General features: G+C 40.2%; 4 protein-coding genes, 1 long non-coding RNA gene and 1 pseudogene across 12 annotated transcripts; 4 read left to right on the top strand and 2 right to left on the bottom strand.

Annotated features, from left to right (window-relative positions):
• Positions 1-78,580: 78,580 nt before the first annotated feature.
• On the bottom strand, positions 78,581-83,248 carry LOC136144882 (uncharacterized). The gene is made up of 2 exons (XR_010658652.1): positions 83,119-83,248; positions 78,581-81,266 (listed from the first exon to the last, which is right to left on the bottom strand). It is a non-coding gene; the product is annotated as an uncharacterized lncRNA (long non-coding RNA).
• A 543-nt stretch (positions 83,249-83,791) lies between these two features.
• Positions 83,792-140,940, top strand: ESRP1 (epithelial splicing regulatory protein 1). Of its 4 annotated transcripts, none has more exons than XM_065903216.1 (16): positions 83,792-84,034; positions 84,570-84,698; positions 86,342-86,455; positions 89,274-89,388; positions 102,575-102,673; positions 102,835-102,889; positions 104,145-104,255; positions 104,383-104,515; positions 104,610-104,652; positions 106,694-106,995; positions 109,869-110,087; positions 112,514-112,712; positions 115,498-115,666; positions 127,410-127,560; positions 130,842-130,951; positions 139,427-140,940. In XM_065903216.1, the coding sequence occupies exons 1-15, from the start codon at positions 83,903-83,905 to the stop codon at positions 130,914-130,916; spliced, it is 2,046 nt and encodes a 681-aa protein (XP_065759288.1). In that variant the 5' UTR covers positions 83,792-83,902; the 3' UTR covers positions 130,917-130,951; positions 139,427-140,940. The 4 variants fall into 4 exon arrangements, with proteins under 4 accessions (XP_065759288.1, XP_065759285.1, XP_065759286.1 ...); XM_065903213.1 differs by having other exon boundaries at positions 83,812-84,034; positions 112,514-112,700; XM_065903214.1 differs by lacking the exon at positions 127,410-127,560 and having other exon boundaries at positions 83,812-84,034.
• Positions 140,941-154,513: 13,573 nt separating this feature from the next.
• DPY19L4 (dpy-19 like 4) lies at positions 154,514-217,005 on the top strand. Of its 2 annotated transcripts, XM_065902653.1 has the most exons (19): positions 154,514-154,660; positions 160,379-160,489; positions 169,295-169,419; positions 171,804-171,894; positions 172,164-172,285; positions 172,392-172,537; positions 180,742-180,865; positions 185,435-185,569; positions 188,089-188,220; positions 188,318-188,416; positions 188,965-189,038; positions 192,712-192,870; positions 193,591-193,710; positions 196,515-196,635; positions 202,242-202,298; positions 203,010-203,092; positions 205,912-206,044; positions 209,633-209,791; positions 211,775-217,005. In XM_065902653.1, exons 1-19 carry the CDS (start codon positions 154,645-154,647, stop codon positions 211,937-211,939), a joined length of 2,172 nt encoding a protein of 723 aa, XP_065758725.1. In that variant the 5' UTR covers positions 154,514-154,644; the 3' UTR covers positions 211,940-217,005. The 2 variants fall into 2 exon arrangements, with proteins under 2 accessions (XP_065758725.1, XP_065758726.1); XM_065902654.1 differs by lacking the exon at positions 185,435-185,569.
• On the top strand, positions 184,038-184,618 carry LOC136145183 (large ribosomal subunit protein eL22 pseudogene; annotated as a pseudogene).
• Positions 217,006-229,612: 12,607 nt separating the features above from the next.
• On the top strand, positions 229,613-271,540 carry INTS8 (integrator complex subunit 8). Of its 2 annotated transcripts, XM_065902471.1 has the most exons (27): positions 229,613-229,889; positions 232,182-232,356; positions 234,053-234,193; positions 234,494-234,565; positions 235,260-235,311; positions 236,229-236,411; positions 239,825-239,932; positions 242,003-242,158; positions 245,322-245,422; positions 245,872-246,013; positions 248,986-249,056; positions 249,443-249,618; positions 250,742-250,875; positions 252,389-252,499; positions 253,527-253,728; positions 254,499-254,620; positions 257,878-258,062; positions 258,523-258,556; positions 259,316-259,372; positions 259,460-259,521; positions 262,811-262,929; positions 264,203-264,306; positions 265,074-265,124; positions 267,393-267,466; positions 267,541-267,605; positions 267,775-267,818; positions 271,343-271,540. In XM_065902471.1, exons 1-27 carry the CDS (start codon positions 229,760-229,762, stop codon positions 271,457-271,459), a joined length of 2,988 nt encoding a protein of 995 aa, XP_065758543.1. In that variant the 5' UTR covers positions 229,613-229,759; the 3' UTR covers positions 271,460-271,540. The 2 variants fall into 2 exon arrangements, with proteins under 2 accessions (XP_065758543.1, XP_065758545.1); XM_065902473.1 differs by lacking the exon at positions 234,494-234,565.
• On the bottom strand, positions 271,468-284,151 carry CCNE2 (cyclin E2). 3 transcript variants are annotated; one of them, XM_065902474.1, is made up of 12 exons: positions 284,127-284,151; positions 283,082-283,121; positions 282,889-282,985; positions 282,755-282,808; positions 281,677-281,828; positions 280,655-280,790; positions 278,385-278,531; positions 277,211-277,306; positions 275,384-275,518; positions 274,231-274,342; positions 273,381-273,538; positions 271,468-272,977 (listed from the first exon to the last, which is right to left on the bottom strand). In XM_065902474.1, exons 2-12 carry the CDS (start codon positions 283,093-283,095, stop codon positions 272,864-272,866), a joined length of 1,215 nt encoding a protein of 404 aa, XP_065758546.1. In that variant the 5' UTR covers positions 283,096-283,121; positions 284,127-284,151; the 3' UTR covers positions 271,468-272,863. The 3 variants fall into 3 exon arrangements, with proteins under 3 accessions (XP_065758546.1, XP_065758547.1, XP_065758548.1); XM_065902475.1 differs by having other exon boundaries at positions 284,119-284,142; XM_065902476.1 differs by lacking the exon at positions 278,385-278,531.
• Between the last annotated feature and the right edge of the window lie 4,207 nt (positions 284,152-288,358).

Here is a 288,358-nt window from a genome sequence, read left to right on the forward strand (position 1 = left end):
CAATGCAAAATATAAAGCAGGTAGAAAGAATGCTGTATTTAATGCTAAATGCAGTTCTATATGTACTAACATGGATAATCTAAAAAATGGTTAAGCAAATACCCATTCACATGTTGAAAAGTGTACAGCATTTAAATAGTTTTAAACATATAAAATAAATTTTTAGGAGCATATATATGTTACAAAATTAAAAAGAAAAGCACTGGAGTGATAAACACTAAAATTTCAAGATAGCGGTGAACCATAGAGAGATGTAATTCATGAGCTTCATATGCTTTGATAAGGCTGGTGTTCTTTGGTGTGTCTGAAATATTTAACAAATTATTTTTTTAAAGTAAGTCTCCTATCCACTTCCTTCCTCAGCCATCCAGTTTCCTCCGTTAGCTAACAGTTTATCTATTTTATTATTTGTTTTTTTCAGAGAGCCAACTGTTGCATTTATATTTATTACTTCTATCATTTTTCTGTTTTCTGATTCTTTGGTTTCTGCTTTTGAATTTTCTGATTCCTTCTTTCTGCTCTCTAGACTTACTTGCTCTTCTTTCTCTAATTTCTATGGTGATGTTTAAATTACTTCTATTCTTATTACTTTATATGTCCACCAACTCCTCCCTGAGCTCTGCCTTAACTGTAATTAATATATGAATTACTTTGCCAACAAAGATCTGTCTAGTCAAAGCTATGGTTTTTCCATTAGTCACGCATGGATGTAAGAATTGGACCAAAGAAAGCTGAGCACGGAAAAATTGATGCCTTTGAACTGTGGTGTTGTTGAAGACTCTTAAGAGTCCCTTGGATTGCAAGGAGATCCAACCTAAAGGATCAGTCCTAAAGGAAGTCAGTCCTGAATATTCATTGGAAGGACTGATGCTGAAGCTGAAGCTCCAATACTTTGTCCACCTGATGTGAAGAACTGACTCACTGGAAAAGACCCTGATGCTGGGAAAGATTGAAGTCAGGAGGAGAAGGGGATGACAGAGGATGAGATGATTGGATGGCATCACCAACTCAATGGACATTAGTTTGAGCAAGCTCCAGGAGTTGGTGATGGACAGGGAAGCCTGGTGTGCTGCAGTCCGTGGGGTCACAAAGAGTCAGACAGGACGGAGTGATGGAACTGAACTGAATATATTAATACTATATAATGCTTTTATTATTGGTATTTTTTGCATAGTCTGATTTTCTTATCTTTACTTTTCTTTTTGACCTAAAAGTAATGTGAGGTAGATTTAAAAATATAGTAATATCTGGAGAATTGCCTGGCTGTCCAGTGGTTAGGACTCCACGCTTTCACTAATGAGGGTGTGGATTCAATCCCTGGTTGGGAAACTAAGATCCCACAAGCAGCGCGGCTTAATAATAAATAATTTTTTTTTTAGAACAGCCTTACTTTTATGGGAAATTGAGTAGGTGGTACAGAGTTCCTATCTATGAGCTTCACTGGTGGCTCAGATGGGTAAACAATCTGCCTGCAATGTGGGAGACCTGGGTTTGATCCCTGGATTGCAAAGATCCCCTGGAGAAGGGAATGGCTACCCACTCCAGTATTCTTGCCTGGAGAGTTCCTATCTCTATATAGCCCCTTTTCACTAATCAAATATTCCCCTATTATTAACCAGGGCACCACAGCAGTAAAAGTGCTGAGTCTTAAACACCAGATACACTGGAACACCAGGGAATTCCCAGGATGGTACATTGATTACAACTGATGAGCCAGTATTGATACATTGTTATTAATTAAAGTCCATAAATTACCTTATGTTTCAATCTTTGTGCTGCACGCATATACCATGTGTGTATTTGAATTTATAGATTATCTCTGAAATAATTATGCAAGAAACTGATCATTATTTTTGCCTCCAGGGAGGGGAACTTAATGGCTAAGAAATAGAACTTATTTCCTAATATAAAATAAAATGTATCAAGATGAATACTAATTGAGGACTGTAAAAAACTTGTATAAACAACTCTTTGGAGAACTTTTGCTGCATAGGACAAAGAAAGGGGGTAATTGTTGGAGGGGAACATGGAATCAAAGAGTATTTTTAGGATGGAGTATAATAGAACATGTAGACTGCTGGGAATGAAGCAGTGGAGAAACAGTAATGATGAAGAGAGAGGGGACAATGTATTGCATGGATGGCATCTACTAGCCAAGTAGAAGGTGACCTTTGCTATTAACAGGATACCTGCTCCCTGGGAACCAGGGGCAAAAAAGGAGTCCATGGGTTCACAACAGAAGGGAGTAATAGTTTAGTATGTGGAAACAAGGGAGTTCCTTTTTTATGATTTTTACTGTCTCAGTGTGATCGTCTGCTACAACTGAGAGCAGAAAGATGTATAGGAAGTCAAAACAGTGAGATGTATTAGCCAGACTTCTGGGAGAGCCCAGAATCCCTGATTGGCAATCCATCACTTCTCACAGTGTGAAGGATCCCAGATTTGGTTCTCCTTGCTCACTCTTTCACCTTGTCCCACTTTGATGATTCAACAATTCCCATCTAGATATGGCTCCCTTAATCCAGAGGCATTTTACATCTCTGTGCCCTTGCTTACATGTTTCCTCTGCTTTCAATATGACCCCCTCAATATGGCTTTCAAAAACCTATGTACAGTTACAATAGCATCTAAAAGAATGAAACACCTAACAAATGAATTTTACCAATGAGGTGACTAGCTTGTACAATGGAAGATACAGAATATTGCTGAAAAAATTAAAGAGGACTTAAATAACTGGAAAAACATTCCATGTTCATGGATTGGAAAACTTAATATTGTTAAGATGACATTACCCAAAGCAATCTAGAAATTCAGTGCCATCCCTATCAAAGTCTAACAGGCTTTTTTCTCCTGAAATGGAAAATCTGCTCCTCAAATTCATATGGAATTGCAAGGGGTACCAAATAGACAAAACAATCTTTGCAAAAAAGAGCCAGTTTGGAGGATACATACTTCCTTATTTTAAAACTTACTACAAAACTACAGTAATTATAAATGTGGTAACGGCATAAGGATAAACATATAGATCAATGGAATAGAACTGAGTCAGAAATGAAAAGATGCTCAACAGCACTAACTTTTAAAGGAGTAGAAATCAAAACTACAATGAGGTACCACTTTACAACAATCACAATGGCCCTGGTTAAAAAGTCTACAAGTAACAAATGCTGGAGAGGGTGTGGAGAAAAGAGAATCCTATTACATTGTGTGTGGGGGTGTAAATTAGTGTAGCCACTGTGGAAAACAGGATGGAGGCTCCTCAAAAAACTAAAGTTGCCGTATGATCTAGGAATCCCACTCCTGGGCATATACCCAGACAAAACTAATACAACGCAAAATGTTCATAGCAGTGCTATGTCCAACAAACAGATGGACTATTGTTTAGTTTCTAAGTCATGTCTGACTGTTTTTGCAACCCTATGGACTGTAGTCTGCCAGGCTCCTCTGTCCATGGGATTTCTCAGGCAAGAGTACTGAGAGGATCTTACCGATCCATGGATTGAACCTGTGTCTCCTACATTGGCAGGCAGGTTCTTTACCACTGAGCCACCATGGAAGCCCAGGATGGAATGTTACTCATCCATAAAAAAGAATGAAATAATGCCATTTGCAAAAACATGGCAGGACCCAAGAATTGTCACACCAAGCAAAGTAAGTCAGAAAGATAAAAATACCATATCACTTACATTTGGAATCTAAAATATGACACAAATCAAAATATCTACCAAAAAAAAACCAGACTCCCTGATACAGAGAAAAGAGTTGTGGTTGCCAAGGAGGAGCTAGAGGAGGAAAGGATTGGAACTGGGGGATTAGCAGAGCCAAACTTGTATTTTTTTTTAATAAAATAATGCACTTTTTTTTTTTTTGGCCATGCTGTGCAGCTTGTGGGATCTTAGTTCCCCAACCAGGGATAGCACCCTGACTCCCTCAGCAGTGAGATCACGGAATCCTAGCCACCGGACTCTCAGAGAACTCCCAAATGTTTATGTATAATATGAACAAACAACACGATCCTGTTGTATAGCACAGGAAACTATATTCAATACCCTGCGATAAGCCATAATGGAAACGAATATGAAAAAGAATATGTGTATGTATAACTGAGTCATTTTGCTGTATAACAGAAATTAACACAACATTGTAAATCACCTATACGTCAATAAAATGAAAGAAAAGAGTCAGAAATATACCTTTATATATGGTGAACTTATTTTCAACAAGGGGGTCAAGCCCTTTCAGTGGGGGAAGGAATAATCTCAATAAATGGTGCTGGGGTAACTGGATGTCTATATGAAAAAAATGGAAAAAAGTTAAAATATGAAAATAACTGGAGCCTTACGTCATACTGTATACAAAATGAACTCATAATGGACCAAGGACCTAAATATAAAAACTGAAACCATAAAAGTCTTAGAAGAAAACATAGAAAATCTATATTACCTGGGATTTGGCAGTAAGCTCTCAAGACACAAAAAACTTGAGCAAAAGAAAAAATGCATTGGACTTACTCAAAATCAAAAACCTTTGTACCAAAAATGACACTGTTGAGAGAGTAAAAGACAATTTGTAAAATGTGAGAAAATATTTGCAAATTATGTGTTTGATAAGGGCCTATTCTCCAGAATATATAACAAGTAATACAACTCAACAAAAAGTCAAACCACCCAATGAAAAACTGAGCAGAGAACTTTGAATAGACATTTCGCTAAAGAAGTTCAAATGACCAATACATACATGAAAAGAAGCTCAACATCTTCATTATTAGAGAAAGGCAACTCAAAACCACAGTAAAATGCTTCACACCATTACGATGGCTACAGTTCTTTAGAGATTATTTTATTTATTTATTTGGCCACACTGCACAGCATATGGGATCTTAGTTCCCTGACCAGGGATCGAATCCACATGTACCTACTGCATTGAAAGCTAGGAGTTTTAACCATTGAACCACCAAGGTCTTTTGTTTGTTTGTTTGTTTTAAATCAGAGTTGGTGAGGATGTAGAGAAATTGGAACCCTTGCACACTGGGAATGTAAACTGTACAGTCACTGTAGAAAGAAGTTTGGCAGTTCCTCAAAAAAAACAAAAAAAAAAAAAAATAGAATTACCATATGACCCAGCATTTCCCCTGCTAGGCATATACCCAAAGAACTGAAAACAGGTACTCAGATACTTGTATTATACATGTATGTTCATATGTTCATAGCATCACTATTCAGAATGGCCAAAAGGTGGAAAGAAGCCAGTGATAACGACTTGAATAAATGGATAGACAAAATGTGGTATATACATACTTCCTGTACCACACAGTTCCCCCACTCCGCAGACTTGATTTTTTAAAAATCTGTACTTTGGAGTATATTCAACAGACTTAAGTTCTAGAGCCCAACCAGCTTTAGCCTTTCTTTATTCATGGGTTCAGTTCAGTTCAGTTCAGTCTCTCAGTCGTGTCTGACTCTTTGGACCCCATGAATCACAGCACGCCAGGCCTCCCTGTCCATCACCAACTCCCGGAGTTTACTCAAACCCATGCCCATCGAGTCGGTGATGCCATCCAACCATCTCATCCTCTCTAGTCCCCTTCTCCTTCTGCCCCCAATCCCTCCCAGCGTCAGGGTCTTTTCCAATCAGTCAACTCTTCGCATGAGGTGGCCAAAGTATTAGAGTTTCAGCTTCAGCATCAGTCCTTCCAGGGAACACCCAGGACTGATCTCCTTTAGGATGGACTGGTTGGATCTCCTTGCAGTCCCAGGGACTCTCAAGAGTCTTCTCCAACACCACAGTTCAAAAGCATCAATTCTTCGGCACTCAGCTTTCCTCCAGTCCAGCTCTCACATCCATACATGACCACTTAGTGTCCTCCTTTTAGCCTATGAGCTTCTTCCAAGGTAGTGAAAATACTCTAAGTACCCAAACATGTTTATTGAATGAATTGATTTTTTTTCTCTGTTTCAAATCACACATAAAATTATGTATTATGCCTGTTTTATATATCAAATGCTCGGATTGTACTATTCTTTTTCTTTCACTTTTATCTCTTTTCGTTATCAGATTAGAAACTTGTCTGGTTTCTACCTGTAAAGAGCCCACAACAGCTATTGTTGTTTGACCCGCCACCGTGTCTTTCCTTCTTTGATTTTCACCACCCTGCTGTGGAAAGAGCCATCTGAAGGAAAACAGGAATTGCCTCTAATGTGAAAAGCAATTTATGCGGATCTGAATGCCTGCCAGGGACGACGTGACAAAAAGGCAGAGATGGTGGGAGAGAGCCAGGCAGCCCACAAGGGCATGTTTGGTAACAGAGGAGCTCTTTGCCAAGGTTTCAGACATGCATATCAATACACGGAGCAGGGGGAGAGTTGGAGTGAACTGTCAAAGCTTTTCAGCCTCTCCAGAGATCAAGGACGTGGAGAACAACCGGCTTGGCAGTCTGGCAAACTGCCAACTGCACAACACCCGTCCACCAGTGGAAACACAAAAGGCTTTCATTTTCCTGCTTCTCTGAGCACCCTGATGAAAAGGAACAGCTGCTGCCCTTTCCCCACGAGACTTTATCATGGTGATTCCCTCCTGCCGAGGGCTTGCTATGAAACTTCCACATCATTTCTCAAAATGTGCTCTGGCGATTACCTAAGATTTGAGAAGCACGGATTGCAAACTGCTACCTACAGGAACCATCTCCAAATAAGCACACCCACTAGTGCCTGTGGTTTAGAAAGATTCATGACCCCAGCTATTCTCCGATGCTTTTCCAACCCCATGAAGCCATAACATTCTGAGATCCTGTCTATTCTGAAAACAGGCAAATAGCCAAAACTCTGTGGTTTAGTTGCACAGAGCTGGCATTGTGTAGACCATTAGCCTTACATATGGCACTTTTTTTTTCCTTCTTTGTAATTGCTCTACTGTATTCAGCAAATCTAAAATCTCTCAAAGCATGTTTCCTCAAGAAGCCCCATAGAACTAGGTTCCTGTGATCAAAAAGAATTTGGGAAATCCTGTATGCCCTAGTAACCTCTCATAGCTGCACTATGCATGTTAGAAGCTGTGAGATATACGTAGAAAAGAAACTTCTCTAACTTTCTAGAACTTAACTACTTATCAGGGCTTCCCTGATAGCTCAGTTGGTAAAGAATCTGCCTGCAATGCAGGACACCCTGGTTGGATTCCTGGCTTGGGTCCCCTGGAGAAGGGAAAGACTACCCACTCCAGCACTCTGGCGTGGAGAATTCCATGGTCTGTATAGTCCATGAGGTTGCAAAGAGTCGGACACAACTGAGCAACTTGCACTTCACTCACCAGCCATTGCAGTTTAATCCAAACTTGCTCTTAACAACTTTAGGGTTATTTCAGAGGAATTTGTTCTATATGTAGCTGTAGATTTGATGTGTTTGTGGGAGGAGGTGAGTTCAGGACCCTATTACTATAAGTCGTCATCTTGAACTAGAACCTTAACATCTTTCATTATTTCTGTAAAAAAGTACAGAAATAATGGACATTATTATTAAATGTCCATTTATTAAAAGGACATCAGCCTTATGGGTTGCTCTTTCTTTTAGCAATTAAGCGAGGGCATAAGTACAATCTGAGGTGAATTTGAAGATGACTGGTTGAATGAATTGACTTAGCTAGAAACTCGCTTTTATATAAGAACTTTATGTTAATCGATGAGCAAGCGTTAATTAGATTCCTCTCTCCCTCCCCTCTTCCCTTCCTCCTTCTCTCTCTTTCTCTCCCTGGAGCCACTTATGTTTCCACATCAGAGATTCCACCCCTATCTAAATCTTCCTTGGATTGTGCAGTGGCTGCAACCTGGTCTTCCAGCTCCAGCTGACTTGGCCAAGGATAGTCACCAGGCATGAGGCGGGTTGTGGGGAGTCATCAGTTGGCAGCAACCTCTGACTTACGTGGCCTGCCTCCAAAGGTGAGAGACTTGAATGTAACTCCCAGCCAGTAGTAGACAGGAGGGCGCAAACTCGTGGATTAGCACTGAGTCAAGTTCATGACAAAGGACAAACTGGAGTGAGAGTTGATCAGCTCTGCTGAGGTCCTAGAGCTGCCTTCAGTCCAGAAGGAGGTTCCCTGAGGGAGGACCAGCATGTCTCTTATTTGAGATTAATTTTTCTTACTGTAATCCCCTTGAATTTAAATAGTTTAAGTGGGTCTCTTGTGATCAAACAATTCTAAATTTAAATAACTTCTCTAAAAGTGTTCTTCTGAATTTGGTAGGACATATGCAGCAAAATAAAACATGGTCATGATCGTCAATGAATTCCTAATAGAGTTGTAGAAATAAGCAACAAATATTAGGAAGATGACTTTATAAAGCTGTAGAGTATGGTATAAAGAGATTACATGAATTCTTGAGATCTGAGGCTCAGGGTTTTGACAGGAGAGAGTTGGAACATCCAAGAGATTAATTCCCGGATGTTTAGTAATAAACTGAAAATATAAAGAATGTTTGAAACCTTTGGGTAGTGAATATGATCATTATATGGACTGTGGTGATAGTTGCACGGTGTACATTGTCAAAAATTAGTAAATTGTACAGAAACATGGATGAACCTAGAGATGGTCATACTGAGTAAAGTCAGACAGTATGATACTGCTTATAAGCGGAATCTAAAAAGAAATGATACAAATGAATTTACTTACAAGACAGACTCACAGACTTAGAGAAGGCACTTGTGGTTACCGGGGGGAGAGGGAGGGAAGGGAGAAGGGATAGTTAGGGGTTGGGATGGACGTATGTACAGTGCTCTATTTAAAATGGATTACCAGCAGGGACCTGCTGTATAGCACGTGGAACTCTGCTCAATGTTATGTGGCAGCCTGGATGGGAGGGAAGTCTGCGGGAGAGTGGATACGTATATATGGACTGCTAAGTCCCTTCGCTGTTCACCGGAATCTATCACAACAGTGTTTGTTAATCGGCTGTACCCCAGTCAAAATAAAAAGTTTAAATAATAACAATAAAATAATGGGCTTCCCAGGTAGCTCAAATGGTAGAGAATCTGCCTGCAATGCCGGAGACCTGGGTTCAATCCCTGGATCAGGAAGATCCCCTGGAGAAGGGCGTGGCAACTCACTCCAGTATTCTTGCCTGGAGAATCCCATGGATAGAGGAGGCTGGTGGGCTACAATCCAATGGTTATCCATTTTGTTTTTAAACAAGGACCTAATGTATACCACAGGGAACTCTGTTCAATATTGTGTGACAACCTAAATGGGAGAAGAATCTTAAAAAGAATAGATACGTGTATATCTATCAGTGAATCACTTTGCTGTACACCTAAAGCTATCACAACATTGTTAATTAACTACACTCCAATACAGAATTAAAAGTTAAAATAAGTAAATACAATGGCCAAAAAATTCAATAAATTGTACACTTTAAACATATCCAGTTTACTGAATGTATTATGGCTCCATAAAGCAAAAAAAGAAAAAAGAATTTTAGTGAAAGAACTATTTACACAGGTATAAGCAGAGTCAAGGGTAACACACTCATGGGCAAGCAGCCCTGAGATATAATTACAACCCCAGGGCTAAGGAAGAAGGGAAAGAGCCTTTTCAGGGCTGTAGTCACAAACTTGAGGCCAGCAGTCTACAAACTATTACTATTGTTACCACCCAAGGAGGTGAGTATATTAATAGAAAATGAGAGTGAGCATTTAGAAGCTTCCCAGCTGACACTAGTGGTTAAAAAAAAAACCTGCCCACCAATGCAGGAGACGCTGGACCCCTGGAGGAGGGTATGCCAACCGCTCCAGTATTCCTGCCTGGAGATCCCCACAGACAAAGGAGCCTGGTTGGTGGGTTACGGCCCATAGAGTCTGAAAGACTCCAATCTGACTACAGCGACTTAGCACACACACACATGACAGTGTAACAGACCAATGTTACATTTGTCAAATCAAATAATATAAAACCCAGGGATTATATTTTGTATGTCTCTGGGCCTTTTAAATTTCGCTTTTCTAGTAATTCTTTTTTTTTTTTTTTTTTTCAGTTGTTGACCAATTGTGGATGGTGATTTTTTTAAAAGATCATTCACCACTGATAGTTTGAGAAATACTGATCTGGAGGAATCCAGCCTCTGAAAAAAAACTTCAGCTTTCCCTCGCTTCAGGAGAGAGCTAGGGAAAATGCATTCCGCAGTCTCTCGTTTCTCCCACACTCTGTTCTCTGTTTCTCCCTTGGACCAAACCCAATTAGAAGTCAGAGGGCAGAAAGGTCCAGGTAATAAAGCGGGCAGCCAGCCAGGTCACAGAGCAGGGCAGAGAAGGGCAGAAAATGGGTCTTCAGCAGCAGAGAATTAGCTGTGCTGTGGGCCGCGATTCGCCCTGTGATCTTGGGAGAGTTACTCCATCTCAGTGACCTTCAGGACCCCCGCCCCACCGTGTCATAAAATGGAGATTCTTAGACCACCAGCCACTTGTTCCACCACTCTTCACTCACTTGCTTAATCCAGAGACCTGGTAGCCCTTCAGATCCCCCCAGTCAGTCCTGAGCCTCTCACCCCCATGGTGACATTCACACGTGCCCTCCTCTCTTTACTGCCCGGCCTGAGCTGAGCTCCTCCGCCTTTGTCCGTTATACGGCTCAGCCTTCCTGCCTGAGCTCTCATCCAAGCCACCCGCCAGAATGACACCCGAGGGATCCTTCAAAATACAGATTTGGGGGACTTCCCCCGTGGTCCAGTGGCTAAGACTCCAAGCTCCTAATTCAGGGGGGCCCGGGTGCAATCCTTGATCAGGGAACTAGATTTCACATGCCGCAAGTAAGACACGGTGCAGCCAAAAAAAAAACAAAAAAACACAGATTTGGCCAACTAATTTCCTAGCTTCAGCAGAGAATTGGAGAGTGAGCATTTAAAACTACTTTAGTGTTTAGAATGCTTAAGTGGTTTTGTTCTGTTTTGATTTTGGCCTTCGGATTATAAAAGTTTTGTTGTGCTTCTCATCAGGCTCCTTTCCTCTCTTTGAAATGCCCTTGTCCCTTCTTAGCCAGCTCACTCCCTAATCATTTTTCAGAACTTGGGGAAATCTCTCTGACTCCCACACTCATCACAGGCAGGGGCTCTTAAATGCTTTTATCCTACACTTTATTACCTCACTTATTCCTGCGTTGTAATTCAACTTCTTTTAGAAACTGCTAACCCCTTGAAGGAAGGAACTTTTATGCATCTCCAATGCATAAAAGTCTTCATGGTTGTATTTCCTTGCCTAATAGTATCTGAACACAATTAGTACCTTCTCTATATATTTATTGAATGGCTGTTGAGTAAATGAAAATTGGGATGGTCAGTTAAGTCTTTATGAAAATGGAATTTGAACCAGTAGTTTCTAAAGAATAGACAAGATTAAGATGGCCACAGGGGAGGGGAGAGGGTTCTTGGTAGATTTAACAATTTGAATCAAGGCAGAAAGTGAGTAATTGAGTTTGAATTTAATTTAGTTTGAGTTTAGTTAGTGAGTAGTTGAGTTGGAATGTAGGAGCTAAAGATGGGAGGTCGGTTGAGGTCCAATGGAAGATTGCCATGAATTCCATATTGGAATTTGTTTTATAAACTGGGAGTGAACTGAGGAGTTGAGATTGAGTACTGACCTTTTTTGAAAAGATGATGAAATTATATAAAAGATGTGTCAGGAAGATAACTCTTCCTGGGGTGTTTACAATGATTTGAAATAAAAGATTAGAAGCAAAAAGGTCGTTAAGAAAATTTCTTAAAAGAATTCACATGAGGGGCTTAAAAGTCTGGATGTAGATTGCTGGCAGTGGATATGGAAAGGAAACAAATGAGAAGAGACATTATAAAGAAAGAAGTTATAAAAATTTGTTAAAATAATGGTGTTTAAGGACTTGCATGCTGCTGCTGCTGCTAAGTCACTTCAGTCGTGTCCGACTCTGTGCGACCCCATCCCTGGAATTCTCCAGGCAAGAACACTGGAGTGGGTTGCCATTTCCTTCTCCAATGCATAAAAGTGAAAAGTGAAAGCATAAATGCATGGAATTCAGTGTTTACTGATTATTTAACACTCTAAAATTCTGGTCAGTACTAATGCCAGAAATAAAGAGGGTGCAAACCTGTTTTAATACGGTTTATTATTGTTATTACTTACATTTAAAATGTCATGTTGAAAATATATGTATGGGGCAAAGGTTTTACACTCTGGACTCCAAGGCCCTGTTGCAATATCTACTGCCACCTTCTGGCAGAGGAGAAGTGATGATAATCTCTTAGTTGCAAACCTACAAACTTAAGTCACAGTTACCATTATGCAGTCATCTAAATGTCAAGCAGCTGGATGATAACAATTGTTTCTGTTCTGTATTGCACACTCTAATTGTTGTGTTGCTATCAGATCAAGGGCCCCAGGAACTTGCCACTGGCTGGTTAAGCTTGGTGTCTTATCCCATTCTAATTCCGCTATTGCTGAGTGGTTTTAGGATTTCCTTAGGTTTGTTTCTTTCTAATCAATTTTTATTGGAGTATGGTTGATTTACAATGTGGTATTTAGGATTTCCTTAGGTTTATCCTGGTGGCTCAGTAGGTAAAGAGTCTGCCTGCAGTGCAGGAGACCTGGGTTCGATCTCTGGGTCGGGAAGATCCCCTGGAGAAGGAAATAGCAACCCACTCCACTGTTCTTGCCTGGAAAACTCCATGGACAGAGGAGCCTGGCAGGCTACAGTCCATTGGGTCGCCAAGAGCAGGACAGGACTGAGCAACTAAACCACAGTTTCCTCACTTCTAAGATTTGAAACAGCAAAACTTTTCTGGTTGCTTTTATAAGGTTATTGTAAGAAAGAATTGAGAAAAACATGTTGAAAGGTAAAGATGCTCTTATTTGTACCAGGCATCAGACTTGTCCTATGAAATGATATTTAGGTTTTTATTTAAATTTTAAAAGATTTTTATTCAATACTATAACATTTTTATTTTTGCCATATTGTACCAATATGCTTTAAAACCTAATGGAAGGATTCTACATTTAAATGACTATTGATATGTTAGTATTGATAATACTGGATCCACAGACATGGTCTTAAAATATTCATGCCCTTTGATCCAAATCTTTTCAGTTTGGAAATTTAAGGAAGTAATCACAAAATAGTGAAACACCTTTATTTACAAAACATGTATTACATCATTTATAATCACAAGAAATTGGAAATAATGTAAATATTTAATAAAATAGTAATTGTAAACAATGTTATAATTGTAGAACAAAATATTTTACAGTCATCAAAATGATATTCATGAATAACTTATACTTACATGGGAAAATTTTATTACTTGTTTGGAAAAATGCAGACGTGTTATGATTGCAAACTATATAAAATGAAATAAAATTTAAATAATTCATGCATATAAAGACTAGAAAGCAACATATCAAGGGTCATAATTGACTAGGAATATCATTTTGTTTTCTTTTTTATTGTGTTAAAATACACATAAAATTTTGTAAAATTATTATTATATTCTAGTCAACTCTTCTCCATGAATTACTAAAATCCCAGATGGATGCTTAACAAATATTATGTATTCAGTAAGTATTTATTTCTTTCTTCTACCTACCCAGTCCTGGGGGTGGTGAGAGATTTTTGTGTATTGCTTTATATTTTTATTCTTACCAACTTATGGGATAATATTTCCATTATTTGATATTCCCAGATAAGACCATGTACTCTGAGTCTGTGCCAGAATGTTCGCCATGAACACATAAGAATGTAAACAGGTGTGGCTGTTTGAGGCCAGAGTCATGGTGAGGTGTAGTTATCTTAGCATGATCAAGGTCTGGATCCTTGATCTGCAGTCGAGACCTGAGCTTTGATCTCACAGGATTAGCAACTCTTACTAAATGTTTTCCTCAGGAGTGAGCAGCATAGAGCCGTCTAAATCACACTCACACATGGGTTCGATCCCTGGTCAGGGACCCCAGATCCCGCATCCTGAGACACAGCTGAGACCATGTGCCATAACTGCTGAACCTGCCACTCTAGACCCTGTGAGCGGCAGCCGTGAAGCCCAAGCGCCTACAGTCTAGGCTCCACAGGAAGAGAAGCCCCATGGCAGTGAGAAGCCCGTGAGCTGCAACCAAGACCCAGCACAGCCACAAGTAAGCAAATAAATAAAAATGCAAAACATCACACCCACAAATAAACTGATAAGTAAATCTTGAGTTTTTAGTTTTATTGCAAAACTGGAACATATATGTTGACTCACTGGACTCACAGTTGTGGGGGGTGATGAATGAACTTAGAAAACTCCAGTGCCCCACGTGATTGAGCTACCTCCAAATGCCCTTTTCTTCTGTCGGGATATATCTAGTGAGAGAGATGACGACTGTATTAGAAATAGATGATTGTTCCTTCTTTTTTTAACTGAGCTGCGTGACTTGTGGGATCTTAGTTCCCCCACCAGGAATCGAACTTGTGCCCCATGCAGTGGAAGCATGAATTTCCTAGCCACTGCACTGCCAAGGAATTCCCATGATTGCTTCTTCTTGTGCTGAGAATCCTGATTTGTTTAGGATATACACTCCTCATTCCCCTGAAACCATGCATTTTAGGAGAGCTGGCATCAGTGCTAGCCTGAGAGGATGAATCTTGTTTGGCCTAATTTCCTTTTGTGGCTGCTATGTTCTTCATGCTAGTGACTGACTGAGGGAGAAGCATGTGGTTCCTCTCAGGCCAATGAGATGTGCTGAGTTTAGTTCGGTCGTTCAGTCGTGTCTGAATGTTTGCAACCCCATGGACTACAGCACGCCAGGCTTCCCTGTCCATCACCAGATCCCGGAACTTGCTCAAGCTCACATCCATCAAGTCAGTGATGCCATCCAACCATCTCATCCTCTGTCATCCCCTTCTCCTCCTGCCCTCAATCTTTCCCAGCATCAGGGTCTTTTCTAATAACTCAGTTCTTCACATCAGGTGGCCAAAGTGGTGGAGTTTCAGCTTCAGCATCAGTCCTTCCAGTGAATATTCAGGGTTGATTTCCTTTAGGATTGACTGGTTTGATCTCCTTGCAGTCCAATGGACTCTCAAGAGTCTTCTCCAACACCACATTTCAAAAGTATCAACCCTGAGACATGCTCAGAAGTTGACTAAGTGGGATTCCAAAAGATTTCTTAGCTATATTTATAAAACTTTTAGAAAATATGGAGGAAAAGCTTTATGATTTTAGATTTGGCAATGATTCCTTGGATAAAACACCAGTGCAAAAGTAACAAAAGAACAAAAATAGATAACTATACTACATCAAAATTTAAAATTTCTGTGTATCATTACATCCAATAGGGTTAGTATCCAGAATATAAAAGGAGCTACATACAATTTAACAACCACCAAAACCACAATTTTAAAATGGGCAAAAGGCACTTGAAAATATGCTCATCATCATTAATCATCAGACAAATGCAAATCAAAACCGCAGTAAGGTACCACCTCACCTTTGTCAGAATAGCTATTATCAAAAAGGCCATAGGGGTGGCCCAGTGGTTACGACTCTGCACTTCCACTGCAGGGGGTACAGTTTCCAGCCCTGACTGAGGATCTAAGATCCCGCATGCTGCATGACAAGGGCAAACAAGAAACAGTATTACTTAGTAAAACTATCCTTTAAAATAAAATAACTTTAAAAAACAAAAAGACCACAAGTAACAAACATTGGTGAGAATGTGGGGAGAAAGGAACCTTGTACACTGTTGGTGGGAATGTAAATTGGTACAGTCACTATGGAAAACAGCATGAAGGTGCCTTAAGAAACTAAAAATAGAACTACCATATGATCCAGCCATTCCACTGCTGAATATAAATCTGAAAAAATGAAAATACTAATCTAAAAAGATGCGTGCACCCCAACATTCGTAGCAGCATTACTTACAATAGCCAAGATATGGAAGCAATTTACATGTCCATCAACAGATTGATAGATAATAAAGATATAAGATATATACATACACACACACGCACACATATACATACAATGGAATACTACTCAGCCATAAAAAAGAACGAAATTTGTCATTTGCAAAAGCACCAATGGCCTTGGAGGATATTATGCTTGGTGAAATAAAGACAGACAGATACTGTATGACATTACTTACATGTGGAATCTAAAACATAAAACAAACGAGTGAATATAAAAACAAACAAAAAAAAGATTCACATATATAAGAGAATAAACCCCTGGTTACCAGTGGGAAGAGGGGAAGGGCACTATTGGGATAGGGGATAAAGAAGTACAAAGTACTAAATATAAAATAAATAAGCTACAAGGACATATTGTACAGTCCAGGGAACATAGGCAATATTTTATAATAAATATAACATGGAGTATAACCTCTAGGAATTATGAATCACTATGTTGCATACCTGAACCTTTTTTTAACTTTGGGGGGCTATGCTGAGTCTTTGTTACAGTGAGTGGGCTCTTCATTGTGGTGAGCGGGCTTCTCTAGTTGTAACAGGTGGGCTCAGAAGCAACTGAGGGCTTAGTTGCCCTGCAGCATGTGGGATCCTAGTTTCCCGACCAGGGATCAAACCCACGTCTCCTGAATAGGAAGGCAGATTCTTAACCACTGGGCCACCAGGGAAGTCCTCCCTGAAACTTATAAAATACTGTACAGCAACTAAACCTCAATTTTTAAAATATTTTTATAAATGGCCATAGGACTTGAACAGACATTTCTCCAAAGACAATATGGCCAGCAAACATTTGAAAAGGGAAGGAGGAGTTACTATTTAAAGAGTACAGAGTTTCAGTTTGGAAAGATGAAAAGAGTTCTGGAGATGAATGGTAATGATGTTTGCACAAAATGCCAGTGTATGTAATGCAACTGAACTTAAAAGTGGTTAAGATGGTGAATTTTATGTTGTATATATTTTGCCACAATTTTTAAAAAGAAAGAGAAGACCCAGGGATGAAACAGTCTCTTTTCTAAGTCCAGTTCTGTGGAGAGATGCCCGGAGCTGCTGAAGTCCCAGGAAGCATCTTGCAGCCGTGAGGGGACCACCCAACACTCTGAAAGGAGCAGAGCAACAGAGCCTGAGCTCTTTGATGACATGGTTAAGTCCCTGAATTAAGGAGCCTCGATACTGCTGTTCTTCCAGACTTCTTGTTTTATAAGACACTACATTATCCTTTTTGTTTAAGTCCTTCTGAGTTGGGTTTTCTGTTATTTGCAACTGAAACATCTCAACAGATACAGTAACATTGTGGTCTGTTAGCTAGCACACCATATTCCCCAGGCAGGGATAGGGCAACAATGACCAGCTTTCCTTGTCTAAACCCTCATGAAATATTAGAAACTTGTATTACCACAATATCGCCTCCTGACCCACTACAGTTTTCAAGATTTCTAGCTGTAAGATGCTAGGATTCCAGATGAATAGTTTCCCGCAACCTCCCACCCACCTATGGCTATTCCCTGAGGATGTCTGCAAGAAAAAATAGATAACCTCCGTTTTTACTTCTGTCGTCATATATGTGCAATCCCTCTTGTGTGAATGTTGTGATTATTGTACTTTCTTATATTAAGGCAGTATTACACAATAGGGATGAAGCTACATTCTTTTGCAGGTCCCCCAGGAAGGGTGAGGTCATTTCTGATGTTAGATAATGAAGAAAGAAGTCTGTATTCAGTCAGAAGGTTCAAGCCAAGAGGGCAATCCAAGATAAATCCTTAATGTGGTTTTGATGAATGAAGGGTCAAATGCCTAGGAACCAAAGGACATCATCAAGAAAGTGAAAGGGCAATCTACAGAACAGGAGAAAATAATTTGCAAGTCATATATCCAATATGGGTCTACTATCCAGAATAAATAAAGAACTTTTAAAGCTCAACAACAACAACAAAACAGTTCAAATAAAATGTGAGCAAAGACATTTCTTTGAAGATATGCAGATGGTCAACAGGCACATGAAAAGATACTCAAAATTACTGACTTTTAAGAAATGCAAATAAAAAGACAATGAAATGCCACTTCACACTTAATAATATGGCTATAATCAAAAAAACAAGTGTACGATGAAGTGAGGATGTGGAGAAACTAGAACCTTTATAGGTTGCTGGTAGGAATCTAAAATGGTGCATCTACTGTGGAAGACAGTTCGGAGGTTCCTCAAAAAGTTAAGCACTGAATTACCATAGTTACCATATGAGCCAGAAATTCCACTCCTAGGTATATACCCAAATAAATAAAAATAGATATTCAAATACTCGTTTACACATGATCACAGCAGCACTATTAAATAGCTCAAAAGTAGAAACAATCCAAATGTCTATCAATTGATGTATTGATAAACAAATTATAAGGAGTTCCTTGGTGGTCTAGAAGTTAGGATTTAGAGCTTTCACTGCCATGGCCCGGGTTCAATCCCTGGTGGGGGAACTATAACCCATGAGCTGTACAGCATGACCAAAAAAAAAAATATATATATATATATATATATATATATATAGTATATATATGCAAGGGAATATAACTCAGCCTTAAAAAGCAATGAAGTGTACTATATGCCACAATATGAATGAATCTTGAAAACATGCTAAGTGAAAGAAGCCACACACAAAAGACCACATGTGATGCCACTAATATTAACTATCCAGAGCAGGTAAATCTACAGCGTTAGAAAGCAGACTGGTGGTTGTCAAGGACTGAAAGCAGGGGGATAGAGGGATGCTTGCCTAATGGGTACAGTGCTTTGGGGGTTTTTTGGCCATATTGCATGGCTTGGGGGATCTTAGTTCCCCAACCAGGGATCAAGCCTGTCCCTCCTTGCAGTGGACTCCTAACTACTGGACAGCCAGGGAATTCCCAGGTCCAAAGTGTTTTGAGAGGGGATGAAAATGTTTTGGAACTAGATAGGGGATGATGAAAAAGTTTGGGGGTGATGAAAAACTTATGGTTCTACAACACCGTAAATAAACTAGAAGTCACTGAATTGTTCACTTTAAAATGATTAGTTTTATGTGATTTCAATTTTACCTCAAAAAATAAAATAATGAAACAAATCAAACCAGGATGCCTAGGAAGCTCCTTCTGGGCATTAAATGAGGATGGCTTCTTCCATGGGGATAAAAGTGAGAAGCTAGAAGGGGAGGAGACAAGGCCGCTTTGGGCCAACTCTTGGAGCTAGAGAGAGAATGTCTTGAAAGAGCAGACAGAATGGGAAGAGGTTAGCTGTGCTAAATGTGGAAATATCTTTGTAAAACAGACTGCTTATAGTGCTACAAGTTTCTGTATTTATTTTCCACAGTTTCAAGTAAAGTTATTTGTACAATTTGGAAAACTTAGACTGTGAGTTTCTTGAAGAGCAAAAACTGTCATACCTTTGAACCCTTTTGGCCTGGTATGCAGAGGGCTCTAGAAAGGCTGATTTGATGAAATTAGAGCAGGAGGTTTTGGTTACAAAATGGTTGTCTGAGGAGGCCTTACAAATAGCTGTGAAAAGAAGAGAAGCGAAAAGTAAAGGAGAAAAGGAAAGATATTCCCATTTGAATGCAGATTCCAAAGAATAGCCAGGAGAGATAAGAAAGACTTCCTCAGCAATCAATGCAAAGAAATAGAAGAAAACAACAGAATGGGAAAGACTAGAGATCTCTTCAAGAAAATTAGAGATACCAAGGGAATATTTCACGCAAAGATGGGTTCGATAAAGGACCAAAATGGTATGAACCTAACAGAAGCAGAAGATATTAAGAAGAGGTGGCAAGAATACACAGAAGAACTGTACAAAAAAGATCTTCATGACCCAGATAATCACAATGGTGTGATCACTCACCTAGAGCCAGACTTCCTGGAATGTGAAGTCAAGTGGGCCTTAGAAAGCATCACTACGAACAAAGCTAGTGGATGTGATGGAATTCCAGTTGAGCTATTTCAAATCCTAAAAGATGATGCTGTGAAACTGCTGCACTCAATATGCCAGCAAATTTGGAAAACTCAGCAATGGCCACAGGACTGGAAAAGGTAAGTTTTCATTCCAATCCCTAAGAAAGGCAATCCCAAAGAATGCTCAAACCACCACACCAATTGCATTCATATCACACACTAGTAAAGTAATGCTCAAAATTCTCCAAGCCAGCCTTCAGCAATACGTGAACCATGAACTTCCAGATGTTCAAGCTGGTTTTAAAAAAGGCAGAGGAACCAGAGATCAAATTGCCAATATCCGCTGGATCATCGATAAAGCAAGAAAGTTCCAGAAAAACATCTATTTCTGCTTTATTGACTATGCCAAAGCCTTCAACTGTGTGGATCACAGTAAACTGTGGAAAATTCTGAAAGAGATGGGAATACCAGACCACCTGACCTGCCTCTTGAGAAACCTGTATGCAGGTCAGGAAGTAACAGTTAGAACTGGACATGGAACAACAGACTGGTTCCAAATAGGAAAAGGAGTACGTCAAGCTGTATATTGTCACCCTGCTTATTTAACTTATATGCAGAGTACATCATGAGAAACGCTGGACTGGAAGAAGCACAAACTGGAATCAAGATTGCTGGGAGAAATATCAATAACCTCAGATATGCAGATGACACCACCCTTATGGCAGAGAGTGAAGAGGAACTAAAAAGCCTCTTGATGAAAGTGAAAGAGGAGAGTGAAAAAGTTGGCTTAAAGCTTAACATTCAGAAAACTAAGATCATGGCATCTGGTCCCCATCACCTCATGGGAAATAGATGGGCAGACAGTGGAAACAGTGTCAGACTTTATTTTGGGGGGCTCCAAAATCACTGCAAATGGTGACTGCAGCCATGAAAGTAAAAGACGCTTACTCCTTGGAAGGAAAGTTATGACCCACCTAGATAGCATATTAAAAAGCAGAGACATTACTTTGCCAACAAAAGTCCATCTGGTCAAGGCTATGGTTTTTCCAGTGGTCATGTATGGATGTGAGAGTTGGACTGTGAAGAAAGCTGAGCACCAAAAAATTGATGCTTTTGAACTGTGGTGTTGGAGAAGACTCTTGAGAGTCCCTTGGACTGCAAGGAGATCCAACCAGTCCATCCTAAAGGAGATCAGTCCTGGGTGTTCATTGGAAGGACTGATGCTGAAGCTGAAACTCCAGTACTTTGGCCACCTGATGCGAAGGGTTGACTCATTGGAAAAGACCCTGATGCTGGGAGGGACTGGGGGCAGGAAGAGAAGGGGACAAGAGAGGATGAGATGGCTGGATGGCATCACCGACTCGATGGGCATGGGTTTGAGTAAACTCCGGGAGTTGGTGATGGACAGGGAGGCCTAGCGTGCTGCAGTTCATGGGGTCGCAGAGTCAGACACGACTGAGTGACTGAACTGAACTGTGTAGGAGCATAAAAATGGGAACAGCACACTTTTTTTTGGGAATATCTTTGTTGTGGCAGCAGTAAACAATTGCAGATCACAAGGGAAAGTGAGACCCTGAAATTCAACTGGAAGGAAAAGAGGAGTAAAATTTTCCATGATTAAATCAATATTTGCTTTCTTAAAAGAGGTGGTAATCCCTTATATTGATAGTATATAAGATAGTACATATCTTACTGCGGTAGGCAAACTCTATCAGGAAGCAGGAATCCCTTCACAAATGATAGAAAACCAAACTCAGTCAGTTTAATAATAAGGGGGATTTACATACACAATGCCCAGAGGTAGGGACAACTCAAAGCCCAACCCTAAGTACTGGTTTCCTTTGTACACTGCCTTCTTTGAAGAGCTGGCTCTCCTTGCATTTCCAGACTGGTAGCCTAAAGTTCCTGGGATAGCTTACCTTCTTACACCCAGCAGGAAGAAGCCAACACAGTTCTCCCATCAGCATTTTCAGGAAAAATGTTGTTTGGACTCGTTCTGATACCTGCCCACACCCAAACCAATCACTGTAGCCTATGGGAGGAAACATTTCCAGACTTTGCCTAGGTTGTATGTTTTGTCCCTGGATTCAGGGCGGGATCAGTCTCCCCAGAACCTTGGGACTCGAAAATGTAATTCTTGCCTTGAGAACTCCATGAACAGTATGAAAAGGCAAAAAAGATATGACACCAAAAGACAAACCCTGCCCCGCCCCAAGGTCGGTAGGTGTCCAATACACTACTGGAGAAGAGTGGAGACATAGCTCCAGGAGCATGAAGAGGCTGAGCCAAGCAGAAACAGCGCCCAGTTGTGGCTGTGTCTGGTGGTGAAGGTAAAATCTGATGCTGTAAAGAACAGTACTGCATAGGAACCTGGTCCATAAATCAAGGTAAATTGGAAATGGTCAAACAGGAGATGGCAAGAGCAAGTTTAATTCAGATGACCTTTATATCTACTACTGTGGGCAAGAATCTCTTAGAAGAAATGGAGTAGCCCTCACAGTCAACAAAAGGGTCTGAAATGCAGTGCTTGGGTGCAAACTCAAAAATGACAGAATGATCTCATTTTGTTTCCAAGGCAAACCATTTAACACACTAATCCAAGTCTATGCCCCAACCACAAATGCTGAAGGAGACAAAGTTGAACAGTCCTATGAAGACCAACAAGACTTCTAGAACTAAGACCAAAAGAAAAGATGTCCTTTTCATCATAGGGGACTGGAATGCAAAAGTAGGAAGTCAAGAGATACCTAGAGTAAACAGGCAAGTTTGGCCTTGGAGTACAAAATAAAGCAGGCAATGGTTAACAGAGTTTTGACAAGAGAATGCACTGGTCAGGGCAAGTACCTTTTCCAACAACACAAGAGACACCTCTACAGGTGGACATCACCAGATGGTGATGTCCAAAATACCAAAATCAGGTTGATTATATTCTTTGCAGCCAAAGATGGAGAAGCTCTACATAGTCAGCAAAAACAAGACCGGGAGCTGACTGTGGCTCAGATTGTGAGTTCCTTATTGCAAAATTCAGACTTAAATTGAAAGAAGTTGGGAAAACTGCTAGGCCACTCAGGTATAACCTATATCAAATCCCTTATGATTACACAGTGGAAGTAACAAATAGATCAAGGGATTAGACCTGATAGAGTGCCTGAAGAACTATGGACAGAGGTTCATAACGTACAAGAGGCAGTGATCAAAACCATCCCCAAGAGAAAGAAATGCAAAAGGGCAAAATGGTTGTCATGATGAAGCCTTACAAATAGCTGGAAAAAAAGAGAATCAAAAGGCAGAGGAGAAAAGGAAAGATATACCCATTTGAATGCAGAGTTCCAAAGAATAACAAGAAAAGATAACAAAGCCTTCTTAAGTGAACAATGCAAATAGAGGAAAACAATAGAATTGGAAAGACTAGAGATCTCTTCAAGAAAATTAGAGATACCAAGGGAACATTTTGTGCAAAGATGGCCACTATAAAGGACAGAAACGGTATGGACCTAAGGAGCAGAAGATATTAAGAAGAGATGGCAAGAATACACAGAAGAACTATACAAAAAATAATCTTCATGACCCAGATAATCACGATGGTGTGATCACTCATCTAGAGCCAGACATCCTGGCATGCGAAGTCAAGTGGGCCTTAGGAAGCATCACTACGAACAAAGCTAGTGAAGGTGATGGAATTCAAATTGAGCTATTTCAAATCCTAAAAGATGACGCTGTTAAAGTGCTGTACTCAATATGCCAGCAGATTTCGAAAACTCAGCAGTGTCCAACAGGACTGAAAAAGGTCAGTTTTCATTACAGTGTCAAAGAAGGGCAACGCCAAAGAATGTTCAAACTATCATCAGTTATGCTCATCTCACATACTAGCAAGGTCATGCTTAAAGTCCTTCAAGCTAGGCATCAACAGTATGTGAACTGTGAACTTCCAGATGTACAAGCTGGATTTAGAAAAGACACAGAAAGCAGAGATCAAATTCCCAACATCCATTGGATCATCAAAAAAAAGCAAGAGAATTCCAGAAAAGCATTTACTTCTTCTTCATTGACTAAGCTAAAGCCTTTGACTGTGTGGATCACTGCAAACTATGGAAAATTCTGAAAGAGATGGGAGTACCAGACCACCTTACCTGTTTCTTGAGGAACCTGTATGCAGTTTAAGAAGCAACAGTTAAAACCAGATGTGGAACAATGGACTGGTTTCAAATTGGGAAATGAGTAGGTCAAGGCTGTATATTGTCACCTTGCTTATTTAACTTATATGCAGAGTATGTCACACAAAATGCCAGGCTGGATGAAGCATAAGCTGGAATCAAGATCATCAGGAGAAATAGCAATAATCTCAGATATGCAGATGACACCACCCTAATGGTAGACACCAAAGAGGAACTAAAGAGCTTATTGATGAAGGTGAAAGAGGAGAGTGAAAAGCATGGCTTAAAACTCAACATACAAAAAACGAAGATCATGGCATCCAGTCCCATTACTTCATGGAAAATAGATGGGGAAACAATGGAAACAGTGACAGACTTCATTTGGGGAGGCTCCAAAATCACTTTAGAAGGTGACTGCAGTCATGAAATTAAAAGACCTTTGCTCCTTGGAAGAAAAGATATGACACACCTAGACAGTGTATTAAAAAGCAGAGACATCCCTTTGCTGACAAAGTTCTGTCTAATGAAAACTATAGTTTTTCCAGTAGTCATGTATGGATGTGAGAATTGGACTATAAAGAAAGCTGAGCACCGAAGAATTGATGCTTTTGAACTGTGGTGTTGGAGAAGACTCTTGAGAGTCCCTTGGACTGCAAGGAGATCAAACCAGTCAATCCATAAGGAAATCAACCCTGAATATTCAATGGAAGGACTGAGGCTGAAGCTGAAGCTCCAATACTTTGGCCACCTGATGTGAAGAACTGACTCATTGGAGAAGACCCTGATGCTGGGAAAGATTGAGAGCAGGAGGAGAAGGGGACAACAGAGGATGAGATGGTTGGTTGGCATCCCCGACTCAATGGACATGAGTTTGAGTAAACTCCAGGAGTTGGTGATGGACAGGGAGGCCTGGTGTGCTGCAGTACGTGGGACTGCAAAGAGTTGGACATGAATGAGTGACTGAACTGAACTGATAGGCAACATAGCTGCAGATTTACTTATTTCTGCACAAAGTATTGCTTAGTTGATAGGCCATTTGGCTTTTTTTTTAATTGCAATGATAATTTAAACAATCCTTCTAAATCTCTATTCTAATCCACAACCCTGTGGTTCAGGAAAAACAAATTTAAGTGTGATGTTGAGGAATGAATTAGGGTCATGTTAAGCAGATTTCCTTTAGCAGCATATATATTCTTGCTGTATTTTGCATGATGTATTTGTAGAATTGGGCTTCCCCGGTGGCTCAGTGGCAAAGAATCAGCCTGCCAACACAAGAAATGAGGGTTAGATCCCCTGGAGAAGGAAATGGCAACCCACTCCAGTATTCTTGCCTGGGAAATCTCATGAACAGAGGAGACTGGCAGGCTACAGTCCATGAAGTCACAAAGAATCGGACACAACTTAGCGACTGAACAACAATTTGTGGAGTCAGCTTTTAGAACTCCCGTTTGTAGTATGATAGTCACTAGAAATGTGGTTCTAAAGCCAAAAGATAGAGATTTCATGGGAATGCAGAAGAGAAATAAATATAGCTCTATTAGTAAATATTGTTTGAGTATACTCCATCTGGAGCTTCCCTTGTAGCTCAGATGGTAAAGAATCCTCCTGCAATGCAGGAGACCCCGGTTCAATTTCTGGGTTGGGAAGATCCTCTGGAGAAGGGATAAGCTACTCACTCCTGTATTCTTGGACTTCCTGGTGGCTCAGCTAGTAAAGAATCCGCCTACAGTGCAGGAGACCTGGGTTCGATCCCTGGGTTGGGAAGATACCCCTGGAGAAGGGACCGGCTACCCACTCCAGTATCCTGGCCTGGAGAATTCCAGGGACTGCATAGTTGGAGATCACAAAGAGTTGGACACGACTGAGCAACTTTCACACACGTTCCATGTACTGGGAATTATACCAGGCACTAGAGATTCATGGATGAATAAGGAAGGTATTTTGTCTCACCCAGTTCAGTCCCTGGTCATCTTTTCACCAGACCATCACGTTTGTACTTTGACTAGACCCCTCCCTGCAGTCTTGCCCCTCTTTAAGCCCTCAGCCACCCTGCAGCACAGAGTACTGCCTAATGCTCAAGTGTAACTCGAACCTGCGTGAAGTCCAAATTCTTGGGTCTCACAGCCAATAATGTCAAGACACTCCTCTCTTTGTCCTCTGTCACTCTTTACCTTGATGTTTATGTTCTAACTGGATCCCATCCCTTGCGCTTTCTGCACGTGTCACATTAATTTATACCTCTGAGCCGTTGCTCAGGGTTGCCTTTCTCAGCATCTTCTTCCAGTCGGTTTTGTTCTTTCCTCAAGGTTCAGCTCACTACTTCCACGAAGACTTTGCTGTGTGCTGGGTCGTCTCCGTCCTCCGCCACGTCTGGGCATTCTTCTAGCCCTGTACCTAGCGTATTATAGTAAAACTATGGGTATGTTTCTTCCCTCCCACCATTGGCTCCTTGATGGGAGAGACTGTGTGCTGTTCATCTTTGTGCTCCCGGCATTCAGCACCATCCCTGGCCTGTAGTTGACCCTCAATTATTGCTTATTGAATAAAATAGAGGTGGATTTGAGACAGGCTGGGACCTGGGACTCTTTGCTGCAGGGTTGCGCCTAGACACACCTCTCCATGAGCCACAAAATACAGAGAAAGTGGATGGGACTGAAACAATTGTGTGCATTCACAGTTGGGGCAAATTATGGACAAAAGATACAAAGAGACCAAAAATAAATAAGTAAGTAAACCCAGCTGCCACTTTTGGAGAGCATGGAGCAAAACCAGGACATTTTAAGGAAAATGGACCGTAAGGGGGACCTAAAGCAGGAAACTGAGCGTGCCCACTGCATTCAACACTGCCAGGGGCGGGCAAACCACCTAAGCCACCCCTCTGGCCTGACTCCTGGCCATACCCCTGTGCTGTGCTGGGCTTGGTCGCTCAAGCATGCCTGACTCTTCGCGAGCCCCTGACTGCAGCCCGCCAGGCTCCTCTGTCCATGGGGATTCTCCAGACAAGAATACTGGAGTGGGTGGCCATGCCCTCCTCCAGGGGATCTTCCAAACCCAGGGCTCAAACCTAGGCCTCCCACATCGCAGGTGGCTTCTGAGTCACCAGGCAAGCCCAGGAATACTGGAGTGGGTAGCCTATCCCTTCTCCAGGGGTCTTCCTGACCCAGGAATTGAACTGAGGTCTCCAGCATTGCAGGCAGATACTTTACCAGCTGAGCTACCTGGGAGGCCGAGACACACCCCTACCCTCACTCTATACAAGGTACAAGCGCACCAATCCCTGCTCAACCAGCGAGCAAGCAACGGAATCTCTTTTTTGTTCTCGTTCCGTTTGGCTGCAGCAGGGGGCCCCAGTAAAGCCTTGCCTGAATTTCTTGTCTGGCCTCTAGTCAATTTTTATTGGTTCGGGAAGGCCAAGAACATTGGTCGTTTATCAGACTGATCATCTTAAAACTATTACATTTTAAATTTTACATTTGCTAAATGAAATTAAACTTTGCAAGTAACATTTTATAGGAACTAATAAAACCTACCAGACTCTAGACAAGAATTTTTACATAGCTGAGCATTATATAAATTCACTATGATTTTCTTCTGTTGAAAAGTCAGATATACTGTTTCTACATAATAAGATAACAAGCATAATTAATGTTGGAGATACCTTTCCTACCAAACATAAATGTTATCCTGTAAGAAAATCTCTTCAGTTTCATTGCAAACCCTAAGATCTATAATAATACAAATACTACTTTATTCTTTCTATGATTCCACGAAAATAATAAGTAAGTTCAGCACTATTGTCATTTTCCAAATGAGGATAATTCAGACGTAGGCCCCACAAGGCTGTTCACAGATGACAAATCATTTTGAAAGGAAACTTGAGTGGACAAATGGAATTTATCTGCCCAATATGCCTACCTTTGGGAACCACCCATTCTCTCCTCCTTATGGTCCAGGTGGGAGTGCAATCACTGAACCTCACCCCCTAAGGGATGCCTTTGGATTAACTTATTCACGTGGCAACAGTGACCGATTCAGAGCTGAGTTCACAGCTCAACCAGGGAGAGCCACAGCCCTGCCAATGACTACCCATTCCTAGGAGGCAGAGAAGCTGGAAGCACGTGACACTGAGGGGGTCAGTGGCTAACAAACTGAATTGCTATCACGTGCAATGAAAAACTTTTGTCTAATACAACAACCTAGAGTATTCCCAAAGACGATATAGTCAGCAAAACAACCTTCTACATTTTATAACTGCACACAACTGACCTTCCACACTTAATAACCATAACAACATTAAAATACTTCATAACTGTAAGCAAGACAACTTTACATAACATCTTAACTATAAACACATCCAGGCTTCTGGACTTTATAACTGTAAACAAACTCTTGCAACATTTTATAACTGTAAGCAAAACACCTCTTATAATATTTTATAACTTTAATCACAAGTTTAACAGGAAAGATCTGCCACTTATTTGACATTTTGCACACATATAAAGGCTTGAAAAATCCTGGCCTATTTATCAGTTAGTGAACAGTTTCAGATGCTAAAATTTTAATTATTTGATTATTTAGGGTTTTTTAGCACACAATAGCTCAATATACATCTCAATCGCTATCATTTATGTCATAAGCACAATTTTACACAATAGCTGTAATTGATTCTGGAATTTAAATAATTCACCAATTATTTTAAAACACCCAGAAAATCCAAAGAAAGATTCAAACTATAAATTTTAAGGAATTTTTAGTGACTGATCAAATTACAAAACTGAATAAAAGTAACTACATCTTTTAAAACATATATTAACATGTCCTAATCTTTTTTTCCTTTTGATTTACTAATAAAACAAGAATGTGACTTTTTAAAAATTAAATTATTACTTTTACTTTTTTTTCTGATATGGCTGTGACTTCGCTAGGATAAGGAGGCTATTTTGACCAGAAAGTTCACAAAATATTTAGTCTGTACACAAATGGTCTTAAAATTGAGAAAGTTATTTATATATATACATATATATATATATATATGGTGGTGGTTTAGTCTGACTCTTGCGAGCTCCTCTGTCCATGGAATTCTCCAGGCAAGAATACTGGAGTGGGTTGCCATTTTCTTCTCCAGGGGATCTTCCCAACTCAGGGATCAAACCCAGGTCTCCTGCATTGCAGGCAGACTCTCCACCGACTGAGCTACAAGGGAAGATCCCTATATATATATACACACACACACACATACATATTATTTATTTTTGGTCACAGCACATGGCTTTGGGATCTTGTGGGAGGGCCAGGGTTTGAACAGGGAAAGCACTGAGCCCTAGCAGCAAGCATCTAGCCAGCTTGAGAAGCAGGAAATAACTTCCACCCCCCGCCCCTCAGCACGCAGCCCCCTAGTAGCGCCCTAGGCCTGACTCCGAGGGCTGTCCTGATCGCTCCATCGTGGCACTGTCTACCGCTGCAGCAACAACTCCAGGCGGTGGTCGCCACTGGCCTCCAACCCATACTCTGGGGCCTGGGGTTCAGATCCCCCAGCACTCACCGTCTGAAATAAACTTTCTTTACTTTGCATGACAGGAACAAGACAGTGACCTACTTATCTTTCCTCCTCCTCCTCATTTTTTAGAAAATATCTTTTGTCTCCTGCCCCTTCCCTTTCTCGTTTTGGTCACTTCTGATCCCCTTTTCCTCCTCTCTCTGGGATGGAGAAGGGAGTGAAACTGGGGAACTGAGGAAGGAGGTTTTCCATTCAATCATATTAAAGACCCTGGGGGAGAGTAAAGCTCAGAGCCTGTAAGGAAACCTTTTTGCTTTTATTTGGTTCTAGCTTCTCATATTTGAAAACACTGCAGTATTCCTGAGTTGGCCTTGTGGAGGATGTTTCTAAGCATGGGTGAGACGGGAAGGAAAGATCTCAGGCCCCAGGTGGGAGTTGCGTTGTTAGTAACTGAGCAGAGATGTAGTGAAGATGCAGTGTCTCCGTGCCTCTGGACGTCTTCCAAGGCCTGTTTCCCTTCACTCCGCCTCTTACATAGCTTTCCCCCATAGCGGGGAAGACCCTGGACCCCAGAGTCCTCCAGAGAATCTTCACTGGTAGCCTGTACCTCTGGCTCTGCTGGGATCTCGTTGGAGGAAGGACAAGTTTCTGGTGCTCACGCTGATCCACACACAAGCATTTTCCCCTTGACTTTCAGATGGCCTCAGCCCCAGTCACTTAGTCCCCCTACACCTCGTCCTTTAATTAATGATAGTTCCGTCGTGATAGTTGCTCTAGGAAGGTTTCGATCGATTTCCCTGCCCTCTTGCCTTTTAAATTATATGGAATCCAAAGTGTATACGAGGTTTGGGGAGGGGCCGAAGAAAACAGTACCAGTGGCAGGTACTCTAGTCCAGTCTCCACTGTCAGCTTCCTCCAAGTCTCCTCCTACTCCACCTGTATTCTGGTCAACCCAGCTTTTGGGCAGAGGTTTGCCGCACCGGGGGCTTCCCTGGTGGCTCAGACTGTAAAGAATCCACCTGCAATGCAGGAGACCTGGGTTCCAACCCTGGGTTGGGAAGATCCCCTGGAGAAGGGAATGGCAACCCACTCCAATGTTCTGGCCTGGAGAATTCCATGGACAGAGGAGCCTGGTGGGCTACAGTCCATGGGGTTGCAAAGAGTCGGATACAGTTGAGCAACTTTCACTTTGTCTTTCCTGGGGAAATAACTGAGCAAATGGAGAGCGATCTCAAGATAGTGTAGACCAAAGGAGGGAAGTGAAGAGGAGTCAAGCAATAGGGAGGGGTTTTGTCTCCTTTCCCAGGGTGAGCCTTTAGTGTGATGCACTGAGTACCATGCCTTTTCTACTTCCCTATGAGTAGGTATGTGCTTTATCCCCACTGACCAGTCCGTTTTATTCCCCACCTCCTGTCAGTCTTATTTCTTTTCTCCTTTGTTAGTCATTTTAGTTTGGTCCCTCCAGGCTTATCCCCAAACCCACCCATGACGCAACCAGTGGTTTCATCCTTGTACCACTGCCGGTAGCACCACAGAAAGTGAAGTGCGTCACTCAGCCCTGTCCAACTCTTTGCAACCCCGTGGACTGTAGCGCAGCAGGCTCCTCTGTCCATGGGATTCTCCAGGCCAGAATACTGGAGTAGGTTGTCATCTCCTTCTCCAGGGGGTCTTCCCGACCCAGAGATTGAACCTGGATCTCCTGCATTGCAGGCAGATGCTTTACCAACTAAGCACCAGGGAAGACCTGGCACCAGAGAAAGAAAGAAAGTGAAGTCGCTCAGTCGTGTCCAACTCTTTGCGACTCCATAGACTGCAGCCCACCAGGCTCCCCTGTCCATGGGATTCTCCAGGCCAGAATACTGGAGTGGGTTGTCATTTCCTTCTCCAGGGGACCTACCTGACCCAGGGGTTGAACCCAGCTCTCCTGCATTGCAGGCAGATTCTATACCATCTGAGTTCTGAGAAAATTGAAGGAAATCGATAGGAGAAGCCACATTGCCCTAGGATGGAGCTTTTCAGCCCTCCTGGACTACAGACTCGTGCAGAAGGAAATGGCAGCCCACTCCAGTGTTCTTGCCTGGAGAATTCCATGGACAGAGGAGTCTGGCGGGCTGCTGTCCGTGGGGTCAGCAAAGAGTTGGACGCAACTGAGTGACTAACACACTGGACTGCAGACTGCCTCCTGTCCCAGAGCAGCTGAGAGACCCATGAAGCTGAGTTTCTGAAGGACCCAGCTTAGGGTCTTCCACTGGGTGTCAGTTCCCTTCCACTCCAGGGGCAGCCTTACAGCCAGGGGCCCTGAGACACGTACATGTTCGGCTTCCTTCCCTTGCACCCCCTGGCTCCCAAAGCAGCCGGTATGCTTGCAAGTAGAAGAACTAGGATGGCTCTCTCAAATTTCCTAGAAATGAACATCTCTGTGACGCTTTCTATGTGGAGCAGGAGTAGAGAGATTTCATTGCCCTGGGGCCGGGATTCTCCACCCCTGTCTCCCCTCTCCCTCCTGCTAGGAACAGCACTGGCCTTAGTTCTGGGCCTGACTGCTGCCTGCCTTCTCCTCCCTGCTTTCCTCTGAGCGCTGCTGGGCTTGGCGAATCTTAGTGTTTATTTCCCAGCTCTTCATTTTTTTTTTCTCTCGGCTCAGTTTTTTTGGGGGGGAGGAGGGTGAGGGGTGGGTATTGTGTTCTTTTTTTTTTTCTACTAGGTCAGCATTTGCCTCCGCACCCCCTGACCCCCCTTCCTCTCTCAACATAACAATTATAATGGAATGTGATTGCTGATTTACTATAAGTAAAAAAGTTAAAAAAAAAGAAAGTAAATTAAATGAATGACAATAATAACCGGAAAAGAAATAATGAAAATTTTTTTCTATTGAACTTTCTATGTGTTTGTCAATTAAAATTTTTTTTAATTAAATAAAAAGTAAAGTGAAAGTGAAAGTCAGTCAGTGGGGTTTGACTCTTTATGACCCTGTGGACTGTAGCCCTCCAGGCTCCTCTGTCCATGGAATTCTCCAGGCAAGAGTACTGGAGTGGGTTGCCATTCCCTTCTCCAGGGGATCTTCCTGACCCAGGAAGCTATTAGAACTCTTGACATTAGCTGCAGCAAGACGAGAATTTAGAGCAGGAAAAGGGCTTTCACTGCCGGAGCCCAGGTTCAGTCCCTGGTTGGGAAGCTGAGATCCCAAGTGGCATAGCCAAAAACAGAAATAAGAGGAAGACACATTCTCTCTCTCTCTGCATTCACAAGCCGAGGAAGAACCGTGTGACGACATGTCAGACAGCCATCTACAAGCCAGCAAGAGCGCTCTCACCAAGACCACACTGGGGGTGTACCTCAGTGGGGCTTTCCGGCTAGCAGTGAATTGGAAGATTTCCCAGTTAAAAAGTTGTCTCCAGTCACACATGGACTCAGCTATATGCACTCACTTCAAGAGTAAGTTCTCTATGAGAAATGAATTTCTGTTGCACAAGACACCCAACTACGGTATTTGGTTATGACACTCAACAGACGAATACATTGGTCCTTGTGGTGAGCTGCACCTTGCTCCATCGGGAATAGCTGAAGATGTGTCTGTAATCAAGTGAAAGCCACTCAGTCGTGTCCGACTCTTTGCGACCCCATGGACTGTACAGTCCTTGGAATTCTCCAGGCCAGAATACTGCAGTGGGTAGCCTTTCTCTTCTCCAGGGGATCTTCCTGACCTAGGAATCAAACCGGGGTCTCCTGCCTTGCAGGCGGATTCTTTACCATCTGAGCTATCATGGAAGCCCTGTAATCAAGGAGGATATTTAATCCATGGCAAGCAGACGAAGAACTTTGGGGGCCCAGACTGGAGAGGCTGTGAGCTTGGTTAAGGGTCTCCAGGGAGAAGAGAGACTGTGAGGCCAACTCCTGTGCTTTGACACCACTTTTCCTTTCACCCCCAATCAATGACCAGTTCGGCTGTGTGTGTGAACATGTGCACGCTCATGGATATTTTTATTATGATTCCAAGTATCTTTAGAATTAAGACTTTGATAGATGAAAGTAAGAGAATAACAAAAGGGGAGGGATTAAAGACAACCATAAATAGTGATCAGAGAAAGAGGCATTGAGAAAGAAAAAGGAGGAACTCAGAAGATAGGACTAAATGGGGGAGGAAACGCTGATTAGTGGCAGGAGCCCCCTGCATTCACACCAACTGGCAACATGAGCAGTGACTAGAGTCAGCAGGGTCAAGAAACGTATAAAAAAATTAGTTACTCCAGGGCTTCCCTCGTGGCTCAGCGGTAAAGAACCCACCTGCCAATGCAGGAGACACGGGTTTGATCCCTGATCCCGCAAGATCCCACGTGCCGCAGAGCGGCTAAGCCCACGGGCTGCAACCCCTGAGCCTGTGCTCGAGAGTCCGGGAGTCACGACAACTGAAGCCTGCGTGGCCTAGAGACCGCGCTCCGCAATGAGAGAAAAGCCCGAACCACAGCAAAGACCCAGCACAGCCGAAAAGAAGTAAATAAAAAACCGGTTTTCAAAAAGTCATTACATTTATCATCGTTGGGAGAAGTTGTTTGAATGCATAGAGGAACTCATACGCATTCACCCAGTTGTTCGTTGCAAATTCTTTGAGTCAAAGTGTTTAAAAGTATGTGCATATTTAAAAATACACGTATATTTCAGCTTAGAGGAAAAGCTACATCCAATACTCCACTAAGCAGGTAATGTAACGTGTTGTCAGATAAGAGTATAGTTCATACCCATTAAGTGATCTGTTGAACAAATATTCTTTCTTTAGTAATATTAAAGTTTTATTCAAGGGATAGACACCTACAGAATCTTAAAACGAAAATGGCAGAGGTTTAGGTCTGACTCTAATTAATTTTAACTAACCACTAGGGAAAAAATTATGAAGGGTATACAAAGAACAAAATATGGACATTTTCCACAGTTATGAAATTGAATAAATACTCTTTAATAGAGACTTGGGCCAACCAAAGTGCTAGGTGGTATGAATATAGAAGTGAAAGCACAAGGTCACTGTCCACAAGGAACTGATGATTTAGTGGGGAAATAGACACACATAAATATAATACAACCACTATTTCAAAGGAAAGATGGACAAATTCTGTAATGGATATTTATTCATTTTGGTTCCCAGCTTCTAAATACCCTTCCTACTTGGAAGCAATCTTAAGACCAGTGAGAGGCAGGGCTTCACTGCCAAATATGGAACCTAAAGAGGGCCCTGCCGTTGTCTCCTGGCCATGAAATCACGGGCATATGATTACGTGCTGGGGCTCTGACTCTTGAGGGAATGACCCAAAGTCTCTGGGTCACATAGAGATAGATATTCAAGGTAGCCCCTGCAGAGGCAGGAGTCCAGTGGCTCAGGGAGGCTGTCCACGGAGGTGGACTCCACCAGTCTAGTGGCGAGTGTTCTGCAGCTATATGATCGCAGTGGTAACTCCAAAAGACCATTCCTATAGGAGGAACTGAGCTATGCTTCCTTGGCCTTGGTATTACCCTGAGCCTGGCTCTGCAGCAGCATTCCAGCATATTCTGTGAGCCACCTTGATAGAATAGCTACTTGACAATAAAAAGGTACAAACTACTCTTATATACAATATAGATGAATCTCAAAAACATATGCTAGATGAAAAAAACATCAGAACAAAAGAGTGCATACTGTGTTATTCCACTTATGCAAAGAACTAAACTAGGCAGAACTCACCTACAGAGACAGAAATCAGACAGAAGGTGGGGATGAGGGAGACTGACTACAAAGAAATGTGAGAAAACTTTCAAAGGTCATGAAAATGTTTTCTATCCTGATTGGGTGATATTTATATGAATGTTTACATTTGTCAAACTCATCAGACCAAACATGGGTCCATTTTATGTTATGTAAATTATATCTCAACAAAGCTGACCTTCTAAAAAGTTAGAAAAAAAAAAAAGAATATATAGAGGTTGAAACATGAGACATTTGGGGGGAGAATATCCAATAAATTGAAAACACTGGTATCCTCTGAGGAGGAAAACTGGGTGATGAGGGAAGGGGTGTGATAGGATGTTCACTGTATTGCCTCTTGGACCTTTTAAATCTTTGTATTTATCTGAGTGTGCTATCTATTTTAAGATGTTTCCAAATTAACAACAAACAAACATATCTTCCAAAGAATCAATGACATTGTCAATAACTGGTAAGAGGTGGGGAGACTTAGCTCATTCCCACTAAAACTTCAGGGTGGTAGGTGCAGAAAAGGGACTGATTTTGAAGAACACCTGTGAATTATCATAAGGTCAATAAGGTTTGCTGAGCAGCTTGTGGATCTTAGTTCCCCAGCCAGGGATTGAGCCGGAGGCCACTACAGGAAAATCACTGAGTCCTAACCCCTGGACCTCCAGGGAACTCCCAGTCAATAAGGTTTTGACCCCATTAGCAGCTGATGTTGAGATGTGATGTACTTACTGGAGCAAATCTATACAGATCTCAGCACCTGGTATATATTTCAGTTCAGTCGCTCGGTCGTGTTTGACTCTTTGCAACCCCCATGGACTGCAGCACGCCAGGCCTCCCTCTCCATCACCAACTCCCGGAGTTTACTCAAACTCATGTCCATTGAGTCACTGATGCCATCCAACCATCTTATCCTCTATTGTCCCCTTCTCCTCCCACCTTCAATCCCTCCCAGCATCAGGGTCTTTCCCAATGAGTTAGCTCTTCATATCAGGTGGCCAAACTATTGGAGTTTCAGCTTCAACATCAGTCCTTCCAATGAACACCCAGGACTGATCTCCTTTAGGATAGACTGGTTGGATCTCCTTGCAGTCCAAGAGACTCTCAAGAGTCTTCTCCAACACCACAGGTCAAAAGCATCAATTCTTTGGTGCTCAGCTTTCTTTATAGTCCAACTCTCACATCCATACGTGACCACTGGGAAAACCATAGCTTTGACTAGACGGACTTTTGTTGGCAAAGTAATGCTTCTGCTTTTTAATATGCTATCTAGGTATACATTTGCTGACCTGAAAAATACTATTTTTTCTCCATCTCAAGATTCAGAAGATACCAGAAATAATTTGTTTTCAGGCTGTTATTCAGCCTGCCATTAATGACCAACCCTTCAGTTCTTACTGAGTACAGACTTGGTGTCAGATTCCTAACACAAGCACTTCACAGCAAGAGGGTTGTGTCAGCAGAAGACAAAATCTATATTCCTTTCTTTGCATGAGTGTGTACTCAGTCATTTCAGTCATGTCCAATTCTCTGCAACCCCATGGACTGTAGCCCACTGTGTTCCTCTGTCTAGAAGATTTTCCAGGCAAGATTACTGGAATGGGTTGCCATGCCCTCCTCCAGGGGCTATTCCCAACCCAGGGATTTAACCCAAGTCTCCTGCATCTCCTACACTGCAGGCAGATTCATTACTGCTGAATCACCAAGGAAGCCCATTCCCCTCTTAGCCAATGTTACATTTATGCAATCATTCGAGGTATATTTATAAAATTTTTCCTATGAGCTATGTGTTGTGCTAAACAAATGTTGATGAAAATGGGTGCAGACCCTGTGCTGGTGGAGGTCAGAGTCTATGGAGGAAGAGAGATACTAGCTAAGTAAGGAAACCAATAAATGCAATTTTTAAAAAAATGAGAAGGATGCTAGGAAGGAAAGAAATAGGGTCCTGATAGAGAAGAGGTGTGATGGTAAGGGAAGCCGTGGGTAAGAAAATAACACTGAGAACTTCCCTTGTGATACAGTGGTTAAGAATTCGTTCGCTGGTGCAGTGGACATGGGTTCAATTCCTGGTTCAGGAACTAAGATCCCACGTGCTGCGGTCCAAGTAAGCCTGAGCACCGCAACTCGAGAGGAGCCCCGACTCGCCTAGAGAAAGCCTGCATGCAGACAAGAAGACCTAGCACAGCCAAAAATAAATAAATCAATTAATCAGTTTTTAAAAAAGAAGGCAACACGGAAGCTGAGACTTGAGGAATTGGGAACCAGTGCTGTGATGGGTGTGGGGAAAGATGTTACCAGCGAGGGGCCTCTGTGTGAGCAGGTTCTGAGGCTGGACTAGAGCCTACGTGGAGCCAGCATGGACTAGCGCTGCGAGAGAAGGCTGTGGCGACGCCAGACTGCTTCCTGGAGGTCCGTTTATTCTCCGAATAAAGCTCTCTTTCCCACACAGCACTTGCCACGGTGACTGTATTTACCCACGACCAACCCCTGTCCCAACTTGGCCACGACCCAAGCCACACCCTTCGAAGAGATCCATCTGGTGCAGGAGGCTGTTAGAAGGGAACCTTTGCTCTCAATCGTCACCCGTCCAGGTTGCCAGACTGCAACACTCAAGTTTGGTCAGTCTTTCAACAGTCTATTTTTCTACGTAGGAGGGAAAAATTGGACTTGCATGTTAGTTCAGGGGAATATAACATTCTAGACAAGTAGATATATTTTTTTAATTATTTTAAAAGAGCAACTAGGGACTTCCCTGGTGGTCCAGTGGTTAAGAATCCAGTTTGCAGTGCAGGGGATGCCAGTTCGATCCCTGGTCAGGGAACTAAGATCCTACGTGCCATGGAGCAACCAAGCCACCACGCCACAACTAGAGTCCACGTGACACAGTGAAGAGATCCCATGAGCCAACACAGCCAGATAAATAAATATTAGGAAAAAAGAGCAACTAATATGTTGTCTGCCTGTGAAATCAATTACACACATTGACACCTAAACGGATGCACTTTACCTAAATAAGAGAAGGCAGTTTCACCTATCTGCTGAATATTTGAAAATGTAGTAGTAGTTTTTTTTCTTTCAGAACTGCTGCTTCTGTTTTGTTCTATATTTCACATTTGATTAATACTGTCATTGTCCCTAAATGCCATAACTGTTAACTGTATTATATTCACTAGAACCTATAATTTGTCTATCGTTACTGTCCTTTCTGTTTTCAAATTAAGGTACTGACATTCCCATTTTAAAAATTTTAATTAAAATACAGTGGATGTACAATATCATATACATTACAGATGTACAATATAGCCATTCACATTTTTTTTAATTTTTATTTACCATTCACAATTTTTAAAGGTTGTGTGCCCTGTTTACAGTGATTACAAAATAGTCCCTGTGTTGTCCAATATATCCTTGTAGCTGACATTATTCCCACCTTCAGGACAGAATTCTTGAACTCAAAAACAAAAGCTTTCAGGAGCTCTATCGTCTCTGGTTGTAGAGAACTCTTCGGTAGGAATGTCTGTTTTAAGCAACTTGAACAAAGGACAGGGAGGGAAGGCAGTTGAATTCTGCAAATTGCTGTTCTGACTCCATATGGCCACCAGGGGGAGACAAAACTATGGAGACCCTATTTTATCTCCAGCGTTCAGGCGGTGTTTTTTTGTTTTTTTTGTTTTGTTTTGTTTTTTTTTTTAATATTATTTTATTAGTTGGAGGCCAATCACTTTACAACATTTCAGTGGGTTTTGTCATACATTGACATGAATCAGCCATATAGTTACACGTATTCCCCATCCCGATCCCCCCTCCCACCTCCCTCCGCACCCGACTCCTCAGGGTCCTCCCAGCGCACCAGGCCCGAGCACTTGACTCATGTATCCCACCTGGGCTGGTGGTCCGTTTCACCATAGATAATATACATGCTGTTCTTTCAAAACATCAGGCGGTGTTTTTCTTTAGCTGTGATCTGCCTCTGACTTGTTTCAAAGCAAACACGTACCCAGATTGCATAAGGCAGCCCAGTCCTGTTTTCCTCATATAATTTAAGGAGAGCCTTATCTATTTATATACTGCCTGAGAGCCTTATCAGTGTACATACTGCTCCACCAAAACGGTTAAGGGGCCCATGTGACAAAGTGAGTTTTCTAAACGCAAGCGAGGTCCTGGGGATCCAACTTCCAACCACTGCGGTGTGCACACGTGCCCCAGTAGATCCTGTGGCAGAGAATCAACGTGAACTCAGCGTTCCACACCGACGTGTGCATCTTTTATACTTCAGATAGAGCTCTCAAAAGCGGCTGAAAAAAAAAAAAAAATGCAGGGACCCTGGATACTGAGAAGATAATAGGGCGTCAGCCGTGCTAACATCAACACTAAATCATAAAGGGACAAGTCCAACGTCTTCTGAGGGCTCCCCGCCACTTCACAGGGGAGGCGCTGGGCACACAGTCTCAAGCACAGAAGTTCCAGACAGTGTTGCCCTCATCTGACCCCTGACAGGCAGCGGGACTCATTCCAGCAGGTAGAAGTGGGGCTGACAGGTCATTTTCTAATGATTGGCTAACTGATTTCATGGCAAAGTGCCTCTATTTATATCTCTGTTGATGCATTTATTAAAAGGGATGTGCTCAAATTTATCAAAAAACTGATAGAGTCAATTACATTTTAGTGAATTGAATTGTTTTAGCCATGTCTTCTGGATTCTCTCTTAATGCTCCAATCACTTGTGGAAATTTTTATTTATTTATTTATTTATCTTTATCTGTTTATTTGGCTGCAAGGGGTCTTAATTGCAGCACCCGGGATCTGTGATGTTCCTTGCAGTCTGTGGAAACTTTAGTTCCAGCATGTGGGATCTTATTCCCCGACCAGGAACTGAACCCAGGCTCCCTTCATTGAGAGCTCAGAGTCTTAACTGCTGGACCACCTCAGAAGTCCCACTTGTGAACTCTTAAAAACATGGTTTGGCACTGCCTTCTTAAATTTAGGTTCAATAGATGGGGGAACTGGGTTCAGAATATCTGCATTTTTTTAAAGGAACAGAGATGAGTTTGATTCATGATCAGACACGAGCAAAGGCGACATGGGGCTGAGACAATGACCTGCTCTACACAAAGACACAGTCTCTACAAACCTTCCAACTCCCCACGTCCATGGCCGGGTCCAAGCCTAGCCCAATTCTGAGCTCCCGAATGGACTCACTATAGCCCTCTGTTATCCTCTTGTACAATTACTGTAACCTGCCCTGAACAACTGTACCTGTATTACCTCTTCCCAGGTGGTGCTTGTGGTAAAGGACGTGCCTGCCAATGCAGGAGACACAGGAGACGGGAGAGACGTGGGTTCGATCCCTGGGTCAGAAAGATCCACTGGAGGAGGAAATGGCAACCCACTCCGGTATCCTTGCCTGAAAAATTCCACGGGCAGAGGATCCTGGTGGGCTACAGTCCATGGAGTCGAAAAGAGTCAGACGGGACCGAACCTGCACACACGTTACCTCTTAGTCGACAAGAAACTCTTGGGAGGCAAGCCTGCAGCTTACTTGCATCCTTTACAATGTTTTGAATGTGATAGATGGCACTTGTTCTAAAGGCAATGTGGTATCCCAGATCAGATTCTGGACTAGAAAGATTAACTGAGAAGCCAGTGAAATTCAAATGAAGTCTGAAGCTTAGTAATGTATCAAGGTGAATTCATTATTTCTGACCAATGTGTCAAGCTTCGGGAAGATGGAAGCTGGTGAAGGGTAAACAGGAGCTCTCTGTACTTCGCAGCTTCTCTGTAAATCTAAAATTACTCCAGGACTTCCCTGATGACACAGTGGATAGGAATCCACCTGCCGTTGCAGAGGACACAGGTTTGATCCCACGTGCCAAGGAGCAGCTAAGCCCTGTCAAGACCACAGCAGCTGAGCCTGAGCTCCCTAGAGCCTTCTCCACGGCAAGAGAAGCCACCACAAATGAGAGGTGGTTCTTCTCACCACTAATCAGAAGCTTGAGCACCCTAACGAAGACAAGGGCCCTGCTCGCCACAACTGGAGAGAGCCCACCCAAAGAAATGAAGACCCAGCACGGCCAAAAATAAATAAGTAAAAATTTAAAACTAAAATGAAATGAAGTAATTCCAGAATAAAAGCTTATTTTAAAGTAAAAAAGCAAAAAAAAAAGAAAAGAAATAAAGTGAAAAAGCTTAATAGAACAAGTTAAATTAAATAGCCATAAAACATTTGAAATATTTCCACCAAAAAAATTTTTTTTAATTGTCAAATTTTTTTAAAAAGGAGACTGAAAACAGTATAATTTATGTATAATATAAATGACATACAAGTAATCAAAAAGATACATGTATACTAAATGTTACAGTTATCTCTCTTTGGAAGACAGGATTATAAGTGGTTTTTATTCCCTGGTCACCTTTATTTTTTAAATTTTCTATAATAACTAGGTGTTATTTTAGTAATGAAAGAGTTTTTTGTTGTTTTTTTTTTTCCAAATGAATATTCTCCAGCATAACGCTAGAGAAGTCCCTTATCATGGCCAGTTGTAATGCACAGCTCTGGGCTTTTTCCAAAGTTCTAATTCTTATTAAATAATGCTTTCTAGGAAGTGTTCCACTTAATAACAGTAATTTCCCTACAAGCAAAAGTTAGGAAAGACAGATTAAATTTCCTCTAGGTCTTTCAAGTCAGAGCAGCTACTGAGCTGGGTCAGAAAACACAAATTTGGCTCTCATTGGGAAAAAGTACTAATTTTTTACATAGCATAATATTTACCATTATAAACTTTTTTAAGTATACAATTTAGTGGCATCAGGTAAGTCCACTGGCAATGTTGTGTAATCAAAACCACTCTCCATTTCCAGAACTTTTTCATCATCCCAAATAGAAATCATACACCCATTAAACACGAAATCGTCACATCTCCTTACACCTAGTCCCTGGCAACACAGTTTTTACTTTTTCCTTCTTCTTTGGTAAAAAATCATATGTATTTATTTGGCTGCTCCAGGTCTTAGTTGCAGCATGAAGGATCTTTAGTTGTGACATACAGACTCTTAGTTGTGGCATGTGAGATCTAGTTCCCTGATCAGGGATCAAACCCGGGCCCCCAGGATTGACAGTCTTAGCCTCTGGACCACCAGGGAAAACCCTGTTTTGTTTTATCATAGTCATCCCACTTAGTATAAAAGCCACCCCATTTTATATGTCCTATGTATTCTTAGTAAGCACATTACCAACAAACAATTACAGTTTGTTAAGATTTGTCAGTTGCCCTCATTTCACATGCTAGCATAGTAATGCTCAAAATCCTTCAAGCTAGGCTTCAGCAGGACATGAACGGAGAACTTTCAGATGCACAAGCTGGATTTAGAAAAGGCAGAGGAACCAGAGATCAAATTGACAACATCCACTAGATCATAGAAAAAGCAAGAGAATTCCAGGAAAACTTCTGCTTCATTGAATACATGAAAGCCTTTGACTGTGTAGATCAAAATAAACTTTGGAAAATTCTTAGAGATGAGAATAGCAGACCACCTTACCTGTCTTCTGAGAAACCTGTAAGCAGGTCAAAAAGCAGCAGTTAGAACCGGACATGGAACAATAGACTGGCTCAAAATTGAAAAAGGAGGATGACAAGGCTGTATATATTGTCTCCCTGCTTGTTTAACTTTTATGCAGAGTAAATTATGTGAAATGCTGGGCTGGATGACTCACAAGCTGGAATCAAGACTTCCAGGAGGAATATCAACCGCGGACATGCAGGTGACACCATCCTATGGCAGAAAGTGAAGAGGAACTAAAGAGCGTCTCAATGAGGATGAAAGAGGAGAATGAAAAGCATGGCTTAAAACTCAACATTCAAAAACCTAAGATCATGGCAACTGATCCCATCACTTCATGACAAATGGATGGGGAAAGAGTGGAAACAGTGGTGAATTTTCTTTTCTTGGGCTCCAAAATCACTGCAGATGGTGACTGCAGCCATGAAATTAAAAGACGCTTGCCCCTTGGAAGGAAAACTATGGAAAACCTACAGAGCATATTAAAAAGCAGAGACATCACTTTGCCGACAAAGGTCCGTATAGTCAAAGCTATGGTTTTTCCAGTAGTCATGTACAGATGTGAGAGTTGGACCATAAAGAAGAATTGATGTTTTCGAATTGTGGTGTTGGAGGACTCTTGAGAGTCCCTTGGACTGCAAGGAGATCAAACCAGTCCATCCTAAAGGAAATCAGTCTTGAATATTCACTGGAAGGACTGAGGCTGAAGTTCCAATACTTTGGCTACCTGATGCGAAGAGCCAACACATTGAAAAAGACCCTGATGCTGGGAAAGATTGAAGGTGGGAGGAGGAGGGGACGACAGAGTATGAGATGGTTGGATGGCATCAGCTACTCAATGGACAGGAGTTTGAGAAAACGCTGGGAGATAGAAAAGAACAGGGAAGCCTGGTGTGCTGCAGTCTATGGGGTTGCAAAGAGTCAGACACGACTGAGCCTCTGAACAACCACACAAGATTTGTCACACTAATTAATAATTGACCCAGGACAGTTGGAAAGCAAAATTTGTTGTTTACTGTTCCACCCCCAGACAGAGTGTCGGAAAACAGGCACAGGATGAGACTGCCCCCAGAAAGCAGGACTAGGGGGACAGGAGGGGGTCTGAGGGAAATACGGAGAGGCAACCAGAGCCCAGGGAACCAAGCAAAGCCAAAGGCGCACAACAAAGAGACAAAAGGAAAAGGAAAGATTAAAGAGCTAAAGAGAGGGAGTGAGAGATCAAAAATTCAAAGGAGATTTTACCGGAACAGAAATATCACCAACTGCCACTCATCTGGATCAAGCCTGCTTCCAGAAAAGCCAGTTTGGCAGCTTGGAGAAAAGAGAGGGTGAGAATCAAAGCTTCTGATTTGCGTGTTAAGAAACATATCTGGACATGACCCTTCTACATTTTTATCTTTTTGGGTTACTTTGTTAATCACCACCCTGACTTAAGTGTTCTGAAATTAACCTGGGCATGACATAATCATAAAATTATTCAAGTATCTGCAGTGAAACGCCTTTCACCAGCTTTCAAAAATAGATGTCTAGGTGTGTGCAGTCAGGTAAATTACCAAGCTTGCATGTCTCATACACCATCCTATCGCACAAAAGCATTTTGAAGATCCACAATATACTTTATATTTTAAAAGATTTCTAAAATTGTTTATATCTTTTTTTTTGCTAGAATTGTTAGATTTTAATAGAAGCCTTCTATTTTAACTCTAAAGAATTAGTCTGTAACCCTCAAACAAAACATTTTCATGTATAAGTATTTTTGGTTGCAATAAATGACTTGTATTCCTAATGACTCATTTTCTATATCTCTCACCTGAATTTGGTGGTCTAAAAAGAGATATTTTTTTAAAAAATCTTAAAATTAAAAACAATACTTGTGAGAAATATTCTTCCTGAAAAAATTTTAATTTTCTTAAAATATTTGCCATAGGGGAAAAAAGTGATAAATGAAAAATAGAAAAATTCTAAATGGAACCTTATCTATTATGCTACTCTTTCAAACTAATTTCATTTCTAGAAAGGACTAACTGGACATCACTGGAGACCTTCAGGGTAAACCTAATGTGTTCAGGAACACAATATAGGTGATTCAGTAAACAAAATTTCCTCCTGAGTCTGCACCGGGACAAAACTGTTTATATATAGAATAACATGTAAGGCGTAGACAGGAATTGTTTTTGTTTTGTTTTTAATTTTAATTTTAAAAACAAGTATTGTTTTTAAGATTTTTTAAAAAAATGACATGTAAGGCATAGACAGGAACCTCAGGCTGAAATTTTAAGGTACCAAGTAGGTATTTTCTCATTTATTAGTATATGTCATTTCAAGAACATATTTATTTACAATTCATCTTCTTTTTCCTAATCTCTGATGAGGTTCCTTTTTTATGCTATCATTCAATTTCTATATACCAGAGAAACAATCAAACACAGATTATTAGTTTCCTCCGTGTACACCACAGTAGTAGACATCATGAGAGACAGAAATGTGTAAACGTAATTCTTGGTCCTTAAAAGAAGTGACTTTTTTTTAAAAAGATTTCCCAAGAGCTGTGTGCCCTGTGTTTATGTATTATGTTTTGCCTTCTGGCATCATTAGCTATTTAAATATCTGTCTCTCCCAATGGAGTCTACATGTAACTTTCTGAAGATAGGAATAAAAACTATCCAGGAACCAGGCTTTATTCTTTCATGGATCCACCACAGTGCAATAAACATTTACTGAAATATATAGACAGGCCACTATTTACAATACCCTGTGTTTCCATAGCTTATTAGTTAGTTTCAGGACCTCAGCACAAGATTTCCTGTAGATACTTTTATTTCTTTTTAAATTTTCCTTTCTTTATTGTTGGCTGTCCTGGGTCTTCCTTGTCCTGCGGGCTTTCTCTAGTTGCAGCGAGTGGGAGACAGTCTAGCTTCAGCGTGCAGTCTCCTTGCAGTGGCTTCCCTTGTTGCCGAGCGCGTGCTCTGGCTCACGTGGGCTGCAGCAGCGGCAGCTCGCGCGCCCAGCAGTCGCGGCTTGCAGGCTCTAGGGCACAGGCTCCTAGTTGTGGGGCAGGGGTTTAACTGCTCCGTGGCATGCGGGATCGGCCCAGGACATGGATTGAACCGGTGTCCCCTGCATCACAAGGCAGACTCTTAACCACTGGACCACCAGGGAAGCTTGAAACTTTTCAAGTTGGTGGTTCGATGACCAAAGTGTTAAAAATGGGAGTTACGTGGCCAAACATACAACACTAGAAGCTGAATTTTGATAGGATATAGGTCTGCCTTCTAGAATGTAAGGGGTGGGAGAGCAGGAAATGTGTCTATCTCGGTGTATCAGTAAGGATACTTTTGCTACAAAGCAACATGAATCAACTCCAGGGAGGCTGGAGTGTAAAGAATCATAATGAGGGACCTTCCCAGCAGTCCAGAGGTTGAGATTTCGCCTTGAATGCAGGGACTGCGGGTTTGATCCCTGGTTGGGGCGCTAAGACCCTATGTGCCTCATGGCCAATATACTAAGACCAGAAGCAATATTGTAACAAATTCAATAAAGGTTTTGGAAAATGTTTTCATAAAAAAAAAAAAAGAATCGTAATCAATGAAGCGTATGACAGAGGAATACAGAGTGACTATAAGAGCACACGATGGAGAAGGGACGTGGAAAGATCCCAAGAGGTTGTTTCATCTAAGGTGAATCTGGGAGGACAGACACATTTCCAGACAGACAGGAAGAGAAAGGACCATCCCAATGGAGGTGGCAGTGACTGCGAAGGTGAAAAGGGGAAGTGAGAGTTTATCTGAGGCATCCAGTGAGTGGCTGCCGTTTAATATGGCAGGAAATAAAATTGTCAAGTATTCATTGATTCACATTAAAATATTTATTGAGTGCTTGCTATGTGCTAGTATAATGAATGGTGGTTGTCTATTTTAGCAAGGTATCCGTTTTCCCTTCCCCAAATCATCATATTTCCTTTCAAATTACCTCGTCCCCATTCCCCAGTTCCTTGGTACTTCATCGGGGACCCCCGCTTTCATGACTAGGGATGGGCATGGCTATGACAACTGGATATTCCTTTCTCGACTATTGCCCAACCAAAGAGACAGAGAATGGCTGATGTTCATCAAGGTTGCTCCAGCTACAAGACTGTTCTCTCCACTTCTGTTTCCTCTTTCTCAAGAACAGCCCTGGACCGTTCCTACTTCCAAATCTGGCTTTCCATCCTCCCCATTGACTTTGTGAATGATATCCCTTCTGTAAATTCCCTCTGATTAAATAGCAGAAGACTCAACTTTTACAGCCAGTCCCTATATTAGCAGTGACAATGTACAGCTAAAAATTGGTGGTTCTTATTCTGAAGAAGCATGTTGTTCAGAATGGGGTTGGGGTTGTAGTGAGGATTATATAAGCAAACATAATTGAGTTTCGGAAAAGATACAACGAGAACATAGGAAAACCACCCTACATCTGTCTGGGAAAAGCAAGGATGACCTCACAGAAAAGGAAGTTCTTCCTCTATCTCTTGAAGGAGAGGAAGGAATTTATGGATAGAGAAGTATGGAAGGACTTACCAAGAAAAGAGAACCTTATGCAGGAGGGAAGAATCAGGGCTTACTTGGGGGAACTACAGGGATTGCCCTAAAAGTATATTTTAGAATGTAAAGAAGACCTTGCATAGGATGCAAAAACTGTCTGCATTTTATCCTAGAAACAGTGACAAGGCATTCAAGAAATTGTAAACAGTAGAATTAAATGACCTGATTTATATTTACAGATAGAACTCTGAAGAGTACTGAGGTTAGGGTAAGAAATGAGAAGAAGGAAGAAGTGTACAGTGTGAGCAGAAGGGCTGGGATGGGGAGCAGGGAGGCATTAGCCTGGAAGGAAAAATAGCCTACAGAAACAAAAAAGGTTACTTAGACAAGAGATGACAAGGGCTCCAGTCTAAAAGTTAAAGTGGGAAGGAATGAGTCTAGAGACATTTCAAAAGGGACTTGACAGACTTGAAACCTATGGGCTATGGGAACTGAAGGAGAGCTGGGGGTGAGGTAGGATGGTCTAAGATAAAGGATAAATCACTGGGTAACTGGTAACAACAAGTTACCAGTAAGATAAAGCGCACAGCGGAGGAGCAGGGGCCGTGGTGATGAGGCACCTTCGGGAGGCTACGTTGGCATGTCAGGTCTAGAGTTCCGGATGCATGAATGTGGGAGTCATCACAAACCAGTAATTAAAGATATGGAAATAGACGAAATCACCTGGGAGAGCATGTGGAATGAGAAGGGCAGAGGAGGGCCCCCGTGGAAGTTAGATGTAGAGTAAGTCTCCAAAGATGGCCCCAGTGAGTCACGCCTCTCATTATTCCTGCCCGTGTTTAGTCCCTGCTCACAGCGAGTCTGTGAGCAATGTTCTGTGCCTTGACTGTTGTCATAGCTACACAACTACACACATCTGTCAAAACACATCAGACTGTACACCTAAAATGGATGACTCTTACTATTTGCTGTTGTTCAGTCACTCGGTTGTAAACAACTCTGTGCAACCCCATGGACTGCAGCAAGCTAGGCTTCCCTGTCCTTCACCATCTCCCAGAGCTTGCTCAAACTCAAGTCCATTGAGTCAGTGATGCCATCCAACCATCTCATCCTCTGCCGTCCCCTTCTCCTTTTGCATTCAATCTTTCCCAGCATGAGTCTTCTCAAGTAAGTTGGCTCTTCACATCAGGTGGCCAAAGTATTGGAGCTTCAGCTTCAGCATCAGTCCTTCCAATGAATATTAGGACTGATTTCCTTTAGGAATGACTGGTTTGATCCCCTTGCAGTCTAAGGGACTCTCGAGAGTCTTTTCCAATGCCATAGTTCAAAAGCATCAATTCCATACCTCAAGGTAGCCAAATTACTTTCTTCTGATGAAGGGAAGTTGCTCCTTACAGAAGCATTTCAAAGATACATGTGAAATGGATGCTCAAACCAGGATATCATTTTGCAACCCGTAATGAACTGAGCCGCAGTGGCTGCTAGCAACACAAAAAGAGCCACCTGAACACCAAGTGCTTCTTGAGGAAGAAGACAACACCGTCGGCAAAGCAGCCGCCCCACCATCCACCAGTCAGACCTGAACCTGATAAAGCCTCTAGATTCAACCATCAATTTGCAGGAAGTACAGAGGACAGGGCATAACGATAAATAAACTATGTTATAACGTTGCAGTCCACAGAATTGTGATTTTGGGAAACCTATATGACAAATGATCCAGTTTCTTCAACAAATAAGTTGAAGGGAGGAAAGATAAAAAGGGAATCTATCTAGCCCTAAAAGACATATATTTTACCAAAAAACCTACCACACACACTACAGTGTTTAGGCATGCAGAGTTGGACAATAAAACTGAAAAATAAGAGAAAGTAACAATGAACAGGAAAGTCAGGACACGGTGGTCTTTCCTTTGGAGTGGGGAGGACTTGTGTGCGGTTTGGGCATAGGAATGGTTTCTGGAGGGACTGGCCAGGTGTCCTTTCTCATGGAAGGTGGTTACAGGGCATTTGCCTTATCACAATTTATTAAAATACATATTTTTTTTGCTTTTTAAAATGTTTACTATAACTAGATTTTAGAGATTTTAGGTTTTAGATGGTGCAGTAAAGATGGTCCATTCGCTTCTCCTAAAACAGTAATAATAATAGCAGAAAGATGCCCATATACCTGAATTTTCCAAGCAGTAATTTGTAAGGAGCACTAAACACATTTATTCACTAAAGTAAATCTGAAATATTACCAGTTAACTTGGTTTTCCACTTGAATGCTTACAGAACTGATAACAGATAAATAGTACTTTTTAAGAGAAACAAAAAGCCAAGCCTTGTTAGAATTGATGAATCTTTTTTTTTTAAATTGACTTGACTAATCTTGGGTGGTTAATTTTGTGACCTGAATACATGATTTGTATGATGCAACTGAAAGAGGTGCCTCCAGCCCCAAGACGTTCCAGCGGACAGCTTCCTGGAGTCTAGCAGTCACAACTGACAAAATTCTTATACTGAGCAAAGCATACTCTAGGGGTAGTCACTGAGAACAACTTACTTTATTATCTAAAGTTTAAATGCTTTCATATGACTCCCAAAATATTAACATGACACAACTACTTTGGAAAACTGGCAGTTTCTAATAAACTTACATATATGCCCTATGACCCAGAAACTCTGCTTCCTAGTAACATCCCAGAAGAAATTAAAACAGACGTCCATGAAGAGCTGTATACAAATGTTTAGAGTAGCTTCCTTCATGATAGCCTGAAGAGATCTGGAAACAGTCTAAATGTCCATCAATAGGGAATGGAAGAATTCCCTGGTGGTCCAGTGGTTAGAATTCCGTGCTAGGAATTCTGTTAGGGAGCTGTTAGGGAGCTAAGATCCTGCTAGTCATGTCGCATGGCCAAAGAAAAGAGCGGGGGTAGATAAATGTGGTATATCCATACAATGAAATACCATTCAACAATAAAGAGAACTACTTCATGCTACAGCATGGATAAATCTCAAAAACATGCTGAGGGAAAGAAACCAGACCCTCCCCAAAATAAAGCACACATTGTCTGATTCCATTTATATGAAGTTCAGCAACAGGCAAATCTAATGTATGATAATAGAAGTCAGAAGAGTGGTGATCTCAGAAGGGCAAAGAAACTCTTCTTCCCAGGAAGTTTGGAAAATTACGTGTATTATAAATTCTTTAGTTTGAGTCCTTTGTATTAATAGGAAACTAGTTTCTCTCCACCCTCACTAAATAAAGGTTGAACATTTGCAAAATATCTATTATTTGAAAGGATACCAAATTCTCAGCCCAGCTCTGGGAGTAACTGCCCTCTGTATCTTAAATAAAGAACAGGGAGGAAAAAAAGGCCACGTGCACTCGAAGCAGTGAGGGGAGAGTGGAACTGAACAAAGAAACACCTTGGCTTCACCACCCCACAGAGAACGCCAGTTCCCCTGAACCCGGCCCCAGGGAGAGTCTCCAGGGCGTGGGTCTCTCTGGGAACAGAAGCCGAGGAAGGGAGTGCTGTCGCTGCCATCAGAGATGCGTGTTTGCAAGTTTCAGCTCCTAGGGGGCAGAGTTACAGCAGCAGCAATGGCAGAACGTTTCCAGAAATGGAGAGGCTGGAGGACGAACTAGGCATCTAGCCAGCGTAAAAGCAAGAGAAACGAGAGGCCAGAAAAGGCACAGGAAACACGGGCTCAGCAGAGCTGGTAGGTGGAAACGAGGGTGTGGACGGATCGGGAGCCTAACGCTGAGGTGGCAGCGGGCTGCTGAGCACTGCTGAGAGGCAGGTGAGAAGGGCCCAACCCGCCTCCAGAGCCTGGCAGTGCCTCTGATAAGGGGACCCCAGGGGTAGCCGCTGCAAACTAGAATCCCCAAGCCTGGACCCTGAAACATATATTAAGTGGGGTTGGGGGCAGGGGGGTCCCAACTAGAGAGGAACAGTCTTCAGAGGGAACCTCCCAGAACAGTTGGAAAGAATCCAGAAACAAGTACAGACAGAGAAAAGGGTGGCCTCTGAAAATCGAGGGAGGGTTTTTTTAGGACAGCGGTGAAGAAATTCTCCTCTGTCAGTAAACTGATGACTGAAATTTCACTAGCTTGCTTCTTCTTGGTCTTAAAGCTTCTATCTCAGTTAAAATTCAATGCCCTGTGCCACCCGCCCCCCAAAAATGGAATACTTTGAGTTACTGAGTAATTTATTAAGCAAATGTTAATTCAGCATCTGCTTTGTGGAACTAAGAGCTTGCATTCTAGTGGGGCTGTAGCAGTAATAAACAAGTAAATGTGTAAATAAAAATTTCACACCATAAAAGGGTGAAGGAGAAAATGAATCAGATATAGAGAAAGAGGACAACTAGGCAGTCTGGGAGAATCTTCAGCTAAGATGCTCAGAAGTTTCAAGGGTGGTGTCCGAGTCAAGACCTAGGTGCTCAGTTCAGTCATGTCCGACTCTTTGTGACCCCATGAACCTGGCAGCACACCAGGCCTCCCTATACATCACCAACTCCAGGAGTCCACCCAAACCCACGTCCATTGAGTCGGTGATGCCATCCAACCATCTCATCCTCTGTCGTCCGCCTTCTCCTCCTCAATCTTTCCCAGCAGCAGGCTCTTTTCCAGTGAGTCAGCTCTTTGCACCAGGTAGCCAAAGTATTGGAGTTTCAGCTTCAGCATCAGTCCTTCCAATGAACACCCAGGACTGATCTCCTTTAGGATGGAATGGCTGGATCTCCTTGCAGTCCAAGGGACTCTCAAGAATCTTCTCCAACACCACAGTTCAAAAGCATCAATTCTTCTGTGCTCAGCTTTCTTTATAGTCCAACTCTCACATCCATACATGAACACTGGAAAAATCATAGCCTTGACTAGACGGACTTTTGTTGGCAAAGTAATGTCTCTGCTTTTTTTTTTTCTTTCTTTTTTTTTTTTAATGTCTCTGCTTTTTAATATGCTGTCTAGGTTGGTCATAACTTTGCTTCCAAGGAGTAAGTGTCTTTTAATTTCATGGCTGCAATCACCATCTGGGGTTCACAATGCAAAGATCTGTGGGAAGAACCTTCTAGGCAAGAGGGGGCAGCAGTTTAAATGATCCAACTTTTGTTAGCTCCAAAATAAGGGGTTGGATTTTATTCTACTTGCAATGAAGTTATTGGAGAGTTACAAACATAAGAGTGGTTGGATCTCATTTACATTTTTTTTTAATAGTGCTTAGTGAGGCCTCAACTCTAAGGAGGCCAGAATGGAGGCAGAGAGATCAATCAGGGACCAAGTGCAGTAGCTTCAACGAAAGATGATGGTGGCTAGACTAGAGAGGAAGCGGAGGGCTGGAAAGGGCTGGAGGGGTTTTGACTTTTATAAATGGATGAGGGAGGCCAGCAGAAGCACAGAAGACAGCTAGATATTTAGCTTGAACAAGTACATGGGTGATGGTGTTGTTAAATGAAAGGAGGAAGGTGGCAGAACCAGTTGGTGGTGTCAGTTGCGGGGATCAAGGGTTCTATTCTGGACAGGTTGGGTTTGAGATGCTTAATAGATATCTAATGGAGGTGTCAAGTAGGCACCTCTGGAGGAAGGTCGGGGGTCAGAACAGTAAATGTCATCAGCATATGGATAGTAGAGGTGCTAGTATTTGGATAGCATTTAAAGCCATCTGCTTTAGTGGGATCACCTAGCAACAGAGTGCAGACTAGTCAGAAAAGGGAACCCAGCCAGAGCTCCAGGAAGGGACCCCGGAGTGAGGACAGGGAGGTGGAGCCTGAGAAGGAGCTGAGAAGGAAGAAGCTGAGAGTCGGACAGCCCACGTGTGGTAATCACGAGCTGGACATATTTCAAGTCGGAGGGTGTGCCAGGTAGCACCTGGTCCAATGCTGCCGAGCTGTTGGGCAGGATTAGAAAAAAGTGATGATGACCTTGGCAAGGGGAGTTACAGGGAGGGAAGAGGTTGAAAACCCACTGGAAACCAGGTTGTGGTAAAAAAAAAAAAAGAAAAGAAAAATTTTGAGGACAGAGGAATACTCAGAACTGTCAGGAAAAATATCTATTGAGGGAGCTGAACGCAAATCCCAAATAGAAGAGATTCCAATCCTGGCTGAATGTCAGAAACACCCAAGGAGCTTAAGAATATATACATTTCCTGGTCCCCTCCCAGATCTACTGAATTAGTAGGCATGGAAATTGGAATTTATTTATACATTATTATTTTTATCATCATTAGTTTTGAACTTGTCTTTTCCTGGTGCTGGTTCAGTCACTAAGTCTTGTCTGACTCTTTGCAACCCCATGGACTGTAGCCAGCAATGCTGCTCTGTCCATGGGATTTTCCAGGCAAGAGTACTGAAGTGGGCTGCCATTTCCTTCTCCAGGGATCTTCCTGATCTTCCCAGGGATGGAACCTGGGTCTCCTGCATGGCAGGCGGATTCTTTACCAACTGAGCTTCCAGGGAAGCCATTGGTTTTTGCTAATTGAATCTAGATTGGCTTTTTAAAAATCTATTTATTTCTTTTTGCTTGCATTGGGTCTTCGTTGCTGCATGGGGGCTTTTCTAGTTGCAGTGTCCTGACTTCTGGTGCAGTCGTCTCACTGTGCTGACATCTCTTGTTGCGGAGCATGGGCTCTAGGTGCATGGGCTTCAGTAGTTGGAGCATGCAGGCTCAGTAGTCGTGGTGCTCCTGCTCAGTGACTCCACAGCAGGTGGAATCATCCCGCACCAGGGATCGAACCCGTGTCCCCTGCATTGGCAGGGAGTCTCCATTTAGACTCAAATCTAAGTTGTTTTAAAAGCTCCTCGGGTAATTCTGGTTTAGCTGATTAGAGCAGAAGGTGAGCAAGGCAGGAATGTTTCCACCAAAACAGAATAAATACCTTCTCTTGGTTTGGAGGGAAAAAAAGTTTATTAACCTATAAACTTTTGGGTAGAACTTTCAAATTTTGTTTGTCTCCCCTAAATTTTTCTTCTACCTTTAGAGCTTGCTGTCATGTGTCTTTTGATGAACTTTGTCAGAACACAAAATGAATATTCACAGAAAAACTCAGAAACAGGTAACCAGGAGTGAGCATCCTGCTCTTTTTCATGGATATGTCTGCTCCTGACTCTATACTGCATACAATTAGATGTATTTTTTTGTCATTGAAATTGGTTTTTGTACTTAATACTGGCATTTTTTTTTTTTTAGCAATTTTGACAGTGTTATGCAAATTGCCATCAGAAGGGGTTTGAGAATTGTTAAAAAGAGCCCTGAAATCTTTATCCCTCTCTTGTTTCCTCTCTCCCCCATTCTCTCTCCTCTCTCCTCCACTTTTTTTTTTCCCTCTCTCTCTGCTCAGGTAAGCAATTTCCTCAAGGGAGGAAGGCCTGAAAGTTACATTCCTGTCCCCCTTGAATTCAGTTGACTGGAAGAAAATCCCCAAACAGGAGTAACTTGATATGTCTGGAAGAAGCAGGGAAAACAACGTTTAAACGAGGAGCTTCCCTCAAAGAAGCCTTTATTGACAACGTCTGCGGGCATCACTTCACAGTTCTCAGTGCGTCTTTGATGTGATGTCAGTCCTGGGAGAAACAACGCTCTTATCAACTTCCCCCCATTTAAAAAAAAAGACAGCAGATGAATAAACGGAGGCTTAAAAGGGTTAATGCAGTTCCCAGGGTCCTTCAGGTAGAAAAGTAGAAGCTTCCAAGTGACTTGTTCAGAATCGCAGAGTCCAAGAGTGAATGAACGTAGCAAAGACAGGGAGCAAGCTATTGATACATCCAACAGTTTGGATGACTCTCCAGGGAAAGAGGCTGCGTGAAAAAAGCCAACCCCAAAAGGTTGCATACCCTGTGATTCCATTTACAAAAAGTGTCTGAAATGATGGACGTTTAGAAACACACTAGTGGTTGCCGGGGCTTGGGTAAGGTCTAAGGAGGTCGGGCAGGAGAAGAAGGGTGTGGTCGTAACGAAGCAACACAAGGGATCTTTGTGGGGATGGAACTGTTCCGTATCTAAGCTGAGATGGTGGATACCTGAACCTACACGCGTGGTACAAGTGCATAGGTCCAAATTCACACACACACACACCTGAGTACAAGTAAAACCGGAGAAATCAGAATAATAGATTATCTCAATGTCAACCTCCTGGTTATGATACTGTACTTTGGTTTTGCAAAATATTACCATTGGAAGAAACTAGGTAAAGGGCACGCTAAATCCCTACTTAATTTCTTACAACCACATATGAATCTCTAATTATCTCAATAAAAACTTCAATTAAAAAAAAAACGAAATGAGTCAGGGTGTGTCCCTGGCTGCTGGCTGTCTAGCCTGGGTGTTCTTTACCTTCCCCAAGTGTAGTGAAGTGAGATATGGCCTTACTCTTGAAATCCCCAGCCCAGTTTGACTCAATGCCCTTTGAGTGGCTGAGTTAGAGATGGGGTATATCCAACTGGAAACTACTGTTAAATCAGGCAAGGGAATGCTTTCCCTATATAGTTAAACTCAGCAACAAGGATTTACTGTATAGCACAGGGAATTATATTCAGGAGCTTATAATAAACTATAATGGAAAAGGATTTTTTAAAGAATATAGCTATATACATACATACACATGTGTAGCAAAATCTGTTCTACACTTGAAACAAGCACAAACTTTTAAATCAACCGTACTTCAATTAAAAATAATAATTTAATAGAACAAAAATTAACTCCAAAGGTGTTTCCTACATGGAAAATCAGAAATTAGATTTTATACTCAGCATTATAACATTTAAATTTTCCTGAGTTAGCTATTCCAACACATGCACCCTAAGTTTTCCGTGACTTTGGGGGCCCAGCTACATACAGTTGACAGAGTTAAACGTAGAAAGAGGAGAACAGGATGGAGCCCTAGCTCTTGGGGGGGTGAGGACAACTGTGGGAACAGTGACGCTAAGTGATTATTTGTGTGATAAGCAGAAGCTGAGGGTTGGTCTCTGACCAAAAGGGCTGGAACAGGTTGGTCACCATTTCCATGTGTCAGATTTTATTTGCCCTTTTCCTTCTCTCCTCATTATGTAAATTTAACTTCTTTTCTCTCTCCTCTCCTCACCCCACCTTCTTGCCTGTCTCTTTCTCTTGATTTTTTTTTCTTTTTTTTTTTTTTGTTACATTTTCCTACTATGGTCACATTTTAATTAATACACAACTTAAAAATATTAAACCTCCCCACCAAAAAAAAAAAATCACAAGAGAGTTGCTGAAGCCGTTCTTGCTCTGAGGTCAGGACTGCAGCTCTAGGCCAGAGTGGTCCCCACGTGAAACAGCTTCCTGACAGAAGTGTGCTTGGTTGTGGGGAAGAAAACCTGAGTTAGTCGGGGCCACACCACGGAACTGGCCACTTGCCCTAGAGCAGTTTGTTTTCTTACCTACTAAACAAAAGGCATGCACTCAAAACTTCCTCTCTGAAGTCCCTTTCAGTTTTGTCTCCGTCTGAAGAAACAAGCCTTGCTGACTAGGAGTGGTGAAATGATGATAAAAGACTGGCAAATGTAGGTGGAGGATAGGAAGGTAGACGTTCACTTCATCTGGAGTCTTTCCCAGAGGCTGAGTGTTCCTATGGGCCGGGAAGTTATGACCAAACCACGTGCCATCAACCCAGGGCTGAGCAGGCCAACGCTGTAATTACACCTAGGCCTTAATGGCGGGGAAGACCAGTAGGCTTTGGACCACTAATGGGCCGCTGTAGGCGGGGAAGATCTGTAGTCATTGGACCATTAATCGAGAGAGGAGGAGGGATCTGACCTGTGCAGAATGACTCTCAAAAACTAGCAAAGAGAGGTGATTCATTTTGTGCATCTAGGCATAAGTTTGGGTGTGGCAGTTCAAACAATAGCAGGGCGAAGGAAGAACTGGCTCTCCTTAGGGACCGGGGGAAGAACAGAAAACAGAAAGAGTCAACTAGTGGAAAACGCTGAGTAAGGAGGAACAGCTCTTCCCTAGGCCGATTCCCACGGCAACAGCAATCTCCAACCCCGGCGCTCACAGCTTAGGAGTAAAGTGGAGGGGAAATCGGTCGTTGGGGCGGGATACACAAACATTCACGGTGCCGTTCATCTGTGCCAGGCGCTCTCATGGGTGTTACCTCATTTAATCTTCACAGCAGTTCCACAAAGTCATAGCACCTCCATTTTGCACCTGAAGAAACTGACACTCGGGGAGGTCAAGTCACCAAGCAGGACCTTGGGCAGAGCCAGCGCTGACACTGGGTCTGTCTGAATCCCAGGCTTGAGTTCTTCCCCAGGCAAGAGCCTACTTCTTTTCAGGTTCTTTTTAGCCGCTCCAGAGCCATCATCTGCTCTGAAGTTGCTCATCTCACCCTGCCGCTGGCCATACTTCAGTTAAGTCGCTCAGTCGTGTCCGACTCTGCGACCCTATGGACTGCAGCACGTCAGGCCTCCTTGTCCATCACCAACCCCCGGAGTTTACTCAAACTCATGTCCATTGACTCAGGAATGCCATGCAACCATCTCGTCCTCTGTTGTCCCCTTCTCCTCCCACCTTCAATCTTTCTCAGCATCAGGGTCTTTTCAAATGAGTCAGCTCTTTGCATCAGGTGGCCAAAGTATTGGAGTTTCAGCTTCAGCATCAGTCCTTCTAATGAATATTCAGAACTGATTTCCTTTAGGATGGACTGGTTGGATCTCCTTGCAGTCCAAGGGACTCTCAAGAGTCTTCTCCAACACCACAGCTCAAAAGCATCAATTCTCTGGTGCTCAGCTTTCTTTATAGTCCAACTCTCTCATCCATACATGACCACTGGAAAAACCATAGCCTTGACTAGGCGGACCTTTGTTGGCAAAGTAATGTCTTTGCTTTTTAATATGCTGTCTAGGTTGGTCATAACTTTCCTTCCAATGAGTAAGCATCTTTTAATTTCATGGCTGCAATCACTATCTGCAGTGATTTTAGAGCCCCCCAAAAAATAAAGTCAGCCACTTAATATCAGAAGATATGAAGAAGTGGCAAGAATACACAGAAGAACTGTACAAAAAAGATCTTCATGACTCAGTTAATCATGATGGTGTGATCACTCACCTAGAGCCAGACATCCTGGAATGTGAAGTCAAGTGGGCCTTAGGAAGCATCACTAGGAACAAAGCTAGTGGAAGTGATGGAATCCCAGTTGAGCTATTTCAAATCCTAAAAGATGATGCTGTGAAAGTGCTGTGCTCAATATGTCAGCAAATTTGGAAAACTCAGCAGTAGCCACAGGACTGGAAAAGGTCAGTTTTCATTACAATCCCAAAGAAAGAAAATGCCAAAGAATGCTCAAACTACTGCACAATTGCACTCATCTCACACGATAGTAAAGTAATGCTCAAAATTCTCCAAGCCAGGCTTCAGCAATACGTGAACTGTGAACTTCCAGATATTCAAGCTGGTTTTAGAGAAGGCACAGGAACCAGAGATCAAATTGCCAACATCCGCTGGATCGTCGACAAAGCAAGAGAGTGCCAGAAAAACATCTATTTCTGCTTTATTGACTATGCCACAGCCTTTGACTGACCATACTTGCTCATACACTAATGACAGCTCTAAGAACGCTGTGTTATCTGGCAGTGGGCAGGGAGCTGGGGCCCAGATTTTGAGTCAGAAAATTCAAAATTTGAATTTGAATCCTGACTCTGCTAACTTGGGGCCCTGTGGGCTAAACTTATTAAGCCTCAACTTTCATTTCTGTAAAGTGGGAATAATGATACTAAAATCCTAGAGTTGTTGTGAGAATTCTATGTAAATATAATGAGATGCTCAATGCTTGGCACATTGTCAATGCTTAATAAATGATGGTTATTAAATTACATTAGCATGAGCCTAAACTGTGATTCTCAGGCTTGGCTACACATCAGAATCACCTGGGGAGCTCTGGAAACACGGAGGCCTGGGATGGCTCCACCCCTAGAGATTCTGGTTTCATAGGTCCAAGATGCAGTCTGGTGTTGGGAGTTTTACAGACTCACCAGGTGATTTTCCTGTGGTTCTCAAGACTTCGAAGCATGCTTTAAGATCACCTGGAGGATATGTTGAACCACAGTTGGTTGGGCTTCATCCCCAGCTTCTATGTCTGAAATCTTAAATCTTTTAGACAACCTCCAAGCTTTCCAGCTTCCTTAATGAATATAACATTTTTATTGACTCGCTATTTTGTGCAGTTTTATCAATTGGGCATTTTGTGCAGACTTTATACTACAGGTAGTGTATCTTATTTAATCCTCACAACAATCCTATAAGTATTTTTCATTTTACAAATGAGGCATGTGAGGGACTTTCCCTGGTGGTCCAGTAGTTAAGACTCTGCGTTTACACTCTGGAGGCAGGGGTTTCATCCTGGTCAGGGAAATAAGATACCACATGGTGCCAAGCAGCCAAGAAAGGCCCACGAAACAGACAAAAGCAAATGAGGAACCTGAGTCTCTGAGTCTTCGAGAGGGTTGGGTGCTTTGTTCAAGACCCCAAGCTGCTAGGTGGACAAAGCCAGTTTGGACTCTTGAGAGCATCCTCTTTTTTTTTTTTTTTTTTTAATAATTCTATTTCTTTATTCGGCTGCATTATTTTAGTTGCAGCACATGGGACCCTTGTTTCACCGGGACCTTTCTCTATAGTTGTGGCTCAAGGGCTTAGTCATCCCGTGGCATGTGGGATCTTGGTTCCCTGACCAGGGATCAAACTGACACCCCCCGGCATTGCAGGGCAGGTTCTTTTTTTTTTTCCTTAATATTTTTAAATAATTTATTTATTTTGGCTGCTCTGGGTCTTTGTTGCTATGCGTGGACTTTCTCTAGTTGTGGAATCTTCTGAGACCTGGGATCGAACCTGCATCCCCTGAGGTGGCAGGTGGATTCCTAGCCACTGTGCCACCAGAGAAGACCCTCATCTGTGCTTTTCTGATGTTGTTGCTCAGTATTTGGGTTTATTTGTCACTACATTTTTACTTGTTTCCACATTATCCAACCCACTATAGCAGTCAGGCGGTAGGACAGGGACAAAAAGGATCCTAGAGCTGAGCCAAGGAAGGAAGGGTGGAGTCCTCTGGTGGTCTAGTGGCTAGGATTCGCTGCTTTCACTGCCATGGCCTGAGTTCAATCCCTGGTCAGGAAACTGTCCCACAAGCTGTATGGCCAAAATTTTTTTAAAAAAAAGAAGAAGAAGGGGCTTAGTTGTTATGTAATGCTCTGCCCTCTGTCTCTGCCCTTCAGAATTGATGGTATCACCAAGGAATGTGATCCGGGAGTGGATTCGTCTTGGATTCTCCAAAGGAGGAAAGGGGAATCAGGCCACACCTGCAAAGAAGGCCACACAGTGGCAGGGTGGATTCTTCACCCCTGGACCACCAGGAGGTCCCTGCATCCTCTTAATCAAGACCCCGTAGGCCCCCTTTTCCTCCTAATGCAACTCTCCTTCAGTCTTACTGAGAACCGCAAGCCTTGGCCTCCTGTCTCTCCCAGTCTCTCGGGCATCATCCTTCCTTCTCTTTATTCTCCAACCAAGGATGGAGCCTCAGGATCTGCATTTCTAACACGTTCCCAAGGTGACGGTGATGCTGCTGGTCTAGGGGACCACACGGTGAGAACCACTGGCCTAGAGGAAGTGGAGAGGAGACTGAAAGGTGCGAAGGCACTTGCTTTAAAATCCTGCACCCAGGAATCGTGGCCAGGTCTCCGGAGATTCACAGACCATTTGCTTCCAAGAGCAGCAACAGGGTCCGAGCCTGGGGTTCCTCACCTGCTGAATGAGACTGTTCAAAGTTGTTGGGAGATGTGCTTAAAAGTACCTGGGCATGCTTCCCGGGTGCAGAGGTGAAGAATCCAACTGCCAGTGCACGGGTTCCGGGTTCGGTCCCTGGTCCAGAAGATCCCACGTGCAGTGGGGCAGCTAAGCCCGCGCCCCACAGTGACTGAGCCCGTGAGCCCAGAACCTGTGCTCCACAATCAGAGACGTCACCGAAATGCACAGCTGCAACGAGGGAGGGGCCCCCACTCACCACAACCAGAGAAAGCCCGCGCGCAGCATCGAAGATCCAGGGCAGTCGAAAACTAATTCATTTTCATTCAAAAGTGCCCAGGATCTGTGCCACTGAGTGGGCAGCCAACATCTAATCTTACACTCAGCGGAATAGCTACCTCTGCCTTAAGACCTAGGAGAACAGGTAGTCCCATTAGGGAAGGAACATTCTCACAAATTCCTTACACCTGGCTAGACAAAACTGCCTGCCCTCTGCACAGCTGTTCCTCCATGGCCCCACTCAGGGAGTCGAGTGCCACGGCTTTCTTGCTTTCAGGTTCTGCACAACAAGGCATTATCCCTCTCTGGAATATCTGCAATTTAAAAGAAGCTGATCTGTAGGCTAGAACTAATAAAAACACCTTTCAGCTGGGAGAAAGACTGCTGAGTTAGAAGCTAGGGAGCTACCACCTTCCAGGTCCTTCTCCCTGTTCAATTTCCTTGTTAATTTAACAGCACTCTAGGGTCTAGGCACGGGCTGACCCGGTCTGAGTTGAGTTTTAGCACGGTCACTGGAGCGGGTGGAGGATAGATTTAAGAGGGGAACTCTGGAGCCAGTGAGACCTGCTCAGAGAGTTTGAACAAGGCAAGAAGAGGCAGCCAGGGAGTGGAGGTGCGGGGCGTGTGACTTTAAGGAACAAGAATCTGCTGGCCTTGTGATGCGTTGAGTATGGAGGCTGATGGGGAAGAAGAAGTCTAACACAATGCAGGATTCTGACTCCCGGATGGGAGTTTAGAAAGAGGAGTGGATCTACAGGTAGAGAAAAGAATACTTGGTTTGGGAGACGTGCGATTGTTTTCATGTGTTTGGAACAGCTGAGTAGAGGTATCAAGTAGTTAACAGTTATTGATCAAAACAGATACTGGGGGGACTTCCCCCTGCAGTCCAGTGGATAAGAATCTGCCTTGCAATGCAGGAGACATGGGTTCGATCCCTGGTCCAGGAACTAAGATCCCACGTGCCTCAGAGCAATTAAGCCCATGCACTGCAACTACAGAGACTGGGCACCACCATGAAAGATCCCGCATGAAGCAACTAAGACTGGATGCAACCAAATAAATATATAAGCATTTTAAAAATAGATACTGTGGGAAAAAAATGGATACTGTGATGAGTGCTTCACAAGCCTTATTTCTTGAGTCTTTTGGAGACATGCTTCACTTTCAGAGAGGCAAAGAATTCATTGATAAGCTAAAGAGTGTTAAGGTGGATGATAGAATTGAGGATGCTAGCACTGGGAGAAGAGGGCTGCTCTGAGGGCCTTGGACTTGGGAGTGGAGCTGGAGCCAAGGCCACACAGGAGAAGGAAGGTGGGAAATGGGCATTCAGAGACGAGAAATCTGCCAAGGTCACCACGATGCCCAGAGAGGTAGGAGGAAGACAAGGAGAGATGGCTCTCTGAAAAGCCACACAAAAGGAAGTGATGCAGGAAGTGAAGGGACAATGCCAGATAGGAGAAAGGGGAGAGGTGCGGTGGTGGGACTTACCAGCTTCCCGTGGTGATCTTCGCCAGGGTAAGTTTCATCAAACTGTGGGGACCTGAAGCCAGGGGATTATTGCGGGGTTGCAAGGACACAGAAGAAAGGAAGAGGAGAAAGATACTCATTTCTTTTTTGAGGCAGGAAGAAGAGGAAAAAGCAAAGGCTCTATCTAGATGAAAGTCCAAGAAAAACTTTTCTTAATGAGGGGGCAAACTGTATTATCAGTTTTAAAATATGTATATATCTTTGTAACCACCTAAACTTTTATATTACAAAGTCATTCAAACATACAGAAAAGTGTAATGATATAATGAACCTTCTCGTCCAGACAGATTTTATTTTCTTGGGCTCCAACATCACTGTGGATGGTGACTGCAGCCACGAAATTGAAAGATGCTTGCTCCTTGGAAAAGCTGGGATGAGAGCAGTATGGAGATTCCTTAAAAAACTGGGAATAGAACTGCCATACGACCCAGCAATCCCACTGCTGGGAGGACACCCTGAGGAAACCAGAATTGAAAAAGACACGTGTATCCCAATGTTCATCACAGCACTGTTTATAATAGCTAAGACATGGCAATGACCTGATGTTCATCGGCAGATGAATGGATAAGGAAGTTGTGATACATATATCCAGCAGATTATTACTTAGCTATAAAAAGGAATGCACTTGAGTCAGTTCTAATGAGGTGGATGAACCCAGAGCCTATTACACAGAGTGAAGTAAGTCAGAAAGAGAAAGACAAATACTGTATATTAACACATATATATGGAGTTTAGAGAGACGGTACCGACAATCCTATGTGTAGGGCAGTAAAGGAGACACAGATGTAAAGAACGGACTTTTGGACTCAGTGGGAGAAGGCAAGGGTGTGATGACTTGAGAGAATAGCATTGAAACATTTACATTACCACATATAAGATAGATGACCAGAGCAAATTTGATGCATGAAGCAGGGCACCCAAAGCCAGTGCTCTGGGACAACGCAGAGGGATGGGGTGGAGAGGGAGGCGGGAGGGAGGTCCAGGATGGGGGGACACATGTGTACCTGAGCCTGATTCACATTGATGTATGGCAAAAACCACCACAATATTATAAAGTAATTAGCCCCCAATTAATATAAATAAATTAACTTGAAGAAAGAAAAGCTAGACAGCATATTAAAAAGCAGAGACATTACTGTGCCAACCGCATTGCAGGTGGATTCTTTACCAGCTGAACCACCAGGGAAGCCCAAGAAAACTGAATTGGGTAGCCTATCCCTTCTCCAGGGGATGTTCCTGACTCAGGGATCGAACCTGGGTCTCCTGCATCACAGGTGGATTCTCAGCAACTGAGCTATGAGGGAAGCATCTGAGGTCTTCCCTGGTGACTCAAGATGGTAAAGCGTCTGCCTGCAAATTCAGGAGACCTGGGTTTAATCCCTGGATCAGGAAGATCCTCTGGAGAAAGAAATGGCAACCCACTTCAGTGCTCTTGCCTGGAAAAGTCCATGGACAGAGAAGCCTGGTGGGCTACAGTCCATGGGGTCTCAAAGAGTTGGAAAAGACTGAGCGACTTCACTTTCACTTTCAGTCACTGTAAGAAAAAAATCAATCAGAAATATTTTAAGTAAAAGAGAAATCTTCAAATCTTAGAAATTAGAGATAAACACTATTACCGGTTTCACATACTTCATCCTCCTAGTCTTTATTTTTTTTTCCTCCTAATCTTTAGAAAATTATAAAATTATATTATACATATATACATTTTGTAACCTGTGTTCTTTTTCTTTTATCAATAGATTTTGCCTTATGTCTATGCATAGAAAATTATACTGTTTCTATGCTGTATCAAATTTCTAAAATATTATTATTAAAAACAATCTATGATAATATTGTAAATCAACTATACTTCAAGTTTTAAAATCCTTTGAATTATCATTAAAAATATTTGTGATGAGCAATCTTTCTCTCCTTGCAACATTCATATTTAAACATTTAGTAAATAATTAAAGTACAATTACTGGTTCAAATATTCACCCTCTTCACCCCCCCCAAAAAAATTCGGTGTTTCAAAATATTACTCCAGAAAAGCTCTACTGCTTACACTCATGGCTTGTCTGTTTTTTACTAATTATTTCATAAGTACCTACTCCTTTCTCTGCTGTGCAGATCCGCATGGATTCTCCTTGGCCACCTTGAGTTTGGTAACCTTACACTGTTACAGGCAGTTGTCCTCTTCTACTTCTTTTGCAGTTGGAGTTGTTCATGTCTCTTTGCAACCCCAAGAACTGCTGCACGCCAGGCTTCCCTGTCCTCCACTATCTCCCAGAGTTTGCTCACATTCATGTCCCCTGAGTCAGCGACGCCATCCAACCATCTCATCCTCTGCTGACCCTTCTCCTCCTGCCCTCAATCTTTCCCAGCATCAGGGTCTTTTCCAATGAGTCAGCTCTTGGCATCAGGTGGCCAAAGTATTGGAACTTTAGCTTCTGCATCAGTCCTTCCAATGAATATTCAGGGTTGATTTTCTTTAGGATGGACTGGTTTGATCTCCTTGCAGTCCAAGGGGCTCTAAAGAGTCTTTTCCAGCACCACAACTAGAAAGCATCAATTCTTTAGCACACAACCCTATTTATAGTCCAACTCTCACATCCATACATGACTACTGGAAAAACTACTCGTTCTTTAGCACACTTTATAAACTTCTGGCTTAAAATAATATTTCTGCCATTGAAACATATGTTTGAGTTATATCACTTTTTCTTGTCCATGATTTTGTTAATTTGAATTTTCCTTTTATTAACTGAACTAGTAGTTTCAAGATTTTTTCCAAGCCATACTGTTCGGCATCAATTATATAAAGGCATTAAAAAAAAGAATAGAATTGATAGGCAAACCAATATAGTTCTTTAAAAATTAAAATTCATTTTTCAAATCCCTAATTTATCCCTAATTAATCCCTAATATAAAATATGGCAAAATGTTAAGGTACGGCTGAACTGGAGTGTAAGTGAAACAGATACTTTGTTTTTATCATCTTTAGCAGAGAATTCATCATTAATTTCTTAAAAATTTTTAATGAATGTCTTATTTATTTATTTCTGGCTGCCCTGGGTCTTGATTGCTGCGCTCGGGCTGTCTCTAGCTGCGGTGAGCAGGGCTACTCTTTTGGTGCATGGGTTTCTCACTGTGGCAGCTTCTCTTGCAGTGGAGCAGAGGCTGCAAGCGCTTGGCCTCAGTCATCGTGGTGCACAGGGCTAGTCGCCCCGAAGCATCTGGCGTGGGCCAGGGGTCAAACTCAAGTCCGCTGCACTGGCAGGTAGATTCTTTTAACCACTGGGCAACCAGGGAAGCCCCTATGAATATTTTAAAGAAATTATTTAAGGGCAAAGAGGTTTTCTTCTAAATACTTATTATCTGATAAATACCTTGTATTTTGTTGTGTTCTTGTTGAGAAAGCTGGTATTTTCATGGCTTTATGACTTGGGTTTTATTTAAGAGACTATATGTATACATACCCATGCACACACATTACACATACATGTATGAATATATTTATTTCAAAAGACACTGTACTAAAAACATATTTAAATTTTTGTTTTGTCACCGTCTAGAATATCAAATGGGGCTTCCCCGGTGACTCAGTGGTAATGAATCTGCCTGCAATGTAGGAGCCACTGGTTCGATCCCCGAGTCAGGAATATTCCCTGGAAGAGGACATGGCAACCCACTCCAGTATTCTTGCCTGGAGAATCCCATGGACAGAGGAGCCTGGCAGACTACAGTCCCTAGGGTCGCATAGTCAGACACAACTGAAGTGATTTAACACACAAGAATATCACATATAGAGATAAAATCTTGAGATATTAACTGTATCTTTGTCCTGTAATACAAGATCACATTCCATGAATCTCACAACTACACTTACTTCTACTGGTAAGATCTTTCCACATGAAAGTTTACAGTGAGTTTTCCAGTTCTGTAATTTCTTTAACTTTTCCAGTATGAGGAGAGTGCCATATTAACTTTTCACATATACTCTCCTATCATGATTCCTTTTTATCTTTCACTCTGCCAGATTTCAAGTGGGCTGGGTGGCTCTGTGATCGGGCCCATCCAGGCAGTGGAAACAACTTGTGCTAAGGAAAGGAGATGCCGGACCACACACTGGGATAACTAAGTGGTTTGGTGGGGCTAGAGGATAAAGCGTAAAGGAAGGCGGGGAGATGGCCAAGAGAATGAGGAGAAAAAGGAGGCCAAGGCCTCAGGAAGATCAAAGAACAGCTGCCTTAGGAGGAAAAGAGGCCTGGTAGAGTCTTGATTTAAGAGGATGTGCTTGGAAGCCTAAACTGGCTCTATTCACGCAGAAGCTGTGGGACCTTGAACAAGTCACCCACCCTCTCTGAGCCTCAGATTCCTCATCTGTGCATGCGTGCTAAGCCAGGCTCCTCTGTTCATGGGGATTCTCCAGGCTAGAATCCTGGAGTGTTATTGCCATGCCCTCCTCCAGGGGATCTTCCCAACTTAGGGATTGAACAGTGTCTCTTAGTCTCCTGCACTGGCAGGTGGGTTCTTTACCACTGTGCCACCTGGCAAATCCTCACCTGTAAGTGGAAAAATAATCATAGGGTGGTCATGAGGATTAAATGAAATGTACTCCCTATAAAGCAGTTAACATAATGTCCACAGTAGTTGATCAATGAAAATATTACTTTCATTAAGGAAGCTGGAAAGCTTGGAGGTTGTCTAAGGTTTAAGATTTCAGATGCAGAATTATTCTTTTTTTTCTCTTTGACCACACTGTGTGGCATGTAGGATCTTCGTTCTCTGACCAGGAATCAAACCCACGACCCGTGCAGTGACAGCAAAGAGTCTTAACCACTGGACTGCCAGGGAAGTCCCAGAATTATCCTTAAGTATAAGTAATTGTTTCCTACACACAAGTGTTTCCTAATTTTATTTCTTAAGGAAATTTCCATATTATTACATCACTTGCCCATTATACATGTATTCACACTGCATTTTAATTATTTGCTTCCCTAACATAAATCAGGAACTCTGAAAGCTGGGGTGGGCCTGATTTTGGTTATGTTCTCAGTGCACCAGGCATTTTGTCAGCCCACTGCATTTGTTGAATTGATTTTGGAAATCATTCCCACAGAGGCAGATGACTGAGGGAAAGGAGAAAGATCTCCAGGAGGGAACTTTGGGTCAGGAACTACACACTTTGCTAGAGACTAGCAGTCTACAGATTTGATTTCTCTTCTCATTAACTGTGCACTTACAAGTCTCACAGAAACATATTTTCACAATGTTGCCATCTGTTGTGTTCATTACTTGGCTTCTTGCTGCGTGTTTATAAAATTGATAATAAGCACAGTAGTGATTTATTAAAAATTTAAAAAGAGCAAACCTTTGCTGCCTTATTGTTTACGCAGGCAGAGATAGCTGCCTCCTGTGAAGTCAGATCTTCCCGCCTGGGGAAGAGCTAATAGAAAAATCAGCCACTTAGAAGTAACAGCTGGGTTCTCAAGCTACCTTTGCTGCTTACTACCTGTGTGAATTGAAGAAATCAGTGAGCCTACCCAAATCTCACTTGTCTCAACTGCAAGATGAAAATAATCCTTGTCCTACCCTTTTTCTTTTTTAACAGGTTTGAGCACTTGGAAAGATTGACAGCAGAAGGAGAAGGAGGCGACAGAGGATGAGAGGATTGGATGGCATCACCAACTCAATGGACATGAGTTTGAGCAAGCTCCGGGAGTTAGTGAAGGACAGGGAAGCCTGGCGTGCTGCAGTCCATGGGGTCACAGAGTCAGACACGACTGAGCAACTGAACAACAAAAAACATGGAATATTGCATGTGAAATCCTTGAATACTGCAAACGTGCACAGCTGCTCAGCTGTGTCTGACTTTGCAACCCCAAGGCCCACCAGTCTCCGCCGTCCACCCGATTTTCCAGGCAAGAATGCTGGAGTAGATTGCCATTTTCTCCTCCAGTTCTTCCCCACCCAGAGGTCGAAGCATCTCTCCCAAAGTCTCCTACCTTGCAGGCAGATTCTTCTACTGATGAGCTGCTGGGAAGCTCCTGAATACTGCATAGTTCTCTTTTATTTAAATGCAAGACAGTGCTATCACACAGTCACCAGAGCCTGGTTTTTAAGCTCTTTCTAAAATGGTGCTACTAATAATGCTGTGAAAATGCTTCAGCTCAACATTGGACGCTGCGACATACATTGAGAGCAGTTTACTAACTGGCTGCCATATCCAGCGCGGCACAATATTCGCAAAAAGTAAGTGTTTGATAAATACGTATTGAATGAAAGACACAAGGAGTAAGGCTGGGCAAGTAGGTACGAAGAGTAGGTTTCTGGCTTTAAACTGCATGAAAGCAGGCCGAGTAGCTGTGAAGGGAGCAGACCAATCCCCTTAGGTGGTTTTGTGGGTTTTTTTGCTGCATTGCTCTGCTTGGGTGATCTTTGCTCCCTGACCAGGGATTGAACCACGCCCTCAGCAAAGTAGGTGCAGAGTCCTAACCACTGGACCACCAGGGAATTCCTACCTTAGGCTTTTTAGGCAGGATTTCCAGAGTGAGCAGAGCTTTTTGTGGCAGACAACGATGAAACTATTTCCTTTCTCTGTTTTGTTCCCACTGAAGCCGTCTCCTCTGTGCCTTTGAGTAATCCAAGGAGGTAGGAACAGGCAAAAAGGAGAGGGGTTGAATTAGCTTTTTTTATTCCCTGAAAATATTGTTAGTGAAACACCATCAGTTAACAATATTTAACAACAATTAAGAATGGACCAGTACTGCCCTTACCACCCATATCTAGACTGCTACCTCTCCTGTGTCTCCCAGCCTAGGGAAATGCTGACTGCTTCCAACCTCACACTTTCCCTTCCTCATACCTCTGCTCTGACACCAATAATCTTTTCTTCCAACTGCCTGCTCAAGCCTTAAAACTTCTTTCAAAGATTTCAAAGAATTACTTACTGGATCAACAAGTATTTATTGTGTTCACTGACTATGTACAACGTGTAAGGATGAAGGGAGTCCATAGTCTAATCCTAGTAGAAGAAGAAATACATATGGACACATTGTTTTAATGCTGTATGATAAGAACTTGTTATACAACAGCTTTATTGACATACAATTCACACACCATAAAATTCTTACTTTCACAGGGTACAGTCCAATGGTTTTCAGTATAGAACAGAGTTGTGAAGTGCACATCACACTCTAAAGTTAGAACATTTCATCACCCCCAAAGAAACTCCATGTCTATTAGCAGGAATCCTCGATTCCCCTCTCCCTCCCAGCTCCTGGCAACCACTAAACCACCACTTTCTGTGTCTATGGATTTGTCTGTTCTGGCCATTTCATGCAAATGGAAATATACACTATACGGCCTTTTGTGACTAGCTTCTTTTACTTACTGTAATGTTTTCAAGTTTCACCCATGTTTACAAGCATGTATCAGTACTTCATTCTTCTTTATAACTGAATAATATTTCATAGCAGAAATATACCATATTTCTTACAGTTAGGCCTATGATCCATTTTGAGTTAGCTTTGGCTACAATATAATGCAAGAATTTAACTTCATTCTTTCGCATATGGCCATTCCATTGTCTTAGAACCACCTTTGAAAAGACTATCTTTTCCCTATTAAGTGCTCTTGACACGCTTGCAGAAGATCAATTAAGTGTAAGATTAAGAGCTTTTTAAAAAAATTTATTGAGGTATAGTTCATTTACAATGTGTTAAATTCTACCGTACAGTTTTTTTGAGCAAAGTGATTTAGTTATACATATTTATACATTCTTTTTCATATTCTTTTCCATTATGGTTTATCACAGGATACTGAATACAGTTGGATCTTATTGTTTATCCATTCTGCTGGTTGGATAATAGTTGTATCTGCTAATCCTAAACTCTCAGTCCTTTCCTCTCTACACCCCTCCCCCCTGTCAACCACAAATCTGTTCTCTATGTAAGTCTGTTTCTGTTTCAAAAATAAAAAGTTCACTTGTGTCATATTTTAGATTCCACCTATAAGTGTTATTATATATTTGTCTTTTTCTGTCTGGTTTATTTCACTTAGTACGATAGTCTCTAGGTCATTTGCTATTGCAAATGGCATTACATCATTCTTTTTTAAGGCTGAGTAGTATTCCATTGTATATATGTACCACATCTTTATCCATTCATCTGTAGACAGACATATAGGTTGCTTCCATGTCTTGGCTATTGTAAATAATGCTGCCATAAACATAGGGGTGCATGTATCTTTTCAAATTACCATTTTCTCCAGCTATCTGCCCAAGTAGTGGGGTTGCAGAATCAGATGGCAACGAAGAATTTCTTTTTTGATTCTCAACTGTATTCTATTGATCTATATGTCTATCCACATACTACATTGTCTTGGTTACTATAGCTGAGTAGTAAGTTTTAAAATTAGGAAGTGAGAGTGCTCAAACTATTTTCTTCTTTTTCAAAATTCTTTTAACTATTCTGGTTCCTTCAGCTTTTAATATGAATTATAGGATCAGCCTGTCATTTTCTGCAAAAAATATGGCCACTGGGATTTTGATTGGGATTTAATCCATATATCAATTTGAGAAGTTCTATCATCTTAACAACATTAAGTCTTCCAGTCTATAAACATGGGATGACTTACCGTTTAGGTCTTCTTTAGTTTCTTCCAACAATGCTTTGTAGTTTCCAGTGTACTCATGTTATGCTTTTGTTAAGCTCATTTCTAATTATTTTATTCCTTGTGATAAGACTGTGAATAAAATTGCTTTTTAATTTCATTTATGGGCCATTCATTGCTACTGTGTAAAAATACAATTGATTATTTTAGTATATGAGCTGCTGAAGTGGGCACTACAATTGATTTTTGTATATTAATCTTGTATCCTATAACCCTGACAGTTTTTTAATTTAATATTTTTATGTGTGGATTCCTTTTGATGTTCTATTATAATATCATGTCATCTGTGAATTGTTTTATTTCTTCTTTTTCTTTCTGGATGCCTTTTATTTTCTTTTCTAATTACTTGGGCTAGATCTTTCCAGTTTAATATTGAATAGAAATGGTAAGAGCAGACATTCCAGTCTTGTTCCTAAACTTAGGGAGAAAGTATCCTGTTTTTCACCATTAAATGTGAGGTTAGCTGTGGGTTTTTCATAGATGCTATTGATCAAGTTGAGGAAGTTTCCTTCTGTTCCTAGTTTCTTGAGAATTTTTATCGTAAAATGGGCTTCCCTGGTGGCTCAGATGGTAAAGAATCTGTCTGTGATGTGGGAGACCCAGGTTCCATCCCTGAGTCAGGAAGATCCCCTGAAGAAGGAAATGGCTACCCATTCCAGTATTCTTGCCTGGAGAATTCCATGGACAGAGGAGCCTGGTGGTCATAAAAGGGTGTTTGTGGTGGTATAGTCGCTAAGTCGTGTCCAACTCTTGTGACCCTATGGAGTAGCCTGGGGCTCCTCCATCCGTTGGATTTTCCAGGCAAGAATACTGAAGTGGGTTGCCATTTCCTTCTCCAGGGGAGCTTCCTGACCTAGGAATCAAACCCAAGTCTCCTGCATTGCAGGCAGAGCCTTTACCAACTGAACTATGAGGGAAACCCTAATGAAGGAAGAGTCGCTCAGTCATGTCCGATTCTTTGTGACTCCATTATACAGACTGTGCTGCATGGACTATACAGAATTCTCCAGGCCAACATACTGGAGTAGGTAGTCTTTCCTTTCTCCAAGAGGTTTCCCTGGCAGCTCAGCTGGTAAAGAATTGGCCTGCAATGCAGGAGACCTGGGTTTGATCCCTGGGTTGGGAAGACCCCGTGGAGAAGAGAAAAGGGTGTTGGATTCTTTCAAATGCTTTTCCTGTGTTAATTGTGATGATCATATGGTTCTCTGCCTTTATTCCATTCATATGGTGACTAACACTGACTTTTACATATTGAGGCAACCTTACATTCCCAGGATAAACTCCTCTTGATCATAGCGTAGAGCTGCTTTACCATGTTGCTGGATTCAGTTTGCTTTGTTTTCTATATTCATAAGAGATATTGGTCTGTAGCTTTGTTTTCTTGTGATATCTTTGTCTGACTTTGGTATTAGGGTAATACTGGTATTACCAGTCAGAAAGTATTCTCCTTTTTTAATTTTTGGGAGAGTTTGTGAAGGATTAGTGTCTTCTTTAAATGTTTGGTAGAATCACCTGTGAACCATCTGGGTGGATGAGTTCTTAAAATACTATATGATAGGAAGCTTGGAGAATTTCGGAAGGCTGGAGGAGCAAGTGACCAACTCTGACTAGAAGAATGGAAGCTGGAAAAAGAGGAAATAATAAGAGTTTTATTTCTATAGCTGGATGTTAGGGGTAAGGAGAATGAGAGGAAAGGGGCTGGAAAGACAAGCTGGAGACCAGGAAGCCGGACACGAACGTGCGATCCAGACCCCCACCAGACATAACCTGCTACTTCTCCTATCTGGTTGATGTTGTCATTGTTTTGAGGGCAGGGGATGTAGGGAGGTTAGCTGAGGGCTTTTTATGAAAGAATAGAGCCACTGAGCAAGTGATGGTGGAAATTGAGCAAGCAGACTCTGTCCGTGAAGATCACACTTCAAGGGGAAGAGAGAAGTTGAAGCCTGAGTGCTCAGTAAGGAAGATGGAGAGCTGAGAGAATAGGGAGCCCAAGTTGGAGGATGGAACAAGGTGAGGGTAGAAAGCGGGCTAGCCATGCTGGTGATCGAGGGGTTCAGAGGAGCACTCCTGCTCATGCCATCTGCTCCAGCGTCCTGGGGCTTTCTATGGGCCAGGGCCATTCTCTCACGGAGTCCACACCTCACCAAGCTCTTTGAACTTTGCCTCTTTTATCAGATTAATCTCCTTAACATCAGGGATCATGCCCTGTGTGTCCACCATCTACATAGAGATTCATTAAACTCAGAAGAATGCACCCAGCGACTTCCCTGGCAGTCCAGGGGTTAAGACTCCACACTTCCAACCAAGGAGTGCAGATTCCACCCTGTTCGGGGAACTAAGATTCCACGTGTTGTACAGTACAGTGAAAAAAAAATTCATCCATTAAAATTTCTTTGGATACATTTTTTTTAAAGGCTCACCAAAGGTCCACCTCCTATTCTTACTCTTGTTTCTCTTCAAAATGAACCTTTTCAAGTCCACCTCCCACCTTCTGCCCCACCACCAAAGGTGAAAGTGAAGTCACTCAGTCATGTCCGACTCTTTGCGACCCCATGGACTGTAGCCCACCAGGTTCCTCCGTCCATGGAATTTTTCCAGACAAGAATACTGGAGTGGGTTGCCATTTCCTTCTCCAGGAAATCTTCCCGACCCAGGGACTGAACCCAGGTCTTCCGCATTGTAACCAGACGCTTTACCATCTGAGCCACCAGGGAAGTCTCACCACCTGACCCTTCTAAATTCTCAGTGTATGAGGCCCTGGTTCCAGACTCAGACTCCAGGGAAGCAAGAAGCAGCGTGTCAGCCTCAGAGGTGGACTCCCGAGTGATAGCTCCATCCCCTAAGTGGCAGCAAAGAGCTCTCCACCAAAAATGTCTTTTCCCTACCAAAAGGGAAAACCTTAACCCAAACCAGCTACACAGACATCTCCAAGTCCCATCTAGAAACCCTATCACAGTCTCAGAGGGAGCACGCCGCCTGGGTAGTCATGGACACCACAGGGAAAGAGCACTGGGTTGGGAGCCAGGAGACCTGAGCTCCTAGCTCAGTCCCTGCTGCTAATTAGCTGTGTCGCCCTAGTTGGACGGGTCACTTAACTTCTTTGGCTGCTTGTGAAACAAGGAAGTTGGAATATAATTTACAAAAGTCTCTTTCAAGTATGAAAGCATTAAGCTTTGATGACACACTTGGTATTTTCACCACCAAGCTACTGATAACTGTTCTAGAACGTTACTTCTAGTAATTCTCAAGTATAATTTATAGTCCATGGTTCTCTTGTAAACAAGCGGAGGTATCCAATGCAGATTATTTTATACAATTTAAGGTGTGATATTGGGCTTCCCTGGTGGCTCAGCTGCTAAAGAATCTGCCTGCCTTGCAGGAGACTTGGGTTCGATCCCTGGGTTGGGAAGATCCCCTGGCGAAAGGAAAGGCAACCCACTCCAGTATTCTGGCCTGGAGAATTCCACGGACTCTACAGTCCATGGGGCTGCAGAGTTGGACACAATTGAACGACCCTCACAAGGTGTGACATTACTAAACCGTTAAGTCAGTTTACTGTCGCTTTGCTTTCAGGGCTGTTACTGGTCATGCATACACGGTGGAGCTCAGCTCTCGTAGGGAGATAGGTTTGCCTTTGTGATAGTTTGCCTTTTATTTTTGAGAAAAGATTTCTATAGTGCAAAAGTGGTTCATGTTCAGTATAGTACAGCAGCTAAACAGTTTCTGGAGTAAGAATCCTCAGGTATAATTCCCAACTCCATCAGTACCACCTGTCATTTTCACCAAGTTATTCTTTACCTCCGGTTTCCTCAGTTGTAAAGCCGGGGTAAAAAAAAGAAAAAAAAAAAAAAAAAAACAGTAGTTTTAACTACTTGTAAGAAAAAATGAGATTATGCTCCTAATGGTGATTGGTATGTAACATTGATTCAATAAATAAAAGCTATTTTATTGTTGTTATTTATATATATATAAGGAGAAAGATCTTTCTGCTCTCTCTCCATCAACTTACAGAGAGTAGATCCAATGATTTTTTTGTGTTGCCTTCCAGAATGAGCTGATTAATATGCTATTTGCAGAAATGAATTCTGATTAAAATCAGATATTTTCCCTACCAGCTAAAGCAGGGACACCAGTCTGGACAAGAAAGGGAGGTCCTCTTATTGGCAGCAGTTCTATTTCAGAAGTGTTTATTCTTCCCTCTCAGGCCAGCAAAACTGATAGGTACCCTCACCAGATTTCTTTCCCAAGTTTTAAGCATGAACAAGTTCTACTGGTTGTTATATGGATACAAAGAGAATTTAACAGTGGGAATGAAACCAGCCCTGAGGACGGTGATCAATAATTGAGTCTAGAATTTTAATAAAAGAAAGCTGCTGTCTACTTGAAGTAGATAATATAGGGCAGCATTTTAAGTGTACAGTCTACCATAGTAACCACTAAGAGCTGTATCTGGGAAGCATCATCGATGGATGTGAGATTTTATATAGAGTATATACTTTATTCCATAGCTCCAGTTCAATTTGAGAAGGGGAGCAACACAATCAAAGTTGACTTTTACACTTTAAAAAATGGTGTTTAGAATTACATATTTACAAATGAGATGGTAACTACAAAAACAGAAGGTTGAAAGTGGACAGCAGCTGCCTCTTGGAAGCAGGAATCAGAGTTCAGGGGTATTATGTTCCTTATTATAAGCCATGTGCAACTACTAGATTTACAAAGTGATATATTTATAGTGATTTAAATAAATATATATTAATGTTTTTAAAACAAGTGAGTTTTAGGAAAATCAATTTGTTGGTAATCTTCAGAAGGGGTCAAGCTACTGGCTCCAAAACCGTAGCTTATAATTTTTTTCCAATGTGAAGCTGAATGAGACAGAAAAGGACAATGTGACAAATTTTTCATAAAGCTGATTCATGCAACTAATATGAAGATGGTCCTTTATTCTGAGATTAGTCTTTCTTTTTGGTGTTAAAATAGCCTTTCTTTTTTTTATGAAATAAAGGAGACAGTAAATGATAATTGGTTTCATCTCAAAATACCCTTCTTGGGAATTCCCTGGTGCTCCATATATGCTTTCACGGCTGTGGGCCCAGGTTCAGTCCCTGGTTGGGGAACTAAGATCTCACAAATCCTTAGCAAAATTAAAAATTGAAATGCTTTCTGTGGCAGTCACCCTTCCCTCCGTTTTGACTTAATTGGTCTGCAAAATTCAGTATTTCTAGACACCACTGATGTGTGGGAAAGGTTAGAGCACACGGCGGACAAGGTGCAGCCGTTAGAAAGACTCCAGTTTGGGCCCAGGAAGGTCACCTGAGTAACGCAGGAGTGACCAAGGAACCTCAAGCGGCCGGGGCTGGGGGAGCAGCCGGGCGGTGATGCCCGAGGCCGTGCCTTCTGCTGCAGCGCCTTCAGGCTTCATCCCCGCGGCCAGCGCTGCCCATCACAGGCTCTGCACGCCATGCTGCTGAGACATCGCGTTCCCTCTTCCTTCCCTGCTCCTGCCTCTGCCTATTTCACTTCCTTCTGGATTTTATTTCAAATACTGCTGCTCACTGGCCTCTTCTTGGTCTCCCTGATAGTGTCTATGTCCTCTTGTGCAATCCGAGAGCACTGTGTACCTTTAGGGCTGCAAATCACTGTTACAATGGTGCATTTGCTTTTGTGGTTATTTGCATCCCACACTTAATAAGGGTAAGGACCTTATTTGCATTTATTTCCTATATATTGTGTGTGTTCCGTGCCTAATACCTGTCTTGCCTGGTACACAGTCTGCTGTCAGTCCATACTTTTTAAATAAATGACTGAGCACGTCCACCAGGACTGACACTTGTATAAACTGTTACACTCATTCAGGAATCCCTAAACAAGAATGCACTGACATGCAAATGAAGAGATACAGTCCTGCCATAAAACCATCACCACTGTCTCCAAATGACAGTGTCCAGCAAATAACCTATCTCAACAGCACTTTGAATACTTCAAAAGACACAAAACAGGGCAATGATGATTTTGGAGTCTTTGGGTTACATTTTATTAGAGTAACAAGACTGGCTGGCTATCAACCAAATAGATGAGTAGGCGAAGTACAGGGAAACCAGAGGAACTTAGGAAATAAGAGTAACAAAACTTTTTTTCCTTCCTAAAAATCTTTAAACACTCACTCCCATCAACTGACCATGACTTAAAACATAAGGTCTGCTGCTGTTCTTTCCTCTCTGACTGGCTTCTGGGAGATGCAGGGATGTACAGTCATCCCTTGGGGTCTGTGGGTAACTGGTTCCATCCCCACCTCCACACACCAAAATCTGAAGGTACTCAAGTCCCTTACGTAAAATGATGATAGTATTTGTATATAATCTACAGCACATCCTCCCATTTAAACCATCTTTATTGTTTTAGTCACTAAGTCGCCAATTATAGAATGTGTTAGGTAGGGCAGAAATCAGTCTCTGTTCCTTGTTCAGTCACAAAGTTGTGTCCAACTCTTTTCGACCGCAGGGATTCCAGCATGCTAGGCTCCCCTGTCCTTCACTACCTCCCGGAATTTGCTCCAATTCATGTCCACTGAGTCAGCGATGCTTTCTAACCATCTTATCCTCTGATGCCCCTTTCTCCTCCTGCCCTGTCTTTCCCAGCAAGCTGGCTCTTCACACCAGGTGGCTAAAGTATCGAAGCTTCAGCTTTAGCATCAGCAACAGTCCTTCTAATGAATATTCAGAGTTGATTTCCTTTAGAATTGACTGGTTTGATCTCCTTGACGTCCAAGGGACTCGAAAGAGTCTTCTCTAGCACCACAGTTCAAAACCATCTTTAGACCACTTATAATACTTAATATAATGTAAATGATATGTAAATTGTTGTACTTTTTGAATTTTTTTCCCTAATATTTTCAGTCCTCAGTTGATTGAATCTGCCTTCGGATGTAGAATCACAGATATGGAGGTCTGACTATACTCCTGAGCAAAGGCTCTTCTGTCCATGGAATTCTCCAGGCAAGAATACTGGAGTGGATTGCCATTCCTTTGGTCCCCAAGGAGAAGTCATATCTTGCCCAGATACATGACACATTTCCCCAGGTGAAGTTTTTCTGTATGTTTTCCTTCCACAGATAGTAAGATCTTATTTAATGTTTCACCCGACCTTGATGGTGTCTTTAATATAATCTAAGGTGAGAGCCTTTGTGGTTGTTGTCTAGAGAGAAAAGTAACAGTAACAGTCACTCAGTTGTGTCCAACTCTCTTGCAGCCCCATGAACTGCAGCCCGCCAGGCTCCTCTGTCCTTGGAATTCTTCAGACAAGAATACCACAGTGGGTAGCCATTCCCTTCTCCAGGGGATCTTCCCAATGCCGGGACTGAACCTGCATCTCCTGCATTGCAGGCAGATTCTTTGCAGTCTGAGCCACCAGGGAAGCCCCCTCCCCAAGAGAAGGTTCCAATTTTGTAGTAAACTTCTTGGTTCTCAAGTTTTTTTTTCTTTGAAGAAGACACTTCTTTACGTATGTCTTCTCCCCTGAAGACCTATGACATACACATTATCATCATGCCCAATTATGTGGATGAGAAGCTGAGTCCTGGTAAGTTTAAGGAGCACACCCACAGCCATGAAGGCAGCACAAGACAGGGCCAATTATTAAACCCCCACTTTTTACACACAGATCATCTCCAATAATTGCCATAATAAAGGTTCAGACCAGTAATTTGTTTAAATGTGTAATGCACAGAGTAATTCATAGAAAATTATAATGTATTTCATTATCCTGACCATCCTGACTATCCCCCTACCTTTTCACTTCAGAGAGACTGGATTTGTCTAGGGAGTATAAAATGTGATCTCTTTTACAACTTTATCTGGTACAGATAACTAAGAAATATCAATGGTTTGTGGTAGCCTCAGAACACAAGGTTTTTATAATACTTTGATTTGCTCTTTTAAAAATGGAAATATAATTCATATGCCATAATATAAACTTTTGAAACTGTACAATTTGGTAGTTTTTAGTCTATTTACATGTTCGTGCAATTATCACCACTATCTAATTCGAGAACACTTTGATTCACTCTTTTGAAGGCTCTTTTCTTACGGGCACAAGAGAACCACTGAATATGTGCAAGCAAAAACTCCAAGAAAGATCGGGAGACCTCAGAGCAGGACTGGAGCCTGCAAATGCAATGCCCCTATGTAGTCTTAAAAAGGGAGCTGCATTGTAAGTAATGAGAAGATGCATCTAGGGAGTTCCCTGGGTTAGGACTCTGGGCTTTCACTGTCAGGCCTGGGTTCAATTCCTGGTCAGGGAACTGAGATCCCACAGCCGAAGAGAAAGAAAAAAAAGAAAAGACTATGACGTCTAGATACTATTGTGTCAGTGGTCAGGTCATGAGGACACTTTTGTTTTCTGTCTAGTACAAGAGCTGCTCTCTAAAAGTGGTAAGAGGAGAAGGGTCCAAGGAGTGTGATGAAGATAAAGAGCAGGCAAGTACGATTCATGATGAAACCTTTAAAGAGCCTGCAGTAATTTAGTCTAGTAAAGTTATTTAAGAAAGCCCTAAAAGATATGAAAGGATGTTTACACAGAAAATGTGACCTTTCTTTGTTCTTCTTTCACTAGGGAAAAGACAAAATGGATTCATTCCATAGTATGAATGGAATGAATGAATTTCCATAGTATGAATTCATTCCATAGTATGAATCCTCCTAATCCATAGAGGATTAGGTTAACATAGAAAGTCAGGAGATAGACCCTTCTTAAACACCAAATGATGGTGGCAGCAAACAGTCCTCTGACACTAAAAAAAAATTTTTAATTTATTTTAAAAAAACCTTTTTTTTAGGTTGCAAAGAATAGTATAATTTGTTCACTCAGATTCTACATTAACATTTTATACTTTTTCTGTATCATTCTCTTTCTCTTCATATATGTGTATATACACGTGTGTATATATAGATTTTTTTGGTCGGAATCCTTTGAGAATAAGTTACAGACAATGATTTCCCTTTATCACTAATTACTGGGTAGTTCCTAAAGCAAAGGCCATTTTCCTGTTGAATCACAGTAAGATTACAAAAGTTCGTAAATTAACAGTGATACAACACTACTTTCTAATTTTCAGACCTTATTCAAATTTTTCCTTTTGTTCCAATAATGTCCTTTAGAGGGGAAAAAAAAGTTTTTTTCAGGTACAGGATCCATATTGCATTGAGTTGTCATATCTTCTTAATTCTGGAACAGTTCTTCAGAAAATAATTTTAAGGTCTTTAAAAATTTTAAGAATACAGGCCAGTTACTTTGCTGCCTGTCCCTCAATTTGGGTCTCTGCTGCTTTTAACGAAGGTTCCCTTCTGTTTGGGGAGTTTTAGGGGTGTCCTGAATTAAGACCAAAGGTAGAGGGTTCCTCTCTCACAAGGACTATTCCTATTATAATCGAACCATTTGTAAATGGTGGGATGGACAATAAAACGTCTTTGAATTCAGAACTCATCGTTTTTGTATTACATAGTTTGCTCAATATTCCTGCATTTCACGAGTTTTTTTTTTTTTTTCAATACCTTGATTTCAACAGATTTGTTTGTGAATAATTAGCAACTACTCTTTTAAAACCACTTGAGACTTGAATTACCTATAAACTCGCCTCTTCATAATCTCACCTCTGCAGTCGTGAACTGTGCCGTGGCTCAGGAGACAAACAGCTGCAAAAACGGGTGGGTGTTGTTACTCGCTAAAATCTTTCAACAAATATTTGTGGAATACCTCGTGGATGTCTAGCTCCGCTCCAAGTCCTCGGAATCAATTCGGGAACAAAGACAGACACACACACAAAAAAACTTCTGTCTGTGTAGTTGGACGAACTAAAATTCAGATTAAAAAGAATCGGACACTAGGAAACCGACTTCCTTAAAGAGGAAACAGGCAAGGCTCTGAGAAAAGGGGTTAGCTCTGAGGTTCGATCCTAACGCGCCCAACGCCGCCGATTCCCGGCAAACGCGCAGGTAATCAAGTTCTGCCCGGGAGAACTTTTACCCAAAACGCACTCCTCAGATCCCGACAGCAAGGGCCTCAAAGGACGGGCGGGGCAGGACTGCCTGGGCAGTTGTAACACTTTCTCAGCAACAGTCTCCCGCCCGGTGTGTGTGTGTGGAGGACCGGTTGTTCCGCACCCCCAGCCGCCGCCGCGCGGGGACCCCGCACCAGGCCCCGCGCCCCGCAGGGCCTTGCGCCTGGGAACCGCGCGCGGAGAACGCCCCGCGGGCAGGCGGCTCGGCGGAACCGGCTCCTCCAGCGGCCTCGCCCACTGCAATGCAATCTGGGTGGTTTTTCCAGGTCCCTCCCTGCCGCCTTCCGCGCCCAGTCCCTGCCCCCGCGGCGCCGCGGGCCTGGGAGAGCGCGCGGGGACGCGCGACCCGGCGGGGCGAGGCTGCCGCCGCGGAGCCCGCGGAGGGGCTGTGGGCGCCCTTCCGGATCCCGCACCTGAAAGCGCGGGACGCTGGGGCTCCGGCTGCCGACAAGGCTGGTACCCAGCCCCCTCGGGGGCCCCCGGAGGGCCCGGCATTCATTCTCCCGCTCTCCCGGGCGCGCTCTGCGGTTACCTGCGCGGCGACTCTCCACGCGGCCGCGGGCTCCTGAAACCCTCCCACCACCTGCCCTCTCGGTCCGCGCTTCCTCCCGGGCGGCAAAGCCCTATCTCCAGCGTCCCCGGAGCATCCTGAAAGGGGCTCAGATTTGTACCTGGAGCGGGTTACTGTAGTGATTGGGGTACGGTTACCGGTTCTCCCATTATCAATCAAGGGCTGGATACTTGGAGCCGAATGAGTAATACTTCAGACGGCGTTGTGTTCCCAATAAGAGATCGAGTTCAAACATAAAAACCCAAGGAAGCTTCATCTCCAGCGCTTTTCTCTGGAAAACGGCAACAGAACCCACCACACAGCCGTCCGACCAGGGGGCAGGGCGATGGGAGGGGCGCGAAGGTGGGCGCTCAAGCCCCTGGCAGGTTTAGCTGGAAGAGGGTAGGGAGATCGCTCGGGGAACTTGGCCAAATCGACACAGAAGTACAAAGGCGATGGTACGAGGTGGAGGGCGGGAGATCTGAGCCACGAACTGTGCAAAAAGCTTAGCTTTGGCTTGATTTAGGAAAACAGCAGGTACGGTATTCGATACATTTTATTTCGGGCCCAGGGCAAAGCAGAGCAAGTGGGCCCCTGGAGCGGAGGAGGCTGCAGTCTCCAGCGAGCAGCCAGCACCGAACAAGGAGGAGCAATTAAGGGAGCAGTTGAGAGCAAAGGGCGTGGGGGTCACCGGTGCCCGAAAGCGTGCATGGGGCGACCGCGTCATTTGGTGGCCGAGCGTCCAGCCCCCTCCGCCCCCGAGACCCGCGCAACCGCGCGCGGAAGTTTCACTCCACAAGGTGGGCAGCGAGTGACTCGGGGACCGAGGGGCGTGCGCCCGAGAGGGGGAGGGCCGGCAGGCTTTCGCCGGCTGTTTGCACTTAAAGGTGTGTTGGGCTCGGGAGCGGCTTTTCCGGGGCTTGGCCAGCGCGCCCGCCACCTCCCGGCCGCCGTTGGCCGGTCCCTCCCTCCGCGGTTCGCCCTCTCCGAGCACCGCGCCCCGGGCAGCTCCGCACCTGGGCCTCACCTCTGTCCTGCTTTCGCCTCCCCGCGCCAGGCCTTTGCGCTTGACCCTTTAGAACCTGCGGCTTCCTTCCCCACAGCCGGCCTTTCTCCAAGCACACCCCCCTCGCCCCCCACAATCTCTCGGGTCCTTCCACACGGGCGACCCGTCCCTCCGCGCCCTCGACGCCTCACCCTTTCCCGGTCCGGCCTCGGCTCCCCCTCTGGGTGGCCGCCGCCTCTTCCCCGCCCCTAGCGTCTCCCCCTCCCCTCCGCAAGCAGCCAGCCATTGTCTCCCGCCCCCTCCTCCCCTTCCCCCCCTGCCCCGGGCGGCCTCCTCCCCCCGCTCCTCTGCCACGTCGTGGTTTGAAGGAGCCAATGGGCCAGCGCCGCCAGGTGTCTCTTACCTGCACCACGTGGGGGAGGGGGAGGGGGCGGGCAGGTAGGGCCACATCCCAAAACAGAAAAGCTTTTCAGCCATTGCGCGCCTCCCGGGGGTGCAGCCTCGGCTCCGAGCTTTTTGCATAGACGCACGGGGCCATTGAATACAAAAAGGGCAGGCCTCCTTCGCCCTTCTTCCCACCCCCCTTCCTGCCCAGGGCGTGGAGCTCGGGCCAGGTGAGGGCTCGGGTGGTTGGTTACCGCCTTTAGCACCGGCGGCGGCGAGGTGGAGGAGGAGGGGGGGTGGGTGGGCGCTCTTTCTTTTTTTTTCCTTCGGAGAGGTTTTAGCACAGGCTTTCCCCTCGTTCTCACGGCCGCCCCACCTCGCCGCCTCCCGACCCCCCTTCTCCCCCTCCCCACCCATCGTCATGACGGCGTCTCCGGATTACCTGGTGGTGCTCTTCGGAATCACGGCTGGGGCCACCGGGGACAAGCTGGGCTCGGACGAGAAGGAGCTAATCCTGCTCTTATGGAAAGTCGTGGATCTGGCCAACAAGAAGGTACTTCTCCACGGTTTCCGTCCAAGGGATAGGCGTGGGGGCAGAAGCTGGCCCGAGTTGGGAGGAAGTGGGTAAACAACTGCTCTCGTTTGCCCACTTGTGAGGCTGGACCCGAGGTCTGGAGAATCCGAGGAGAAAACCAGACTTCTCTTCCAGCCGCTTTGGAACCAGCTCTTTCAGCCCTCCAAAATCTGGCCCAGGTGGGGAGGCCGGACGCCGCCAAGCTCTGTTCTCCTCCCGTCGGGGGCCACCCGGCGGAGGCGGGGTGGGGGTCCCTGGGGGGCCCGAGCGCGGACTTCCAAGGCTGTTTCGGACCTGATCCGGGTGGGGGTGGGGCTGGGGGGCAGGGCTGCACCGACCTCTCGGCTACCGGAGCCGCAGGCGACGCGCGAGCCTGGATTCTGGAAGCCGGACCCGCCGGGAGGAGTGGGCCTTCCCCACAGGGGAGCGAGGGAGGAGGGTGAGGATGGAGGTCCCCGCGTTCAGGGAGGGGAAACTGACCCCCTGCTTCTTGTTTCTTTCTTTTTTCCCGGAGGTGGGACAGTTGCACGAAGTACTAGTTAGACCGGATCACTTGGAGCTGACGGAGGACTGCAAAGAAGAAACGAAGCTCGACGCCGAGAGCCTGTCCTCGGCGCCGCAGCTGGACCAAGCGCTCCGACAGGTGACAGTGCGGGGCCGCGCCGCCCACCCCATCCGCGGCGTCCGGGCGGCGCGCGCTGGTCCCCGGGGCGGGGTGGCGAGACCCGGGCTGGGAGCCCTCGTTGCCTCTGGGCGGCGAAGTCGCTATTCCTTGAAGCCTCCCAGCCCCCCGGGGTGGTGGTGGTGATGGTCTAGTCGCTCAGTCTTGTCCGACTTTTGAGACCCCATCGATAGTAGCCTGGCAAAGCTCCTCAGTGCATGGGATTTTCCAAGCCAGAATACTGGAGTGGGTAGCCATTCCCTTCTCCAGGAGATCTTCCCGGCCCAGGGATCGAACCTGGATCTCCTGCAATGCAGGCGGTTTCTTTCCCATCTGAGATGGGGAAGCCCAGCCCCCGGAGTCTTTGGGCCAAAACTTGTTAGTTTTCGGACTGTTTCCTGACTCGCTCCTGGGGCCCGAGATCCACCGGGTTATTCACCAATCGTGTGTTGAGCGGCGTTGGAATCCGAGCACCCCCAACCCCAGGCCGAGACCCCGCTGTGGTCTGCGGCTCTGCCCCCGAGGCAGGGGGCGCTGCGATGCCGGCGGGCGGGCGGGCCTCGCGCGGAGAGCTAGAGGGGGCCCCCGCTGGGTGAGAACCGGGCGGGCGGGGGGTTGCTGCTTGGTTTCAGGCTCCTGAATTCCCCCAAGGGCCCGGTTTCGGTACCGTTTACCTCTTTAGTGACCTTGGGCCCAGCGCCGGGAGGGTTTGTGAGCCCGACCAGGCGGGGTTGCCCATTGGGTGGCCACGAAAGTAGTGGAATCCCCTTAGCTGGGGTTGAGGTGACCTGAAAACCAGGATGCTGACGGCTACTGGACCGCGGCTAGGGCGGGGCGCTGAACACCTGTGCGCTGGTGAGTGTCCAGCGTGCTCCCGGCTTCTGCCCTAGAACAAGAGCTGCTAATTACAGGGGAAAGTTACCGTTGCTGGGGTGTGTTACAGGAAACGCGGTACTACGTTTAAGAGTTAGATGTGCCCATTGTTGTTGTCTGGCCTCTAAGTCGTGTCCGACTCTCTGCGACCCCATGGACTGTAGCCCACCAGGCTCCTCTGTCCGTGGGGTTTCCCAGGCAAGAATACTGGAGAGGGTTGTCGTTTCCTTCTCCCGGGGATCTTCCCGACCCAGGAATCCAATCTGCGTCTCCTGCATTAGCAGGCGAATTCTTCACCATCGAGACACCAGGGAAGCCTTCTGTATACCCGTTGGCCACATTTACTTAAGAAACTGGCATCTTTCTTTAAGTCTAAAGCATCTTAACAGAAAAAAAAAAAAAGTAACATCAGAGAATGATGTAATCAGAAGGCAATTTGCTGATGAAAGGAGACCTCTGACTTAAAAGTCTTGAATGGATTTATTACCAAAATGCAAGGAGGAGGGATGTTGAAGGATGCATTTACTAAATTCTTCTGTGGGTTAACTGAGGATTGATTGGAAAACTCCCTTGACTAAAGGAAGCTGGACCGTTTGGAGGGACTGGGTCCTTGTAATGTTGCCCCCAGTAGTTAGTGGTGTTCTTTGCAGCTGTTAGCCGGGTTTTTTTCTGGTTTTAAACAAGAGGGCCACTTTTCAGAGTTTGTGAATCCTGCATCCTTTGCATCCCTGGGTGTGTTCTGTTCTTTTCAGTTTAACCAGTCAGTGAGCAATGAACTGAACATTGGGGTAGGAACCTCCTTCTGTCTCTGTACCGACGGGCAGCTTCATGTCAGGCAAATTCTGCATCCCGAGGCTTCTAAGAAGGTAAGCGTGCCGGTTTCGGAAAAAGATGATTAGACCTTAAGGGTGACTGGAGGTTTAAGCAACGGTTTATCCAGTTTTCTCTATTTTAAAAATATGCAAATGAGGAGGTAGTATTTTATGGGTACAGAATTTCAGTTTGAGAAGATGACAAGGGAATGGTGGTGACGGTTCCACAACAGTGTGGGTGTACTTAATGCCACTAAATTATACACTTAAAAATCATCAAATAGTAAGTAATGTATTATGTATATTTTACCACAATAAAAAATTTGCAGCACTTTTGTAGAAATATTTGAGGTAACAGTAATTTTGTTGATACCCTTTGGTGACTTAAAAGTTTGTTTTTGTGTATGTTAAATTTTAGAGAGGCTTGACATTCTCTCTTTCCCAAAGCATATGAGCTGAATTTTTGACATTTAAAGTGGGAAAAACTGTAATTTAATACGTCGTGATATTCCCATCTGTGTAGCAAATGCCTTATCCTAGAAAGGAGGGAACAAAGAAAAATCTTTCAAATTAGAGTGTAATTCTAATGATTTCATTAAAAAGCTTTGTACTCTTAAGTAACTAGTTAAATGTTAATTATAGCATGCTGTGTTTTGTCTGACTTTAAGTAAATGTGCAACTGATTGAATTTTGTATCAAAATATTGGGGTCAGCCTCATCTTTTACCTTTACTCATCTTTCTGGTATGGAAAAAAGTTTGAAATGAGAAAGATTCTATCTTATGTAGATGTGATTCCCCTTCTGGGGAGAATACTGAGGGATTAAGAAAAAATAGTACCCATAGACAGCAGACCCAGTGTGACCAATTATTGTTAATGTAGTTGATCTTATCAACTTAATTAGTTAGAGCTGTAACTTTTTATTGTGATAGGCAGATACTGAACTTGAAAAGATGGAAGTAAAATATTTTCCTAAGGAAAGGTATGTGAGGTAAATTTTGCAATAAAAAGTTTAGACTGGCGATTGATGTCACAAGTGAGCAGTCAGTGCAGACTTTTTCTTTTTACTCCAATAGGGAAAGGAGAGAAATGAATTAAATGTATAATGACAACTTTAAAAGTTTAAAGGAGAAACTCAAGTTCCTGTATCTTGAGAGTTGGATTAAAAACTCCTCTTTTTACAGCACCTTAGTAATTGATGAAAAGAGGAGGGTTTTTTGTTAATTAAATAAATGCTGAACATAATTGCTATAACCTCAATCCAGAAAAAATATACATATATGGGAATTTTTTTTTTCCATTCAAACTCATATAAGGGATAAAATTAAATTTTTCTCTATTGGGCTGGGGTAAAGCAGCAGTTTTTGTTATTTTAGATACACTGCTTTGGATGTGAGACAACCTCCAGAGAAAAATTTTCCTGAGTAACTTCTGTTAAGATTCTGATAAAACTAAAACAATTAATTTAGCATCATAATGAAAATAATTCTATTCATTATAGAAAAATAAGGATATGGTAAAACAAAATAATCCTTCTAGTCAGAAAACAAAGTGGTTTTTTGAATGTGAACGTAATTGAATGTGTTTTTTCAGATTTTTATAAAAAAGCCTTACTTTTACACAGAGCATTCATACTACATAAATCTTTTAACCTATTTTGAATTTAATATAACATCAATATTTTGTGTAAGCAGTAAAAAAAAAAATTCATTGTCTTAAATGGATATACCTATTTAAACCAAACTTTTATTGTTGGACTTTTGAGTTATTGTCATTATAAACAGCTTTTAAATAAGCATTTTTGTAGCTAATCTTAAAAGATTCACAATTCAAGATTACCTATTTTGAAAACGTCACCATGATATACTGATACTTGTTTCAAATATAGCAGGAACAAACCACATCTAATAGAATCCAATAAAGGAAATTTAGGGGTATTACTGCATAAATATTATGGGTCACAAACATTAAAAAGTCTTTATATCCTTGACTTTATAAGTACAAGTTCCCAATAAGTGAACATAGACTGTCTTGAAGTTTTAAGACAAATCTCAATTCACTGTAACAAAACTAAACTTTGATAATTATTCAATGAGGATTTTTTTTTCTTTTAGAAAAGTGACACAATAGTGTGATATTTGCTCTGACAGTTGAGCTTTGTTTGACTACAAGAGTGATGCTAGTCAATAGGAACCATGTCTTCTTTGCCACTGAGATTTGTGATATATTCTTTTAAGTCTAATTTGAGTTCTCAGGGTTTAGCTAGAATAATAATGGTCTGGAAAACTAATGTGGGACTGTAATTTGGCAGAAAAATAATCCTCTTCAGGCAATCAGGAATTTGCTATGTTATTCTAATTTTAGTGTGTGGAGTATGCTTTATCAGAACCCAGTATTTTAAGCTATGTTTTAATAGAAAACTAAATTTTGATAAAAACTTTGGATCCCAGGTCTAGACATATATTGTAAACATATGCATCTGTATGAAAACTGAGAGGACTAATATCGCTTCCTAAAAATATAGATGATCTAACATAATTGTGGCTAGACAAAGTACATTGTATTATCAGACAGGAAACATAAAGTATAGTAGCCTAAATGTTTTATAGCTTCAGAACTGTTTTAGAAGAATACATAGTGGAGCACACATGTATAATCCATTGCCTTAAAATAAAATGAATTATTTTTTCATGACACTTTTTTATAGGATGTAATACTTTAACAGAAAATGAAGACACTCTAATGTTTAAATTAAAAAAAATTTTTTTAATTGTGGTAAAATATAATTACATTCAGTTCTTAGGTTCCTAATTGTTAGGGAATTACTGAACTAAATATGTCTAGTTAACAGTATCTACCTTGTCCTTCCTCAGAATGTATTATTGCCTGAATGCTTCTATTCCTTCTTTGATCTTCGAAAAGAATTCAAGAAGTGTTGCCCTGGTTCACCTGATATTGATAAACTGGATGTTGCAGCAATGACAGAGTGTATCCTTTAAGTGATGACTCAGGAATCATTTGAGAAGACACCTCTAGGAAAACATGGCAATTCAAGAAACTTTAAAACATTATATGAAAATTCACTTGTCCAAAATTTGTCTATTGTGCTAGGGGAAAACGGTACAATCAAAATAGTTATAATTGAGTGAATTGGAATGGTGATCTACATGGCTTTAGACATTGATTTTTGTGAGGTGAACACATAAAATAGAATTCAATTTTGGATTTATAGGAGTGGCTTGCTTTTGTTTATTTTGTTTTTTCAGTTGATGAATTGATGAATGTGAAAAACAATTTTTTTGCCAATTCTAAGGCCACTTTTTCTTGATTATCTTGGTTTTGGTGTTTATTTCTACTGCTTTTGATGGATAAGGGTGTTTTTGTTTTTTTTTAATTGTGGATGTATACTCTTTACAAACGGCTGTTCATCATTGGCACCACTTTTAATCTCTGTTTTTCAAATACATGTAGATTGTGGTGGTTACTATAACCTATCTGTTGAGATGATAAAATGAGGTTGAGATTTTACCCCAAATTATTTCATTACCAAGCTAATATATCTGATGCATCATGTACTGTAAAAGTAAATTTTATAATCACAAATCTTGTCATGAATGACCCATCATCTTTCATACAGTAGGTCTTTAAAGTGCTAACTAATAAGCAATTATGTGCTAACTATCAGATGTAACACTGAGTAATAGAGTTGTTGGGGACCCACCCAAAGCCACTATGAGAATCATCATGAAGTCAGATTCAAGTTATTTTCAGGAACTTGTAAGTTACAGATGGTTATTCTTAAACTTTATCATTCTTTTTCAGGAGCTAAAGCCTGATTTTTATTTCAAAATTTCTTGATGAAAAAGATGGTTTGGATATTTTTCCTAACCATTTGTAAGCAGATCAAACTCGTCTATTTACTTTCTTGGAATTAGAGAGCTAGAATTTTGGTGTAACTGATTAGCTGCTCAGGCGATAAAGAATCTGCCTGCCATGCAAGAGACCTGGGTTCAATCCCTGGGTTGGGAAGATCCCCTGGAGAAGGGAATGGCTACCCACTCCAGTATTCTTGGTCTGGAGAATTCTATGGACAGAGGAGCCTGGCGGGCTACAGTCCATGGGGTCGCAAAGAGTAGGACACGACTGAGGGACCTTCACTAAGTTACTGGTTTACCTCCCAGCAGTTCTGGGAGAAGGGTAGAATAAGCTCATTTGAAGGAATTCTAAACAAAGAGTTTTCATTAGAAGGTTGGGACAGTAGGAAAACATTTGTTATGTGATTTGTTAGTTAGAATGCTGTATTAGTTAGCTCAGGATGCCATAACAAATACCCTAGACTGGTGGTTTATTACCAACAGAAATTTATTTTCTCACAGTTCTGGAGTGTGGGAAGTCCCAGACTAGGGTGCCATCATGGTTCATCTCTGGGGAGGACTCTTTCTGGCTTTCAGATAGCTGCCGCCTCCTTGCGTCTCACAATGGGGTGGGGTGGGGGGCCTGGCACAACCAGGAATGAGGTGGTTCTTTCCTCTCTTTATAAGGCTGGAGGCCTTTCCTTGTGGCCTCATTTAACCTTAATTATCTCCTAAATTTATCCCCAGATAGTCACATTTAGCAGCTGGGGCTTCAACACATGAAGTTTGGGGAGGGACACAATTCCATTGACAGCAAATGCTAAACCATTTAATGTGCTGGTACAAAATAAAGAATCAAAAACTTTTGTAAAGTATTAGTAGATAGTGGAGGGAAAGTCTAATAGAAAAAGATAATTTGAATAGGAAAGGCAGTGTTCAGGTTTATTCCTGATCACCCAGTTTTCTCTTTTAGCAAAGAAAATCTTTGTCTAGTAATAAGTCAGATATTAGTAAAAATTTGCATAACTACAAACAAGAGGTTATTACATTTAGGTATTCTGTTTTGTTTTGTTTTGTTTTTTTTTTCAATGTGTTTTCAGTTCAGAGATAACTTTTTAAAAGCTTACCCATTTTTTCACCTTGGTTTCTTAAGAACTTAACATATATAAGATTTGGGGTATTAGTAAACATCTTCAGTATGGTAATCTGGGCTTTTTACTTGCTCTGTGCTGTATTATCTGGGCTTCCCTGGTGGCTCAGATGGTAAAGAATCTGTCTGCAATGCAGAAAACCTGGGCTTGATTCTTGGATTGGGAAGATCCCCTGGAGAAGGGAATGGCTACCCACTCCAATATTCTTACCTGGAGAACTCCATGAACAGAGGAGCCTGCTGAGCTACAGTTCATGGGTTGCAAAGCATCAGACACCACTGAGCAACTAACACGTTAACTTTTCACTTCATACTGTATTACCTACACATTATGCTCTGGACGCGTTAAAATTACTATTACCTTTATATAATTTTTGTATTATCTGACCTTTAGGTAAATGGGTAATATGCTATGCTGACTATTTTTTTTTCTGTCATTCCTTTTCATTCTAGTTCCATAACTATTTGTTGGCAGTTTTGTGTTTTTTTCCCCCCCCAAATACCGTAGAACTGAAAATCGGAAATATTTGACTACAATAAACAGGTGAATTATGAATAAAGCTAAGTTAGGCTCCATTTCAGGCATGTGCATGTGCTCAGTTGTGTCAGACCCTTTTGCGACCCCATAGCCTGTAGCCTGCCAGGCTCCTCTGTCCCTGGAATTTTCTAGGCAAACATTCTGGAGAGGTGACCATTTCCTACTCCAGGGGAATCTTTCTGACCTATGGATCAAACCCCAGCCTCCTGCATTGGCAGGTGGTTTCTTTTCCACTGAGCTACCTGGGAAGTCCTTCTCTAGTTCCTCAACCACAGATCAAACCTAGGAGTGTGGGGTCTTAACCACTGGGCCACCAGGGAAAGTTCCTCAAGCCTCACTTTTGCTTATGGTATTTCCCAGTGAAAGCTTTGTGAACACTGGATGTAAATGAAGCAGTATGACCGCTTTTAAAAGAAAAGGTTTAGGCATTTCTTGTATGCAATCCTGGTTCTTATATTAGCACTTATTTTCCTCTTTTGTCTTTGTGTTGGTTCTAAAACCACTGCTGGGGTTAATGTTGAGCCTCTCTGAGTTATTCCAGCTGCAATTTCGTTACCTGCTTTTTTGAATTATGCAGTCCTAGTTAGCAAGTGAACTATGGCTGCATTTTGTAATCAGGTGAAGTGGTAAGGGTGTGATGATAGGAACTGGGGCCCATGTAATTTTTTTTTTTTTTTAAGGAATAAATTTAGCATAGATCCCTTGGGGGAAATTAATTCTGCTTGTCCCCTGCTGAAAGTCCATTTTGATTATGAGGCTGTTTGTATGACTTATCTGTTTTTTTAAGAACAAACCTGTTTCTCCCACAATGTTGCGTGGTATTACTTCCTCCTGGTTTCTTAACCTATTTGTTTGTTAGCTTTGTTATCCATGGGCTGATTTATTCTCCTTAATCAAGACCTTTACCACTGTTTATTTCATTTTACGAAGCCTTTACTAAGAACTCATTTTAAATGAAGTATGGCCTTATCCAGAGAGCTCGTGAAAGTAGAGAACTGTTCATTGGGAGTTTATTATTTATCCCAGTAATAGCCTCCCAAGCACCCAGTGGAGGAAGTATTGCCCCCTTTTTATAGCTAGGGAATCTGAGGCTTCGAGGTTTTTGTCTTGAGTTAGAAATGGCAGCATTTGAACCTGAGTCTGATTGCAAATATCCTGCTTGTTAACTAGGGGATAAAATTCTAGAATTTGTAAAGATTATATGAGCATGGGGTTGCCTATTTAAACAGATTATCTCCCTTATAAATTTATATTCTGTTTCCTGAGACTATAATATTTAGGGGGCAAGGGAAGTTAATTTTGTAAAATTTTGACCCAGTTGTAGGGTATTGCATCCATATATGCTGTTTGACGTTATTACCAAATGCCATTTCACTAGTGCAGCTTTACAATATCACAGTAAAAAAAAAAAAAAAAAGTCACTAAACCGCTCTTGTCTGTTCATCCGAGTGTTAGTAGGAGTGTGTCTGTGTTGGTTGCACCACTTCGTGACGGGGGTAAACAATACATGTTTGTGTGGGTATGCTACTAACACGGCAACAGTGGCCTGTTTCCCCATGTATTAAAGACGGACATAATAGCCTTACTGGCAGAGTGGTAAGAACATGAGCTCTGGGGTCAGATTTACTGGGGGTGACTTTACTGGACCTTTCAGCCTCAGTTTCCCCATCTTGAAATGGACGTAACTATTGTAAGGAATAATGATGTGGTTCATGCAGCCACCCAGCCACCGCTTTCCCTACTGTGCGCTCTCCAGTGTAGACTGGGTTGTTGAGTGTCATGGAGAAAGACAGCCAGCTGCCGATGACTGAAAGGACTTCCTTATTGATTTAAGACCTTATCTAAACTATTTTACACCTACATTTTTTCTAACCTTGTGTGAGACGGGGTGTAGACCTTTTAACATGTCAGCTACATGTTAGCACAGGTAATCTTAAGGTTAATGTAGCTTCTCCATTGTAAAATTGTGTGCTTGTGGTTCATTCTGCACTTTTGTGCTTGTTTTTATATTTATTTCTAATTGATTGGTTTGCAATACTGATTTCTGTCATACGTCAACGTGAATAGGTGTACACGTGTCCCCTCTCTCTTGAGTCTCCATTTCTCTCTCCCTCTCCTCCCCACCCTCTGTCCATAAGGCTGTTCTCTTGTCTGTATATCCACTGTTGCTCTTTGAACAGATTCGTCAGTACCATCCTTTTAGATTCCATATATATGCATTAATATATGATATTTGTTTTCTTGATTTAACTTCACTCTGTATAATAGGCTCTAGGTTCCTCCACCTCGTTAGAACTGACTCGAGTGCATTCCTTTTTTGGCTGAGTAATATTCTCTTGTGTATATGTACCACAGCTTCTTGATCCATTCATCTGGCGATGGACATCTAGGTTGCTTCCAGGTTCTAGCTATCGTAAATGGTGCTGCAGTGAACGTTGGAATATACGTGTCTTTTTCAGTTTTGGTTTCTTCGAGTATATGCCTAGAAGTGGTATCGCTGGGTAATATGGTGGCTCATTTGGTTTTTTATTTTTAAAAATGTTGTTTTGCTTTCGCTGGGTCTTTGTTGCTGCCAGAAGTCTTTCTCTAGTTGCGGTGTCCGGACTTCTTGTGGTCGCTTCTCTCTGGGACACAGGCTTGGTAGAGGCTTCGGGGCTTAGTTACTCCGAGGCATGTGGCATCTTCCCGGAGCAGAGCCTGCGTCCCCTGCGTTGGCAGGCAGATTCTTAACCACTGGACCGCCAGGGAAGTCCACTCGTTTGTTATGATTCGTTGAACTGGATCTTTGTGGTCGCACACATCTTCATTGCCCTTCTTAAAAAACAGAGGCAGATTCTGAATCCTCCCCGGTATCTTTTTGTACATGAAAGAGATTTAAAATATAACCAAGATAAGCCGGGCTACTAGTTGACCTTGTTAGCTGGGGTGGAGAAGAAATTATCTTTGGTACCACACGGCCATCGCGTGAGCCAAATCGGCCAGTAGCCTGGTTTGTGGTGTGTAGTGAGTTAACGTGACTAGAAATCCTTTTTTTGTGTGTGTGTGTGACTAGAAATTCTGTATTTTCTTGGCCAGCACTCAAGAGTTGTTATGTTAATTTTATGTGGTTTATTTTGATTACAGAATAGTTTACTTTTAAAATGTGAATTTGGGAATTCTAGGGTAGTTGTTTTGTTGTAGAAGGCTTTGGAAAACATTATCATGCAGTCTCTCTTTCCTAATTTGTTTATCCCATATAAATATCGTTTTCTAAGGTAGAAAGTTTTGCCCCCACTTCCAGCTTATTTCTTCGGAGGTATGATTGACTTGTCAGTTCTGTGCTTTTGTTAATAATACCTCCTGAAGTAGTAGCTGTTAGGATGAATCTCATTTTTCCCTCCCTCTTAGAAAGTGTAAGCTTCTGCGGAAAAGTTCAAACTACGGATATATGTTCCCCCGCATTTATTATTAAAAAAAAGTTTTTGCTGCTTTGAATCTTAGTTACATTCTTTTATAGTGGCATTCTTATTTGATTCTTTCAAAGCTTACTTTAAAATATAGCAGATTATGTATACAACCTGTTTCATTTTTTTATTTTATTTTTGGCCACTCAGCAGTGGCTTGAGGGGTCTTAGTTCCCTGACCAGGGATTGAACTGTGCCCCCTGCAGTGGAAACACGGAATCCTGTCCGCTGGACTGCCAGAGAATTCCCTAGAACCTGTTTTTGAATTATGCAACTCATATAAGGGTAATTTATCACTTTCCCTTTTTTCCTTCACATAATTGTAGGAAATTCTGTTCTTATTTGGAGCATCGTTTCAACTTTTTTGTGTGGTCTTTTATGCTTGCTATTCCTCTGTTCCTTTAGCATAGAAATTTTATTGAAAAATGTCTGTCTGGCAATATAGGCAGCCGTGTTAGACTATAAAAAAGGAAACAGTAGAAGGGAAGAAGCAAACTTGTCTTTGGCGAGAGGTGGGGGGCTGCTGTTTAATGACAATGAAAAATGGCTTTGAGTTGGAATTTCCAATTGTGATGCAATTTTAACACAGTTTAAATTTAGTTGCTCCACAATGCCTTTGTTTTATATGTGTGCTTTCTCCTCGAAGCTAAAAACTTGTTTTAAACTAGTTTTAAAAAGATGCTGTTTACCAGGGAAAATTGAGTGTTCTGAAACGAAACGTGTCGCTTTTCAGGCCGTGAGAAAAGGGAACTTCTTTTGAATGGATCAGTTGATACTGATGTGTTCTGAAAACTTTCTCTCTAAATTCTGCCTTCAGAGAGTATAAGCATGGGTTAAGTCCTGAAATCTGCTTCACCGGCGTGGCGCCCTCTGTTCAGCTACCAGCGAGGTCTCCGCCGTGTCCGAGTTCTGTGTAAATGCAGCCCTCAGCTCAGTTGCAGCCTGGAACGCCCATTTTGTTCCCACATGTCTGGCTTTACCCTTCTGCGTTTCCTCCCAGCGTGTCTCATTTGCAGAGCTGGCCAAGCCTGTTAGTGCTGTTGTGGCCGCCTCGAGGGAGAATGACTAAGTTGCATGAGGAACCGTAAATCAGGAGACAGGCTCATCTCTCCTTCCCTCAAGATCAGACGCGGAGCAGGTCATTCAGTATATAATTATGAATTGATAGCAGAGAGAATCGGTACTAAACTCTCCTCTGTGTGTTGTTCATGTTACATTCCGGTAAGAATTACTCAAAACTTAATGAATCTTCCGAAGAGAGTGGTGTGGGTGCTGGGTGGTTTGGGCATGCAGGAGGTTGGGTGACTTTTAAAAGTTGCTAGGAGCTCAGAGCTGCTGATCTTACTGGTTGTGTGATGACTTGAAGGGAAACATGTTGGGACCTGTTATGTGGAACCTGGTTAGCCAAATGTCTACAACACAGTCTTAATTCAAAAAGTCGAGTTCAGTAAAATAATTCTTCAGGTGCAGATCCATTCTACACAAACAGGGTACTTCACGTTGTTACTTCTGATCCATCTTTTTCACTTGACTTTCATATATTTATGTGCTAATTATTATTTTATTACATGCATTATTCCGAAAGTAGCTTCCATAGGTTGGTTTTAAGAGTTAAACTGAATAGAATGCCTTCTTGGCTTGAGTACAACTGAGAGGATGTCTGCTTAACATGTAATCCGAGTATTCTCAGGTTCAGACTGTAGTTCAGACGGGATCATGACCCATGCTAGAGAGTTTAGTCACTTAGTCGCCTTTTCTGTTCATTGGTTTTCAAACTTTAAACTTTTAATTTCGTATTGGAGTATAGCCCATCAACAGTGTTGTGGTAGTTTCAGGTGGACAGTGAAGGGACTCAGCCATACATACACGTGTCATATATACATTTAGAAAGCTTCTCACAAACGGTTGCTCAGAACAAACAGAGCTGCTTATCTCGGGGCGGCGAATTGCATGCACACAGTCAGATCAGAACTGTATGATAATTCCAGCTCCATTACCTACCAGCTGGGGAACTGGAGTGAGTTACAGACCTTCTCTCCATCCGAGTTCCATCATCTGTTTGGTTTCACTGTTATCCACCTGGCAGGACTACTGCATAGTACAGGAGGAAATAGTGTTTGGCACAGAATGGTGTGTAATAAATATCACCATTTATGTCAGTAGAATCTTAGAAGTTAATAGGTACTGTGGTAGATGGAAAGAGATCAGAGGGAACCTGTGCTCAGGAAATGCAAAGTAGAGTTGACGAGAGTCATATTAATATTGTATAGAAATAGTATCTAATCAACTCAGATTGATGGTTGTGACCTCAAGCAGTTAGGGAAGGCGTTGGTGCTGAGTGGGAGTGACCCATGGTCTAATTTGGTTAAGGGATTATGAAAATAAGAGGATTTTATAGGGGAGTTACCTGAGCAGAGGTGAGAAAGCTTATGCCTCTTGTCATTTACAGAAGAGAAAAAACTGGTTTGAATGAAGCATACTCTCCCCATCCAGTTCCTTCAAAGTTTAATTTCCCCCCAAGATTCTGTTTTGGGATAGAAAGTTACAATGTGGCAAATATTTCTGTAGCATTCTCTATTTTTGGCAATTTTATTCTTCCAAATCAGAAGTTAGCAATCCTATTCGCTATAGGGCTAGAGAATCAATGTTTTAGATTTTGCAGGCCACATACAATCGCTTCTCATTCGTTCTTTACAATCCTTTCAAAAACAGGAAAGCTATACTTTTCTCTGGGCTGCCCAAAAATTGAGTGAGGGTCAAGGATTGCCTTATGCTGTGTTTTCATCCATGTTCCTTAAGGTGTAGGGTATGTGTCTATGTGTCTCCTGATCAGAGTTTTACCAAAACATCAAATTGTCTTATGCAGCGTTTCCTTGGTCAGATATCTTCAAACTTTCTGTCCAGTAATGATCTCCTAACATATAAAACTTTTCTCTGAATCTGTAGTAAGGGGTTAAGTTGCCACTGTTTGGAGCTGTTAGCTTTTAATGGTGTTTCTCAACCTGGGCTAGATTTGCCCACTTGGGGACACTTGGCAAAGATCTGGAGACTTTTTTGGGGGGTGGGAGGAGACGTTTTTAATTGTTAAAACTAGCAGTTGGCAGAGGTTAGCATGGTACTAAAAATCCTGTAGTACACACGCCACCACCCCCACTCCCAACAAAGATTTATCTGCCCTACATGCCACTGACGCTGAGGTTGAGAAACCTTGCTTTCATGATGGATGGGATTGGTCTGTTTCTTGGATACCCTTCTCTTTACTTCATTGTAGGCCCTTACAAGAGGGAAAGTGTTATAAGAATTGCAGGGTTCTAGACGATTGGTGGCATAGTTTACATGATACATTATGGCTAGTCATAGCTCTTAGTTCTGTGAAGGCCCTTAAAGTCCCTCCCATCTCCCCAGAAAACTTAGGGCAGTTGTCTTCCTAAAGCATCTTCATCTTTTGGCTCCAGTTTTTCTGTCCTGTCATTACATTCTTTGAAAATGGCCCTGAATTCATAAATACAGTACAGTCTTCCAATGATGATCATTTTTTTAAAAAGCTTCTTATTTTGTATTGGGGCATAGACAATGTTATGATAGTTTCAGGTAGCAGGGAATGGACTCAGTCATACATATACATGGATCCATTCTTCCCCAGACTGCCCTCCCATCCAGCTTCCACATAACATGGGGCAGAGTTCCCTATGCTATACAGTAGGTCCTTGTTGGTTATCCATTTAAAATGCAGTGTGTCCAGGGAACTGTAAGTTCATTCTCTAAGTGTGTGAGTCTTTTCTGTTTGGTAAGTTCATTTGTATCGTTTCTGTTTAGATTCTGCATATAAGGGATATCACACAGTATTTCTCCTTCCTCTGACTTCATTCAGTATGACAGTCTCTAGGCCCATCCATGTTGCTGCAAATGGCATTATTTCATTCTTTTTAATGGCTGAGTGATACTCCGTTGTGTATACGTACCATATCCTCCTTATCCCTTCCTCTGTTAAGGAACACTTAGGCTGCTTTTGTCAGCAGTGCTGCAGTGAACACTGGGGCGCGTGTATCCTTTCAGATCATGTTTTTCTTTGAATATACATGCTCAGTGCTTCGACTGAGCACACCCGAGCTCGTTCTGCACATTCTTCCCGGGTGGTGCTGGTAGTAAAGAACCCGCCTGCCAATGCAAGAGACAGACTCGGGTTTGATCCCTGGGTTGGGGAGATCCCCTGCAGAAAGGCATGGCAACCCACTCCAGTATTCTCACAGGGAGGATCTCAGGGACAGAGCCTGGGAGGCTACAATCCATAGGGTCACACAGAGTCAGGCTGAGCACGCAGAAGCACGAACATGTGCCCAGTTGTGCGACTGTAGGGTCATATGGTAGCACTGTTTCTTAGTTTTTTAAGGAGTCTCCCTACTGTTCTCCGTAGTGGCTGTATCAATTTACATTCCCACCAACAGTGTAGGAGGGTTCTTCTCTCTATGCCCTCTCCAGCATTTATTGTTTCTGGATCTTTTTTGTTGATACCCATTCTGGCTGGTGTGAGGTGATATCTCATTGTAGTTTGTAGTTTTGATTCACATTTCTCCAATCATTAGTGACGTTGAACATCTTTCATGTGTCTCTTGGCCATCTATATGTCTCCTTTGGTGAAATGTCTATTTAGGTCTTCTGCCCATTTGTTGAGTAACTTGTTTGTTTTAATGTTGTTAAGCATCATGAGCTGTTTGTAAATTTTGGAAACTAATCTGTTGACAGTCATATCATTTGCAAATATTTTCTCCCAGTCTGCGAGTTGTCTTTTTGATTTGTTGTTTCTTTTGCTGTGCAAAAGCTTTTGAGTTGAAGTAGGTCCCATTTGCGGAGAAGGCAATGGCACCCCACTCCAATACTCTTGCCTGGAAAATCCCATGAACGGAGGAGCCTGGTAGGCTGCAGTCCATGGGGTTGTGAAGAGTTGGACACGACTGAGCAACTTCACTTTCACTTCTCACTTTCATGCATTGGAGAAGGAAATGGCAACCCACTCCAGTGTTTTTGCCTGGAGAATCCCAGGGACGGGGGAGCCTGGTGGGCTGCCATCTAGAGGGTTGCACAGAGTCGGACACGACTGAAGCGACTTAGCAGCAGCAGGTCCCATTTGTTTACTTTTGTTTTTATTTCCATTATTCTGGTAGATGGGTCGAAAAAAGATACTGCTGCAGTTTATGTCAGAAAGTGTTCTGCCAGTGTTTTCCTCTAAGAGTTTTATTGTATCTGATCTTATATTTAGGTCGTTAATCCATTTTGGGCTTCTTTTTGTGTATCGTGTTAAAGAATGATCTAATTTCATTTTTTTTTTTTTACAAGTAGTTGTCCAGTTTTCCCAGCACCATCTGTTGAAGAGACTGTTTCCAACATCGTGTAGTCTTGCCTCCTTTGTCATAGATTGACCAAGGACAATCATTTTAATGACCCCAGTCAGCGGTCGTTACTCGGTTGCTTGAACATCTCCTGGGATTGATTTTCTAATCCCTCAGTGGGCAGCACATTTATTTCATCACTTGGTGATTAATGTAAAGGGTGAGGCTACAGGGGGAATGCAGAAATTATCCACCATTTTAGCTTGATGATTATCCTATGAGTATACAAATAGGCATCTGGTGAGCTCAGATTTTTTTTTAGTCATAAATGTGACCCTCTTAAAGTGTCCTTATCATGGGTTATGAAAGTTGGTCACCTAAAAGTGGGGAGCTTCAAGTATTAAATGCCTGCTTTGTGTCCTCAGCTTGTTTTATCTCATTTAATCTTCACAAAAGTCCAGGAAGGTAAAGATGATCACGACTTTGGCTTTACAAATAGCATGAAGTTTTGTGGGGTTAAGTAATTTGCCAAGGAACATATGGCTGCCTTTCTACATGTAGTGTATTTAACTACAGAGAAATGGAACTGGTTGAAGGACAACAGAAAAATAAATTTGCCTAGCGTGGGGGAAAGCAATGCAATGTCTGTTTATTGGAGAAGGGAAAGAGGAAGCCAATGGGTGTGAAATAGAAAAGGATTTTGAATTGAGAATAGAAAAGAATATTACTCATTCAGAAGACTGGCTATAATTCTTGGTGGGAAAGAGATCTCTGAGTTGTTTTTACATTGTATCCTCTTTATTTGCAGTTAAATGTTACCTACTTTTTATTAATATTTGTCCATTTTTTACCCATATTACAAAATACCAATCACAAAACATTTTTATAAAATGAGGCAAACGTTTTAACCACCACCACGCAGACGGCTGTTTTCATTTTAAACTCAAGAAAAGGTAGTCCTATAGTATTATTTGTTATGTGCATTGTACTACACCATAAAACTTAAAGTGAATTCATGACAAAGTAACTATAGCACTGAAGCTTGAAAATAAAAAAATGAACCATTTTAATGACTGTTGGCTTTCTAAGGTGACTATTTTGACAAAGTCACATGCTTTAGACTGCAAATTGATAAAACCTGGCAGAAACCTCTTTTGGTTGCACCCTCAACACAACTTGAGCCAAGCATTTCTTAAAAGCCATGTTTCCTGGCTTATCCAGACAGTGTACTCACTTGATCAGAAGTCACATTGGTCACTGTTGGCCCTGAGTACTTGAGTTGTTTCTATACATCTACTCTGAAAAGACAAGCATTTGTTGCCATCCAAGATAGCTGTGTTATGGGACTCCAAAAATCTTGTAAAAAGGAGTTCAGGATAAAAATAATATCAGAGATACAGTGTTATCAGTATTCCGAAAAGTTTTTGAACATTAGGCTTAAAGCCATTTAATACCTTGTGATTTTGGTAGATATAGCTGTATCTTTAGGTCAGCATGGTCGTTGCCTGCCTGTGCTATGAAGGTAAGGTAGGGATTCTGTTAATTTCACTGTATACTTCATGGTTTGACAGTAAAATGCTCATTATTCATGCATTTGCTACCCCTCAGTAAACATTTTATTCCTGGTATTATTCCTCGGGACAGGATTGATTTGGCCATCTTAGTCCAAAGGGGCAATTGGATACTTCAGGAACTGTGGGTAAAGTCCAGACTGATGGGAAGCAACTGTTCTGAGGACTCAAAGAATTTTCAGTCTAGATGCATTTTACTTGACTTCTTCTTGGCTCCATGACAGTTTAATTTGGGGTTAAAAGCAAGCTCATTTTACCTCCCCAAAATATTTCCTCAACTTAATTTCCCAGGTTTAAATTTTGAGAAGAATAGTTCAACCTCCCGGTATGGAGCATCTCAAGTTGAAGATATGGGAAATATAATCTTAGCAATGATTTCAGACCCTTACAGTAAGTATTGGTGTTATAACAGTGGGGACCTAGAATCTGATCCCATCCACTTTCCATCACTTAAGCTGCTGAGTCCTGTTCTGCCCCACACACACCCACACCCACACGCACTCCCAGCTTTCTCTCCAGCTAAAAGGATGACTTGTATGTTCTCATTTTAGATCACAGGTTTTCAGATCCTGAGAGAGTAAATTACAAATTTGAAAGTGGCACTTGGTAAGTACTTGCATACTACTCCATTTGAGTCTTTCAATGTGTTTTCATTCATATTGTGGTATTTAACTCCCCTTATATTTTAGTGACTTTACTGACCCTTTTGGCTATCCATTTTTTTACTAGTCCGTCATTCATTAAAGGAGATTGTGATTTAAAGTGAGCTGGGATGTTGGAATTAACATTTAATGAAATATTTGTATCCTTAGTCACTATGACCTTAGGGACAGCTTATGTTCCTATCTGTGATTTTGATTTTAGCCTCTCTGAACTGTCCATCCTCGCTGGAAAACTTCCAAGGGGAAAAATCACAGGGCTTAAAAGAGTTCACAAGGTTTTTACGGAGATAATTTTAAGTATGTTCTATCAGGTCCTACTTTGAAGCACGGGAAATAACTGGGGAGAAGTATGAGACGGTGGTATCTCTGTTTGTGATCACAGGTAGACCTGTTTGTACATCACTGCAGTGGCTTGCATGAGATTACTTGGTGCCTGAAGTGAACAGAAACTTCTGACATCTTTGGCCATTAGAGAGACACTGAGGCCTATTTAGTTGTGGGAAAAGTGACTCATTAAGAAAATGTCCTCAGAGTACTGAAAATAAAAATATGGGAGGAATAGAACATCAAAAGATGTCAAAATATAGAATAGGTGATTTACAAATGACTCATTAAGGTGTGGGAACTCCCAAGCATTTCCATAAATACTCTGTGATGCCTCCCTGTTTGATAGGGGAGATATTTTAATGGCAGACTTCTGACCACGTGCACGCATTACTGATGTGGGTTAATTACCAGCTTTATGGGAATCTTAAGTTTTTGCGGTCAAGCTGGATCTAAACCCCACTGATGTACTGACCAGATCAGAGAATGAGTTTAAACCTACCCTTCTCAGCTCTAGGAACTTACAGGCCATCAGGCTGTTGGGAGGATTTTTCTTCCTATGAATTGATCTTGGGTTCTTGTGAGAGCAAGGAAGCAGCAGCTTAGCTGATAGGTGGTTTGCTGGGTGAGCAAGCTGTGCTGAACTTGCATAGGCAGTTGCCTTTGTATAGTTAGTTACCCACCTAAAGAATACTTTGAACTACATACCCACAGAATTTTTGAAGTTACGAAGTACAGTGGGCAGTATGACAAGTCTGTCTGAACTCCAAATGAAGAATAGCTCAAGTGCAAATAGGCCAGTTGTCTTAGGAGGGGGTAACAGGTCAGACTGCCCAGCATTAATCACACAAGCTGAAGTTTTGCTTGATCCACAGCAGCAAGATGGAACTTATCGATGACAACACAGTGGTCAGGGCACGAGGTTTACCATGGCAGTCTTCGGATCAAGATATTGCAAGATTCTTCAAAGGACTCAACATTGCCAAGTTGGTTTTCCTTAATCTCTATTTGACTTAACAGTCCCAAAGGGGATACATAGATGTTGTGTCATTTTTTTTCCTCCTTACTGTTATTTGTCTCCCCCATTGTTTTCTGTTTGGTTATTTTTCAAAGGGGCGGTGCCGCTCTTTGTCTGAATGCCCAGGGGCGGAGGAACGGAGAAGCCCTGGTTAGGTTTGTGAGCGAGGAGCACAGAGACCTAGCTCTGCAGAGACACAAACACCACATGGGGAGCCGGTACATCGAGGTAGGTACTCGGCCTGACAAGCCTGGCCTCCTGCACGAGGGTGCACGTCACAAGGCTCAGAAACTGCATTTCATTTCCCTTTGTCTTTCCTTAGGTTTACAAAGCAACCGGTGAAGATTTTCTTAAAATTGCTGGCGGTGAGTACCTTCCATACAATGTGGCTATATTGAGAAGGATCTAAAATTCTACTTCTATACCAAAGGCAGATAAATACACTCATGAATGTTTTTTTACTCCCAATGAAACATAGGAATTGACTTTTATTCTTTCGATAGGAGGAAGAAATATCCAGTGGTATCAGGTCGTGTACTGTGTAACACTTGTCCTAAGGCTTAAGTCAACCAACTGTAGTTAAATAGCAATTAAAGATACTTGTATACAAAGGCCACAGGGTACATGTAAAGTCATGTATAAAGGGAAAGAGTAGTTCATGAAAGAAATTAAATAGTCTGAAAACTTTCAAACAGCCATAACGGCCATACCTAAATAGCTGGAATCGTTGCATATCTGCTTCTAATTTTTCTCTCAACTTCATAACTCATTAGTGGCCAGGAACATGGTAGCTTTCTGGCTTCTAGTATTTTAGAATGTGTGATTTTGAAGTAGTATGGTCAAAAAGAAGTAGGAATAGGAAGTCTTTATCCAATTCTAGAGTAACTTTAAAAATAACAGATGCTTAAAAAATGTCAACTGTGGTTTGTCCAACAGATGTTTTTCTTTCCTCATGTTGCTTTAATTTCCTTTCTTCTTTTAGTATATTGTGAATATCTTCTTAAATATCTCAGTTTTCCTCAGTGCTCATTGCTGGGCTTCCCAGGTGGCGCTAGTGGTAAAGAATCCACCTGCCAGTAAGGAGAGGCACGAGATGAGGGTTTGATCCCTGGGTCAGGAAGATCCCCTGGAGAAGGAAATGGCAACCCACTCCAGTACTCTTGCCCAGAAAATCTCATGGACGAGGAGCCTGGTAGGCTACAGTCCATGGGGTCGCTGCGAGTCGGACACGACCGAGCGACTTCACTTTCACTTGAACACACACATGCAATTTACCATAATTTTTTATAAAAACAATCGTGTTGGAAACAAGCTCCAATTGCCCAACTTTTCACTCTATATGTTGCAGTGAATACTTTTGTATCTCTGTATGTGCCACTCATTAGGATAAATTCCTAAAAACGAGATAACTAGATCAAAGAATATGGACATCTTAAGGGGTTTTTGACACATATTGCCAAAATATGCCAAGGTGGCTTTCACTTAAATACAGAGAACTTTTATACCCCTTCATTATCATTTTATTATTTATCTCTTATAAAAATCTTTACAACTGTAAAACTTGTAGTAACTGCATTCTGTTAATACAATCTGCTGGTATATTTCTTGCACTTATTTCTTGAAATGAACCAAGGCTTCCAAATTCAAAACTTCAAGTTTAATAGGGTTTCCAATGTTTGATATTCATTGGGGATAAAGTATATTTTGAAGTGCTACGGTCTTCTGAGGTTCCATGGTAGATAACATTGTACATCACAGGTGGCAAAGTTGACCGAGTGTTTGAGTATTTGCTGCAAGGCAGCACTGGACAAAATGCTTCATGTTCAGCAGAATATTGATAAATGTTGAAACTAGCTGCCAAATACGTTCATTATCCTCTCTGCTTGAGTATGTTTGGACCTTTCCTAATAAAAAGTAATTAGGAAAATAATAACAAAAATCACTAAGTGCTCTGTATGTAATCACTTATTCTCATAATTTATGAGGTAGGTAATTTTACTCCCATTTTACAGATGAGCAAACTGAGGTACAGAGATTAAACTTGACTGAGGTCACAGCCTGGAAAATGATAAATAGCCACAGTTGCACCCAGGCATTCTAGCTTCAGGATTAACCCTTAACCATTATGACTAGTTGCTTTTCCTCCAAGAATGTGATTGTTAGTCCATGATTTAACTGTATGGCTACTTTCCTAAATTAAGAGAGGTATTTTATGAAAATGGTAGGGTGGAAGTTGCAAATTAGTTGGAAGAGAGTTCTGATTCCTGGGCTATTACTATGAATTCATTTGGTAGTGCAGATCTTAATTATAAATTCGGGGCATTGCCAAAGATCTCACCATTTTAATTTTGGCGGAGTTGATGTCTTAACCGTTTCTCCCTGTGCCTCCTCTGTTGGTGTTCCCAGGTACATCCAATGAGGTGGCCCAGTTTCTCTCCAAGGAAAACCAAGTTATTGTCCGCATGCGGGGGCTCCCCTTCACGGCCACGGCTGATGAAGTGGTGGCCTTCTTTGGACAGCATTGCCCCATCACTGGGGGGAAGGAAGGCATCCTCTTTGTTACCTACCCGGATGGTAGGCCCACGGGGGATGCTTTTGTCCTCTTTGCTTGCGAGGAATACGCCCAGAACGCACTGAGGAAGCATAAAGACCTGTTGGGAAAAAGATACATCGAACTCTTCAGGAGCACAGCAGCTGAAGTTCAGCAGGTTGGTAGCTTGGCATTATTTCTATCCTCTTTTTGTTTAACTAATTTATTTTTTAATTAAAATATAGTTCGTTTGCAATGTTTTAGGTATATAGCAAAGCAGTTATATATATATGTATATTCTTTTTCAGATTTTTTCCATTATAAGGTATTACAAGATATTGAATATAGTTCCTATTTGTTATTTATGATCCTACATTATCCAGTGTGCTAAATTAAAACTTGGAAATAAAATTTGGACATTACAGAAAGTATAAGCATGTGAAAAAAATCTTACTCTGTAATTAAATGAGAGCCACTATTATCTTAATGTACACACAGAAAAAAATTCAATCTTTCATTCTATGTCTAACAGCAGCATATAATTAATTTAGAAAGTATTGTGCCGGGGGGTTTTTTTTTTTTTTCCTTCTATCATTAGAAATTTCTTGGTAAACATGCTAATAAAACGGTCAGTTTCTGACTGATTTCTTTAGAACTGGATGTAGGGATATACGGTTTTAATGTCTTGCCAAATTTATTTCCCAAAAGGCTTGATCAGTTTCATACTAATGGGAGAGTGCAAAGTGTCCTTTTGTCCTGCTGCTGGTCATCCCTTTCAGAACTGAGCACTCTTTTTGAGATGCGGATGTCAATTCATGAAAACATGCCAAGATCCAAGCATAAAGCCATCTCTAGGGTCTCAAGCCTTTCAGCTGTTCTTGACTTACAAGCTGATCATTTCACTTCAGGGGTCAGTTAGCTTTGCACCTGCGATCATTATGGACTGTTTAACATGGCTCTTCAACTTATTCTGCTTGATTCGATAGTAGGATATAGTCATTTCGGTGATTTTCTTTGGTCTTTTTTGCAAGCAGTTTAGACACTGACTCTACCGTTATTTCAGTGAGTTCCTAGAATGATTTTGTTTAGCTTCTGCAAAGCCCATTGTAATGATTTAAAATAATTCTCCAAAATTAAATAGAACCATCCCCTGCTATTATATCAGATTGATTTTTATGCCTCAAATAAATGTAAATGAAATGCTACATTTATTCTGTGTTCTGTTGTACTGGTGCTCTTGAATCTTAAACTATGAGCATACTTGTAGTATAAACAATTCTGTACTTGTTGAAAGTGAGTATCATAAATTCTGAATCTCTAAAATATGCTGGGCATGCTTAAGGCTTAAAACACCCTTCCCAAACTAGAGGTGGGGGGTGAAATTTTAATTTTACATCTTTAATTCAAAAGACCTGTTTCATGGAAATCATGCCCCAGAATGTATTACCCCAGAGCCTTGGGTACTGTGTATTTATTGGCTTGGATGTAGAGTATGCTGTCTCTATGACTCTGCCATAGGTGGTTTTGAGTGTAGGGGGGAGTTTTCCCTTTCCTGCCTCCCATCTCTAATAATTTATTTAGTAAGTACTGAAGTTGTCTTAGACTTTCCGCTGTCTTTGCTACTAGTAATCACTTAGGAACTTTTTACTCACCTTCTGTTTGGCAGGTACTGTAGGTGCTAGATCATTTCCTGTCCCAAGTTTGTTTATAACCACATTTGTTTTCTATTCATGTTCTTCCCCCTAATGTTTGTACTGTGTCTGGATTGTTTGTATATTTTCTCAAAGTCTTGCTTTCTCTTTGGCTGTGTTGTGTTTCCTTTTTATTGTTGTCACCTCTTATTCACCTAGCAATTGGACAGGCTGTGAGTGAGGAAGTTAGGGCAGTTTGGGGGGAGTTTATGGATTGTCTTATATTTTTAGTTATGAGCTGTTAACTAGTTGGGCTGCCCTCATAGCTCAGTCGGTAAAGAATCTGCCTGCAATGCAGGGGACCTGGGTTCGATTCCCGGGTTGGGAAGATCCCCTGGAGAGGGAAATGGCAACCCACTCCAGTATTCTTGCCTGGAGAATGTCATGGGCAGAGAAGCCTGGTAGGCTACAGTCCTTGGGGTTCCAAGAGTCGGGAACAACTTAGCGAATAGACCACCACCACATGAGCTGATAAAGGTTATAGTGGTAAATGGTTCAGAAATCCTGGGGATTCCACACATGGCATTTGCACAAGGACCTCCTCATATTATCAACTAATAGGCGTCCTCTAAACTACACAGAAGTAGACAACAACCGTGTAACATGAGTTTTGCCTGGGAGCAGTTCTTTCTCCATTCCAAAATGTACCTGACCTCTATCCATTCTCAAGAGAGCTGAATTCCTTAAATTTAAAAGATAGGATCCTCTTTTTTGCCACTGTCTCAAATTCACGTGGAAATTGATTTTTATTTTCACTAATGGATTTTTCTTTTCAGGTTTATGTTATCCAGGCATTCTGCTTTATATATCATTATAAATGTGACATATTTTAATATAATTGAGAGTCACTATTTGACCTGTGGTTCCTTTACTGTGTCGTTTTCTTTATATTTCTTGAGTTTGGAGGTGGAATGTGAAGATAATATTGAGAGAAGCACTATTTAATTAAATAAAATCTAATAGGTTGTCCATAAGTCCACATTTTAACAATATGTCCTGAAAAGCAGCAGACTTGAGTACTTTCTCAAAGCAGATAGTGATGCATTTGTCCGGGTCAATAAGTCCTTAATCTAAGTTCATTGTGTTGTGTGTGGCGTATACCTCACAATGCCTCTAATAAAAGTGGGTTCATGCTCTCCCAGCTGAAAAGCATGAACGACTTTCTGCATGAGTGCTTCTCAAACTTTATATGCTGGTTGATCACCGAGGGATCTTGTTAAACTGAAGACTCCTGTGGACTGGGTCGGGGTGGAGCTGAGAGGATGCATTTCTAGCCATTCCCCAGGGACGCCAGCCCTGGCCTGCAGGCGGCGTTGCAGTAGCCAAGCTCTAAATCACTTCTGTTTTGCTTCGAGCGCAGGTGCTGAATCGATTCTCCTCGGCTCCTCTCATTCCACTTCCAACCCCTCCCATTATTCCAGTACTACCTCAGCAGTTTGTGCCCCCCACAAACGTTAGAGACTGTATACGCCTTCGAGGTCTTCCCTATGCGGCCACAATTGAGGATATCCTCGACTTCCTGGGGGAGTTTTCCACTGATATCCGAACTCATGGGGTCCACATGGTACTGAATCACCAGGTAAGAAAAACACTTACTGGGAAACCGATCTGCTGCTGCTTTTTAAAGACACTCCTCAGTAAACAAGTAACAAGTGTTTATCTGTTTGTATAGTAAGTTTTGCAGGAACAATTTAACTATAAATGCAAGAGATCTTCTAAGATGAGCTCCAGAAAGAATGCTAGAGTTGGTACAGTAATTCAGATTCAGCTTTGATTCCATTATCACATACATCCACCAAGTCATCAATAGCATCAGGTCAGAGAAAAAGGCATTATCAGCATTTTACTACTGCAACTGCTGAATTCTGCTGGAGTAAGAAAGCCATCATAGACAACATTTAAAAGCAATGAGCATGTCTGTGCTCCCAAGTATTTTGTATCCATAGATGATTTAGAAATGGCTTATTTCATGTAGCTATCAAATCACATTTAGTAGAGTGCAAACTCAGGAAGAACTTCTATCTATACCACTTGGAACAGTATGTGATCATAAAAGACATTCAAATGTATTAGTTTATTTGCGTGCATGCCAAGTCATTTCAGTCGTGTCCGACTCTTTGCAACCCACCGGATGTCAGCCCTCCAGGTTCCTCTGTCCATGGGATTCTCCAGTCAGGAATACTGGAGCGAGTTGCCATGCTCTTCTCCAGGGGATCTTCCCGAACCAGAGGTCAAACCCGTGTCTCTTACGTCTCCTGCTTTGGCAGGCTGGTCTTTACCATTAGCGCCCTAGTTGTTGAGAATCCTCTATGAAAATCTAACCAGATTCTTACAGTTTGCTATATATATTCTAAGCATATTAAAAATAGGTCTCAACTTGGTATCTCTTGCTCTTTAAATAAAGTTAATTTATATTAGTTGCTGGGCAATTTGCCAGTATGTTGTGTTATCATAAGCAGGACAGAACTCTAAATACCCATATAGCATGTAATTCTAATTAAAATTTTGGAGCTGTTTACTAAAAAACCAAGTTGTATTAATTTTTGAAAAGATGTTTTCTGTGCATTATAGTCTGAATATAGGTTTGTGTTAGAAATACCCACTTTTCCTAAACTGCGAGTTTCCCACTTTCTATTTTCTTGTGAAGATGGGTCACATTCATAACCATAATCCTGTCTCACTGGAAACTGCACGCCACTGGGTACAGGGAACCAGAAGACACTGAGTCCCTGGTTGATGCTCCACACTCACACGTGCTCGCTCTCACGACACTTTTGAGCTGTGTGACTTTTTATCCAGCTAGGACTCCTCTCGGCATGCTTCACTGATGGGAGTCCTTTTGAAGCAAATTCCCCACAAGCCAGCATCACCAGGGAATTGTTTGGGTTCTGAGTCACCATTTCTAGTAATCTAGGGGCTATTACTCTTTGATTAACAACCGTGGACAGATTTGCCTCTCATTGACCCTTGTGACCTACTGTGATTGCACCTGGGAGAAGTGCTTCTTTGATGATGGATAAGCTCTTAACTGCCTTGAAGATGTTAGTTTTCCATCTTGGACTGGGTTTCCTTGGTGTCCTTAATTTCCCTGGTATGGTAACTCTGATGGTAACTTGCATGGTAATCATTTGCCATAACTAGTCCCTTAGAGACTATCAAGAAACCCATAAAATAAAAAAAGGAGTCTTATAAGCCAGTTGTATCTTTTTTTTTCTCTCTCCCATAAAATGTCTATGTTAAATAAGACTAAGGCATTCTGGTCCTGGGTAGCAGAGATCCACCAGTTTTGTTTTAAGTAAGATTTTTAGCAAGCTGTTAGTAACAGGGGAAATGTCTATAGGCATCTGTTGGCCAAGGTTTAAAATGGAGATGCCAAGGGAGAGATGAGGAGGGCTCCCACGCAGCTGGTGCTCCAGCTCTGGCCGCCTTCACCGTGCTCTGCAATCCCAGCTCCTCTCCTCCTTCCCCATCTGCAGGCCACACCCCAGTCTAGGTAGGCTTCAGGGAGGAGGAAGAGGGATGTTACACGTCAGTGAGGGGCAGACTTGGGAACCCATAGAAAACACTGGTTTGTTCATTTTCACGTAGGAGGATGGGTAAAGCTCTAATCCTGGTTCTGTTACTAGCTTTTCTCAGTTGAGTGAGATTTAATCAGATTTTTCAGAAAGGGGAAGAAACCCAGTGTACAATCCTATATTTCAAAACCACAGTCACAAAGAGACCCTTTCAAAATCCCATAAATCCATTTCTAGTTTATTAAAAACCCAAAAAGGATCGCTTTCAGCTATGAGCTCTCAAAACTTATTTCTTCAAGGTTTTGTGGGCAATTCTGTTGATTAGGTGATGAAACATAAGCCAGGTTTCAGTAGATCTTGCTGTCACCCAGATTTTGTGGCTAAAATGTCTGTACCATGGGTGATTGTCACTGTGCATGTTTTGTAAGCAACCACTTCCTTGTTGAAGGAGACAGTCTCCTTTTCTTTTTATTCTTCCTTACGCGCTCAGGGCCGCCCGTCAGGAGATGCCTTTATCCAGATGAAGTCTGCGGACAGAGCATTTATGGCTGCACAGAAGTGTCATAAAAAAACCATGAAGGACAGATATGTTGAAGTCTTTCAGTGTTCAGCTGAGGAGATGAACTTTGTGTTAATGGGGGGCACTTTAAATCGAAATGGCTTATCCCCACCGCCATGTAAGTTACCATGTAAGTTTTTCTTGGGTCTTGGCGCTATTCTACGCTATACGCTGGTAGGTGCTTAAGCTGCTTTCATAACTTTCTGTGCCCCTGGTTCTTTCTAAGGCAGGTGAGGTGGTTACATAAGGCTTTCCCATCTGAAATCGGTAGTATCTGATAATCATTTAAGACCTTGGTTGTGGACACCCATAATTAGAGATGCTACAAATACCTCCTTTCAAATTATATTCTTGCTTTTCCAGTGATAAGCACTTGATTTCTGAAGCTTAGTGTGCTCAAGATAAGCACTGACTCTGGGAGGCAACCTGGCTATGTAGATATTTTAATACGCATTTAAAGGTAAAATAAGTATGACAGATCCTTTTTGTTTTTTTCCTGCAACATATCGTGGGTTTCTTTTTTTTTTTTTTCTTTAAAGCAAAGGGTAATTCAATGCCCATTTTGCATTTTTAATTTTTTGAGCATTAAGTATTTGGGGGGAAGGATAACCTGAAGAGCATCTCTCTTGCTCTCTAGGGTATCTAGAATGAGCAAGTTAGTAAAAACTAAAATGCGTAAATAAATTAGCCAAAGTTACCATTGGATCACAGGATCAGTGCTTAAATCAAGCCGTGCTGTTGCTCATTGGCACCTGGGTGCAAGCCATCTGGAATCCTGTTTGAGAGGAATAAGCCCTTTAGCATGGAGACCAAGTTCTGGTCCACGACTAAGGAACATTTGGGGATCTGATGTTCAAAACTTCAATTTCGTGACAAAGTTTTCAGTTTTGAATAAGACATTTTCTTAGTAAGTATGTTGGGTATGTTTAAAGAATGTAGCACTCAAAGTATAGTCCAAAGATAACTAAGAAAGTGAACTGGATGGTGTGCTTGATTCCAATAAAATGTGGAGAATTAAGACATCACTTTCTAGTAAAGAGGAATCCATACCAATAAACCTATTTGATAAAGTATTATTCATAGAACATTTGGTAGGGCTTAATCCTTTATTGCCCTTGGAATTCCTAAATGCTAATATTCCATTTATCTGCTGCTTGCTGTTGGTGAATATCTAAGAGTTGATCACTAATGACTATAAAGTTTAAAACATTCTTACTGGGCTCAAGTGGATATCTTAATGCAATCTGTTGTGTGTTTCCTGTCCATAAACCACTGATAATATCAGTAACTTTTACAATTTCCTTTACTGATAATCTATCAAGCATTGTAAGATAAGGGAATTTCTCCATCATATATAACCCCAGTTCTTTTACTGTGATACCTTTTTATTTTTCTCTTGCTAGTGGAAAAAATGGTCATTACAGGCTTCATAAGACTTGTATTTCTCCTCCCCCCATCACAAACCCTAAAATAATAATTTTTCAAAATTTAAATGCAGTTTTACATAAAAACTTACATCCATATTTTTATTACCTTCTAAAAATGTTAATTAAAATTCAGCTGTTTGTCATTTTAATGGAAGAGTTTGCTCATTTAAAAAAATCAGAACCAATTTGTGCATTTTCTATTATGCTTGTTCTGGTGGTTTAGTTGCTTAGTCGTGTCCGACTCTTGTGACCCCTTGGACTGTAGCCTGCCAGGCTCCTCTGTCCATGGAAACTCTCCAGGCAAGAATACTGGAGTGGGTTGCCATTTCCGTCTTCAGGGATGCTTGTTCTACTGCACTTATTTTTTTCTGCCGACTCACTTCAGGTGACCCTCTCTTTATGACTTAGGTGCCTCAGTTCTGTTTGCCCTTTCTCTGGACTTTTTCAGGCCAGAGATCATAATTTTAAAACTATCTACACATCAGGTATCTAACATGTAGCAGTTTTTGATGGATACGAAGGAGGTTTTCCTGTGAAATGTTACCCACTGGGCCTCCTGGGTTTGAAAACTGAAGTCTGGGAGCTCACATTCAGGCCACCTCTCGTCATCTCTCTTATTGGGCACAGATGTCCTGGAGAGCTGTGCTCATCCCACACCTTAGAGCTAGTGACCAGCACATGGTCTGACTTAAGTGAGTTGCTGTCCTCAAAGACTTTGCATCACCAGAAGACAGAAAATCCAGTCCTTTCTAATTTAATCTGAATCCACTTTTCATCAGCTGACTCTCAGGAAGACATGCACATACTATTTCTTCAGGGTTCTTTTTCAAGGAATCTGACTTTTTTCTTTTTTTGCACTGGTCTGAAGATGTCGATTAGTTTTGAAAACCCATCTTCTGGGTTGCCTTGAAGTGTGCACAATACAGAGATAATCTACTTCTTTTAGGTTAGTTCACTCTGTCAAAGTCTCTGCTTTGGCATAGTCCATGGCCCTGGTGAATAGTATTTTACTGTAACTGTCCTCATGCTGTGCTGTAGAGTCGATAACAAGATGGACTGGCAGTATAGCTCTCAAAGGGGGGAGAAGAGAAAGCTTTTAGTTTGAAGTTAAATGAAATGTCAGTCTGTCCCATGTTTCTTTCCTCAAAGAGTTAGTTTGTGGTTTCTTGCACTTAGGAGCAGGGAAGATAAAAACCATGTGTCATGAAATTTTAGAAGACTTGAAAGTCCACTTGGTACTGGTTTTTTTTTTTTTTTTTTTTTTTTTCAAATTTCAGACTAAGACCCATTCTTTAGGTAGATGGAGTGTGTGAGATTTGAGATTGCTTGTAGGCATTATCTATGTACTCAAAAGGCAGCTGCTTGGGGCGGTATAGGGAACTGGTCTCTCTTGCGAATGTGCGTGTGGAAGGGCGGCCTCGTGGCTTCAGTGATTGCCCGTGTCACTGTCACTAATATATCTCACGGCCTCTCTCTCTCTTTGTTTAGGCCTGTCTCCTCCCTCCTACACATTCCCAGCGCCTGCAGCGGTTATTCCTACCGAAGCTGCCATTTACCAGCCCTCGGTGCTCCTGAACCCGCGGGCGCTGCAGCCCTCCACGGCGTACTACCCCGCGGGCACCCAGCTCTTCATGAACTACACGGCCTACTACCCCAGGTGAGGCTCTGGGGGAGGAGGTGATGGGCAGGAACTCAGGATTCCTTCCATGCTGCCCGAGTCTGCAGAAGAGCGTCGCCCGCCACGTGGAGGTTAGCATGCAGGCTGCAGTTTCTGGTCATGTATATCTCTGTCCAGGAAGGTTGCTAAAAGACAACCAGAATGTTTACTTTTTTATCCATCTCTTATGGACAGCATCGTCTTTTAGCTTACTTGGGTATACAACTTTCCTTTTTTCCTTCTGTTTTAGGGCTGCTGGTGAGTTAGCCCAGTAATCATTATAAAAGAGTGACAGTATCATGTGAATGAATTACAAAATGAGAAAATCTGTGGTGAGGGCAGTTAATTTTTAAGAATGCATGTCAGCCCAAAATAGATAAAGACTGTTTTAAATTTTACAGGGCTTGTATTCTTTCCCTCTAAGTCTTTAATAACAAGTCCAGAGTGAGATTTTCCAGTACTTTCTTCCGTATTTTAAATCTGATTACTTTTAGTTGTTCTCAAACTTTTAGTTGTTCTCAACTAAAAGTTGTATTCTGTATCTCAACTAAAAGTTGTATCCTGTTTCTTGGAGGCAACAGGATATAATGGAGAGAAATTCATCAGTCTCATCTCTTCTTCTGCCTGCAGCAGTTCACTTAACCTTTCTGGTTCTTACACAGTGATGGGATCAGCCATGTTTCTGGAGTCCCTGAATCCCTCCCGGGTCTGATTGCCTGTGATTCTAACTTGGATGCATAATGTCCTCTCATTCTCAATTTTTCTTTAAAAAAAAAATTTTTTTTTGGTAAGTCTTTGTTTAGTTACTAACCAGTTCACTTTATTAAAATAAAAATTTTACTTTGGCACAAGCAATATTGCTCAAAATTTTTTTTTAAGTTTTTTCCTTTTCAAGCTGTTTAATATGGATGTTTTGGACACATCCACCAGTGTCCATGTGAGGTTTTGGCTTACCTGTCTGATCTCTTGTGTTATGTCACACTGGGTTTTTTGGTTTTATTGCTTGTTTGTTTGGCTGGGGAGTTTTTTTGGCCTTGCTTGCATGGCTTTCGGGATCTTAGTTTCCTGACTAGGGATCAAACCTGAGTCCCCTGCAATGAGGTGTGGAGTCCTAACCGCTGGACCACCAGGGAATTCCCTGTCACACTGTATTTCTGTACCCTCTCCATCTACAGTTTCCTCATAGGGAGCAAGAGCATTGAGATCTTGGTAGCAGTGAAGCTTCTAGCCAATAAATTTGTTTTTATAGGAATTTTAAAAACATTCATTTTGGTTTTTAAGTGGAAAATATTGAAAATGTTCTTTATTCTGTTGGGGAAGAAGAACAGTGAGAAAGCCATGATAATCATCAGCTTTTGAAAGTTTGAAAAGGCTCGGAAGCGTGAGTAATTGTTCTTGGTTGAGGCTGTGTCAGGCACCCACTCCAGTCCCAATCTGTCACCTTCTCTGGACCCTGTGACAGTCACTTCTTGCTGGTCGCGGCTCTGGTTTTAAGATCTTGGTCTTCCTTTCTTATGCCATCAGAATGCCAGGAGTGGAATGCTCTGTGCCCCTGGGTGTTGGGGGCAATTTCTTGTGACTGTAATATACTTGCAGAATATCCAATTCCATCATTGCCTTACTCTGGACACTGTTAAAAGAAGGAATCTCTTAGAAATAGTTTCCCATCATAGTGAGTTGGGAGCTTAAGTCTGGAAGTAAAGCCCCAAAGGTAAGAGAAACTGATTTATGGCTTGATAGTTCCTGTAATTTTTTTCTACTAGTAGTTTTAAAGTTTGTGATGTCCTCCTTATTAAGTCTAAGAGGATAGAGGTAGTGAGTAAAAGTAGATTCAGATTTTACACAACTCTTAAGTCCAAAAGTAACCTCAGTTATCAATTTGAGAACATACACATCTGTGTGCTTGTAAATAATGTGACATACTAACATACGCTTGGTTTGTTTTTTTCGACCTGCCACTATGTCACTGACTTCTTGCCTAAGGAATATCTGTAAATTTACGTCACTCTTGTAACTCCCCATGATAACTAACAAGTTACTTCCCATTCATGTAACTTTCTAAGAATGAAAATATGTCATAATTTTAAAATTCCTTTATTTTTATAGACATCTAATTGTATCTTTCTCTATTAAACCTCATACTGATCGTTAAATACCTCTATGGAACAATTTCACAAAAGTGGGATTTTTAAATCATGCTTGTGTGCTGTATTTAAATTAATATTTCCAAATAACTCCTAGTGTGTTTCATTATTTGAATTTTCATTTCCCTCATTCTAGGAAATTATCCACACGAACAAAGTGTTCAAACATTGGAATGTTCTGTTAACCAGACTTAAAGTCTGATATAATCTAAAAAAATATTCCAAAAGCCATAAAATATTTCATAGTTTTGGGAGAACACCATTAATTTTTAACCTCACATGACTAAGGCATTTGAGACTCTGTAATGTAAATGTTGAAAGTATATTTTGGCTTATTTACTGATGTGTAGGAAAATGGGAAATAGCATACTTCAGGCTAAAACAAGATATTAAATGGAAGTCTGGAGTTAGTCTCTTTTCAAGTTAGAAATAAGTTTAAATTCCCTCCACTTTAAAATACTTTATTGAAGTATAGTTGATTTACAAAGTTGTGTTTATTTCTGCTGTACAAGATGATTAGTTATACACATTTTCTTTTTCTTGTTCTTTTCCATTACAGTTTATCATAGGATGTTGTCCCTCCACTTTTTATTTTATTTTGTTTTTTTGTCCCTCCACTTTTTAAATGAAAGCTGTCTGTCTGACTTCAGATTAATGCCATATGTTCATTACTTTGTGTGTGTGTGTGTGTGTGTGTGTGTGTGTGTGTGTGCATTACTTTAAAGATGCTAACATATTTTGCAAACTTTTAAAAGCAGGCACCTCAGAAAATGATACTGATTTTTACCTGTTTATAATTTTATTTAATTTTATTTTTTTTGTTTATAATTTAAAATTTATCTGGGCAAGCTGTTATTCATTACCTCTGTGTGCAGCACATTTGGAATATTAGGGTTAATAAAATATGAACCTCCCACAAAAAAAATAAACCCTTTCTGCCATAGGGTAGCTGACAGAATTCATCCCTGTGCAGTCAGTGACTTCAAAGGGCTCCTTCCGCTAGAGGGCATTTGTTCTTATTTTATTTCCTCCTATTTGGTATATCTTCCAGTGGGTGTTGCTCTGAGAACATATTGATAGCATCTCTCACCATAAGGATTTGGATTACTTGAGGAACATGTAAGGAAAAAAGCAATGAATCAGTGAATTGCTTTTTGTTTATTACTAGATGAGTTTTTAGCAGTCTAAATATATGGCTGTGACAACAGCATCTTGAAGAGCTAGTGAAATTAAAACAAGTGGTTCTATTTTCTGCTTAAGAACATTGGTTTTTTACTTTCTCCACTTGAAAGAAGGTTTCAGGTACCTGGTATGCCAGAGCTTAGCCTGGGATACAGAAGAAATGTTGATGCCCACCCTGCTTATCTCTCAAAACTTCTCTCCCATTACACCTTTTCTCTCCCATTGCATAAAGTCCTGCCTTTTGTTCTGACGTCTCATTTTTCTTTGAAAAGAATATTCTCTTTTGCATCAGAGCTATAAGCACAGGTAAGAAACATGCTAGATCTTCAGCTAAATGTCATATAATTTAAAGAAAGATGGATTAACATAAATGTCTTATGTATATCCATTGCCTCACCTTTTGTAGGACATATAAGTAATAACATCTTCACCTTGAACCAAAGTAGAGGGCAAGGGTATGCTTGACATTTTTAATGAGGAATGCTTTATTTGCATGCCCACGAGAAAGGTTGGGGGTGGGATGGGTGATCCTTTTATTTCTTGGGATAACCGTTATGTGAAATCAGCTCCTTTCTACCCAAGCGTTAAATACATGAATTTAGTAAAAGTGAAACATTCTGCAGTGTTTGGTTTGTCATGTCATTTTTGTATTCTCTTCTGAAATTCTTTGCACTTGAACCGAAAGAATACCAACCCTCTGAGAGATGCTTGCATCTGCTGTTTTGAAACACTTGACTTTCTTGCTCCAGTCTCCTTTGTTTTATTGAGATAAGTATAGGTTCACACGCCATGTAACAAGCAGTAAGAGGCTTTCCATATACACTTTACCTTGTTTAGTCGCTAAGTCGTGTCCAACTCTTTTTGTGACCCCAGGGACTGTAGCCCACAGGGCTCCTCTGTCCATGGGATTTCTCAGGAAAGAACACCGGAATGGGTTGCCGTTGCCTTCTCCAGCGGATCTTCCTGATCCAGGGACTGAGCCATGTCTCCGGCTTGGCGGGTGGATTCTTCTCCACTGAGTCACTGGGGAAGCCAGATTTACTTGCTGAAAGCTTTCTGATAGGACCAAGAAAAAGAAAGAATTGTTTAAAAATTATTTTAAAATTTTCTTTTTATTTTATAACAAATACTTAGTGTCACAAATGCAAGCTGGAACTCAGCATGCAGTAAAATGACACTAGAATGTTGTAAAATGTGATATTAATGCAATATCAGCAATGTAATAATGAAGAAGCACCAGATAATTTCTATTGGTGGAAACAACTTTTTTTTTTCTTTCCCAATTTGAATATCATTTCTAAGTGACATAAGCAAGAACTGTTGTGGGCAGTAGACTATATACTATCAGTGCCTGAGAATTCAGTGTAGTTTCATGGAAGAAATAGTTGTTTACTAAAGACCTTATATAATGAGTAACTCAGGGAATTTAAAATATACTTAAAATTCTTTTTAACATGGTAGAAAAGTATTAAGTGCAACAGACTTCAAGGAAAAAACTTTACTCAAAACACTTAATTGATTTCAATATATAAGGTTTTTCCCCCTCTATTCTTTTTCTTAAAAATGTTATTTTCAAGCATAGCTTTTAAAAAAAACCTATTACAGAAATTTCCAAACAAGCAGTTTGGGAATATATCTATTACTCAATGTTTTGCCAATCTGGTGTCGTCATACCGAGGACATGTTAAAGCACAAAACCTAGACATCATTTCTTTCCTGTGTTGCTGTTTATGTGCCCGGCGTATCTTTAAGCGCCTTACTCTGAAGCATCAGTGCCGTGGCTGCCCGCGTGCTCAGTTGGGTTCACCTCTTCTCAGCTCTGCTGTCCATGGGAGTCTCCAGGCAAGAATCCTGGAGTGGGTTGCATTTCCTCCTCCAGGGGATCTTCCTGACCCAGGGTCCAAACCCACATCTCTCGCGTCTCCTGCATTGGCAGGCAGATTCTTTATTACTGTGCCACCTGGGAAGCCCTTAAGTGTTGACAACTTTAGTTAAAGCAGGTAGACTTAACTAGAACACGTATGGCCTATCTTGGTAAACCAAACAAGCCTCTTTTGCCTCCATTATTAATCCTATTTAAGCATTTCCTTTGTATATATTTATTGAACTGAAGTAGGTTTAAAGGAAAAACTGACACATGTCTATGAATTTTATTTAATAATAGAGTAATGCTTTTTATTTTGTTTATTTAAGTTAAAAATAAACCATAATTAAACCACAAAACTAGAATGAGGTTGCTTCTAGACAGGGTCTGATTTGAGGGGAAAGAATGTGATGGAGTCATCCTGCTTGCCTTTTAAAAATTTATGCCTTTCAATGTTGTCCTCAATTCCTATTCAAAAATAAGAAAAAAAAAAAAGTGAAAACCCAAAACTAGTTTTCAAAATAATAGCTTTTGTAAATGTACCTCTTTGGAAATTGTTGTAACATAGCATGGATCACAGTGTGTTTTGCTTGCTTCTTCAGCTGTAGCTTTTCATCAAAATACTATTTAAAATGTCACTGTTCTCAAAATTTTTAAGAAGATCAGTTATCATTTTGTGCTTTAAATCAAGCAAAAAGATTACTTTTAAAATAATTTCTGGTGTTGGATGTGGTTTTCAAATGTAAAATGAAGCTTTATGGGGACAATTCTTGTTTTGAGTAAGCAGTCTGTAACTTTACTATGTATTTGGAACATATTATGATAAATGTAGTAGGGGTTTAAATTTTTGTAATCTTTAACATAATTGGAGTAAATTTAGCTACCAAACAATTTTGACAGTACCTAAATTTGGTTACTATTTTAGTGAAATAGATTCTCAAAAGATTTCTTTATTTCTTCCAAAATGTTTTTGTATTTGTTGGTTACTTAAACTTTCTCCAGGGGGTAGATGCACTTGGAAAGAGAGACTTGTAGCCTTTAAGAAGAGCTAACAGAAATGGAGGATCCACGTGTACTAACCAGTCCATCTACATCAGTGTTAAACTCAAAAGAATGTTGCAAAGTCAGCCTTCTTGAGATTGTTCACTTCAGATGAACAAGTTAGTTCAGAAATTTCCAAATGAAAGTTGATTCCAGCCTTTACACTTGCTAGGATTAAAGCATCAGTTTCTCCAGTCACTTTCCAAATATAGGGTCTTTACGGGGTGTTAATAACTGGTAAACAAAGTAATTTTGCAAGGAAGTAGAAACCAGATTTCTTTTTGTAAGACTTCTCAGGATGTTTACTGTGTTAATGTGTTGTTGATGTATTGTGACTCATTCAGAAAAGAGTATATTCTCTCCTCTAATTTTCTTTTCCCTTAACCTCTTTCTCTAATAAAGTGGATAATGCTTTTGATCTCTGTCCTCTAGAGAAATATGACAAGTCATCACATTGTTTTGTCATGCTATAACTGCTTCTACCTTGGAATGCTATCTGTGTTGCCAGTGTTTAGTAATTTGTAGTTGTTAAATGAAAGAGTATTATAAGAACTGTTTTTGAAAATATATAGTTAGTTTTCTTGGTTGTTAGATACCTTGGCTTTCAGTGTTTTCATATATCTTTCCCTGTTCTGAAAAAGAATTTGCAGTGATGTATTATGATACAGAGTATTTAAAAAAAAAATTGTGATATAAATTAAGACTTGATAAAAATATAAGATAGGAAATGTTTAGTAGTCTGGCAATTAAATTAATCTTAGGCAATTAATATTGGCATAACAATCATGGGCTTTGGGCAGGAGGAAACTTGAATTGCACACTCATATTTCAAAGGAAAGGAAGTCATAAATTTCTCAGGGAAATCCAGTTTTTCTCCGCATTGAAAGTTATTACTCAAATCCACAGAGAGAACGTGGAGTACTCTCATGGAGATCTTCAACTTTTTAACTCGTGTGTTTGAATCCAGCCCCAAGTATACATATATCCCTTCCCTCGTGAGCCTCGCTCCAGAAGTTTCTTAACCCGATCTCAGGGTCACTTGCTGAATGAGTCTCAGCAGCAGTGTCTGCATAACTGTGATGCTCTAGCAGTCTTTTGAAAATAAACCTTTGGGGAGAACATCCCCCACCATGCTGTTTTCTTTTTCTCTCCATTTCGTCTCACCTCCCCTCAGGTCTTTTGCTGGTCAGGCATCCCCATCAGGGTTTCTTACCAGTTCAAGGGCAGCCTCCTTGTTAGTTGATACAGTCTTTCCATGCCCTGTAGGAACTCAGGGTTCAGTGTCAGGTCGGCTCATTCATTTGGACCCTAACCCTTGGGTTCCTTTGTGGTTCTGTCAGTTTTCGAATCTTTGCAGCTTTTGAGTACCGGTTACATTATTGGTACTATGTCCATCTGAGACTTTTTTTTTTGCAGAGTGTTGGGATCTTAAGTTTCCCAACCAAGGGATTGATCCCACACCCCCTGCAATGGAAACACAGTCTTGACCACTGAACCACTAGGGAAGTGCTTCTAACAATTTAATTTTACAGTAACCACTAGAACCACGGTGTCTATTAGTAGCAACTCCAGTTCACTTCCCTTCTACCCACTTTACTTGCCCCTTCCTTATCCCTAAATAACTATTATTCTATTTTCTGTTTCTGTGGATTTGCCTGTCTAGATGTTTCATATAAACAGAATAATACCATTTGTGATCTTTCATGACTAATTTCTTTGATTTAGCTTATTTTTGAGGTTCATTCACGTTGTAATATGGATCAACAGTTTTCATTCCTTTTTATGGTTAAACAATATTCCATGGTATGAGTATACAACATTTAGTTTATCATCAGCTGTCAGACACTTGGACTTGTTTATTCTCTTTGTCAATAATGCTGTATACATCTGCATTCAAATTTTTGTGTGGACCTAGATTTTCAGCTTTCTTTAGTTAGGTATATACATAGGAGTAGAATTGCTGGGTCATATGGTAACTTTATGTTTAACTTTTCAGAAACAGCCAAACTACTTTCCAAAGGGGCTTCACCATCTTAATATTCCCATTAACAATGTTTTAGCATTTTTCCTTTCTTCACATCCTTTTCAGCTCTTTTAACTAATTTTCATGGGTGTGAATTTGCTGTCACATTATGGTTTTAAGTTACCTTTATTTAATTATTGATTTTGAACAATTTTATATGTGCTTACTACCCATTCACATGTTTTCTTTGGAGAAAAGTTTATTGAAGTCCTTTGCACATTTTTTTTTTGCATACTTTTGGGCAATTTTTCTTACTGTTTTTTAGTTGTAAAGTTTCTGTATATATTCTAACTAGGACATCTTATATGACTTACAAATATTTTCTCCCAGTCTGTGGGTTGTCTTTTCATTTTCTTAATGATGTTCTTTAAAGCACAAAAGTTTTTAAGTTTTGGTGGGTTTTGTTTTTGGCTGTGCCACATAGTAAAAGCAGGGATTCCTAACCATTGGATCACCAGAAGAAAAAAGTGAAAGTAGAAAGTGTTAGTTGCTCAGTTATGTCTGACTCTTTGCGACCCCTTGGTATGTCCATGGAACTCTCCAGACCAGAATACTGGAGCGGGTAGCCTTTCCCTTCTCCAGGGGATCTTCCCAACTCGGGGATCAAACCGAAGTCTCCTACACTGCAGGCAGATTCTTTACCATCTGAGCTACCAGGGAGTAATTCCTCAAAAGTTTTAAATTTTGATGCAGTTCAACTTACCTATTTCTTCTTTTCCCGCTTGTACTTTTGTCATATAGAATGCAAGGTCATGCAAATGTATTACTACATATTCTTATAAGAGTTTTGTAGTGTTAGCTCTTATACTTAAGTGTATTATCTATCTTGAATTAGTTTTTTATACAGAGTAAGGTAGAAGTCTAAATTCACCCTTTTGTATGTGGACATTTCACTGTTCAGCACTGAAGAGACTTATTTTCTTATCAAATTGTCTTGGAACTCTTGTCAAAAATCAGTTGACCAGGGACTTCCATGAGTCCTTTGGTTGGGACTCTATGCTTTCATTGCTGAGAGCCTGGGTTCGATCCCTGGTCTGGGAACTGGGATCCCGTGGGCTAACAAACAAGCAAATAAATTGACCATAAATGTAAGGGTTTATTTCTGGCCTCTCAAATTCTGTTCCATTGATCTTTGCCTACCCTTATGGAAGTACCACACCAAAATTACTGTACTTTTATAGTAAAGTTTCTGGGAAATTCAAAATACTTTGTTCTTTTTCAAGAAAGTTTGGCTGTTCTTGGTCATTTGTAATTCCATATATGTTTTAGCTTCAGTTTTGTTGGTGTCTGGGGGGAGAAAAAGAATACGATAGCTATTGCATCAAATCTATGCAATTTAGAGTATTGCCATTTTAACAAAATTAAATTTTATGAACATGGACTGTCTTTCCATTTATTTAGATGACTTCTATTTTTTAACACTGTTTCATAGTTTTTAGTGTGTAAGTCTTACTCTTCCTTTGTCACATTTTTTTTGTAATATTTTGTGCTTTTAATGCTATTGTGAATGACTGCTTTCCTTATTTCATTTTTGGGTTGTTCATTGTAGTGTGTGTATGTATGTAAAAGTCTATCAATCGTGTCCAACTCTTTGTGACCCCATAGACTGTATATAATAGTTCACAAAATTCTCCAGGCCAGAATACTGGAGTGGGTAGCCTTTCCCTTCTCCAGGGTATCTTCCCAACCAAGGGATTGAACCCAGGTCTCCCATATTGCAGGTGGATTCTCTACCAGCTGAGCCACAAGGGAAGACCTACTGTAGTATACAGAAATGTAATTGATTTATTTTGTGCATTGATCTTATATTTGTAACCTTGCTGCTTTGAGTGAATGCTGCTATATGGGGGGAAGCATTGAGCTGGGAGTTGAGAAATCTGGGTAGTTCTTTGGTTTTGTGAAGAGCTAACTGGTTGACCTTCAGGAAATTATTTAACTTAGTTTCCGTTTCTATCTCTGTGAAAACAAGAAGGTGTGGCTGAACAGTGGCTAAAGTCCCTCCCAGCCCTAAAGATCAGCATTCTCTCTTGCTCTCCCAGTTACACATAGATTGACTTTTGGTCTCTAAACAGACTCTCCTTGGAGAGAGTTGTAAAAATCTCTCCAAGTAACTCAAATATGCAGATGAGATGAGAATTAACTGTTTTAGAGACTTAGATTATGGACAGCTTGATGTCAAGTAATATTTTCAGGCTTCCATGTTTTAGAGATGATGAAATGGAAGAATGGTGATGGAATAGCAAGAGTGAGAATAATAGAACAGTAAATTACTGCATTTGAATGTTTGTGGAGTAATTAGATACATTAAATCATTGATGCTGAAAAACAATTGTGTGAAACTAGGATGTGTTTTCATTCCCGTTTTAAGAAATGATAAAATTGGAGTTCAGAGAAATTAAGTGACTTGTTCAAGGTTACTGTGCTAATAATAAAATGGAAGCTAGGATTGGATTTACCATCTGGTATCATTCCTGTTAACCCACCAGTTAGGACTATGTAGGATAATCTCAAAAATTTTTAGTCCCTTTCATTATGTTTACTTGTCTTTGAAGTGGGATAATTACCTACTTAGAATGATTTGTGTTAATAATCTAAAGCTGTGGATCTTTATTGCTCTTTTAAGCTAATGACTTAAAAAAAAATCCCTATGCATATATGAGTATCGAGCAGCTAATTGTGAAAAACAGATTGGTATGGGACATGGTGAAACTAATTTCATGATATGGTCATCACTTGAGTTACTACATAAAGAATGATTAGTTATTCATGTGGCTTGTGTTTCTTGGAGGTAATTGTTGCAGATACACTAAAAGGACCCACCATCAGTTTCCCCTCATGTTATTGGTGGTTAATGTAATTTGTTATGCATCCCTTCCAGTTTCCTTGTCCCCTCCCCCAGTACACACTTTTTTTTTTTTTCAGTTAGGTTGGAAGAAATAACTCATGGGTGCTATAGTGCTATAGTACTTTGCTCTCAAATTGTTCTGTACTTAACTCTGTTGTGCATTTGCTTGACTACAGGGATAGAACAGTGTGTTCTTTGGAGCAATCGTTTTGTGTACCTTTTGGTCTCTGTGGCTATGCTTTCTGTTATTCCTTTGTGTTCATGACTTTCCTTGCCTTAGTATTGCTAGTAACTAGCCAGTTAATCATCAATGAGCTGGGCTTTGGAAGCGGTGCTTTGTTGGCTGAGTGGCTGCAGAAGTTTCCTTCTCTCCTTCCTTCCCTTAAGAATAGATCACGGATAGAACCGGATCTTTGGGGACACCCTGCATTTAACTCCGCATTAACCCTTCTGTCTTTCCAACTTCGGGCTTTTGTAGAAATGGACAGAATAGCTGTGGTATACTTGCCTGCCTTGGGAGAGAGAACTGAGAATTCTAAGCAAGGTCACCTTGAGGAAGTGTTTCTTTAAGTAACTGTTGTTTTTAGAGTAAACATTAGACGTTGTCTATTTCTGTTGGTTCACTGTGCTTTCTCTCCCTTTAGCCCCCCAGGTTCGCCCAATAGTCTTGGCTACTTCCCTACAGCTGCTAATCTTAGCGGCGTCCCGCCACAGCCTGGCACGGTGGTCAGAATGCAGGGCCTGGCCTACAATACTGGAGTTAAGGAAATTCTTAACTTCTTCCAAGGTTACCAGGTCAGTACCTTGAAGAAGAAAATTACTCAGTGCCCTTCTTACTTAAGCTGATGTGCCTAAAGAATGCAGCCAGGAATATTCTCTGAAACTCATGTGTACAAGTGCTTTTAAACAGATCTGCTTTATGAAGAAGCAGAGTCAGGGGGGACTCGTTATCTCAGTGCTTACTTCACACTCATCCCTTTGGAAGGATTAGGGCTCTTCCATGCTGTTCTAATTGCTTCCACTTAATCTTAGGGGCTTTTCTTTTTCTCTCTCTCAGTTGGGCTACTTTTGAGAAAGCTCTTTATGCACACAATGGTGTGGGTCTTTCCATCTAGAATAAGATAGGCTAAGAACGAATTTTCTTCAAAGGCAAATTGTTGGCTAATGAAAAACTACAGAGTTTGAGTATTTAAAAAGTAGTCTGAGTCCTTTCTGCCTTATATGGAAGAAACAAGGATGACTCAGTGAATCTTTAGATGGTAACTCTTTGGAAAAGAGCTGTAGGAAGTGTGTCTTTTATGATAACTCTAATGAAACTGATTTTTACTCTTTTCCATTTTCCTAACACTACCTGTGTCCATCACTTGTTCTTTGACTTTTGGTAGGAGCTCCTTAAAAGCAAGCAAAGTCTTCTCATTCTCATCTCACCTGAGAGGATACTTTTCCTTCCTTAAATCACATGGTTAGACCCAAACTCCTTCTTCCCTACAGTGTCTGAAAATCAGTATCTTGCAGTCTTTTACTTGCACTAAAAGCAAAAACGGTCTTTCCTCTTGGAGCTGAGCCTTGCTTGAGTCATTAGAGTCGAGAAGCATCGCTTCTCAGCCTTTTGGCTAAGATCAAGTGTGGAGTCGGGAAGCAGTTGTGGGCCTCACCATCAAGTCCTAAAGCATTAACCGTAGGACTCGTTAAGGGTTTCGCCTGCAGGCGCAGTTGCGCTGGCACTCTTAGAATAGGTTTACAAGGCTGGTATCCACGAGCTTGGGAGTCGCAAAGAGTTGGACACGACTTGGCGACTGACCAACAACAAATCCATAAATTGTGGAGGATTGTGGAGCTCAGCTAAAGCCATGTCAATGGGGATGCCCCAAACCTCCCAAGTTACCATCATGGGATATTTTTTGACAGTTGAAGAAAATCTATGTCTGATACGTGAAAGACTAAAATATTGGACAAAAGTTAGGTTTTGTTACTGCTTGGCTTAGCACATTCTTTGCAGACATAAGCTGTTTTTCAGAGATCAGCAGAGACTTTAAACAATTGCTACCTGTTGGAATCCCTTCGTGTGGTAAAAAGTTACTTCCCAAACTTCATATCTGATTCACTAGATTACGGAGAGAGAATTTTACCAAAGGCTATTGAAAAGATAAAATCACATGGAGAATACATTTGAGTTTTGTGTTTTCTCCCATGATTTTCCAGTTGTTTTGACTAATTAATTTTTATTACATTCAAACTGAACAGCATTAAGTGATCATACATATAAACTGTATGTGAGTAAACAAAACTGCTCTTCTTACGGGTATTTATTAAACCACAAACACATAATAGCAGTTATTTCTAGATGTATGGCTAAAAGATTTACAGGCTTCAAAATTAAGATGAACTACTACAGACTGAAGTTATTTTATCTTCTAGTAGCTTCTAGGGAATTATTCAGTGTTGGAACAGACCTAGTATAATGAGAAGCAAAAACATTCTGCAAAACTATTTTGTCTCAAGGTATTTGCCTTCATTTCTGAAGTGCTTGGAATTTATAAACTGGATTAATAAATTAGGATTACATAGGAACCTCAGTGATCTAATTCAGCATATCAAATTATTCTTGAATACCTTTAAGGTAGTTAAAATGCATACATTCAAAATCTTTTGTATATAACCTAATTTCATGTCACTCTTACATAAAAGCTTATATTTTCTGCTGTCTTTAAGAGTCCTTGCCTTATTTATTTTTGCCTGTTCTCAGTTATTTTAATAATGGCCACTAACCATGAAGCTCTAGATTCTTTTAGATATGGCTTTGTCACAAGATAAAAAAATCAATGGATGACTTTTTAAAAAAATTGTTCTGAGGTGTAATATTTGTGATCTTTATATATGGGGCCTTTATTGCTGTTGCTTATTTATTGGGAGGTTTTCATTTAATTTCTGGTTACTTATAATTTATCCTACATAATTACATAATTTATGTAGGTAATAGTACCAAATCCTTGGTAATAATTGTTTGAATGAATGAATAAAATCTCTTTATGGTTTCTGATTCTGTCTTTTAAAACATACATATATATATATAATAATGGCATATGTCATTTTTATAAATGTTACTTTTAATTTTTAGATGTATAGTTCCCCTTTCCTCAGCAAAATTCTTTCTATAAAACTACTCCCACTTAATTTTTCCATATTTGATTTGAGGTTGAGGGGGCTGGAAAGGGCTGATTTACAAAAAGAGAAGAATTGTGATACTAAAGCAAGATGTAGGATATAAGTTCTGCTATCAAATCTGCATTTTTGTAAATTAACCTGAGTGAGGCCCATTTTGATAAATGAAATTAATAGAACGAGAATTGAATTTATGAAGGCAAGCTACTATACAAATATTTAGTGATGAGGATGTCATTCTGGTCGTGAAAATAAATCTTTGTCTTTATTTTAGTTGATGAGCCTCTTACTCTGAAATGGGCTCTTAGGTATCCTTATATTAGTCCTTTGACTTTTTCATTTGCTCTGCATTAACCTTTGCTGTCAGTGGCTTTGCATTTTCAATAGTGCTAACTTTTTTTTCTCCTCCAAGTACCGACTTTAATCATTATCTCTTTGGGCCTCTCACTGCTCTTAACTTGCTGCACTGCTGAGAGAACTAGATTGATATTACAATCTAGTTGTAATATTGTAATATCAACTAGATTGATATTACAATCTAGTTGTAATATTGTAATATCAACTAGATTGATATTACAAACATAGCTAATGTTTGTGGTGTCATGGAAACTGTATTCTTAGCAAGATCTGAATTGTTTGGTGATGTTGTCGTACACTGTTCTTTCTCTATCTCTGCATGTTCATCTGACTTCTCGCTTAGAAGAGATTTTTATGGTATTTAGACATGTTAAGGAAGAAACGATGATTTGAGATTCGCAGTTTCATATATGGCTGCTATCAGCGTTAACTTGTTTCCTGTGGTTTTGATGTCCTGTATATAATTCAGTTGGTAGAACTATTCAGTTGAAATGCTAACCGTCTGTGGTGATAGTTTGTCCATCTTTTGATCCTGTTTGTTTTAACTTGCATTTTAGTATGCAACCGAGGATGGACTTGTACACACAAGTGACCAGGCCAGGACTCTATCCAAAGAATGGGTTTGTATTTAAGGGCCCCAGCAGTTAGATCATCCTCAGAAAAGAAGGTAAGGCTCTGTGCTGTGGAAGTTAAATTATAAAGGGCCTAACAAATAGAGATCAAGAATCTCGGTGTTTTTTAGGTCAGGTGGGACTTCCCTTCCCTTCATGTGATATAAGAAATGACAGAAATCTTGGAAGGAGTGGAGACTGAAATTAAGATTGTCATCTAAGTATAGTATCTAAGCTAATATATATATATGGAAACGGTTGTATGTTACTTTGGCGTAAGGGAAAACTTTTCCATTTGGAAATTATTTGCAATATCATGCAGAATACAGGTTGGGTATGTTTTCTTTTGTTTTTTTAAGTTGAGTTAGAATCACATAAATCATTTTAAAGTATACAGTTAAATGATATTTAGTGTATTTGCAATATTGTGCGACCACTATTTCTATCTAGTTCCAAAACATTTTTATCAACTCTGAAAGAAAATCCCATACCCATTAAGCAGTAGCTCCCAGTTTTCCCTCCTAATAGACCCAGGCAACCAATCTGCTTCATTTCACATGTTTTTGAGGTTTATTCATGTTATAGTATGTATCGGTACTTCATTCCTTTTTTTGTGACTGATTAATATTCCATTGTATCAAGTCGGAATTAATATTTTGACTCAATGGACATGATTTTGAGTGAGCTCCAGGAGTTGATGATGGACAGGGAAGCCTGGCATGCTGTAGTCCATGGGGTCACAAAAAGTCAGACATGACTGAGTGAGTGAACTAAATATTCCATTGTATGGCTATGTGAGATGTTTTTTTTCCCCCATATATCTATTGATGGTCTTATGGGCTGTTTCCACCTTCTGGGTATTGTAAATAGTGCTGATGTGAATAATTATGTACAAATAATTGAATATTTTAAATTATTTTGGGTGTATATTTAGGAATAGAAACACTGAGTCATATGGTAACTCTATTAAGTTGGTTATACTTTTTTTCCTAGTTTCTCTTTTCTAAAATTGTGGTAAAATAATATATAACGATTTTATAATATAATATATAAATTATATATAATTATAAAATATAATACGATTTTAATCATTTTTTAAGTGTACATTTCATGGCATTAAGTACATCCACATAGTTTCTCTTTTCTAAAATTGTGGTAAAATAATATATAATGATTTTTATAATATAAAATATAATATATATATAATAATATATATTATATATATTATATATAATTATAATATAAAATATAATATAATATAAAATATAATACGATTTTAATCATTTTTTAAGTGTACATTTCATGGCATTAAGTACATCCACATTGTTTGCAACCATCACCACCATCTAGCTCCTGAACTTTTTACCTTCTCATGCTGAAACTTTTAAATAACATTAAACAATCTCCTATCCCTCTTTCCCCAGCCCCCGGGAAACCATTATTCTCTTTTATGTTTCTGTGCATTTCACTATTGTAGTTATCTTATAAATGGAATAACACAGTATTTGTTCTTTCGTGGCTGACTTATTTACTTAACCTAATGTTTTTTAAAGTTCATCTGGGTATACTTTTAAATATGCTTCATTCCAAAATGATTGTAAGGTTTTTGTTGCGTGTCTTTCTCCTCTTCTAAAACTAAACCTAGAGGAAAAGGATTCTGATAGCTTTTTGAATAATTTTTTTTCCCTACTAATTGATAACCTTCCCCTAAAGAATATTAACATTGTGTATGAATCTCCTCAAAAGAGCTAGTTATAAGGACATGTTCAGGAATTGGTGTTTCTTGTTTCTTTCTCTCTCTCTCTCTCTCTCTTTTTTTTTTTTTAATTGGGTTGCTGAAACTGGTTTGTTGGCATGTCATTTTCAAATTTTGGTAACCATTTTCTTGGCCAACGACTGTGTGGGCTTCAGTCACATGGATTCCAAATTAGAAAAGAGGTTGTCATTGCAATGTTGTCTTTGAGAAAATTGACAGTTGGGAGTCTTAGTCTATCATTCTGAAGTTGTAGAAGCCCCAGTTCTGAGTTGGAAGTGTTGATTCTCTGCCGTTTTCAGTGAGGTTTCAAGATGCTGTCAAAGGGCATCACGCCCACATCCATGGTAATGTGAGTGGAGAATTTTCTGGTCCACAGACTAGTCCACTTTTTCATGCACGGTGATGAGAGAACTTCAGATGTTCTTTGTTCAGCTCCTCGATGCTGCCTATGAACTTGACAGGCATACTGTGCACATAGTGAAATGTGTGTTTTGAATAAGGAATGACTAGAATTGGGAATTCCCTGGTCATCTAATGGTTAGGAGTTGGCACTTTCACTGCCAGGACCGAGTTTGATCCCTGATCAGGGAGCTAGATCCCAGAAGCCTCATGACCAGAAAAAAACTGACTAGAAGTGGGACGTTTTGAAATATCCTAAATTGACTATGACCATTCCTCAGTACCTCTAATTCTATCTTAACGTTTGTATATTTGGGGTCATGGTAGGATAACACATCAGGTCCTTTGTCAAAATCCAGGCTTTTGCATTTAACATCAGATTAATCTGCCTTTATATTGAGGATTTTTAAAAACTCACATGGAGTACTGTATGAAATACTTGGCATAAGTTATCTCATTCAGTTATATCAACAACCTTGGGAAGTAAGGATCATAAAAGTATTTGTGCTCTTTGTAAAGAATTTGAAACATATAGACAGTTACAAGGAAATCAGTAATCATCCCACCACCTAGAAATAGCTACAGTGAATGGTTCTTTTCAACTTCTTTTCTTATACGCCCTCTAGGAATTTTGAACCTTTTTCTTTCCCCTTAACCTTTTACTGTGACTGTATATTTGTATATTTTCCTCCTCATCCACATGCGCATTAAATTCATCATCATCAGTCATCTTTGACACCAATAGAGTGGCTTGAGCTCTGAGAGCACTTGTATATCTGCAGTCTCATTGGGGTTTCAGCACAGCCCTGTGAGGCCTCAGGACATGTACCTTGGCTCCATTTGTCAGAGGAGATGAAATCCAGAGGGCTTAGACAATTTTCACAAGTCATACAGCTAGTGACCAAGCTGATCAGAGACCCATAGCTTCCAGCTTCACTCTTGGTGCTCTTTCCTTTGGGCAAATGGGAGCACAGCAGTAAGTGTTTGAACTGAACAGTGACCCAGAACGTCTACATCCTGATTCCTGGAACCCGTGTCTTTTGCCTAACCTACTAAAAGATGTAAATTAAGGATCTCGAGAGGAGTTTATTTTGGATTACCTGGGTGGCTCCTAAGCGCGATTATAAAAAAGAGAAAGAGATAGGTAGACACATAAGAGAGGAGGTGGAGGGATAACTCTGAGAGAGTGCGGTCAGGTGGATGCAAGGCAAGGAACACCTGTAGCCGCTAACACTTGGAAAAGGCCAAAAGTAGATTTTTTTCCTCCACCCTACCCTCTGGAGGGTGTGCGGCCTGGCTGACACCTTCATTTTTGACCCCTGGCCTCCAGAATTGTTAAGAATAAATTTCCCGTTGTTTTAAGTAACTAGTTTGTAGTGATTTGTTACAGTAGCCACAGGAACCTAATATGTTGCTCTAAAAAGTCACTGAAAGAACAACGTCACTGCTGGTTATAGAATCAGGTCAAGGTAACCACAGCCCATGGTGAGGTCTGGTAAAGAAGTCACACTGTCTGTCTTTTCCTGTAGCCTTGTCCCCTCAAAGGAGCCTATATTTGCAGACTGCCCCCAAAAAGATAATGCCTGATATTTTGGTCATAAGAAACCCCTAAGGACAGCTTACAGGCTATTAAAGATGCCCAAGGGGCCCTTCAGAGGAGGAGGTTGTGATGACTGGCTGGAAAAATGCCTCCTCACATGGCCAGAGTTCTTGTCGCCTTAATTTTCACTGTGAGCTCCAGGTCTCGTACTCTTAGGCTCTCAAAGGGTGGGGTCAGCTCATAAATTTAAATTTGTCAACAAGTGCTTCCTAACTGTATTTACAGCTGTATTTTGCATACATAAGGAGATGGTAATCCTTTAGAGGGGACACTTCCCTTCTCTGTAAAACATGAGGGAAAAGGTAACTTCTACATATGAAACATTTTTGGGTGTTAAGAATCAGGTGGATTAATGAAGTTACACAAACTAAAGTTCTTTCTGTATACAAGTAACTATTCTGTTGCTATGATCACAGTAGTCATTACAGGAGCAGACCACTATCTGCATTCCAGACTTCTTCAGATTTCACCAGTGTTTTCTCTTTCTATTCCAGGGTCCAGTCTAAGATTTCACATTTAGTTGGTTTGTCTCCTTAGTGTCCTCTGGCCTGTTGGCTTCTCAGTCTTTGCTTGTTTTCTTGACCTTGACAATTCTGCATTATACTGTTCTTGATGTCTTGTGTGCTGTCCTTTAGCTGGATTTGTTTAGTTTTTTTCTTGTGGTTAAACTAGAGTCGTAGGTGTTAAGAAAGAGTACATGGAGGTGAAGAGCCCCTCTCATGCAGTTTCGTGATCTCTGTCATCTGTTGTGTTTGTACCCACGTGACTTCCCTGGTGGCATCAATTTTGATCTCTGGGTAAATGGCTTCGTCCATTCAGGCTGTCTTAACACAATTCTGTGGACTTGGCTGGCTTATAAACGACAGACATTTACTCTCACGGGGTTCTGAAAGCTGGAAAGTCCAAGATTAAGTATTTCTAGTTTCCTTTATGTGTGTGTGTGTGTGAAAAGGTTTGTCTGTATACTAGGTATTTTTGGAAGCTCTTGTAATCTATTAAGCCTGTTATTGCCCCAGTACCTAAGTTTTATGGACAACAAAGCAAATCTCCATGTAGCTCTCATTTGAATAGGTTTTTTTTTCTCTTTTTGGCTGCACTGGGTCTCTGTTGCCGTACTCGGGCTTTCTCTGGTTGCAGTGATTAGAGGCTACTTGCCAGTTGTACTGCTCACACTTCTCATTTCGGTGGCTTCTCCGGTGCTGAGCACAGGCTCCATGCGTGTGGGCTTCAGTAGCTGCAGTAGGCAAACTCAGCAGTAGGCGGCTGGAGCGCTGTATTTGTGGCACATGGGCTTAGAAGCCCTGCAGAATGTGGGATCTTCCGCAGCAGGGATCAAACCCGCGTCTCCTGCTTTAGCCGGTGAGTTCTTAACCACGGGGCCTCCAGGAAGTCCTGAAGGGTATTTTTTATTCTTGGTCTCTTAAGTGTATAGTTGGGATTACTTTGTGGATTGAAAAAAATTTTTTTTTTCTTTTGGATCATTATAGTGACTTAAGATTTTAAGTTTCTGGCCCCAAAATTCCGGGTATCTTTTTAATAAAAAGAGCAGCTTTGAAAATTGGACAAAACTTCTCTCTTCCTCCTCCAACTAGGATTATAAAAATGGGCCACAATGACAAATAAATATTCTTTTGATTTAACTGACAAAGAGCTTTTCTTCAATTAAAGAATTTGAGTTATAGGTTTTACCTTAAAGAAGAAGAAACTGTTCTTCTGTCCAATAAAAGATCCCATCTATGAATTATACTTTTCAGAAAACAGATGTCAAAATTGCTGGGAGAAAATGAAATATTGCAACTACAGAAAGTCCCCTACATATGAACAGGTTCTGTTCTGAGAGTACTTTCTAAGTCCAGCTTGTTAGTAAGTCCAACAAAGTTAGCCTAGATACCCAACTAACACAATTCGCTATGTAGTACTGTACTGTAATAGGTTTATAATGCTTTTCACACAAATAATACATAAAATCAAACCTGAGAAATAAAACATGTTCCATCTTACCGTACAGTACCTTGAAAAGTACAGTAGTACAATACGACAGCTGGCACACAGGGGCTGGCCTGGAGTGGGCAGGCAAGAGCAGCTTCTGACTAGAGGATGGACGGGAGGTGGGATGCTGAAGGACCGTCGGCGATAGGAGACGCGGGGCAGGCTGCACCGCCCCTCGTCCACCTGACGCTGATGGCACGGGTTCTGGTTCTTTGCTGGATTAGCTTCTGTCTACCCTCTTGAAAAATAACGACCCAGCGATATCTGGGTAGTAGCTGTTTTTTACTTGTCATAGATGACACAGTAGCACTGGATCGCATTCTGAATGGCTGCTGCAACCTCCAAGACTAATAGTGCCTCCGCAAATAAACAAAATCCCCTCGCCATCTCCTGCGTCGTGAATCTCTTCCGTTCTCCGCTTACTTCTTCCTCTTGTCTCTCTTTGTCCTTTCCCTGGGCCTCCAGTGCCATCAGGTCTCTAACACACATTTGCATCTTTGAAAGTTCTTGAAGGTTCATATGTAGGGGACTTACTGTAATCAGAGTTGCAGGCATTTTTTTCTTTTTAAGGGGTGTAGGTTCATTCCATAGGGCAGAACACCAGTTGGTGAAACCAGGTCTCTTAAAAGAATTCTTTGTAAATGTACATAGAACTTTTAATGATAGCTTACTGCAAAATACAGCATTATATGTTTTGACTCAGATCTTACTAGAAAGGAAAGACAAATTTGTGGATATTTGCAGTTGTACCTTAAAAATCATCCTTGCATAATAGTGTTTGCTTTTCTGCAGCTGTAGGGGAATATGAAACATTTTCTCCTTATCCACCTGAGGTTTTCTTTTTTGTTGTTGTTGACAGCTAGGAATCTACAGTTGCATTGCTAAATTCTAAAGTTGCATTGGATACCATGGGGATTAAAAGGCAGGTCTGAGAAGGTTAAGCTTTTAATTTTTTCAGAACTTGTCCACATTTTCTCAAAACATGAAGGTATAACTTTCAGCATCTACAGTGATTTCCTACTGGAAATACTAGTAGTCTGGGCTGAGAATGAGGAAGGTGCAATTCATTGACTCTGATAACAGACACGTCCAAGTTGACCAACTTGGCTGCATCCAAGGCCGTACTCTCAGCCCAGCTCTCTTTGTGCCATACTCCCAGCAAATCCTGGCTTGCCGCCCTTCCATTGCCAAGTCCAGAGGAAGCCAGGGCTTCAGTGTCACTGGCCTCACTTTAAGTCCATCCCTGAAACCACTGTGGCCAAGGACACACAGGGCTCTAATTGGCTATATTTGGGTCACTTTTTGGGCTCAGTGGTTTTAAAGTTGCCTCTTTATGGCCTTGAGATTGGGGGTGGGGCAGTCATTTAAGGAAAATCAGGTGCTATTGCCAAAAGATAGACAAAATAGATATTGGACAACAGTAATAATGTTGGGTCATTGATAGAGATTTTCTTATCAAAATTTAGTATCCAAAGAGCAAGTTTCAATGCATAGTATTTTAAAGCTAAGTGCTAAATTATGGTCCCTTTGAAAACCACATTTAAAAATGAATTCTAACAAAGAAACAAATGTTTCTCTATTCTTAGAGTACCTGAATCTAAATCTGTATTCCAGTTTTGAAATCTTATTTGTTTTTTTTTGGGCTATATGCTGAGTCTTAGTTGTGCCACACAGGATTTTTATTTTCATTGCAGCGTGCAAACTCCTAGTTGTGGCATGTGGGACCTGGTTCCCTGACCAGGGATCGAACCCAGGGCCCTCTGCATTGGGAGCACAGTAGCTACTGGACTACCACGGAAGTTCCAGAATCTGCTTTTAAAGCAAATCTAGTATTAACCACAATTACAGATTGGCCACATGAACAGAACTAAACTCTGAAGAACTATATTTCTATCTTCATTTCTGTTTCTCATTTACATGTGAAAGTATACACATGCCTAGTTAGTTTTCATTTTAAAGATTGTGTGTGGGATATAAGCAAATAGCACAGAAGAACCAATTTGCATTCACATTCTAGATCTTCCAGTTATTGGCTTGATTGCACTGTGCCTCAGGTTTCCCATCTGTAAAATGGGGGTGACATGGCATATAGTAGGGTGATGGAAGGATGAAATAGTCCACATCAAGGTGGTTTTTATAGATTGGTCACTGACATATAGAACTCTCGCTACAGTGTCATTATTTAGTGCTTTTTTTTTTTTTTTTGCCTGCACCACGTGGCATGTGTGGTTAATTCTCCCACCAGCTGTGAAACTTGTGCCCCCTGCTTTGAAAGGATGGAGTCTTAACCTCTGGACCACCATGGAAGTTCCCTCTCAGTGCTTCTTACTGATACAAATATTCTTGTTTGAATTTTTTTTGAAATTTCTTATACTAGAATTTAATATTAAATTTTTGTCTTAATGGCTTGATTTATTTAAAAAATGGTATTTGAACTGCCACTATCACTAAAATGCTTGGATAACTTGGGGACCCAGAATAAGGAATGAAGAGAAATAGTCTCTTCACAAAAGATTTAAGTGGGGAGGTAAAAACATACCTTATCCCATGCATGATAATATGGCTAGGGTATTGGGGAAATGCCAGTTATCACATAAACCTCACTTGTTAGCAGTGTATTCCCTGAGAATTTGCTGCGTAAATACCAATTATGTCTGTGTAAGATAAAAATTTGGAATCCTTTTAAGACGTTTAGGCCTTTTAGAATTCAGAATCCTTTTTACAGTGACTAAGAATAGCAAAATTGAGACACTGTAATTTTTCCTTTTGTTCTTTTATTTTTTTCAGTGTTTGAAAGATGTATGGAGATCCTGAAACCTTCAGACATAAGACAACTTCCAGCCACTTCAGGAGAAGTTTGTCTACACTCAGGCTGCAGTATTTTCAGCAAACATCACTGGACGGTGGGCCAGTGCCCGATCTTTTGGTGGAATGAAAAATTTGAGCCAGTGAAGCCAAATTCTCATTGCAAGCAGTATGCTTGGCTCCTTGATCGTTGCAAACAGGCATTTAAAATGTGAATTTGAAATCAGGTGTCTCCATTACTACCAGCTAATGTGGCATCATAGGTGTTTCCTAAATTTTAGGTCTTGCGGGAAAAAAATACTCCACTCGCATCTGCCATCTCCACCAGGAACTCTTTTATGGAAGCTCCGTTTTTGTGTGTTCCCCCTCTTCTCCCCGTCTCCCTATCTTCTGCACAATCACGTGCTCTTCTGAAGTAAGAATAAGGTCTTGGAGTACGTAAGTCCCAGACTTACAAAAAGAAATAAAGCTATTATTTCCCCAGTCTCTTGGCCATCACAATGTCTTACAGTTAAAAGCCACCAAAAACTATTTTTAGAACACCTTGGAATAAGTGAGAAGAAATGGCACACCCATCACAAAACATACATAGTTTAACAGTTGCGTTTTTTCTCAGTGGGTATCAGTTGTAAATAAAAATGAACTAGGGGCCAAAATGTAAAACCAAAAATGAAGCAGCTACGTGTAGTTATTAATTTCTAGTTTGAACTGTAACTGAATACTGTGGCTTCGTATGTATTATTTTATACTGTACTTTTTCCATTATTGATGGTTCAGACTTTAATAAGAAATTCCATAGTTTTTAATATCACAAATGAGAATATTTGAACAATGTATTCTAGAAAGCAATATACTAACTAAAGTGAATGCTTGTATATAATGAGATAGCCTTAATCCTTTTTCTCTAATGCCTTAACTGTCAAGTAATGAAAACTTTTAAAAAGCCTAGGGTTATAGTCAGCATGCTAGACTGAGAGGTAAGCACTGATGTGATGAGAACAGGTACTGATGGTATCAGTGCTTAGCACTATGTTTAGCTGTGTGTATGCTCCAGAAGTGCAATATCAGACACTAGCTAGATAGTACTGCTGCCTCATGGTAACTCCAAAGAGAAAAACAGAATTTGATTAACCGAGTGCACATGTTCCTTTAAGTTACTCTTAATGTCCTTAGCTTGAATGCAATGCCATACAGATTTATGTGGCTGCTATTTTTATTTACTTTGCATTATTTTGATTAATACCTTGAATGGAAAGCCAAACATTCCCTCTTCACTGACCAGTAATGGCCCTTTAACTGCAGTAGGAAAAATAAAAATAAGAAAAACCATGTTGTGTGAAAATTGGTGATAACTGGCACTTAAGATCATAAAAATAGTTCTTTATCCTTGGCTGCCTTAAGATGCTGTTTGCCCAGAGCTCCGAAAGACTTTAAGATAGGCGGTAATACTACAATACTACTGAATTTTTGTAGAATTGTTACATTTGATAATAAAACTTGCCTGTTTAATCTCAATGTTTGCATTCTGTTTTGTGATTAGAAGAGTTAAGGGTAATAGATAAAGGGTGTGGTGGGTAGAGCCATCTTTTCCTGAGGTGGTAGGATATTTCCCTAATTTACTGTCAGTATTTGTAGGTGTCCTCTGTCGTGTCTGACTCTTCGACCCCATGGACTGTAGCCCGCCAGGCTCCTCTGTCCATGTAATTTTCCAGGCAAGAGTACCGGATTGGGTTGCCATTTCCTTTTCCAGGGGATCCTCCTGACCCAGGGAATCGAACCTGAATATCCCGTACTTCCTGCATTGCAGGCAGATTCTTTACTGCTGAAATACAAGGGAAGCTATCAATGATTAATGCACTTCAGATACAGATTAAACAACCAGCCTTAGAGTATAAATCATTGAGACTTTGATCCCAAAATTCTTAAAACTGTAGTCATAGTTATTAATATGTGGTCCTTGCATCTTATTATTAGAGCTCTGTTTGCTTGACAATTTGAAAACCTATTGGAGTCACATAAGACATTTCTTAAAAGCCATATAATAAAAGCTAGAACTCTAGTGTTTCTGAATCCCACATACTACTTTATTCCAATTTCTCGCTTTGCTAATTCTGAGTTGTCCAATATTCTCTCTAATCCAAATTTTATCCATTTTTTAGGAGCCAGGTTAAGACTTGCCTGACTTCCACCATTTTAGAGTTGCATATATTGACCGTACCATTATTTGAAGTATATACTCTTTATGGAGTTCAATTCCAGATCTAGTACATTTTTAAACCCATGATCTTGTTAAGCACTCACCAGATGAAGTTTAGTTCACCTGGGACACTTTTGCAATCTCAGTCCTTGCCAGCATCATTTATAAGAACGAAACAACAACAACAACAAAAGAATGAAACAATTGCTCTCAGGTTTGTGCTTCCAGCTTTGGGTCTGTGAGGAGGGAGCAGAGCCCTCTGGGCAACCTCAGGTTCTGCTCCAGGTTCCTGTACCTTTATGTCTCTGGTAGGCATTTAATGTCCAAGTTATTCCTTGCCTTAAAGAAAAACAGGTTCCCTGCACTAAGGAGATAGTACCTCATTCAGTTGCTCCTAAGGCAGAAGAAGAAAATAGGCAGTCACAATGGCATGAGATTAAGAAAGGCCGGTGGGGAAAGAGTTGAGAATAGAGAGGACCGGAGTATATATTAAAAAAAAATCTTAAAGTCCATCTCTTAGGTTTATAGTTGGTTACATAATTTCTCTTCCTCTCTCTGCTTCCCCCAGCTGTTTGGGGAAAATGATTTTAACATCTACAAAAATAGAATAATGGCCACCAAGCCTCTATCCAGCTTCAACAATTACAAACTCAAAGTCAGTCTTTCCTATAGATGGATTATACGATCAATTGTAAAATCTATTACATATAGGATTATATGTAGTTATATTGTTGTTCAGTCACTATGTCATGTCTGACTCTGTGACCCCATGAACTGCAGCACGCCAGGCTTCTCTGACCTTCATTACCTCCCTGAGTTTGCTCAGACTCATGTCTATGAGTCAATGAGGCCATTCAACCATCTCATCCTCTGTGGCTTCCTTCTTTTTCCCTCAATCTTTGCCAGTGTCAGGGTTTTTTCTAATGTGTCAGCTCTTCGTATCAGGTGGTTAAAGAATTGGAGCTTCAGCATCAGTCCTTCCAATGAATATTCAGGGTTGATTTCCTTTAAGATTGACTGATTTGATCTTCTTGCTGTCCAAAGGACTCTCAAGAGTCTTCTCCAGCACCACAGATTGAAAGCATCAGTTCTTGGCACACAGCTTTCTTTATGGTCCAACTCTCACACCCATACATGACTATTGAAAAAACCATAACTTTGACTATACAGACTTTTGTCAGCAAAGTGATCTCTGCTTTTTAATACTGTCTAGGTTCCTCATAGCTATTCTTCCAAGGAGCAAGTGTCTTTTAATTGCATGGCTGCAGTCACCATCCACATTGACTTTGGAGTCCAAAATGAAATCTGACAGTTTCCACATTTTCCCCATCTGTTTGCCATGAAATGATGGGATTGGATGTTATGATCTTAGTTTTTTGAATGTTGAGTTTTAAGCCAGCTTTTTCACTCTCTTTCACCTTCATCAAGAATCTCTAGTTCCTCTTCACCTTCTGCCATTAAAGTGGAATCATCTGCATATCTGAGGTTGTTGATATTTCTCCTAGCAATTTTTATTCCAGCTTGTGATTCATCCAGCCCAGCATTTTTCATTATGTTTTCTGCATGTAAGTTAAATAAGCAGGGTGACAATATACATCCTTGAAGTATCCTCTCCCAGTTTTGAACCAGTCTGTTGGTCCATATCCAGTTCTAACTGTTGCTTCTCATCCTGTATACAGGTTTCTCAGGAAGCAGGTAATGTGGTCTGGTATTCCCACCTCATTAAGAATATTTCACAGTTTGTTGTGATCTGCACAGCCAAAGGCTTTAGTATAGTCCATAAGGCAGAAATAGATGATTTTTTGGAATTCCTTTCCTTTTCCATGATCCACTGTATGTTGGCAATTTGATTTCTGGTTCCTCTGCCTTTTCTAAATCCAGCTTATATTATCTGGAAGTTCTCAGTTCACATGCTGCTGAAGCCTAGCTTGAAGGAATTTGAGCATAATCTTGCTGGCATGTGAAATGAGTGCAACTGTTCAGTAATTTGAATATTCTTTAGCATTGCCTTTCTTTGGAATTGGAATGAAAACTGACCTTTTCCAGATTGTATAGATTATCCATATTTCTTTCCACTTTTCCCACTGTTGTATTATTTTGAAGCAAATTCTTTGGGCCAAGATGAAAATGGAGCTCCAAGTATAAAACTGGGCCATGGTAGGAAGTGTTTTAATGAAAAGTGTGTGTGCTCAGTCATGTCTGACCCTTTGTGACCCCATGAATGGTAGCTCAAAGGCTCCTCTGTCTGGGGAATTTTCCAGGCAAGAATACTGGAGCAGGTTGCCATTTCTGCCCCAGGGATAGAACCCATCTCTTGCATCTCCTGCCTTGGCAGACAGATTTTTTACCACTGTTCTACCTGGAAAGCTTCTTAGTGAGAAGAGGCAAAGGCTAAATAGGACTGAGCTGGTGGAAATAACTCGGTTTCTGAATTTCTGCGATTGTGCTTTGTAGTTCATTCCCTATCCCATGTGCCAGTATAAGACACAGACTAGACAGGAGATGGTGTAAACTGAGGACTGGCAGGCCACCGGGATGGAATTCAGGAATAAGGGAGCCCTGAATGAGTACTATAGGGAGAAACTGTTTTTCTACATTTTTGCTGCCTTCTTTAAGTGAGTTTTGAAGCCAAGATCCTAAGGGATCAAAGGTTCAAAAACAAGTGACTTGCTCCTAACTTAGATAAATTAAAGGGAAATGTCCATATTTCAGTGTACTTCCCCTCAGTTACTTTATGTGGAAAGTGGAGGGATATTTCAAGCCACAACCATGCTGATAATCATTACTTTGGAAGAGTATGCAACCAAAAAAGCACTGAGGATATGTATGGTCCACAGTAGAAAGCACTGTGTAGGTTAAATGAATCTTCCCAACAACCTACTAGGTGGCTCTGGGTGGTAAAGAACCGCCTGCCAATGCAGGAGACATAAGAGGCTCAGGTTTTATCCCTCGGTCAGGAAGATCCCCTGCAGGAGGCCATGGCAACCCACTCCAGTATTCCCGCCTGAAGAATCCCATGGACAGAGGAGACTGGCAGGCTACAGGCCATGGGGTCGCAAAGAACCAGACACTGTTGAAGCAATTTAGCATGCACGCAACACTATTATTATTTTTATTGACCAGGAAATTAAGTGTAGGTTAAGTAATATCTGTCATGGCCACACAGAAAGTACAGGAAAGGATCTAGAAGATAAAGATTTGGAGTCTAGTTGATGTGATTAGTGCTCTCATAACTGCTTCTTAGCAGTTCTGGCTCTTTTCCTAGCATTGCATAAATACAATCCATCATTACAGAGTCATAGAGTTGGGCTTCAAAATGTTCCTTTGGCTTGCCTTTTCACATTATTACCAATGTGCCATCAGTTCAGCCGCTGAATTATTCAGCAGCTACATACTGTTGCTGTGCTAAAAGGCAGTGTTGATAAATGAGTAACAAAGCTGCTGATTACACACTCAAATTTGAGCCAGTGTTTTTTAATCCATACGAAACCAATATGATAGTGGAGTTAAACACTAGAAACATATTTTTAAAAATCAATGTGGAATTCTCATGGATGGTTCTCAGCGTGTGTGTGTGTGTATGTGTGTGTGTGTGTGACAGAGAGAGAGAAAGAGAATTATCCTTCAGTTCTTAGCCTGTGTGTATGCGTGTGTGTGTGTGTGTGACAGAGAGAAAGAGATTCATGCTTCTTTCCCTGATGGTGTTTCTCATGGTTTCTTCCTTAGCCACTTTCTCTATCAATTTTCTGGGCAAATTCACTAACTTACTTCTGCATTCTTCTTTGGAGCTACCAGCTTCTAAACCCAACAATTCAATGGACATTTATTTCCATTTAAACATCTCTCCGGGCATTTCAAACACAACATGCTAAAAACAAACATATCTTTCTATGCTAGCAGGTCTGAAAACCTGCTACTCATGTTTTCTCTACTTCAGGAACCAGCATAGTACCAGGTATTAAAGTTAAGAAAGCCATTTGTAAATTCCTCACCTCACCATCCTCATCATCAGTATCTCTCACCAGTTCTTTGCCTCAGTATTGGATCCATGCATCAAATTCTGCTTTCCTCTATTGCCAGAATGCTTTTTTATAAGAATAATATTTCAAATTATTACCTTTTAAAATAAAAATGTTTATTTGGCTGCACTGGTCTTTAGTTGCAGCATGCAGAATCCTTAGCTTCACCATATGAACTCATAGTTGTAGTATCTAGTTCCCTAACCAGGGATCAAACCTGGGCCCTGGGAGTGTGGAGTCTTAGCCAGTGGACCACCTGGGAAGTCCCTGATTACATGTTGTGAAACCACTTCATTGAAGTATTATTGAGATATAAAGACTGTACTTAATATATGCAACTTGGTGAGCTGGATCATAGAAAAAGCAAGAGAGTTCCAGAAAAACATCTGCTCCTGCTTTATTGATTATGCCAAAAACTTTGACTGTGTGGATCACTACAAACTATGGAAAATTCTTAAAGAGATGGGAATACCAGAATACCTTACCTGCCTCCTGAGAAACCTATATGCAGGTCAAGAAGCAACAGTTAGAACCAACATGGAACAATGGACTGGTGCAAAATTGGAAAAGGAGTGTGTCAAAGCTTAATATTGTTAACCTGCTTATTTAACTTAAATGCAGAGTACATCATGAGAAATGCCGGACTGGATGAAGCACAAGCTGGAATCAAGATTGCTGGGAGAATATCAATAATCTCAGATATGCAGATGACACCACCCTTATGGCAGAAAGTGAAGAGGAACTAAAGAGCCTCTTGATGAAAGTGAAAGGAGAGTGAAAATTTTGGCTTAAAACTCAACATTCAAAAAACTAAGATCATGGCATCCAATGCCATCACTTCATGGCAAATAGATGGGGGAACAATGGAAACAGTGACAGATTTTATTTTCTTGGTCTCCAAAATCACTGCAGATGGTGACTGCAGCCATGAAATTAAAAGATGCTTGCTCCTTGGAAGAAAAACTATGACAAACATAGGCAGTGTATTTAAAAGCAGAAACATCCAAAAAAAAAAAAGCAGAAACATCACTTTGCTGACAAAGGTCTGTATAGTCAGACCTACGGTTTTTCCAGTAGTCATGTTTGGATATGAGAGCTGGACCATAAAGAAGGCTGAGCACTGAAGAATTGATGCTTTTGCGCTGTGGTATTGGAGAAGACTCTTGAGGGTCCCGTGGCCTGCAAGGAGATCAAAGCAGTCAGTCCTAAAGGAAATCAACCCTGGATATTCATTGGAAGATTGATGCTGAAGCTAAAACTCCAATACTTTGGCCATCTTGTGCGAAGAGCCATCTCATTGGAAAAGATCCTGATGCTGGGAAAGATTGAGGGCAGGAGGAGAAGGGGTCAACAGAGGACAAGATGGTTGGATGGCATCCTGACTCAATGGACATGAGTTTGAGCAAGCTCCGAGAGATGGTGAAGGACAGGGATACCTGGCGTGCAGTCCATGTGGTCACAGTCAGACAAGACTGAGCAACTTAATAGCATACTAGGTAAGAATATTAGTGAAACCGTCACCACAATCAATGCCACAAGTATCTATTACCTCCAAAAATTTCCTCCCACCCTCTTTTTGTGTGGGTGTGTGATAAAAACACAACAAAGTGATAATGTATTCTTAACATGTCTTCTACTAAAGGTTTCCATTTGCTGTTTAAGATACCCAAACATATTACTGCATGCTATTGGGTGAGCTGACTTCTGCCTATCTCTTGAGTTTTATTCAAGGCACCCTTACCCTCTTGCTCTACATTTGTTGTCTTTTTTCCTGTTTGTTACAGGAGTAATGCACTGTTTTTTTTCTGTTATCTTTCTCTTCATTGACTAACTGCTATGCAGAATTCTAACCCTTCCTAAGGAAGGCCTTTCCGACTCACTAGACTCTGTAAATCTCCCTATAATCTGCTCCCCAGATTGTAACTTCAATCAAGATAAAGTGTATCTTCTTCCCCACTGAATCCTTAGTGACTAGGCAGCACTTGGGATATATACTCTAAGTATCTGTTGAATGAATAAGTATATGTTCATTCCTGCAGGTGAAAAAAAATGTGCTTTATGCAGTTTTCCTTTAAAGTTGTCTATAAATGTAAATGTTAAAAGTAAAAAATCATTTTTTTAGCACCATTTAAAATGTTAGTATTACCTAGTTATTAACAGTAAGCTTTTTACACTAAAGTGTAAAGTCAAAGTCACCTTTCACATTGATATACACATCCAAAGAGAAAGTTTGGTATGAAATTCACCCAAACAGGATTTTGGATGCCTCTGCCATCTCCAGGACTCACAGTGACTTTTCAGGGTCCTATTCTCAACCAGAGTGCTTATGCAGAATTATAATAAGATTTTTAAAATTTATCTATATTTAAATCAAGTCATAATTGGTGAACAGATTTTTTCTTGTCTTTGTTGTTGTTGTTTTTTCTTTTACTGTATTAAGAAAAAAATAGCATGGCAATTACCCTGTTACACTTAAATTGCTATGGTGATACATCGTAATTTTGCTGGGAAAACTTTTCCCCCTACAATCACTGCATGCTTTTGGCTTTAAGATATATCTGTACTTCGGAAGTGTGACTAGTCCTCCACACAGCTGGTCTAGATACACCCGACCAGTCATCTGCACTGATTGGCTGGCTGAGAAGTAGATCGATGGTAGCTCTAGGAGGCACCAAGCCTATCCAAGGTCTAGCTGGGAGCATTTTCAGGGTGGGATGACGGCATCAGCAGTTTCATGTATCAGGGCTTGAGGAATGGCAGGTTCTTTTCTGAATCAATAATCGAGGTACTCAGAACCCACCTGCTATCTAACTGCCTTCCCTCTATCATGAGAAAGAATTTAATCTGTTATTTACATGGGTCCAGAATGCCGGAGAGTAACCAATGCTAGGGAACTCCTCATGGGGCAGTCTCAATCCATAAATAGGTTCGACAAAGGAATGAAAGGCAAAACCAAACCAAAAGCAGGATACTTAATTAATGGAAATTTCAAATAAACAACAAGTCCCCACTGAAATGTTGTAAAGTGATTGGCCTCCAACTAATAAAATAATATTTTAAAAAAATAAATAAATAAATAAATAAACAACAAGTCATTTTTAGCTTAAGCTGGCCCAAATATTGCATGGAGCATATTATACTAAAGTGTCCTATATTATCTGGCAAGTCTAATATTCAATTCAACTAAATTTCACAAATATTTACTTACTTACTTACCTGAAAGAAGAGAGGATGAAATCTTGGTCTACTAAAATAGAAGCTTTGCCTAGGAAAATCTTAATAATAAGCCATTTAGTACCACTAATTTTTTGTATTAATGAATGAAAAAATGTGTTTAATTAATGAATTAATGCTTTCCTATGACTAATTTGGTTAAATAAAAGTCTCTTCCTGGAGGAGTTTTAACTGGAGGAAAAAACTATACTTTAGAAAATGTCCTAGAGTTCAATTGTCTGTGTTCAAATGTCCTATGTTCAATTTAAAAATATTTAAATAGAATACACATTGTTTAATGTTTTCCCACTGGGGAGGCTCATACAGTTTCCCAGTCTGACTGTTGCTTTGTATGACTGTAATTCTTCCAGTCAGTGATAGGAAGACAGCCGATCCTTGTGAGTGATAACAGAGCAAATATATTCAGGAGGCACCGAAGTACAGTTCAAACAATGAGGAAAAAGTGAGGTCTGCTTGAGAAACAACCACAGGAGCAACTGACAATATAGCCCTTTATTTCCTCTTTTACAGAAAAAGCATAGAAATTAATCCATAGTCATAAGAAGAACTAACAACAAGCTAAGACAAAACAGCATCTAATCATAGTTTTCATGGTTAGTGTGAAATATACAACTTATCTAAGACATCCACAGCTCATACTATTATCAGCAACTTTTAAATTAATTACCAACATAGTCTACAACATGTTTCGAAGAGTTGAAAGAACAGGATAAAACGTGACCAAAGTACAAGTCAGAATATAGTGCTGGTAAGAGTGTTATGTGTTTTCAAGGACTAACTGATCATACCTGGTTCAGACTTCACACAGAGGATGGTATTGAGAATAACTTAAATATGTTACTTAATGGGTAATTACAAATTTATGACATAATAAAGGTGAGAAAGAGCTCCATATCTTTAATAGAAGAAAAGCTGAACTAATGCAAAGATTTCACACTAATTATTCTATACGCTACGATGGAGAATTGGATAGAAGAGGAGTATCTTTTAAAATAGCCTTTACTTATATTTTTTTGGTTTCAAGTAGGTAAGTCTTCAGGGGTTTTTGTTTTGTATTCGTCTCATATCCTGCTAACAAGTGGTACTTGGCACACAGAAGGCACATGATCAATTTTAAGATAGAAACCTTAAGAGTCATTCTCAACTCATCATTTATCACATCCAATTTGTCGCTAGGCCCTATAGATTTTACCTCCAGCATCTTTTGAATCCGTTCTCTTTGAACACTTTTATTTCCATTGCCTTATTTCAAGCCTTTATTTTTTAACCCAGTTATTACAATACCCTTCTAATCTACCTTTTCTTAAAAGACGTAAGTTCTTAAACAAAGCATTTCACATCAATCCCTAAAAATATCCATTGCATATGAAAAGGGTCCTTAAACTTCTAGGTGGGGGTTTAGTCTCTAAATCGTGTCCAACTCTTGCAACCCCATGGACTGTATCCTGCCGGGCTCCTCTGTTCATGGGATTTCCCAGGCAAGAATACTGGAGTGGGTTGCCATTTCCTTCTCCAGGCGATCTTCCTGACCCAGGGATGGAACCAGGGTCTCTTGCATTGCAAGCAGATTCTTTACCAATTGAGCCACTGGGGAAGCCAAACTTCCAGAGGAGGCAGCAAATCATACTGTTCTTTGAGTGTAGACTGTAAATAAAAGACCATTTGAGAAAATCTGAAGTGCTTAGGATTGGTCAAGATGCTGCTGCTGCTACTAAGTCGCTTCAGTTGTGTGCAACTCTGTGAGACCCCATAGACGACAGCCCACCAGGCTCCCCCGTCCCTGGGATTCTCCAGGTAAGAACACTGGAGTGGGTTGCCATTTCCTTCTCCAGCGCATGAAAGTGAAAAGTGAAAGTGAAGTCGCTCAGTCGTGTCCGACTCTTCTCGACCCCATGGACTGCAGCCTACCAGGCTCCTCTGTCCATGGGATTCTCCAGGTAAAAGTACTGGAGTGGGTTGCCATTGCCTTCTCTGTGGTCAAGATGAGGCAAAGGTTAATGAAATGACCCTTCACATTCTGGATGGGAAACTAGCAGCCCATGGTCTGTAGTCATAAAATGGTCAATGAAGTCAGGATCAGAAGTTATCATTCTGATTATCACACATATTAGGACCATGTATGTGCCTGGTTGTGTGTAGTACCATCCGGAATCACCTGGTCTTATTGAGTTATGCAGTGACCTAATGAAAGCTCAGCTATACTGCCAGGTGAATGGCGACATCCTGAGCAGTTAGGGAGTACGTCTTTTTGGATGAAGTTGATATTTGGAATAAAAAATGTCTTATTTTTCTCATAGGAAAATTACACTGGTTCAGGGATGAAATGATTCATTCCCAGTCTTATGGGAAGGTTAGGGTTCAAGGGAAGAATGCTCCTATTAGCGAACACAATCACAATTCCACTGATTCATATCTAAAGATTGAATAAGTATCTCTCCTTTCATATTCCCATTTGATTTCGAGAATCAATATTTTTTCTCTTTTTCTACTTCTGTGTAGAGCATGTAGGAACTGAGGAATGGTCATCACCTCAAGACCCTTGACATGGAAAACAGTGGTCCTCATGAGCTGGAGCTCTGCTTGCTTCTCATCTGATAAGCTGGGCACTGAAATCTGGGAGTTGGTGATGGATAGGGAGGCCTGGCGTGCTGTGATTCATGGGGTCGCAAAGAGCTGGACACAACTGAGCGACTGAACTGAACTGAAAGGCATAAAAAGAGTTCCTGGAACTGTTTTTGCATAGCACTGAAAGCTGATAGCTTCTCCCCAAATATACTGACTTAATATAGGTGCTATTAGGAAGGAGACTCTTGCTGTCTGCTAAAAATGGGACGACCATCATTACCCCATGACTTCACTGAGTTCCTGTGCTTTTTTTCTCTCATTCTATAATAGGCATTTTATCAGTTCCTAAATTTACCTCTTCCTACTGTTGAAATGCATGAATGCAAAGTGGTATGACCCGGATAACCACAATAGTGTGGTCACTCACCTAGAACCAGACATCCTGGAGTGTAAAGTCAAGTAGGCCTTAGGAAGCCTTACTACAAAGCTAGTGGGGGCGATGGAATTCCAGCTGAGCTATTTAAAGTTCTAAAAGATGATGCTCTTAAAGTGCTGCTCACAATATGTCAGGAAATTTGGAAAACTCAGCAGTGGCCACAGGATTGGAAAATGTCAGCTTTCATTTCAATCCCAAAGAAGGGCAATGCCAAAGTATGTTCAAATTACCATATAATTGCACTCATTTCACACGCTAGCAACGTGATGCTCAAAATCCTTCAAGCTAGGTGGCGCTAGTGGTAAAGAAACCATCTGCCAATCCCGGAGTTGCAAGGGGTGCAAGTTTGATCCCTAAGTGGGGGAAGATCCCCTGGAGAAGGAAATGACAACCCACTCCAGTATTCTTGCCTGGGAAATCCCATGGACCGAGGAGCTCAATGGGTCTCAGTTCATGGGGTCGAAAAGATTCGGAGACCACTGAAGCGACTTAGCGCAGCACACAGGCTTCAGCAGTATGTGAACTGGGAACTTCCAGATGCACAAGCTGAGTTTTCAAGAGGCAGAGGAACTAGAGATCAAGTTGCTTACATTCATCAGATCATAGAGAATGCAAGGGAGTTCCAGAAATATCTTTCATTGACTATGCTAAAGCCTTTGACTGTGTGGACCACAATAAACTGGAAAATTCTTAAAGAGATGGGAGTACTGGGTTACCCTGCCTGTCTCCTGAGAAATCTGTAGGTAGGTCAAGAAGCAACAGTTAGAATCGGACATGGAACTGGTTCAAAACGGGCAAAGGAGTATGACAAGGCTGTATATTGTCATCCTGCTTATCTAGCTTATATGCAGAGTACATCATGCGAAATGCAGCCTGGGTAACTCACAAGCTGAAATCAAGTGCTGGGAGAAATTTCAACCACCTTAGATATGCAGATAATAGCACTCTAACGGCAGAAAGTGAAGAGGAACAAAAGAGCCTCTTTGATAGAGTGTGAAAAGCTTACTCAAAACGCAACAGTCAAAAACCTAAGATCATGGCATCCAGTCCCATCAGTTCATGGCAAATAGAAGGGGAAAAAGTGGAAGCAGTGGCAAATTTTATTTTCTTGGGCTCCAAAATCGCTGCAGACAATGATTGCAGCCATGCAATTAAAAGATGCTTGCTCCTTGGAAGGAAAACTATGACAAACCCAGACAGTGTATTCAAAAGCAGAGGCATTTTTTTCATATGTGACGAAGTCAAAGCTATGGTTTTTCTAGTAGTCATGTACGGATGTGACAGGTGGACTGGAAAGAAGGCTGAGTGCCAAAGAATTGATGGTTTTGAACTGTGGTGCTAGAGAAGACTCTTGAGAATCCCTTGGAGAACAAGGAGCTTAAACCTAAACCTAAAGGAAATCAACCTGAAATATTCATTTGAAGGACTGTTGCTAAAGCTGAAGCTCCAATAGTTTGGCCACCAGATGTGAAGAGCTGACTCACTGGGAAAGACTCGGACTCTGGGAAAGACTGAAGGTGAAAGGAGAAGGGCTGCATCAGAGGATAAGATGGTTAGAAAGTATAGCTGACTCAATGGCCATGAATCTGAGTAAACTCCCGGAGATAGTGAAGGACAGGAGAGCCTGTCATGCTGTAGTCCAAGGGAACACAAAGACAAGACTTAACCGGTGAAGGACAACACTGTTGAGGGGGAAAGATCCAGGTATGTTTGGAGAATGCCTGATACAATAAAAGTGAAGACAAACAGTATGACAAGTTAAAACTGTTTCATTGCTGTGGAATATCTAAACTGCACCCTCTCCTCTGCACTGGCCATAGTATTATTGTTTGTAAAATAATATTATGAAATGCAGATACATTTGTTTAACCACTTTGGGCGGTTAAGACACAAGTTGCAAGTACAAGCTTCTTTCTTGTAAATGTCGAGTGGGCTACTAACTCAATGTGCCAACAACCCAAAGGGTTTTTGCTGCGCTCTGTAGGCACTGTGAGGATGCAGGGGCCCTGGCTCAGATTAGCCTGGTGACCTACACTCGCTGGATCTCCTTTTCCTCTCTGTAAAATGGGGAAGGTCTGGATAGTCTCTGGATCTGGATATTCTCTGGACTGTGCCTTAGTCACTCAGTCGTGTGCGATTCTCTGTGACCCCATGGACTGAAGCCTACCAGGCTCCACTGTCCATGGGATTCTCCAGGTAAAATGCTGGGGTGGGTTTCCATGGACTTCTCCAGGGGATCTTCCAGACCCAGGGATCGAACCCAGGTCTCCCTCATTGCAGTCGCAGTCTTTACCGTCTGAGCCACCAGCGTATACCTGAGTCCACTCACAAAAGTGCCAGAAAGGCCCTCGGGCACCCATCTTTACCGGTGAGGATTGGGGAAAGGGCCCCAGCGCGAACCCCCCCGGATTTGTCTCCTGGGGGGCTGGCGGAGGGCCCGGAGCGCCAGCCGTGGGCGGAGCCACCCCCGCCTGAGCCGCCTTCCTTCCTGCCCGCGCAGGCCCAGGCGCGCCCGCCAAACACTCCGGCCAGCCCTCCGCTCCCAGCACTCTGGTTCCAGGGCGGCCCGGGGCGGGGGACGCGGTTGGCGGCGACACCGGAGGGGGGCCGGGTGGGCGGGTCAGGAAGTGGGGGCGCGGCGGCCCGGGAGCGGGCCTGAGGAGAGCCGCGGGGCTCGGCTACGCGGAGGCTGGAGACGCCGGGCGGCGCGGGAGCCCCGAGGGGAGGCCCCCCGGCCTCCGCGGGGACGATGGCCGAGGAAGAAGGTGACCGGCCCCGGGGTCCGGCGCGCGTACGGCCGCCAGAGGTCTCGGGAAATGAGGGCCGAGAGACCGGGGCGGCGGGTGGCCGCGGCTGTGCGGCGGGAAGGAGCGGGACCGCAGCGAGGGGGGCGGGAGGTGTGCGGAGACTTCGAGAGGGAGCGGAGTGGACGGCCTGAAGTCGTGCCGGCTCGAATGGGAGGCAGAAGTGGAGCTTGAAGTTGAAAATCGGGTCGCGGGAGAGAACACCGTGGGGGGAGTGGCTGAGAGGAAGGGCCGGGAGCTGCTGGTGAGCGGAGTGCGGACGCACTCGGGGTGAGAAGATGTCGGAGCGAGTGCTGAGTGCCTCTGCCGGAGTGAAAGTCTTGTAGCCGAGTGCCCCTCAGGCTGAGTGCGCTCCTGAGACGTCTGTGGGTGCTGACCAGGTCACCCCCGGGTAAGAGGAGCCGCACGCCAAGGCGGGGGGCAGAAAGAGGCAAGGGTTTGGGATGAAAGTGGTAAGTGAGGTGGATGGGAGGAGACGAAGAAGCAGCAACGGAAGAGAAGGTCACCAATTTCATTTGCGGGTTAAGGGGCGACGGCCCGGGGAGAAGGAGTGAGTGGCTTTGGGGGGGATCCGGAGCCCGGAGTGCTTTGAGGGTGAAAGAAGGTGGGCTGGAGAAAGCTTTTCATGTCTTCGGGGTCACTGCCAAGACAACTCACTCAGTATTGATTTACAGAAGTTGATAGATATGAGAGAAAAATGGGGAGCTGGGGCGGAACTTCGCCAGCGAGAAGTGTTCTATGAAACATTTGTGTCACATGTTCATAATAGGCATGGTGCTTTCAGGCATAGATAATAATGGTATCGCCTGATTGAGCAGTTAGGCTTTTCATTCTCCTGAAAAACATGACTTTTTAACCCTGTTGAGGAGGGTTGTGAACGTGATCTGTTTAGACTGAAGCCTTGCTAAACCAGGAATGCAAGAAGGGAGTCTGAAGAATTCAGTGGAAAACAGTTAAAAAAAAATAATTTTAAGAATTGTTTGCTCTGTGACTTGCGGCTCTTCGTGCACTCACTCTTGCTTCATATTTGCCTCCTCCTCCTTAATTTTTCTGGGTTAAAACTGGTCTAATTTAAGACACTGTACCTAAAAACAGCTTCAAAACTAAACTCTTTGTAGTTGGTAAGGAGGAATGTGTTTCTGTTGGTTGCCTTGGTTTTATCTTTGGTTCCAGTATATGTGATACTTTTTTTTTATATTTTTTTACTTTTCTAACTACCTGCAGATCTCGGGGTGGGTTGATAAACTCACTTATATGTTTCCATGAGCACTTAAAGCATAAAAAATTTGAAACTGCAGTATTAAAAGTCTTTAATATTATATATCATGTTAATGAGGAATTGTTTTAAGAGGTTAAAGTTAGACCTAACTAAACAGATATGATGTGGAACCAGTTATGGTTTCATAAGCCATACAAGTTTGTGAAATTTACTTCCATGATACAAAGTGAAAAATGACCTTTGTTTGTAGAACGACAGATAATCCAAAGGAGTGAAATACATCTTACTTGGAATAATTAATGCATTGAAGTTTTGTTTTCATTCAACACACTTTTAATTCCAGAAATATTTGGCTGTCTAATATGTTAGGTGTGCTTCCCCAATGGCTCAGCACGTAAAGAATATGCCTGCAATGCAAGAGACACAGGAGATAGGGGTTTGATCTCTGGGTTGGGAAGATCCCCTGGAGGAGGATATGACATCCCATTCCAGTATTCTTGCTTGAAAAATCCCGTGGACAGAGGAGCCTGGAGGGCTACAGCCCAAAGGGTCCCAGAGAGTCAGACATGATTCAGCACAGCAACAACTAGTAATTAAATTCTTATTTATTGTAATCTAGTAATGATATTTATAGTAAGCATGTCTATGTGCTAGGCATTTTTCTGAGTACTTTGTGTTTATTAGGCACTCCATACTTTTTTTCAAAATGCATGTTATTTGTATTCACTCTATTAAAATTTGACTAGTCAATTTTACTTGTATCCATATGTTCTCTATATTGCCTTTTAGCTTATCATTCACTTCACTTGGACCCTTTTCTTTGTCCCACGTTTTTTCTAAGTAAATACTCTTTGGGAATCTCATCTTCTCTTGATGCTGTGAGAGTCATGGTATTATATTTGTATTTCCTGGAAGAAATGTTAGAGCAAAGAAAGTGACAGCCTTGAGTAGAGCAGTATTCACACTTCTCTTGGGAATTGCTATGTATAGTCTAGATGGACATTTGAAAGCCTATTTGTAGCCCTGTTAACTGTATGATGTGAAGATCACAGAGCCAGAGACTGAAATAGTAGGTTGTTCCTGTGGCTGTGTTATCATGTTTATTTACTGGACTTTTTATTTACAATGCTAAAATTATAAGGTAGCGAAAAGAAAACTTGAATTCTATCCCAGAGCTTTCCTATCAGGATGAATAATCTGGTTTATCCACTGCTTTGGTCTTTGTTGCTTATCCACCTAGAGATTCTGGCTTTGTTTGTCAATTATGAACTTAAAAGATCAACATAAAGAAAATGAGGTAAAACTTGCATCCAGTCAGTTTTGTTTTATAGTCACAGGCACAAAGTTTAGGAACAAGATTGAAGAGATTGGTTAAAAAGCTTACTCTGTTTCCTGAGTAGTACTTTTTGCTCCCACAGTTTAATGCCACTGAAATTGGCATGTCTTAGAATCAGTGCACGTATTAAATATGGTAATTTTTTTTTTTCCTCTTGAAAAACTGTTATTAAATAGTGTCTTAAAATATATGACACTTTAGAATCAAGAAAATAGTAATGGAATTCCTTGGAGGTCCATTGCTCAGGACTCCGAGTGTCCACTGCAAGGGGCATGGGTTTGATCTCTGATCAGAGAACTAAGATCCCGCAGCCTGTGCAGCATGGATGCAAAAAACAAAACAAAGAAATCCATGTGTGTGCACACTCTATTAAAATCTCTATAAAGTGATTCACTGTATAGAGGCATTTTTTGAAAAGAAAAATGATAACTTTTTGTGAAGAACGCTTTTCTGTGAATATCCTCATCCTTCCCAAGTTATCGTTATCTTAAATGCATATTTTTAGACTCTGTGTAATAAAAAAAAGCCCTATGGCAACCCACAACAGTACTCTAGCCTGGAAAATCCTGTGGACGGAGAAGCGTGGTAGGCTACAGTCCATGGGGTTGCAAAGAATCAGACACAACTGAGCCACTTCACTTTTTCACTTTAACCCATTGGTCACATATTTTGTTTGTCTTGCCTGGTTGCTCAGATAGTAAAGAATCAGCCTGCAGTGCAGGAGACCTGAGTTTGATCCCTGGGTCAGGAAGATCCCCTGGAGAAAGAAGTAAGCACTCCAGTATTCTTGCCCGGAGAATCCCACGGACAGAGGAGCCTGGCGGGCTGTAGTCCACCAGGCCGCAAAGCATTGGGTACAACCGAGCTACTAACACTTTAACTTTCAGTAGATTTGTTTACTTAATTTCTGAAATTAGCCAATTACTTTTTAAAAAAAATCTAATACTATTAACGTGTTTAACCGTGGATGTGTGTCTACAAAGTAAATGTCTTGTGGTTACATTTTTTTCTTACGTTCTTTTTAAAATTTTTTGTGTATTTATTTTATTTTTGACTGTGTTGGTTCTTCGTTGCTGGGCGAGGGCTTTCTGTGCTTGTGGGGTGCAGGGCTGCTCTCTAGTCGTGGTGCACGGGCCTCTCGTTGTGGTGGCTTCTCTTGTTGTGGGGCGTAGGCTCTAGGATGCTCGGGCTTCAGTAGCTGTGCACGGCCCTAGTTGCCTCACGGCGTGTGGGATCTTCCTGGACCAGGGACCGAACCCATGTCTCCTGCATTGGCAGGCAGATTCTTAACCACTGGACCACCAGGGAAGCCCTGTGTTCTTTTCCAATAAAACTTAAAATGATCACTTGCATCAGAAGACTTTGTTTGGCTTTACATAAATTTTCATTCTTGTTGACTGCTTCTAACTTTTGCTTTAACCCATAGGATAATTAAAAGGAAATCATAAATGAGGAATATAATAGTATTTATTAGTTGTCCCAGATTTGTATGCAAAAATGCTGGATATCCATGGAATGACTTTTCTAATAGTGTTATTTTCTAATCTGTTCACTGACTTTGCTACTTAACATGATTATAAAATAAAGAATAAATGATATAAAAATGGGTAAAATTTAGCCTAGTCAGACAGAATCCACTAAGTGTATGGTATTCTTTTCCCTCAGTATATCAGTGTTGAAAGACATTTTAACAAACATACGAATTTTTTTTGAAGCTCTTTTAAAATAAATTTTATTCATTTTCTCCAGTAAAGTTAGAATTAGCCATCTGATAATCAGCAATAGTAGCTGATTCATTTGTCCTTTTTTGACTACTCTTTTTAGACTCATTTTTCTATCCTTAAGCTATTATGAAGAGAAAAGAAAAAAAACCCTGCTTCTGTAGGAAAGAGATAAATTCTTGTACCACCTTAAGCCTTGACAGCCCTTGATAGTGTCCTATATCTACATGACATGATCTACCTCATAATTAACTAGGGAGGAAGAGTAATGATGGAGAATATAGTAAGTTCTTGTTTAATTTGGAATCTGGTTTACTGATTTGAAAGTACTTTTTGCATTACATTTTTTTAAATTGGTTGTAGAAATAGTAGATAGTGTAATATTGGAAAAATTCCTTAGAGCTTCCCAAATCCAGGGATTTTTATAGGTTCAGCCTATTTTCTTTTATTTATTTATTTATTTTCCATTTATTTTTATTAGTTGGAGGCTAATTACTTTACAGTATTGTAGTGGTTTTTGCCATACATTGACATGAATCAGCCATGGATTTACATGTGTTCCCCATCCCAATCCCCCCTCCCACCTCATTCCCCATCCTGTCCCTCTGGGTCTTCCCAGTGCACCAGCCCCGAGCACTTGTCTCATGCATCCAGCCTGGGCTGGTGATCTGTTTCACACTTGATAGTATACTTGTTTCAATGCTGTTCTCTCTGAACATCCCACCCTCGCCTTCTCCCACAGAGTCCAAAAGTCTGTTCTGTACATCTGTGTCTCTTTTTCTGTTTTGCATATAGGGTTATCGTTACCATCTTTTAAAATTCCATATATATGCGTTAGTATACTGTATTGGTCTTTATCTTTCTGGCTTACTTCTCAGCCTATTTTCTGATACCCAAACCTCTAAGACTGTTGAATGATAATGATAACACAGCACTGTGAAATTCTGTAGAACCTTCAGGATTTAAAAAAGATGAAGTATAATTTTATGATCAATTTATTATTTTTTTATTTAAAAAATTGTTATTTCATGAATAATGCATATGATACTCTCAGGTAACTTGAAAAATAAGCCAATTTATTAAATAGCACTTTGTTCTCCAGTCATTCTGGAAAAGAGTTTACTTATTTTAGGATGTTTTGAAAATAGCATCATCTCAAGAGAAGAGCTCAGTTTATCAATAAGACTTTGAAAGCATGGATTGGAGGCAGAACTTATATTGTCTTTTGATTTGTAGGAATGTATGGTTTGCAGGGAGTGCTAAAATAATTATGAAAAGAGTTATCTTTGGTACTAATAGTTCTTCATGGGACTTTTGCCTTAGTATAATAAAGGTAAATCAGTTCAAGATATAGACAGAATAATTTGTTACACATATTGCAATAACTTCTCAAATCTTTTAAGGAGCTACTGTAGAACTGCGCCAAAGAAAAAAGCCAAAGTCTTCAGAAAATAAAGAATCTGCCAAAGAAGAGAAAATCAATGACACTCCAGTTCCTGAAAGAGCTCCAAAACGTAAGTTAGATTTGGAGTTTTTTTACTATTATAAAAATAGTTACATTAGGTAGTATTTTTACAGTAATATTTTAAATTATAAATATATTTTGTCTTAAGTATATGGTGATATCAGTCAGCTTTCATTAGGTTTTGTTATGGAATAATTCCTAAGTGTCACTGGCTTACAAAAAGCATTTATTTCTGATTAACTTGCATATTGTGACTGTCAGTTGGCTGATGAAGCTTCATGTGTTCTGAAGGAACAGTCTCTATTTGGGATATGTTCTTGTGGCAGAGAAAAAGAGCAGGAGACAGGCAGAATCATGCAGTACCTCTTAAAGGTTTTACTGAACTGCACACTGTCACTTGTACTTGCATGCTGTTGGCCCAAAGAAGTCTTCCAATCAATCCAGGCAGTGGGATGGAGAAGTTTATTCTGACTACAAGGATGCATGGCAAGTCACATGGTAATGGGAAGGGATGAAAAATCTTTACAGGAAAGGACAAGGTAGTTGGAAGTAATGATAATAGTCTACCACATTCTGGCCTTTTGGTCATAAATATTTACTTCTCTCCCTCAGATAAAATACAGGTGGTACTTCCCCAACTCCAAGGAAGACGCTCAGTCTTACCTAGTGAGGGCATCAGTCTTGAAGCCTAAGGTCATCTTATCAGGGTCTGTTCAGGGTCAGCTCTGACTCATTTTGATCCAGAGTCTGAAGAATGAAAAAAACAAGTTACTTGCTCTGTGTCAGGGTTCCCCAAACCCAGTCCTATGTTCAGAGATTGAACAATACAAAACAAAATCAGCAAAGGGAAAAGGCATATGGGCTGAAGTCTGCAAGAAACTAGGCAAAAATCTTCCAGGACACATAGGACATGCATAATTCCTTCAGCCTCAATTTGTGGCATTTGTAGTTTTGTCTGCCTGGGAAGCTTATTAACAACTTTGCTCAGGATTTTTAGTGGTGGCTGATCATGTAACCTCTGCTTAATGCATGCAGAAGTTCTAGACTCCTAGAAAGAAAGCAGTAGGTGTGAAGCTTACTGTTTGCACAAATAAGTTAGACACAGTAAACCACTAATTAGAAAATGATGGGAAACCTTATGAAATCCAGGTTCCCAGAGACCTACCAAGAGCCTAGCTCTTAAGCCGGCTTTTCTTAGCAAAGCAGTTATAAGCCTGCAATGGTAATCTTTTCTGTACATGTCTCCTTTTCCGTTAGACATTTTTGGTTGGAGACAGGATAACCAAAATAAATGCTTCCATTCAGAAAGAGGAAGAGTGAGAGAAACATTAAACACTGGTCCACAGCAATTTTGAAATCCTACTAGGTAAATATGAGGTCTTCCTACTCTGGGGAAGGGAATGTTTCTTGATTAGGCACTAGCTGTTTTCCTTGGGGATAGTTTCCCAGTTCATTGTTCTTTGTGGCCCTTGGCTTTATCCTCTGAAGGTCCTTCCTTTTCCATTATCCTCCTGAACCGTATCTGAAAGTGGCTTTGGAGAATATGCCATCCTTAGGAGCTGAACAGCTTTTACAAATAGATTCTTCCCAAAGGAAGTTCAAAGCCAATTTATGTAAATTTGTTCAAATAAGATAAACATTTTGGGAGATGGCAAATAATAATCCATCATATGTGTGATAAATCATTTTATAAAACTGTTTCCTGTGAATAGTTGCAATTTTAGTACAAACATTTGTTTTTATTCCTTTAGATAACAAGATCACAAAAGAGATTATAACTAGAGTACCTTGATTATGAACTGCTTTGATTGCAGGAAAGAGATTCATTAGAACAGAACTGGCCCATTTGCCAGCAGACATGAAGAGAAAAATAGGAGTTCAAAATTTCTGAGACTTGTAGTGTTGAAGTTAGTATTATTTATCTTTTCAACTAGTAAAACATAAAATTGAGAAATAATTTAAGTATCAAAGGCTGATAAAGATGAATCCTTAGGGTAATGACCAAATCAAGGGCATGACTGGTCACATAGTCTGTTAAAATGCATGAGGTTTAAAGTTCAGTTCAGTCGCTCAGTCGTGTCCGACTCTCTGCGACCCCATGAACCGCAGCACACCAGGCCTCCCTGTCCATCACCAACTCCCGGAGTCCACCCAAACCCATGTCCATTGAGTCAGTGATGCCATCTAACCATCTCATCCTCTGTCATCCCCTTCTCCTTCTGCCCTCAATCTTTCCCAGCAGCAGGGTCTTTTCAAATGAGTCAGCTCTTCACATCAGGTGGCCAAAGTATTAGAGTTTCAGCTTCAACATCAGTCCTTCCAATGAACACCCAGGACTGATCTCCTTCAGGATGGACTGGTTGGATCTCCTTGCAGCCCAAGAGACTCTCAAGAGTCTTCTCCAACACCACAGTTCAAAAGCATCAATTCTTTGGTGCTCAGCTTTCTTTATAGTCCAACTCGCACATCCATACATGACTACTGGAAAAATCATAGCCTTGACTAGATGGACCTTTGTTGACAAAATAATGTCTCTGCTTTTTATTTTTATTTTTTTTTTGTCTCTGCTTTTTAATATGCTGTCTAGGTTGGTCATAACTTTCCTTCCAGGTAGTAAGTATCTTTTAATTTCATGGCTGCAATCACCATCTGCAGTGATTTTGGAGCCCCGAAAAATAAAGTCAGCCATTGTTTACACTGTTTCCCCATCTATTTCCCATGAAGTGATGGGACTGGATGCCATGATGTTAGTTTTCTGAATGTTGGGCTTTAAGCCAACTGCTTCACTCTCCTCTTTCACTTTCATCAAGAGGCTCTTCAGTTCTTCTTCAATTTCTGACATAAGGGTGGTGTCATCTGCATATTTGATGCTATTGATATTTCTCCCAGCAATTGATTCCAGCTTGTGCTTCCTCCAGCCCAGTGTTTCTCATGATGTACTGTATAGTTCCTAGTAACTCCTTCCAGTTGAATAAAGCACTCAGGAAAAGAAAAAAGGGTGTGGCTTTTGTGACAGATAAGCAAACCTGGATTAGCTCAAAATACATGTAGTTAAATCTCTGAGAGAGGCATATCTAGAAGAAAAATTTTGGGTATAGTTATTGGAGAACAGAGCTGACTGGAATCAAGTAGGTAAAAAACCAATAAAATTGTTTTTTTCTTTGCAAAAATGAATGATTTAATTTTGTAAAATTAAGGTACAACTTACAATAAAATGCACAGAATCATCAGTATTAAGTGAATTTTAGTACTTGAATACAATTAAGATACGTAACATGTCCCTTATCCCAGAAAGTTCTTTTGTATCCCTTTCCAGTAGAGTTCCCCTGTGCCCCTTAAAACAACCATTCTTCTGATATTTTTCAATATTGATTAATTTTGCATGTTGTAGAATTTCATGTAAATGGAATCACACAACATATATGCCTTTGTGTCTGGATTCTTTGGATTAGTTCAGTATGTTTTCCTTAAAATGTAATCATTTTGAGATTCATTCATCTTGCTGTAAGAGTTTATTCCTGCTTTTCTAGTTTGATATTTGAGTAATTTCCAGGATTTAGCTATTATGAATAAGGCTGCTATGAATACTTGTACCGGTCTTTTTGTGGACATCTATTTTTATTTCTCTTAGAGAAAGAAATGTCAAGCTACTCCAGTATTGTCTGGGAAATCCCATGGACAGAGTAGCCTGGTGGGTTACAGACCATGAGGTCACAAAGATTCAGACATGACTTAGTGACTAAATAACAGCAACAGCAATTTTTATTTCTCTTAGGTAAATACCTAGGCAAATTGTCAGCTAAGCTTAGAGAGAGACATACTGTCACCAGAGCTGCCAGCCTAGGTTAAGAAGAACCCAACTATTCATGTCTTGAAATGATGTTTGAATCCCTAACTTTCTATGTTCAGGAAGCAGGCCGAGTAGGCTGCTCTTAGGGTATCTTTCTTGAGGAGCGAGTGTTTTTTGCCTTTGAAGGGAAGTAGATATTTGTGATGAATGGGGCAAACCCTGGTGGATTCTTCAATTGTTCTCAAATATTTTCTCCCTTCCCTGAAAATGCATTACAACGTTCTTTCCCATTACTGTGTTGATTTGGAGTGCCTCTCTGAAGCAAGTGTACTTCCCTACCCTGTTGTCAGATTTATATATGTGACTTGCCTGAGCCCATGGAGTGTGAGTTAAAGTAGCAGTGTACTTGTTCTAATCAGAAATTGGAAGAGGCATTATATGTTTTTGCCTGTTCTGTTCTTTTCCTCTGTAATGAGAACAGCATGTCCCAAATAGGGACTGATTCCGTTCTGGAACTCTGAAGATACAAGAAGAGCCACAGCTAATCTAAATCGAATTGAGTGGAGAGTGACTGCTGATCCAAAATCCATAGTAACATGAGTGAGAAACAAATATTTGTTTTCTAAGCCATTGGAAGTATGGGGGTCACTTATTCACTACAGCAAAGCCAACTAATACAGTGATCATTTAAAATGTTTTGGAAAATACAGTATAAGCAATTGTTCTATTAAGCAATTTAGAGATAGCTACTATAAAACAGTATTTTCCCCCAACTACAAAAATATATTTTTAGGATTGAAAATGTGAAAATAGAGAAAAGTGTAATAAAAATAAAGTATATGTGTAATTCTACTAGATAATAGCTATTATTGTCTACTAGATAATAGCTATTAATTGATGCTTTTGAACTGTGGTGTTGGAAAAGACTCTTGAGAGTCCCTTGGACTGCAAGGAGATCCAACCAGTCCATCCTAAAGGAGATCAGTCCTGGGTGTTCATTGGAAGGACTGATGTTGAAGCTGAAACTCCAATACTTTGGCCACCTGATGCGAAGAGCTGACTCACTTGAAAAGACCCTGCTGCTGGGAAAGATTGAGGGCAGGAGAAGGGGATGACAGAGGATGAGATGGTTGGATGGCATCACCGACTCAATGGAAATGGGTTTGGGTAGACTCTGGAAGTTGGTGATGGACAGGGAGGCCTGGCGTGCTGCGGTCCATAGGGTCGCAAAGAGTTTGACACGACTGAGCGACTGAACTGAACTGAATAGCTATTATAATTTTGACAAGTATTGCTTATATTTTTTCAATGTATTTATACCGTTTTCTTGTGTTTATTTTACTTTTTGTAAAATTGAATACTATGTTTCTTTTTTTTTTTTTTTTGGCCATGTGGCTTGTGGGATCTCAGTTTCCCCACAAGGGAATTAACTTGGGACTGAAACATACAGAAGTTTTTTGATTAGGCCTGTTTGTGACTAATGTAACTTCACTGGAAATCAATCCTTTATTTTCCAGTTTCCAATTTAAATGGTAAATTTTTTTGTGGCCATGCTGCACAGCTTGCAGGATCTCAGTTCTCTAACCAGGAATTGAGCTCTGCTTGGGCCATGGCAGTGAAAGCCCGTAATTCTAACCACTAGACCACCAGGGAACTCTCATGATAATTTTTAAATAAATAATTTCCAGGATCCAGAGCTCCTTATTTTCTCTAAAACGTATGTACTTACACACTGAACACTGATAGCTTGATTCCAGCCTTGACTCTCCAGAATCTTCACAAACAAAATAGTACTAACGTGAGGCATTTATGGACTTCCCTGGTGGCTCAGAGGTTAAAGCGTCTGCCTGTAATGCAGGAGACCTGGGTTTGATCCATGGGTCGGGAAGATCCCCTCGAGAAGGAAATGGCAGCCCACTCCAGTATTCTTGTCTGGAGAGTCCCATGGAGAGAGGAGCCTGGTAAGCTGCAGTCCACAGGGTCGCAAAGAGTCGGACAGGACTGAGCGACTTCACTCTCTCACTCTCTCTCAAGGCATTTATATGTAGGATTTGGTTGAATGTATTTTTTGTAATAGTCCTTGATTATCAGGATTAATTTTCATTGTCCAGGAATTACTTTAAAAGATACAGGAAAAGATACATGTTTAAAAACTGTATAGCACTTTTACCAAATTACCATGTTAGGTAAGTTTTCTTATAGTCTTTTTATAGGTTACATTGTGTCAACACTGCTTTAACTATCTATCTTATATATTTTTGCAAATATGCTTTTGTAACCCAATAAAAATAGCTATTATTTACTGGTTTCTGAGCTTTGTGCCAGGGCAAATACTTTCCATTTGCTATTGGAAACAGTAATTGTAAAATATTTGTGTCATGCTGATTCTGTTTTTAAAATATTTATTTATATATTTATTTTCATCTTTGGCCAAGTCAAATGACTTGGGGGATCTTGGTTCCCTGACCGGGGATTGAACCCCCCACTGTTGGCAGTGAAAACAAAGTCCTAACCACTGAATCACCAGGAAATATGTGCTATGCATACCAGTATTTATTAAATAATTTATTAACTGCAGTTTTAGTTTAGCTAAATTAGTAAGTCAACAAGTTTGTTTTTACAAACCTGTCAATCATTGAGTAACATAACATTGGGCATTGGACCTTGAGGCCTGGTCTTAATTTACTGAATCTTTTTTTCCCCCCATAGTTTTATTGAGATATAATTGATATACAGCACTGTACAGGCATAATGATTTAACTTGCATAGATCATGGAATAATTATCACAAAAGTTCATTAGATACAGAATTAAAGAATAGAAATTACAGAATTAAAGAAATATAAAATTTTTTTTCCTTGAGAACTCTTAAGCTTTACTTTCTTAACAGCTTTCATGTGTAACATAGCAGTATTAATTATATTTACCACATAGTACATTGCATCCCTAGTAGTTATTTATCTTATAGGTGGAAGTTTGTACATTTTGACTGCGTCCATTCAGTTCCCTCTTCCCCACCTGTCACTTCAAGTCTGATCTTTTTCTCTCTGAGTTTGTTTTTGAAGTATAATTGACCTACAACACTGTTAGTTCCTGTTAAACAACGTAGTGAATCGATATTTCTATAGATTTCTAAATGATGACCACCGTAAGTCATCTTGCCATCTGTTACCATACAAAGATATATTCTGTCACAGGGAGGAATTGTTAGCGAGTTTGAGACTGATGTGTACACACTGCTGTGTTTAAACTGGATAACCAACAAAGACCTGCTGCATATCACTGGGAACGCTGCTCAGTGTTGGGTGGCAGCCGGAAGGGGAGGAGGGTTTGGGGAAGGGCAGATCCATGTATGTGTATGGCTGAGTTGCTTTGCTGTGTACCTGAACCGTCAAAGCATTAATTGCCTATATTCCAAAGTAAAATTAAAAGTTCTATTATAAAGATATATAATCATTGACTATAGTCCCCACACTGTACATTTCATTCCTGTGATTCATTTATTTTGCAACTAGAAGTTTGTACGTCATAATCGTCTTCACCTATTTCTTCATCTCCCCACCTCTCTGCTGTCTGGCAACCACCTGTTTGTTCTCTGTACTTGACTCTTTCTGCTTTGTTATGTGTTTATTTGGTTTTTTTAGACCTATATTTTTTTAAACCTATATTTTCATAATAGGTGAAATCATATGGCATTTATTATTATTATACTGAATCTTAATAGCTGTAGAAGGTCTAAGTCATCCTGTGTGTAGAAAATTCAAATGTGTTCTATGCTTTTAACAAGAAGTATTTACATACATATATATATGTAACAGTTGTGTATGATGTTTTAAATATATAATCATCATTGGTCATTACCTTGTATAATTGAAAGAGCTATAATTTGTAGTGTGTAAAGTATTCCTCAATAAAAAATTACTTGATAAGGAAAAAAAATAATAGTAATTCTAAATGAACCTGTACTTTTTTTCTCTAGATATTTCGTAGTACATTTCTTTTATTCCTTTTTTTAAATTGATAGACTTTTATTTATTTTTTTAAACTTTTTCTTTTGTATTGGAATATAGCCAATTAACAAACAATATTGTGATAGTCAGGTGAAAAATGGAGGAATTCAGCCATAGTATACATGTATCCATTCTACCCTGATAGACTTTAATTTTAAAAACTATTTTTAATTTATAGAAGAATTGAGTAGATAGTATAGTAAGAGTTCCTATCTTGCACACCCCCCTGTAAGAATTTTCCCTATTAGTAACATTTTATATTAGTATGGTTCATTTGCTACAAATAATGAACCATTTTATTGATGCATTATTTTTGTTTTAGCATCAATAATATATATTATTAATTTTATTAGAGTTTAGTTGCTTTCAGTCACTTTAGATACATTTTTTTTTAAGTAGTTGATAGAATACTCCATATACTATCTTGTGTGCTCAGTTGCTCAGTCATGTCTGACTCTCTGCAGTCCCATGAACTGTAACCCACCAGGCTCTTCTGTCCATGAGATTTCCCAGGCAAGAATACTGGAGTGGGTTGCCATTTCCTCTTCTAGGAGATATTCCCAGCCAAGGGATCGAACCCGCCTCTCTTGCGTCGGCAGATGGATTCTTTACCACTGCACCACCTGGGAAGCCCTCAATACATTATTTTTTTAACTAAAGTCCATACTTTCTTTAGTGTTCATCTAATGTCCTTTTCTGTTAAAAAAAAAAAAAAAAGGTCACATCCAGGATACTACATTACTTGTAGTTATAATGTCTCCATAGACTTTTCTTGGCTGTGACAATTTCTCAGACTTCCCTTGTTTTTGATGACCTTGACAGTTTGGCAGAGTACTGACCAGGTTTATTGTAGGATACCCCTCTATTGGAATTTGGCTGCTGTTTTTCTGGTGATTAGAATGGGATTATGTATTTTGGGTAGGAAGACCACAGAGTTAGAACGCCATTTTTGTCAAACCACGTCAAGGATGCATACTACCATTGATTACTTTTTCTTTTTAATGCATACATATAAATGTCATCCATCACTGATTACTTTTAATATGCCTTTTCAGATATATTATTTCAGCGCTTTGCAAAGATATTCATTGGCTGTCTTGCAGCAGTTACTAGTGGTATGATGTATGCTCTCTATTTATCAGCATATCATGAACGGAAATTCTGGTTTTCCAACAGACAGGTAAGAAGAAAGAATTTTGAGCATATGCTTCAATATTTAATACTAATTTTAAAAATGTGTTTTCCAGGGAGCCATAACCTAAAAGCACATGGTAATATGACGGGTGTTTTCTTGTGTTGTGGCTATAAGCCATTAGGAACAAAATGGTACAGAAGCTATTTTGAGTCATGGTATCAACCTGAAAGGTATAATAGATTGTATTTCAAGGTCATAGAATAGAAACAATGAGGTGCTTTTCTTCATGCAATTGATTTATCAGGGACTTAAAAAAAATTTTTTTTTAATTAAAGAATAATTGGTTTACAGAATTGTGTTGTTTTCTGTCATACATCAACAAGAATCAGCCGTAGGTACACCCTGTCCCCTCCCTCCCCCTCCCTCCTGAACCTCCCTCCCGTCTCCCTCCCCATCCCACCCTTCAGCCTGTCACAGAGCCCCTGTTCCCGAGTCACGCAGCAAATTTATCAGGAACTTTTGTTGACAGTGAACTGTTATAAAGTCTAGTCAGCTTTTTAGTCGTTTTGGTAGTTTACATTTATGAAATATTCTGTGGATGTTTCAGCATCAAAATATTTTAACTTTTGGATTACATGATTAGAATGTCTGGAGATGCTAAAAATGATTAGCAGACATAATGGTATTTATTAAAATGTTGCCTCATTAATATGTTTCATGTTTGGTTTTAAATCATGTGTAACCCACAGATGTTTGCTGTGGTTATATTAATAAATCATTTGGCCTTTGAATAAGTTTGTTTTCAGACAGCTTTGCAGTCACATATATCTGTAACACTCATTGGCAAAGTTCACAGTGTTACTACTTGACTTTAAAGATTTTTTGTTTTTGTTTTAGGGGAAACTCTTTTGTTGGTGTTCTTATTTTTGAGCAAGTAGTCAAGCTGGCTATATGTTTTTCAGACATTGGTTTATCTAACAACACCTGAACATTTAACTGAATAATTACTCATCTGTGTTGATTTGACCAAGACTTTTGCATAGCCTATTTTTCCTTGAAAATAGTATTTCTCAACACTGGATGTGCAGTAGATTCATCTGGGATGATTTAAAAACTAACTCAGATTCTTAGGTGAAGCAGAGGGAGTATCTGGGGTCAATATTGCACAGAGTCTTTCCACCTGATTCTGTTATGTAGGCAGAATTGAGAACAACAAAGGTTTGATAATCTACAAGACATTCATGAAGAACATTGTTTTCCAGATCATTGTGATGAGTCAGGGGTATTGGCATCATCTGGGAGCTTTTTCAGTGTTGCGTATTCTCAGGCCACACTTTAGAATCAGAATCTGTGTTTGAATAAGATCTTTAGGAATTTATATGCACATTTAATTTGAGAAGCACTGATTAAGAGTTTACATCTTTGAAATTGTAGAAAGAAAATCCTGTATCCATTCATAAAAAATGATTTTCAGGAAATTTATTTAGACTAGTAAACTCTAAATGAGGAAAAAGGGGCTCAAGAAAAGGGCTTTAGATCTGGTCAAACAGATCTAGAAAAGACTATGAAGATTCACAGTGCATAATGACTAACTAAATTCTGAAGAGTCTTGCAATTAAGAAATTCATTTAACTTTCTTTAACCTTTACACAGCTTATTTAACTACAGAACTCTTTATAGATAACACCCCTTTAATCTTAATAAGTTCTATTGATCAAACTTTGGGGAAACTGCTCTGATATCGTTTGTATCATACAAATGATATGGTACAATTTTATCAAGTTATGATAAAATCATGCGTGAAAATAATTGTTTCGTTTTAAAAAATTATTGATTTGTAAAAGTTTGATTCAGCATGAAAAGCACAGATTTCAGTGTTTTTGAATATCTATATTCTTGGTTTGTTATAGCCCCGTTTAGGAATTTTAAGATTTACTTTTCTGGAAGTTCATTTGAAAATCACAGATTAGTTACCTGCTTCTCTTCTAAATCTCTAATTATAGGCTTGCTTTTCTGGATACATAGGGAAATGGAATAGCAAGAGAAAAATAATACTTTCTTCTTAAACTTATATTTTTATTATGGACTTGTGACACCTCAGCTGTCATTTTTTATTACCTGCCATACCATTCTTGTGCTCCTATGATAATACTTTGGGTTTTCCTTCTCGATTTTTCTTATATATAATAGGCAGATAACTTATGAGTTACAATCCAGTTTAAACCTTAGGTGTTTCATTTAAGTCCTTGCCAGATTATGGAGAAATTTAACCTTATTAATATGGCCACTAGTGATTAAAGGAAAATTCAAATATGTCTTTGGATAAAAGAATAAATAGATAACATTAATTTGGAATATGAGGAGAGAAAAAGATGGCAGTTGAAATTTAAATCACTGAGTATTTCAGTAATCATTTAATTTTCTTTTAGGAGCTTGAACGGGAAATCACATTTCAGGGTGATAGTGCCATTTATTACTCTTATTATAAAGATATGTTAAAGGCACCTTCATTTGAAAGAGGTATGATAACTACATTTGTATATTTAATAACAATATTTTCCTAAAATAAAGCATTGTTCTATGTGGGAGCTCTTGAATGTGGAGGCTTGTCTCAGAATATAGATATTGTTCTTTTCATGTAGTTAATTTAAAAATTGGAAAAAGAAGACGCAGAGTATTATATTTTTACATCCTTCTTGATTATAAAGTATTTAATGACCTCTGAATAACATGTTCAGTTTTCATAAAAGCAGAATAAATAACCTGGAGAAAAATGTTTCTGACTGTAGGTGTGTACGAACTGATGCACAATAACAAAACTGTATCTCTGAAGACTATAAATGCAGTTCAGCAAATGTCTCTATATCCAGAACTTATGGCCAGCGTTTTGTATCAGGCAACTGGTAGCAATGTATGTGTCTCTTTTGACTTTAATATTCATTTTCTCACATATTTATGAATATTCAAAATTATATACTGTCATCCTATTGTCTCCTCCTCTTTTTTCCCCCAATTAGGAGATTATTGAGCCAGTATATTTCTATATTGGCATTGTTTTTGGATTGCAAGGAATATATGTTATTGCTTTATTTGTTACAAGTTGGCTTATGAGTGGAACTTGGCTAGCAGGAATGCTAACAGTTGCATGGTTCATTATTAACAGGTAAGAAAGGTGTTTTTAATGAAACTTTACAACTTTTTGTGACTGTGGTAATCAGAGTTCTAAAAATGGCTCCCCCGCTCCAAACTTTCCATGCCCCTAGTTCCTACCTGTGAATATGAGATATCATTCCTGTGGTTGTGTTATGTTGTATGGCAGAGTTAACTTTAAGGTGGGATGATTACCTGGTGGGCCTGTTCTAAGCATGTGAGCCCTTAAAAGTGAGCAACTTTCTGTAGCTGGTAGAGAAGGGAAGTCAGAGATACTTGAAACGTGAGAAGAATTTGATGCCTTGTTGCTGGATTGAAGTGAGGAGGAAATGAATTCTGCCAACAACCAGTGAGCTTGTAGGAGGACCACAGGGCCTGGATGAGAACTACAGCCCCAGTTGCTGCTTTGATTTTGGCCTTAGGAGACAGTAGCCTTAGCCTTAGCCTTAGGAGAACAGAGAATCAATCTAGTCATACTGTGCTGGCTTTGTGAGCTAATAAATTTGTGTTCTTTCAAGCCACTACATTTGTGGTCATTTGTCACGCAACAGCTGAAAAATAAAACACTCACCTCTGTCTCTCTTTTTTTTCAAACATAGCAACATTGGTGTACATGGATACACCTCATCTTTCCTCATTTATTTAAAATTGATGACATAACTTCATGAAAAGAAGGAAAAAGCATCAGCTATATCAGTTTTAAGCCAACCACTTTATTAATTTATGAATTAATAAATCCATTAATTTGGATTAATGTGTGCTTTAGATTAATAAATCTATTCCTTTTGGTGATCAGAGGACTACCACTTCTTTAATAGTGAAGTACAAAGAGAGAAGGGGATAGGGTTTTTTTGAATTAGAGGGCTGAAATTTTTGTGGCATTGGTCAGTGTCAAAAACTTGTTTTTTCAATGATCCTTGTTCTGCTTTTGAAAAGTACTTCTACACAGCACTTTCTCTCCATAACACTTAATGTGATTAAATTTTAGAATATGAGACATTTCTTTTGTTATACATTTTCTTTTGGCAATTGCCAATTGAAAAGTATGATACTTCCACGTTATTGAGATTCAGATTTAGGGCTATATTTCTAACTGGGCTTTGTTTAGGGTCATATGCTGGCAACATTTGATGTAAGGGATTTGGAAAATCTTCCTTAGGGCCTTCCCTGGTGGCTCAGTGGTAAAGAATCTGTCTACCAATGCAGGAGACATGGGTTTGATCCCTGATCTGGAGAGATCCCACATGCTGCTGAGCAGCTAATCCATTGCACTGCAGCTACCAAGTTTGTGCTCTGGGCCAGGAGCTGACACTGCTGAGCCTGTGTGTCCTGGATTCCTTGCTCCACCACAGGAAGCTACCGCAGTGGGAAGCCCATGCACCCCAAGTAGAGAGCGGCCCCTGCTCACCACAGCTAGAGAAAGCCCGCGCAGCAATGAAAACCCAGCATAGTCAAAACAAAACAAACTTCCTTAGAAGTTTTCGAGTATAGCTTGCCAGCTTTTATGAGTCAGGTATGTTTAAAGTACAGGGATGGGGGGCTTTCCTGGTGGCTCAGTAGTAAGAACCCACCTACTAATGCCAGAGTCGGGGGTTGGATCTCTGGGTCAGGAAGACCCCCTGGAGAAGGAAATGGTAGCCCATGACAGGACCCTTGCCCGGGAAACCCGGTGGACAGAGGAGACTGGTGGGCGATGGTCCTTGGCGTCACAAAGGAGTTGGATAGTTGCACACAACTTAGCAACAGAGCAGCAATTCTGTGAAATGGAGAAATGGAGGCCTCTGAAAGGCTTGCTTCATAGACCCTCTGATGGGTCATAGATCAGCCCCAAATCTAACACAGAACAACGGACATTCTCTCACCACTTCTGAGGGTCAGGAATCCGGAGTGGCTTATCTGGGCGGTCCTGGCTCAGGGCTTCATGTGAGATTAAGTCAGTAGTCGGTTGGGGCTATAGTCGTCTGAAGGTTTGAGCGGCCTGGCCCATGTTTCCTCTTCACTCATGTGGCTTTTGCAGGAAGCCTCAGTTCCTCACTGGGTGTTGTCTTGGAAGGCCTTAGTTTCTCATCGTGTGGACCTCTGCAGAGCGCTGCTCACAGCTTGGTTTAAGATGAATGATGCGAGAAAGGCTGGGGTGAATGTGTCATAGTGGAAGCCAGATAGCTTTTATAACCTAACCTCAGAAATGATAGAACATTGTTCTGCCATATTCTGTTGGTCATATAGACTAACCATGGCACAAAGAGGGAAGTGGCTACACGGGTTGTTAATACTGGGTTGCTGTTTAGTCACTAAGTTGTGTCTGACTCTTGCGACACCATGGACTGCAGCCTGCCAGGCTCCTCTGTCCATGGGATTTCCCAGGCAAGAATACTGGAGAAGGTTGCCAGTTCCTTCTCCAGGGGGTCTTCCTGACCCAGGAGGCAGGGGCTTTTCTGAACCATGTTGGAGGCTGCCTTTAATACTCATTTCATTTAGTCCCTAGATCTTTCTTCATCAGAAGTTCAAAGAGAGAGACCACGCAACTTTTCCATGTAAAAATAACAGCATTAAAAAATAAATAAGCCTCCCTGTCAAATAAAATATTTTAAAGATCTTAGTGAGAATTGTAACAAATTTGCCTTATTATAGTTCAGTTGCCTTATTAAGCTGCCTTGTTTAATGACACAATATATCCTTGGTGGCTGGAACAGGAGTTAGGTAGAAAAATTAATCTGATATATTCTGTTAAAATGTATCATTTAGCAATTTAGAAATTCTTAGTAAGTAGTTTTTCTTTATATGTTTGTTTTGGGTTGTTTATTTTTTGGTATATATTTTTCTTTTGTTTTTTTGGCCACATATTGGGTGGCTTTGGGATCTTAGTTCCCTGACCAGAGATTGAACCCACATACCCTGCAGTGGAAGCAGAGAGTCTTAACCACTGGACCATCAGGGAAGTCCCAGATTGGTATATATTTTATATGGCAAAATATATTTTAATGCCAAGAAAAAATATGCCATCTTTTTTATTCATCAGTTTTGGTTTATATATGATATCCTGGAAAAGTATAAAAAGATATTAGTTATTCCATTGTGTTATGAGTATTAGTTGTGTTGTTAATGACATTTTGTGTTCCTTAATATTAGAATTAGAAAGCAGGATAGTAAGATAGCTCCTGTTTGTTCAAATTGAAGGATATAGGCATACTAAAGAATTCAAGAAAATTTCAGGAAATAGCACTGTGTGTACCGTAGTGGGGAGAAGTAAGATGATTCCCTCTGAATAGTCTTATCACCAAAATGGGGTAATCTGTGTCCAGTCTTCATGTATAAACAATACAGAAATTGCTCTTGGTCCCTCACTGATCGTCTCATCTACAAATATATACCAGAAAATCACTTTCAGTGGACCCACTTTTGTATTTGAAGAACAAAAAAATTACCTCTGATTAAAAGTCTATATTAAGGTTAATCTTTGGCCAAAAAAAGGTTACTAAACACATTGGTGGTTAATAAAAGGTAAAATACAAGGAATGCACATGTTGCAGAGTTAACAGGAAACAGTGGTAACATGTGGTGCTGGATCTATAATAATCATATTGGTATACTCCAGATACTTGTGGAATTATAAGGTTTTTCAATTTTAGATTCCAGTTTTTCCCAGGAATTTCATTTTATCCAAAAAAGTGATTTTAAAAATAAGGGAAGATATCACTGCCTCAGTAGTATTATTTATAATAAAATGAAAGATTAGAAAACAACCTAAATACAAGGGAACTAATAGGTAAACTGTAATATGTTGATGCAAGAGAACATATAGCTATTTGAAATGATACTAATATTGCATAGGTATTTTTCAGCTTTCACACATGATACATAGACATGCCAAGCTGTTTTTCACATCTAATCTGAATCAGTGTTTGTGAGCTTCCCTGTTTGCTCAGTGGTAAGGAATCCACCTGCCAGTGCAGGAGACATGGGTTCCATCCCTGACGCAGGAAGATCCCACATGCTGTGGAACAGCAAAGCCCATGGGCCACAGCTGTTGCGCCTGTGCTCCAGAGCCTGGGAGCCACAGCTAGTGAGCCCACCTGCTGGAACTACTGAAGCCCGTTCATTGTAGAGCCTGTGCTCGGTAACAAGAAGCCCCCGCAGTGAAAAGTCCACACACAACTGGACAGTAGCCCCCACGACTAGAGAAAAGCCCATGCAGACAGAGACCCAGCACGGCCAAAAGCAAATAAAAAAAAGTCAGTGTTTCTCAAACCTCACAAATGTATATTTAAAACTTTATAATCATGGATTTTGTGTGTTGACTTAAATAATCTGAATCATGCGCATGTGGGCTCAGTTGCTTCATTTGTGTCCAACTCTGTGACCCCATAGACTGCAGCCTGCCAGGCTCCTCTGTAGGACTCTCCAGGCAAGAATACTGGAGTGGGTTGCCATGCCCGCCTCTAGGGGATCTTCTTGACCCAGGGATTGAACCCGCGTCTTCTGCATTGGCAGGTGGGTTCTTTATCACTAGCACCACTGGGAAGCCCAATTTGAATGATAATGTTACTTAAATAGAAAACATAAAACTATGTTTTCAAGCTCCTTGTGCCGAAAACATTGATGCTAGTATTGAAACCAATTTACTAATGAAGTAACAAACTAGTAAAATATTAACTAGAAACTTTAATGTGAAAAATTATATTTTGCTAAAGCCTAATTTCTACTCAGCGTGTATATAGTACCGGGGCTTCCCTGGTAGCTCAGTGGTGAAGAATCTGCCTGCTAATGTAGGAGACACGGGTTTGATCTGTGGGTCAGGAAGATCCTCTGGAGAAAGAAATGACAGTTCACGGCAGTATTCTTGCCTGGGAAATCCCATGGACAGAGTAGCCTGGCGGCCTATGGTCCATGGGGTTACAAAGAGTCAGACACGACTTAACAACTGAATAACATATACCACTCTACTAGGTTCTTTTGAGTATGGCAAACCTACATAACTGGGTACTGTGAGATGACTCAGATCTCATGTTGCTTGTTATCCATTATGAAATCTTTTTTTTTTAACCATAGTGATCTGTACATTTTGTTTTTACTTGGCAATACATCACTTAGCATTAAGAAAACCATCTCATGGTTTTTTTCTGATTAACCCAAGGCAGTTGAAGTAGTACTGTGTAACCAACTGGATTATTAACAAACATGAAAGTGAGTCCTGAAATATTTTGGCAATAATGGGTTACAAAGTGGTCATCTAGTTGATTCAGGTTATGTTTATGCTATGATGTATTTGAAATGAAAACACAAAAACTCAGAGTTGGCTGATCTCTGGGAATATATCCATAGGCCCAGTTGAAGAAAGTAGTTATTTGAACTGCTGGTTTGTGCTGCTCTCTGCTCGACTCTGCCCCTGGGGAGAAAAAGTCAGTCTCACTGGATTTTGTCACATCCCACTGTCACCCTTTTGGTTCTTACAGCCCCCAGGGATGGTGGTGTGGGGAAGAGCGTTGAGTAGCACAGGCATTCAGAACTGGGGCTGTGAGGAGGCTTGTTCATGTAGAGAGTAACTGGCAGAGTTACTCAGCTTTTGCTGCAGTGACTAAGAAGTTTCCCTCATCCCTTCCCAGACAGTGTTTAGTGCGCAGTTTTGTAGGTTTGATCTGTGCATTGGGAAGGAGTTTTAGTGAGTCTTTGGAATGAGGATTACAGGTTCAGCTTCCCAATACTGGGCTGGTAGAATGGTTGGCAAAGTCCTGACTTGAGACTCGACATCCTCTCCTTCCTGTTTGCTGTCTAATGACATATGAATATCGTGTTTTGTTTTAGAAAGCTAACTTTCACAACAAATTTTCAGAAGTAATATTGTATGAGAATAGGTGGTCTTTAGAATACATGATATTCACAAAATGGTATTACAGCAATCACATTTGGAGAAGAAGTACTGCATACACGATAAAATAAATTCCAATTGGGTTAAAGAATTAAAAGTAAACAATGAGACTAATGATCACTATACAAAAACATTGGTTCCTGTTTTTAAAAACTGTTGTAGGTAAAGGCAAAAGCAAGGTAGGTATATAACAATAGGAAGGAACTAGTTAGGTTATGATAAACATGTATAGTTATGTACCATGACCTTTCAATGTTCTTGAAGTTTATGGGTGTATATATTATAGAAGGATGCTCATAATATATTGTTAAGTAGAAATAGATCATACAGAGTTATAAAAGAGGAAAGATCTAGTACTGTTTACTAGGTTCTAGAAACTGTATTAAGTGTTTTTCAGCTTGTATTTCATTTGATCTTCATGTTCTTAATATGTGTGTATATATATTTTTTCAATTACATATGCATTCATAGAATGTAGGTTATTTTCTAAAACTTTTTAGCAGTTTTGAGGTATAATTGACTTAGAGTAAACTGTACATATTTAAAATGCACCTGTTGATAATTTTAGATGTTTAGACACACTTGTGAAACCATCAACAAAATCAGTATAATGTTATCACCACCCGGAGTTTAGTTGTGCTATCTGGTAATTTCTACCTTGTTCCTCTTATCCCACCTCTATGACTGTTCCACTGTCTTCAGGAAACTGATGATTTGCTTTCTGTCACTGTAAATTAGTTTGCAGTTTTTAGAATTTTATATAAATGGAGTCATGCGGCATATAATTTTTTGTTTTTTTCTTCCAGTCAGCAGAGTCATTTTGAGAGTCACATATGTTGAGTGTATCAATAGTTTGTGCCTTTTTATTGCTAAGTAGTAGCCTATTGTATGGCTGTGCCACATTAAAAGGATGTTCCCCAGCCAGGGACTGAACCTGCGCACTTGGCAGTGAGGCTGCAGCGTCCCAGCCACTGGACTGCCAGGGCGTTCCCCTCTACCACAGTTTAAAAAATAATAAGTTTACTTCCTCATTTATGGCTGTGCTGGGTCTTCATTCCTTTGCGCGGCTTTTCTCTAGTTACATCGAGAGGGGGCTCCTCTTCATTGTGGTGCTCGGGCTTCTCGTTGCGGTGCTTCTCTAGTTGCGGAGCACAGGCTCTAGGCGCGTGGGCTTCAGTCGTTGCAGCCCACAGGCTCAGTAGTTGCTTGGGGCCCTGAGAGCACTTGGGCCCAGTAATTGAGGCCCACAGGCTCAGTAGTTACTTGGGGCCCTGAGAGCACTTGGGCCCAGTAGTTGAGGCTCACAGGCTCAGTAGCTGAGGTGCACGGGTTTAGTTGCTCTGCAGCACGTGTGATCTTCCCGGACCAGGGATTGAACCCCTGTCCGCTGCATTGGCAGGTGGGTTCCTAACCGCTGTGCCACCAGGGAAGCCCCTGTACCACAGTTTGATTGGACCAGAATAAATGCAAGCATGTTTGTCTCCATTAGGAGAATTATGCAGCAGTTTTCATGAAGTATTTTAAAGCAGTAGCACCATGGTGTTTTTGTGTGTGTGGGAAGTAGTCATTGAATTTATGGAGATCCAAATTTAATTGTTGAGAAGGGAGTCTGTTGTGGTAGAGGATATGCATAGGAGATAACACTCAATGAAGATTGATAGAGGAGAAACTTATGAGACACCTCCAAAAGCATTCTGTGTTTGTGATTCTGGAAATTTTCAAAGCTCTCTAGATCTATCATATACAGGGCTACTGTAATGTTAATTCTGGATAACCTGCTGATTGAAAGCAGTATTAAGTAGATACTAGAAGATACACATTGTAATCCTAATTATGTCATCTTCTAGCTATATGACTTGATTAAGTCACCGCTTATCTGAGCTGCTTATTCCTTTTACGTAAAAGCTAGTATTAGAACTGCTGATTCCATAGTGCACACTGTGCTCTAGAGCGATAACCATGTCTAGAGATATCCCTCTAGAGAGGGATAACCATGTCTTTTCAAAGGGAAGGGAAGATGGGGGTTGAACTCCAGTGTACTCACAACAAGTTGTGTGTTGTAGCATGAGGCTGTAATTGCCCAGAGCAGAGATGCCTTTTTCAAATTCTCACAAAGGCCCATCTATTCATCAAGCAGACACAGCATCACTGAGTCTTCCCGGGTGGGAGGTAAGATAGTAGTGAAACACTGAATTTGTTGTAAGATGCTGTATAGGTAATGGTGGCTTTGTCCGTGCCTACCTCACAGGATATGGAGAACAATGAGATGTGTGTGAAAGTGCCTTGAAAAGTGTAGTGTTACACAAATATAATGTCTTGCTCTTTTGCTGTTCATCTGTGGTTTATTTTAGGGTAGATACAACAAGAATTGAACACTCCATTCCTTTAAGAGAAAACTGGGCACTGCCATATTTTGCATGCCAAGTTGCTGCACTTACAGGCTATTTAAAAAGCAACTTAAATTCTTATGGAGAGGTAAGATGCAAATTTATTTGTCACAATTCTGATGTATTGCAAATGTGGTATATAATTTTAAAGCTATTCATATGAAAAGTTATATTCAGTGAAACCTAGTTACTATGTGATAGATAATCTTGTTATAACTTTTTCTGTAGTCTGATTGGCAGTAAATTATATTTAGGAGAAGGGGGATGTTACCTTGTTTCAGTGCAGTTACTTGACAAATATGAAGAATATTTTATTATGAAAATGAATGTCTCGTTATTTTACTACTTCTCTCACTTTGGGGACATTCATGGCCTCTAATCATCATGAGTTGAAGAATAGTAATGAAGATAGAAAGTGACTGCAGGTGACAGCAGTGGTAGCAGTGCACGTTTTGTTTGCCCTTACATTTTCTGTGACTGAGGTATAGGTAAGGTTCAGGAGACTGTCCTGGGTAGTTTAGATTCTTAACTTTTGTTGTTACTGCCATAAACCCTTTCAGGAATCAGATGAAGCTTAGAGACTCCATCTCAGAATAATGATTTTAAATGCATAAAATAAATATGATTATAAAAGGCAACCGATTACATGAAATTGACTTCAATGTAGCAATCTTTTGACAGTCTGTCTGCCTGTCTTGGATTAAGAATTCTCAGCCTGAAAAAGGGACTGACTACAGGGACCTGGTTGGCTAGGAAATAGGATTCACTTATGGTTCCTTTGTGAAATCTCTGAAAAATACTCTATTCTTTCAGGGATGTCAGATGTCCTGAGCATAGCAAGCTTTATTTCATTTTTGATAATACTAGAATTTCCTTTTTTATCTAAAATAATAACACATTTGAGATTTGTAATTTTTCTTTTTCTGGGTTTGTGTAAAGACCTTTCTGAGGAGGAAAAAAAAAAAAAAGACCTTTCTGAGGAGGAATATTTTCTACAATAGAAAGTCTTTAATTGAGTGTTTTCCTGTTAGATTCTGCAGCCTTCTCCTAGGGAAGAATAGTTCTTCAATTTTTGTATAAAAGTGTAACATAGCAAAATGAACTGCCTAAGCTTCTTTGTATTTACCATTATTTTGAATTAAAGTGAAAATTTTGTTACCACAAAAAAAGATGTGTTTGGGTTTTTTTTTGGCCAGGCCTCGAGGCATGTTAGGTTCCCTAACCAGGGATCAAGCCTGTGCCTTCTTTAGTAGAAGTGCAGTCCTAACCCCACTAGACTGCAGGGAGTTCCCTATCAAAGATAAAATGATTTTTAATGAAATCATTCTTCTGGGACTTCCCTGGTGGTGCCGTGGTTTAGACTTCACCTTCCAAGACAGGGTGAATGGGTTCAGTCCCTGGTCCGGGAGCTAAGATCCCACGTGCTTTGCAGCCAAAAAAATGAAAATATAAAACACAAGCAATATTGTAACAAATTCAATAAAAGACTTTAAAAATAATCCACATCAGGGCTTCCCTGGTGGTCTAGTGGTTAAGAATCTGCCTGCTAAGCAAGGGACGTGGGTTTGATCCTTGGTCCAGAAAGATCCCACGTGCCTTGGAACAACCAGGCCTGTGCATCTGAGAACCTGAATGCTGCAACAAGAGAAACAACTACAATGAGATGCCGAGAGTCCGCAAGGAAGAGCAGCCCCTGTTCTCTGAAACCAGAGAAAGCCCACACACAGCCACAAAGACCCAGTGCAGCCAAGAAAACTCAATAAAAATTTTAAAAAATCATCAGGAAGTGCATTACTAATAAACAATAAAAATTTTAAGAAATAGCCCATGTCAAAAGTTTCTTTGAAAAAAAATTTATTATTTTAAAAGAAGTTTCAGAAGAGGTAGAATGAAGTGTTAACTTATTTTTTCCCTTCTATACCACATTCTATATCTTTCTGAATATCTTTGTTTCATTGCCATGTTATGTATTCTTTCTAGTACTTAAAAAAAATTTTTTTTTTTAATTTAAAAGAGGACTTCCCTGGTGGTCCAGTGGTTAAGAGTCCACCTGCCAAGGCAGAGGACTCGGGTTCAATCCCTGGTCCAGGAGGATTCCACACGGTGTGGGGCAGCTAAGCCCGTGCCGCACAGCTCCTGAGCCTGTGCTGTAGCGCCCGCGTGCTGCAAGAGGGGGGCCACCCCGGAGAGACGCCTGTGCACCGCAGCTCGCCAGCAGCCCCGGCTCGCTGCACACGGGGGAGGCCTGCGCCGAGGCCTCGGGGCCCAGTGCAGCCGAAATGCACTCGTATATACAGGAATAATAAAATACATACTGTAAAAAGTAATAAATACATGTACATTATACAGATGGTAAAAAAAAAAAAGTGTAAATGGATACACAGTGAAAAGTATATTTCCCTTCAGTTCGCTATTGTTTACCAAAGACCTGGTGCTTTTTGAAGGGATCTAAGAATAGCTTATATGCCTATCTTTTGTTTACATTTTTTTCTCCTTTTTTATTTAAGCACAGTTATTTTTCTGTATTTTGAAAGTATTCCATGAGTTTCTCACTCCTCCTCTTCCATCCTCTTTCATTATTTTCCTCTCAATATTAAGGTAAAGGAAGTAAATTACATTTAGCAGTTATTTGATTATTTGTAACCACTTCCCTGGTGGCTCAGAAGGTAAGGTATCTGCCTACAATGTGGGGGACCCGGGTTGAATCCCTGGATTGGAAAGATCTCTTGGAGAAGGAAATGGCAACCCACTCACTCCAGTATTCTTGCCTGGAAAATCCCATGGACGAAGGAGCCTGGTAGGCTACTGTCCATGGGGTCACAGAGAGTCAGACAGACTGAGCGTGTCTTTGGCTTTAACCACTCATCTGGTCCTGGGCTTCCCTGGTGTCCCAAGTGATAGAGTCCATCCTGCAGGGCAGGAGACCCGAGTTTGCTCTCTGGGTCGGGAAGATCTGCTGGAGGAGTGAATGGCAAACCACTCCAGTGTTCTTGCCTGGGAAATGCCACGGACAGAGGAGCCTGGTGGGCTACAGTCTATAAGGTCACAAAGAGTTGGACACGACTAAGCAACTGACATATCTGGTACTCAGCAATACACAACAAGAGCAAAATATCAATTCAAATATTAAAGTGGTAGCAATATTAAGGATTGTATAAAAACATGGGTTAAAAAAGAGCAAGGTTTTACTATGGTGTATTCTTAACCCTTCAGCTTAAAACTGAGTTTTTTAAGAAAATAAAACTGCACTTTCTGCTGCCATGATGCCCGTGAAAAAGCCTGTGGCATGGGGGGGAGCAAAGAAAGACAAGCAGGTCCTGAAGATTACTCTCAACTATAGCCACCCTGTAGGGCTTCCCTTGTAGCTCAGTTGGTAAAGAAGCCGCCTGCAATGCGGGAGACCTGGGTTCAGTCCCTGGGTTGGGAAGATCCCCTGGAGAAGGGAACAGCTACCGACTCCAGTATTCTGGCCTGGAGAATTCCATGGACTGTATAGTCCATGGGGTCGCAAAGAGTCAGACACGACTGAGTGACTTTCACTTCACTATACCCACCCTGCAGAAGATGGAATCTTGGGTGCTGCCGATTTTGAGCAGTCTCTTCAGGAGAGAATTAAAGTGAATAGAAAAGCTTGGGATCTTGGAGGTATTGTAATATTTGAAAGAAGCAAAAGCAAAATTACTGTGACGTCTGAGGTACCTTTTTCCAAAAGGTATTTGAAATATCTCACCAAAAAATACTTGAAGAATAACCTGTGTAGTTGCTAAGAGCAAAAAAATGTTACAAATTGTGTTACTGCTAAGTAATTAATCAAGATGAGGACGAGGAACATAAAGATTAAAATTCAGTTATCTGGAATATTTTGTATGTTGTTGCTCTTCAGTAGTTGTGTCAGATTCTTTGTGACCAGGTTGACTGTAGCCCTGCCCGCCAGGCTCCTCTGTGGTATTCTCCAGGCAAGAATACTGGAGTGGGTTGCCATTTCCTTCTCCAGGGGAGCTTCCTGACCCAGGGATTGAAACTGTATCTTCTGCATTGGCAGGTGGATTCTTTACCACCCAGTCACCTGGAAAGCCCAATTTTGTATGAGTTCTTCACTAAAATTTAGAAACCAAATAGATACACACATACGTGTGTGTGTGTGTGTGTGTATATATATATATATATAAGCTGTCCTTCCATTATGTTTGCTTCCCCTGGAATTCACCCTATACATACACATCTTTGTGTGTGTGTGTGTGTGTGTGTTTTAATAGAAGATTTGCACCTGAATCAACCTGAATCAGTAGTATTGACCACCCAGCAGTCAAGTCTAGTAAAAGCCACCGTTTAAAAATACTTATTACTTTATCTCTTAGAATGAAAGAAAAATTTACTGAATTTTCTTCCTTTTTTTTTTTTTTTTTGTCTTCCTGAGGTTCTCAATATTGTGCTGAACATTGAAGGGCAAGTGGTTGATTTCTTTGTAGAATGTTTGATTTAAGATCTTACTGTTTATGTAAGGATTTAATAATAATTAGGTGATTTTTAAAACGAAGTTTTAAGAGTTGCTTTAAAATGGAACCAGTAACAGCCACAGAAGTTCAGGTAACAACTTTATGGGTTTGTATAGTAACAAAGTTGTTAATACTTAGTTTCTTTCTTTTGTTTTCCCTAGAGGTTTTGCTACTTGTTGATGAGTGCTTCAACTTACACCTTTATGATGGTGTGGGAGTACAGCCACTATCTCTTGTTTCTTCAAGCAATATCTCTCTTCTTGCTAGATAGTTTTTCACTGGAGCAGAGTGACAAGGTATTAATGGCATCTCAAAACTGTGATTTTAAATCTGCAGAATTTTAAATCTAGCATTTATAGGATTGTATAAAAACCATTTAGCTTTTAAACTTATTTTGAAATACTTTAATAGGCTCTGATTTATCCTTCTGCTCAAAAGGTTGTTAAACTCATTCTTCCCTAGTCCTTTTAGAAGCACTTTGAAATTCCCTTAAGCATGGGCTGTTTAATAAAAGTCACCCCTGTGCTTCCTCTCTTATTTCTAGTCATTTCTCCATCTTCCCTGTTTCTTAAAAAAAAAAAAAAAAAAAAAGTTAAATATAGGACATGTGCGAAAGAGTCTGTGTATGCTATCTATATCCCATGGGCTGAGCATCCAGGCTGTGGGGTCACAAAGAGTTGGACATGACTGAGCAACTGAGCACACATATAGTGTATAGAAAACATATGAGTAATTGAACACCCAGGCCAAGAATTGGAGCATTTCAATACCCTGGAAGCCCCTTTTTCCCAGTCATATCCTATTCCTCTCCAACAGAGGCTAACTGTCCTGAATTTTGTTAATCCTTTCCTTCTTTTTCTTTATGTTTTTTTACCACCTATCTATGTATTCCTAAAAATACATTGTTAAATGATAATGTATTGTTTACTTTTGCCTGATTTGCTTTTGAGATTCATCTGTGGTGATATACAGTTATATTTCATTCATTTTTATTTATTAATGTATTCTGCTGCTAAGTAACATTTAAGCTTTTTTCCAGTTTATTGTTCATATGACCAGTGCTGCTATAAGCATTCATATACATGTCACCTGACTCAGATTTTTCTAGAATATATACCTCATAGTGGAATTAGAAGTCAAAGGATAAGTGCATAGTCAATCTAACTAGAGATATCAAGCCTTTCCCCAGAATAGTTAATTGATTTATACTCCTGTCAGCAGTAGTTTCCCATAGACATTCAGTTCCTTTATCTTTTTATTTTTTTGCCTTGTTGTCTTCCTTTTCCTTACTTATAAACATTTATTGAGTATGTAATATATTGTCTTATCTATAAATTTGGGAATCTTCATGCTCATCCTTTTTCTTCCGCTTGGTCCAAAATCCTGGTAATTAGGTTATTTAGATAATCATTAACCAAGTATAAAGTTGTTAACTTATTAAGTGAAAGGGTAATAAGTACCTAAAAGTATTAGAGAGGTAAAGCTTCAGGAAGCAGCTACCACCCTAGACTAGAAGCTGTGGAAGAACTGGGAATTATTAAAACTTAGAAGTGTAGAGGAGGGACCCCTATGGAGCTGAAACAGACCTCTGATAAAGAGCCACTGCTCCACTTTGCTGGTATCTCTGTACTGGAAAGAAGGGCTGTCTGGAAATGGGACCCAGACTTCTGAGAATGGTACTCTGGCCAGCTGATCCCATGGTCTCTGGGGTAAGAAGACATGACAAAGCTGATTCTTGAAGCTTAAGAAAACTGCAGCTGCATGCAACTGCTGTTACAGGAAAGAATTATCCCGTTGGAGTGAAGAAGCCTCGCTAAGGTGATCCACCCAGGAACTGCAGGCTACAGGAAGGAATACATCCCTGCTCTGTCCTCCAACCTTACCTCTCAGGAAGACAGATTGGAAGAGCTTAATAGGGAGCCAAACGGAAGAGCAGAAATGTAGATTTTAGAGGTTGGCCCCAGCATTGTGAATCTGGAATAGAGACATAGGTTTGGACTAAGAGAACCAGCAGCCAAAATGAAAAAATAGGAAATTACTAGCACCCAGAAGATCAATAGAGCCCTCTCCTTGTGATTGTGTCAGCCTCCCAACAGTGAGGTATCTTTTTAAAAAGTGGCTCTGGCCTTTTATGGATGTTTTTTTCTTTCTGGTTTTGTTTTTTTTTAACATCACTATGCCTTTTGATTCCCCCCCCGCCCCGCCCCCGGCCAATTAATGTCTATATTTCATCTTAGTTCTCCCCTCTCTATTCAATAAAAGGAATCTATTTTATGGTAGATTAAGTTATACTATTGAAGTTTAGAAAAGAAACGTAGTAAGACGTAACTTTCTAGAAGAACTAGGAGGTCTTCTATTAGGAAATTAAATTTAACTTTCTTAATGTCACTGTTAAATGGACCAAGTGCAAAAATACTTTTCTCTGGTGCTGTATTTCATGGCAATATATTTTCCTTGGGTAGGTTTTGGGAACTACTGCTAAAAATTATGACTTTTTACTTACACAGCTTCATGTTGCTCAGGTGAACAAGACAAACCAACTGAAATGAAGTCAGAGCCTGGGATTAAAGATGGTTTTTCTAGTCTGATTTAGACATCCATGGTTTCAAAGCTTTTTATTTTGTTTCTGGAGAGTTCTTTCTAAAAAGAAAGTGATAAATTACCTATATTCCATGACATTAAAAATACAAGTTGAATGGTTGTACAATATTGTCCAAAAGTATAGTAGAGCATTTACTTTATAATTGTAGTCAAATTTTATATAATGAAAAAATGTACAATAAAATTAATTTTGTTCTCATTTTTGTCCCAACAGGTTCATGAAGTTTATAAAATCTATATATTTTCTCTCTTTCTGGGATATTTACTGCAGTTTGAGAATTCAGCTTTATTGGTGTCTCCTTTATTAAGTTTAGTAGTAGCCTTAATGCTTGCTAAGTGCCTTCAGGTAAGTAGAATTGACTATCATTCTTGGGGTGAATTTTTAAATTGTTAATTTTTTAAAAATCTCACTTATTTGTTCATATGGTTCCTCCTTCCCATAGCTGAATGTGAAGAAAGGAACTTTTGTGGCTAGAATAATGAAGGTGATTAATTTTTACTTGGTGTGTACTCTGACAGTGACGTTGAATATTATAATGAAGGTAAGTAACTCTGTGTTGGAGATTCATGTAGTAGAGCAATTTGAATAATTGAATTTTAATGAAAGTAATGGGATAACAATAGAGTTTATACAGTAATATTTTTAGCTGAACAGTAATCATACCTAGTGTATTAGATGGGAAAATAGGATTCTGAATTTTTTCTAGATATACTTTTAAAAATTCTACTTTATTTTTCATTTAATTTAAAATGTCATCATTACCCCAATTAGCATTAAGTAACATGTAGAATAAATTCAGATGTGTAAAAGACATTCAAAAAAGTGGGTAAGTTGTTTATGCTAGGTGGGAAAAGGTTAAAATTTTCTTACTACCCCATTATACTTTTATACTTAACTATAAGGTAATGTGATTGACTTATGCCAGGAAATCTCCTTGCTTCATAGTTATACCTTGCATTTTTAATTTACATTTTTTGTTTCATAATCTTGCTGTGTTTTCTAGTTCTAGTATTGGACAAAAGCATATTGCTATAAGCATAACTAATAGTTCTACAACTAATAGTTCTAACTAGTGTTTTTATTCTCCAGATGTTTGTCCCACACAAAGAAAATGGACATATGCTGAAGTTCCTTGAAGTAAAATTTGGACTAAATATGACTAAGTAAGTTTTGGATTATGTAAGTTTACCTTACCGTATACCACTTATAAAGAGCAAAAATAATCAAAGGAGGTTGTATGTACCTAATTACGTACCACTTAGAAAATAATCTAGGGTATTATAATAGCTAGAAGAAATATGACATTCATACTTTTCTTATTTTAAAAAATACCTCATTTAGGTCTTTTAAAATTAGGTGTATTTAAACCTCAGTAGCATCACTGCGTGTTAGGTCACTTTCTCCCTTAATGAGGAAGGATGATACAACCTAAGGTCAGGATAAACTAAAGATTTAAAATGAATAAAGAACCAAGGAAACTATAACCTCTAATGCTGATATTTAAAAGAACATGGGGATTCCCTTGGTGGCACAGTAGATAGGAATTTGCCTGCCAGTGTAGGGGACACGGGTTTGATCCCTGGCCCAGGAAGATCCCACATGTTACAGAGCAGCTAAGCCCACCTGCCACAGCTACTGAGCCTGCACTCTGGAACCCATGAGCTCCGACTCCTGAGCCTATGTGCAGCTGCTGAAGCCCTCACACCTGGAGCCTGTGCTCCGCAATGAGAGAAGCGCCCCCAGGGAGAAGACGGCACACTGCTGCAGGGTAGCCCCTGCTCACGCAACTAGGGATCGCCCTCACAAAGCAACGCAGACCCAGTGCAGCCAAGAAAGGGGATGAAGTCAGCGATAATTCAAGGGAAAAAGGCTCACGGTGTATTACGAATCTGTGCCTCAATAAAAGCGGGGTGTGGCATAAAAATGAGGTGGTCAGTGAGATATTTATTTCATAGCAAAGACTCATCTTTGGTCATAATAGTGGATTGGGCCAGAAGCTGACTTTTTAAATTCAAAAATAGTATACTTTTGTTTGTTGGTTAAGTGCATGTTTTAAAATCTAAAATGAAATAAATGATTTTATATACTGATAGAATTCATTTGCATAGCAGAAAACATATATTTACCTATCAGAGTGTTAGTTGCTCAGTCGTGCCTAACTCTTTGCAACCCGTGAGCTGCGGTGCACCAGGCTCTTGTGTCCATGGGATTTTCCAGGCAAGGATACAGGAATGGTTTGCTATTTCCTTCTCCAGGGAATCTTCCTGACCCAGGGATCAAACCTGGGTCTCCTGCACTGCAGGCAGGCTCTTTACCAACTGAACCACCAAGGAAGCACTTAATGCCAGGTTAGTTCTAGAGTCTTCCAAGGTTACAGAGAAAGTCAATGAAAAGGCCAGTCAACTATGGAGGTCTACAGCCAGCTGTTACTAGTTGCCTGCTGAGTTTCAGGCTTACAAATACACCTTATAAAAAAAAAAACAAACAAATACATCTTATAAAGATATGGTCCTTAGCTTTATGAAGCACACAGCCTCTTACAGGATTCTTTTATCTTACTAGATATGATTTACGCTTCAGAAGACTTCTGTAGTGTTTAATCCATGTCAAACACTTGGTTAACTAATAGATCACAATATGAAACTTCATGCACAGTATCTAAAATTCCATGTAATCTAGCGAAATGTATAGGTAAATATTCTCCAGGGGATCTTTTCGATCCCTGAGTCAGGAAGACTTCTCTAGTTCGTAAGTAGACCCTAGAACCTTATCATTGTTTGCTTCGATTACATGGGATTTTAGATACCATGCATAAAATTTCATGTTGTGATGTATCAGTTAACCAAGCATTTTACATGGCTTAAACACTAGAGAAGTCTTCTGAAGCATGAATCATATTTATCTACTAAGATAAAAGAACCCTTTAAGATTCTTCATAAAGCTAGGGACCGTGTCTTTTTAAGGTGTATTTGTGCTTCATAAAGCTAGGGACCATGTCTTTTTAAGGTGTATTTGTAGGCCTGAGACTCAGCAGGCAACTAGTAAGAGTTGGTTGTAGACCTCCATAGTCGACTGGCCTTTTCACTGACTTCCTCTGTCACTTTGGAAGACTCCAGAGTGAACCTAGCGTTAAGGGCTGCTTTTGCTCCGTGTTTCTTAGTTGATCTTGTATAGTGCTCCTTTGTTCTGCACGTTAGGTACTAGATTTGCTTCACAAGATAATACACTAGACATTTTAATATTAAAGCTTAGTCCTTGTCCTTAAGGATATTGCCAGCTCCTTAGATAGTTTTTATACAATTAATGGCATATAGGTGGTTCAGATTGTTAAGTGCCTTATCTTCAGATGTACCAGTTGGATATCAGGGTTTGTAATGTTCATCAGAATTTCAGGAAGCATTTCTGTTGAGAGAAACTTTTAAGAATCACTAAAGAAGTGTTAATATTTATTTAATGTGCAAGATACTGGGCCAGGTACTCTTTGGGATACAAAGATGTCTACAGTCTGACACATGCACGCTAAGTTGCTTCAGTCCTGTCTGACTCCTTGTGACCCCATGGCTGTAGCCCTCCAGGCTCCTCTGTCCATGGGATTCCCCAGGCAAGAGTACTGGAGTGGGTTGCCATTTCCTTCTCCAGGGGATCTTCCTGACTCAGGGATCGAACAGTGTCTCTTAGTCTCCTGCATTGGCAGGTGGGTTCTTTATCACTAGTGCCACCTGGGAAGCCAATCTGGCACATAGCGGATTGCATTAAGCACTATAATAAAGTGATAATTAAAGTGCCATGGGAATATGGGGAAGGAAAGATTGAGATTAGGATTATGGAAAGATCATTAAATTGGGAATTTGAATTAGACCTTAAAGAATTAGTAGGTTTAATAGGCGTATTTAAAAACAAGATGCATTTGTCCTGGGGACAAAGATTTCAATGACAGCCTCTTTGATACAGTTTTATTGCTGTTTGGCACATTGAGAAACTTGAACGTTTTAGTTTAAACCTGGTGATTTGTGAAGCATTCTTGGTCCCTCCATGAGCACTCCTGAACATCACTTTTTCACTTATCTCTTTCCCCAGAGCTGGGAATTTAGGGATTAAATGGAAGTTAAAGATGGTTTGGGAGTGAGAATGCCAATTAATCTACCTATAACTAAGAGTCTTGGTTATATTTAGTGTGGGTTAAAAAAAGCAGTTTATCTGATAGGACTGTCTAATATAAAACAAGAGTGTCCAATAACAATGTAACTTTAGTTGCATACATAGTTTTTTAGTAGCCATATTAAAAAAATAGTAAAAAGAAACAAGTGAATTTAATTAATGTGTAAACAGTATAAAATCACTGAGATATATTTTGTATTTTTAAAATTCCTTTCTTGAGCTGTTTTTGTCTTTGAAGCCCAGTGTATATTTTGTGCCCTGAGAGCATTTCCACTTGCCACAGTGCATGTGTTGACGGCTACATGCAACTAGTGACTATCATGTGGGACTGTGCTGGTTGAGGCTACACAGCTGAATTTTTTGTTTTCTTCCAAGTAAAAATAGAAAGTAAAGCTACCTTAAAACTATATTGAGTCCTATATATATTGGACTGTATATATATGTTGTCACATTGCTATATCATAAAAAAGTAGCAATTTTAAATTTATTAGGGCAGTTTGTTGAGGAGGGTTACTAATGCTATTATTTTCATTTGTAAAGGGTATGGCCTTGCTGTCCTAAGTTAACAGATTAAAGAAATGTGTTTTGTCTTAGTTTTTACTGAGGTAAAAAATAACTTTTATGTTCAGTATTTTAGAACATCTGTAATTTTAGTATCATGCTTTTTGTTTTCTGTAGGAATTTTACAATGAATTGGCTCCTGTGTCAAGAATCCCTTCAGGCACCATCTCAAGATTTTTTTTTGCGATTGACACAGTCTTCTTTACTACCTTTCTATATTTTGGTGTTAATTATTTGTTTTCTTTCTATGATTCAAGTTATTTTTAGGAGAATTAAGTAAGTACCTAAGAAAACCAATTGTATTACTAATTAATAAATTATGAAATACATAAAACATTTAATATCTTTCCAATATTTATGTATTTGTTTTATAGCTTCTAATTTAATTCTTTTTATCGGTATGTATAATATCATTATAAGTTGACCAGATAAAATTCAGATTTAAGCATATATATCTAAAATATGTAATGTCCATTTTTAATGCAGGAATAATATTACATAATCAGTTAAACTTTTAAAGATTCATTCAGTAATTTACTCAGGATTTTTATTTATTGTAAGAAGAATCTCTTCTACTTAAATGAAACTAGTAGTAAAAGTAGTAAAAGTGATTTTAAACTATAAAGTTTGACTATTTAAAAATATTTTTATAGTGTTTGAAAAGAGGTTGTATATAGTATCTTGATTTTGAGAACTTACTCTAATTATGATTTAACTATATTGATTTAGCAACCACTAGTTCAGTTATAATGGACAAGGAACCTAAGTATCTAAGTCTCTTTTTTATTACAGTTATTGAACTTTCATGTTTCATCTTCATTGAGTCAGTTGTCTTCCAAAGTTGAAAAGCCTCTTTCAAAGACTTGGAGATATATAAATTAGGTATTTGACCAGCAGAAAGTACTTTCAAATTTTAAAAACTACCTATGTATTTTTTATGAGGATACTAAAGATCTTTTGATTTTTCAAAGTAGTCAAAAACATTTCTTTTGGTAGTGATAAGTCCCTGAAAGAAACTGTCACACTTGAAGATGGACGAATTGGAGAAAGGCCAGAAATAATTTATCATGTGATTCACACTATTTTACTGGGTTCTCTTGCAATGATTATAGAAGGGTAAGTGTATATTTGATCCATTTGTTTTAACAAAGAATTGTCCTTTATGATGGTAGGTAGTGTTTACTTTCCAGAATACATTTATAAAACACTACAGAAACTCAAAAAACCTTAATATAAGTGGGGTTTAGAGAGGTATGTATAATATAATGAACCAGTATTTGCTTATGCTTTTATTTGTTCAAAAACTGTTGAATGTCTTCAAAGGGTCCAGCATTGTGCTTACTGCTGGGGGTACACTGGTGAACAAAAGTGGACAGCAAAAGTCTAACCTTATGTGATTTATGGCCTATAAAGGTGACAGACACTAACCACACAAAAATAAAATCACAACTTTGCTAAATGAAGGAGAGGTAAATGGTGTTTTGAGAGTGAGGGTTCAATAAATGATACCCTTTTCTTTGAAGTTTGACTTAGGTGAGAAATAAGACATAGGAATATAAAAGGGTTCTGAGTACCCAGTTTCAATGAAGGTAGGAGGTTTCTTTATACCAACAGACAATTCTCTGGATGCCAGCTGAGTATCCTACAATTCAACTCAGTTTTGACACTTGTCTGCCAAGACCATCAGAATCCATAGGCATAGGGTTCAGTCCTATAAGACTCCCTTGTTACCTCTTCAGACACCGATTACAAGTCCAGGTTATTACCTGTTTCTGATGAACTGACCAGAGTGTCCCAAACTCTGGCTGGAACACTAGTCACATCAAGAAGTAGTAGGAGAAGAACTGAAAAGGTGTGTCAGGGCCATATCTTAGAGGGCCTTGAAAACCATTTAGATGAGTTTCCATTTATTTCTGTAGGTACTGGGAAACTAAAGATTTTTAAACAGAACATGTCTTCTCATGGTTATGTTTGAAAAGGATTCATCTGGCATCTCTCTGAATTGGAAGAGAATTAAGGTTGAAATGTTAATTAGCTGGCTAGGTGAAATAAATGGTAAGGAAGGGTTGGATACTAAGAAGTCAGTGGATTCGCATAATGGTCCAGTGTCTCCAGTAGAGTTTATGTTCCAAGGGATGTCATATACATGTAATTTAGCGTGAATTGATGTCTCTTCAAGTTACAAATTAGACTTTAGTGTTGATTCCGGCTGACTGGAACAACTGGTTTGGTATTCTGAAATGGGGGTGTTAGGAGGAGATATTAGTTAACTGGGGAAACCAATGCGATTCCTCTGTCTTAATAAAATGTATTCTGTTTGCATCCACTACTTCTCTCAGAGCCTGATTCAGTATTCATTTTTTTAAACCTTAAATACAGTACAGTCTCGAATCGATATTTTGCTTTCACATAACCCTTGACCTTATGAAAATGCTTTTTAGTACTTATTTTCTAATGGTTTCCCATGTGTTCAAGTGCCACATTAGCTGCTTCCCAGGTGGCGCAGTGGAAAAGAATGCATCTGTCAATGCAGGAGATGCAAGAAATGTGGGTTTGATCCCTGGGTCAGGAAGGCCCCCTGGAGTAGGAAATGGCAACCTACTCCAGTATTCTTGCCTGGAAAATTCCATGGACAGAGGAGCCTGGCGGGCTGCAATCCATGGTGTCACAAAGAGTCAGACACAGCCAAGCATGCATGCAGGAAATGCATGTGTTCAGTTTTATTCCATCTTGATAAAGACTTCCTTGAGAGCTGTAGCCACGTCTTGTCTTTTTCCTCTGTAGTACTTTGGTCACCCTGAAGTGCATGAAAGTGCATGATCAATAACTTATCAGATGAATGAATGTTACTTTGCTTTCCCCATTTCACAGCTTTCCTAATTTTATAAAACCAAAATAGTTCACATTTATACTCTGGCCTCATATTCTTCTAGTCTCTGTAGAGTGTGTCATAAAAGAATATTGCTTGGAAAGGTCTTTTTGTTTTCTTAGTATTAACTACAAAAGTTATCCTTTGAGATGTTGTTTTTCTTTGTTAATCTGTGTGAAGCAATGCGTCCACAAATTTTTCTCACTCTTCCTCTTCTGTCTTCAGCTTTTACCATCAACTCTTACAGCTACAAGTTACAACTTAGAGTAATGTTCTGTCTTTTATTTATGCAAGTTGATTTTTCTGTACACCTGGAATTTTAATCTTTTTAAGTTAAGAGCCCCAGTTTTTCAATTCTGTTTTTAAAATGTTAATCTCAAAAGTAATACACTTCAGACCATGTAACAAACACAGTGTAGAAATGTATGAAGTAAAAAATTAAAATCCTTCCATCTCACTCCTCAAAGGCCACAACTGTCAGCCGTATCTTTCTTGATGTTATCTTTTGACTATACTGTATATAGGTCCATTAGGGGGGAAAAAGGCACCAAAAAAACTAGGGTAACAATATACGTAAGATTTTACAGTTTGCTTTTTTGTTTTTCATAAGGATTTGTTTAATCAGTACCTATTAAAGGATAGTTAGGTTTCTATTTATTTTGTAATTAAAGCAACATATTTTTAATATTTATGCTATTATATCTGTAAGCTAGATTACTAGAAATGGCATTGTCTTGTGCTATTTAAAACCTATTTTATAGGTTCTGCCAAATTGCCTTCTGAAGAGGAGAAACAATTTATATTCTCTCCAAGAGTAGTTTTACTACACCTCAACTATATTAATGCCTAATCCTCATTTTAGTAACCCACATGTCTCTTGATTATTTAAGAAGTAACTATCTGTCACTGAAAATTAGAGGGTAAGCTTTTTCACTCTCCCTTAACATTGTGGTGTTTTCATGAATGTTAGGAAACAACTCAGAATAGAGAAATCATATAATAATGATGTTCATAGAATAGCTAATGTATGACTCTTTTTTGTCTTTTCCAGCTTGAAATACCTATGGACTCCTTATGTGTGCATGTTAGCAGCATTTGGTGTATGTTCTCCTGAACTTTGGATGACACTTTTCAAGTGGCTTCGATTACGAACTGTACACCCAGTGTTGTTGGTGAGTCATTATTTTGTGTTAAGTTCTTGTTTCTCTTTCAAGTATATTAATGGAAATCATGTTGAATACAATTGAAATAGCATGAGTAAATCATTTTATGATTTATAGGTAGAGAAAAAGAGAAAGAGATTCTGAGGAAAATATTTTTTCCATAATTTCTGATTATAAAAGTAGTGTGTTTCAATGCAAAATCCTTAAAAAATAGAAGGTAAAAAAAAATTAAGTGAATCAATAATTTGAGAGGCTATCAAAAATTAAGTGTTATAACATTTTTCTTGGTTTGACTTAGAACGATGGTATGTTTTCAGTGTGAATGGAACGTTTACACTGTACCTGCTATGAATCAGTTCAGTTCAGTTTAGTCACTCAGTCTTGCCTGACTCTTTGCGACCCCATGAACTGCAGCACGCCAGGCTTCCCTGTCCCATCACCAACTCCCACAGTTTACTCAAACTCATGTCCATTGAGTCGGTGATGCCATCCAGCCATCTCATCCTCTGTTGTCTCCTTCTGCTCCCGCCTTCAATCTTTCCCAGCATCAGGGTAATTTCAAATGAGTCAGTTCTTTGCATCTGGTGGCCAAAGTATTGGAGTTTCAGCTTCAGCATCAGTCCTTCCAATGAACTCAGGATTGAGTCCTTTAGGATGGACTGGTTGGCTCTCCTTGCAGTCCAAGGGACTCTCAAGAGTCTTCTCCAACACCACAGTTCAAAAACATCAATTCTTTGGTGCTCAACTTTCTTTATAGTCCAACTCTCACATCCATACATGACCACTGGAAAAGCCACAGCCTTGACTAGACGAACCTTTGTTGCTAAAGTAATGTCTCTGCTTTTTAATATGCTACCTAGGTTGGTCGTAACTTTTCTTCCAAGGAGTAAGTGTCTTTTAATTTCATGGCTGCAGTCACCATCTGCAGTGATTTTGGAACTCCCCAAAATAAAGTCTGCCACTATTTCCACTGTTTCTCCATCTATTTGCCATGAAGTAGTGGGACCAGATGCCATGATCTTTGTTTTCTGAATGTTGAGCTTTAAGCCAACTTTTTCACTCTTCTGTTTCACCTTCATTAAAAGGCTCTTTAGTTTTTCTTCGCTTTTGCCGTAAGGGTGGTGTCATCTGCATATCTGAGATTATTGATACTTCTCCCGGCAATCTTGATTGCAGCTTGTACTTCATCTAGTCCAGCGTTTCTCATTGATATACTCTGCATTTAAGTTAAATAAGCACGGTGACAATATACAGCCTTGATGTACTCCTTTCACAACTTTGAACCAGTCCGTTGTTCCATGTTCAGTTCTAACTGTTGCTTCCTGACCTGCATACACATTTCTCAGGAGGCAGGTCAGGTGGTGTGGTATTCTGATCTCTTTCAGAATTTTCCACAGTTTATTGTGATCCACACAGTGAAAGGCTTTGGCATAGTCAATAGAGCAGAAATAGATGTTTTTCTGGAACTCTCTTGCTTTTCCAATGATCCATCAGATGTTGGCAGTTTGATCTCTGGTTCCTTTGCCTTTTCTAAAACCAGCTTGAAGATCTGGAAGTTCATGGTTCACATATTGTTGAAGCCTGGCTTGGAGAATTTTGAACATTACTTTACTAGCGTGTGAGATGAGTGCAATTGTGTAGTAGTTTGAGCATTCTTTGGCATTGCCTTTCTTAGGGATTGTAATGAAACTGACCTTTTCCAGTCCTGTGGCCACTGCTGAGTTTTCCATATTTGCTGGCACATTGAGTGCAGCACTTTCACAGCATCATCTTTTAGGATTTGAAATAGCTCAACTGGAATTCCATTACCTCCACTAGCTTTGCTTGTAGTGATGCTTCCTAAGGCCCACTTGACTTCACATTCCAGGATGTCTGGCTCTAGGTGAGTGATCACACCATTGTGATTATCTGGGTCATGAAGATCTTTTTTGTATAGCTCTTGTGTATTCTTGCTACCTCTTTTTAATCTTCTGCTTCTATTAGGTCCATACCATTTCTGTCCTTTATTGAGCTCATCATTGCATGAAATGTTCCCTTGGTATCTCTAATTTTCTTGAAGTGATCTCTAGTCTTTCCCATTCTGCTGTTTTCCTCTATTTCTTTGCCCTAGTCACTGAGGAAGGCTTTCTTATCTCTCTCTGCAGTTCTTTGGAACTCTGCATTCAAATGGGTATATCTTTCCTTTCCTCCTTTGGTTTTTGCTTCTCTTCTTTTCACAGCTGTTTGTAAGGCCTCCTCAGACAGCCATTTTAATTTTTTTGCATTTCTTTTTCTTGGGGATGGTCTTGCTCCCTGTCTCCTGTACAGACAGTGTCATGAACCTCTGTCCATACATAGTTCAGTAGGCACTCTTTGTCTATCAGATCCAGTCCCTTAAGTCTATTTCTCACTTCTAATGTATAATTGTTAGGGATTTGATTTAGGTCATACCTGAATGGTCTGGTGGTTTTCCCTACTTTCTTCAATTTAAATTTGAATTCGGCAATAAGGAGTTCATGATCTGAGCCACAGTCAGCTCTTGGTTTTGTTTTTGCTGATTATACAGAGCTTCTCCATCTTCGGCTGCAAAGAATATAATCAGTCTGATTTCAGTGTTGAGCATCTGATGATGTCAATGTATAGGGTCTTCTCTTGTGTTGTTGGAAGAAGGTGTTTGCTATGACCAGTGCGTTCTCTTGGCAAAACTCTATTAGCCTTTTCCCTTTTTCATTCTGTATTCCAAGGCCAAATTTGCCTGTTACTCCAGGTGTTTCTTGACTTCCTGTTTTTGCATTCCAGTCCCCTATAATGAAAAGGACATCTTTTATGGGTGTTAATTCTAGAAGGTCTTGTAGGTCTTCATAAAACTGTTCAACGTCAGCTTCTTCAGCATTACTGGTTGGGGCATAGACTTGGATTACCGTAATATTGAATGGTTTGCATTGAAAATGAACAGAAATCATTCTGTTGTTTTTGAGATTGCATCCAAGTACTGCATTTTGGACTCTTTTGCTGACTATGATGGCTACTCCATTTCTTCTAAGCGATTCTTGCCCACAGGAGTAGATACAATGGTCATCTGAGTTAAATTCATCCGTTCCAGTTCATTTTAGTTCGCTGATTCCTAAAATGTTGATGTTCACTCTTGCCATCTCCTGTTTGACCACTTCCAATTTGCCTTGATTCATGGACCTAACATTTCAGTTTCTTATGCAGTATTGCTCTTTACAACATCGGACCTTGCTTCCATCACCAGTCACATCCACAACTGCGTGTTGGTTTTACTTTGGCTCCATCTCTTCATTCTTTCTGGAGTTACTTCTCCACTGATCTCCAGTAGCATATTGGGCACCTACCGGCCTGGGGAGTTCATCTTTCAGTGTCCTGTCTTTTTGCCTTTTCATACTGTTCATGGAGTTCTCAAGGCAAGAATACTGAATTGGTTTGCCATTCCCTTCTCCAGTGGACCATGTTTTGTCAGAACTCTCCACCATGACCCGTCTGTCTTGGGTGGCCCTACACAGCCTGGCTCATAGGTTCATTGAGTTAGACAGGGCTGTGGTCCATGTGATTAGATTAGTTAGTTTTCTGTGATTGTGGTTTTCTGTGATTGTGTGAAAACCACAATCACCTGCTATGAATAATGTGCTTGAAATAAAAAGACAAAACATGATTTGGGGCCTTCCCTGGTGGTTCAGTGGTTAGGACCCCAAGCTTTCACTGTCGGGGGCATGGGTTTGATTGCTGGTTGGGGGACTAAGATTTCGCATAGTGTGCAGTGTAGTTAAAAAAGGTTAATTTCATTAAGTGGACCATTTCCTGGTCATAAAAAGAGATAATAAGGAGTATTAATAGGGTGCTGTTGGAACAGAGAAGGCCTGCTTAATTCAGTTTTTTTTTTAATCCCTGAAAGAGGACTTCAATTCTGAGGTTTGAAAGATGAGGGTAAAAGGGGTATTCATGGTAGAGGGAAGAAACACCGGTTGCAAAGTACATGATATTTGCAAAGGGAGTAAAGTCAGAGGCGAAGAAAAGGCATGATACAGTTAATTTTGTTGGCACATAAAACGTGAGGTAAGGGTCGTGAAGAAATGAGACTGGAGGAATCAAGGAGGGTAAGGTCATTGAGGTCTTTGAGTGTTTTGCTGAACTTGGTGTTATCCCACAGGCATTCAGAACACATTGACATGTTTATGCAGAGGTGGGAGAAAGTCAGCCTTACCTTTTCTCTCAGCCCACCCTTAAAGTTCCATGAAGAATAGGCTTAAAGGTGATAGACTTGAACCAGGAAGGAGGTTGAACCTCCTTAAACCAGGTACAGGCCATGGAGGAGGAAGCGATGAGAGCTTACTATGTGTCAGGTACTGTTTGAAGCATTTCATATGCTATTCAGAGCTTACAAAGACCTTGTTGGCAAGTTTCATTATCTGTATTTTATAGACAAGGAAACGAAGGCTTAAAGTGATTAATTAACTTGCCCAATATCGTATAACTTATAAGTGTAATAAAATCACGATTCACACCCACTTTGGAGTTCTTATAGCTCCAAAGCCCATTTATTTAATACTGTTCTATACTGAAGTGAAAAAAATATAAGATTTGGTGCTTCGTAAAGTATGGATGAATGAAGAATAGGGAGAAATCATAGATGTTTCCTAGGTTTGGCATTTGAATGACTAGGTTGTGGGGTCACCCAATTGCCATGGGACAGTACGAAGAACAGGTTTTGGCGGAAAGCTGATAAATTATTATCTCTAATAATAGTTTTCTTGTATTTTGCTAACCTTTTTCCAGAGGAATTTATATATTCTTAGCATAGTAGTATACTGGTATTAAAGAACCAGCCTGCCAGTGCAGGCTAGAGACATAGAAGATGCAAGTTCAATCCCTGGGTCAGGAAAATGCCCTGGAGAAGGAAATGGCAACCCACTCCAGTATTCTTGCCTGGAAAATTCCATGGACAGAGGAGCCTGGCGAGCTACAGTCCATGGGGTCGCAAAGACTTGGACACGACTGAGCACACACGCATACTGGTATGTACTGACTGTTTTTCCTGTGTTAATTCATTGTCTTTTTGCTGCTGATAGCTATTTATTTATTTACAATCCAGTGTTTTTTGTAAACTTCCTAAGTTAGATTCCTGGGAAAATCAGATACTCACTTGCTATTTGAAATGTTGTGATGAGCATTATGTTCTGCCTTAAATTTATACAGTAAATATGTATGTCTCACTTTACCTCCAACTTGTTATATCTTAAATCCATTGTTTATGTGGTAGTCATTCAGTTGTGTCCGACTCTTTGTGACCCATGGACTGTAGCCCACCAGGCTCCTCTGTCCATGGAACTCTTCAGGGAAGATTGCTGGAGTGGGTTGCCATTCCCTTCTCCAGGGGATCTTTCCGACCCAGGGATCAAACCCAGGTCTCCTGCACTGAAGGCAGAGGCTTTACCGTCTGAGCCACCGGTAGTCATCACCATCTTACTCTATGAACTAGGTTCCATGCTGACTCCCAGTTTCTCTGAAATTGTTATAACTGTAAGAATATTTGATTGGTCATAGAGTCATTGTCTAGTACCTCTGAAGTATATTCTGAAGTGTATTTATCCATAACGCTTTTTGCTTTAACATTTTAGGCTCTTATTTTGAGCATGGCTGTGCCCACTATAATAGGTCTCAGCTTATGGAAAGAGGTAAGAAAGTTAAATTTTTCATAAGGTTAAAATATATGTTGTTTATAAGGTAGTGATAAATTTTTATGTGTGTGTGGGATACTTATATTGGGACAGTATTTTAACAAAATAAAATGTGATATAATAAATAATACTGAATTTTCTACCAATAGGATCATGATAGAAGAGTTAAAACATTTTTAGAGTGCCATCTGATGCAATTTTCTATAGTCTAATATTGTTAGACTATTACAATTGACAAAGGAAATAGCTGAATAAATAGTATTTACTAGTAAAGAGTAAAAAGCATTTTGGCAACCCCAAAATTTAAATATTTACAAAGTAATATAAATTCTTTACCTTACCATAATGTGACATGAAATTAATTGCCAGTAAACCTGTGAATTATTTGACTTAACCTGAAATTTATTTGTTTACTTATTTTTTCAGTGTGATGTGCATGAAAGATACAACTGATGATTAATTGGTGATGCTAAAATTATGTATTGAGTATAGGTAGTAAATTAACCAAGCGGTAGATTATTTGGACCGAGAATAATGAACAGGAAACTAAGAGAAAGTAAAGTGACCTGTGCCATTTCCTCTGTGAGAACAGTGCTGTGATAGCGTTTGTCACAAGCAGGCCTCTTAGTCTTTGGAAATACTTTGAAAAAGCTTCAAACTTTCTAAATACTTACACACAGGTTTCGGGGTTTTTGTTTTGTATTTTAGTTTTTTCCAAGATTAATGACAGAACTAATGGAACTACAAGAATTTTATGACCCAGATACGGTGGAACTTATGACCTGGATAAAGTAAGAACTGAATTACCTGAGACTGTTGTTAAGCTATTAATTAATCGTTGCATGCTATTTAATAGATTCAGGGGGAATAATAAGGTAATCCTTTTTCCATGAAAGTCAGGAATTTTACCCTATATTTTTAGGGACAGTTTTTTAATTAGACATATAATTCTAATTTTCTAATTGAACTTGTTTCCATCAAAAGTACAGTATTGATAAGTTGAGATGTGAAGCTCTAGCTATTAAGCATCTAGAAATGTGGAATAAAAAGGAATCAATATCCTTTTATTTAGATAGTCAAGAGATGCTTCTTTTAACCAGGGTTGGAGGTGAATGAACGGTGGGTTTCTAGTGTTGATAACCAAAGTTAACAACATTTTTAATTTTGATACTCATGCAGATTTTAAGGTGACAGGAGATGTGCTCTTGGACCTATGCAAGTGGGGAATTGTAATTGAAACACCCTATTCCATCCCCTAACATATTAATACATACAGGACCAAGGAACCCTCAAAGGGTCATACTGTCAGTGAAGGGATGAACTCAAAATATCCAGCAAGTGGTAGAAAAAGATGGTAAGAAAGCATGTCTTCCTTGGCCTCAGCTCTTGGTCAAAAATAAAGTGTTTCCTCTGAATTTGTAGCGGTCCATGTGAATTCACATATCTGTAGCTTGAAATTATACTTGTTTAATCCAGGGAACCCTGTATCAAGAAATTAGCATCAAGATATTTCTGGATGGTCTGGAGTGCCTAATAAAATCCTCAACCCAGGCTACCCAGGATTTCACAAATAAAGCTTCATGGAGATAAGTTCTAAAGTTACAAAACACATGAAGAAACACTTTGACACAGCAAGACATATTGCTGTCATTTATGATAAGCAATAGAACTAGACCTCTAGCAATTTCTGATAATAAAATTTGTGTCAGGTTTTGCGGCACAGTGGACTCTCATAAAAGTTGGTGACTTACAAGCAATAAACATTTGTTAGTTTGCACCACTTCCGTGATCAACTGAGTGGAAGCAATAGGTACTGGGCCAGCTCATGTGGAATTGGTTAGTCTGGCCTGGCCCCTCACGTGTCTGTGGCTGGGTAGTGTCAGCTGAGGGCATGGAATTGACTTAGCCACTTACTTCTCGTCATCCAGCCCAGGTGAGACTGGGCTGATTCACAAGATGGTGGTTGTAGAGCTCCCTAGAGCAGCATGTTTTAAGTCTGCTCACATTGTGTTTGCTAATGTCCTATTGGCCAAAGCAAGTCACATGATGGAAACTAGAGTTTCCTCCAAGAGCATAACTATGGGGAAAGAATCATTGCAACCATTTTTTTCAACCAGTCTACCCCACGAATAGAGACTGATAAAAAATATGAAAAATTTTAAACATATAGATAAGGAAATTAATACTTGAAAAAGGAACAAAATACTATCAGAAAAAGACCAGGATAAAACAGAGAAAAAGATTAAAACTGTTTCTAGAAATGAAGAATTAATTTTATAGAATAGGTGAATAGAAATGAGAATTGTTGTTGTTCAGCTGCTAAGTCGTGTCCAACTTTTTGCGACCCTATGGACTGCAGCATGCCAGGCTTCTCTATCACTATCTCCCTGAGTTTCCTCAAACTCATGTCCATTGAGTCAGTAATGCCATCCAACCAATCTCATCCTCTGTCACACTATTCTCCTCTTGCCCTCAATTTTCCCAGCATCAGGGTCTTTTCAGGCTCTTAGCTCATGGCCAAAGTATTGGAGCTTCAGCATCAGTCCTTCAGTGAATATTCAGGGTTGATTTCCTTTAGACTTGACTAGTTTGATCTCCTTGCAGCCCAGGGGACTCAAGAGCTTCTCCAGCACCACAGTTTGAAAGTGAGAATAGGTCTTATATGTAAGGTCTCATTATTATGACGACACCTCTTGTATGTATAAAGATTATTATTTTAGATCATCCTTAACTACCGCCCGTTAATATTTTTTTGTGAATTGTATTTACCTTTGTGGAACACTGACTGTATAGCCTTCTGTTGTTAACAAAAGAGTAAGTAAAAAAAAAAAAAAAGTAAGTCACATTTACATGTATGATTTACCACAATATTTTTTAAAACAGCAAAGGCCTAAACATTGGACCTTTTACATCAAATGATTGAGCATTTATGTTACTGTGATGTGATTTTTCTGTTTCATTTTTGTTTCCCCATCACCAGGTGCTCCTTGAGGACACTGGCTGTGTCCTCTTTACTCTCAGAGTTTTATCCAGTAGGTGGATGCTGATTGTTGAATACAGGGAGGAATAAATAAGTCGGGACATTAGAGCAGCCCTTTGGGATCTGTCTTGTGAGGGGCATCCATCTGGGACTTTGGAATTATGATTTAGAGGAGAAAAGTCCTTCATGTGTAACTGGAGCCAGACACATGGGTAAAGGCAGGGAAGGAACAGGAGGATAGGTGCGTCTGGAAGGAGCTGGGTTATGGTGGTTAGTATCTGCCAAAGATGAATTTGAGAATTCACAGCATCACCAGTGAACTGTCCCTGTTCCGTTTCCCTGCACTATCGCCCCGTGACCTAGATGGCAACAGATGTATTTGTCCTCTCCCCTGCTCTGTTTTGGAAGCAGTGACCTTGTCCTCCCGCTTCTCTTTTTAAACAATTTCTGACACTTAATAGCTGCTCATTTTTTTTAATGAATCAAAAAATGAAATGAAATTAAAACTGACATTAAAACTTAAGTGTACAATCCATTTTAACTTGCTTGGTATTTCAGAATTGATACAGATTGGTTAACTAAATAGTATACTTACCTTTTCAGTGTGTGAATCTTTGTGGTTCTTTGCAGAAGGCAAGCTCCAGTTGCAGCTGTGTTTGCAGGAAGTCCACAATTAATGGGTGTGATTAAATTATGCACCGGATGGATGGTGACAAGCTTGCCTCTTTACAGTGATGATGATCTTCTCAAGAGAAATGAAAACGTAAGGCATTTTATATTCTACATTGGGATCTTTTTTATAAGACGTTTTAGTATAGTTTTATAATGATGTATATGTTCCTTGGGTTAGCTAGGAAAATCCAGACAATTTCAGAAGACTTAATTAGTTTTAATTTTTTTAAAAGCTGTATGGTACATTTAACCAAGAGGGACCAACATTAGAATATGAAGTTCTTTTATGAAAAGTATTGATATGTTTCTAGGAGAAACATTTCATTTCCCACAAGGCTCCAAGGGACTAATGTGTAATAGTTTACAAAGGGAAACATCTTTGAGAATATCATTGTTCTCAAATTATTGAAGGAAGGCTTTCAGTTAATGTCTTTATACACTTTGTATTTCTAAGCCAAAATTCTATTATTGCTTATAAAGCACTGATTTAGTTTTCAGTATGGGCTATTGTTAATAACTTAGTTTGTGTAACATTTGTATGGTATCTAATTGCTTCTCTTTCAGAGAATTTATAATTTTGAATGTTTGGTTTAGATGTAAATGTAACTTCATATCTGAAGTAATGACCAATTGAACCTGAGTTCTAAATATTCTGTTTTTCAATTGGAGAGAATTTCATATAGTTTTTAAGTATACTCTATGCTAAGTAGGAAGTATAGCAGCATAGAAGTTAGACTGTAATACAGAGGTTAGACTCTAAGAATCCAGACTCTAGAATTAGAGTATCTGGACTTAAATGATACCTCTGCCAGATACTAGCTTGTGACCTTGAGCAAGTTTCTGAATCTGGAAATAATAGTTCTGACCCTAATTCTACTTAGGAGAATTAAATAAGATAATACACTCTATCTGAAACAGTAAAATTTAAATGTTAGCTATTATTATAATTATGTACTATTAATATTATAATTCTTTGTGTACACGCACATTCACATATAATCACAGAAAGTACAGAGAGGAGTTCAAAGGCAGAAACAAGTCACTTCTGCCTACAAAAATCCAAGTCTTCATAAGGGGCATTCCTTTGATGACAGATTTGAAGGATGACTTAGAAACTTGTTTAGCAAAATAATACAATGATTCCAGATTGAAAAAGTCCCAAGAGCCATGAAATTTGTTTGGCCATGAAACTAGAAAATAAGAGGCCAAATTCTGAAGGACCTGGAAGGTCATACTTAAGTATTTAGACTTACCCTTCAAGGCATTTGGGAGTTATCAAAGACCTTGTATAAACCTAGGAATGCTTGGGAGTTATTAAGGTTATAGAACAGCTGAAGCGAGGGAGAGGTCAGAGATGGGGAGGTCTACCTGGGAGTGATTCATCTAGGAGATAAGAGTCACCTTTGATTAATATTCGCTGCACTTGGATAGGTAGCGCTGCTTAGAAGATACATCACAGCGTATCCCTAAACCTAGTGTATGTTCAGTCACTCAGTCATGTCCGACTCTTTGCAACCCCATGGACTGGGGCCTGCCAGGCTCCTCTGTCCATGGAATTTTTCCAGGCAAGAATACTGGAGTGGGTTGCCATTTCCTACTCCAGGGATCAAACCTGCATCTCTTAAGTCTCCTGTATTGGCGGGCAGATTCTTTACTACTAGTGCCTCCTGGGAAGCTCCTTCCTAAACTGTATTTTTGGTGGATTTAAACCAATAGACTCTGACATGTCTTTGTTTTCTTTGTTATTTTTTTATTGTTTTTTAATAATTTTGTTTTTTGAATTCTAATATAGAATTTCAGAATCACATGTAATTAGGTCAGACTTCTAATTACATTCTAGTTAAATTTAAACATTTTAGAGTTTTCAGTTTTATATGAAAAGGAACCAATTTTTTCCCAAAATTTTCATCTTTCTCTGTGGTGTCTAGTACATAGCAAAGTACTGAATAAATTTGTTTTTAAATTAAAATTCAAATTGAAGTCCATAAATGATATCATTTCATTTGAATTAGACACCACAATCTATAATTCATAACATGTGACTAATCTTTGTATAATCTCCTAGGCCAGTGATTCTCAAACCTGGAATGACGGTGCCCCCAGAGGACATTTGGCAATGTCTGGAGACATTTTCTGTTGTTACAGCTGGAGAGGGGGTTCTACAGGCACCTACAGGGTAGAGACCAGGGAATGCCTAAACATCCTTCAGTGTGCAGAACGGCCTCTGTTTGGTCCCTACAAAGAATTATATGCCCCAAAATGTTAATGGCACCGAGGTTGAGAAGTCACACCCTAGTCTACCAGTAATGTTATTGCCATTGCATCGAAGTCATTTTTTTTTAACATGCCTCAGTAGTATGTTACAGTTGTCCCAGACTTGAAAATAAATAAAAATGTGTATAAAATACACAAATAAGTATAAACTGGATAGGATAGAACCATTCACATGAACTTACTTAGCAGGTGAAGTGAGTGAGAAACTTCCTCTTGTTGTAGTCACATTCTGTATCCCACAGAATGAGTATCTAGCATGTCAGTGGATATTAGACCTGAAGTTGCTGAATAGACAGCAACCAGAACATGTCATCAGCAGCTGCTGAATATCCTGCAGATAGACTGGGATCTTGTCCAGTCTAGATTACAAACCTCAGGATTTTCAGGACAATCTGTGATACTTTTGGCCTAACTTTTATGGCTTTTCCAAGTTTAGCATTTCAGAAAAACTGAAAAAAAATATATTATCTATTGTAATAAGATCCAGAGCTTATTATCTAATAAGATCAGCAAAATTGTAATGAAAAAACACCATGTAATCAAGGCATGGGTTTTAAGCATGCCTATTCTTCAAGTACTGTGACAAGGGTCAAATTATTTTTAACCTCACTGACTTTATCTCATGTATAAAATGAGTATTAAATACTTTGGTACATGGTAATAAAAATATTAAAGGAACTATTACAACTCACTAATAAAAAGACCACCCAATTAAAAAAATGGACAAAGGCCATTTGCAAAAATGTAGATAAACATTGAGGGCATTATGCTAAGTGAAGTAAGTCATAGAAAAAGACAAATACTATATGATATCACTTACTTATGGAATCTAAAAAAGCTGACCTCATAGAAACAGAAGAGTTGTGGTTGCCAGGGGTTGAGAGACCTCGAGAAATGAGGAGATATTGGTTAAAGAGTACAAACTTCTAGTTATAAGATGAATAAATTCTAGGGATTTAATGTACAGCATGATGATTGAAGTTAATAATACTGTATTGTAGATTTGGAAGTTGTTGGGAATAGATCTTAGATGTTTTCCACACACACACAAAAAACTGGTGATTATGTAACATGATGCAAATATTAGCTAGAGCTATGGTGCTAAATTGTTTTGCAGCATATGAGTTTATCAAATAAACATGTTGTACACCTTAAACTCATACACAATACTGTATGTCAATAGCATTGAAGGAATGGACAAAGGACTTGAATGGATATTTCTCTAAAGAAGATATACAAGTAGCCAAGAGCAGATGAACATAAGCTTATTGAGGACAGGATTCAAGTCTTAGTGAATATCTTTATTTTCCACAGATAGTACTAAGAACATAGTAGATGCTCAGTGTTTGATAAATAGAAGTTTTAAATGTCTTTTAAAGTTGTTGTTTTAATTATTTTCTTTCAGATCTATCAAATCTATTCAAAGCGATCTGCTGAGGATATTTATAAAATACTGACATCGTACAAGGCTAGTTACCTAATAATAGAAGATGCTATCTGCAATGAAGTGGGAACCACGAGAGGCTGTCGGGTTAAAGATTTATTAGACATTGCAAATGGCCATGTAAGTAACCATTTGTAAAGTTTTAATTTTTTTTTTTTTTGAGAAAAATGACTATTTAAACTTGTAATCGTATTTTCAAACTTTATTTTTGGGAACTTAACTAAGAATATGATTAAAAATTATGTAATAGTGTGTGCATGTGCTCAGTTGTGACCGACTTTTTGCAACCCTGTGGACTGCAGCCCGCCACGCTCCTCTGTCCATGGGATTTCCAGGCAAGAATACTGGAGTGGGTTGCCATTTCCTTCTCTAGAGATGTAACAGTGGGGGAGCTTATTAAAAGTAGTTTGAAGTGTTTTTGCAATGTACAAAAGAAAAGTTGGACAATTTTGCAAAAAAAAAAAAATTTTTATCAATACCGGGACTCATAATAGTTGTCTGTACTTGTACATGTTATACATTTATGAACAAAAGATAATTTGTTTTGAATTATGATTTTATTTTAACATTGTAATATAAAGAGCAGCTGTTTGTTTTATTATATTCTTATTTGAGAAATTTCTTATAATTTGATTCATATCTAGAAAAATTGTTTATTAAATTAACATAGTCTTGTACATTGAGCCCCTATTATCCATAAAATTAGTGTATTCAGAACTACTTTAGTTAGGATTTAACTGTATTTTCAGTTTTCATTGATTTTGCCCTTTTACCAAGCTGCGTTACTTTTCAGCCTGAAGTGTATATACCAAATACCTGGCAACTAAGACTTGACAGGGGAGTTTGTCAATGTTTAGTAATTAGTGTTTGTATATCTGGTAATTAGGCACTAGAAAGGGTACCTTTACTCCTGGGAAAGTTGGGGGTGGAGGATCTTAAAGTTTAATAGGTCATTCTTATTTAGATTGCATATTCTATTCAGACTGCAGCCAAGACTTCTCTCTCTCTACCTAATTAAATAGCTTTGTCATAATCATTCCAGACCAGTTTGGAGGTGAGAAATTAGTTTGTTGCTTTGGGTGTTTTTTTGGCCATGCTCCGAGTCATGTGGGATCTTAGTTCCCCACATACCAAACCTGCGCCCTTGCCAGGAGAGTCTAGAGAAATTGACCTCATGACCTCTTAATCTTATAAACTTACTCTGTTTTCTGCTGCATGTATTTTGAATTTTCTCTCTTGGTGCTTGATGTCTGTGATCTTTGGCTTAATTGGTGACAGAATGGAATTTTATTAAACATCAGGTATTTGGTAATAAGAGTAGGAGATGGCAACCTACTCCAGGGATTGCCTGAAAATCCCATGGACAGAGGAGCCTGGCAGACAACAGTCCACGGGGTCGCAAAGAGTCAGACGTGGCTGAGCGACTGAGCATGCACGCATTTAGTAATTACTGCTGTATTGCTGTCTAGAGTTTTATTCTGCTCTTGGACCCCCTCTTGCACCATTTTGAAGGTCAGGTTACTTCTTTCATGTAATTCCAGGCACAGGCTTAAAGCTAATCTCTTCTTTTATTCTTAAAGTTGATTCTCTGACATCTCTCCAAGGCATTAGGATATTTAGTGTTTTTATTGTAGGAAACTCTTTGAGCTAGCTAAGCTGTCTTAGTGAACGTCATTAAAGTGAAAATGTAAAGGATTTACTGATTAGTCACAGAAATGTACTGTTATGAGTCAGTCCTGCACAAGGAGAATATGAACGTACATTAAGAATATATGTCCATTTCTTAGCTTCGGTAGGCTCCATAAGATTCTTCAGATGAATGATAATAGACATAGCCTTCTAAATTTTAGGATTAAATCTTTTAAAAATTGGAAAACACTCTATGCTGGTTTCTCAATCTCAGTGGGAAATTCAAGAATTTACTGAACATGGTAACTTATGAAGAGGCTTTTATTTGCTGAATAATATGAGATGTTTGCTAACCAATGTGAGATCCTCCATATTTAACAAAAATATATATATATTATATAAATATAGTCACTTGTACCTTGATTGCATTTCTCCTATAACCTTTTTAACATTATGTTTCATATCATTTGATAGGTGGTTTGTGGAGAAGGTGACAAGTTAACCTACTCAAAACATGGACGATTTTGTCATGAGGTCAAAATTAACTATTCTCCCTATGTGAATTATTTCACTAGAGTATACTGGAACAGATCCTACTTTGTATATAAAATCAACACTGTGATATCCTTTCAGTCTTGAAAAATAGCAGAGCCTTCATTTCAAAGACTTACATATCACCTGAAGTAAAATACAATTTTCTTCTACGTACGTGGTATCTTTTGGAAATCAGAGTGTGGACATTGAACTGTTGCTGCTGATTTTCCCTCCTGCTGTTAACTGGATCTAGAGTTCTGTGGGGGAAAGAAGATCAAACATTACTGTGCTTCAGTAAAATGTAAAATCCGCCACACTGCAGTATTCCAGCCAGGTGTTTTCGTTATTGCTGTGATTTTACCTTCCAAACCGTTGTAAAATTTTCCTCATAAATCTTCTTTCCATCATAACATTAGCCTTGAATTTGAATATGTTCAAGGTCAGAGTATCTCAAACATAACATTTAACAAATACTTAATGTGATATAATTATAGAATAGAAAGAAAGAATTATCCTTACCCTCAAGGCAGTCTCTGAAGGTATTTCATGATATATAATAGAGCTGAAATAAAAAACAAATTTAAATGTTCACTGAGAATTTGTGGCATTTAAATTAAAATGGAAATTATATAAAGGAAAATGATTTTTAAGGATATATATTGATATATCCAGATTTTCCATGATATAGCTCTCATCATCTACTGCTTATATGTGAGCACTTTCTTAATGACATATAGTGCTTGATATTGCATTTCACTATATTATGACTATTAAGTGGTTAGTTTTTTCACTTACATCCATAAATTTGATACCAATTTAATCATGATAAAGCAGTTAACTCTTGTTACCTATGTATTTTTTAAAACAGATATTTAAAAGAACGTTGCTTTAAGTTAAAAAATAAAAGAACGTTCAAGGTTTTTAAAAATATGGATATGGAGTATATAATCTATTCATGTGTTTTCTATTGAAGTATGAAGTAAAAACTTAAATCTCTATCAGAATGAGAATATATCCACTAAAGTGAGCAGCAATTTCTGGAGATATGTGTAGGTGCTGTTCAACATGCCTCTGCATAGACAAGCATTTGTGGTAAAACACAAGTACTGTTCCTTGTGAAATGGTGGTACGGTTTTCATTAAGAACAAAATGACAATTATCATAAAATTCACAGCACAGTTCCACAACCTGTGTTCCTTTTTATCTTTTTAATTATATTTAAAAGAAATTCTATAATGATTAATGTGGCCTTATAAAGAGTTTCAGGGTGGGTGTATCACTTTAATAAAATGGGATGCATGTTTAGTTTCACCTTATACACCTGTTAAGTGAACAGATTTAAATTTTTTTCACTGGTTATAGTGCTGCAAAAATTGCAGTTTCATCACTCTAAATTACTATATTAGAAAGGAGTATCTTTCCATTATCTTTATGTTCTGTAATATATCTTTTAAAAGTACAAGAGCTCATGCATTCTTAGACTAACTCAGATGTTTTGTTCTTTTGGAGCTTAAGAATTGTTTGATGGCAGTATCGTATGTCTGGTGCATTAGTTTTATTGGTTCTCATGTCATGCTTTTATGTAATGTTTAGCAATTAAGATAGCTACAGGCAGGCCATTTCAGCTTCTCTGTACATCTTAATAGTGAGTCACTAGTATTTAGCTTCAAGCCTTATAAAAATATTACCATAGTTACCTAAGTACACAGTGTACAGAAGTACATGGTAGTACTTATGATTAGATGCAGCATGTAAAACAATGTAATTGAAAAGATGGCTTGCATATTTTGAAAGGGAAATAGAACAACCTACTTTCTGTGTAGCATGAAATATTTAATTGAATTTTTACTGATTTATTTATGATCAAATACGCTGAATTTTGATTGTTGTGTGTTTTTTGTTTTTGACATATTAGTAAGTTGCTTTTGCTTCTATCAACTTATTTCTTAAATAAAACAGGTTTGGAGCAGCTTTTAATTGATTTTTTTAAATAATGAATTTTTCATTTAGCATCAATTGAAAACTGTGAGCTTTATTATAGAAATAATAATACTGGGTATGGAAGATAAGCTTATTTGCTTCTATTTTAGCTCTAGTTAAAACAATAGTGCCAGAAAACTTGAGCATTTAATTTCCTTACTTATTTGTAAAGTAACAAATGATTAAGAATTCTGCAAGTAGTTCTATTTGGGTTAGGTTTGACAGTAGAGATCTACTGTGAAAGGGGCAAAGTTTGTGGGCTTGGGGTGGAAGGAATTTCTCAAAGAAATAAAAACATTACTTTGCCCTTGATGTTGCAACACCATGGAAATAAGTGCCTTAACCTCCTTATTTCAAAGTTTACTTTTTATTATTAAAAAAGTATCCATTTCTTTCATTTTCATAAGAAAATTTTGGTAACTTTTCCCTCATCATTAATTTAAGCACAGAGAAAGAATCCTCAGTATACTATTTTCACTATTAACTTTAATTCATTAGTAACCAAATCTTTGTTAAAGATAGTGATGGGATTTCTAGCCTGCTAAATTAATTTATTTAGCTTCCCAAATGCCAAACAATCCAACAGATAAAACTTACTTGATAAGATGTATGATATTGACTGGTTTATATGTTTATATGTTTTCTGACTTTGGCATCTGTGTTAGACTGGTAGAGTTTTACAACCTAGGGAGTATGCATTGCACTTACAAATTTTTTTCTTAGTTACTTTCTGAGTATGTAGACAGCATGTTTTTTGGGGACATTAACTCATGTTGCTAAAAGCCTAATATGACACTCTTCCACACAGTCTAGATTGACTAAAGGAAAAGTAGAGATGGAGGTCAAAGTCTGTTACAAGTTGGGGCTGAAAAATATGCTTTAAAAAATACGCTATTAATTTATTGAACAGCGAACAACCATCTTATTAAACTTTGTCGTTTGAGGGAAATCAATTGCTTTTTGCCTTTTTTTATTTTTGAGCTTTTAAAACATTTTGTTACCTTTTGGGGGTAAAAGTAGTATCTCTTTTTTTTTTTCAGTATGTCTCTTTATAAAATTATTGGGTTTTTAAAAGTTGTAGGTAAATCAGTTTTATTTGTAAATTTACTTTACGTGCATGAATATTTAAAGGGTATTTAAATGAACTGTTCTGTGCATTTAAGAACCTGTTGTAAAGCAAAATGGCTACTGCGTCTCAGTCTGTTTTCTCATTTGTCCATTTTTTATTTTTTTTCCCAGTTTTTAAAATATACTTTATTTTTACTGTTTGCTGATAGTTTTAGATCCCAATATATATTAAAATTACAGCCTGAAAAGTTGCAATTAAAATTGAACAATTTCTTATTGAAATAATAGCTCATTGTTTAGTTTTTGAATGTATAAAATTAACAATTTAAATAAAATTAAATGTGAAAGTTGCAAAAGAATATATTTGATTCAACTATTTTCCATCCATTAAGATTTCTAAACAATACATTTGTTTACCATAATTTTAAAAAAAGGACATTTTAGGACCAGATTTGCTGAATTTAGCATAAAGGACTTTCTGAGTCATTTCTGTTTTGTAAGTCTGTTAGAGTTAGCACATTCTAATTTTGGCAAATATAATCTTATGTGCAGTTTTATAAGAGATACACTGAACATCTGACCACAATAGTGAAATAATAGCATCAAAAAGAAACATACATTCCATACTTCTAATGTATGATATCTAATAAATAACCCCTTCATATTTTAAATTAATAGCTTTTGTACAGCTATTTAACAAAGATGAATACAACTGAATTTTCTTTTTTAAATTTATTTACTTTTAATTGAAGGATAATTGCTTTAGAACACTGTGTTGGTTTCCGCTGTACAGCGTCATGAGTCAACCGTAGGTACACATACATCTCCTTCTTAAACTGCCCCCCAACTTCCCATCCCACCCCTCTGGGTTGTCACAGAGCATTGGGGTGAACTCCCTGCATCATACAGCAAATTCCCACTGGCTCTCTGTTTTGGTGGCTCAGCTGGTGAAGAATCTGCTTAAAATGTGGGAGACCTAGGTTGGGAAAATCCGCTGGAAAAGGGAACGGCTACCCACTCCAGTATTCTGGCCTGGAGAATTCCACGGACTGTATAGTCCATGGTGGGGCCAAAAGTCAGACGTTACTGAGCAGCTTTCACTTTGGCTTTTGGTCTGTTTCACACGTGGTGATGTGTGTGTTTCCGTGCTTCTGTCAGTTTGTCCCACCCTCTCCTTCCCGTGCTGTGTCCACACGTCTGTTCTCTGTGTCTGACCTCTCCTGCTGCTCTACAAGCAGGGTCATCAGTACTGTCTTTCTAGATTCCCTGTGTGTACATTCATGTACTGTATTTGTTTTTCTCTTTCTGACTTACATTCGCTCTGTTTAGCAGGCTCTAGGTTCATCCACCTCTCTAGAACAAACTCAAATTTGTTCCTTTTTATGGCTGAGTAGTTACCCATTATATATATATGTATCACAACTTCTTTTTTTTTTTTTTTTAACAACTTCTTTATCTATTCATCTCTCAGTGAACATCTAGGTTGCCTCCATGTCCCATCTAATGTATATAGTGCTGCAGTGAACTTTGGGGTACATGTGTCCTTGAGAATTGTGGTTTTCTCAGGGTAGATGCTCAGGACTGGGATTTCTGAGTCATTTCTGGTCATTCCTAGTGTTTTAAGAAATTTCCACACTGTTCTGTATAGCCACTGTTCTCCATAGTGGCTGTATCAATTTACATTCCTGCCAGCACTGCAAGAGTTCCCTTTTCTCCACATCCTCCTCAGCATTTATTGTTTGTCGATTTTTTGATGATAGTCATTCTGACCAGTCTGAGGTGATAACTCATTGTCATTTTGATTTTCATTTCTCTAGTAATCAGCATTGTTGAGCATTTTTTCATGTGTGTGTTAGCTATCTAATACAATTGATTTTTTTATGTATGTTGACTTTTGAATGGTATCTACAACAATGTATATTTAGATTGTGTTCTTCCTGTAACTAAGGATACATCTTCACAAAAGAATAAAAGTTAATTTCAGTAAACAGAAATTCTTTAAAAAGTTGGGTTATAAACTAGTTTATAATATTAAATGTACTTTTATCAAGAATGAGATTATTTATTTCATGCTTAATTATACTCCTTGTTTTGTTTCTATAATAAAATTCTTAGAATTTTAAGTTGTCTTTTATTTATACATGAATCTTTTTTGGTTACAGCTTTATTGAGACATAATTTACATACCATAAAGTTCACCATTTAAAGTGTACCATTGAACAGTTTTTAGTATAATCACCAAGTTGTGCAACTGTTATCACGATCAATTTTAGAATATTTTCATCACCCCAAAAAGAAACCTCACACCTTCTGTCTGCCACCCCCAACCACTTCATCTTCAGGTAACTTCTACTAATTTACTTTCTGTCTCTGGACAAAATGTTCTACTTTTAACATTTCACATAAATGGAATCACACAATATATGATCTTTTGTGACTGACTTCTTTCCTTTAACATAGTGTTTTCTAAGTTCATTCATGTTATTGCATGTATCTCTTTTCCTTGCCAAGTAATATTCCATTGTATGGGCATACATTTATCCATTCTGTGCACCCATCTGTTGATGACATTTGGGTTGTTTCCACTTTTTTGGCTGTTATGAATGAATGTTCATATACAAGTTTTTAGGTGGACATACGTTTTCTTTTTTTTGGATATATGTCTAGAATTTCTTAGTCACATGATAACTGTGGTAACTGAGGAACTGCCAGATTTATCAAAGTGGCTGTATTACTTTACAATTCTCATAATGTATAAAGTTTCCAATTTCTCTGCACCCTCGTCATCACTTGCTATTATCTTTCTTCTTGATTTATAGGCATTCTAGTAAGGTCTGAAGTGGGACATATCATTCTGTTTTTAATCTGCATTTTCATCATATCTAATGATTTTGAACATCTTTTCTTGTGTCTACTGGCCATTTGAATGTCTTCTTTGGAGTAATGTTTATTTAGAAATTGCCCGTTTTTAAATTGGGTTGTCTTTTTATTATTGAACTGTAAAGGTGTTTATAATTCTAGATTATGAATCCCTTAACAGATACATAATTTGGAAATACAGTTGTCCCTTGGTATCCATGAGGATTTTGTGCCAGGACCTCACCCTCTGCCCTCATTGCCCATGTATATCTGAATCTATGGACAGATCCAGGAGACCCATAGAAGGTCTGCTTATCCTCAGGTTCTGCATCTATGGATTCAGCCAACTGCAGAACATAAACAGTACTATGTTTACTGAAAATAAAATCTGCATATAAATGAACCTGCATAGTTCAAACACATGTTTTCAAGGGTTGACTGTATAGTTGTTGCTTGATATCCGCTGGGGAATTGGTTCCAGGAATCATGCAGATACCCGAATTCACAGATGTTCAATTAAGTCCCTTGTATAAAATAGCATCAAACAGTCAGCCTTGTGTATCTGTGGACCCAGCATCTGCATACCAATCAATCATGGCTTGGTTGATTTCAGGGATGAGGAACCTATGGATATGGAGGGCCGATTGTATTTCCTTCCAATCAGTGGGTTCATTTCACTACACTGATAGTGCACAATTGCTTTTCATTTTGATTGCATATTCACACTTGATGTTATTGATAATAGCATTTTTACTTTGATGTATTTGAAGTAGATCTCCTTGCATGTATCTTATTTGGAATTTGTTGAGCTTCTTGGTTATATACATTAAGAGTTTTGTTTTGTTTTAAATCAAAGTTGTTAAGATGAAACTAAAAAAAATTGAAACTCTTTGAGGTGGTGGAGATGTTAACTAACCTTATTGTAATCATTTTTGCAATGTGTACTTATATAAAATCACTACATTATGCACTTTAAACTCACACAGTGTTGTCAATTACATCTCAATAAAGCTGAGAGAAAAAAAAATCAAAGTTGGAATTTCTTACACTTCCATTATACATATGTTGGTGTGTTTAATGGTGATCTACGTTTCTCTGAGGTTCTGTTCAATTTTCTTCAATTTTTTTTCTCTCTGTTCTTTGGATTGCATAATCTCTATCGTTTGTTAATTTTTCTGTCAGTTCAAATCTACTGTGAGCCCCTCTGCTGTGTTTTTCATCTCAGTTATTGTATTTTTCAACTTCAGAATTTTCATTTGGTCCTTTTTAAAAGTAACTTCTTTCTCTTTGATATGCTTTGTTTATAGCAACTCTGGAAATTGACATCCCCCTGTCCCCTGGTAAAGGCTCAGCTGGTAAAGAATCCGCCTGCAATGTGGGAGGCCTGGGTTCGATCCCTGGGTTGGGAGGATCCCCTGGAGAAGGGATAGGCTACCCACTCCAGTATCCTGGCCTGGAAAATTCCATGGACTACACAGTCCGTGGGGTCGCAAAGAGTCAGACACGATTGAGCGACTTTCACCTCACTCACTGTCCCTTGGAGCTTGTTAATTATAAATGGCTTGTTTATTTCTTTAGTGTTAGCTGGACTGTTTTAGTGATGTCTATTTCCTCCACATAGTGGAGTCTCTGTTACTGGTCTCACATGTCACTGCCTTGAGCATGTACACAGATAGTCTTGTATGACAGTGATTTTTGTAGGGCTCCTTACCATCTCTTTCCTTGACCGTATCCAGCCATTAAGTTCCCTTAGTCATCAGCTGACTGCTCTGTTTATTTTTCAACAATCCCTGGAGTATAAATCTCCACAATCTGATCCAATTAAATCCTGGCTCTTTGAAGGATAGTGTCAGAGGACCAGGTGAGTTTGTTCTTTTATTTATTTATTTTTATTTTTGGCTGCACGGAGTCTTCAATGCTCCACACAGGCTTTCTCTAGTTGTGGCAAGAAGGGGCTACTCTAGTTGCTGTGCATGGGCTTCTTTCTCTCAGCGTTGGCTTCTCTTGTTGCAGAGCACAGGCTTTAGGATGTGTGGCTTCAGTGAGTGAAAATCGCTCAGTCGTGTCTGACTCTTTGCGACCCCATGGACTATACATGGAATTCTCCAGGCTAGAATACTGGAGTGGGTAGCCTTTCCCTTCTCCAGGGGATCTTCCCAACCCAGGGGTCAAACCCAGGTCTCCCGCATTGCGGGCAGATTCTTTCCCAGCTGGGCCACAAGAGTATCAGTAGTTGGGGCTTATCAGCTCTAGAGCACAGGTTCAGTAGTTGAGGTGCACAGGCGTAGTTGCTCCCTGACATGTGGGTCTTTCTGGAACAGGGATCAAACTCATGTGCTCTTCATTGGTAGGTGGATTCTCTACCATTGGATCCCCAAGGAAGTCCTGTGGTTTGTTCTAAAGGTAGGGGAGCTCTTCTTAGCTGTCTCTTTCCCTGGTTCCCTCTGGTGAGCTAGATGGCCTATGGTTTAGCTTGTATCTCTTACAAAGCTACCTGCTTAATTGCTTTCCATCAAAATCTCTTGTTTTGAGTACCCTTAAACTTGAACTTTCCTACAGTCTGTTTCAAATAGTGTCAGTTCTTTCAGGGATCACTTTGAAGCTGTTTCATATCCTGGTTCTGTCCCTTAGGCAAAAATCACTGAGCTATAGTTGTGGAGCTGGGAGTGGGGACAGAGGTATGTGTCTGGGTGACACTCTTTAGGAGCAGGCTTCTGGGTGGGGATGGTCTGGTCTTCTTGACATGCCTTTCCCAATTTGAAACTGTCTTACAAACTCTTGTTTTGCCTCTCCATGAAAGTGAAAGAGGAGAGTGAAAAAGTTGGCTTAAAACTCAACATTCAGAAAACTAAGATCATGGCATCCGGTCCCATCACTTCATGGAAAATAGATGGGGAAACAATGGAAACAGTGACAGACTTGATTTTGGGGGCTCCAAAATCACTGCAGATGGTGACTGCAGCCATGAAATTAAAAGATGCTTGCTTCTTGGAAGAAAAGCTATGACCAACCTAGACAGCATATTAAAAAGCAGAGACATTACTTTGCCAACAAAGGTCCATGTAGTCAAAATGATGGTTTTGCCAGTGGTCATGCATGGATGTGAGAGTTGGACTCTAAAGAAAGCTGAGCACTGAAGAATTGATGCTTTTGAACTATGGTGTTGGAGAAGACTCTTGAAAGCCCCTTGGACTGCAAGGAGATCCAACCAGTCCATCCTAAAGGAGATCAGTCCTGGGTGTTCACTGGAAGGACTGATGCTGAAGCTGAAACTCCAATACTTTGGCCACCTGATGCGAAGAACTGACTCATTTGAAAAGACCCTGATGCTGGGAAAGATTGAAGGCAGGAGGAGAAGGGGACGACAGAGGATGAGAGGGTTGGATAGCAACACCGACTCGATGGACATGAGTTTGAGTAAACTCCGGGAGTTGGTGATGGACAGGGAGGCCTGGCGTGCTGCAGTCCATTAGGTCGCAAAGAGTAGGACACGACAGGGACTGAACTGAACTACCAGAGGGGGGCGAACTGGCTGCTGAGGGTCGGGGCGGAGTCCTCTCCTGGCGCCCGGGAGGCGCGGCTTCACGGCCGCGGACTGCGGCTCCCCAGCCTGCAGCCCCCAGGCCCCGGGCCCCGCGCCGCGGCTGCTTCCTCCTCACCCGGGCTTCAGAGACGCTCGCGCCCCCACCCAGAAGGCTTTGCAGGGCGCGGCCCCGCGCCTCCTCGTCGCCTCCGCGGAACCCTTGGAGGGCGTGCTGATGGCCTCGAGAGCTCAGTCTGGTGATCAGCTGCTCGCGGTGCCCCCAGGTCCGCGCTGTTCGGAGCGCGACGGGTTTGAATTGCTTGGTCGGCAGCGGCTCCGCGGCGGCCCCGGGGGCGCCCAGGTGCGCGTGGAGGTGCCCCCGCCCGGTGGCCACTGTAATCCCGCGGGCAGGCGGAGCAGACGGTGCGCCGTTCCCCGCGCGGGCACCGGCGACCCGGCTCCGCGGCTCCGCGGCTCCGGTCCGTCCCCCAGGCTGCAGCCTGCGCCGCCGCCGCCCGGGGAGTAGAGGTGGTTGACGGTGTAGCTCGTCGTCGGGGCGCCGGGGATGCCGAGAGGGAGAGAGCCTGGAGTCTCGGGGTGCACGGCCCGTGCGGAAGCCCGAGGGTTCTGGTGTCCTGTGGGTGATGCTCGTGCCCTTTCTCGAGTCCGTCCGGAGGCACTAATGTTCTCTCGCCTTGTTTTTTATTGTATGGGGCAGGTGCAAGTAGCCGGCAATTCGGGGCAGAGCTGCAAACACAAATGGAGCAGGAGGCGTCAGGGACTCTGGCTCCTGGGTGCACTTCCTTATTGCTATGACAAACCCAGACTGCGTATTAAAAAGCAGAGATATCAGATACGAGTGCTTTAGCTGGGCACGTGGTTCCCCACAAACATGTCTACATTTTCCAGCCTCCTTTGCAGCCAGGCACAGCAGTCAAATAACTAAGTGCTGGCCAATGGGATATGAGCAGAAGTGGTGTGTGCAACTTCTTAGTATGTCCTCAAATGAAGTGGGATGCACCCTGCTGTGTCCCACTTACTGCGCCCCCTTCCTATATGGTATCTGGAATGTGAACAGGATGGTTGGAGATGGAGCAGCCATTTTGTGCAATGAGGTGAATACCAGCCGCTGAGGATAAGCAGAGCTACAAAGACAAAAGGAGCCTGGGCTTCTTACATGTTAACCTCTGGGTCTCTTTCCTGCAAGAGCTATGTGGACTTCATCTCTCTATTATTAAATCTCTTATTTTAATTTTTAATTTTTGGCCAGCATATGGTCAGTGTAGCTAATGTGAAAGAAATCCCTATGTCGAAGAGATATCTGCACCCCTATGTCTATTGCAGCCTTATTCACAATAGTCAAGACATTGAAACAGTCTAACTGTCCATCATGTGGTGTATACATACAATTGAATATTATTCAGCCACGAAAAGAAGGGAGTCCTGCCACTTTTGACAACATGGATCAGCCTTGAGGGCATTATGCTGAGTGAAATAAGTCAGACAAAGATAGACAAATACTGCACGATCTGACTTATATGTTCAGTTCAGTTCAGTCGCTCAGTCGTGTCTGACTCTTTGCGACCCCATGAACCGCAGCACGCCGGGCCTCCCTGTCCATCACCAACTCCCGGAGTCCACCCAAACCCATGTCCATCGAGTCAGTGATGCCATCCAGCCATCTCATCCTCTGTTGTCCCCTTCTCCTCCTGCCCTCAATCTTTCCCAGCAGCAGGGTCTTTTCAAATGAGTCAGTTCTTCGCATCAGGTGGCCAAAGTATGGGTGTTTCAGCTTCAGCATCAGTCCTTCCAGTGAACACCCAGGACTGATCTCCTTTAGGATGGACTGGTTGGATCTCCTTGCAGTCCAAGGGGCTCTCAAGAGTCTTCTCCAACACCACAGGTCAAAAGCATAAATTCTTCGCCTTGACTAGACGGACCTTTGTTGGCAAAGTAATGTCTCTGCTTTTTAATATGCTGTCTAGGTTGGTCATAACTTGTCTTCCAAAGAGTAAGTATCTTTTAATTTCATGGCTGCAATCACCATCTGCAGTGATTTTGGAGCCCCCCCAAAATAAAGTCAGCCACTGTTTACACTGTTTCCCCATCTGTTTGCCATGAAGTGATGGGACCAGATGCCATGATCTTAGTTTTCTGAATGTTGAGCTTTAAGTCAACTTTTTCACTCCCCTCTTTCATCATGAGGCTCTTTAGTTCTTATATGTGGAATTTTCAAAAGTCATACTCCTAGAAACAATAGAATTGTGGTTGCCAGGGATGGCGTGGGTGAGAGAAATGAGGAAATGTTGATCAAACTTTCATCAGAAGATAAATAAGCTCTGAGGATCTTATTACAGCATAGTGACTGCAACTAACAATATTTCCTCTAAATTATATCTTATATATGTTCTTGAAATTTGCTAAGAGACTAAGTCTTAAAACCCCATACACTGAAAAGTTAACTATGTGAGCTAACGGATGTGTCAACTAACTTCACTGTGGTAATCATTTCACAAATATATATGGATCAGATCATCATATTATACATTTTAAATTTATGCAGTTTTGTCAATTATATCTCAAAGCTGGAGGGGAAAAAAGCCAGCATGGTATATTGAGAAGAACCCACAGAAAATAAACATATCTGTATTTTGCATTCCTGAGACTCTTCTATTGCACTGTCTCTAAACAATAATTGTTAAATGTTTTTGTCTTTAAAAAAACCCAACTCTGAGAACTGCTGAAAAATAGGAAAGTTATAATTAACAGCTATGATTCCACAACTAAACCTATCCTTTTTAAGTCTGTGGGGGTAGTTTATTCTGGGTTCTGACTTCCTCCTGGGGGGGCAAGGTATGATTGAAAGTGACTGGCTGCCCCGGTGCCATCGTCATCACTGACTGGCTGCTGTTTCTGGAGGGTGGAGTGAGTGGCCGGCAGCTGGGCCACTGACAAGATCGGCAGCAGAGGCCCGATTGCAGCCCTCTCCGCCCAGGCTTCCCCATTTAAGGGTGTGGTCCACAGAGTCCTTCCTCCAGAAAGCACTCCAGCAGAGGGGCGTCAGTGTGGCAGTCAAGATCCCAGCGGGAAACAGACAAACAGATGAGCGGCGGCCACAAGGGGTCCACAAAGAATGGGAAAACACCCAGGGCTGCTGCTGTTCGTCCTGAAGAGGCAAAAGGGGCAGGGGATTTATTGGAATCAGGGGAGAGCTATACCCTTGAAGAGGGGTCACTGGACAGGAGCACTGCCCAAAGTGAGGTTCCGTGAGTATGGGCAGGAAGGGGGTTCTTGACCTCTCCCCTCTCCTGACCAGCTTCCCATTGAGTGAATCTAACTGGAAGCCAAAGGCAAGGGCACCCAGGTCGAAACCGGCCCCTTAGCACTTAGTTTGTTGTCTTAGTGATGGACCAGTGCACCCCCCCCCCCCCACCGACCCCGCACAGATAGGAACCATCTCCTACCAGTTCTGTTAGGCCAATGTAGATGATGAAATACAATCTTTTCTCAGGCAGTGTGAGTTCCTGACAGTATGCTGTTGCTAGGCAACCTGTTACCCTGTGTAAGAAAAGCCAGCTCCTATAATTTAATGAAATGTAAAGCACCACTTGCAAGAGGGATATTGACCTGGAAATGGCAGCAATGAGCTCAATATTGCTGATTATCTCTCAGCCCCTGGTGGTCAGTCCCCTTGAACACAAGGGATCCTCCGGGTGGTATCGTGGTGGTGGTGGTGGTGGTGATGGGGGCATTCCTGTAGCGCAGGCAGCCCTGGAGCCAGTGAGAGGCAGGTAAATTGTGTTCATCTCTGGTGCCCCATTTAGTCTTTTTCTCTAACTTGATTCAAATTTTTTTTGCCCTTGTTGTTTTCTCTCTCCCATTTTTAGATGTTTGCACTGTGTATAATTCTATCAGTTTAGTTCAGTTCAGTCGCTCAGTTGCGTCTGACTCTTTGCAACCCCATGAATCGCAGCACGCCGGGCCTCCCTGTCCATCACCAACTCCCGGAGTCCACCCAAACCCATGTCTATTGAGTCGGTGATGCCATCCAGCCATCTCATCCTCTGTCGTCCCCTTCTCCTCCTGCCCTCAATCTTTCCCAGCAGCAGGGTCTTTTCAAATGAGTCAGCTCTTCACATGAGGTGGCCAAAGTATTGGAGTTTCAGCTTCAGCATCAGTCCTTCCAGTGAACACCCAGGACTGATCTCCTTTAGGATGGACTCCTTTAGGATGCAAGGATGGACTTCTTGCAGTCCAAGGGACTCTCAAGAGTCTTCTCCAACACCACAGTTCAAAAGCATCAATTCTTCAGTGCTCAGCTTTCTTTATAGTCCAACTCTCACATCCATACATGACCACTGGAAAAACCATAGCCTTGACTAGATGGACCTTTGTTGGCAAAGTAGTGTCTCTGCTTTTTAATATTCTGTCTAGGTTGGTCATAACTTGTCTTCCAAGGAGTAAGTGTCTTTTAATTTCATGGCTGCAATCACCATCTGCAGTGATTTTGGAGCCCAAAAATTAAAGTCAGCCACTGTTTACACTGTTTCCCCATCTATTTGCCGTGAAGTGATGGGACCGGATGCCATGATCTTAGTTTTCTGAATGTTGAGCTTTAAGCCAACTTTTCCACTCTCCTCTTTCGCTTTCATCAAGAAGCTCTTTAGTTCTTCACTTTCTGCCATAAGGGTGGTGTCATCTGCATATCTGAGGTTATTTGATTATTTAGTTAGCAAGTATTTATTGGGTGCCTGTTATATGCCAGGGACTGTACTAGGTAAGCAGTGCAACCACTGTCCTGCTCCTTCCCACCTACCCTCAGGAGCATAGAGTCTTAGCAGCGAAGTTAGCCTGCTCAGGAATTTCACGGAGATGAGATGAGTGCCCCAGTGGGGATGCACAGTGCTAAGGCGGCAGGGAACAGGGCTCAGGGAAGGCCTCGGAGAAAGTCAGTGTAAGCATCAGGAATTTGTTTGGTAGCTATAGGGCTCACTTCTTATCTCTCCAGAGTTCTATTTTTGGAAGCCTCTATGAAGATGTGATTCAGTTAATTGTAACCGATAACTTATGTAAAGAATAGATGACCTCCAATCACCAGCCTCCTGTTACATGCCTTCTTCCTCACCGCAAAGCATCGGAAGAGGGGGGATTCTAGGCGACTTGTGGATGTACTACCCACAAAAGGCCACAAGACGGCAGTGCAGACATCAGCAAAATACTTGACTGAATACTTAAATATGCATTCATAATTGAACCATATTGTATTGGCTTTTTAAAAATTTTGAGATAAATGAACTGAATTTACATTCATTTATATTTATATGATTTTTCAGAGACACTTTTATGAAAAAATCTTTAGGGTACACTGCGTGTGTGCTCAGTTGTGTCTGACTCTTTGGGACCCCGTGGACTGTCCATGGGATTCTCCAGGCAAGAGTACTGGAGTGGGTTGCCATTTCCTCCTTCAGGGGATCTTCCCAACCCAGGAAGCGAACCCAGGCCTCCTGTGTCCATGGGATTCTCCTGGCAAGAATACTGGAGCGGGTTGCCATTTCCTCCTCCAAGGCATCCTCCCCACCCAGGGATTGAACCCATGTCTCTTGCGTCTCCTAGATTGGTAGGCCAATTGTTTACCACTAGTGCCGCTTGGGTACATAATAGTAATAATATCTCTATGCATTTTGTTTCCATTATAACTCTATTTTCCTAGTGCGCAGAACTGATTTCAGAAGGGAAAAGTTAATAACTTACTGGAAAACCAAGAATGCTGGGAGGATATAAGAGAAAATATTCTAAGCTGTCACGAAGCCTTCTTATATCATGAAGCTATCGTGGGGAGACTGACCAGCTACTACGATCAGCATAAAACAGAAACTCCTGCTTGAGTCACTGCACACACAGAAGACTACCCTTGCAAGATACTCTGCAACACATACCATCATAGTAAAAATGTTTCCTAGATTCCACTTACTCTCATGATATAGATACATCTGGTGCCACCTCCTTTGTCAATTTTTTTCTTGACATAAAGTTAAGCACTCCAGTGCCTCTCAGGCCCTGTGACAGCCTTCAGGCCGTTTGATTGACAATTACACTTCCCGTCCCATCTTCCTTTCCCTTCCCATAGTTCTTCTCCAAGGGGAGATGTAGCGTCCAGTATCTGGGCAAAGTGAGGCGCTGTTGCTGCCCGTCGACTATCCTACTGTTAGGGTTTGCCGGGAAGGCGGCGGGCCTTGTTAGGTTTCCGGACTTCACTTTAAAACTGGAACAGTCCCGGCCAAACCAGGAGAAGCTGGTCGCTCTACTGGTGTCCAAAGGAAACAGGGTAATCCAAGAAGGTGTTGTGGAGAGAGAATGATGGAGGAAGTGTGGCAAAATATTCACAATCGAGGCATCTGGGCCAAAGGAGTGTGAGAGGTCTGTACGCTGTTCTTGCAACCATCCTGTAGGTTTATAACTATTAAAAAAACAAAAAAACCCAACAGCAAGGTATCTTCTTCTTGGCCATGCTGTGCGGCTTGTGGAATCTTAGTTATTTGACCAGGGGTTGAACCCTGGGTTCATGGCACACAGCGATGAAAGTGCTGAGCCTTAACCACTGAGCTGCCAGATAATTCCTGAAGTTCAATTCAGTCGCTCAGTCGTGTCTGACTCTTTGCGACCCCCATGAACCACAGCATGCCAGGTGTCTTCTTTATGAAGCAGAACGCTAAGTTTGGCCTCTGGGATCAGATAAAATGGAAACTCAAGTCCCTATTTTAATACTAACTAGATGTGTGATTGCCAACATCCTCTGGATTATCGAAAAAGCAAGAGAGTTCCAGAAAAACATCTATTTCTGCTGTATTGACTATGTCAAAGCCTTTGACTGTGTGGGTCACAATAAACTGTGGAAAATTCTGAAAGAGATGGGAATATCAGTCCACCTGACCTGCCTCCTGAGAAATCTGTATGCAGGTCAGCTAGCAAAAGTTACAACTGGACATGGAACAACAAACTGGTTCCAAATAGGAAAAGAGTACATCAAGGCTGTATATTGTCACCTTGCTTATTTTAACTTATATGCAGAGCACATCATGAGAAATGCTGGGCTGGATGAAGCACAAGCTGGAATCAAGATTGCCAGGAGAAATACCAATAACCTCAGATATGCAGACGACACCACCCTTATGGCAGAAAGTGAAGAACTAAAGAGCCTCTTGATGAAAGCGAAAGAGGAGAGTGAAAAAGTTGGTTTAAAGCTCAACATTCGGAAAACAAAGATCATGGCATCTGGTCCCATCACTTCATGGCAAATAGATGGGGAAACAGTGGAAATGGTGACTGACTTTAATTTGGGGGGGCTCCAAAATCACTGCATGCAAAAACCACTACAATATTGTAAAGTAATTAGCCTCCAACTAATAAAAATAAATGGAAAGAAACAAAAACAAAATCACTGCATGGTGACTGCAGCCATGAAATTAAAGGATGCTTGTTCCTTGGAAGAAAAGTTATGACCAATCTAGACAGCATATTAAAAAGCAGAGACATTACTTTGCCAACAAAGGTCCATCTAGTCAAGGCTATGGCTTTTTCAGTAGTCATGCATTGATGTGAGAGTTGGAGTATAAAGAAAATTGAGCACCGAAGATTTGATGCTCTTTAACTGTGGTGTTGGAGAAGACTCTTGAGAGTCCCTTGGACTGCAAGGAGATCTAACCAGTCCATCCTAAAGGAAATCAGTCCTGAGTATTCTTTGGAAGCACTGATGTTGAAGCTGCAACTCCAATATTTTGGCACCTGATGGGAAGAACTGACTCATTTGAAAAGACCCTGATGCTGGGAAAGATTGAAGGCAGGAGAAGGGGATGACTGAGAATGAGATGGTTGGATGGCCTCACTGACTCCATGCAGATGAGTTTGAGTAAACTCCAGGAGTTGGTGATGGACAGGGAGGCCTGCAGTCCATGCTGCAGTCCATGGGGTTGCAAAGAGTTGGACACGACTGAGCGACTGAACCGAACTGAAATCTCAGAAATGGAAGCCGGAAAATTGAAATAAACAAAAACAGATTTGCCTAGATCACAGTCTGAACCTGTAGCGTTCACTAACGTTTCCGAAGACTCTGAGGCCTGCCGAAGAGGCTGTTCTGTCGGCTGGCCAAGAAACGCCCAGGAAACAGGGAAAGCCAATACAGCGACGCAGTTCACCCTAAAGCCGTCTCCCAGGGTAACTGGGAGGAGGCGTGGCCTGGACATAGGCCACGCCCTCCTCGTCCAACTCGAATAACGATTGGTCTGAAAGCGCGGCGGGGGTGGGGTGGGGGCGGATCCAGAACGCCCAGCCCCGGTAGGGGGTCAGGCCGCCATTTTGGGTTGTGTTGGTTTCCGGGACGTTCCGCGTGCCTTCTCGCTTCCGGGCAGTTCCGCACGTCAGGGGCCCCCAGGGTCCCGCGTCCGAGCGTCAGGTTGGAGCCAGGAAGCGTCCCTGGGGGTAGCGGCGGCGGGGGCAGGATGAGCGCGGAGGCGGCGGACCGGGAGGCGGCCACCTCCAGCCGCCCCTGCACCCCGCCGCAGACCTCCTGGTTTGAGTTCCTGCTGCAGGAGTCGCTGTTGGAGAAACACCTGCGCAAGCCCTGCCCGGGTAAGCGCGGCGCCCGTGGCCCGGGGACTGCCCTCGGGGCTCCCACCGCCCCGCGCCTTCCTCGGCCGCGACTCCGCGGTCCGGGGAGGCGGGCCTCGGGGCCGAGCTCTGGCGCCGCCCGGTCTCTGACTGGGCATCACACAGGCCCGCGCGGGGCGCAGCTGCGGGAGGCAATAAGAATAGCGGGAAACAGAGACCCTCCCGCGCCCTCCCCCTTTTCGTGTTTGCCGTCTTGTCGCCTCTCTGGTGGCCTTGTGACCGTGCTCGGCTTGGGGCCTCAACCCTCCCATGGGGCTGAAACCCGGACAGTTTGGGCAGGGAATGCGGTCTGCGCATCAGCTGTTCAGAGGCTGGTCCTGACGCTTAATAACTATCTTAGGTCCTTATTTTAACTGTTTTATTTCTCAACGAGGGGATTCTGCTGACTCAATTATTCCAAAGTTGGGCTGTAAATCAAAGCGAAAACTTCTGAAGGCAGAAAATGCTATCACAGTTTCAAGATGGTTATTCTATAATGATGTTCATGATTGATACCGCAGTTCAGGAGTGCCGTTTAGGGAAGGTGGGAAATAACGGATATTTCTGGAAAGAGGTATTGGCCTGAAAAGGTGAATTCCTTGGATGAAATTTTGCTGACAGAGTTCGAATCCAGATGTGGCTTGTTCAGTCTAATCTGCTGGCCATAACTGGTGGAGATTCCTGGGCGAGAAGTTGGTGTACTTCACGTGGGCGGTTTTACCACTGTATTGTATTAATGTGCTTTTAATTCATTGCTTTTGATGAACGTTGGCTGAGTGTTTCTGGGTGCTTCATGCTTCATATCTGCATTCTTGTATAATTCCGTCTTCATGATAGGTAGGTGATCCTCTATTTTGCATAGACAGAAACAGGTGCAGAGAGGTAACTTGAGGTAGGTCCCACTAATTAAGCGTTAAAGCAAAAATTTTAAACATGGCATTTCTTTCCCCTAATTGACAATTGTTGTTTGCTGAACTGGAATTTGTAACTATTATGTTCTGTCCTCTAAAGTGCTTTCGTCTGCAAGAATCTGTTATCTTTCCTTCTTACATCCTTCCTGATCTTTAGTTTTAATAGCCAGGCGCACTTCTTGTGAATCATAATCCTTAGTCATTGTAACTACACAACTGTTTGGATCCCCTTTTTTACCCCTTAACTTTCAAGAAAGTTGAAGACTAGTTGATTTATGATGATTTGGGTGTACAGTAAAGTGGTTCAGTTATATGTATTTACCTGTTCTTTTCAGATTGTTTTCCATTGTGCATGTGCCTAGTCGCTCAGTCGTGTCGCTCTTGCGACCCCATGAACTATAGCCATGGGATTCTCCAGGCCAGAATACTGGAGTGGATTGTTACAGGTTATTAAAATAACCTATTTGAATATAGTTCAATATCGAGTATAGTTCCCTGTGCTGTGTAGTTTTGATATATTGATATGTAATATAGTTCAATATGTTGATGTTGAATATAGTTCCCTGTGCTATATAGTAGGTCCTTGTTGTCTATCTCATGTATAGTGTGTATCTCTTAGTCCCAAGTTCCTGGTTTATCCTTAACCCCCAACTCCTTTGGTAACCATAAATTTGTTTTCTTTCTGACTCTATTTCTATTTTGTAAGTTCATTTGTTTTATTATTTTTAATTCCACATAAAAGTGATGTCATATGACATTTCTTTTTCTCTGACTTACTTTACTTAGTATGATAATCTCTAGGTCTATCCATGTTGCTGCAAATGGTATAATCTCATTCTTTTTTATGACCAAGTATTGTTTCACTGTGTATATGTACTGCACATTCTTTATCCATTCATCTGTTGGTGGACACACAGGTTTCTTCAATGTGTTGGCTGTTGTAAGTAGTGCCACTGTGAGTGCTGGTGTGCATGTATCTTTTTGAATTAGCTTTCATCTTTTCTGGACATATGCCCAGGAGTGAGATTGCTGGATAATATTAATTAAAATTATTTTCCATTCCAGGTTATTATTATTATTTCCATTCCAATAATTACTAAAAATTAATTAATTTTTTAAACTAACGTCTGTATTGTTTTTCATATTTGTAGACTTTTAGATGATGGCCATTCTCACCATTGTGAGGTGATTGATTCCTCAGTGTAGTTTGATTTGCAGTTCTCAAATAGTGATACGGATCATCTTTTCATGTGCCTATTGGCTTATTTGGGTTCCTTTTGTGGCCAGAAACCAATATGGTGAATCCTTTTGCATATTCATAATTAGACCTTAAGTTCAAGAATTGCTTTCTTTTAAATCCTAGATCCTGCACCAGTTCAGCTTATAGTCCAGTTTTTGGAACAGGCTTCCAAACCTTCAGTTAACGAGCAAAACCAAGTTCAACCTCCGCCTGATAACAAGAGAAATCGTGTTTTAAAGCTACTTGCTCTTAAAGTTGCTGCACATTTGAAATGGGACTTAGACGTATTAGAGAAAAGGTATACAAGATTTAAATGAATTTTATAAAAGATGTAAATGAATTTATTTTGAGAACTCTTAGATATTTTGGTTTATTTCAGTATGTGTTCTTATAATACTGGTCTTTAAAGTGAAAACTACTTTTCTGTGTATTCTTGGTAAATTATGCAAGTATTTTTCAAAAAGTATAAGAAAATATTTGACTGTTGAATGAATTTAAATCACCTTCAAAGTATAAACTTGGTGTTATCAATAATGAGCCAGTTTATTATTTTTATTTTTTTGATGTGCTAAGTAGAGAAAATCCACGCCTGAACAGTTTTAAATCTTCATTTTACTTTTGCATATCTGAGGAAAATAAATAAAAATTAATGATGAATTGTACATAATACTATGGTACATATTATCTTTGTTAAATAATTCATTTAATTTTACTGGTCATAAATCAATCACTGTCTCTTAAACTTTTAAACTATCTTATTAGAATCAGTGGTTATTTGTTTATAAATAAATATTTCAAATGCATAGTTATGTAATAATTTGTTTTCACCTCCTTCTCACAATTTAAAGAGAAATACCTTATAGAATATTTGGAGAAATTCAGAAAATAAGAAATAATAGGGAAGGGGAAAGAAGTGTTTTTAACATTTTTGTGTAATTTTTGTTGTTTTCCTCCGTATATATATATTTTTTTATTTTGGTTTTCCTCCCTATATTTTTAAACAAAGTTGTGAACATACCTTGTATACTGTTTTGATTTTTTGTTTTGTTTTTATTTTTATTTTATTTCATATAGCAGGATATCATGAGCATTTCACTAGTTTGGTTTTTGGAGATTATCCATTGTATAGATAATTTATTGTTCCTCTATTGACATTTTTTTTAGTTTTTCTCTAGTTTTTCATTTTTATAAATCATAGAGCTTTAAAATGTCTTTGTCCATAAGCTTTATATAAATTTCGGGAGTTGCGTCCTTAGTATAGATTGTTAAATTGCCAGGTCAAGTGGTGTAAACATTGTTAAAGTGCATTATGCATATACTGGATTGCATTTCCAGAGAGTTGTATTCGTTTATACTAACACTAGTAGTATTTGAACACTTTTTTCACCATATGTTTTCCAGCATTGAATAGTAGGATTAAAAAAAACGGTTTGCTCTCTAAGGGGGAGCTTATCTGTTAATAGACTCAAGGCTTAGCAGCAGATAGCAATGTGTGCAGAACAGTATGATGTAAATGATAGAGTTGGAAAATTGAGCACTTGACTGGATATTTGATGATAAACAATAATTTCTTAGATGTGAAATTTATACTGTCATTATGTTAGGAGGTAATTTTTTGGAGATATGTTCTGAAATACTTGGGAAGAAATGATTTACTATTGGGAATTTACTTTACAGTAATAAGGAAAGGAGGGAAGTGGGTGAGAGTAGAGAGGAAACAAGATTGGCCATCAGTTGATAGCTGTTGAGGCTGGATGATGGGCACACTGGTGTGTATTATATTATTCTGTCTACTTTTGTATGTATTTAAATTCTTTTCATAATAAAAACTTAAAAGATCTTTTGGTAAATTTTCAGTTACGTTGTTGAGACAGATTAATAGAATGGCCCCGTGGATTTACTACTTAAACGATTTAATTATTTTTAGCAAAGACACTGAATTGTGCATTGCGTACTTGCACAGCTTACATGTCCTCTGACTCTTCCCTTTTAAGTTTGTCTGTTCCAGTGTTGAATATGTTGCTGAATGAACTGCTGTGCATCAGTAAAGTTCCTCCAGGGACGAAGCACATGGACATGGATCTGGCCACCTTGCCTCCAACCACTGCCATGGCCATCCTTCTCTACAACAGATGGTAAATTTTTCATAAGCCTAAAATATGCTGGGCTGCCTGGCTTTAATTGCATTCTGACTTCAGGGGTGTGCTTTTAAGTCATTCTAGGGATCTGTCAGAGGATCTTGGGAATAGTGAGATGGTGGAGAAAATTATGACTGCATAGATGAAAAGCATTCTGATAGAGACGTGGATGACTTATAAAGTTTTTATTATATGTCAGAATTTTGGATAGTTTATAAGTTTTCTAGGAAGTACTAAAAAATACTTGAAGTGACATAATGTATTAAATTTTGTTTTTATTTGTCTTTTTTTTTTAAGGGCAATTAGGACAATTGTTCAAAGTAGTTTTCCTGTTAAACAGGCAAAACCTGGACCTCCTCAGTTAAGTGTGTAAGTTGGCCAATAAAGACCCTTACTTGGCACTTTTTTGTCAGGTTTTTTTTTTTTAATTTTGCAAGTTTTTAAGAACTCTTGGTACAGAAGGAATAAAGCAGAAATCAGAGGGCAGAAGGCCTGCATGCAGGTAGGTTTGGAGGGGTTAGAAGGGTGAGCAAATCAGGGCTTTGGATAACTAGAGTAGAGAGCTCTGAAAAAGGAGGGGAGCACTTTGTAAACTATGCCTTTCATCTTAATGTTAGCTGACCTGCTTCTGGGAATTAAGATTGTTTTCATTTAATTAAATTTACTTGAAAGAGATATGTTTGTTTTGTATGTGGGAAATTTTAATTTAGAGTGCAAAAGTTAAGTACAATAGTTTGATCAGGTCTGGAGTTTCAAACCTAGTTCTTAAATTCCAAGTAGTAGCAACTTACCCAAATTTGGAGCTAGAGTGTAGTTTCTAACTTGATATAAATGAGCTTTTACTGCCAGAAAGTTTTATTTTGAAATTGAGGGTTTTTTTTTTAATGCAAAGCAAATGAAAAAATAAAAGGGGCATCATCATAATTGAGTTTAAGCATGAAAAGTAGTATTAGAAGCATTTTTATTTATTTAAATTCAGCCTCACTGTCAAGAATGATCTTTAAGTTTTGAATTTTCAGTCTTTCAAGTAATAGGTGATACTCTTCTATCATTTCTCTTTTAGTATGAATCAGATGCAACAGGAGAAAGAGCTAACGGAAAATATTTTGAAAGTGGTGAGCATTGGTATTGGTTACACTGTAACCTTTCTGGGATGTATTATATTTAGAGGATGTATTATATTTAGAGCATGTATAGGTGCTGCTTCTAATGTTATATATTAAGACTTGGCATGGTCTCGATGTGATGACATTTAGACTTTGACTGTTAGAAGGTAATTTGATAATATTCTAAATTGACACGTTCCTTTTTTTTTTTTTTTTTTTTTGGGCCATGCTGTGTGGCTTTTGGGATCTCAGTTTCTCAATCAGATTGAATCCAGGCCACTACAGTGAAAGTGCCAACTGCTAACCACTGGACTGCCAGAAATTCCCTAAAACTACTTCTATATTCAGAAAAATAGTTATTTTTAAGATTGCTTTTAACATAGTCAACATAAAAGTAGAAGTCATAATTTAAAAATGATCTCTTTAATTCTTTATTTAATACCTACAATGTATCAGAGATACCACCCAAAGTGCAGAGACTGGGAAAGGAGAAGGAAGATAACAGACTGTCTGTATCTATATACAACAGATGATGTATTTTGAATGTGGAAGCAAAATACCTGTGTTGTTGTTATTATTTAATGCCTAGTAAAAATGACTGGCACATTGAAGCATACAAAACATTTCTTGAATACATCAATGAAATGGTATAAAATTGTAAGCATTTTTCATCAGTAACTTTTATATAAAAGAAAAATTTCAATCTTTTCAAATTTGTGTTTTCAATTTCACAATAGGAACCTTCTGAATTTTAAAATCTGAAGATAATTTTAGCAAATATAATTTCACTCTTGCTATGTTAGATGCATTTTTAAAACAGACTACTAGTACATTAAGCTGCTAAGTATCCTGTAAATATTTTTGGTTGCTGTAGTCCAGTACTGCCATTTTTGTGTTTTAAAATTTTGTTTATTGAACTTTTGTAGCTAAAAGAACAAGCTTCTGATTCTATCCTGGTACTAGAGGCAGCCCTTAAGTTAAACAAGGATCTTTATGTCCACACAATGAGAACACTAGACTTACTGGCCGTGGAGCCAGGCATGGTCAATGGAGAAACTGAGAGTTCCACTGCTGGATTGAAAATCAAAACCGAGGAGATGCAGTGCCAGGTATTTATTTCAGTGTTTAATCAATGCATGGCAAAATTTTGGAAAATCTTACATAAAATCATCCTTATATTTTTAATTAGAGTTTATTTCTGCCCTTGTCCCTTTGATTTTACTTCTGATGTTATTAAAACTTTGCATTGTTTTTAATTGTGAATTTTATAAGACTTCTCTTGAAATTTTTCTGAAAGAAATGGAAGGAAAATTTCTTATGATCTTTTGTCTCCAAACTAGTTTCCTGGTTATATTTAAGAGACTGAGAATGCAAGGAGTAATAATATGAATGAACTGACTAACAATTCATTTACATTGTAAAAAATCTAATCAGACTGAAAAAACAAAACTAATACTGTGCTAGATTTTGAAAAATGTAAGGCTCCTAGAGAAATCCCTGGGTTTTCAGGGATCTTAAGTCTGCCTGCTCTCTGTAGCTCTGCACCCTAGTTTCTTTGTTGCTTTCAGTTGTTTTTTGTTGGTAGATATTGTATATATTGATAGCTTCTTTTTCCTTGCTTGATTATAAACTCTCTGAGGTCTCTCTTTTTTAAAATATGTTTGTATTTGTATCTTCCTTACTTTCTAGCCCAGAATCTTGAGTATGATAGAAATTTTAAAAGAATTAATGATTGCCACTACAGTAGAGCCTTCTATGTTCTATATTTTCTTCATTGTGTGAATTGGCATAGCATTTTAAAAAACTAATCTTTTTGGCTGCGCTGGTTCATTGTAGCTGCTTGCGGGCCTCCTCTAGTTACGCCGAGTGGAGGCTACTCTGTCCTTGTGGACCACAGGCTCATGGGCTTTGGTGGTTGCGGCTCATAGACTCTAGAGCACAGGCTCAGTAGTTGTGGCACATGGGCTCAGTTGCCCCAAGGCTTGTGAAATCTTCCTGAACCAGGGGTCCAGCCCACGTCCCCTGCATGGGCAGACAGGTTCTTAACCACTGGGCCACCAGGGATGTCTGGCATGACTTCTTTTATCATTATTTCCCAATCTTGAAAGAGCTGAAATAGCTCTGACTTTTAAAAGGGTTGAGAGGTACCTTTTCAGATTAGCTGGTTCTGAAGTTAAAGATAATCCCTTCTCAAGACTTGCCGAGATGGCGTCTCATAGAGTAGGAGTCGGAGTCATGAGGCATTGGCAGTTGGTAACCACTTCACAGGCTCCCCAGGTAGCTCAGCAGTAAAGAATCTGTCTGCCAATGCAGGAGACGCAGGTTTGATCCATGGGTGGGAAGATCCGCTGGAGAAGGAGATGGCAGCCCACTCCAGTGTTCTTGCCTGGAGAATCCCGTGGACAGAGGAGCCTGGTGGGCTACAGTCCATGGGGTTGTGACAGAGTTGGACACAACTTGGCAACTATACAGCAACAACAACTCTGTGTTTGCCTGGAAAGGGGAATTATGTGTGTCTATAACATGTGTGCAAATATAGGTGTGCTTGTGTGTATATAAATCTTTCTCTGTTATATACACACACATACTTTATTTTAAACTTTAGCACTCCTTTATCCTAGATGGAAGGAAGCACTTTAGAATGGAAATCTGCCCAACATTAAGTGTGGATTAAATACTGTAAAGCAGTATTCGAGAGGCTGAGGAAGAATTAATCTTGATTTGTTGAACAGGACAAAATAGTATCTGTAGTCCGTATCAGTGAAGAGTAGTTTGGTCAGGAATATCAGAGACTTACAGCTTAGGAGTTTGAGAGAGGAATGAGTATCTGTTGGCTCAGGTTGGTTTGGTGCAAATGGAAATAAATGGTGTGGAATGAAATTTAATTCTACATCTGATGTGTATGGGGAGTTGAGAAAACTGGTGTGATTGAAATAGAGAAGAATAGAGGTTTGGAGAGAAAGGGCAGTCCAGATTCTGAGATCCTTGAAAATCAGGCTGTGGGGTTTGAACTTTCTCCTACTTGGGGGAATAAGTTGAAGGCTTTTTAAAAAAGTCAGATTGAGAAGGCAGACCAGTCGGCCTTGTGAGGAGTAAATCTGAGATAGAATATTAGGAACCTGAGGGTCTGGCTTCAGGTTTGGACTCCGCCAGTGCTTAGTTATATGCTTTCAAGTAGAAATGTCATTTTCTGGGCCTTAGTATTCTTATTCAATAAAATGGCCAAGTTCAACTCAGTATTTGAATTCTTCATTGGGTAAATCTAGGCCACCTGATGCGAAGAGCTGACTCATTGGAAAAGACCCTGATGCTGGGAAAGATTGAGGGCAGGAGAGAAGGAGATGACAGAGGATGAGATGGCTGAATGGCATCACCGACTCAATGGACATGGGTTTGGGTGAACTCTGGGAGTTGGTGATGGACAGGGAGGCCTGGCGTGCTGCAGTCCATGGGGTCGCAGAGAGTCGGACATGACTAGCGACTGAATTGAACTGAACTGAACTGAGGTGTCTGTTTAGGAATGCTCCTGGAAAAATATGCAGATTCTGTTAGAAAAAGACAACTGGAAATGCGCTGTCATTTTATACTCATTCGTTCATATTTCTCAGTGTTTTATTCTGGCCAGTTCTTTGATAGTAGACATTTGCCCCTCCTACCCTTTTGGAGACACTCCTGTGACTGTCCCCTTTTTCATTGTTAGAAGAATTCCCTACCTTCTGAGACTTGATGGGAGGGAGAGCCTGTTTCCTATAATAAAACTGACAACTCCAAATATTAGTGTTCTCTAGCCTTATCCTGCTGGAGGGCAGGCACGTCACAACGGTGTGACAGAGACATTTAGACTGAATTAGGAGCTAGCTGGGCTCGCCTGGTGGCTCAGCAGTGAAGAATCTGCCCGCAAATGCAGAAGCCACAGCAGATGTGAGTTCGATCCCTGGGTTGGGAAGATCCTCTGGAGAAGGGCATGACTACCCACTCCAGTACTCTTGCCTGGAGAATCCCAGGGACAGAGGAGCCTGGCGGGCTACAGTCCATGGGGTCGCAAAGAGTCAGACATGACTGAAGCGACTTAGCACGCACGTGGGAGCTCGCTAGTCAGTCAGTGAAGTTTCAGGGATGATGGAGAATCCATTGCGATGGTGAGTAACTGCAGCAGTGACAGGGAAGTCTAGTTCCCGAGGCAGCCCTGGCAGGGGTGGAGCCGCTGCCTGCAGTGTCTGGTCGTGGTGGCCGCAGTCGCCAGATCTGTGGAGTTGGGTTGCGGCTCTTGTTCTGGCTGCTTGCCTTCCATCTCGTTTTCCAGGCCTGATTCTTTGGCTTTCCCAATAATTCTGTAGTTAAATCCCCTTAAGTCAGTCAGAGTTGATTTCTGTTGCTTGTGACTAAGAACATTGACTGTTTTACTGCTCATTAAAACATTGTTTTCTTTTTTGCTACATGTGTAACTGTGTTGCTGAGATAAAGGTGATTTTGAGTTTTGTTAGCTCTTAAGTTCATGAAAAATCACTGATTACCATTTTAGGTGTGTTATGATTTGGGTGCAGCATACTTCCAGCAAGGCTCTACAAATCCAGCTGTCTATGAAAATGCCAGAGAAAAATTTTTTAGAACCAAAGAACTAATTGCAGAGGTAAATACAGTCATAACAGTCACATGATTTTCAATCCTTTAAAACATCTATATATTTTTTGGCTTTCATTTTTCTGATGATTAAAAAATTGTTCATTGTAGTAAATTTGATCAAAAAACTAATGGAAATATTTAAAAAAATCTGTAATACTACTGCCTGGAAATAACCCCTTCCTTTTATGGTTTTAGCTTTTTTTTCCCCCCAGTTTTTGTTCTTTGTGTTTTTATACAGTTAAGCTCATGCTATTTTGTATCTTGCTAAAATGTTAGATATTTTAAATGTATCTATCCTTTTCTGTTGTATATAGATGTGCTATGATTTTCCTAATGTTTGAGCATTTAGATAGTTTGCTGTTCTTATTTATTATAAAGTTGCAAAATTTATATCTCCAAGCATAAATTTTTGTTTGAATTTTAGATAAAGTTAAATTCCTGCAAGTAGAATTAACCATGTCAGTGGCCATTAATTTTTTTAAAGGATGTAATATACAAAGCCAAATTGATTTCTAGGTACATTTCTCTGAGGGCTCTGCTATCAGAGTGAAGTTTTTTAAATTGCTAATTTGATATTTATCTAGAATACCTTTAAAATAGTTGTGTTTCCTTAATTCCTAGTAGGGCAAATGTTTTCATGTGTTTATTGTTTGCATTTTTCTTTTTATGATTCACACAACTGAATTTTAAAGTGTATAACTAGGTTTTTATATGCCTGGTGGCAGAAAAATTCCCATTTCAATCTTTCCTTTCTTCACCAGAAACATTGAGTAAATGCACTAGAGATATACTTTGTTGGGAATTCTCATTTTAATTTGCCTGGGGAACTCATCAGATTTCTAATTTTATGGCATTATGGGTATAGTAATTTAAAGCTTCAATTTTTCTTTTTTTAAAGCTTTAATTTAAAAAAAAAAATATGTCTTAAAAATTTTTCTGTTTCGGTGGAAGCATGTCTATTTTTTCTGGTTGAGTGAAGATTGAGTTTTCTTTGTTGTCCCCCTTTAAATCTCTGCCAAGTGTATGTATCAACATTTTAAAGTATTTTAATCTTTTTTTTTTTAAACAGTTTTCATTCTTTTTTTTTTTTTTTTTTAATATTATTTTATTAGTTGGAGGCCAATCACTTTACAACATTTCAGTGGGTTTTGTCATACATTGACATGAATCAGCCATATAGTTACATGTATTCCCCATCCCGATCCCCCCTCCCACCTCCCTCCCCACCCGACTCCTCAGGGTCCTCCCAGTGCACCAGGCCCGAGCACCTGACTCATGTATCCCGCCTGGGCTGGTGGTCCGTTTCACCATAGATAATATACATGCTGTTCTTTCAAAACATCCCACCCTCACGTTCTCCCCCAGAGTTCAAAAGTCTGTTCTGTATTTCTGTGTCTCTTTTTCTGTTTTGCATATAGGGTTATCGCCACCATCTATCTAAATTCCGTATATATGTGTTAGTATACTGTAATGTTCTTTATCTTTCTGACTTACTTCACTCTGTATAATGGGCTCCAGTTTCATCCATCTCATTAGAACTGATTCAAATGAATTCTTTTTAACGGCTGAGTAATATTCCATGGTGTATATGTACCACAGCTTCCTTATCCATTCATCTGCTGATGGGCATCTAGGTTGCTTCCCAGTTTTCATTCTTTGTTAGTATCTTAATTGTTGTTATACCTACAGAGAGTGATAATAATGTCTACCTTTTTATGTTGGCCTGAAAACTAAGCCAGCAGTCAGTAAATTTTTTTGTAAAGGGCTAAATTATAAATACTTTAGGCTTTGTTGGGGCATATACAGTTTCTGTGGCATAGTCCTAATTTTTTTTTTTTCCTCCCTTTATGACACTAAGGATTATTCTTAGGTCATGGAATCTATAAAAACAGGACATGGGCTGGTTTTGGCCTGTTAGCAATAGTTTGCTGACCCCTGCTCTAAACCTTTAACTTCATTTTTTATGGTTCCTATTTTCCATTGGCATTTTCTTATACTGTTAAAATGCAATAAATGGGTGCTAGACTATTCTTTCTGTTACACTGATGGATAATGATGTATACCTCTTACTTTACAGATAGGTTCATTATCTCTTCATTGTACCATAGATGAGAAGCGGTTAGCTGGCTATTGTCAAGCATGTGATGTTCTCGTACCTTCCTCTGATAGTACAACTCAGCAGTTGACTCCATATAGTCAGGTCCATATTTGTTTGAGAACTGGCAACTATCAGGTAAGATGTATGACGGGGATACAGTAGTGTCATTGGAAAGCATTGGAAACCAGACAACCGAGTTCAAATCCTGACATTACCATTTACAGTTGTCCCATTTGGGGCACGTCAAATAGACTGGTCTATAAAATAGTTGTAATAATAAAGCTTTTTATGAGAATCAAATGAAAAGTTATAGTTTATAAACTCTTAAGGCAGAGCACTGGATAGATGTTGACTCATATTACTGATAATTATCCTTTCTTGAAGGTATAAAATTTGCCCATTTTAAGTATATTCTGTAAGAAACTCTGTAGGCAGAACTTTTAACTTTTAAAATTACAGGTAGAGAACTTTTGGTTTTATGGAGGCTAAAGATCTGGAAGTACGGTCTTCCAGCCTGACCTTATTAGCCACTGCGAACAGTAAGACTGAAGGAGAGGGTGAGCAGAGCGTTTTTGGTCGGTTTGGATAGTCTATTACAGTAGCCCCCTTTTCCAGGGAGGCTGGTTGTCATCTCAGCTTTACTCATGAAAAGAGCTTAAATTAGTCTGTTGAGATTTTTTGTTGCCCTCTCTGAGTATATATCTGTAGCTTTGTAATGAAAATCACTGGGAGTTAGGATTTGTACTTTTAAAATCTTTTTCAGAAAGCCTTCATTCTAGAAAGAGAACAGTACCTTCATCTTATTAAATTCAAAACAGGAATTATGAAATGACAGTGCTCTAACATGCCTGTAAGTTTTGTGTCTCCACAATGGACTTTTTTTTTTCCACAATGGACTTTTAGCCTAGGTTTTTAGTTCTCTTTTCTCAGCTAGAGTTTTTTTTTCTTCAGAGAAAATAGAAGAAGGGAGGGGACAGTGCTCCCTCTCTCTCCCTCTGGCCCCCTTTTTGCCAATTCTGATTTGCCCTAGGGAAGAAAAGTAAACTTTCTTGAAGGTAGGTTTCAGATATAGGTGAAGTTCTCAAGCACAAGAGATCTTTCAGTTACATATCCCTAGTACAGGCTTATGGGGAGTGGTAATGAATTATGCAAAGGTATGGAATCTTTAAGAAGGTTCCAGGCACAGTGAGGCCTGTGCAGGCGAGCGTGTCAGTCAGGTGGGCGCATGTCGCCGTGTGGGCCGCGCTGGGTCGCTCAGTCCTGTCTGACTCTGCGACTCCCTGGGCTGTAGCCCGCCAGGCTCTTTGGTCTGTGGGGATTCTCCAGGCAAGGATACTGGAGTGGGTTGCCATGCCCTTATCCAGGGGATCTTCCCAGCCCAGGGATTGAACCCAGGGCTCCTGCATTGCAGGTGGATTCTTTACCAGCTGAGCCATCAGGGAAGCCCGCATGTTACCATAGATATAATAAAGGACCAAATGTATAACTCAGGAAGTAGTGTAATGGATAGCTGGGGAAGGGGAAAGAGCGGTTTTGTTGCAACTCTGGAATTTATCACTTTAGCTGTATATACAGGAGTGTCTTAGAAATCGTATTTAGCTTTTTTGGGGGCGGGGGGATAGGACTCTCTCTGTGGCTGATGAGCTATTGAACAGCTGTAACAAGCAGGTCTTCCAACATTGGGAAGTGACTTGCTTGCTCCCATGTAGCTCATGTTTTGCTGTGGAAGTGAAATAGTGGTCGCTCTGTAGTTTGAAACCATTTTTGTTAGTGCTCTTGTTGTAGAGCTGATTTAGCTGTTTCCAGAAATCCCCACACTGTCATCCCTACTTTCTTCCATTGCTTGATAAGGAACTGATAAACAACTGAGAAAAAATATAAAAAGACTGTGGTAATATCATTTATTAGAATGACAAATTTTCTACAGTTCACTAATATATTTTAAACCATTTAACTTGATTAGACTAGTTTCTTAGCACACGTTTTTTCTAGCTGAAATATTTCTCTTTGTTTTAACGTTTTAAAAAGTTTGTTGTATGAAATCATGTTTAAAGTGGAGGAGAGGAATTTTAAAAGTCTCTATCTAATAACATAGCTGAATTACTACTTGATGATTCTTTTCTCACCTCTCACTTTTGGCCCATGATCTCCAATTTTAAAGAAGGGTAGGGGGGTTCTTTTGCCTTTTCATACTGTTCATGGGGTTCTCAAGGCAAAAATACTGAAGTGGTTTGCCATTCCTTTCTCCAGTGGATCACATTTTATCAGAACTCTGCACCATGACCCATCTGTCTTGGGTGGCCCTACATGGCATGGCTGATAGTTTCATTAAGTTAGACAAGGCTGTGGTCCATGTAATCAGTTTGGTTAGTTTTCTGTGATTTTGGTTTTCATTCTGTCTCCCTTCTGATGAATAAGGATAAGAGGCCTATGGAAGCTTCCTGATGGGAGAGACACACTGGGGGGATGACTGGGTCTTGTTCTGATGGGCGGGGCCATGCTCAGTAAACCTTTAATCCAGTTTTCTGTTGCTGGGTGGGGCTGTGTTCCTTCCCTGTGCTTGGCCTGAGGCCAGACTGTTGACTGCACCTCCACCAGACTCGGGACACTCACAGGCACGTCTAGGTTAGTCTCTGTGGGGACCCTGCTCACATAGTCATGTGTGCGTGTGAGAGTCGGACCATAAGGAAACCTGAGCGCTGAAGAGTTGATGCTTTTGAACTGTGGTGTTGGAGAAGACTTTTGAGAGTCCCCTGGACTGCAAGGAGACAAAACCTGTCAATCCTAAAGGAAATCAGTCCTGAATATCATTGGAAGGACTGATGCTGAAGCTGAAACTCCCATACTTTGGCCACCTGATGCGAAGAACTGACTCATTGGAAAAGACCCTGATGCTGGCAAAGATTGAGGGTGGGAGCAGAAGGGGTCAACAGATTGGTTGGATGGCATCACCGACTCAATGGACATGAGTTTGAGCAAGCTCTGGGAGTTGGTGATGGACAGGGAGGCCTCGTGTGCTGCAGTCCATGGGGTGGCAAAGAGTAGGACATGACTTGAGCCATTGAATTGAACTGAGGGGAGTGCTATTTTTACCCTTAATGTAATTTTAAAATTTTTGGAAGAGATTTCCCTAGCAGGATATTTTATTTATTTTTTTTCCTAGCAAGATATTTTAATGATTTTCTCTACTTCGTAATTTCTATTACAGAAAGACTTAAAATTTTATTAAAAAAACTTTTTTTTTTAAAGAGACTTTCAAGATTTTTGAAATAGTTGCAGTTTTTTGTCTGTGTTCTAGGAGGTAATAAAGATCTTTGTTGAAGACAACTTAACCTTCAGTTTACCTGTCCAGTTCCGGCAGTCGGTCCTAAGGGAACTCTTTCAGAAAGCTCAACAGGGGTAAGTAAGTGGATTACTTTTTGATTTTTATATAAAAGAGTAAGTGTGCATTTCCAACTTATCAAAAACATCCCTCCAGATTACCCGTATGTCTGTCACAATTATTTTACTTTATTTTTACTGTATGGAAAGTTAACATGATCAGAGGAGCCACTTTAATTTTCATCTAATCCTTTTTTTCAAAGTGCTTGGGTAAAAATTTACACAGCGGAGTTTGATTCTGTTAGTTTGATTCAGATTAATCTGTATACCTAAATTATCCATTGGTAAATTCAGAACTTTCCTGTTTATTTTTTTTCCCCCATTGACTTAGTTATTTACTACTGTGCCTGAATATTGTAAAAATCTTACCTCTCAAGAATAAATGACCCATTCTTGTAATTTTAGTTTTATAATATATGCCTTTCTATTAAAAAATAAATGAATGTATCTACTTTTGTATTTGACAGAAATGAAGCCCTGGATGAAATCTGTTTTAAAGTCTGTGCCTGTAACACAGTCCGTGATGTATTAGAAGGTAGAACGATTAGTGTTCAATTTAACCAGCTATTTCTTAGACCTAATAAAGAGAAAATAGACTTTCTTCTTGAGGTAAGACATTTGTTTCCCCCTTTCTTTTATAATTTTGCTTTAAGTTTACCAGTGACTTCTTAGCTGCCACATCCGGAGCCCTCTTTACTGTCTTCATCCGACTTGCCTCTCCGGCTCAGGGGTGGTACGGCCGACAGACTGCGCTTGCCTGCCGGGTCTGCTGCTGGAGCTCTTCACTGGGTTTTCCTTAGTCCTCCGTTGACTTCTCTCTTGATCTCCCTTTAATGTTTTCATTTACAAAAGTTTTGTCTTTGGCTCACTCAACTTCTATTATTCTTCACCACTTTTATTCTCTTCCAAAACTTCAGTCACCTGCTCTCTAAAAACGCTTAAATCGTACTTCTTGCCCCTCATGTGAGCTCCGTAATTTGTGTTTCTACTGGACCTTTCTGTCTCTTTAATAGTCTTAATGTAACAGACCTTGAGAGAAGTACATAGAATGCAGTTAATATCATTTTGTTCCAAAAATACGACACTGCCAATGCTCTCGAAGTCCTTAATGTGTCCTCCCGCACCCTCTCTGCTTTTCCTTGAAGAAATCCGTGCCCTGCTTTTTTGTGATAGTTATTTCCTCGTTTCTCATTACAGTTGTATCCCCTTTGTATGTCCTCTTAAAGAATATTCTTAAATTTACCTGTTTTGATCTCCACATAAGTGTAATCATACAAAATAAATTGTCTTTCAGGGAACATATTATGTGACGTTTTTTCAAGTTATATGCAGATATAGTTTTTTTTTCCCCCATTGCTGTAAGATGTTAAAACATTATATAACCATGCCACAATTTATTTATTCTTATGATGATGGACATTTGTGTTATTTACAGTTTGGGGTTATTCTACTTGAACATTCTTGTACTTATATCCTGGTACACCCACATACCATTTGTCTGTTACATTCCTGGAGAAAGTATATCTGCAATTTTACCATAAAGTTTCAAAGTGTTTTTGCCACTACATGTATGAGAGTTTTTGTCCATCAGGATCTCACTGTCAGATTTCCTGTCTGGGTCACTGTGTTCTGTCCTTTACTAATTTTAAGTATTGCAAGTATGTTTTCTGAGTTTCACTTTTAACTTTTATTATTTTAAAAGTTCTTAATTTTAAGATAATTTTAAAAAAATTCTTAATTTTAAGATAATAAAATTTATCAGTCTTTCTCATAAAGGAAGAGATTAGTGAATTTCACCTGTGTCTTGCTTAAGAAAGTTTTTCATATCTTGTAGTTGAAAATTTTCCTGTATTTTATCTTCTAAAAACTCCAGAGCTTAGCCTTTGTTTCACATTTAGGTCTTTAATCCACCTATGATTGAATTTTGTATATCATAGGAAGTAGGGAATCTGGTGTCATTTTTTCCCTCACTTGTTTCAGTACCAGTTGTTGAAAGTTTTGTCTTTTTTCTACTGGTTTCTAGTGCTGCCTCTGTTGAATGCCAAGTGTCAGACATACGCACGTGTGTGGGCCTGTCTCTGCTCTATTCTGTAACAGCTTTTCTGTTTGTTTACCGGTCCGTCATCCCCATACCCTGTCTTGGTATCATCTGAAGCACAAACCTTGTTTTCCAAAGTTGTATTGGTTCTGCTTATCTTTTTACATTTTCTTGTAGACAGTAGACTCAGATTGTCAAGTTTCAGAAGTAAGCCTGTTGGATTTGTTTGAAATTACATTACATTTAAAAGCCAGTTTGTGGAAAATTAGTATCATTACCATATTGAGTATCCTAATCCATGAACTGGTATGGCTCTTGATTTATTTTGGCCTCTTTAATGTCCTTTTAAGCGTTATAATTTTTCCATAGAAGTCTTTTTTTAAAATGAACTATAATTGAATTTGTATAATTGACTTTGTTTCCAGCTAGTAATATACAATTCACCCATTTCAAGTGTACAATTCAGTGTAATTTTTAGTATGTCTGTAGAGTTGTGCATCTATCACCTCAGCCAGTTTGCCAACATATCATTCCTCTCTGCCCCTGCAGGAAAGCTTCTTAACCATTGGCAATCACTTCTCATTTTCCTCTCAATCCCTGCAACCCTAGGCAACTGTTGATCTATTTTTTGTGTCTAGATTTGCCTATTCTGGACATGTCATATAAATGAAATCATAAAACATACAGTCTTTTGTAACTGACTTCTTTCACCTGGTACTGAAGCCATATCATCCATGTTGGAGTGTCCATCAATACTTCATTCCTTTTTATAGCTGAACAGTGTCCTGCTGAGTGGCTATATTTACTCTTCAGTGTCTGTTTTGAGGGTCCGTTCATCCCCTGATGGACATTAGGGTTGTTTCTACTTTCTGGCTCTTGTGAATAGTACTGTGTACACATTATATAGTTTAGCTTTTGTGTCAACGTATTAGAGAATGCTGACAATTTCATGAGTTTAGGCTCTTTTATACTAATAATGTATTTTTTTGACTTCTTGTAAATAATATGTGGGAAGCCCAACCTAATAAATTCAGAATGATATTTAAAGAGTATTATTTTTAGATAACTAATATTTTCATAGCTAAGTTGCTCTTTATTTTCATTGTTTATTTTTTAAACCTTGGTTACCTGCCTAACTGTTGGTTCTGTGTTCTTTAGCCATTATCGATCATTCTTTTCAGCTATCCACGATGAGTCTTTTCTCTCACTTTTCTGACAGGAACTACTGATTCTTAAAGTTTATCACTCCATTTAATTTGGGTACATACTTTGTACTCAAGGATTTGTTGGGCAGGATTTGTTCATATGCTAAATAGATTATTCTTTACTGCATATAAATTACCTGCAGTTCTTGAAATGGTCACATTCCACTCCCTCTTCACATAATGCAATCTTATTCTTTGGTCTCATTTCTTAAATTTCTTAACCAAATCTGTGACTGATCCATGTTTGAAAGAACAATTTGTTTTTAAATCTAAACTTTTAAGGTATTATAATTATTTTGAAGTACCCATATTCAAATAAAAATTACTCAAATTCCTAGGTTTGTTCAAGATCAATAAATTTAGAAAAAGCTTCAGAACCTTTGAAAGGAAACATGGCTGCTTTTTTGAAGTAAGTACCTTTCTTTTCTTCTTTTTCTTAATTTTGAAGTTAGGTCTGTGAGAAAAATATCTTTTATTCCTTATCATTTTACATTTACCTTGCCTGTCTTCTTATAACCAGGTGGTAATTGGTAGCTGAGAACACTTATGGTTTAAATTTGTGTAGCCACATAAAACAGGATTCTTGCTGTTACTCTCTTTGTATATTATGGCATTGAAATCATAACTTTAGATAAGGACCAAAGGGAAATTTTAAAAACTGTTCCAAATTATTGTCTTGCAATTATTGAATGGTGACTCTTAAACAGTTTATTAATAAAAATTGGTTAATATGATTGTTTTTCCCAAATTAAAATTATACACCTCTTTGTTTTGTAATATTTCTTCCTGATGTAGGAATGTGTGTCTGGGGTTGGAAGACCTGCAGTACGTGTTCATGATCTCTTCGCACGAGCTCTCCATCACGTTGCTGAAAGACGAAGAGCGGCAGCTGCTTGTCGAGCAGATGAGGAAGCGGTCCCCCAGGGTCAACCTGTGCATTAAACCCGTGACTTCATTTTACGACATCCCAGGTGAGCGTTCCGGGCTCAGGTTTTGGCACATTTTGCCCCTCAGTATATTTGAGGCCGCCGTCTTAATTTTTTTTTCTAGTTACACTAATGCTGGTAACTAATAGACAACCTGTCTTTTGAGGTCATATTTCTGTAAGCAGTTAAGTTTTGGGAATCGCTGAGTCTATGGTTAATGGAGATATAGGCTTAGATACATAAAAGATTTTAGCTGGGGAAATAGATCCATGTAACTCTGCTGCTGTGTTCTTGAAAGTTGTACACCAAGAGGGAAGAGGAGTGGTTAAGTAGTGCAGGCTTGCGTGCATTTCAGCCTTTATATCACTGTCTGCTGCTAAACATTCAGCTTTGGCAACATGCCATTTTTGCCTTATTTATTTGATGATTTTCTTCCATCGTTTTCTCTTATTTTTTAAATGTAATAAGAAAGTATGGTGCTGCTTGTTAAGAAGAAATACAAGCTTCAACACTTCAACATGCAGGGGAGACAGAGTTCAGTTGACTGAGTGAACTTGTAGCTACTTTGGATCTCACTAGATTTAAGCTGCTTTGACTGTCGGTCGTAAAGGAAAAGAATAATATTATCACAGATAAAATTTTGGAAATGCATTATTGAAGACTGTATGTGAAAGCTGAATTGTAATTAGGAGTTTTAATGATCAGTTCTTGGTTCTCTGGGAACGCAATGCCTCTACCTTCTCATTCTCTCCCTTCGAAAAACATTCTTAATGTTTACTACTCAGAACATTTTAGAAGTGCTTTTAACACAGGATGTTCAAAAATAGGAGACTGTCTGTGTAAGTTAAATTTTTCCATATATCCCATATAATTCTTTCCATGTAAAATTACTGATTTTTATTGGTTTATATTTTCATTATCTTTATTTGTTAAAAGAAGACATAATACAGGTTGTGTTGGGCTTTTTATATGAGAGTGAAGTTAAAACATAGTTTGCATTAAGTTGGATAAATCAGTTTTCAAGATGAGAGAGACTCCTAATATTTATAAACGTGCACAGTTTCTGTCCGTAAATTACCATTCTCATGTTTGTATGATTATGAATGAGTAACTAATGAATACCATATCAGATAATTATTTAAATGCAAATCTCTTCTTCCTTTCTTAGCCTCAGCAAGTGTCAACATTGGCCAGTTGGAACATCAACTGATACTGTCAGTGGATCCATGGAGGATTCGACAGATTTTAATTGAATTACATGGTATGACTTCAGAACGTGAATTCTGGACAGTGTCTAATAAGGTAAGAAACCTCTCTTAAGAACAGATAAGAAAATTACCCTTGTTTTCTGATGTAATTTAATAGAAGAGCTGTTGCTTGACCTTTTTGGGAATAAGAAGCCCTTTTATTTGTTAATAGTTCATCAGTAATGCAAAAGACTGTCACACGACATTGTATTTTGAACATCTATTGACAGAGAAAATATGAAATAGGCAAAAAAAATAATATTAAATCAGTAACAACTAAAAATGAGTTTATGTTTCATTTGTTGTTAGAGCATCTACATGCATTTTCAGTATAGCTGTAAATATGTGTATAAGGTATGATATTTGTGCAGTCTATAGCTAATACTTGCCATACAGAGTATTTTTGGTTTAGTTTTTTCATGTCCTCTCTGAGTCTGAAGCCTGCAGGGTTGAATCACTTCATTAAAACTTCTTTATAGAACATTTTAAGCTTTAGATAATTTCTTTAAAATGCCCCCCTCACCCCCCCAAAAAAATACCAAGATAATGTTTCTGAAGTTGTCTTAAGTTTTCCTACATGGAAAGTGCAAATGAAACCGCTTTTTAAACTTTCAGTGGAATATAACTAGAGATACAAGGGAAATAGTTCACAGATGCAGGTAAAGTTAAAGTATAATAACATGGGGAACTTGCCTTTAGCACATGCATCTTATTCATCAGGTGTAGTCATAGTACATCCATGGTGTTGTATCCCACCTCTGCAACACCATGGACTGCAGCCCGCCAGGCTCTTCTGTCCATGGGATTTCCCGGGCAAGAATACTGAAATGGGTTGCCATTTTCTTCTCCAGGGGATCTTCCTGACCCAGGGATTGAACCCAGGTTTCCACCATTGCAGGAGGATTCTTTACTTGCTGAACCACTAGGGAAACCCCTATAATAATATGAATGTGTTTCTAATATAGCTGCATACTCCCTCTCTGCTGAATGTGATAAAAAGCAGCTAGAATTGATGTATATTCTGTGGGATTTGAACATACAAGTGAAGTGAAATGAAAAATTGGTCTGAATCTTAGTTGGGTTTCCATAGCATTGAAGTCATTATTTGTGTTCATTTATATGGATGAGAAAGTGTACAGCCTGAGAGTTACGAACCAGAGTTCTGGTACTAAGTACCTGAGTGTGAATCCCAGTGCTATACTTAATTAGCTGTATAGTCTTCAGCAAGTTTATTTAACTTTTGTGTGCCTCCGTTTTCTCATTTGTGAAATGGAGATATAATAACTGCTGTGAGGATCATATTGATTAATACATACTAAACTCCTAGAATTTTTCTTTATTTCTATAGGCTATCCTTCAGAAAGTTCCAATCCATTTAATTATTTATTACTAGGTTATTATAATGGGTATGTTCATCTTGATTAGCGGTTCATCACAACTGTCATTTTCCTTTCTATTTAAAAAATGACCTTTGAATGATTTTATTAAATGGAGTTGACTGTTACTGAAGGATTGTTACCTAGATTTGGCTTTGTGTGTGTGTGTTTATGTATTTTTATTTCTTCTAGTGGGAATTACCTCTTGTCTATAGTAATGTCATCCTGGGAATTAAAGACAATTTAACAAGAGATTTGGTTTACATTCTAATGGCCAAAGGTCTGCACTGCAGTACTGTTAAGGTGAGTAAAAGTATACATTGACCTCTGGTTAAGAATATGCTCTATTAATTTAGGATGAAATCAGGAATCAGGATCAGTTTTGTTTTTCTGATCTTAAAATCATCATTGTAGGTCTGAAAGGATATCTGAAAAGGCATCTTGGTTTATTCTTTTCCCTTTATCCTCATAACTGTACAAAAATGGTCTTGGACATATGGTTGCTTCTCTATATCTTTCAAAAAATTAGAGAACATGAATAGTTCTTATTTGTATTTAGTATTACGTTAGTAAAAGATTGTATTTCAAGCTAAAAACAAAACAAAGATCCTTAAAATCACTTCTGTAGATTTTACATAAGGAATTTGTAATCTGTTTGCGAAGTAGTCTGGGTTGGAAATACAGATTTGGGAATCATCATAGATCATGCTAGGAGGATATACTAGGGTGTCTGGCATTGTGTCCAAGAAACAGTGGCATGGAAGAGTCTGGTATGAGAACCAGACTCATGGAGTCATGATAGCTAAGGGGATAGAGGATGTCAGCTAGAGGGAATGGACAGTACTGGGCTGTAGCCCTGAAGTCCAGTTAGGTAACTGGAAAGTACTCAGTAGAGTGTGCCATTAGGAGTTTTTTTATTTAGTAAGAGCCATTTCTTCTTCATGACATGCGGGATAGAAACCAGATTATAAGAGCATGTGGAGAGAGAGAGAATGAGCAAAGGCTATGTTTTGGAAAAATTAGAAGGAAATGTGTAGGAAAGGGCTTAGATCATAGCTGATTTGTTTTATTAATTAGTTATATAGGCTAATATGGTTGTGTGCAGAATTTTAGGATGTATATATATATATATATAAAAGAATTAAATATTTATTGGATTAAATCAATAATGCAAAGATGATAAGTAAAAAGGTGATAATCTAGCCTCACGCCTCGAGATAACCAGTGTTCACCATTTAAATTAATTCTTCTCTTTGTTCTGTGCTTATAAAGACATTTTTCTCACTTCAGAGGAAAGGTGATTCAGACCATTCTGCTATTCTTTTTATAGGACTTTTCCCATGCTAAACAGCTGTTTGCTGCTTGTTTGGAGTTGGTTACAGAATTCTCACCAAAACTTCGTCAGGTCATGCTGAATGAGATGCTGCTTTTGGATATTTATACGCATGAAGCTGGAACAGGGCAGTCAGGAGAGAGACCTCCTTCTGATCTTATTAGTAGGGTGCGAGGATATCTGGAAATGAGGCTTCCTGGTAAGACACTTTCACAAAGCCAAATTTCAGGACTTTAGTACTCAAATAACTGTGGGGAAGATTCTAAAAGAATATTTACAGGACTTTTTAACCATCAGTGAAAAAAATTAATTTTCTTTTAAAACAATTCAGATGTGGAGTTCACTCAAGAACATTGGGGGAAGTGTAGAAAACTGTTCTAGGACTGCCATATATTAGTACCGAAAATATATTCGTTTACAGTTCTGGCGATGAGATGTCTGAAATCAGGGGGTCTGCAGGGCCATGCTTCCTCTGAAGGCTGTTGCTCCTCTGTACAGAGAAGGCAATGGCAACCCACTCCAGTACTCTTGCCTGGAAAATCCCATGGATGGAGGAGCCTGGTAGGCTGCAGTCCATGGGGTCGCTAAGAGTCGGACACGACTTAGTGACTTCACTTTCACTTTTCACTTTCATGCATTGGAGAAGGAAATGGCAACCCACTCCAGTGTTCTTGCCTGGAGAACCCCAGGGACGGCGGAGCCTGGTGGGCTGCCGTCTATGGGGTCGCACAGAGTCGGACTTGACTGAAGCGACTTAGCAGCAGCAGCAGCAGCAGTGGAAACTGTGGCAATCTGTTATTGGAAAATATTAGACTTTCTAGAAGAAAAGTATAAAATGTTAGTGTTTTTCTATTTTTTCCACCTGTAACTATTGTTTTTAATTTACTCAGCTGGAATCTGAGCAACTATTTGCTTTGTTCTTTTAATGTTATGATAGTAATTCCAACAACTTTCTTCTTTGATTTTTAGATATTCCTTTTCGTCAAGTTATTTCTGAGGAGTGTGTGGCTTTTATGTTAAACTGGAGGGAAAATGAATACCTTACTCTGCAAGTCCCTGCATTTCTACTTCAGAGCAATCCATTCGTGAAGGTGATTCATGTTTAGTCTAAATGAGTTATTAAGGTGGGGTTGTTGGACTAGTTCCTTTAGATCTGTACTCCTTAGGAAACTTGTCCAGTTACTAAGGTTGAATATAAGTTTGGACAAATGCCTGTTGGTTTTTTTTTCTAGTACCATATAGTTATGAAAATCTAAGCAAAAATTATTTAGTTAACAGGCAACATTTTGGAATAATCCTAAACTAGTGAGAAGTTAGTTGTTCTTGCTTTGATTGATGTAGTCAGACCCTGACTTTAACTCTGGAGTACCTGGGGTCGACCTGAGGAAACCCCCAGGGATGAATTGCACCCATTTCCATGTGAGCACCTTACCCTTCTTCGAAGCCTATTAAACTCTCTTAAGTTGATGCCTGATTCTTATTAGTGTGTGTGCAAAGTCACTTTAGTCGTGTCTGACTCTTTGTGACCCTGTGGACTACAGACAGCCAGGCTTCTCTGTCCGTGGGGTTTCTCCAGGCAAGAATACTGGAGTGGATTGCCTTGCCCTCCTCCGGGGGATTTTCCCGACCCAGGGATTGAACTCCAGTCTCTTATGTCTCCTGCTTTGGCAGGTGGATTCTTTACCACAAGAGCCACCTGGGAAGCCCCCTTAATTAGCGCACATGTTTGTTATTAGTGATTATTTCCATGTGAAAGAATTCATTCAGTGAATTCTGAATGACAGTATGTTGTTTATTATTCTTTCTTAATTGCATCTCTCCTGTACCACTGAAAGTGCTTCTCTGTGCAGAGAACTTCAAAAATACGGAGGATATTTTCCCTGAGAAAAGTCATCTTTCCCGCGTTAATACTACGTTTGCACTGAAGAAGCAATGAGCTTTTCTCCCTTTCTGGTCTTAGAGTTTAAAAAGAAGAAATTTCGTGATTTAAGACTTTGTATGTATGCATTTCATCGCAGGTTTCCTTACTCTTTTTTAGAAATGCTTATTTATTTATCTTTGTTGCTGCCCTTGGAATTTCTCTGGTTGTGATGATTGGGGGCTACTCTAGCTGCCGCTCGGGGACTTCTCATCGTGGCGGCTTCTCTTGCTGCGGAGCGCAGGTTCTAGGGCGCACGGCTTCCGTACCTGCAGCTCGTGGGCTCAGGTGCCCTGCGGCATGTGGGATCTTCCCTGACCAGAGATCGTGCTGGTATCCCCGCATTGCAAGGCAGATTCTTAACCTCTGGACCACAGGGAAGCCCTTATTCTTTTCTTAATGCTTGTATTACCTTTTGTTCTTATCTGCCCTCATCTCATCCTTAGTACATAGTCCCTTAAATTGATGGCTATCTGGGAACCTTGCAAGATTGTACTAGTTTTTTACATTTGTCTTTGGCTATTTGTTTCTTCCTTCTTATTTCATGTATGTCCTTTGGAAAACTGAGCCCATTTTATTTCAGCCCTTTGGAGACTTACTGATTTTTTGGTTTTCCCTCCTTTTTTGTTTTCTTTCTGATTGTTCATAAAAATATATTGTTGTCCCTGAATTATCCTTCTCTTTGTAATTTCAGACTTTGGATTATATCTGTGTTTTTAGTCAACTTTGTGAGATGGGAGTTCCTCATATTTAGGGAATTTTTCTGATTATGCCCAGCCGCCTCTTAGGCTTTAGTGAACCCTCCGATGAGAGAATCGTTTTGTTTCAAGGTTGTCATGTCCACTTAGAATGGCGGCTTGGTGTTAAGATGGTGCGTGGCTTCTCTCTGTTCATCTGAGCAGTGAACTCGGTGGAGCCATGCTCCAGAGAGGTTGGCCGCGTGTTTGAGGGCCCGCAGTGCAGAGGGTTGTGCTGTTGGTTACCTAGCCCCTGCTTCCTGCACTTGCCCCTCATCTGGCTGCAGAGGAGGAAGGGTAAGGGATGACCTTGCTGCTGGGCCACTCAGGCCTCTTGTTGTCTCATCTGGGTTAGGGTTTTGGCTGCCTTCTTCCCTAGCTGGCCCCTTGTTCCCTTGTTAGCATAGAGGAGAAAGTAGAGAAGTCTAGAGTATGGGATTGTATTAAAAATTATACAGTGTAGAGCACCTTTCAGACTTTGAATTTCATGTGGAATATAAATATACATGCACAGGGAAGAGTTTGAAAGGGTATTAGTAGTCATTATCCCTAGGTAGTGAAACAGTAAGTGATTTAAATCAATTTGATTTTCTATTCTGTTACGTATTTTCTTTCTTTAAATATTCGTTTATCACAAAAAGGAAAGAAGAAGCTCTTAAGCATGTGACTAAAGATGACCTTTTGAAATAGTAAAAGCTGTCTAGTCTAGTAAAAGCAGATCAGGGTGGGGTTAGCGTAGTCTAGGAAAATGTACAGCATTGATGGGCTCTTGGATTATAGGAGACTGGCCGGTGGGAGGAGAGGAGAGGCTGGTGCTCACTTAGGTCGCAGTGGTGCAGGACGAAGGCCCCGGCTTTGACCGAGCCTGCCCGGCCTCTTACGGCACGGGAGCCTCTCCTTCCTCCTTGGCCCGCACCCTTTGGCGGCGCCGGTGCGCTCCCAGCCCCGTCCTGCACTTCTGCCGGGGTGTGTGCTGTGTGTTCATTCTGGATCCTTCCTCCACCTTAGGCCCTGAAGGCTGCCTTTGTTCAGATCAGTCCCTTTTAGTAGTCTGTGCTTCCTTAATTCTGCCTCCTCACATCAACAGTACTTACATCCCTAGTCGCCACCCTTTTCCTTAGAGAAAAGTTGCTCTAAATCTTGTTCCTCTGTTCTGCCAACTTCAGTGTCCATATTTTTTCCTAATTTTTTCATTAAAAAATAAAAATAATAATGTGTGGGTATGAGTGAAATTTAACCACTATTTTAATCTCATCTCTGGGCTTTTACAGTTAACACTGTCATGTATATATTCCATTACAGGCTTTTTGTTTCTTTTCCAAGTGGGATCATAGTAAGTGTATTTAGCAACTCCCCCCCCCCCCACACCTAACTTAATAGCATATCTCTGAATTGTTTCAGTTTTATTCTCATTAGACTATGCTGTTTTTGTTCTCCTTAGACTGGTTGTTTAGAAACAAGAAGGTTTGTAATGTGGTGGAACCAGAGGATCCTCTTCCCAGATCTGACTCAGATCTGTCAGTGGACAGTGACCTCTAAATTCCTTGGTGGTCAAATAGAGGCCAGCATCAAATAACTGTGCTTTGTATGTGTGGGCAGTTTTTATCTTTCTTCAAATGTTCATCAGTGATAGAAATAGCATGTATGACATTACAGAATATCTTTTGTGTGTTTTCTGTTTTTCATGTTACAGCTTGGACAGCTTTTAGCAGCTACATGCAAAGAACTTCCAGGCCCTAAAGAAAGCAGACGGACTGCTAAAGACCTTTGGGAAGTTGTGGTTCAGATCTGTAGTGTGTCCAGTCAGCACAAACGAGGAAATGATGGCAGAGTTAGTTTAATAAAGCAGAGGGAATCTACATTAGGGATAATGTATCGGTATGTTTCTATCAGTTTGTTTTTTAAGTTATCTATATACTATTTTGTACTATTTTTAGAACATCTGTCATTATAAAATGGACAGTGTATCATATCTGTATCATAAAAATGGACCATGTAAGAATTCTCTGGGCTGATCTCCGATGGCCTTGTCTAATAGCACCACCTTAGGAAATAACTGTTTATATATAGTTACTTTAAAGAACTACCTGTTAATCATCTAATATAATCAAACCTGAATTCAAAACCAACAGTGTCTGGTTGGATAGTACTGAAGATGTCACATGTAATTAAAACAGGAAAGACATTTTATTAGGTTAGTATGTCAATAAAATATTACACTCTTTTATACATGGAGAACTGGAAAGTTAGGAATAGACCTTTGCCTAGAATTTACTTTTTTGTTTTCATTTTGAGTTTCCGGTATTAAATGTATATACAAAAATTTGTGTTTTTGTAGGAGTGAACTTCTTTCTTTCCTCAAAAGATTAAGGGTAAGTTTTGTAAAAGTGGATCGAACTACTATTGCTGATTTCTGAGGATATGGTAAAATATTGAGTGTTAAAATGATGATTATTTAATCTGTTAATGTGCTTTTTATATTCGGTGATCATTTTTTGAGGATGGGATAGTCTGAATGGAGAAGTTTACTTTGCATTTACCTTACTCTGTTTTAGTGAGTAGAATAGGTGTTTTTGAATTTTAAAGAAGTCTTCATAATAGGGCTAGATGTGTAAATCCTAACTTTAATTCTTGATAGGATTAATATCATATTTGTTTATTGGACATAGATTCCACTCTTTAAATTCCATTCTGTAAATATTATTATTAACTGTGCCACACAACTTGTGGGATCTTAGTTCTCCCACCAGGGATCAAACCTGTGCCCCTGCAATGGAAGTGTGAAGTCTTAACCACTGGACCACCAGGAAAGTTCCTGAATATTAGTTTGAGGATTAAAAAGTCAATTTTTTTAGAGGTAGCTGGAAGTACTAGTGGGAAGGAGTTTTATTTATTCAATTTCAAAAGACAGGGGAGGACAGACACCTAAATTTGATCATTTTTGTGTTAATTGTGTGTTGTGAATTCTTCAATGAGATTAATGTTAATCTCTAGTGTATTCTTAACTAAAGCAGGTGATAACTTTCAAAAGTGTAAGAATCTTTTGAAGGAAAGTACTTGGTATCCTTGAAGCTGGTAGAGAAATACTAAGGTATATAATATTTAAGGGTTCTCTGTTTTCTTTCTCATAGGAACCATTGGTTTTGACTATTATTTTGTCACTCTTTGTGAAACTTCATAACGTTCGGGTCAGTATTTCATAATTTCATCTAAAAAAAATCTTTGAAAGTTCTTTTTAAATCACAGTTTTTTTTTTTCTTTTTTTTTTAAATAAGGAGGACATTGTGAATGATATTACAGCTGAACATATTTCTATCTGGCCATCCTCCATCCCCAAGTAAGAAGTATTATAGTTTACATTTTATTAAATTGTTTATATATTTTATATATATATATAAAAACTATCCTGACTGGTATAGATAACCTTGAATAATTTGATTAAAAGACTGAAATTTGTTGCAACTCTATAGCCACCTTCATATTTCTCTATTACAGTAATGATCTTCCTAAAAATTACTCATCAGGCATAACTAAGTAGGAGCTGAAGAGTACTAGCCTCAGGTTGAATCTAGACTGACTCTCAGTAGTCCCGCTTTCTTGTAGGTGGTAGAATTAGAAAATGGAAGCTTATAAAAGGATGACTTTCTAGCTGGTTTTTCTAATACTGATTGTCAGAGATCCCCAACTCTTTTTAGTTACCTTAAGAAATTTTTTAGTTACTTTAAGAACTCTTCTTTCTTTTATCACCTGAGAACCACAGAAAGAGCTGGATGACTAAGGACAACTAAGGGGAGAAGAAAGTGTTCTTCCTTTTGTGGAAGAAGAAACCGTTTACATTTTCCTCTTCCCGCAGATAACAGCTTCTTACTCAGGAGAGTCCATTTGTTTCCTCACAAAGTTACGCTTCCTTTTCTCCCGTAGTCATGCCCGTAGTCATCTTCTTGTGCCTGAAGGGCAGGCACAGAAATCTAGGCCATATGTTATTGCTCTCAATAAAGGCATCGCTGAAGAAGACAAGACTGTAGTAGGTAGGTAAGCAGTCTCAGAGATTGGAAGCTCTCTCGGACAGGGATTTGGGAGGATCCAAAGTGGTGAGTGACCCTTGCCGCCACTTACGAGTCCTGGTTCCCAGAGCAGCACCGTGCTTCCTGAAGCGGATAGCTGCAGATTTTTTGTGTAAAATTTGGTATATTAGATAACAGCCCATTAATCGGGTAGAGATCATTGTGCCTTTTTTTTCTTTCTGACTGTGCTGAGTCTTCACTGGCGCACAGGCTCTCTCCAGTGGTGCAGGAGCTCTTTTTGCGGAGCCTGGGCTCGAGCTGCGGGCTCAGCAGTTGTGGCGTGGGGGCTTAGTTATGCTGTGTTGTGTGGGATCTTAGTTCCCCAACCAGGGATCGAACCCGTGTCCCCTGCTTTGGGGCGCTGGGGAAATCCCCATTTCCTGTTGGTTATGATAAGGCTTAGGTGTTACTTCTTCAGCCTAAGTTCAGATTGTAAAATACTGATGGATTTTCTTCAGTATGTGTTTGTAAATGAGGCAGTGGTTTGTCATAGAGGCTCCGAGCCAGGCTCAGAGAGCCTGAGTCCCAGCCTGTCCCCTTACCAGGTGTATGACCTTGGGTTAGTTGCTCTCTGTGTCAGTGTCCTCATCTGTAAAATGGAAGTAAGAATAGTAGCTACCCCGTGAGGATATTACATGTTCTAAGGTAGGTGTTTACAATCATTACTGCTACATAGTAGGCTTAACTATTTTTATTTTCATGATAAAATTATTTTAATGTAAATTAACATGGAGAAAATAAAATGTGACTAAATGTTTGACCAGAGACTTTTCTCTTGAGCAAGAGTCTTTATTGAATCCAAGAATAGTGTGAGGATGGCATAGATTAAATATTACTGCTTTATTAAAATTGTTTGATATATAGAACCAATTCTTAAACTTAGCATTTTACAAATTTCTAGAAATTATAAACTAGCTAAACTTACTTGTGCTGTGCTTAGTCGCTCAGTCGTGTCCAACTCTCTGTGACCCCATGGACACCAGGCTCCTCTGTCCATGGGATTCTCCAGGCAGGAATACTGGAGTGGGTTGCCATGCCTTTCTCCAGGGGATCTTCCCAACCCAGGGATTGAACACAGGTCTCCGCATTGTAGGCAGATTCTCCACCGTCTGACCCACCAAGGATGCCCTTATCTTATTTAAATAATTGTAAATAAATTAGTTGTAGGCTTTCCTGGTGGCTGAGCAGTCAGGAATGCATGCAGTGCAGGAGCTGCAGGAGACACGGGTTCGACTCCTGGGTTGGGAAGATCCCCTGGAGGAGGGCATGGCAATCCACTCCGGTATTCTTGCCTAGAGACTCCCATGGACAGAGGAGCTTGGCAGGCTCAGTCCATATGGTCGCAAAGAGTCGGACACAACGGAAGTGACTTGGCACAGGGAGTTCCCTGGTGAGCCAGTGGTTAAAAATCTGCCTGCCAGTGCAGGGGACAAAGTTCAGGGAGGTTCCCTGGTCCCAGAAGAGCCCGCATGCCAAGGGCAACTAAGCCAGTGTGCCAGAACTACTGAGCCTGCGAGCTGCAACTACTGAAAGCCTGTGTGCTCTAGGGCCTGCAAGAGGCAACAAGGGAAGCCAGCACAGTGAGAAGCCTGCGCACCTCGACTCCAGAGCACCTCCCACTCACTGCAGTTAAATAAACAGTTGGATGTTTGCTAGTAGCACCACAATACTTTCCCACTACACTGGGAACAGTGGTGAATTTTGGTAAAATTTAGCTCCTCAGGGCAACAGAAATTGCCCTTGTCCAGGTTCATCTTGTTAATGATAGAGCCAGGACTTGAACTGTGGTATGCTTCTGAATCAAAACCCTGTTTTCCCTACCATTGGGTCTCACTGCTTCCGGGAGGTAGGAGCTGTGGTTGTGTTTCTTGGGTGCTGGCCTGGCTTTCATCCTCACACTTCTGTCTCCCTATTCTGTGTCTCAGAATTTCCAGATTTAACCGGGCTCAGAGCAGCTGGCCCCATTCCCTTCGTTTTTTGGATTCTTCATTGCTTCCAAATGCATTGCAGAGATGACACTTGCCATATCTCGCTCCTAACCCAGTAAAACATCTAATCCAGGAGTTAGTTACTCTTACAAGAAGCCACAAGATGGATTTAAGGCCACATGTAGCAGTACTGTTGGTGTTTGAACCCTTGTTTTTTGTAGCTTTCTCTAGATTACAGAACGTAAAAATCATTTGGAAAATTTTTATGAGTGTATCTCTTTATAATTTTGTTTCCTGTAAGTTATGCATAAAAAGTGGAGATAGGGTTATATCATACCACCTTTTTGTGCTTTACATTGTAAAATGTTTAAAGATACTCTTAGAGTGGCCTAGTTTACTTTATTTGGCATTTTGGGGAAAGGAAACAAAAATCAGATTGTTTTCAGCCTCGTATAAAAAGCTTATCACACATCCTCTGATTTAGTTGTTTTGATAGTTTAAAAATATTTACTGCTAGTAATATTTAGCATTGTATTTATGATCACTTAAATTTTGACTCTTTTGTTTGTTTTAATAAATGTGTGTATAGAATGTGAAGTTGACTCCTAAATTATGTTTATTGTCTTTGTTGTAGCCTCCAGTCAGTGGATTTTGAAGCTGTAGCGATCACAGTGAAAGAGCTAGTTCGGTATGCCCTCAGTATAAACCCAAACAACCACTCCTGGTTAATTATTCAGGCGGACATTTATTTTGGTAAGTGACATGTATCACTGCTTTGTATTTTGTTTTTGTAGCTCTTTTAGAAGTGAAAATAAATATGTTACACTTACTCTTACAGTACTTTATTAAACTTGTCTTGTTTTTGACATTCTCTAACTCTTCTTCCAAAATGAAATTGAGAGTAACTGTTACTGTTATATGTATGCATTTTTCTGAGTCTTAGATTCAGATGTTTTTAATTTTATGTTGACCACCTTTTTTCTTTTTTTTTTCCCCCATAGTAAGTGATCATCTGAACAGTTGGTAAAACATTCTTAGGAGGTTAAAGTTTAGTTTGCAAAATTGCTATTTTAAAGGTTCTAAAATATATCCAGGCACTCTTAATAATTATTTGAGTTCATGGGAAGAGATTTGTTGGCACCCATTTTTAGCAGTAATTAACTCAGGGCCAGTCTTATTTCATATGTACCGTCACCTACATCATCTGCTCTCCTCTGGATTATTTTTTGAAACAAACCATGGCCAACTAAAAAAATATGTCTTTATTTTTGGCTGTGCTGGGTCTTCATTGCTGCTTGAGGGGTTTTCTCTATTTGTAAAGAGCAGAGGCTACTCTGCACTTGGAGTGCTCAGGCTTCTCACTGTGGTGGCTTCTCTCCTAACAGAGCGCAGGCTCCCGAGTGTGTGGGCTTCAGTAGCCACTGGGCTCAGCCTCTGCCACTGGGGGCAGGCTCAGTGGGTGTGGGGCCTGGGCATAGTCGCCCCCAGGCATGTGGGATCTTCCTGGATCAGGGATGGAACGGGTGTCCCCTGCATTATTGCAAGGCTGAATCTTAACTACTGGACCACCAGGGAAGCCCAATAATTGCCAGTTTTGATGCTCATGTTTACCCTAGCCCCACAAATAATTTATTATCAGGATCTTAATATCTTTATTCAGAGTAAATTTTCTGATTCTAAACGATCTCAGAAAAATAAGGTCTGTTTCTAGTATAGGCATTTGGAAAATAAATGCCTCCAAGTACTAAGTTATGTACTAGTAAGTTTGACAAGAAATCTGAGGTAAAACTTTGCCGAATTAGCCGTAGAAGGGAACAATTTATATAGGGCTTCTTTAAAGTGGTTGAAATAATAAAGCCAATTTTTCTCATTCTTGCCCTGGTTAAGCCGTTACCCCTAGGTCTGTGGTTTGCATCTACTTTGTCACACATGAAGTAATAATAGCTGACTGTTCACAAAAGACGCCCTGTCTTTATAGCTGCATATTTAATGACAGATAATCTTTATCTCTGTTTTCTGCTTCAAGCAACAAATCAGTATTCGGCAGCTCTTCACTATTACCTCCAGGCAGGAGCTGTGTGCTCTGATTTCTTTAACAAGGCTGTGCCCCCGGATGTTTATACAGACCAGGTAAAAGTTGTTGTGCGCTTGCTTTCTTCTTGTGTGTCTGAAAACGTTCTTTTTCCTGGGCCTCTTTTTGCCTGAGTTTCTTCCTTTCCATAAATGTGGTGGTAACTCCCAAATGGAGTGATTGCTCTAGGTCAGACCACGCTTCATAGTTCCAGTGCCCACAGCCATTGCTGATTTGATTTCCCCAAACACCTCAAACTCAACCTCTCCACAGCTGGTTCAGCATCTTACTCTACCAGTCTCTGCTCCTGATGACCTTCCCACACCAGAACAAAAACATAAATCCCCCCTGAAATATCAGTCAACTTTGTTTTGCCTTTTGAGTTGACCAGGCATAAATCCTGAGTGTCATCCTCTTTTCTTTTCTAATCCTTCCAGCAATATCCACTCAAACCTTTAAGGCATGTTGATTCTGTCTCCTCAGTCTCAAATTTTATTCATTTTCTCCCAATATGCTCTACTCTGTCCTCTGGTTTAGGCTGCCAATATCATAATTAATACATGGCATTTTTTAATACTTACAATAAGGATTTGAAATAGGATTTAAAATCTTTTAATAATTAGGTTTTTAAAATTAAAAGCTCTATTTTTTAGAGCAGTTTTAGATTCACAACAAAATTGAGTGAAAAATAGTAGAGTTCTTCTATTCTTCCTATCCCTGCACATGTACAACCTACCTTATGATGAACATCCCACGTCAGAGTGGTACATTTTTTATAATTGTTATCAATTAGTTTTTTAAAATAATCAGAATTTTGTTTTTGTAGGTAATAAAAAGAATGATAAAGTGCTGTTCTTTGCTGAATTGCCACACACAGGTTAGTTTACAAAATTATGATAATGGTCTATTGTCATGTGAGTTAGAGTTTATAGTAAATACAAGACATTGCACTGGGAAGTATTTTCCATGTCATAATTCCTTAAGTTTATAGCATTTAAGAATTGGGCATGATCTTTAAATTTTTTTAAATAGTTTACAGAATTTTAATGAAAATGAAAGTATGGCTTACAAAACATTGGCCTTTGAACCTTACAAATAGAAAAGGCATTCTCAAGCATGTCTTATGTTTAAGAGTAGAGATGTGCTTTAATCATTGGGTGTGTGTCAGTCTCTCAGTCATGTCTGACTCTTTGTGACCCCGTGGACTCTAGCTTGCCAGGCTCCTCTCTCCATGGGATTCTCTAGGCAAGAGTACTGGAGTGGGTAACCATTGCCTTCTCCAGTGTTCTTCCTGACCCAGGGATTGAACCCAGGTCTCTTGCATTGCAGGCCAATTCTTTACCATCTGAGCCACCACTGAAGTTCCACATTAATCATCAGGGAAACGTAAATCAGCACCGCATTGATACCACTTCACACTTATGAGGAGGCAGTAACTGAAAGACAGAGACAAGTATTGGGGAAGCTGTGGAGAAATTAGAACCCTCATGTGGCTGGAAGGAATATACAATGGGACAGACGTTTTTGGAAAACAATTTGCTGCCTACTCAAGAAAGTAAACATCAAATTCCCTACCATATGACCCAGGAGTTTCACTCATAAGTATATAACCAGCAAAACTGAAAACACATGTCCACAAAAGAATTTATATGTGAAATATTTATAGCATAGCAGCATTCATTATTCATAATAGACAAAAAGTAGAAACAGCCCAAATGTTCATTTGCTGATGAATGGATACACAAAATCTGGCATATTTATATAGTGGAAGATTATTCAGCCATGAACAGAGTTGAAGTACTGATACATGCTACAACAGGGATGAATCCTGTAAGTTTCATGTCGAGTAAAAAAAAAGCCAGATACAAAGAGCTTTGATTTGTATGATCCCCTTTATATGAAATGTCCAGAATAAGCAAATCTGTAGAGTCAGTGTAGGTTAGTGGTTGTCAGAGACTGGGAGATGAGGAGGTAGGAGAGGGGCTGCTAATGGATGTGGAGTTTTTCCCTGTGGTAGGATAGTGAAATGTTTCGGAATTAGGTAGTGGTGATGGCTGTACAATTTTGTGAATATAGTAAAAACCACTGAACTTTATACTCTGAAAGGGTTCATATTTTGGTATGTGAATTAAAATTTCTATAAATATTTAAGAAAGAGATCAGCATTATGACCTAGATACCCGATTGAAATGGATCTGTCTTTAATCTTAAGCAGACTGGCAGCTTACATTTTGCCAGAATGAGCTTCTGCACTTGCCAGCTGTGGAAGGTTTAATTGGATGTTCTGTATGTCCTTGAACATTTAACACTTTTGTCAGTTTTTCATTCCCTTTGATTTTCTAAACCGACTTTTTGCCAGCCTCTCATTCAAGTAAATCTCTAAAAATTTTATGATTTAAGTCACTGGTGAAGAAGATATTGGGCAGACAGACACTTGTGTAAGGATTTTTACCATTAAAATTGGATGGATTCCATACATACGAGCTGATTCATTTAGCCTGATCCGCAAGACCTCTTAAGTTATAGAGTATATTCTTGACATAGGGCTTCCCTGGTGGCTCAGATGGTAAAGAATCCACCTGCATTGTGGGAGACCAGGATTCAGTCCCTGGGTTGGGAATATCCCCTGGAGGAGGGCATGACAACCCACTCCAGTATTCTTGTCTAGAGAATTCCATGGAAGGAGCCTGGCAGGCTACAGACCTTGGGGTCACCAAGAGCTGGACACAACTGAGCGACAAAGCTCACATCCTTGACATAAGAGTCATTAAAAACTGTCCCTGCAACGCCAGGAGTCACTGTTGACACTAATTACATGAAACCATTTTTATTTTATCTTTTTCCCCCAAACTTTAAACTTTTTATTTTGTACTGGGGTATAGCTGATTAACGTGGTGTGGTCATTTCAGATGAACAGTGAAGGGACTCAGTCATACGTATATTCTCCCCTAAAGCCCCACCCATCCAGACTGGCACGTAACATTGAGCAGAGTTCCATGTGCTATACAGTAGGTCCTTGTTAGTTAGTTATCCATTTTAAATACAGCAGTGTGTACATGACCTTCCCTAAATCCCTAACTATCCCTTCCCCACAGCAACCAAAAGTTCAATATGTGAAACCATTTTTAATTCTTTGTTTATGTAGGTGGCAATTTTATGTCAGTTCCTCAGAGAGATTGACTACAAAACAGCCTTTAAATCACTGCAGGAACAAAACAGGTATGAGTGGTTTTTAAAATAAAGTTGAAATTTTCTGCTTAAGAAAGATGAAATAACTGAATTCTGTTTTTCAGTCATGATGCAATGGACTCCTACTATGACTATATATGGGATGTTACCATTTTGGAATATTTGACTTGTATCCTTTCATTAACATATATGTGTGTTACTAGAACAGGTCATTTTCTTTAAATTAAAGAAGTATTTAATATTGTGTATGTTCTAAATAAAAAGTGAAGAACAGAATAGAGACTCTTACCATGATATGTAATAGTATTAAATTTATTATTCTTAACTGATTCATTTAGATCTTCATCATAAAAGAGGAGAAACAGATAAAAGACAAATTGCAGTAAGTTATTTTGTGCTTTGATTCTTCAATGATATACTTAATTTCCCTAATACTAAACCATTTCTTGTCTCACACCGTGTTGGTGTCCTTACAGCGGTCTGCAAGGTCGAGAGTGACCTGACCTCCAGCTAGTCACTTGACTCCCCTTTGCTAAGTTCTGCTACCCCAGTACCCCTACCGTTCTTTGAGCATGCCAAGAACATTCACCACTGAAGTGTCTGTCACATTTTCTCTTTCAGGAACATTCTTTTTTAACTTTGCTCAGGTTTCTTCTCAGATGTCAGCTTCTTAGAAATCATTACTTTCCTGTTGTTGTTCAATCGCTGAGTTGTGTCCCATTCTTTGTGACCCCATGGACTGCAGCATGCCAGGCTCCTCCGTCCTTCACTGTCTCCTGGAATTTGCTCAGGTTCATGTCCATTGAGTCAGTGATGCCATCCAATTATCTCATCCTCTGCCCCCTTCTCCTTTTGTCTTCAGTCTTTCCCAGCATCAGGGTCTTTTCTAATGAGTTGGCTCTTCCCATCAGGTGGCCAAAGTACTAGAGCTTTAGATCAGTCCTTTCAATGAATATTCAGGGTTGACTTCATCTAGGATTGACTGGTTTGATCTCCTTGCAGTCCAAGGGACTCTCAAGAGTCTTCAACACCACAGTTTGAAAGCATCAGTTCTTCAGCACTCAGCCTTCTTTACAGTCCAACTCTCACATCCATATGCAACTGTTGGAAAAACCACAGCTTTGACTATGAGGACCTTTGTTGGCAAAGTGATGTCTCTGCTCTTTAATACATTACCCAGGTTTGTCATAGCTTTTCTTCCAAGAAGCAAGGGTCTTTTAATTTCATGGCTGCAGTCACCATCCACAGTAATTTTGAAGCCCAAGAAAATGAAATTTCACTGCTTCCATGTTTTCCCCTTCTGTTTGCCCTGAAGTGTTGGAATCGGATGTTATGAGGTTAGTTTTTTGAATGTTGAGTTTTAAACTGGCTTTTTCATTCTCTTTCACTCTCATCAAGAGGCCATCTAGTTCCTCTTCACTTTCTGTCATTAAAATGGTATCATCTGCGTATCTGAGGTTGTTGATATATTAAAGCTTTCTATTTGGACTAAACTGTATCGCCATTATTTAGAGGCGACAGAGTGACAACAGCATCTTAAAAAAAAAAGAGAGACGAGAATATAGTACCAGTTCCACTTTATTGGAAGCTACTCATTCTTTCGTTTATAACTTAACCAGGGTTGCAAGGTAATGCTGAAAATTTCTCAGTACCCTGATGAGATTTCCAGACTACCTTTACTTGTATCATTTTTTAAGCCCCTTCTTGGGAGCTTAAACCTGCCTCCTTACTAGCTCATGTAGACACTAACCTAGTTGTTCCTCTGCATGCATCAAAAAATGTATAATCGACTTATCCAGCTCCCCAACATTCCAAGTTCCATTGTCATCTTTACTCCTCATCAGCCTCCAGCATCCATAGCCAGGCCTTTTTGGCAGAATTGCTCTGTGATCTCTCTGCCAATAATCTGTCCGTTTCTTACCTCTTGACCTTCATATTTCTCACCGTCATGGGATGTTCAGGTTCATGACCACGTATTCCCCAGTCTGTCACCCCTTTCCCTTTGCCCTCTTTCCTCCTGGCCTGGAGTACAGCAGACGCTGGCCGATGGACTCCATGGCCTGCAACCTTAGCTGGCCCCTGATTTCTTTTGTCTACCTGCCACTAGTCAGTGGTGTGCCTTCTTTTTAGGGAATATTTTAGACTTTTGCCCTGTTAAGCCCTGTCCTCTCTCTCCTTTTTCCATTTTCAGTAACTTCCTTGTGTTTAAGAAAAAAAGACTGATCAGTTCCTGTCCTGGTGAAAGTTATAGTCTTGGGAGTTACGGCCCTGTGAGTGCCAGCTTCAAATTCCTGTTTCAGATACCTGCTTTCCACCTTTGAAATAATTGCCAACTGTACTCAGTATAAGTTTATGCTACCCCTTTATGAAGATACATTTTTATGCTTTTGATTCTATCCCTTCAGTCATTCTATCCCTTTGAGTTGGTTATCTCCTCTCTTACATTGTCAAGCACTCCCATTAAACCTAAAAACTATTTCATCCTTAATAAAAACTTATCTTGACTGTGCCTCTACCTCTTTCTGTCCCCTCTGCCTAGTTTTTTGGGCGCTTTTACCCAGTACAGTTTGATTTCTCCTGTCCCTCACTGTTTTCAAGGGACACCAAATGCCAAAGGCAGTGAATACTTTTCAGTCTTTATTGTTTACATCTCCTTCCTTCCTTGAAATTATTCCTTTGGCTTCCTTGACATCATTTATACTCAGTTCTTCTCCCTGACTCTTCTGCCTTCTCTTCTTTGTGGGTATTTCCACATCTACCCCGAACCTTGGTTTTTGTCAAGAACTTAGTCCTTGGGTATTTCATGATTGCCCTCCATTCTCCCTAGGTAACCTCATCCACTTATGGTTTTGACCACTACCCACTTAGGGTGTGTTATTTCTCTCAAATATCTGCCTCCTATTCCAATTTCTGTCTTCTTAAAATTTTTATTGGGATATAATTGCTTTACAGTGTTCTGTTAGTTTTTGCTATACAGCAGAGTCAATCAGTTATATACATATATATGTGTGTATTCCTTTTTAGATTTCTTTTCCATTTAGGTCATCACAGAGCACTGAGTAGTTTCCTTGCTATTCAGTAGGTTCTTATTAGTTATTTTTTTATATGTAGTAGTGTATATATGTCAATCCCAAATTCATCCCCCCGCACTGTTATCCATAAGTTTGTTCTCTGTCCAATTTCTGTCTTATACTTTGGATTTTTTTAGCTAGTTGTCTTCAGGATATTTTGTTTGAAATAACTCTAGTTATTCCCCAGTACTAGGTTTTTTCACATGCATTCTTTCATATTGAAATAGCATTATCAGCAAGTCCTCCTACCCACTAACCTGATCATTTCTGAATAGTCTTAGCTTCCTTTAGGCTACCTTTCAAATAGTCTGTTGTTTTTAAAAAAAACAGCTTCTTTAAAGGTAATTTTAAGGTCTTAAAACATGCTTTCACAAAACATTCCGTGGCAGGATATTACTATAGATTTTTATCAGGCTGAAGTATTTCTTTCTAATCATGAAAGAGGTGGGTCACTATATATGGTGCTGAGCAACTAGCTATTTTTACATATATAAAAAGTGAAGCCCCAAAATATGAATTTTTCTTTTTTTGAATTATTTTTTAGAATCTTTTAAAAATGTGTCAGATTACATGCACACTTTATTTAGTGATATTTTTAATCAGATAAACATAAATGAATTTACTTAATATTCTGAAGATAATTCCACAAACTATGTTAATTGGTCTTTTCCTTGAGTGCTTCCAGTCTTTATGTTAATTTCTTCTACACCTCTTAGCATCTACAATTAGAGGTTCATTTATTGTTGTTAGCAAGTAGGTAGTTTTATATTATGTATACTAGCAAAGCTTTGTTTTTGATCAGACCTCTAACAACATCACTTTTCTGTTTTGGAAGATCAAAGCCATCGGCCAGACAGAACTGAATGCAAGCAACCCAGAAGAAGTGTTACAGCTGGCAGCGCAGAGAAGGAAAAAAAAGTTTCTCCAAGCAATGGCGAAACTTTACTTTTAAGCAGTTAGTTACAATTTTTAACTTTTATTTTTTAAATGATGGGCTAAAAATAAACAGTATTAAAAGATTAAGTTTATATAATACATATGTACATATTTAGTGGCGTTTTCTTTTCAGACAGAATACTGAAACATACTAGTTTAAAAATGAAAACTATACAGAAGACTTCATACCATAACAATAGCTTAAATTTATAATTTCTTCAAAGGAAAAAGAGTCACATGTTCAATAACAATAAACTAGTAAATCTAGGATAATTTTCTAATCTACTTTTGAGGCTGACATTTCATTTTTAAAAAAACTAGAATATTTATGTAGGAGTAGCTATATACAGTAAGTTATGTCAAGGTTTTGTTGCTTTTTTTTTTTTTTTAATAAATAGATTTCTAGGAGTCAGTATACATTTACTGCTTTTCTGCCTTAAGAAAATAGAAGTTTAGGTCAAGTGTTAAGCTTTATCACTTTGACACTGTCCTTAACTCATAATGTAAGAATTTAAAAAGGACCTTAGCAGTTTTGTAAATATAAATAAAGCCTTAGTCACACTAAATTAAGATAACTCTAAAGATTTTTTTTAGAGTAATAAAGTGACTTTGTCATATAAATAGTTTGAAAGGGTACTTAAGTTTTTCGCCCCAATTGTGATGTACAAAGAGTTATTATAAAGCAACCTTTATGTCAAAGCCCCAAGTAGGAGCCACAGCATTTATCTTGTTTATAATTTCTTTGGTATTCCCACTGTTCAGAGTACAGTTTAAACACCATATTCATCTAAGCTTTACTGGTTAAAAATGTTTTATATAGCAAGGCAAATAAAAATAGTCAAAAAGATGAAAGTTCACCATTTTTTAAAAATTCAAGTTTTATAATAGCTTGCTTGCTACAGCAGCTATAGATAAATTAGTCACCTTATTAAAAATCTAAACCTTTGTAAACAAGTTTAAATTTTATTTTCAAGAACCAAATTGCACTAGTTAAGAGTTTATAAATTTTGAGAATCTAAAAACTAGATTCAAAGTACTGTATCATTTAATATACCCTTTAAGGTAACAGTTATCTAGTTGAAAATTCCAATGATGAAATTCCTAGTTTATCAAGATAAACTTAGCAACACTGGGTCAAAAGACTTGTTAGGGCATAAATCGTGGCTGGCTTTTATCCAGCCAGTATTGGGAATGAAGTCATCTTTGTAAACAAGTACTGCTGTTTCTTTAAACAGCTAACATGGGAATTAAATACATTTCCTCCTTAGTGCCAATTTTAAGTGGTTTTTAAATCAAAGAATGGCAGTGAAACTTCTGAATTGGCAGGACAGTCACAGCACTATTTTCCTGTAAAACTTAAGTTCCATGAAATGCTGTGCAGCACTTCATCAGTTCCAAGTTGTTTGCTCAGTTAACTTTCTTAGTGTTTTCCTGGTGGTTTTTCAGTGCTCTTCGGTGGTGTCATAATGCCTCCATTGCACACTGGTGACAACTGTCCCTCCTTTCTGAAGGTGTTTACATAATTTACTTCATCCTATACATGTGAAGAAATCATGCAGAGATTAACAGCTAAGATGAAGCATTGACATGATAAAACAAAGTCAAACCAGACTCTTAGGCTTAATATAATGGTCTCTCTATGTCTTTACAACTGTGAGTAGTCATATTCTAGAGGTTCAATGATATTAACTGCCTGCAACTTGTATTTTTAAACTCTACCTGGAATACTGGTATTAATCTTGAGATACTTAAGTCAAATCTTGATTTGACTTCAAAGTTAATTTTTATTAGGTTTTCTACATTTGAAATCAATGTCCTCACTGGAACTTTCTATCCCCTCACTATCTTATATAACTGCCTCAAATATTACTCCATTAGTATCCTTACTGTCAGTTTCAGTGCCTTATCAAATAGACCAAAAAATACAAGAAACATACCAGCATAGCCAGATAATTTGTATGTGTCTGTATGTTGTGTCTGTCTTCCATAGAAATCTTCTTAAAAATCTTAAGCTTCGCTGGGCTAGTACTTTTTACTACACTGACAAAAGGTACCATCCAGTCTACACATTCAGAAATGTTGTCCCATTCCAAACCTAGATAAAGAAAAGTTAGAAAAATACATGTATCATTAGAAAAATACATACATGTTTCTATTATATCAGAAACATGATTACTGTATTTGCTTGTGCTTGAAAATTTAAAGATAGTTAATTAAAAACTCATGTAAAAAGGAAACCAAAACAAGCACATAAAATAAACCAAAATCAATAAGTTTAGCAAGTCAAAACAGATTATTCCTCTCAAACTGTTTATAATGTGACTATTTTGAGGGAGAAAAAGACTTAGAGCTTTTTAGCCAGTACATGCTACATAGGGAATTGAAACTGTCAAAAACCAATAACTTAAGGCAGAGCTATAATCACACTGACTAACTTCAAATGGATTTAAATTCCATTTGACTTCATTTTTAAAGAAAATACTTATTTGGCTGCCCCGGGTCTTAGTTGCAGCATGTGGGATCTAGATCCCTGACCAGGGAGGCATCTGGGTCCCAGCATCAGGAACGTGGAATCTTAGCCACTGGACCACGAGGGAAGTCCGAACCTTAATTTTTATTTGTGGATATACACTGGATTAGAAACTACTTACAATAGAAGGGAAGATAACTGTTAAATTGCTTTTTTTCATTAAAATTTTAAAGTCTTGTGTAGCAGGATGCTAAGTTCATAAATAGACCCTTCAAGAGCTGTAAATGTGTAAGGAAAGACAAAACACGCGGTCTCACCTGAGGCTTTCTTAACCACGTCAGTAGAGGTAAAGTGGCACAAGGCAGCAGCGGCCAGTATTCTGTACTGGAACGCTAATGAATCCGCGGCTAAGATACACAGATCTAAAAGCTGACAGAGGAAGAGGCGTAAGGGTTTAGGGAAGAAGGAGTGCTGCAAGTCAGTAGTCAGCTAGCATTTTAGAGTGCTTACGATGTGGACCATATGCCAAGAATTGCTAAAATTGCAGGGATCCAAAGAGAAGTAAACTGCCATCCAAAGGAAGTTCCAGTCTTGTTAACAGGCAAGTAAAGAACTGTTGCAATGTAGCATGCATATCCTCTTAGGAAGTGCCCTGATCCAGAGCAGGGAGGACTCTGCTTAAGGCAGCCCTAACACAGGAGGCAGCCGGGGGGGGCGGGGGGGGGCGCGAATGTTCTGGATACAGGAAACAGAATTTACAAATATTAAGTGAGAAAGTATTACTTTTCTGTGGAACTCCAGTATTTCAGAACACAAAAAAATATGAAATAAGGAATATCTTTCCCTCCTGTTTTTAAAAAGGGAGCTGCTAGAGAGTTTTGGCCTAGAAAGGGTCTTTAAGAAGTCAGACCTTTATAGTTCTGATTATTCTACTTATGAGAAGCAGGCAGGAAAGAATAGTACCCTCCTCCTGTACTTTCTTAGAATATTTGTTACACACTGGCCTAGGAAAGTTTAAACTTAAAATTTTTAAATAATATTTTAACTAAATTAGGTGATTTTAATTCCAATATGTAAAATAGGTTCCATATGTATTCAAATATAAGATGGTAAGATAATTATATTGCAATGATTTTATACCATTTAAAACCGAAAACAACTGGCCGAAAAATACCTTTCTGTGTTAAATCAAAAAGAGGTATTTAACTGTCTACCTCATTCATACTTCTAGTGAAGAGTGCTCATGATATATTTAAACTCAAGTTTAAAAACTTTTATAGAATTTTCAGTTAACAATGTAAATACTAGGACAGAATTTTATGCATCGGGAGCTTTGTTCTAGTCAGTTAAGGAGTGAATTTAATTCAGTATGCTTTCATTGGTTGTACAGCCTATTTAACGCTAAAGAAATATACTAAACAAAACCTGTAATTAATAACATTAGCATATATACAATAAAAATATCAATACCTGAGCAATTTGAATGAACTTTTCCTGAGAATACTGAGGTAGAAGAACTTTAGGAGCATCTTTAAGAGCATCAACTTGCAGGAAAAGATTTAGCCAGGAGATGACCGTTACAGGACAAAGTTCCCATTTTAAAGCCTGTTAATGAAATTAAAATGCCTGTTAATAAGTGTAGTTATATATACACACCACATTATATGGGTAGTTCCTTAAATAGCTGTTTTAAGAAACTTTCTGCTTTAGGCTTATTTCTTCTTATTTTAATGAAAATATTTATAGGTATCTCACCATCTAAAGTGGCTTGTGTTTTAGTCTATTATTGCTATAGACCCCTTTATTATACTCTAGTTATCTTTATTTACAAAGTTCATTGGGCCTATTTTTCATTCCTATTTTTCTCATTTCCTGCAGCCCCTTCTCTTCCAAAAGTGTTCTCTACTTTATTGAAACTGCCCTTTTAATTGTATTCAATGACTCCACAGCTAATTCCATTTAAATCTTCCAAGAACTGATTCTACACTTTTTCTTTCTTTCTATGATCTCCAGTGGCTTCTATTCAAAATGTAAAAGTTATAAAAAAAAAAAAAAAAGCCAAATCCTAATTTATGATATCTTTCCCTCCACGAAGCCCTGGGACTTTACCATTTATAAGTCTACAAAAATGAGGATAGAACAGAGAGTCTTAATGCCTGTAGGACCACCCAGAGAATTCCATCTTCTCTTTATATATCGTTATAGTATACTTCAGGCTTCCCAGGTGGCGCTGGTGGTAAAGAATCCACCTGCCAGTGCAGGAGATGCAAGAGACCTGGGTTGGGAAGATCCCTTGGAGGAGGGCATGGCAACCCACTCCAGTGTTCTTGCCTGGAGAATCTCATGGACAGAGGAGCCTGGCGGGCTACAGTCCACAGGGTTGCAAAGAGTTAGACATGACTAAAGTGACTTAGCATACATGCATCATACATTATACTTGAAGTCTGAATCTAGATAACTTTATTATTAGAACATATCAGAACTATACTAAATATAATAACCTATAGTGGTAAAAAATCTGAAAAATAATATGTGTATGTGTATATATATATATAGCTTATATATATATATAAGCTGAATCACCTTTGCTATACAGCTAAAACTAACAACACTGAAAATAACTATACTTCAATAAAAATTTTTTTAAAAAGAACAGTATCAGCATGCCAACAAGATCACATCCTAACATAGAGCTATCAGTTGAATGTTTATAAATATTTTACAAGTTTTTAATTTATATTTTAATGCATATAGTTTATAGATAACTTACAAATGAAAGTCATATTGTGTTCTCTGTGTCCTATTTATAAAGCCATGATGCTCAGATTTCATAGCATACTTTCTAGTAGCTAACATCCACCCTTTAACTTCTAATTCAAGGCCCAATTAAATACCTTTATACTTCTCTCCTCTACCCTTCTATTAATAGCCCTTGCCATACATATAGAGAAGAAGAAAAAAGCAGTGAAATATTTCTCATTCTCTATCTGCTGGAAGTGGAAAAACAACTAAGATTTGAGAATCATTGTTGAAATTCATTTAGTACACATACTGTGCTAACTACCTTTTTTTTAAGTTTTAAGTGTTGTTAAACACTTTAAAATTAACAAATATTCTCAATATAGGAAAATTTGAAAGATGCAGAAAAATACTTTACAGGTTAAGAAAATTCCCCTCCCATCTTAGAACTGAATCCTAATACTAAAATCTCAGTTTTCACTACTTACATTGTAGTCTTTGAGATTTAGTAAACTATAGTTACTAAATTGCAAGTAGAAATAATAAAGATACTATTACCTTTAATATAGCAAGTTCCATACTTAAGATATCCTCTTCACTGCAAGCACCATCAGTGACATAAGCAAACTCTTGGAGCTTAGGAGCATAGATTTCCTTTAAAATGGATTTAATTAATATCAAGCACAGCTGAGACTGAGACTAAAACAAACCACATATACAAACCACATCTCGGCTTTGTTTTTAAAAGACAGTGTCACAAAGTGATTATAAATTTTTATAAAATAATTCTGTGGCAGCCAAAGCAACCTTACATTTAATATTTTTCACATCTAGGTATCTAAATTAGCCAACTTGTATTGACTGAAACATTTTTATAGAACTGATTTAAAATCTTAGTTAATAAACAATGAGGAGTATTTTAACCAGTGATTTCAGTGACTGGTTAAAACAAAAAGCCAAACTTGTTTTAGGACTGCTTGGTATACTAGACTAAAACAGGATACTCAACAAAGTCTAGATAACCTTACCCTAGTACAAAAGTATGGTTAGTCAAACAATAATTTGTGCAGTTTGTTGATCTGTCTTAATTGAGAAAACAAGAACCAGAATGATCAGAGGAGTAGAAGAGATGCCTGCCACAGGTGAGAACAGGCTAAAGATCAAGATTCAGTCTAGAAAAATATTTGAAACATACAGTATTATTTCAGTAAGGAGATACTGAATAGAAACTTATAAAATTTGGGGATAGCCCATAGACCTCAAAAGACAAAAATGTGGAAGAAAAATACACTTCAGGAAATTAATGCATGGTTCAGTCCCTCCTGTACTCTCAAAACTGTACAGGCTTTGAAAACATCAGATGAAGTTACTAATGATCTGTGTTGAATTTAAGAAAAGTAGATTGAAACTATGTGAAAAAAGATTTAAGGCAGAAAAGTTATTTCCTTCTATCCTGGCACTATTATCAGATACAGAAATATTAGGCTGGATATAGATCATTATTCTAACCCAAGATAGCATTTATTGCATTTGATTGGTTAAGTAGGTCTCCAAGACCATTCTATTGAATCCAAGCACCATAACTAGGTATATAGAGACAGCACTGGTGGTTTTGTTTGGCACAGTGAGTCATGGAACATTTCACCTAGATTCTAGTTCCAGAATCAAACCAGAGACTTATAATTTAAGAGTTTGGGGTAAATATATCTAGGGATAAATTCTGAGAGCTTACCTCAAGTTTGGAAGCAATGAATAATGAGGTAATTCCAATCAGTTGAAGCATATTTTTATTTATATCCTTTTGTGTCAACATAAATCTATCAAAAAAGTCTTGTGCAAGATAAAATGTTTCCCTATGAAGTGTGTATACTTCACATACCTAGAGAAGAATCCAAACATTTAAATATTATTCCATTAATTTCTCCAAATTACAGAGTTCCTCTTAGCATACTAAAGAACAGTTTTCTGAAGCCCAACTTTTTTAGGATACCAAATCACAAATGCAGGAAAAAGTAACATGTGCTAATAGAATAAATTAATCTATTACCATCCTCACTGACTCTTAATTAGTTTCATAGGTTTTTTCCACATGGATTTAATGTGTTTATTCCCAGGTTCATTTTGCTAACTATGGATGAGAACTTTTTCCTATTAACTTTTTAATTTTTAGTGATGATAAATGGGTGGGTGTTTTCATGCTGCTTAGTTTGTCTTCTGATAGTTCCAAGTGATTCCTTTCATTATTTTAGATATACATTTAACTACAAAATGACAACTGTGTTTCTTCAATGTTCTTACCTCATTTAAGAACTAAAGAAGAAAACTGAATGGATAACACTGGTGATGGTCAAAATTTTTATTGTATTCCTTGTTTCTGACTGTAATGGGAGTTCCCCTAATGTTACACTATTACTATTACTAATAAGTAGTATCTGTCATTTCCACAATATAGGGAAAGCTTTTAATTCTCAAAATAATTTCATGAAGCAGGGAGGAAACAGAGGGATAGACATCAATGTGTTACTAATAAACATTTAATGTGTTAAGGAAATTTATTCCTAGTTTATTACACATTTTAAAATCAGGAATGTATATTGAATTTAAAAAAACACCTTTTACATCCATGATATATAACCTTGTGATTTTTCTTCCTTAAACTATAAATAGAGTTTCAAATGTTGAACCATTTTTGCATTCCTAGACTGAAAGACTAAGACAAAGTAGAGATTAGTGCTCTGCTGGATTTGACTTACTATATATTCTATTTGGTTTTGTATATGTAATCATATATTTAAGTGAAAATAGGGATAAATTTGATAGACAACCACCGAATAAAAATCAATTTAACATAAAAGAAAAATAAAATCAACATAATTATGCTGAAAAGTTGCATTCATGATCACTAGACATTCAGAAAAAGTCAGTAATCAACTACAGTCTTGTACACATATGATTGAAATATAATCTTCCCTTCTAGTCAGAATAAGGAATAAGATGACCGGATTCAGAAGGACAATATTTTGTATTCCTAAGAACTTTTCTGATAGCTCCTGAGATCTATTCTGCCATGTGGTACTTCCCCCTTAAAGTTCACTGTCTCTATACAAAACAAGGAAATTACAGAGCAAGTATCCAAGGATTGTGGGAAAATCAGTTTGTTATCAATACAGGTAATCATTTTCTCAAATAATAATTTGAGATTCTTTCAGAACTATTATCCAGAAAGGATATATGGTGCCTAAACGAGAGCAGACATTCTGGCACAGATTTTTTAGGGACTTCTGGATCACTAATTATTTCTTTAATGGTACAGTTTATTTCTGAAAGGAACAGAGGGATATAATAAAAGTTACATGGAGCCTTGAGGGCTTAGGGCTACTGGATATTCAAAACTTCCTTATCATTTAGGATATAGAAATTAGGATTCCAAATCATAATTTGATTTTGGTGACGAAGGACTTCTGAGGGTCCTGAAGCCCAGTCCTGGTTCTTCACTTTGCACGGCAGAATGCAAAACCTTGTCAAATTCTGTTCATCTCGAGTATCCTTGGCACCTAGAACAGTGCCTAGTACACAGCAATACCCAGATACCAGAATTTCTAAATTGCGTTTGGGTTATGTGGGATATAGTGGCTGTGTCAAGATTTTACTCTTATCATTTGGTATCATCTGCTGGTGAACAGCACCCAAAAAATGCCTCCTGGGGTCTTTCCTGGTGGTCCAATGGCTAAGACTGTGCTCCTAATGCAGGGATTTGAGGGAACTAGGTCCCACATGCTGCAACTAAGAGTTCACATGCTGCAACTAAGATTTCACATACTGCAACTGAAGATCTACATGCCACAACTAAGACCCAGTACAGCCAAATAAGTGCTAAACAACAACAACAAAAAGGCTCCTGGCAATAGGTAATAATACCATGAGGGCACATGGAAAGCATATTATGTTTAAATACTTTCCTGTCATACAGAGAAAAAAGAAATTTGTACTGCTAGAACATACCTCTAAAAGCCAGTCTAGAAGTATTGACCTCATCTGTGGTTCCAACTCAGAATGCAGAACTTCAAAATGTTTGTCGTGAACATACCTGGTCTCTTTTTTTAACATGTTTAGCCAAACATCTTGTGAACATCCCCAGCTATGGAAAAGCGAAAAATATTGTCTGATCTACATAATATACAGCTACCTGTTTCACATTGAGTAAACTCAACTTCCAAACACTGAATTAGAATTTGGAAGGAATAACTCTTAAATTAGGAAAAATTGCTACTTTAAGAAACCATTTCTTTAACATGAAATTATACAAAGAACTTGAACTATGATAATCTAAATTGACAGAGTTCAAGAATGCCTTCTAGTCCCCATTTACTTATATTTTACAAAGGCACCGATTTAAGATAACCATGTCTTCTCGAGAACAATACTAAAAAAGTAAATATTTAGAACGTATGATCCCAGTAGACACAGTCTCAATCACCTCCAAACAGACTGTCAGTACTTTGCAGTAGGAGTTAGGTGGGACAGGACAAAAGGAAGATGGGTGAGTTTAAACATTTGAGTCCATTAATTTGCTTATTAAAGCCAAATATAAATTACTACACATTTTATATAAGCTGTATCTCTTAGTCATTCATTAACTATAAAAAAGTATAGACCTTAATAACTAATCTTGGTAAGAAATAAGAGGAGCTAATCTATCAAATAAAAATGCTGTACATGTTAAAATACTTCCAGCTTAATGTACATAAATTACTTAAACTCCATTTAAAAGGTGATTCAGTTCTGATAAGGCTTACAGTCTTCAGCAGGCAAATGAAAATAATGTTATACAATCAATGTTTTAAATACCTATGTCATCTGCAATAGCACTACTGCCAGAAAACAGGCTTAAAGACTAGTTTTTAAAAAAGCAGTTTTTACAAGTTTCTATCTTATAGTGAAGGCAAAAAATAAATCAAAATAGCACCATATATTACATCAGTAAATTTTAATCTTTGACATTAAATTACTGAAATTTTTCTTACCTTAAATCAGGTAAAGGTGAAGGATTAATAAAAAGATTTTTAAATCTATAATTTGTGAATCTGGAGAAGTCACTTGTTCCTATTTCTTTGTGGGGTGTTTCAATGATAATGCAAGGACTGACCCCCCCGGATAATACAGGTGGCCAACAATTCTGTCATTTAAAAAACAAGAATATATTTGTACAGTAAGAAACCAGCTTTTGTCTGAGATCTTTTCTAAATGAAAGCTAATACTTCTAAACAGTCTATAGTTTCCCCCAAACACCATCATTAGCTAACAGTGCTGACAGTCTAGTTAATTTAAGCTGACATTCATATTTAATAATTAGTCCTGTAACTCATATCACTGTTCATAAATAGCAACAGGTAGAATGTTTTAGACAACAAATTACAGTTCTGGAAATACAAGACATTAGGTATTGAGGGAGAGTAGAAAGAACAACAAAATGCATCAGTAGTCAAATAGCACTTTCAATATTGTAAAATTCTTCCTCTATATTTAGCAATAGTGTCCAGGGCACTTCCCCACCCTCTCCACTCCTTTAAGGCCTGTTTCAGGCCTTAAACTTTAGAATACATGAAGGCAAAACCTTGAATGTAGAAACAATTACTTAAATATCTAAAGGGCCCTTTCTCCAGTCAATGAGGGCTTCAAAGAGAACCACTGTTTCTACAGTGTTTTCTCTACAACACATAGGCAGAGTAGATAGCAAAGGGCTGGGTGCCAGTGTGTCACCGACTTTACATCCTATTTATGCCCTAGGAGCAGCTATTAGGACCCTCCACTATAGTCAGAGAGGGAACAAAGAGCACTGCATTGGACAGATTAGGCGGGCCCTGGTGCACCAGGCAGCTCCTGGAGGGAGGGATTTACAAAGAGGAACCAGCTGCGTCAAGGCAAACTTACTCTGCAGCTGTAGTAGGATTCAGGGACATAAAAACCACCCAAAGACAAGCGCCTTCCTGCTGACCCCTAGGGGCATTAAAAGTGTCAGAGGAATCTTCCTACCGCAAAACAATAACAATTTTTTTTTGTCCCTCATTTGTGTCCCCCAAACCCAGCCCAGTTCTGCATTACCCTAATTTCATACTGATGTTTCTTGGTGACCTCCTCTTTTCTTTTTTTGACATCCTGGAAAATAAAAACGTCATGGTTACACTAAGGTCCCAGCAAGGAATTTTCTTTCTCCTCTCTTCCCCTCCTTAACTCACCTGGGCCGTTTTCCTCTTCTTGGCCTGAATTACTTGGGCTTCTTGCGGGGAATCCGTCTGACTGGCCTGGGGCTGCTGTTTAGCTTGTAAACGGCTACTATAGAGTTTTTAAGAAGGAAGTTTAATTAGAAAGTGATTCATCTCAAAGGCAGCAACTAATTTTGAAACATATTTCCAAGATAAATAATGTTACCTGCGTCTTGACATTCTCTTCTTTCAGGTGAAGGAAACCTCTGGGGGCGGGGGGGGGATTGGGGAAGGAAAAACCAGAGTCAAATACGTGTTCATTCATACTCTCCAAGTCCAGTCAGAGGTTTACACCTAGGTTCCTCAGATGACCCGAGCCATTTTACCGCGTTGACTTCTGCACTATATTAGCGCATGATTTATTAGACACATGCCTGTATTCCCTCAACTCAAGGTACAGCCCGGACGGGAGTGTCTTCAAAAACATTTTGCAAAGCTCCCTCAGAACGCGCAGGGAAGCAGATGGGATCTTTTCTGAGTCCTGTACCCCTCTCCCCCGGACCCCCACCCCCAGCCCCGAGCGGAGCCTGGGCAGCGCCCCCACTTTCCCCCACCCTGCACAAGTCGCGGGGAGAGGGGGGTTGTGGAGGCGAGACGCTGAGGAGAAGCCGGTTCCGCGCCAATTTGGAGAGCGGCGGTGGCGGGGGAGCAGGGGGCGGAGGGAACTTGTGTCACGTCCTTCAGTCTCCTTTCCCTCCTTCCCGGCCCTGCCGGCCCCTGCCCACAGCCTGGAGGGGCACTGCGACCCCGACTCCAGATGGGAGATGAGGACGAAGAAAAGGCAGTTCCATTTAAAAAGTGGGGGTCGGGGTGGGGGGGGAAACCGTGGTGGCGTGGGGAAACCGGTCGGCTCTGGGAACTTTTCTCCCCGTGAAGGAGACCCTGACCCTCAACCCTCTTTCCTGAGGGGATAGCCCCCCCAATGGGGGCGGCACAGAGAAGCCCCAAGAATGAGGGGCTGCTCCGCGGGCCTCCCGCTTAGGGGCAGCCCTCCACCCCCTGCCACCTCCCAGGTCCCCTGCCAAGGGTCCTGACAGGGACACGGAACGCGGGAACCCGGCGTCCCCAGACGCCTGCTTCTCAGCCCTGCCCGCTTTCCCTGCCCCACAGGCTCCCGCCCGCGAGATGGATCGACCCGAGAGTGAGGAGTGGGGAAGGGGTGGGGGGTTTCTTTCCTCCCGCATCCCGCCCTGCGCCCAGCACCTCCTCACCGCCAGACCCGCTACCGCTCGGCTCAGCTGGCGCCGGCGCCAACCCAATATATAGGCCGGGCCGGGCCCGCCCCGCGCGCATGCGCCGCAGACTGACACCTCCGGACAGCGCGCTCCCCTCCCCCGCGCGCCCGCCGCCCGCCCACCCGCGCGCGCAGCGCCGCGCCCTGGCCTCCGTCCGCGCTGGCCCGGCTCGAGGGCCCGCAGGGCTGGCTCACCGCGGCCCCCTGCCTTGCCCCTGCCCGCGCGGCCCGGCGGCAGGAGGGAGCCTTTCAAGAGGGCTCTACTCCTCCACCGCCGCCTCAGCCCTGCTCCCCGCCGCTCGACTTCTTCATCTCCCGCCAGTACGTTTCTGTTCCCTCCCTCCTTTCTCAACTCTTCGAAGGCCGGGGGTGTCAGGCCGCAGACCCCGGCCCCGGCGTATGGCCCTGTGGAGGCGGCTCGGGGGTGGGGGTGGGGGGCAGGAGGCACAGAGCGGCTAGGAAGTGGCCATCCTGTGGCGGAGGTTGGCTGTCCCGCCTAGGCCTCCAGGAACCCGGGTTTTCTGAGGAGACGCGCGGACCCGAAGGGCCCGCCCCCTGCGGGCGGAGCGCGGCGCCGGCGACTGGCGAGCTGGCCAATGGGAGGCGGGGACAGCGGCACAGCGTGGAGCCGCCTGGCAAGCTGGCCAATGAGAGACGGGGACGGCGGCACAGCATGGAGCCGCCTGGCGAGCTGGCCAATGGGAGGCGGGGATGGCGGCACAACGTGGAGATGCTGCAGAATGTAAACACAGAGCGGCGCGCCGGGGACCGCGTGTGCAGCCGCGCGCCCCACCCGGGCCTGCTGGGACCCTTGGAGCCCCACGACGGCCACGCTCAGGGATGCCTGTCTTGCACTTTACTCCAGCGCGCCCGCCGAGGTATGCATCAACCCTCTTATTTCCCCTGCCCTCTGCTATGCGGACTTGGTCACGACTCTTCGTGGGGGTGGGTCCCTCTACCCCATGTCACCCAGCCCCTGCCTGGCAGCTTCCCCATTCAGTGGTCCGAGCGCAGGAAACAAAACGCTCGCGCCCAGCCGCGCGGTCCCTCTTTCTTCCCAGTCTCCAGTTCTGGAGCCATTAAAGAGGAAGCGTAGACATCTCTCTGGAGCGGGGCCGAGGGTGGGTGGGTGGGTGGCATTGCCTCTTTCCCCAAGAGAACGGTGGCTCTCCGGGGGCCATGCCCGACGGGGACTGCGGTTCCACCACGTGCAGGCCCAGGGCCGGCCCGCCGCGCCCCGCCCCGCCGCTGCAGCCGCCAGCGCGCCCTGCGGAGCCCGCGCCAGCCGCCAGCGCGGGAGATCGCCGCCCGCCTCCGAGCGGTCAGGCGAGGAGGCGGTCCGGCGCGTGTTTCCCTCCTTTTCCCCTAGCATCCAGGTTCGGGGTTCCCTTCGCTGCCTCTGCTAACGTCCCGCCCCGGAGCGCCCCCAAGATAGGGGTGTCTCCAAGTAGGACCAGCCGTGGACCCTCCCGCAGCCCGGATTTGCTGGGCGAGAAAGTGGGGTGGGGGACGTCCTGCGGGAACAAAGACCCCCGGAGCGGGAGGAGCCGTGCGGAAGCTCCCTGGGCCCCGCGGCGGCTCGCGCCGGACGCCGGCAGGCAGTGTTCGCCTCTCTGCTCGGGCCAGAGCGGAGCCACCGGGGGAGGCCGGGAGCCGCGGCGCGGCGGCGCGGCCCGGGGCCTTCCCGAGATGCACCGGGAGGCGGCGGCCCCGGGCTCTCGGCTCCGCGCCCTTTGTGCCGCGCGGCCCGCGGGGCCTCGAAATCACGCCTGCGCTTCAGGCAAAACTCTTCTTCACCGTTTTCTCACCACAGTCTCCGGACGCCGGCAAATAATTTGTTTGTTTCCCTCCCGAATTTACCCGTGAGGAAATAAGGGTCTTTTCTAAGGTGACACGGGCTTCCCAGGTGGCGCTAAGTGGTAAAGAGCACGCCTGTCAGTGCGGGAGACATGAGAGACGCGGGTTCGATCCCTGGGTCGGGAAGATGCCCTGGAGGAGGAAATGGCAGCCTGCTCCTGTCTTCTTGCCTGGAAAGTCCTCATGGACAGAGGTGCCTCTTGGGCTACAGTCCGTAGGATCGCACAGAGTCGGACAAGACTGAAGTGACTTAGTGCACAAAAAGGTGTCATTGAATCAGAAGAGGCCCAGGAAACTTCATACCACTTAGGATGGTTTATGATGGCTTTCTCGATGAGGGGGGAGTTGGCTCCTTTTTGTAGTCACCTCAAAACGCTGTGCTGTTCCAGTATAAAGCTTAGGGAGCTAATAGCATGATGGTAAGAAATGGGAGGCCTTCCAACAAGCTTATGACTGGAATGTAAGCAAAACTGGTGGCCTCCGTGAGTGAATTTGGTAGTGACACTGAAAAAACAACTGTCGGGAGTTTGGAAGCCCAATGCCGGGCCAACTAGTAAATGAGATACTGTAATTAGAAGTGTTCTGTGGACCATGCGGTTGACTATGAAGTGAACACTGTGGAATCCTAGTAGAGGAGACATTAAAATCCTAAGACTGCTTTGTGTGGAAAGGGACAGGGCGAATTCTGCCACATTACCAGGGCCCGGTCACTGGTCAGGTGGGAGCAAAACGAGCAGGGCTTACCTTTCAGGTGGACAGAGGGTGGAATCTTGCTCTGCTGTAAGTCATCTTAATCTCTGTAAACCTGAGTGTTGTGGAGAAAAGATAACAGACCCTCGTTTCAAGGGCTGTTTCAGATTAAATTTTATAATGTATAGACACCCTCCGTATACACAAGGGACGTTAATTTGAGCAAACTCCTGGAGTCAGTGGAGAACAGAAGAACCTGGTGTGTGTCCATGGGGTTGCAGAGTCAGACACGACTTAGCCACTGACCAACGACAACAATAGAGACCCTCTCTTGCATGTGTACCTATCAGAGAGCAGCTGCTAAGTGCTGTCTTCACTCTCCACCCACCCCCCTTACTAGTTTATACTCAGAGACATGCAGATTATAAAACTGCTGTTTCCCAAAGTTTTGTCCTTGTACTCATCCTTTTGGGTACCTATTTTAGGTATCATCTTTCAATATGTTATCTTTGTTTTGTATTTGTATATGTTCATTTTCAGCTCCCTCCTTTTTCTACTTATCCCAGTTTTAATATTCACTTCCTTTGAAATGTATGAAATTCCTTTATACTTGTAACAGTTTTAGAAACTTTGGCATTTTCTAAAGTATATTTTGTCCATTGTACATGCAACGTTAAAGCACCATGGTAAATAAACTGTTGCCTCTACAGTGCTTTCATTTTCAGCAAAAAGGAAAAAAAAGGGGGGGGGGGGAGATTCTTGGAAGGACAGATTTAAAAAAAAAAAATTAGGCCCAGCCCAATTATTTTTTGCTTCTGCACCTTTTCTATGCCATACCTTTGTGCTCTTCAGTTATACTCACCTCTCAGGAGAGTAATTACCAATTAAAATGTCTTTTGTCTTCAACTAGGTGGTGAGCCTTGTTTTGTTCTTTTTTTTTTTTTAACAGCCAGTACCCACCTGTTCAGAGGCATGCTTGATAGGAGCGTGGTAAATACTGAATTGAATTATGGATAGGATATCTCATTATAGAACTTAAATTCTGTAAGGTTAGAGTGATGGATGGTAGAATTATTCCCAATTAATATTAGGATTTTTAAAATTAATAAACTATCTTTTAGAAAAGTTTTACAGAAAAATCGAGCAAGTAGAACAGAGCTTCCATAAACTCCTCTGCTCTCCTCCACCCTCCCCCACCATGGCAGTTTCCCCTATTATTGATATCTCACTTTACTGTGGTGCATTGATGCATTATATTATTATTATAATGCAAAGTTAAGAACAATTAAAGTCTGTGTTTCATTCAGGTTTCCTTAGTTTACCCTAATATTTTTTCACTGTGGCAGGATACACACCTCTCGTTTAGAAGTCATGTTTTCTTATGGTTCCTCTTGGCTGTGACTGTTTCTCAGACTCTTCTTGTTCTTGATGATCTTGACAGTTTTTAGGAGTGCTGATCAAGTATGTTGGAGGATGTCTCTATGGGAATTTATCTGATGTTTTTCTCATGGTTGGATGTTTATGGGTTTGAAGGAAGATGATCACAGAGGTAAAGTGTCATTTTCATCACATCATGTCAAAGGTCCATGCGATCATCATGGTTTATGAACTGCTGATGTTGACCTTGATCACCTGGTCATGTTTGTCAGGCTTCCCCATTGT

Source organism: Muntiacus reevesi, chromosome 12, assembly GCF_963930625.1.
Source record: "Muntiacus reevesi chromosome 12, mMunRee1.1, whole genome shotgun sequence".
NCBI classification, from domain to species: domain Eukaryota; kingdom Metazoa; phylum Chordata; class Mammalia; order Artiodactyla; family Cervidae; genus Muntiacus; species Muntiacus reevesi.

Coding starts and splice junctions, on each gene's coding strand:
- ESRP1 (XM_065903216.1), top strand. CDS start 83,903: ATGACGGCGTCTCCGGATTACCTGGTGGTGCTCTTCGGAATCACGGCT. Junction 89,389..102,574: donor TGTTGCAGCAATGACAGAGT/GTATCCTTTAAG, acceptor TTAATTTCCCAG/GTTTAAATTTTGAGAAGAAT. Junction 110,088..112,513: donor ACATGGTACTGAATCACCAG/GTAAGAAAAACA, acceptor TTACGCGCTCAG/GGCCGCCCGTCAGGAGATGC.
- DPY19L4 (XM_065902653.1), top strand. Junction 188,417..188,964: donor CGTTGAATATTATAATGAAG/GTAAGTAACTCT, acceptor TTTATTCTCCAG/ATGTTTGTCCCACACAAAGA. Junction 209,792..211,774: donor TAGACATTGCAAATGGCCAT/GTAAGTAACCAT, acceptor ATCATTTGATAG/GTGGTTTGTGGAGAAGGTGA.
- INTS8 (XM_065902471.1), top strand. CDS start 229,760: ATGAGCGCGGAGGCGGCGGACCGGGAGGCGGCCACCTCCAGCCGCCCC. Junction 245,423..245,871: donor TTTCAGAAAGCTCAACAGGG/GTAAGTAAGTGG, acceptor TGTATTTGACAG/AAATGAAGCCCTGGATGAAA. Junction 264,307..265,073: donor CGGATGTTTATACAGACCAG/GTAAAAGTTGTT, acceptor TTGTTTTTGTAG/GTAATAAAAAGAATGATAAA.
- CCNE2 (XM_065902474.1), bottom strand. Junction 282,809..282,888: donor AGAAGAGGAAAACGGCCCAG/GTGAGTTAAGGA, acceptor TTTATTTTCCAG/GATGTCAAAAAAAGAAAAGA. Junction 278,532..280,654: donor TTCTAGACTGGCTTTTAGAG/GTATGTTCTAGC, acceptor ATTCTTCTCTAG/GTATGTGAAGTATACACACT.